The 288358-nt window shown below is 39.3% G+C and overlaps 9 protein-coding genes across 10 annotated transcripts; 4 read left to right on the forward strand and 5 right to left on the reverse strand.

Moving 5' to 3' along the window:
• Window positions 1-12618: 12618 nt before the first annotated feature.
• On the forward strand, window positions 12619-52661 carry stt3b (STT3 oligosaccharyltransferase complex catalytic subunit B). Its single transcript, XM_036587697.1, has 16 exons — window positions 12619-13131; window positions 33439-33547; window positions 36158-36445; window positions 39994-40059; window positions 40696-40795; window positions 44685-44783; window positions 44961-45107; window positions 45622-45670; window positions 47452-47606; window positions 48206-48417; window positions 49111-49298; window positions 49431-49602; window positions 50058-50231; window positions 50381-50494; window positions 50626-50832; window positions 50987-52661. Exons 1-16 carry the CDS (start codon window positions 12869-12871, stop codon window positions 51065-51067), a joined length of 2424 nt encoding a protein of 807 aa, XP_036443590.1. The 5' UTR covers window positions 12619-12868; the 3' UTR covers window positions 51068-52661.
• On the reverse strand, window positions 52209-105310 carry osbpl10b (oxysterol binding protein-like 10b). Its single transcript, XM_036587709.1, has 12 exons — window positions 104929-105310; window positions 99401-99576; window positions 97834-97913; window positions 94486-94716; window positions 85634-85853; window positions 84765-84910; window positions 67574-67720; window positions 64972-65443; window positions 59395-59581; window positions 57903-58085; window positions 56312-56465; window positions 52209-55728 (listed from the first exon to the last, which is right to left on the reverse strand). Exons 1-12 carry the CDS (start codon window positions 105144-105146, stop codon window positions 55681-55683), a joined length of 2262 nt encoding a protein of 753 aa, XP_036443602.1. The 5' UTR covers window positions 105147-105310; the 3' UTR covers window positions 52209-55680.
• Window positions 105311-107002: 1692 nt separating this feature from the next.
• gpd1l (glycerol-3-phosphate dehydrogenase 1 like) lies at window positions 107003-114842 on the forward strand. The gene is made up of 8 exons (XM_036587722.1): window positions 107003-107166; window positions 107541-107718; window positions 107914-108054; window positions 109097-109235; window positions 110481-110593; window positions 111041-111277; window positions 111396-111502; window positions 112368-114842. Exons 1-8 carry the CDS (start codon window positions 107123-107125, stop codon window positions 112462-112464), a joined length of 1056 nt encoding a protein of 351 aa, XP_036443615.1. The 5' UTR covers window positions 107003-107122; the 3' UTR covers window positions 112465-114842.
• Window positions 114843-115136: 294 nt separating this feature from the next.
• On the reverse strand, window positions 115137-117760 carry kiaa1143 (KIAA1143 ortholog). Its single transcript, XM_036587770.1, has 3 exons — window positions 117548-117760; window positions 117295-117439; window positions 115137-116075 (listed from the first exon to the last, which is right to left on the reverse strand). The coding sequence occupies exons 1-3, from the start codon at window positions 117653-117655 to the stop codon at window positions 115870-115872; spliced, it is 459 nt and encodes a 152-aa protein (XP_036443663.1). The 5' UTR covers window positions 117656-117760; the 3' UTR covers window positions 115137-115869.
• A 24-nt stretch (window positions 117761-117784) lies between these two features.
• On the forward strand, window positions 117785-119647 carry tmem42a (transmembrane protein 42a). Its single transcript, XM_036587756.1, has 3 exons — window positions 117785-118100; window positions 118701-118847; window positions 119088-119647. Exons 1-3 carry the CDS (start codon window positions 117921-117923, stop codon window positions 119226-119228), a joined length of 468 nt encoding a protein of 155 aa, XP_036443649.1. The 5' UTR covers window positions 117785-117920; the 3' UTR covers window positions 119229-119647.
• Window positions 119648-119922: 275 nt separating this feature from the next.
• Window positions 119923-133731, reverse strand: zdhhc3a (zinc finger DHHC-type palmitoyltransferase 3a). 2 transcript variants are annotated; one of them, XM_036587734.1, is made up of 7 exons: window positions 133524-133731; window positions 132128-132447; window positions 131639-131763; window positions 129249-129345; window positions 128534-128615; window positions 127399-127529; window positions 119923-121168 (listed from the first exon to the last, which is right to left on the reverse strand). In XM_036587734.1, exons 2-7 carry the CDS (start codon window positions 132425-132427, stop codon window positions 120956-120958), a joined length of 948 nt encoding a protein of 315 aa, XP_036443627.1. In that variant the 5' UTR covers window positions 132428-132447; window positions 133524-133731; the 3' UTR covers window positions 119923-120955. The 2 variants fall into 2 exon arrangements, with proteins under 2 accessions (XP_036443627.1, XP_036443636.1); XM_036587743.1 differs by lacking the exon at window positions 119923-121168 and adding an exon at window positions 124406-125473.
• A 1579-nt stretch (window positions 133732-135310) lies between these two features.
• On the forward strand, window positions 135311-143729 carry ebag9 (estrogen receptor binding site associated antigen 9). Its single transcript, XM_036587781.1, has 7 exons — window positions 135311-135637; window positions 136100-136193; window positions 139323-139401; window positions 139903-140061; window positions 140160-140267; window positions 141618-141709; window positions 142075-143729. Exons 2-7 carry the CDS (start codon window positions 136111-136113, stop codon window positions 142190-142192), a joined length of 639 nt encoding a protein of 212 aa, XP_036443674.1. The 5' UTR covers window positions 135311-135637; window positions 136100-136110; the 3' UTR covers window positions 142193-143729.
• A 4241-nt stretch (window positions 143730-147970) lies between these two features.
• Window positions 147971-157270, reverse strand: sybu (syntabulin (syntaxin-interacting)). Its single transcript, XM_036587792.1, has 8 exons — window positions 156973-157270; window positions 153416-153460; window positions 153025-153205; window positions 152447-152647; window positions 151294-151396; window positions 150743-150892; window positions 149869-150024; window positions 147971-149768 (listed from the first exon to the last, which is right to left on the reverse strand). The coding sequence occupies exons 2-8, from the start codon at window positions 153437-153439 to the stop codon at window positions 148580-148582; spliced, it is 2004 nt and encodes a 667-aa protein (XP_036443685.1). The 5' UTR covers window positions 153440-153460; window positions 156973-157270; the 3' UTR covers window positions 147971-148579.
• Window positions 157271-262000: 104730 nt separating this feature from the next.
• gdf6a (growth differentiation factor 6a) lies at window positions 262001-268520 on the reverse strand. The gene is made up of 2 exons (XM_036587806.1): window positions 267964-268520; window positions 262001-264325 (listed from the first exon to the last, which is right to left on the reverse strand). The coding sequence occupies exons 1-2, from the start codon at window positions 268301-268303 to the stop codon at window positions 263451-263453; spliced, it is 1215 nt and encodes a 404-aa protein (XP_036443699.1). The 5' UTR covers window positions 268304-268520; the 3' UTR covers window positions 262001-263450.
• Between the last annotated feature and the right edge of the window lie 19838 nt (window positions 268521-288358).

Consider the following 288358-nt stretch of genomic DNA (forward strand, 5'->3'; position numbering starts at 1 on the left):
ATTTGTGAATATACAGTGTGAATGCTGTCAGTGTGGCAACACTTTATTCTAAGTTATTCTAATTTATTCTAATTTATTCTAATTTTGATGTATTACTCTGCTGTGTTCTCATAAACTGGTCCATTTTTCTAGCTTTTTGCACTTGCCACTCTAGTACATCAAAAGAAAAACAATATCATCATTATCATCATCATCATCTTTATTACCATTATCATCATCATCATCCTGATCAAGAAGAAATGGCTACATCAAGGGGGCATTTTGTGAAGCAAAATTTCTCAGTTAGCCAGATAACAAGCTGCAAACATACGCTGTCATAGTCATACAGAATAATAGCATAGCATAAACTGCAGCTCATGTCACAAGCTATGTAATAGTACTGTGTCCAGATCATGATCTAGTCATTGCCTTTTGTCTGATAGAATCACATTAATATTCTTGGTGCCAATTCCCAGAATTGCTGCTGCCTTGGATACTGAGTAATGACTCCATAAAGAAAAAAAACATGATTCAACATGATTTCTTGATATTCATGAGGTGCAGAAGTACATCAAACCTGTACGAATTGTGTATGCTGCATGCTGGATGGTAATCAAACCATAAGGGCCAGGTATTATTAAAATGCATAAGACACTTCTAAAAAAAAAAACCAACCAAAAAAGAATGTAATATTAATGTTGAGTATACAGTATTAATAATGGCTTTGTAATATTCTTTTTTCCATCTTTTATTCTCTCCCACCCTGCCTTTGTGTCTCTCTCTTTCTCAGGGGCATGAACAGAGCAAATCTTAGCATGACAGAGGGATCCATCACTTTAGCATGAGAACAAGGATGATGACAGGTCACGTAGAGGGTGTCGCTGGACACAAACCCACTTAGTACTCAACACTAATATCAGTGTCTAGTGTAAGACTGAGATCTACTTCTGTACCAAGACTGAACATGATTTATTTTTAAAATCAGGATGAAGTAGTATTATTAAGTGTCATCAAGTCATTTCCAAATCCTGGCATCCATATGGATAGTGTTTCTCCAGAATGTTCTGTCTTCTGTTTGGGTCCTCAGGCTTTTGAATGGCTGGTTCATGATTCCTCTGATTGTATCCATCCATCTTGTTGCTGGTCGTCTTCTCCTCGTTTACCTTCAACACTTCCATAATGGTCTTCTCCAATTAATTAGTTCTTCTCAGAATATGTCCAAAATAAGAGCTTCAGTTTGATTATCTGGGCTTCGAGTGAGAGGTGAGGCTTGATTTGTTGAAGGATTCATTCGTTCGTTTTCTTTGCCGCCCAAGAAACTCTGGAAAGTCTTTGCCAACACCAAAGTTCAAAGGTATAAATATTTTTTCTGTCTCGCTTGTTTTTTGTCCAGCTTTCACATCCATAAAGAATCACAGAGAAGACCATAGCCTAGACAATTCTGATCTTTGTTTGTAGAGACAAATCATTGCAGTTGAAGATCCTGTCAAGCTCCTTCATCCTTCTTCTGCCAAGTGTCAATCTGTGTTGTATTTCTTGAGTGCTGGACCCTCTGCTGTTAAAAATTGATCCAATTTCCTCCATATCATCAACGTGAATGAATTAACTGAATTAAAAACGGGCTGTTTATGCAGCTTAGTTTCCATATATGGACTGTATAGACTGGAGTGTGAATGTTTTGAAAGCTTTGAAATTTTAACAGTGTGTACAAAAGTGAGTGAAATTCAGTTTTCCTTAAAATGGGCCCTTTAAAAGACAAATTCTGTCTTATGCTTACTGTGTATGAGAAGTATGTGTCCATCAAGGCTTCTTCTAGAACTTCTCATTTCAAACAAAGCTCTCAGTGCAAAAATATAACTGTCCAATACCAAAATTATTATTGTTTAAGAATGTGTAATTGGAGCTAACCCACGCCTTTATACAGGATGGAATTTTGGAAAATAAGTGCAATATAATAAAAACAGACTGGCTAAGGCTGAAGATGCTGTTCTCCTCCCAGCCAAGGAATGCAGTCAGCTTCACAATCTTGGCCTCCTCTGCCAGCACAAACATTGGAGCTGCTTCATAACTACACCTGCTAGAAGAGGACAGAGAAGGCAATGCTATGATCTTAACATTGCACTGATGCAATGACTGCAAAGACTGCAATTTAACTTCACTGGTTTTAAAATGTTATACTAGATTATAATTTAGTTCAATAATATTTAATTATAATATGTGCTCATTTTCTGACCAACATAAATTCAGAGGCTATTTTTAAATGTAAAAATCAAGGTACATTTGAAATTAAAGTCAAGTAAAGCTTGGTGTATTGTTTTTATTATCTGTATTTCTCTACTTTGGAAATATTTCCTTCAGTCACATTTGTGTATTCAGTGTGTTTTTAATAACAATGACTCATATCAAATTATTAAACTGATGAAATTTGAGATTTCATAATGCACTGAATTTACTAAAGAATCATAATTTAATTAAATTATTATGAGGTCAGATATAGTTAGGGTTTACAGAATTCAGTGACCAATTGGTCAAGAATCAGGTAGAAAGAAAGAACGGAAGGCACATATCCTACATTTTTCTGGGATTTTGTTTTCCACTTGAGGTCCGCTTATAATATAATAGCCATAATTAAGTTTTCAAATACCATTTTCTTCTTTCTTTTCTTTTCTTTTCTTCTCTCTTAATCCCTTAGAATTAAACAAGGTGTTTTTTGTTACTGTGACTTTATGATTGATATATGTAAAAAAGCTCTGTTCTGATTGGCTGCCCTGCATTGTGCCTCATTCAAAAAACTCCTTATAACTTTAGTCTGAATGGATGGGGCTAAACTGCTGTAGGTCAAATAGGAAGACGTATTTAAACAATTTGGCTTTTCACAACATTACAAAAACAATAAATTCTAAACGGGCTGTTTTGGCAGCTGGACTGCGTGGACTGGGGATGAATGACATGTTTTGAAACTTTAACAGTGTTTATATACTGTATCAAACTCTTTTATTCCAAAAAACCAAGGAAAATAGTTTTCTGTGAATTCTTTCACTCAGCCATTGTGAGCATTGTGGTTAATATGAAAACATCAACATTTGCGCAAAGACAGTAACTTCTGTGCAAAATTCCAGTGATCTTCATTTGAAATGTTGACTTTATGAATTCTAGGCTGTCCGATGGCTGTGCTGTACAGTCAGCCATAGTTTTCCCTTCTATAACAAACCACATTCAACTGCCCTACTAATTACAGAGGCCTCTGACACTTTAATCAAGTGTCTGAATGCAATGGGTCTGACAGGGAAAAATCTTTCATTTCCCCATAACAAAAATCTAATGCACTATAAAAAAGACAGCCTGTCTGAGTTCTTAAACAAAGTCAATTCTGAAGCCAGTTACGTGGCTTTCTTTGATGTTTAGCTTTAAAAGTCATGTCAAGCGCTCCCAGGCTGGTTTAGATGGCCTCTGTGATGTACTGATGCACTAGATAATAAGGGTCCATGCCAGGGTACAGCTGACTGAAGATATAAGGATTAACTGCGAAGGGAAAAAAAACACTTTCAGACTGAGACTGAAATAGGTGGCTAGTGCCAACATGTTCAAAGCGTGAATAGTTGAAGGTCAAGGGCAGTCATTGGATTAGTAAGGTTTGGTCCAGTCACTATTATACTAGGGTAAGTCGATAATCAGTGTACTCTAAAAGGCTGGACACCAATCAATCCGGCACCCAGACTAATGGTTCAGCCAATTGGTTTGGCACAATCAAGAGTCTTTTAGGGATCAGCCTTAAGACATTAAGCTTTAGATTAGAGTAAGGTGGCAAACTGGGCTCAGGGTACCTGACATAAGGAGCTGTGTTGGCTGAGGGGTTGATGTTGTTATATCAGACTTATGCTGTACTGTGTTCCTGCAGCGCTGAAGACTTTGCGAGTAATTCTCACCCTCCTCTCTCAACTCAAGATCCAACTGATTCAGCTGCTCTGGATCACTGTACCTACACATGTACACCCACACACCAAAAAGATGAAGATATACAGTACATATACAGCAGAGAATTTTACATAGCATAGAAACTGATAGCAGTCCAGAACCAGTTCCAGTTCATTGCTGTTAATCTACATACTATGTCTTACTGTGTTTTGTGGTGGACAAAGTATGAAAACGTCATACTATTATTTTAACCGAGAAGCAAAATTGACCTGTTTCATCTTGTTAGTCCAGAAAAATAGCAGGAAAGAAATGTATGGTAGATCTGTACAAAGGAGCCACACACGAGAAAATCAACAGGATAGTCACAAAACAGCAAATGACCAAAGGTCAGTCCATTTTGTAAATCTGTCTGATAACTTATTTCCAGCACATAGAAACTCTCCTATGTTACTTGATGTAGCTTTTCATACCAAATGCATGTGGTGTTTGTGGCTGCCTGCCTCTACAGAAGTATCTAGTAAAAGGTAGGAGGTTTAGTGGGGCATGATGATTGGTTGGTGGGCATTGCCTCACTAAAAGACTCGCCTACTGCAGGCCTGTTATTATTTGGTGAACTTCAGCCACTGCAGTGCAAAACTAACCAAATCAGATAAAAAGGATACAACGTCACAAAAACCCAAACTCCAGGTTACCTCTCCGTAATTTACTGACAACATTTCGAACAATGACTGTGCTGACTCCCTGTCCTGTATCATTTTCCTGACATCTGGTCACTACAAACGTATTGAGATTATCTCAGTAGTCTGCGTAGCAAAACCACTAGGGCACAGAGAAATTATACAACGTCCTTGATGCACTACGTACTTTGTTAATGATCCCACCTTAACAAAACCATGTTGTCTTATGCAACTGACGGATTTCAGAGAAAAAAACATGATGGATTTAAAGGAGAGCTGGATGACTTCTCTCTCTCTCCCTGTCCTGTAATTACTCTTTGTTAAACATGTGATTATATATGGGAGCAGTCTGACAGTACCCTATGCAAATTGTAAAAGTGTATGTATTCCATCAGGAACTGTAGGCTAACAATCAGGCCAGCCAAGCTCTATGAAGCAAGACAGACAATTGCAGGCTTGACCTGTGATGTGCCAGCAGAGGGCAACCTTTCTGCTCTACATACTGCAGAAATGAACACTGTAAATGGAGGTGGGTATAACAGTCTAAACCCATATTCCAATGAAGATACTGTTACTTCAGTGACAATGTCTCAAGTAAAATTACCACTCAAAAAACAGCTTGAGTAGAAGTGTAGAAGTACAAAGTACAAAACTACTTCCCATCATTTAACATTTTATGTCATATTATGTAATATTCTTTAGTGCAGCCTCTGTGCTTTGACAGAATTCACAATCTTATGTTGTTTTTGTGGTTTTGTTCATTAATGTTCACTAACTACAATACCCAGCATGCATTACACAAATATTTCATACAGTCATTGTGATAAAGAAATCATGACTGCTGGTGTAGCCACTGACGTAGAAGCTCATAAATACAGATGTGATTTTCGGCTTTCTAGAGCAGCAATGCTATCTATCTGGTTTCTTTCTGCCTTAGTCAGCTAGTGGAAAAATGAAAACATCCGACCCTCATGTATCTGCCCAAAAGTGCTTGTAGTTTTTTTACAGTTCCTCCCACTTTCAGGATACATCATGAGAAGGGGATTTTTCTCGCCTTTAAACCAGAAAACGTTCCACTAGAGACTATTATGGCACTGCTATAGAAGCATCTGTCAGCATTTAGACACTATTATCTCTTTTTTAAGCACTCCTTATTTTAAATAAGCGAAAACCAAAAGGAATCAGCAAGTAAGTATTAATGACTAAAATGTGACTGGGTAAAAAAGTAGTTTCCTTTCCTCATGAATCTACTTGAGTAGATGTAAAAGTACTATGACACTCAGTAAAGCACAAATCGATCAAACGTTTACTTAAGTACATAAAGTGCTATCCACTCCTGAATTTCATTTGACCTGTTTGGTTTCATTCAACTCAGAATATTCCAATCTGCTTACCTGAAGCACTTGACTTTGAAACATACTTGACTTTCAGTGTCCTTGTTGAGTTTTGTACTTAAAATGCTGATCCAAAGGGAGTCAGTGTCCTGAATACAGCTGAGATGTTTCAGTTGTTTTCAGCACAGTCACTTATTCGAAACTGGGCCTTTGCTAGTTCTGAGTCCTTGTAACTTTAAACATTTTTCTAAACTTTATGTTTAGAGAGGAAGAAAAGCAAGCTCTTATAGAGAAGTTTATGCACAGGTAGATGACAGACAGGTTAAAAGTAAAAAATTAACGGCTCAGATGGGGCTTTTGTACGTAATGGATTTTTCTGCAGAAACAGATTAGCCATGAAGGCCATGTACAGCAAAACTAAAGTATCTTGATGGTGTCACTTCTGCATGACCTGACCAAAGTCAATCATACACTGCGTCTTCTGCTAACATAGCTCATTCACCTTAGTGCAAGAATACATATTTTATACACCGATCTCCAGTTTATGTATATAAACAAGATAACAGTGTTCCCTAAGGCAGTGATATTTGAATTCTTCCTGATAGAAACCTGCATATAGTCTACACAGTCAAATGCAAATGTTTGGGCAGCCCTGGTCAACTGACATGTTTTCTAAGTGAAACTAAGTTAACACTTCCTCTACAGAGAGCACATTTCTACATATTTTAATGCAAAGTTACTGTTTAACATTTAACATATGTGGCCTGTACAAAGGTTATGGCACATTTTATACTTTATGTTTTATTTTTTCCAATATGTTAACCTCAAAATCAATAGAAATGGTGCACTAAGTTTTGTAGAGGATGTTTAAACTTAGTTTCTATTAGAAAATCTTACAAAACCTATTTTTTAACCAAGATATGTTTAACCCTTTGTGTATGACTGTATATGCATAAACATACATATAGTATACAGGACAGTACAAATAGAAAAACACTGTCAAAGCAATACAGCTACCTGTGTATTACATAATACATGTCTCGAAGTACCATGTATTATACAAACCATACTAAACATCTCAGAGAGAATGAATAATGATCAACATTCCCATGATATGTGTCATCACAGTTTCTCTGTAAGCTGGTCAGTTTAGAAACATAAAAAGAAGCAATCTATATTATATGTGCTTTTTGAACTAGTGATCGTAGCCTGGTTATGAAAAGTTCCACAGAGTCAGTGCATTACTCAGAAATAGGCACTGAGTGTATAAGCCACGGCTGTGATCAAGAGAAAGTCTGTGTGAATACTAAACAAGTTCATCAAAGTGCCTCAGCATTCTCTTTCTTCATTCCAAAGCCCCTACTTTTTCGAAGGTATCATTAGTGTGAATGGCTGATGTACAACCACAGCGGCAGTTAATAAATGGTGTATCTGGAAATGATTGCTTCATTACTTCCAACTCAGGATTTTTTAAACTAAATATTGTTGGCAGTATTACAGGTGAATGAATATGACTTTGCTGTTAGCATGTCTGAATGCAGTTCTCAATTTCTTTGGAGGAAAGCTCTAATCAAGTCCTGAGAATGACTAAACACGTTCTACAGACCCTGAGCGTGATGAATGTTTAACTGTATGCTTATAAGTTAAGTCTGATCATAGTTGCACGGTTGGATTATATTTGCCTCACTTGTAAGCTGCTTTGGAAAAAGGCATCTGTTGAATAGTTAATGTAAATGTTAAAATGAATGATGGTGAATAGCATGCAACACTCTCAGAAGTAGAATCCACTGTTAATTGTTAAACGGATGCCATGAGAAAGTATCCTTCCTCTGTACCTGTGTTCCCCACACATAATGGCTGACCTGTTTTCTAAATGTTTATGGATACAAAGCAAATAAACAAGCAATTTATTCCAACCTGTATTCATCCTTAGAATTAATAGGTTGTTTCTGTTACTGTGTCTTTTAAGCTGATATTTGTAAATGACCTCTGTTCTGATTGGCTGTCCTGTATTGTACCGCATTCAAAAAGCAGTATGGGCTGACATACTCCTTATAATGTGCTATATGAATTTCTGCAATATTAAACAAAGTTGTCTGGATATAAGCTACATGCTCAAATGTATGTTGACACTACTCCAAATTATTGAGTTCAGGTGTTTCAGCCACACCCAACAGGTGGATAACAGGTGGATAAAATCAAGCATCTTACCGTGCAATTTTCATAGACAAACACTGGCAGTAGAATGGGTTACACTGAAGAGCTCAGTGACTTTAAACGTGGCACTGCCATAGGATGCCACCTTTACCACAAGTCATTTTGTCAAATTATTGTCCTGCTAGACCTGCCCCAGTCAACTCTAAGAACTATAATTGTGAACTGGAAGTGTCTAGAAGCAACAACAACTCAACCACAAAGCGGTAGACCACACAAACTCACAGAGCAGGGCCGCTGAAGTGCACAGCGCCTATTATCTGCTGCATCACACACCAAAGAGTTCCAACTGCCTCTGGAAGCAACATCAGTACAATAACTGTGTGTTGGGAGCTCATGAAATGGGTTTTCATGGCTGAGCAGCTGCACAAAAGCCTAAATATGCAATGCCAAGCATCAGCTGGAGTGGTGTAAAGCACAGTGCCACTGGACTCTGGAATAGTAGAAACGCCTCACTATCTCGCAGTCTGATGGGCAAATCTGTGTTTGGCTGACATCAGGGGAAACACTGTATATTGTGAATGCATAATGTTAACAGTAAAGTTTGGTGGAGGAGGGAGATTGCCAGGGCTATTTTCAGGGTTTGAGTAGGCCTCTTAGTTCCAGTGAAAGGTGATGTTAATGCTACAGCACACCAAGACATTTTAGACAATTATAGGTTTCCAACTTTGTGGCAACAGTTTGGAGAAGCCCCTTTCCTGTTTCAGCATGACTGTGCCTCTGTGCACAAAGCAAGCTCCATAAAGACTTGGTTTGACAAGTTTGGTGTGGAGGAATTTCAGAGGCCTGCACAGAGCCCTGACCTCAACCCCACTGAACAGCTTTAAGATGAACTGCAACATCGATTGCAAGCCAGTGTCTGATCTTACAAATGCTCTTTTGACTGAGTGGGCACAGATTCCCACAGACACACTCCAAAATCTTTTGGAAAGCCTTTTCAGAAGAGTGGAGGCTGCTATAGCTGCAAAGGTGAGGGGGGGACAATTCTGTATTAATGCCAATGGTTTTGGAATGGGATGTCCAACAAGCTCACCTAGTGTAATGTATATGTGTCCACATACTTTGGGCCATGTAGTGTGTGTAAATTAATTCAAAGCAAACTGTTTTTTGCAGTTTAGTTGCCATGTATGTATTGTACGTATCAGGGACTGAAGAGTATGTTTTAAAAGCAATGTTTACATACTACATCAAAGTCTTTTATTTAATAAAGTGAGGAAAAGTCAGTTTTCTATTATAGAGGTCCTTTAAAAAAGCACCATCACCAGCTCTCCAGGGAGAAGATGCCATAGTTATAATTAAGTAAATTTCCTAGGGCTGTATTACCACAATTCAAAATCTGATTGTACGCAATTGCAAACATTTTTACTCAAGCCACAGAAGAGAGGAAAGGCAAACCGGTTTGTCAGAAAGACTTCTAAGAGACTGTTCATTTTCTTCACCAGCTTTCCAAAGACCATTCCACTTTTTTATGTATCTTGAATACTGAGTATCTTCTTCTAAGGAAGGGTGCAAATGCTCTTGAACAGAGAGACATGAGAATATGTAAAACTGCTGTTAGGTTACAGTTTTCTAAAGCACATTGCCCTACACTGACATTCACTACGAAAACTAGAATACCAAGGATAAGTAATGCCAGCTGGCTAGAATGAAGTAAATACAGAGTCCGGATGTGGTTGGGGTTGGTGTGTCTGCCTGCTCAAGTGTAGAGCTATTGTCAGAAACTTACATTATTTTTATATGATTCTGCATATATTATAAATAGCATAGAATGTATTACTGTGCTATATTACTGTTTATAGCACTTTTACATTAATTGCATAACACATTGTTCTCATCTCTATGCTGCAAGCTATTTGATAAGTAAGAATATCTCAAGATGAAACTTTGGACCAAAACTATTCATGTATTAAATTAAGTATAAATATTTATCCACCTCCGCTCAATACAAACCAATAAAATAAATAGCCTTTTAACGCTGCACCAACCATCTCCATAACATAGTGGGACTGGTCAGCACAAGGGCATAACATCAATTTGACTTAATTAAATTACATTCAGCTTCCATTTGCTGCTAGCCAGATTATGCTAATGCACAGTATACCTGAAATTTACAGCAGAGAGAAAACTGTCAACAAAGTCCACTGTTTCCAATGTAAAAGAAAAAATGTAATGCGGTGGCTAATTGGTGGTTTTAGTCCTCACATAAAGACAAATCAATAAAGTGAGCAGTTTCATATAACACTGACATGAAATTGAATCATTTAACAAAAACAGTCACTTAAAATACTCAGAAACACAACTGATTGGCAAGAAAAAAAGAGAAAAATCTCTTTGACATTTGCACTTTGTACTTAAAAGGTCTAAAGAAACTGTAAGGAGTTAAAGGGCCCATATCACAGAAAACCAAATTTCCCTCATTTATTTCAAAACATGCCATTCACTACCCACAAAGCCAGTATAAGAAAAGTAAGCTGCAAAAACAGTCCATTTTAAATGAACTGTTTCTGGGATGTAACGGGAAGAAACTCATTTACATGTACCCACCTTTTCAGCCCACAACAGTTTAGTTCTGCCCATTAATACTGAACTTATAGTGTTTCAGCTGTGAGAGCTTTTAGCATAGGACACAATACAGAGCAGCCAATCAGAACAGCTAATTATCGTAAAGGCATAGTGACAAAAACAGCCTGTTTAATTTTAATGAATAAAGAGAGATTGAAAAATGTTCATGGAAAATGAATTATGACCATTTTTGGTATATAAAACCACATAAATGGTATACATGAAACATAAAGTACAATTAAAAATGTAGGATATGGGCCCGGGGCTTCACGGTGGCGCAGCGGGTAGCGCTCTTGCCTCACAGCAAGCTCTCGATTCAATTCCCTGGCCAGGCGACCAGGGTCCCTTTCTGTGTGGAGTTTGCATGTTCTCCCCATGTCTGCGTCGGTTTCCTCCCACAGTCCAAAGACATGCAGTCAGGCCGAGTGGACACACTAAATTGCCCTTCGGTGTGAATGTGTGTGTGAATGTATATGTCTGTGTGTCTGCCCTGCGATGGACTGGTGACCTGTCCAGGGTGTATCCTGCCTTCCACCCAATGACTGCTGGGATAGGCTCCAGCTCCCCCCGCGACCCAGAAGGAAAAGCGGCTTAGAAGGTGTGTGTGTGTGTTATGGGCCCTTTAAAAAGTATGTTTTTTTTTCTGCAAATGTAATGGAGTACAAGTACTCTTTTTTAATATTACTTAAGTAAAGTGCAAATTTTCCAAAATAATATTTAGGTAGTAAAGTACAATTACTCAAGCCTTTTCCACCTTCAACTTGATGACTTCCTCTCGCAGGCTTGTGAGCTCCTGTCATATATGAATATGTGAGTTTTCTGTTGCTACAGTGAACACAAACACCCCTCTAAATCTCGCACAGCTCCACACCCTCTTACTCTAATGTTAGTGCATTCACAGGAAAATGGGGAAGTAAAGACGAAATACGAGGAAGAGCCTCTCTGTCCGTTTACCAATAACTCGTAGCTCGTCTTTGCCTACTAGATTTGCTACCGTGGCAGCAACCCGCAGACTGGTCTCTTCCCTCTCCAGTTAAAATTCATTTATTTAATTGGTTCTCTGCTTCTGTTCGTCTGTCCTCCAGTTGGTCACACTAAACGTCTGTCACAGCGACTCACTCATTTTCCCTCAGCGCTTCTCGTCGAGCCTGTTTGACAACTCTGCAGGGTGTGAAGTCCCCGCCCCATTGGTCAGTCTGCCTGCCCTTCACCTGCGTGCTCGCACAGGATTGGTTGAGGCTGTCAGGCTGGTGAGCTTCATAGTCGTACCTGTCCCGCTGTGACAGGCTGAACCTTCTTCCCGATGCGCTCAGTCGTCCCGCCCTCCCTGCTGGAGGAACGAGTGATGCGAAGATCGATTAAACTCACTGAACCGACTCTTTAGGACTGTGCGTTTCAATGAATCAAACGTTCAGTTCAGCGATTCATGTCGCAGTGGCTGGTCAAGTTAACTCGTAATCTCATCCCAAATACAGTGGCGCTGTAGATTTACAGACATTATGTGAATGAAGGTACATAACTTGTTGAGTTATAGACCTTATACGAATAAATCACTTAGCTTTGTGTACATTTGTTAGGGTCGAGAGCACAGGGGATAGCGCACACACTATGGAATTATATTATACTACAGATTTAACAACTTGTCAAGATGTCTGAATGCCACTGTGTGGTCCTATTTTGAAGAAGAAAAGTTGTGTAGAAGTATTATGCACACAGCACACGTATTTAAAGAGGTTGTTTTTAATATGTTCCTGTCGGGTACGGTATGTTGTACATTTATGAGGTTACTTTATAAAAATATCACTGTATATTTATTAGATATCGACAAGCTGTAAAATATAGTTAAATGTTGTGTTGACGTTACAGAAAAGGCTCGATTCGGTTCAGCGAATCATTTCCACCGACTGACTGAAAAGAACCGGTTAAAAAGAACGACTCGTTCGTGATTCGTTCATCGCTAGCAGGAACTGGTGGAGCTCGTGTGCGCCGCTGAGTGCTACAAGCCGGCTAGCATGCCGCTCAGACCCGGAGCCGACTTCAAATAATCCTCAGCAGAAATACTCGGTGTCCGCGCAGGAGAAGGGACCATCTGCGAAGAGGAAGACGCCGACGCGAGCGGAGGAGAGTGCGAGGCGGAGCGGAGCGTGTGGCCGCGGGAAAGCCTTCCTGACCGACCGACTCCAGAACATGGCGGAGCAGCACACCGCCACCGACTGCAAGCACAAAGCGAGCCCGGGCGCGGGGGGCTCCGTCTCGGGCAACGGGCGACCCAACGCCGCGGCTGGATGCGGCGGTGGGGGCGGAGGCCTGTCCGGCGGACTGACGCAGCCGGCGGGCTGGCAGTCCCTCCTGTCCTTCACCATCCTGTTTCTGGCCTGGCTGGCGGGCTTCAGCTCCAGGCTTTTCGCCGTGATCCGATTCGAGAGCATCATCCACGAGTTTGACCCCTGGTGAGTAAAGGCTGCGTTAGCTGCAGCTAACAGTGCTAATAACGCTGCAGCCGGTCTCTGGAAGGAAGGAAAGACAGAAAAAGGCGGATAGCTGGTTTAAGGGGATGCATAATTGCCAGTTGCGCGCTAACCAGGCTAGCGTTAGCTAGCAAAATGAATAGCACAGCATTTCACAGTGAACTCTTAGAGGTGGTGAGTGCAGGACGGTTAGTCTGCTGCTGTCTTGTTCTTCTTTCTTCGATCAAACGTGGACGCACAGACACAGAGAGGCAGTTTTCAGCATTTGGGGCGATTCTCATAAAAATAAGGCTTATTTCAGCTCGAAATCACGAGGAGGTTAAATGTATTCATAGGGAAACAGAGTGCTATATTTGGGACTTTTAAAGATTTTTTCGCTTTGTGCATTTATTTCCATAAATACAGCATCACCAATTTGTCTTTACCGTAATGCAGCCAGAGCCAGTACTTTTGAGTTCAATTTATATTTGAAAAAATGCTTAATTTACACTCGAGGATAAAATAAATCATCATTCACTGTTTAAAGTGTGCGTCTTCCACCATTATGGTATATGTGGTATTGGCTTTAGTTCAGATACTTTAAAAATAAAGCCATTGTAATTACACACAGTCTTGTCCATTACCGTCATTACCGTAACTCAGAGTCATGTGCCTGTAAACCTAGAGTTAAACTGGCTCTATAGCTGTTTGTAGGCTGGTTGTAGTTTGTAGCAGTTTCTCTCTGGAGCTGCAGCAGTGTTCTGGTTCTACTTCAAATATTTTTATGGAGCTGTTGAGACAAAAATGTGCCTTATTGAGAAGTCAAGCCAATAGCTGGCTCATCTTTTCCTTGTTAAATGAGTAATGACTCTTGCTTCATGCCCAACCAGGAAATGGCTGAGAAGAGTTTTTCAGTCTAATCAGAGTGAAATATCTCAGCATCAGTATCTTCGCTCTGCTTTCCAAAAATACACATTTGATATTCCATAAGCCGCCGTCCAGTTCCTGCTGTGATTGAGCCTTATGAATGACCGATCATCTTAAGTAGGCATAAATGTTAGCTGTTCAGATCTGCAAGGCCCAGCTGTCCGCTATGGGATAATAGCTAAAGCAGCTCTGTAATGTAACGTTATTTAATTTCTTTTAAAAATTCTGAGGCTCAGTATACCTTTCACATGTATTTAAGTGATGATTCACAGGGTGTCTGTTGGTTTCATTCCTGTTTGTTGAGTTATACAGTGCTATGAGAGAGAGGCTTGTTCAGTAGCATACCATGTTTAGCTTTGACCAAATTTTATGAAAGAATTAATGAATAAGGTGAAATAAGGTAAAAAGTCAGTAATTTTTAGCCATGACTTGGGTGTGATATTTGCACATAGAGCTGGGCGATTAATATTGTGATACCCAAAGAAATTTTCCAATGCACAGTATGTCACAATATATATATATATATTTTTTTTTCCAGACATCTGATCTTTTGGAGCAGAGAAAACAGACATATTTGGCATACTGTGCTGCACTAAATCCAGTTAAACAGGACTAGTTAGGTGTATGATGAAACATGCAGTTGGTCAGTGCTCTACAAGTACTGACGATATCTACAATATTTAGAAAAGCATGTTGTATTTTATAATGACATCATTTATGATGATAACAATATATATTGTCATTTTGCCAAGCCCTGTTTGCACACACAGCCACTTCTTGTTTATAGAAGCGATTTGTGGACCAAAGAATGAATGCCTTGTTGATGTTGGTGACAGGAGTGAAGTTTGACACTCACACAGTTTTAAAAATTGAACTCTGCTTCTTGGGGAAAGTTCAGACGCAAGCTCAGGTAATAACACATATACCCAGGCAAAGATCCAAGATATGATAGAAACAAGAGAAATATCATACCCAGTGAAATGTATTTCAGTAAAATCATTGGTGTCATTTTGATAGACCACATGTTTTTTCAGCCACTGTTGGTGTCTGTTAACTGTGGGCCATACGGCCATGCCTGACTAGATGCCCACTTGCAGATCATGTTGCTCTGTGTGTGTTATACTTTACAAGGAATGCAGTGCTGTTATCTTATAAAGCAGAAAGTACTGCCTCAAATTGATCGTTTTTTTCAGTGCAAATTTGTAATAACTTGCAGAGAGAGAATGTAACCAATCATTAACTTAGTACAGTACTAGGAGTACTTATTACAGTTATTAAAAACAGCCCAGGCAGTATAATCATTAATTTAATAAATGTGTGGTTTAATATTAAATGGTGTGAAACATAGGATATTTAATAAAGTGAGGTTTCTCTGTTAGATGGATAACTGACAAAAGTGCAGAAAAGAATGTCCCTGATTTCTTCTCCTATTCAGCATTCATGGACTTCAGGCTTAGGTTATCCAGCTAAAAAGTGAAATTGTTTTGTGAACTGTGTAGTATTGTATGGTGTACAACTTAAGTATTGGGATTCTCTCACCAGTACTGTTTTCTAGGCAAGGACGTTTCTAGATGAACAGGTTTAACTGACTAATTCATGGCTGTGAGTGTCTGACTAGTATGAACATAATGTTCCCTATTGCTGCACTTCAGATTTGCATTGCTGTGCAGGCTCCTCTGTTCATGTTGGGGCCTATAAAAACCTAATCCTGCATAGGACACCCTCTATTTACTCATGAAGAAGAATTATTGCATCGTCCCTGTTTTGCTAAATTCCCAGATTTGGGAGCTTGTAATCCGTTCTACGTGCCTCAGCAGTGACAGCTGTTGGTTGTTTCATCCTCTTTTTTATGAAAGCATTGCATGCATAGAACAACCTGAAGTTTGATTTGGTTAATGAATCTGTCATATATGTGATGGCTAATGATATCATGAAATCACATGGATTTGTTAAAGGCCACCGATAATCCAGTGGCTCAAGGCCTTTTCTTAATATTTTAAGCCCTTATCTCTTGGAGAACATCAGTGATAATTCAGATTTCTCAGCCTTCGTTCACTTTAGAGCATGCATTTTTTTTATGGTATGCACTTGTAAGGGGTGTGTGTGTGTGCATGGCCTCATGAGCTCTTTTATGTTCCCTATCAGTTCTAATTGTTTTAGTGTTTAGTTTTACTTATGTTTACTCACTCTGAATGACTGCGAGGGAGGAAAGATACATTAACAAATTAATAATAGACAATGACTGCTGTCTTTTTACTTCTATCTTTGTCTTGACTGGAGAAATGTGTCTCAATTTCACATCAAAATGGAGGGATTTAGTGGTAGGTATTGTAAGTATAAGGTTAGATTTTTAAGGAGAAATATCTCGTTTGGGGCGATAATGTTTGTAATATTTAGAACTAACACTGGGAATGAAAAATATCACAGGTAGTCCTGAGTAATTTGCTGAATAAAAAAAAATCTTGTTGATCCACTTTCTGAAGGGTTAAGTGAATAAGGGCCGCTTGAAGAACTCACTTATTCAACTGTTTTTCCTGTGTCAGCATAACTGTCATCATAGATTCTCATCACTGCAGTTCTCTGTGGTATGTGAACAGGTGTGTGTGACTGTTTAGGAAGTGAGTTAGTGGAGGGCCACACCGATTAATGAGTGGAAGAAATGATGTACTGTAGATGAACTGATGTCCTGTAAATGTTGGTAAAGCTGTGCTTTCTCTGCTCTGTATAGGTAACTTATGTTTTAAAGCTTTTTTTGGGTTGGCCTGAAAATGATCAAATACTCAGGTATTCAAATAAATGTTATGGTATTCGATTCTCTTTAGTGTTTGGAAGTGTTGATGCAGAGATGCCTGAGAAGTCATGGAAGCGCTTTAAATTATAGATGATAAGGAAAATACTCAGTGCAAAATGTGCGGTAAGAGGCTGGAGATGACGAGTTGTCTCAAACCTGTTTGTTGTGAGGCATTTGACAGTGGATGCCGAAGGAAACACCAGCACTGCTCCCATCGTGGGTGCCCTCAAGCACCTGACTTTGGTGCAGAGGTGAAGTTAAACAAACAGTTTGGCAAAAAATCTAGTTAAAAAGAGTCATCACTTAGCCCAGATGCAGTCAATCAGCCAAGACATGCTTGATATCTAACGTGCTTCTCCAATTTACAGTGGGAGATGCTATAGTAGCATTGCTAACAAACACTGGACTTGGACTGTCACCAAACTCATCTCTGTAAATAATTGCTGAAATCTTAACTTATTTGCTTAAAAATAAGTTGAAACTCTAAATTAATGTTATTAAACAGTTAAGTAAAACGGCATGGATAAAAAAATTTTGCAACAAGCTCAACATTCACTTAATGTCTCATTTCGTAGTTCTGCTCAGTCACTTCCCAAGTATCAAAGCCGTAGCATAGCTATGGCTTTATAACCGTAAGACAGTTAGCTGGAAGTTGTGTTTTGAATAATAATAAAGCTACAAAATGAGGTTTTGCAGAAGCACACGTCAGATATCAAGCATGTCTTTCTTATAAACAATAAACAGCTTCTTATTAGAATTTTCTGTTTCACCTTACATCTGGCACCTATACAGATGCTGGAATGCTGCTTCACCATTTAAGAGGGAACGAAAAATTTGAATAAGAAGCTGGTGAAAAGAATCCAGCAGAAAACTGGACCAAAAGCATGCTACACAGCGGTGTTTCTTAATCCTACTCCTGGTGACCCACAGCAGTGCACAGCTTTAGTTATTCCCTGCTCCAGCACAACTGATCCAACTCACGAAGGGCTCAATAATCAGTTGGTGAGCTGGATCAGATATGTTGAGGCAGGGCATGCTTGGAAATGTGCAATGCTGTGTGCTGCCAGGAGCAGGATTTAGAAGCACTGCTGTGTAGTGTCCTTTCAGTTCAGTTTTCTGAAATTCTGGAATTGAGGTTTGTAATTTACAGTATCTTAATTACACTTAAAATGGACTCTGGCCTCAGGAGCTGATGTAATGTGATTGCATGAATAACTGGCTCTAATCCTTTGTCCTCAAACTTCGTCCACGTGTGTGTGGGTTAGGTGTGGTTTTCTTGTCACAGGATGCAGTGTCATTTTGAGGAGTCTACTGCTGACCACTTTGTTATATTAATAGAGTTAAGTGTAGATGGAAGACTTTTTTGTTTGGGTTTTTGTTTAGTTGTTTGGTATAAGCTTACTTGGAATAGTTTAGTGCTTGGTCTTGGTTTGCTACCTCTAGTTTCTTTGGGGAACGTGTCTGATTACATCATCACGTTCAGAGACAAGTTTTTTGGGTAAGCCTGTTGTTTGTCTCATAGGTGTTCACATTTTTAACTGGCTGTAGGCCTCCTTGATGTGTGGATAAGTGTGGGCTGTGACCCTGGAACATCACGAAAGAAACCATCTGAAATGCCTTTGTGATGCCCTGGTCACATGTTCATTGTGAATTGTTGTAATTGTGAAATGCCAACGATTTTTTTTGTTTTATTTGTTTATGTGAGTATGTGACACTTCAGGATTTGTTTGTGTCTTATTGGAAAGCTTTGGCCACATTTCTAGCCAGAGGATCCACTGATTAGAAAGCATGTATTGAGGGATGGTTTTAGTCCTAAGCAATTTCAGAGCAACACACACTCCCTTTCTGGCTCCCAGGTTTCTTCCAGTACACTGTCCTCCCTTGCTTTTGTGTGCTGTGGTGTTTGCTCTTCTTGCTCTGCTTTTCTACTCATCATTCCTCTCTCTCTCTCTCTCTCTCGCTCTCTCTGCCTTCCTCCCCACCTTTCTCCCAAGTTGTCAAACTCAAAATTTCCCCAGTCTTGTGCCAAACAAATGCCTTAGTGGAAAAATCAGCTTTTATTTTTTATTTAGCTTCTCTTTGAATCTTTAACACTTTGGCTTAATCCATCTGGTGTTGTACCTCCATACTTGCATTAATTTGCATTTCATGTTGTGTCTCCAGAAGACACGCTTTGTTGCATTAGCAGTGCTGCAGATGCTGAAGGGGTACCTGAGTGGCCCTTATCTATGAACTGTCTCTGCAGTTGAGCTGTAACTCGTGTCTCTAAATGACACTTTGCTTTAATGTGTGGAAACTGATTTTCTATTGACAACCATGTTTAAAATCTTGGGTTGCAGACTTGATATGAAACATTAAATTTTAAACAAATAACATTTGCCAAATTGGAATAGAAACATCCATGTCATTGAACATGTATAAAAAGTTTAAGAAAGGGCAGTGCATTGCCAGTACCAGTGACCACCCACTCCAAATCCAACCTAATCATAATCCACAATAACATGTCTTGTGTCACATGAGGTGAGGCCTACAAGGCAGGTCATTCCACAAATATTTTGCTCATTTATAACCCCTCTGTGTGGTTAACATGGCTCAGTCACTTGACTCAGTTGAACAAAAAATCACCAGGCTTTGATGGTAGTAAAAAAAAAAAGAAAAAAAGAACATAATCACATTTATTGGCTGCTATTTTGGAACCTCTTCTCAAGAACTACAACAAGAGGCCAGTGAGGGTTTTCTCTTTCTTTAGGCCTCATCAGTCCTGTATTTCCTCTCTTTGAGATCTGTGTAGAGCATGTGTCACAGCACATTTGAGACTGAGAACATGTATTACTGTGGCAGCTTAAGTGTACTACAGGCATAATTATAGTCTGTTTGTAATGAATCCTGCACCTGGTCAGTGTTGAAGTACTGACCGTATCTAGAATATGCTCAAGCATGATGTGACACAATGTAATTTATCATGATAACTAGGCTTGTGAGTTTGTCTGCAGTATACCATCGTCCAAGTGCTGATAGTATTGTGGGAGGTGGGCGGGCATTGTGGCAGGCAAGTGAGAGACACTTTCCAAAATTAGCTGCTTTTCACAGTGGTTAAAACTCGAGTAGGTGATTTTGTAGGAAGTGTAAGCTAGTTTTTTGAAAAATTACATACAAAAATAAACATAGCTGGCTTACACCTACAGCTTAGTTAACATAGCACTGGATAATGTTGCTACTTAAGTAGCTAGCTACTTTGGCTGCATAATTCAGGGGAAAAAAAACTAATTCACGCAAAACAAATCAGATAATTACCTGTCCATCAGAAAAATAGCAACTTTAACATCACTGTCCAGACATTTAAACTCCCTCAGATTTTGCAACCATTGGAAAGCCACCCTGATGCTCACTCTGGTTTGACCTCCTGCTTTATCTAACCTCTTGCCTTTTCTACTGTTGTCTTTCTTTTCTTTCTTCCTTTAGCAGTGCAAGCTGTTGTAGGTACATATGTAACTTCTTGTGGCATTCTTGTGAACCTGGCTTGCTGCTTTTCAGATGTGGGCAGGTCGTGAGGTAGGCAGACAGGCATATGGACCATCCAATCATTAAATTCAGTCTTGTTGCCTCCACAGATTAGATTTTTTTTTTTTATTGTCAGAGCATTTGATTTCTTGTTTATCAGGATATAAAGAGTATTTCAAGAAATATAACAAAAATGTTTCTAAAATAAATCAACCACTCCACCTTTAATATGGCAAGGAAATGTTCATGTATGTGCATCACAGTTTGCCTTCTGAGTGCATTTTTAGCATGCAAAAGAGAAAAGAGACGTAAATATTGACTGAGAGCTCCCAGCCTCTTAATAGAGCCTCATTATAGAACTTCTCAATAGATATTCATGGAACTTTTCTTTAGTAACCCATTTCAGCGTGACAGGTTTAAAAAACTTTTAAGTCAACATTTTTCTTGAAATTGAGCTTTACAATACATGTATAATCATTACTGATAATTACCAATATTGAATGATATGGAAAAATGTGATTATATTTTTTGCCATACCACCCAGGCCTAATTGACAGTTGATACTAAAGTAAGTCAGTGAAATTTTATCAGTTGTCAGTGAATTTAAACACCCTGTGCACAAATTTGAATACCCGAATTCTGTTCATGGAGCAAAGAAACAGAGATTAAGACATGGAAGGTGTTGAAATAGGTTTGAACTTAACGTAGAGTATTGCTACACTAAGAGAATGTTAACATATCCAGTATCACTTCTGTTTGAGATTGAAAGGCACTAGAGAGGACTATGGACTTGGCACAGAACTGTCTGCGTGCAAATAAGGCTGTAACAGTCAACATAATTTTCTTCCCCTGCTTAAATTTATTAAATTACTGTAAAACACCAGGGGTGAGGGGACGAGTGAAACACTTGTTTTATTATATATTATTGCGTGTTGGAGGTTAAGGTCAGGGCTTGTCTTGCTGGAGAAATGCAATATTTTTTCTTAGGAACTTGGCATACCTTGAGCCAGCAAGGTTTTTTTTTTAATGAAGTGTTAACGTTGTTAATGTTATTCTTTGCAAGAAACTTCTTCTGAACCACCCATCTTCTTCAGTAATCCTGTCAATGACAGAAGTGTCCTTTAACTTTCAAAGATGTTATTAGCATGGATTACATTTGCATTCATCATGCCTGTGTTAAAAGTGTTACTGAACAGCAGGTCTCGAATATCTACAGACATGGATGCTTATTATTTGCTGTCAATTTGGCTGTGTAAAATGTTTAATATATATTTAATATATGGTAAATGTCCTCAGACTAAGCCAGATGATGTAAAAATGTTCCTGACTGAAGTCATTTTTCTTTATTGAAATTGTTTCATATTAACTGTCCAGATATGTGATCTAACAACTTGCATAAGAGGCTATGCCGTGTATTTTTTTTTCCCCGGTATATTGTGCATTTGTAAAGCTGCAGGGATCAGAGATGGAAATGCACCTCAGCGACTGGAGTTTTGTCTTCCCTGAATCATAATGTGAGGGTGCCGTAACTCCCATACTACTTAGGCATAAATTAGAGGGTGTTATTTGAGATGCGTCAAGGAGATGTGTTGTGTTCTTGTGGTGTAAGTAGCACACCTCTTCCCTTTTTGAATTAAGTAAACAATGAATGACTAAATAATGTCTGGTTTTAATTAGAGATGCACTGAATTAAATGCATAACACACATTCTAATAGTATTACAGTGTGGACTACTGTATGCCAAGAAAAAAATGTAAAAACTTCAAAATTTGCAAATAACCGGACTTATTGAGGTATTTCTGAAATCCAACTATTGTAAAACCATTTTTATGAATGATCACATTCTCTTTCCACTTTCACAAAGATAATAGTGACACACTGCTAAAGTTGGGTTGTCTAAGAACTGAATGCATCATGTTTCAGTCTAGAAACATTCTGTGAAGTGTACAGTATTAATCATTTACCAAAATGGATGTTTCCTGTAGTAAACAACATTCACCAGTAACAGAATGGGCCATAGTTTAAGATCATCCATGATTCACTAACTTCTGCACAACATCCTAACCAGCTTTACTGGGATCTGTTTTGCTACACTCAATGTTTTATGAGTCTCAGTATTTCCATAACAGTGAAAGTAAAACTCTCCCTAAAGATCTGTTTCTGGAAAGATCTTGTAATCTGTAGGCAAACAGCTTTACTGAAATTTGATGAATGCTAATGCTTTTTGCTCCAATTCAGTAAGCTTGTTTACTATTTTCGGTACACAATAAGCAACTGATGTCTTTTTTGTGTACTGAAATGAAATATTTGTAATTATGAAGTGTTCACTTTGTCACTGCTCAGTATTCAAAACACATCCTACTTCCTTCTGCCAATTATGAGGCTTCAAAGTTATTCCAAGAGCATTGCTTTGATGTTCTCTTGCCAGGGGACAAGCTCCTTGTCCTCATCTGGAAAATCTTCCAGATTGTTTCTCAAGGTTAATCACTTCTTTTACGTTGGATTAAATCTCTAGGAAATTAACTCCAAGGACATGCATGAGCCATAACAGTCTTGATTACTATACTTTCTTCACTTTGTAATAAAGAGATTAAAGGTGTTCCATTATAAGACAGATCTGTGTTGAATTGATCACTGAATTAGGCATAGTCCACCTTGTTTATGAGCAGCAAATTTTTGCTTACTTGTACATTTTGACAAAATTGCATAATTAAGTAATTTGTCTACATTTGTTGCAGGAATTTTCAGTGTTTCCAATAGAATATTGATGGCTCAGAGTAGAGCTAGGTGATATGGCAAAAATATATCATGATACTTCAAGAGCTGAGATCACAGTACACCAAGATATTTATTTTGTCTGACATCTGACAAGTTGGAACAGACCACTAGTGCTGCCACCAATTGAAATATGGTTTGTATTCAATGCTTCACATACTGTGCTGAACTGACTCCAATTAAACAGGAGTAATGATGTTCTCTTTGTAATAAAACAAGCAGTTGTTTAGTTTTCTTAAAGTGCTCACAAAATCCACTGTGAAGTAATTCATCACGACTATGATAAATGTTGTCGTATTGCCCAGAGCTAGCTGTATATATGTGTGTGTGTATGTGTATATATATATATATATATATATATATATATATATATATATATATATATATATATATATATATATATATATAAAATATTAAATGCCATAAAACATGTTTTATTTACAGAGCTCCCAAAAGAAGCTGTTCTAAGTGCTGTACCACATTTGCACAGACTGTCTGATTAAACACCCCCCTGCCCCCGATTACTATTGACTGAGAGGGTGCTCCTCTTACGACTAACTGCTGTCTACGTCTCACATAAAACCAAACACAGAATAAAAGGTAAATTAGAACCTGAAGCTTCTCCAGCATTCTCTGTTAATGCTGGACCTGCGTGAGAAGTCTTGTGACCATCACGTGAGCTAAAGAGAACTATGCCCACTTCCGTGCTTGTGATGTGAAACAAACACAGCTACTTGTAACCATACTGTACCATACCGTATTATACTGCCCAGTGGATAAACAGTATTAGTGTTATTTTAGTCTGTAGGGTTATTATTATGTGTGGTCTATTATTGATATTAAGCTAATAGGCTGGGCTAAGTTAAATTTTTGTTTTGTACTTAAATCTTTAAGCCAGTATTCATGTCTGTGGTCCGTCAGCGTCCTATTTGTATGGTCCCATTTTTAGATGATGGTGGATCCGTTCTTATCAGCACCACACACCTACCTAGACTGAAGCTTTCATGAAGGTTGTGCTTTTATCTTGTAGTGATAATTGATCAGGCTTGGAATGATTGTACAGTGGTATGTGCTTTTGCTGTTATAGAGTGCTTAAAGCAAATGCTTAAAGAGAAATGCCGTGTCAAAGAAGCACCTTCTCCAGTTTATGCTGACAGTACTGGATCTCGATCTACATGATGTTGCTGATGCTCATGCATCTGTTTATTTTTTTGGGCCTCTGTACAAAAATGTGTGTCTGTGAAATTTCTAATACAAGTAAGTTCTTTCAATAATTACATTAGCTATGAACTGCCACCCCCCCACCACCAATTGCAAATGTTTGTTTCCTTCTTTGCAATTATGAAACACTAGTAGAGATTACATTTTGCAATCTGCTTGTTTGAGAGAAGGTGTAGAAATAAAGTGTGTTTGCTGATAAACAATCATCATTGCATAAATTTAGGTCAGGCTTAGTTACATCATCTCACTGTCTTGCACTTGCACTGACTTTGCTGTTTGTGTCCCAGTTTTGTCTGTTTACTGAATAAGAGCTACATCCAGTGATATGATGTGCAAATCCAGATCCAGAAATCCGCATCCAGTCAACTGACAAATTTCCCAGATAGCAAATTTATTAATTTTTATCTAATATTGTAGAGGACTGAATATTCTTCAGCACACCTGCATTTATGTGGTAAAAGTTCTGTGGAATGCATTGAGGACACCTTTTAAGAAGCTCATATACATTAATAAATTGTGTATAGTAAATGTAGAAATGCAGAATTGTTAGTTACTCTTCAAATTAGTAGTTCCCTTGTTAGTGTTTTGTGCTTTTCGTGTTTAGGTAAGTAGGTTTCACATTGTTTTAAAAAGCAAATTAGTAACAGTATGCAAATGAAACAGTAACATGCAAATGTGAATATGAGGAGGCTTTTTATGGCGACTGCTGCAAATTTTCAGTGGAAGAATGCCTGAACATTATCTGGGCATTAGATAAATGAAGAACACAGAGAGCATCTGTAAGTGAATCGCTAAGAGAGAACATTTTCTCTTGCATGTTAAAGTAATGATTCATCCAAAAATCTCATTTACATGATTTTGCTCTTACCCCAAATATAGTCCATCAGCCTAGACATATTTGAAGTTTGTTTCTTTAGTTTTGCACTGGAACTACGAGGCAAACATAGGTGACAGATAATGGAAGCTACCCCACCATTAGCATGATGCATGTCCAAATCATTATGCTTTTGCCTCAGCGTTGTTAATAGACTTGTTTATGTAGTTGTTGATACTATTGTCTGTACGACCTAAAGTACATCATGTACATAAAAACAGCATGTGCAATCTGAGGCCTTTTTATCCCATGCATTTGTTTATTTTTATAGACAGTATGCCATACAGTGTCAAAAAACACATGAGCAAGAGTAGTTGTAGGTTAGAATGTGTCTGGCCCTCGCCCTGCTCAAATTAGCGTCCTTGAAAAAGTTTGAACATGTTATCATATATCTTATATACAACTGTTCCATCTTTTATCTTTTTATATTTCATTCTATATCCTGTGTATTATAGGTTTCTTTTTTTTACAGCAGTGACCAAAAAGGTTGGGATGCTGTCCAAACGTAAATAAAAACAGAATGCAATGATGTGCAAATCATTTAAACCCTATATTTCATCAAAATGGTACAAAGACAACAAATCAAATGTTGAAACTGAAATTTTATGGTTTTTGAAAAATAGATGCCCATTTTGAATTTGTTGCTGGCAGAACATTTTTAAAAAGTTGGGACGGGGGCAACGAAAGACTGGTAAGTTTGTATAATGCAACTCCCATAACTGACTAGGTTAATTGGCAGGGAAAAAAAAGAGCATCCCAGAGAGGCTGAGTCTTTCAGAAGTAAAGATGCGGGGTTGACCACTCTGTGAAAGACTATACGGGCAAATAGAGCAACAATTCAAGATTAACATTTCTCAAGCGAAGAACTTGGAATTTTCATCATCTACGGTATATAATGTAAAAGATTTAGAGAATCCAGAGAAATCTCTGTATGCAAAGGACAAGTCTGAAAACTGACATTGGATTGCCATAAGAACCAGACATAATTCTGTAGTGGAAATCACTGCATGGGCTCAGGAACACTTGCGAAAACCACTGTCTGTGAACACCATTTGTCGATGCGTCCACAAATGCAAGTTAAAACCGTTCAAAGAATCAAACACTATATTTACTGTTTCTAGAAACACCTCTGCCTTTTCTGGGCCTGATCTCATTTAAGATAATTCTTTTTTTCGAAATCATGGACGCAGCATCCTCTGGGCTAAAGAGGAGAGTGATCATCTTTCTTATTATCAACGCACAGTTCAAAAGCCAGCATCTTTGATGTTATGGGGGCGCATTAGTGCACATGACATGACTTCTGTGAAGGTACCATTAATGCTGTACAAAGTACACAGGTATTTCGACAGCATGGCTCCATTGTAAGAGTTGGGCTGCTAAACTGGCCAGACCTGCCACCCACTGAAAACATTTGGCACATTATGAAATGAAAAATATGACAAAGAAGACCCCTGAACAGTTGAACAGCTGAAATCCTATGTCAAGACTGGGAAGACATTTCACTTTTAAAACTACAGCAGTTGGTCTCTTCAGTTCCCAAACGTTAAGTTTTGTTGAAGGAAGAGATGATGCAGCACAGGGTTAAACATGCCCTTGTTCCAGCTTTTTGGACATGTGTTGTTGGCATCAAATTCAAAATGGGCATATATTATTTAATAAAAACAGAAATTCCTGAGTTTCGACATCAGAAGTTTTGTTTGATATGTTGTCTTTGTACTATTTTCAATGAAAAGGTTTAAATGATTTGCACATCAATGCATTCTGTTTTTGTTTATATTTTACAGTGTCCCAACTTTTTTGGAATCGGTTGTACTTCTGTGGATTGTCTAGTGCTGTCAGTGCCATTCTATTCTATTTGGAAAGGCTTTTGCTTTTTTACCATGCTTAAAAGAGCTGTCATAAGTACTTTGATTATAATTGTACACAGAAAAAAATCTTTATTCTTGGCTTTGGGTTGAGTATTTTCTGACTTTCTGCCATGTGTGGATCAAATCGATTAAGAAATAACATCAGTACTGTGACAAGCTGCTTAGGTTCTGTCCTGAAAAATGATTAGGTATTTTTCTTCTTGTTATACAATTTTCTGTCATTTAAATCAGAGCCCTTGATAGAGTAAGGTAGCCTGATCAAGCACTCTGAATTAAATCTAGCTTTTCTCACTTTTGCTCCAGAGTTTTGTAAGGCTGAATGGGAGGAATGTTGAGTAATTAAGCTGGCTTTGCCAAAGCCACCCATGGCTCTTGGTTTTTAATAAGCCTGCCCGTCTATCTCATTATGCTCCTCATGATATGAGGATAACTGCTCTGGGTATGTGAGGAGACATCATCAAATTTAATAAACGCATGATGGTGGTGTTTTTTCCCCTTTTTTTTTTTTCTCCTGCAATTTCCCTTAACAGCTTAGACCGTTACTTCAGCCTGAAGCGTTGTCCTGCTTCTCCTGCAGTTGTGACTGTTGTAGCTTTCTTTTAGCTGGGTTATTGACCACATACTGCATTTTTTAGTATGGATCCCACATAGTCGTTGCCTCCAGTGAGTCAACCTCAGATCCTGTTCACTGAAGGTTTAGAAAGTAGCATGTTCCTATTTTTCCATGGACACCCACACTTGACGACTTCTCTAAAAGAAGCAGACTTTCACTCCAGAGGTTTTTCTTTAATTTAAGCACCCAAGTCTGCCTCCATCCGCTCTGCACTGGGCATTAATAAATGGTTCTGTAGCTTGGCACTGCTGGGCGGGACCTTTTCAAAGGCCTCCATGTATATCCACGCAGTGTGAAATTGAGTTTCATGAAAACAGGCTCAGAGTTAAGAGATCGAGGAAGCAGTGAACGGAGCGTCTGGCAGAGAGGTTAATCTGCGGAGGTGATATTTCCAGCTTGCCACTCCTATAGAGTGGGATGGGTGGTTACAAGCAAAGTGTCCAATAACTAGCATAAGGCAGCATCCACTGTGTCTGTTTGCTGAACGTTCATGATTTCCAACCCTCCTGTTCCTCCCACTCATGGTGCTCTCAGAAGGTGGTGGGTTGCCAGATCACCACCTGAATGCTGCCATTTTCTCCTGGCTGTGAAAGGGTTGTGCTATCTGATTGGGTGGTCATTAATCTGATGGCTGGCTGTCTGCGAAAACTAGCCAGAAATGGAGAATGTTTCTCATTCAGTTACCATGACAACAACTAAGACATCTTTCTGTCTTGGAAATATTTATCTGAACTCTTATTTTTGAAATAACAAAAAAGTTAAAATTACTATCTTGGGACCTAGAATTCTCTTCTCTTTTACTTTGCATGTCTCATCTGTGTTGTACACTTTTTTGGTATATTTTATCCATTACCATAAGTGTAGATGTTCTACTCTGGGCCCTCTCACAACATGAAGCAGCTCACTAGCCTCTCTATTCATAAATGTTTATGTATCGGCAGATATATATATGTAAAATACCAGGTACCACCATTGGCCCATACTTCCAAAGTCATTGTATTCCTAATTTAACATGCTGCCATTGATTTTGCATGTAATTGAATTTTTAATGGGTAGAATGTACGAGCGAGTGATTGACTTAATTTCTTTTCTCTTTTTCTCTTTCTTGTATAAATAACAGACATAGTTGACACCTTTATCGCAAAACCATACAACCTCTAAGGTCTTGGGCTGCTACAGCAAGTCAAAATGTGGTGAAATCAACAGAGTTTTATATTTAAATTGATTAAAGAGAAGCCCATAATCAGTGTTTAGCTCCAGTATGTCTAAAATTTATAGGGGCAGAAGCACTTGATGAACTCAGCTAAGTTGATATATTTGCACTGCTCTCGCATATGCACACACACACACAGAGGCCTGTGTGGGGAAGGAAATGGGGAAGGTGGAAACAAGCTGGAGTTTACTGAGTACTGTTTTGGTATTTGCTTTCAAAGCATAGGGTGAATATACGAATATGAATAAATACACCAGTAAACATAATGCAGCTACACTCACTGAGCACTTTATTAGGTACACTTAACTTGTATCTAAGGGCGTTTTCACACTTGGGCCGTTTCAGCGTCTGAAGTGGACTCAGACCGCTGAGTCATGGTTTCTTTTGAATATGTGAACACGCCAAACAAACTCAGACCCCTCTAAACGACCCCAAAAACGAACCGAACTGAGACCATCTCTCGTGGTCTCAGTTCGGTTCGTTTGTAGTTTGTTTTGTGGTTCGATTAATTTGTGCATTGTGAAAACAAAACGGCCCCAGTCCGCTTTAGCTCTGCTTTATGGTGAAGACCTCGATGCTCGCCGTACACACGGCCACAGTCTTCAGCGCTTCAGTAGGTAAACAGACCAGGGATCATTATGAGGTTCTACTCAGGATAAAGTCTGTCCGTGATCTGAGACAGACAGCAGCGCTGACTTATACCGTATACGAGAGCTTGCGTGATTATACCGCGTTAAAGGCTCGAGCTGGGCACGCAGCGCAGTTTTCAGCTGCTTTCACTCTGAACGCTGAATGAATGAAAATTCGCCGGGTGGAGCTTCAGTGAGGAGCACAGCCGAAAACTGAGCCCACCACGGCAGACCCGCAGGGCCATTTTTCCAATTTGGACTTCGACCAATCGTTTCAGCGCGGCCAATAGGAGAGCAGCAGGCGGATCTGGTGGTTCTTCTCGTCACCTGATAGCTCGGATTTATCAGAGAACGCTGCCCACTTGGCGAGCGCTGTGCACACTGTCAGTGCTGTGAAAGGTGTCTGAGTTCTAATGGAGTTATGGTCTGAACAAGAAGTGGTCTGAGATCTCAGTGGACCAGACAGAAGACTGAGTCCTCTTTATAGTTCACTTACACTGTGAACACAAAACGAACTGAGGTCATTTGCAGTTGGTTCCCTTCCAGGTTCACCTTAACAGAACTAGGTTCGGTTCTTTTAAAACAAACTATATGTGAAAACACTGTAAAACTCATTGTCCATTTTATCAGCTCCACTTACCATATAGGAGCACTTTGTAGTTCTACAATTACAGACTGTAGTCCATCTGCATACTTTGCTATCCCATCTTTCCCTCGTTCATCAGTGGTCAGGACCCCCACAGGACCACGACAGAGCAGGTAATAATTGGTGGATCATTCTCAACACTGCAGTGACATGGGCATCCTCTGTGGTGGTCCTGTGGGGGTCCTGACCATTGAAGAACAGGGTAACAGGGGGCTAACAAAGTATACAGAGAACCAGCCTGTAACTGTAGAACTACAAAGTGAACCTCTGTCTTTAGTAGAACTGATAAAATGGACAATGAGTGTAGATACAAGGTAGATGTACCTAATAAAGTGCTCAGTGGGTGTAGTTTACTTGCAGAGTGAGAAATATTTGCTACATTAATCTGCTGGTTTTAGAGAAGTGTCAGAGGCATGCTAAGCAGGAGGTAGCCGTGAACTTGTCTGTAACAATCAGATTACACTGCTCATTTCCACAGTGCAGTTGTTGAAGATTCATACTTCTGCAGACTACAAGGTGGCTAGAGATTAGTTGACATGTGGAGGTGGTTGAGGCCAAAGAGAAGCCCTCATAAAGAATCTGTCCACATGATCAGGGTTGACAGCACTGTTTTTTTGAGTTGTTTACTGTGTGGAAGATGTGAAACTCCAATATTCATGCCTGAGAGGTGTGAAGAGACTAATAGTAGGTTCTTCAGTTTGCTGGACTTTGTGTACATAAGCAGTAGCCTTTTTCAGAGTTGGCCTAAAAATCAGTGGTTTCTCAGTCCTGGTGCAAGAGTTCCACTGCCCTTCACATTTTAGATTATTCTCTGTTCCCAACACACCTGAAGCCACAGGGCTAAATCTAGGGAGAGTTTTAGTGGGGTGGGTGTTGGGGAGATTGGGGTGGTAGGGACGTTGTGATGTTCTAGTATATATGAATAACCAAACTAAATATTCTTTTAACTTAACTGGCATGTATGGTTAAGATCAAAATATATAAAGTGGCTAACAATATATGCAACAAACAATCGTTGGGAAATTGAAACATCAGTGCAACTAATTAACAAGGCTTTTTTGAAGTGAACTAGCTGTGTTAGAGCAGGGAAAACATTACAACATGCAGAGCAGTGGTGCTTCAGGACCAGGATTGAGAACCACTGGTTTAAATAATCATCCAAATTAGGCTATAGTTTTGGTTTTAAGTTCTCATAGCAAGACTTTCAAATAAGGCTTTGAAATAGTTTACCTTTTGAAAAACATATCCATCTTCTTTAGCTCTTTATTTGGCATCGGTCATTATGCTTGTATTCCTTTGTGTGGTAGGGAACCACATCAGACATTTGGCTGGTCAGCAGATGTAGGCTTAGGTAGCTACCTTCATTTGTCAAATTTAGAGGCCAAACTTTGTGATATGCTTTTGAAATCCTTCTGAATCTGCGTCACGATTCATTGTTATCCTGTTCAAAGCTTTTGTGATTCAGTTCTTTGAAAGCTTCCTTTTTCGGCTCTGAACAGAAATGGTCCAGGTCGACTAAATAGACACAAATTGCAGAGGGAAGGACAGTTTGGCAAAATGGATTTCTGTTCTGATTGTGTCCCAGTTGCAGAAGATGCAAATTTCCTGTTATTTAGTTAGAGAGGTGCTTCACCTAATTGTATTCAGCTACTGCAGAAATTGTCATGTGAAGAAGTACACTCCATGAAAAATACAGACATACAGATATCAAGTCTTTAAACTGAGTTGATAGATAACTTGTCACTCGGGTGGTACCCTCAAGGGTACATCTCGGTGCCTTTAGTCAGGGAACATAATTGTATCATCTATTGAATTTTGTATTGAGTCCACACATCCTGTCTCGTCTCAGCTTTTTATTTCATTGTTCTGTTTTAAAACATTAGGTTATGAAAAGGTATAAATACTTTTCACTTGGGAAAAACCTATTTAAGGTACACAACTGGACCGTAAGATCAATGTTGTGCCTTTGCGGGTACATTTACATTGTTTGTACCTTGATGAACGTGAAATGTACCTGCACAGTACCTTTTATTTCTAACAGTGTGGTTTTAAAAAAAAAAACGTCCATTAACGTAACCCATTAACAGACCATGAGATGCTATAACAAGTCTCTAAGAACTCCAAAATGTCATCACAGTATCTGCAGGAAGCTCTTGCCATTGTTGATGTTAAAGTGCATGCAACTACTATTGGAAAATGACTGTACAGATTTGACCTACATATGGGAGGTGTGTCAGGAGGAAGCCTTTGCTGTCTGAAAACAACAGTGGGGCAAGTTTGCTAATGAATATCTGGGCAAGGACCAGGACTTGTGGAACAGTGTGCTTTGGACACATGAGTCAAAAATAGAGTTGCTTGGCCACAGTACCAGAAGCCATGTTTGTCCAAAACCAAAGGCTGCATTTGATCAGAAGAACTTCATACCAACTGTAAAGCATGGTGGTGGAAATGTTATGGTTTGGGGCTGCTTTGCTGCCTCATGGCCAGGCCAATTTGCAATCCTAGAATCGGCTGAGTTTTCTTTCATACCAGAGAGTGTTTGAAGAGAACGTGACACTATCTGTCCAAAAAAAAAATTGATACTGATGACGTGGACCTTCCATCAAGATAATGATACAAACATACCCAGACCCAAACATACAAGTAAATCCACGCAGGAATGGCTCAAAATAAAGAAATGGAGAGTTACGGAATGGCCTAGTCAAAGCCCAGATCTGAATCCCACTGGAATGCTGTGGTGGGATTTAAACCAGTTGTACCTGCATGAAACCTCTGAAACATTGCACAGTTGAAAAAACTTTGCATGGAGGAATGGGCAAAAATTTCTTCCAGTAGATGTCAAAAACGGGTAGACAGTTGTAGGAAACGCCTACATGAAGTTGTTTCTGCAAAGGGGGGCAGGACCAGTTACTGAAGCCAGGGGTGTACATACCTTTTCAACAGAGAAAAAAAGTTAATTTTTCTCTCAGTTAATTTTTCTTTTTAAGCAAATGATGGCAAAGTCAAATTTTTGTTTTTTGTTACATAATATTTATCTATTCATACTGTTTAATAGATCAAATACTGAAATGTCCATGTATGCCAAAAAAAGAGAAACATTTCATGAGGTGTACTTAGTTCTTCACGTGACTAGATTCCTTCTCTTTCTGACTGAATTGCAGATCTACATTTCATATAAACGGTTTTATTCTTACTCTTACCAATCATATAATTTTCCTGCCACCAACCTCCTGTTTTTCTCTCAACTTCTAGGTTCAACTACAGATCAACTCATCACCTCAGTACTAATGGTTTTTATGAATTCCTCAACTGGTTTGATGAGAGGGCATGGTATCCACTTGGCAGGATTGTGGGTGGCACGGTAAGGATGCTCTAATTCAAATTCTTGAATACTCATGCTGTGCTGAACATGGGCTATGCTGTTTTTATTCTCTCTCTGTCTGTCTTCCTCTCTATTTATTTTTTTCTCTCATCACTATGTGTGTCTGAGACCCTTCACACATTGCTCACATGACTCCTTGGGTAGATGTTATCAGGAAGACTGATTTCTAAATTTAACACCAGATAGATGGTTTTGCTGTGATGTCAAGACATGAAAAATATCTGATGTCAGTGGAATAGCAAAATAAGTAATAAGTCCATTGTGAAGCATACAACTAAGCCTTAATTGCATTGAGGACTTGGCTTCAGTTTTGGCTTAAGCTTTCAATATATAGGCCTAGATAAAGATATTGAAATAGTTTTATTTTGGGAAACTATAAGCATGCCCTGCAGTTCTTTTTGGTTTAGTCATCAGTCAATAATCTTGTATTCCTTTATTATGCCAAAACACATCAGGCCTCAGGCTGGTTGGTGGATGTGAGCTTAGGTGGCTGCCTTGTGCCTACATGTGAGTTGCATGCATATTGCAATTTCCTGACCAATGACTCCTTACACCACCTTTGATTACTATGAACGTGTAGGACATTTAGTGAAATAAGCTTCTGTTTTTGCCCTTCTGTGACCTAGCAGTCATCAAAGCTCAAGAATAGCTGCCTGCTGAAGCTCACGCTTTGCCCTTCCAGCCAGAAACTCCACGGCCGCGTTAGAGAGGATGAAGGATCAGCTGCAGTTTGTAGACACAACAGAGAAAATGCCGCCTTTAGAACTGTTTCAGAAGGCATATTTAGGGCTCCCTCAGTATGGCTAAGCCTTTGACTTGACACGCTTCCCCCTCTTGGTTGCTGTGTTCACATCCAGAGCATGACGTTAGTGTAGCACGGCTAAGCTAACGAGCTGGCCCTCTCGGCTATGGCAGGCTTTGATAGCGCTCTGCAGTGAGCTTTTTCACTGCTTGACAGCTCTTGTGTGGGAGCTGTAGGGGGCTGGAGCAGACAGAGCCAAGCATCTGCTGCTGTGGACAGTTAGAGCAGACGTTATACGGCCATTCATTTGCAGCAGGGCCTGCAGGCTGCGAGACTAAGGATAAGGGAGGAGAGAAGCAGAACTGAAGGAACAGATAAAGAAGCGCATCGTCCTCGTGCTTTTTCTCTGTTGTTTGTTCTTTGTCTGTGCCACATTTCTGCATTGAAGTCGTTCTTGCAAATGCTTTAGCAATACTATGCTTTTATTTAATGTTGCAAGGGGTCTGGCAGATAGAGTTTAGATTCATTTTCCTGTTTTCAGCCTCATTTACTGTAGTTCTAAAGTGTTACTACCTTGCTGGGCTTTTAGAAAATTTAAAGGCAGAAAATCTAAATGTTGGCTAATCATGGAGAGCAGTTGTAGGAATTGAAAGGAGGGAAAATTACTGATTAGAGAAGAGTTCAGCTATGATATGCCTTTTAGATTGTAGCACCTTGCATTAGGCTTACATTATTTATTTCAACTTCACTAATTCATCGATTCAGGGAAGCGTGGAGATAGTTGAGCTGTCAAGGAAGCAGCAGTGAAGGCCTTATTGGCTTATACTCATTCTGGGCATTTTCAAAGTCTTATGTGCTCTTCTACATGTAACTTGTTTGAAAATGTAAAAGAGCACATAAGTACAGATTTCATGGTATTAAACCACATTATAATTTCTGTAGGTTTGTAATGTATTCTCTGCTGAACATTTGCTAGCTGTTGAAGACATAACATTTTAATCTTCCACAAAACTGCAAACTTGAAGAATTATGACATTTTTAATTTAAGTATTAATCTTAACAAATTCAAGATTTATGGTCCTTGTGCTGTTGATTGCTTGGGCTCCCTCTAGTACCAAAGCATATTGTTGTTTAGAATCATTGTGAGCTTTGTTGTGTGTGTGTGGACTAGTCCAGTGTTTCCCAGCCCTGGTCCTGGAGGCACATTGTCCTACACATTTTTAGTGATTTTTCCTGCTCCCAACACACCTGATCCAATGAATCAGCTCATTAACAACCCCTTACTGATCCAAAGTGGGTGCGTTAGAGCAGGCACACTAAAATGGGAAACTGAATTGTGCAGGGTGTTTTGCCTCCAGGACCAGGTTAGTAAACACTAAACCAGAGGCTGTTTCTGAACAGCAGACTGCTCTGTTTGACTTCAGTATTTTGTCTCTGAACAGTTTTGTGATGTGTGATGTCTGTACTTGTTACATGTTGGGAAAAACTGACCAAAGCCAGAGTCTTGAGTTCAAATTTCCATTCAAATTGACTAACTTTACATTCAGCTATTTATCCAGCTAGCGTCTCCACTAGCTATCTGTTCATAATTTGTTCATTCTGCGTGTTTGCTGCATACTAAATTAGATTATTTTTACTATTTTTAAAAATGTCTTTCTGTGGAAGATTTAAAACCTTTTCTACAACATGTGATTTGTGTATATAAACACTTTCCCGTAAGTTATTTAGATGACAGTCTGCAGTTAAAAATCAGTGTCCTACTTAAAATACTTTTGTTAATTGATTAATGAATGGGTAGCCTCTTTAATTGTTTGTGCTAAATTATTTCCATTGTTATCTTTCTCCAGGTTTACCCTGGGCTGATGGTGACAGCAGGTCTAATCCACTACCTACTGAACCTCCTGAATGTGACTGTGCACATCCGTGACGTGTGCGTGTTCCTTGCTCCGATCTTCAGTGGCTTGACAGCCATCTCTACCTTCCTGCTGACACGGGAGCTGTGGAATCAGGGAGCTGGGCTTCTGGCTGCGTGCTTTATCGCTATAGTGCCTGGCTACATCTCCCGCTCCGTCGCTGGCTCCTTTGACAATGAGGGCATAGCTATCTTTGCCCTGCAGTTCACCTACTACCTCTGGGTAAGCTAAAGTAAAAGCACTGCTGCACTTTGACTTTTTATGCTCTACTCATCTGTGTGCCTTGTTCTCCCTCTCCCTCTCATCCATCCATGTCCGCCACACTTCTCTCACTCTCCTTCGTCTTTTGACCTTGGTCTTTTTGTCTGTTTTTATAAATCCTTATGGAGTAACTAACCTCCTTCATTTATTGGATAATTGCTGTTTCCTGCCAAAAGCATACTTGACCTTTAGGTGTGATTAAGCACTACGTTGAGTACAGAATAGTAACAGAACCCATATCGCCTTCTCTTGGCCACGTTGTCAGAAATGTTGAATAAACTGACATACGTTGGAGGCTTTTCTATTCAGTGTTAGATCTGCAGTTAGAATAGACACTTGATGAGCCTTGATTGCCAGCACATAAATAAATAAATAAAACCACTGCTTTGAAAGAAGCTCTTCTAGAGCAGCTTCATTAATTCTTTTGTAGCATTTTAGTCAAATACAGCATGATTGGGAAAATGAGGTGGGGATTTAAACATATAATCTTGCTATGAATTCAAAAAGGGAATCTTGTGAGTTTGAGAAATGGTTTCCTTAGTGCAACTAGTCTTGGGTTTCGGTTGTCTGAAATAAATCAGTAATCCTTGATGGAAGTTATTAGTGGGTACAAAATGAAAACCATATTGATTTGATCAAATGATTGATTTTGTTTTGGTTAATTTGTTTTTATAACACTGTAAAAAGTGGTTCATGTCTAATATACACCTTAATTCTAAAAAAAAAATTGAGACAGAGTATGAAAAGCATATAATAAAAACAGAACCTGACCTGTATTTGAGCAAAAACAGTACAAAGTATTTAATATTTTACCTTATCAATTTGTTATTTGTAAACGTACACTAATTCTGAAACTTACACCTGCAACACATTCCATATAAGTTGATGGCCAAGTTAATATTAGGAATGTTGTGAAATGTTTAAAAAACATGCATGGATATGAAAAGAGCATCCAGGAAATGTTTTGTCTTTTATGGGCATGCATGTTTCAGGGCTTACTGTTTTGTTAAAAATGCATCTGTGAATAGTCCAACAACACTGACAGATTGCCAGGATTTCAGTTACTTCAGTTAGTTATCTTTCCAAACTGTGAAAAGATAATTTTTATTGTGGTCAGTTCTGCCTCAGCAGCGCCCCTGTGGTTCAACTCTGCTATAGGCGCGGATGACGTGTCTTCATACCAAAGTACCATGACGTCACAGTATGCAAATCAGTCAACCAATGTTACCGCCCCCTGATAACACCCTACTCATGCTGCGCTCATAAATATGAAAACATAGGAGCCTAGAGCGAAGAGATAACCACACTCACGTGCTAAGCTAAATACCCCCTCACAAGGTTGCAATATGCCAAATGTCTGTTACAACTGTAAATAACCCAGTTAGTCTAAGCTTAGTTTGTAATAAAGATTGATAATGTTCAAAATATGATTAGGTAACCTGAAGGACAGATTAAGTGAGGATTCTTGCAAGTCCCCGTAAAGCTGCCGGTGTTGCATCCGATTCGTGTTTCCCATCACAAATCAAACACGGGTGCACATACTCACTAAACAGAAATCAACAGCAAGCACAAACGGCAAATACTGCAACTATGGAAAGCAAAACTGTTCAGGAAAGGTTGATGTTAATTGGCCATTGTTACTGACTGTGTCAACCTTTATTTTGTATAGCCTTTTGTTTGTAGAGCCTCATACTGTTAAGGCTCAAGACGCACTGCCTGATCAAAAACACCTCCCTCGTCGAAGATGGAAATGGTAGTAGAGAAAAATGGTCAACCTTGTAAGACCTCTCAGTTGCAAAAGTGCCGTTTGATTCTTTCACTCTCCATATTTTCTGATAGCTAACGTACGCTAGCTCTAAAAACACAGCAGCCCAGCCCACCTGGTTTCCCTAGCAGCCCCACCTCCACACATGAGCATTACTGCAGTGCCCCTCCCAGCGTGCCCCTCCCATTTTTGAGCATTTTTCAGATTTAGCCCAAAATAGTGGGGTGTAGTTACTCTTTAAAAGATTAAGGGAATCCGCAGAAAATGGGCGAGGCAGAAAACTACAGCTGAATACCTGTGACCTTTGATCTCTGACACTGCGTTCAAAAACTGGCATGCTTCTGTAGTGGATATTACCGCATGGGCTCAGGAATACTTTGAATTGATGTCAGAAAATTACGTTCTTTACTGCATCCATGAATGTTAAGACTGTGCTTTGCACAGTGGAAGCCATATGTCAAGAACATCCAGAAGGAACACCAACTTCTCTGGGCTCAAGCTCATTTTTAAAATGGATTAATGCACAGTGGAAATGTGTGTTGTGGTCTGACAAGTCAACCTCTCAGATTTTTTGAGTTTATGGAATAATAGATGCCTTGTTTTCTCTGCCAAAAAGTTAAGGGTCATCCTTGGGATGTTAGTGCCAAAGGCATGGGTAACTTGTACAAGACATCATTAAAGCTAAAAGATTTTTAGACATTTTGGAGCAACATATGCTGCTTTCTAGATTACAAATTTTTCAGGGATGATCATGCTTCATGACAATGCAATGCCACATTCTTCACGTGTTACAACTGTGTGCCTGTGTAATCAGAATGTTGGTGCTAGAATGGCCTGCCTACAGTCCAGACATGTCTTCCACTGAACATGTGTATAATGGAAGAATGGCAAAAAAAAATTGGATTTCAAAACAAAATTTGGATTTCAAAATTGTTAAAAGGAAAGATGATGCAACAGAGGTAAACATGGTCCTGTCAACTTTTTAGAATGTGTTTTAGGCACCAACTTTTAAATGTGTGTATTTACCAAAAAAAAAGGTTCATAAGAGTTAGAATCATTGAAATTTGAGTAGAGGCCTTCGTTTTATGAAGTGGCTAACACCACTAATTTGAGAGGCTTTCTGCTGACAGACAAAATCAAAACGAGACACTGCTGTACTCAGTCTGACAATAAAATATTTTGACTAAATGGAACAGCCATCTGGTACTGAAACTAATCCCTGGGTAGCATGCGGTGCCTCGCCTCATTGACCCATTGCTCTGTGAATGTGGTCCATCGTTTGAGCTAGGAAACAAAGATGACAATTTAAGAGATGGCTTTAGGAGTTTGAGTCACTCCAGTTAAAGCTCAAATATGCTGTTTCCTTTGTCTCTTAATTGCTGTTCGCTTAGCACTGCATTATTCTTCTACAGATTACTACTGCCCCATTAATCATAATGGGGTTTTTGGGCTATGCAGTAAGCTCATCACTGATGGCTGCATTTAATGTCATCCAGTCAATATTATGTCTGCTACATTAAGGGAAAATTTCTTGATCCTGATCACCCTACAGTACTCAAAGTGCTTTACTGATGCAGAAAAATTCCCATCATATGCGCTGTTAAAGAATCTAATGGGAGGTTCAGTGGTTTAAGTGCCCTGCTCGATCACATGCATTCAGGTGGGCTGTTGCCTTCTTATGCTGTGACTGTATACTATTTTCTGTCAGACACACTTAACAAAGTATCCATCCTGTCTCTTTCAGGTGAAGTCTGTTAAGACGGGCTCAGTCTTCTGGACGATCGGCTGCTGCCTATCCTACTTCTATATGGTGGGTGTTCTTCTTTAATGTTCGCACTATATTATCTTCTTTACTTTAGTGTACCCTGCATTTCTCTGGTTGACAGTGCATTCCGTTATGCTGTGGAGAGAGAGATGGAGAGAGAGATTGAGGAAGGTTGATTCTAAAACCGTGTGTGTGCTTCAGTTTGCAAGCATGTGTTTGGGGATTTTCAGCATTACATGATAGTGAGCTGGGTGTTGTAGCTCATAATTGTCTCATTGCTCAGGTGGTGGATGTGCGTGTGTTCTCCCTCTCTGATCTCATTAAGAAAATACGTAAAGTAAATAAATGAGCAAACGGCGCCATCCATCACGCAGGACTCAGGAGGGCAACACCGACCGGTGGCATTAATGAACAAGAGTCGTGTGAGCCCTAAGAGCCTTTCTTCTGGGGACAGGCAGTGCTCATTAATAATGGTATCCTGCAGTTCTACCCCAGTCCTCCTTTTGTCTCTAACTTTCTAAACATGTTTGTGACAGAATAACAAGCTGAGCCTTCATTTCCCGAATGGGCTTTGACACCTACTCAGCTTGGAGAACTGTCAGCAAGCAGAGAACAACCCAAACGGCCTATAAATGCTTTCCTTTGACTGAATCATTGGCTTTGTGTTTGTGTGTGTTACAGGTGTCTGCATGGGGAGGCTATGTCTTCATCATCAACCTGATCCCTCTGCATGTGTTTGTGCTGCTCCTCATGCAGCGTTACAGCAGGAGGCTGTATATTGGTGAGTCAACGTCAGCTATGAGTGCATGTGTGTTTGTGTTTGTCCTTTATGAGGCACAGACACCACAACCTACTCGCACCTCACACAAACACTGGTTTTGATCTTCAGTCTTGCCTCGCTCTTTTTATTTGATTTCACGCAAACACCCATTTGCACAAGTACACCTGTGAATACAGAGAGCAGGGCTTCTTGTTGCTTGCCATGCATTCTCTGCAGCGTTTTGTGTTTTACGGGGTGCTGCCCAGCAGGGACAGCCACATTTAGTGGAGATGGTGCTCTTTAATGGCAAATTTATTCCACCTACTCTTCTCTGCCTCTCACAACCAATCAGATAAACTCTACCTGATCTGAGGCCTGCTCCAGCTTTCATGTGGAAAACAAAGCTCTCTAATCCACATTCTTACAGAGTCTTTTACCAGCAGAACACATCCTAACTGCCTCAATTAAGTCTTGTGCTAGCATGAATAACAATGCAGCTTTCAGCTTTGACATTAACCTTCCCAACAGTGGAGCTGCGGAAAATTTTTTGAAGAGCAAATGTCATTTTTAGGGCTGTCTTGTTTTATGATGGATTGCATGGGTTTGAGGTAAGTGAATAATTGAAGGTTGTGTGTGTGGGCCCTGCAGCAGTTTTCTGATGGAGGAGCAGGACCCTGGTGCTCCATGCTGCTAATTCTGTTAAGACTTTTATTAGCCCTTTCCTCAGGGCTCCTTGGAGCGCTGGCCCAGCTGCTGCAGCCGGAAATGGGCCCTGTGATGGATGCTGGGCATTAGCTCTATCCAGAACCGCTCCAAAACGCTGTGTCCCACAGCACAGGTGCTACATCTGGCTCTCCATGGAGCATCAGTCACACAGCTCCGCTGTTCAGCTTGCTAATAAATTATACCGATTACATTAAAGAGCATCTCAGCGGCTCTGAGATCTGGGGTGATTTTATAAAGTTTCTTATGTTAACTCTTGCTTTTGGACAGTATCAGAAATAAACCAGAGGAAAACAGGTATCAGTGCCTCCAGTGCCTTTGCTCCTTACAACATAAGTATGGTGGTAAATAAATACCCCCAAAATATTGACTTCCTGAATGTAATAAATCATTGTGAACAAGTGTCACAATCACTCTTATAAAACATGTTGCTCAGTGCCTACAATCTTGACTGCATAAGCATGTTCATTTATAGCAGTGGTTCTCTAACCGGTCCCCAGGGCCCCTCGTGGGTACACATTGTTGCTCCTTAATCTATCCCGTATAGGAATACAGCAGAAATGTCCACAGTCTGGGGACGCTGAGGAATGGTTTGAGAATTGCTGATTTATAGATAAAATGGCATACCTGAAAACTCATCTAAAACTCAGTATACAAGAAGCTGCTGCACATGGCATCCTCTCAATTCAAGAGCATTTACTGCCACCAATTCTGCATTTCTTTTCAAAGAAATTAGACAGGATATCAAGTCTTTACACTGCAATTTAGTTGCTAATTAGTATTCTGTTAACGTAATATAAAATAACTACTTTTGAAGATTTTATGAAGATTTGTGTATGCCCTTGTGTATTTGTAAACTGCCCTTAGATGTCACTGTAATTGCCCATTAGAAATATGTATATATTTTGTGTGTGTGTGTGTATTTTCCAACCCTGCTTTTTGAGGCAGTCACTGATGTGCTTTTCATATTCAGACAGAGAAAGACAACACTAAGGGAATGAGAGGCTTCTCTTTCACCTCTCCTTGCTTGATGCTGGCTCCGGATAGCACTATAGCTATTGTCTCGATGTTGGGAAGTTACAGCTAAGAGCTTTGATGTGGTTGTATATCAGTGGCTATGGGGAGGTAGAGAAAAGCTTGTATAATTCCTGTAAGTGTAGCAGCTGTGGGGATGAAGGTGGTCTCGTTTAGCTTTAATGGATTCAAATCAAACGCTGACAGCTGGGGCAGCCAAAGCTCTGCTCAATCACCCATCCCCTTCCAATCACCCCCGCGTCCCCCCAAACCCAACACAGCTTTATCACTGTCTTGCTCCCTCACACTTGTGTACACACATGCCATGCTTACTTTTGTACCTCATTGCTGATGGATGCCTAAACAGTCACCACCTGTCTCTGGCAGGAATCCAGCTTGAACAGTCAGGCTGACTCGAACTGTCAGTCAAATGCAACATCTGTTTTTCAGTTGCTTTGTGATTGATTTACCATTGTGACATTGAAACCCTGGTTCTGTTTTGCATCATTATGATGATGGTGACCAGTCAGTTTAGCCAAAAAAAATTAGAAAATATGGCTTAGACTTTTAATTTGGCATTGATGGATGGACAGTTTTCCTTCTTCTTTTCATCAGGCCTTTATTCTCTCACAAATTAAATATGGAGCTTAGAATTGTTACACTATGCATTGACCACCTAAAGTAATCTGGAGAACTCTTATGTAAAGTACTTTTTTTTTAAGTTTGCCTCTCTGCAAATTATTCATATTCACTTAATTCTGACACATCTTTTCACTCTTAACGGTATGATTGGGTTGAGAGTTATGGGTGATTGAAGTTTTGGCTGCTTAAGCTGTCACACATGCTGGCATAATGACTGAAGTGTAGTTTGTGACCCTCTCCAAATAGGATCAACGCATCTGAACATTTGCATACATAATTCTGGAGACTGTAAGACAGATTTGCATTTGAGTCTGATATTGTGGTTTTCCTCTCTCTTCCTGAGCCCTGGCTCTGATGGGAGCAGTGCAGCTCAGTTTATAGATGATTCAGAGTTTGCTTAGGCCCTGCCTCCCTGCACAGGGCCTGCTTGGCTCACTCTCATTTGCTCCACTCACTGCTACTTCCTTCTCCTATCCTACACTGAAATGGAGATCAAGCACTAAATTGGAATGGGATGAATAACCTTGCTTCACCAGTCAGTGAGTCACAGAGATGTTCTGCAATTTTGTATGTGTACAAGTTCTAGAGCTTGAAAAATTCACCCGAAACTCCATGAGACCCCACTGCTCATGCTTGGTTCAGACATCATTTCTCAACCACTGTCGAGCTTGGGTCGGGTTAAAATTTCACGTTTGGGTTCTTGGAGCCTGCGTTTTAATTTGTGCAGATTTTGCCCTGCATTTCCCTCTGCTTTAGTTTTTTGGCATTCTGGAATCACTCACTCGTGTTGTTGACAGAATTTAGCACAGAGATCCACAAGTCCCAGACTCACAGGGAGAATATGTGCGAGGTAAATAAAATGTGAATTGATTCAGGAGCGTACAGTTTAGTACAGCCAAATATTTAATTTCTTTGGCCAAACATATAGTTGTATGTTTTATGTTTTATGTACAAAAATAGCAAGAGGGAATTTGTCATTTCACAATGTCTAATGACCCGCAATTGTTGTCTAGGCTTGTTCTGAACAGTGCCTGAATTTAATCAAAAATCGTTCAAATCCTCTCTGGTTAAATATGCCAGTCAGTGGTTGAGTTAATAGCAATAAACTTTCTTTTTCGGTGCATTGGCTTCGAGTACTCAGAACAATAGCTATAAATACACCAGCTGGAAAAAGGTCTGTGAATGAAAGCAGTCGTAACGTTGGCATATCCAGATCACAATAGCATAATATGTAACATTTTTAATTAGATTTAATTTAATAATCCGTTTTTCACGGTACATGGTAATTTAACTGGCGCTATCATTAATTTTATTTTGACCTTGGGTCATGATGAGTAAGTTCGGGTCAGTTTTGGACCAAAGGCTTAGATTTGGACTCAAAACTTAATGTGGTTTGAATTGAGTCAAACTCTGAAAGGAAGTTCTCAGGCTATAGTTGGGTTCAGACCAGAATCTCAGGCCTGATTAAAGCTGTAACATGTTCTGGTACGTTTGTGTATATAACCTTATGCTTTTTTTGTCTCTCTTTCAGCATACAGCACATTTTATATAGTGGGCTTAGTGTTATCCATGCAGATCCCATTTGTGGGCTTCCAGCCTATAAGGACAAGTGAGCACATGGCTGCAGCAGGTAAGACGGGGTTCTCTATAAAGCTTCTGCTAGACTACTAGAAGTTGCCCTTCCACACTGTTGGCCAAGTTTTATAGAGAGGGGAAAAATACATGCAAGATCAGCAGAATGGAACAACCAACAGTTCTTGATTACATGTGAAGTTACTAAACCATGGGTGTGCACTTGTCTCTGCAGGTGTATTTGCGCTGCTGCAGGCCTATGCCTTCTTGCAGTATCTCAAGGACAGGCTGACGAAGCAGGAGTTCCAGACCCTTTTCTTCCTTGGCGTGTCTCTGGCTGCTGGGGTGGTCTTCCTTACAGTCATTTATCTGACCTACACAGGTGAGACTGCAGCAACTGTGGCAACACAGCAGCATAGCCTAGCACAGCACATGCCTTCCCTATACTTTTCTCCCCTGCTTGATAAATCCAGCATAGCTTCACACGTTTTATGCATAGAATGTACTTCATCCTCTCAGATCAAGCCAGTCATTCTTAACCTAGATACAGAGAGACTGTTTGATCCTGTTCTCTCAGCATTGCTCTTCCTGGTGTATTCCTAGTCCTTCTGTTCCCCAACCTGAGCAGCCATTCATTAATCACACCATCCCTGCAACAAGCCTCCGAGATCTCATTAGGGCCGTCCTTTCTTTTCTCCGTGTTGCGTTTACACTGATCGCAGCCTCGCGGTGGAAATTAATTGAAAGAGCGCTGGATATAGGCACGGTATTAGCCTGTTGGAAGGAGTCCAAGCTCTTCAGCCTCTTAGACACTGCCAATGAGTTTGTGGTGCTCTGTTTGTTGTTTGTAAGTGTATTGTAAGTTTATCTTCCTGTTGTGTATTTTGTCATTTTAGGCTACATTGCACCTTGGAGTGGCCGGTTTTATTCACTGTGGGACACCGGGTAAGTTGACACTGCAGAGTTTTTCCTGCACTTGTTCTCAGTTTATGCTTTAGAGGCTACAATTCCATATTGTGATATCTTACAAAAAATTAACACATTGATGAATCTTTTATGTAACATGGATAGTGATGGGCTGTTCGGACCCTTTTTCTTTCTTTCTTTGTTTTTTTTTCCCCCATTTGTTGGATTATGTGATCATCTTGGTTCATCATAACTGATCTGGTTTAGGGATTTTTTGAATACTCATAGTCTTGATGGTCTAAAATTGAATACTAAATTAGCTTTAATAAACAATTTAGCTTCTCTCTAACAGTAAATCTCATATTTGAGTCTTGAGGTGTCCGAACTCTGTATTCCACCAGAGGGCAATGTAGAGTCTTTGTCTTACAGTTTGGTCAGAGTTTCCAAGGTAGGCTGGGTTTGTATAATACTAAAGCTAAATGCAAGAGTGATTAAATGCTGTCTTTACCAGGCAAAATGATTTTTAATACTACAAAGTGTTTTGGAAATGGGGCTCTTTTTATTTCACAGAATGTAACATTGAAAGACTACTGTATCCGTCTAAAAGCTGCTACCTCACACTGGATGAGAAGTACTGTGGAGTGTTGCATTGCAGGCAGTGCAGAGTGCTGCTGTACTACATAAGATGCATTTTGATAAATGAGTTTTTCATTTTACAGTCTACTTGTATAGATTTAATTTATAGAGTTTTACATTTGCTAGCTATTTTTAAGCTATAAGGTAAATTTCAAGCCATGCCACCCACTGCTCACTCACAGCATACCGGGAAACATTTGGGACTAGTTTCATTTGCATACTACAGCCTTCTGCTGTATCAGTAATACGAAGGCCAATATTGTGATTATCAAGCAATATATTTTACAGTCTTAGTACATTGTCAAGTGCTGTGTACCAGCTACTGGTTCTTAGCTCTAAGTTTTGTCAGTGGTTTTAACTAGTTTGACACAAGGTCTCTTGTTGTCTTCATTTCACAGAATAGCATACAAGTTTTGACTCCATATCACAGTATTATTGAAGTACCGTGTTACTATCAGCCAGATCAGACTCTGTATTGATGAATTCTACATGACTACATAGCAGTGCCGTCAGTTCACTACCACATCCTTTAGAGCTTGATCCATGTGAACTACCACTAGTTTTCATGTCATTACTGGTTATTCCAATATGACATGCATGAAATCCATGGCATGCAAAACCCAGAATAATATTTGTCTGGCTGAATTTGTCCTTTTTGCCCTGGAAATGTTCCAGCTGTCATAAATTCATGAACGTGTAGCTTCCCTATGCAGCAGTCTCTGCAGGAGTGAGGAAGGTATGGGCAGCACTGTCGAAACCTCACAGTGCAGAATCAGCCTTCTGCACTGCAGTCAGGGAAGAAAGAGAGAAGGTCATGCCAGGAGATAATGATCAGAATGATGCTTGCCCAAACTGAAAACAGCATTATTAGGTCTGCTGGTTCACATCTGCTAACCGATGGACATGGTATGAACCAGTAAGAGAGAACAGAACTGGTCAAGTTTGGACACAGCAATAACAGTTTTCCCCTCCTCTCTATTAGACACACTGTTTAGCTTGTCCAAAAAACCTATTGTTGCACAAGTTAGCTTGGCTCTTTAAGCCAAGTTTCCACTCCTCTCCCTGAGGATTTTGAGAAATATATATAAAGAGGCCTTCAGGACTAGGGTTAGCTTACTCTACCCTTAAACCGTGTATACTGAAAATTTATGTAAGCCAAATCTCCCTGACTCTGTATGCTTCAGGTATGCCAAGATCCACATTCCCATCATCGCCTCTGTATCAGAACACCAGCCCACCACCTGGGTCTCCTTCTTCTTTGACCTTCACATCCTAGTGTGCACTTTCCCTGCAGGACTCTGGTTCTGCATCAAGAACATCAATGATGAACGGGTTTTTGGTGAGAGCTCTACACATCTTCCTCAACCTCTGTTCTCTTTTGAGCAAGTGGTCCAGCAGTATAACTGGTGCTATATACCCTGCGGTGTCTTTCTGCAGACCAAACTCCATATTGGTGACAGTTTGACAGAAGACACTCAAAAACACAGCATAAAGTTTGTGCAGTCTGCACTGACCATATTGATCCAGTCTGTTTACCTGTTTTTATTCAGACCCTTCACTTACAGGCTATTGCATCAGCAGACAGGGCACAGGAGAGAACACAGTAAAAGCAGTTTCAGCCCTGTCTACTGTTTTGACCCTAAAGCATACTGTGTCCTGATGGCTGTCTGAAAATCTAATGCAAGCTAAAGAGGGCACTCAGCCTCTGCAAAAGTTTTAATTAGGATTCTAGCAGGTCTTTAATCCTGTAATTCTGCTGTAACTTTGTGCTAAATAATGATGCAATATCCAGGTTGTCTGTATTAAGGACTACAGTTGATCATAACATCAAATTCATAACTTATATTGTTTGTCAGTGGGATCAGAGCAGTCATGCTGCACGTCAAGCTAATCTCACCATTTGGAACTCTGACTGTTTTGTTCTCTGCTGCCCTCTAGTGGCACTCTATGCCATCAGCGCGGTGTACTTTGCGGGCGTGATGGTGCGTCTCATGCTGACCTTGACCCCAGTAGTGTGCATGCTCTCAGCCATCGCTTTCTCCAGTGTGTTTGAGCACTACCTGGGAGACGACATGAAGCGAGAGAACCCGCCGGCTGAGGACAGCAGTGATGAGGATGACAAGAGGAACTCAGGAAATCTCTATGACAAGGTAATAAGTCAAGGATCATGGGGTGCCCATTACACAGATCACATCCCACGTTAGACCTCAGCCTATTTTCAAGCAAGAATATAAAATTTCTGGACTGGTAATGATAACCAGTATTTTCTGCCTTGTTGTGGCCAACAATAATAATTAATTAATTAAACTTTTTTACGTTTTAAAAACAGTTCATTCTGTAGTTCATGCTTGAAGTATAGTGCGTTTGAACTTTAAAGATGCTAGCTCGAGTACCCTCTTGCTATACCATGACTGAATATTTGTCACAAAGTGTCATTCTAGTGCCCTCTGCAGAAAAACTTACACACACTGACATTTTCACTCTGTCCATCATAGTGTAATTATGTGCGTGTTAATATATGTATAATCTATTGTGAAAACAAAAATGGGGACAGGTTTTTGGTTGTAATTGAAGAGTATTTAACAAAATGCATTAAAGACCACTTTCAAGAGAAATCACTGCTATATTTTGAACAATACCAGCTTAATTATAGAGAAATGAAAAATGTTTTCCATTATGTGAGCTGTTCTTTTCAAAAACTAGTTATATCCAAAATTGTTATCTGTGGATATAAAGCATTTTGGACTGAAACTCCTCATGCACGCCTATTTGCAGGCATCCTTTTCCATGTGATTTGGTTTTTTGCAGGCATGACGTGCTGTGTTTGTGTGTGCTTACTGCAGGCAGGAAAAGTGCGTAAGCATGTGTCAGAGCAAGACCGACCAGAGGAAGGACTTGGGCCCAATATTAAGAGCATTGTGACCATGTTAATGCTAATGTTACTGATGATGTTTGCTGTGCACTGCACCTGGGTCACCAGCAACGCCTACTCCAGCCCCAGTGTAGTGCTGGCATCGTATAACCACGATGGGTAAGAAGATGCACTGTCTCACCTGCATATACTCCTTAGTCTCACGAACACTCAGGGTACACACAAATATGAGCAGGAGGACTCGTGCACTTGCAAGCTCTGCTGATGACTCTTCTTTCTTTTCTCAATCAGATCAAGGAACATTCTGGATGATTTCCGTGAGGCGTATTACTGGCTGAGGCAGAATACAGATGAGCATGCGCGGGTCATGTCTTGGTGGGACTATGGCTATCAGATAGCAGGCATGGCCAACAGAACTACACTAGTGGACAACAACACCTGGAACAACAGTCATATAGCACTGGTGAGAAGAGCCATCACTTACATCACTGGTCAAACATAGAACCACCATGTGTGTTTTTGTGTAACAATTCATTGAGACCGAATGGTAAAACAGATGGTTTCAGAAATTCATAGTGATATTTCAATATGTTGTACACTTTGATTTCCAAGTTAATAATAATTTCTCATGAAAGAAATGACTCCCCAAATATTCCGTTGAGTTCTGACACCTGCTGGTGCAGCAGGAAAATACAGTTGAATAATTGGGAAGATTTTGCACAACTGTTTGGTAAAGCTAATATTCCATAGATGAAGTTAAATGCCACAGAAAAAGACAGTTTCATGATTCATAAGTCAAGGAAATTACTATTTTATAGCATTACCTCAGCTATAGCAAGTCTCATGATCTCAGGCATGCCTCAGTAGTGCCATCTTGTGGATAGCAGTGCTCATTGTTACTGTCTGTTTACCATGCAGGTGGGCAAGGCAATGTCCTCCAATGAGAGTGCAGCATATGAGATTATGAAATCTCTGGATGTGGATTATGTGCTCATCATTTTTGGGGGAGTGATTGGGTACTCAGGAGATGACATTAACAAGTTCCTATGGATGGTGCGCATTGCAGAGGGAGAGCATCCTAAAGACATCCGGGTAGGCTTGCATGTTTGCATTTCAGCCATCAGTGAGTTAGTTGTGCTGTGTTTAAACATCACCATTATAAGCCTGTTCACATCATTTCAGGTTTATAAACGAATTTATTGTGCTGCCCCCTGACAGAGGTGTTTTTGTGTTTTGTTCAGGAGAGTGACTACTTTACTCCTCAGGGAGAGTTTAGAGTAGACAAGGCTGGCTCTCCTACCCTGCTCAACTGCCTCATGTACAAGATGTCTTACTACCGCTTCGGGGAGATGCAGGTGCCTATCTTCTCCTCTTTATAATGTTTTCTCCTCTCTCTCAATACAGGCGTGTAGTCCGGTTTTGTTTTTTTTTTTATCTTATCCATGTTGATTACTCCTCTCACCAATATGCCGTGTCTCTTCTGCAGCTGGATTTCCGCACCCCACCCGGGTTTGACCGGACACGGAACGCAGAGATTGGCAACAAGGACATTCGCCTGAAGCACCTGGAAGAGGCGTTTACCTCTGAGCACTGGCTGGTGCGCATCTACAGAGTGAAGAAGCAGGAGAACCGGCAGGCTCTGGACCACAAGCTCCGCAATGTCGCAGCCAAACAGAAGTACACCTCAAAAAAGGTGTGCCTTGCTTAAACTACTACTTTATCATATGTCATATGATAGCAATTAAAATATTCACAATTTTTTTTTAGTTTAAATTTAAAACAAATACTTTGTTCTACACTTCGGTGTTTTAATTGTGTGTTGCCTTCTTTCTTTCTCTAATCTGTAGACGGCCAAGAGGAAGCGTGGATACGTTAAAAACAAATTAGTGCTGAAAAAAGGCAAGAAACTGAACAAGAAGTCAGTTTAGTTGTTAAACGGTAAAAAAGTGAAAATGGCAAATGAGGCAAAAAAAGACAATGACAAATGCAACCAGTAATCCACCAATCAAGAAGAAGAGCAAACAAGTCGTCTGGCATCCGACCACCTGAAAGTATTTGATTGGAGGCTTTGATGCTGTGACTGCCATGACGACATGGAGGCTGTGTGATCTGACTGAGGGGGTTGGAGGAGAAGGCCTGGACAGGGATCTCTTGTTGGTTTTAATCTGATGATTCTGGACATTTTTTTTTGTTTTGTTTTGTTTTTTCTTTTGTACTTGAATGTGTTGGTAAGGAAATTGAGCTGTCCTATACATTGAGATGGCAACCCTGTTTTTGTGGTGCAGTCTGACCTAATTTCACCACAACGGTAATATAAGATGAAGTGATTAAGCTGAGTGAACCTTGGAGCAGTAGCACCAAAGAGATCCCGTTGTTTTGTTTTGTTTCGTTTTTTTCAGAGCCTGTGCTAACTTGTTACTTTTTTGATAAAAAATAAAAATAAAAGCTATGGAGTACGAGGGCTATGGAGTGGTCTGCAGTACTGAGGGCCAAAAACCCTCCTGCCTATTTCTCAGAATGCAGTGAGGTCACTGTCACTTTGAATGTGTGAATATCTGAACACAGCAGGCATTGCAAAGGACTGAATTATTAGTAATGTGTTTAATTATTGTGGTGATTTTAAATATAGAATTTTTGTTTCTTTTTTGTATTGGTTATCAGATGTTTATGCAATAATTCTCAAACGGAAATACTTTTTTTGTTTTTTTTTTGTTTTGTTTTTTTCTTTCTCTCCTATCTCTTGTCCAGTGGTCCTGCTGCTTGGTTTCAGCAGTGCCCCAGGTGTAGTGAATGCTGTAGATAGACTGTTGGATAAAGGATGTTCTCCCCCACTTTGTCTGATATGTTGGGCCTTGTAGGAATCTGTTTCTCCCCGTTTTTTTTTTTCCTAATGACTGTCTCACTTTGCCTGACAGGAGCAAGTGTGACTTGTGTTAGTTGTAGGGTTTTATAAAATGCTGCATTACTAGCCTGAATGCACTTTGGCTTAGTTCACCTTCAGGTGGATCCACTACTGAGTAGCATGCGGGTGAAGAGTGCGTATACTTAGTGACAAGTTTTCTGTTCTGCTGTTTAGAGTGACAAATCTGCCTCTCCCTCACCATCGGTTTAATTTCTTCTTTCTTCCACTACTAGTGGACAGTTCACACACTTCAGATCTTGGTTTGGTCTCTTGCTCCATGTTTTTTTTCTTTCTTTGGTTTTTTCTTTCTTCAGTGCACTGCTTTTGCTTCATCTCTGTGTGATTGGGAGGAAGGTTATAGTAATTTCTGAGGACTATGCTGACTCATTCTAACAGCCTAACATCATATCTGTTTCATACGTAACGAACTCTAAAGGTATTTATTTATAAGAACAAAATGGAAGTTTAAAAAAGGGCAGCATGTCATCAAGAAATGAAAAACCTGTCTGTTGTTTAAATTGGAGTTTCTTTCATGAATTGTAAAAAGTTTATAAGGAAAGTAAGAAAGGATGCTACTGTTAGAATGAGCGATGCCTTTGTGATTAAAGGAGTAAACGAAAGGTTCTGCCTTATCTGCGGACCATGTTTGCACTTTGTTTTGTTTTTTAACTTCTCATCTGTTTTTCCCCCAGTCCAGCAATCTGGCCATTTTAAAGACACACAGCAGTTTCATTATAATAAAATGATAAACGTGTTTTAAGTTAAATTCTCGCTCCACCATATCATCTTTCCAGTAGAGAGTTTAGAGCCCACTGCAGAAAGGAAAGACTTCTAACATTGATGGAAAATTATTTCCTGTACCTTACATCTGTCTTGATTGTTCTGCTACAAAATTAAGATGGAAATTTATTTATTTTAATATAAGGAATAAGTGTTTTATTACAAGTAAGCCTGTCCTCTAGGTGGCAGCACAAGTTTAGACCCAGTTTGTTTCTGATGTAATTTCTGCCATAAAACTATTGGAAAGCTCAAGAGCTTAATTTGCTTGCTATATTTACTATGTTTAAGTGAAATTGTAAGTCACAGACATTTGTTTATTTGTGCAGCATTTTATAAACGGTAGGCATAAATCTACACAGTCACTTAGTGACATTGGTCAACTGTTTCTCCCAGCTTTTTAAATTCATAAAATACTACACAGTTGCATTTACTGCTACAAAAGCAATCCACACTGATTTTCCAGTAAAGGATAATCAACCTTGGCTCAATTGTTCAGGCATACATTATATTCTATTTCCAAGTGATTACCCCCAATATATCAGCCGGGTATATTCACTAGTGGCTGGAAAGTATACAATATTTGACGGATTTCTTTATTTAACCAACACATGCTGTAGTGTGGGAGGGTCATCTCCCTCATTGTGTACAGTGAAATTACTGTGTTGCATAGTCTTTTTTACACTGGTGGACAAAGTGTTTGGTCTAAGCTCTGAATACATTACGATGCTGTACATCACTTCATCACCCACACCTGAACCATCTATAGAATGTGCTCCAACGCTACATGCACCTCATCCAAACAACGTGCAAAAGTGCTTCTTCATTCACATAAGGCCTGAAAATGCCTCTTTTCCCTCTCACATCAACTCTAAATATGACTGCTAGGTCATGTCTTCTGGTTAGCTTACAATCTATACAGAGAACACTGGTAAGTGTGGTAAGATACTGACCTAAAGTGAGACACTAATTAAAGGTTTGGTCTCTTACATCCATAGAGCATGTCTGAGATCTAAGCCCTGATATCAGAGGCAGTCAGACCCTGGTGCACTCATGAGATTTTTATACTCCAAGGTGAAAACTAAAACACTCAAATTAGTTAAGTTCATTTCCGTTTATGGACATTTGAGTTAGTTGTGCGTCACAATAGAAGCAGAGTTGAGTGAAAAAATAGCAATATCAGTATAACGATATTTAGACTAAGCTTTGCAATTTTATAAGACTCGTCCAGGTAGCTCTTTTAAATAAAGTAATGTGAAAGATCACAAGTTGGCAGCTTGCCTCCAAAGACCACAATCCATTGCTTTACTTCAGAAGTGTCCCTCCCTCAATGATGAGCATATACTGCACCAAGAAAGAGTTGAGAGGAATGTTCATATCCGTTTACCAAAAAAAACAAAACAAAACACACAGTGAGCATGTAGTAAAATGTGCAGTGGCTAGCTGGAGAACACTTAGGAAAAAACAATTCTCTTGGGAATCAGTCAAGAATTTACTTAAAATGCATGTTAGAGGCCATTCTAACAAGTGGGACAGAAATGCATGCAGCTACACTGACGTCCCTGATCTGTGGGAATGATTTTGCACAGAGCTTTAAAATCTATTAGACGCAACTCACTGGTAACTCTTCACTGAAGCACAGCCTTTCTAAGGCTAAAAGACAACTGACCTAAACCTACATAAAGATCTAAAAAAGCTTATTCCAACAAGTCTCAGTTGTCATAAAGGCTGCTTTTGTCCATTCTGACGTCATTTCATCTCAGCAAGTGATATGACAACTGGTGCTTGTTAACCTATAACCTTTATAAGTTTCTATATAAGTTAATGTCAGTTGCCATGAGAGGCTTATGAACGCTGCCCTTCAGTAAAGTGTTAACAGTTTGTTTCCACTTGAGCTTGAGCTCACTTTCCCATCTCTCCCTGGTGGAGAAGCTATGCTTCAGACAAGTATAGACTCTTCTTTTATAATACTTTTCACTGTTCAGGCAAAGAAACCATTACAAAAGTATAATCGCTCTGTTTTTCTTGGCTCCTTGATATCAGCTGAGGCAAACGTCACATAGGCTGAGTTCATTAAGGAATCGGATGTTACAGTGAATGAAATCTGGGAACCTCTCTGATACTTTCCAAGTTCTCAGGATCGGAATGTGCAGTTACTGTGCGAGCCTTATGAGAGCACTTCCCTTTCTCAATGTCTGACTGTATAAGCATCAATCACTGTTAAGCTAAGAGGTCCATTTACTTTGATAACCACTTGTATCAGACGTTTGTGTCACACTTGGTGATTTGGTGATACACTCCTCTGCTCTCTCTTTCAGTCTTATAAGCAGTTGTGCGTACCAGTAGCATTTTGCCTCATTTGAAGCAGCTGATCAGGACTGGGTTTTTTCCAGAAGCCCCTCTGGGTGTCCACTGTGCTACAAATTTTAGGAAACCAAACCCTGATATACCAGGAAGCATATGTGACTGAGAAAACCTAAATTTAGAAGAAAAGTAAGAATGTGAAGTTGTTTCCCAATGTAACGTCTGGCCTCCACATGTGAATTCTTCCAGAAGTAAGGAAGGAAGAATATCCTTGAGCACCTGTCGGGGCGGCAGGTCTTTTGGTAGCTGCAGAGCTGGGTTACTCCACTCTCGGGTCTTTGGGTAGCTGCTGGGGTGGGTAACTCCACTCTTGGGTTTGATAATTATTTGTTTTTGGCACCTTTAACTCTCTAGGAGATGTCAGAGAAATGGTCAGCCTCTGCTCCGGTGCAGTCCGGCTCCTCTTGTTCCATTGGCTGGCCAGCGCTCTTCCCCCATGGCTCCACCTCTCTGTGGGCTGGCCTCTGTGATGGACAGCTAGCTTATGGCTCGGTTTCCTCAACAAGTTGTCTTCCACAGAGGATTGTGGTACACCCAGCCTTCTCCCTGCAAAAACAAGAGTTTTTGGAATATTAATTATTCATATTTTGCTAGGGGCCTTGTTAAGGACTGGCAACCTATCCAGTGTGTTTCCTACCTTCCAGCCAATGAGCGCTGGGATTGGCTCCAGCAACCCCCCCCACGACCCAGGATGAGAAGTGGCTTAGAAAATGTGTATGTGTGTGTCTTTGCTAGGGGAAAAAGCACATGTATTTTGTGGATTTACCCTGAATATTACGAGCGTAGTTCTTAATGCAAAGTACGCAATTTGCTAACAGTGGAAACTTGGGAATTTGTTTGGATATGAGATGTGTATTGTTAAACTAATGGCTGTACAAAAGTTCCACTGAGAGACATGGAGAAATTTATAGTGCTCCTTGACTTGTCTGCTTCCTCTCCTTGGCTTCTCACTATTATTATCACTCTGTCTAACAAAGTGAGTAGGTGGAAAGAAAAAGAAACCTTGATAGAGCCGCTACTCTTTTGCTATAATCTATTCACCCCTCTGGGTCTCAGCCCACATGCAGCAGGGAAGATGAAGTGAGAGGATTTTGCAAGAGTGTTTTCAAATGGTGCCACGATGTCTCACCTCTTTGATGAAGTACTTGGGTTTCCAGGGAGTATTCGTGGCAGATCTTTGTTTCTCCTCGCTGCGCTGCCTCTCCTCCAGCTGGTGCTTATGCTCTGTGGCCGAATCAATGTCTCCCGCCTTCAGCGCCGCAGTCACGTGCTGCCACAGCCGCCTGCCAGTCCCCACCACACGTAACAGTAAGAATATAGCACGTGTTCACCTGGCATATGTTCTGATAAACTTTTTTAAACTTCAACCACAAAATAAATAAAAAATAACATAAAACAAATGGTTCTGATACTAAAATCTAATTGGCTGAGCCATCTTTGTAGTGCACACTGTAATCCTGTATTATTACACCAAGATATTAAAAACCACTGTGTTAAATAATAAATTATTCAAAATGTATTGAATTTTTATGGCCAATTCCAATTTCTCTACAGCCAAATTGGCTAATGCCCGATTTTTTGGCTGATTTTTATTAGTCTTTTTTAAACCCGAAGCTCACACCTTGATGAACACAAAAAAATCAAATATGAATTGAAATTGAACATTTTACTGAATGAAAATATGAATAAAATATGAAGTTTCCACAACTTCTCCCTTTTTGTTTTTACTCAACCAACACATATTTTGAGTCTGAAGTTCACTTTTTACTTTTGCAATAGAGCTATTAGTATTGTGTAGCATGCCTAAGTCATCACACACTTCCCTCAAAGTGTATCTCAAATAGACTTGCTTATGTAGATTTAGACATTGTGTCATTCTGTTACCTAAAAACCACTGTCATGCACGGCCTCCTGTGGCTTTAGAGCTTTATTACAGGAGTACATCTTCTGAAAGAGAGCCTTGTGCACAGGGCACTAATCAATACAGAAAGCCTGTGCATTTATAGCAGCTCCATTCAGCTCACGGCTCTTTGTTGTGCGCTGTGGCAGGGATTGTTTGTGTGAGTGGAGACTGGAAAGCAGACCTTTCTGAATTGCTCTCTCCCTGCACAAACCAGCTTAGTGCTTAGTGCCTCTGTATCCTCTTTTGATTGCATTAGGCTGCAATGCTAATGCCAGTCTGATAGCTTTACACCACTCTGATGTGCCTCTGCTCCGCTTATTTGCCCGGCTATGGGGCTGACTCTCTCCCTGCAATAAGCAGCATTAGGGTTATTATGTGAGCGCTCTAGAGAGACAGAGTAGTGTAAGAGTACCCTCGTTGCGTAAGAGACTGGGGATAAAGAGGGCAACAGTGTTAATTAAAGTATACAATGCTGCTCCCCTGAAGCACCCAGTGCTATGAGAACTCCCGTCTCTCCCTTTTCCAGTTCCTGCATCCTTTCATTCTTTCAAGACATGCATTCCCCTCAAAATAAGATGAATCCATAGTCTGTCTACACATGACATTTGTCAGCACTTCTTATTGTGCAAGGTAGTGGGCTTTTTTATAGAATGTCTTCTGACTTCTACTTAGAGTCTAGATAAGTTTATGTTTATGTAAACTGCTTTTGCGTCATGGTCTCAAAATAATCATCAGTTTTATTGTACCTCATTCTAACTTGTTAATGCTTTTATATTCTTTATGTTTAGATTTTATTGTATATTCTACATTTTCTCACCTTGACTCATACTGCCCCTGTTTTTCCAGCGGGCGGATCTTCTTCTTAATGACTGGCAGTTTAGACGTGTCAATCACTTTGGTTTCTCCACTGCTGTAGGTGAACTCCAGGGTACCGTTCCACTCCCCCTGGGCCTTACACACAATGGTGCTGGTAGGGTTGTGCTTGACCTCAGCTGTCACCCTGTGACACGCAGTGTGACATTTTAGGCATTTTTTGTCTGTTTTACTATTTACAAAGAAAAGAAAGTCAGTAGGTTTCAAATCAAGGTTTTAAAAATGCATTTCATAACACCACTATATTCTGTTACTGTACTTAAAATACAGAAAATGAAGAATGTTCTTTAAAAAATAATTTTATGAAGAAAATGAGAATTTAATAACTTATTTATAGTATGAAAATGTTTGTTCTTTCATTGGCTGAGGGGGTGGGGTTAGGGTAACTTTCTGCCAGGCCAAATCGAATGTCTGTTGGCCACACAATGGGCAGCCCAGGTTTCAAGGACAATACTAGCATTGAGAAGTCTGGAATTACTTGTCTTATTAATAATTGCTGTTATAATAATCAGTACTATTAATACTACTTTATATAGTATGGGCTGAATAAACTATAGCTTATAAACTAGAGCAGGCATCTCAAGATGTTTTGTTTAATTCAAGTTTCTGGGAACTACAAACAAATAGATAGATGAGTTATCTGCTTGAGATTTGATTGCCACAGTTCAAATACAAGGCATTGTAGACGTTAATTTTATTATAATTTCTTTCTCGTGTACGGCTGTGTTCGTCATTCTGGACACATCTAACATTTCTTAGTTTTTCACAGCTTCCTACAAATTTGATGTAATCTATAAAGTTGTACAGCAGTAGCGTCATAATAAAATCATTTATCTGCAACTTTTTTTTTATTGGAAAGAGTCACTGTAAAACTTTTGAATTGCGATTCCAACTTTTGAAACTTTTATAGTGAAGTTTGGTTCTTTGGTTTTGCTAATATAGCCAACACATAATGGAAGTTTATACTGACCAATTATCTCTGTGCTAACTGCATGCCTAAATCATCACACTGATCTCAAACTGTCTATCAAATAAGCTTGCTTATGTGGTTTGGGACACTGTATGACAGACTGTTATCTAAAAATGGAATTTTGTCTGTACTTTTGTCCATTTTTATAGATATGCACTATGCTAACTAGAGGGCTATAAGCTTCCATTACTTATTAAATATTTTAGCCTCCGGTATAAAACTAAAGAAGCAAACTTCAGACACCAAACAGTTCTTGGTGGACTGACTAGATTTAAGGAAAAATATAAATCTGATTTTTCAACTAACTTTTCCTTTAATACCAACAGCATGTATGATGCTATTGAGGAATCATACTGTATGATGACATTTATCAGCTACTCAACACTCGCTTATGTTAAGCTGTAAATTCAGCAAGTCTGAGGGATCTGAACTGTTCAATGTTTCTAAGCTATGACCACACACTCACCTGTGAACCTTTCCTCCATAGAAGGGTTTGGTGTGGAAGGTGACAGTGGCTGAGTAGCCACTCTTGGCGCAGCAGATGGAGACTTTCCCCCCCAGCTCCACCCAAGGCACGGTGAGGATGGAGCGGGCGTAGGCGCAGGGCAGCGTGAACACATACTGCTCATCATGCTCCAACAGGTGCAGCACCCCTGGCAAACACACCAAATGTATTTCTCTTCAGTTACTCATCAACGGGCTGTTTCACTTCACAAAGCCTGACTGACAAATCCTCCAGATGTTAATCGAAAAATTCCCAAGTGTTTCACCATAACAGTCCCATCAGCTATGTCATGTTTTTTCTAGACATCATGTCAGGTTTTCATAGTTTAGATTATGGCTGCACAAAATGGCTTTGCTAATCATTATCACAATAGTGAACTTTGCAATACTTATAGTTGTATGCAAATGCTTGAGCACCCCCAGTCAAATTACATGTTTTGTAAAAAGCAAGTTAACACTTTACAGGGAATAAACTCAAATATGGTATTTTTTCTGCAAATTTCTATTTATTTGCTGACATATTGGAAAAAATAAACAAATACTATATAAAATGTGACATACAATTTGCACAGGTCATATTTTATGTTTTTTAATTTATTTACTTATTTATATTTCACATACGCTAATTTCAGCAAACAGCAGTAACATTAATTGTGCATTAAATGTGTTCTCTGTGGAGGAAAATAATACACATACTTCAACTAGGGTGCCACAACTTTTGTATATAGCTGTATATCACAGAAGGCTGCAATATGTAACATTATTGTGTCACATTATTTCTTGACCACTGCAATACAAATATATTATAAAGCATATTACTTATTAAAGCAGTCTCAACATGTAGCAGTATAATGGCAAAACTTTTATTTTTTTTATTTTGCAGCCCTAGTTTAGACTGATTTATTCATTTGGGATGCAACAGTTCATGTCGGTTTTGGGGGCAAGTGATGCAGAACCACAAATACACAATATATCCAAAAGTAACCAGACACCCCTTTAAATTAGTGAATTTAGCTGCTTTAAGATGCACTCATTGCTGACACAGACGTTCAACTGCATACATGGTTTATTTCCATGGAAAAGCACTGACAATAGAATGTGATGCTCTGAAGTAGCCATACATGAACCTGAGGTCACCACTGTCATATGTTGGCTAGAAGGGTATGAAGCCCCCACCATTAACCTCTGGAACTGCAAAACTGCCTTCTCTGAAGTGATCAAGCACCATTGAATACGCTACTATTTAAAAGTTTGGAATGAGCGTTCAAATATTTGGAATCACTGTTTTAAATAATATAAAACCAGTGCTGTTGCAGATACATACATAAAACAATTCTTACATGGTGCTAATATTCTACAGGTTCCAAACAATATCTAGGAAGATGCAAAAACTAAGAAATGTTTGATGGATGGAGCTGTAAATGACTCCATAATAACCAAAAGTTGTAACATTGAGAATGAAGTTAAAATAAAAATAACAAACATACTGCCTTATATTTGAAAACGGTGACCAAATCTAGCCAATCAAACAGCAGTTCATAGAAAATGTCATGGCAAGAAACTATATGACTATAAACACATAATTAGTTTATTATTAATAACATTTGCTATTTTTTACCATAACGTGTTGTTCTCAAAATAATTTTGTGTACAAACTACCATTTCAATCAACAATTACATTTCAGTTATAATTGAATATCAATTATTAATATGACAAGTGATTCCAAGCCTTTGAATGGTAGTGTCTTTGGGATGAGTTGGAGTGGCATTCGTGATTCAGAACTAATCATCCAACATCAGTACCTGACCTTACTACTGCTCTTGTGGCTGGATGCAATCAAATCCTCCTAGCAATGTTCCAACATGTAGTGTAAAGCCTTTCCAGAAAAGGCTGTTACTTCAGCAAAGGAGGACAAACTCCTTACGAATACCCTTGATTTCAGAAGAAACACTGGATGCCTATGAACTTCAGACACATAAGGCTGGTTTCCTGGACCGGGTTTAAGCCTAGTGTTGGGCTAATTGCTGTGCCAATGGTGAATCAGCATTGGAAGTTCTCTGTAGTCTAGGCTTAGGTCTAATCTGGGTCTAGGAAACTGGTGCATGGTGTACAAAGTGTCTCCATTACGATGCATTAAAGCTGCAATGGACTGCTGCTCCTGTCTTTGTTATATGTAATAATGAGGTGAATGCAGACGTCATGTGGCCCGTAGGCAGCTGTGCATATCCATGCTGGCCTGGCCCTCTCCCTCGCTTACATAACGGACAGCTGTCTTGTGACAGAATCTGCTTTGGGCATTGGGCCAGGTCTAACAGCAGCACATCTGTTTCCCCAGGACAGGAGCACTGGAGGGGGGCAGTGCATGCCTCCCTGCCCCCACACCTCTGCTCCACAGGGCTCTGGCATCCTGCAGGCACTCTGGCACTGCCATATGTGATTAGCTGCTGAGGTCAGCACTTCTCTACTCCCACCAGCAAAGAGTACAAGAGAAATGACAAAGACGGCTGTACATGTGTGTGGATGAGGAAAATGGCTTTTGTTCACAGTGGTTTGTTGGAAATTGATGAGGATCTGGTGTCTGACTGATGCACAACACTGAGAAATATTTCACAGACCACATGGGGAATTTGTCAAAGCTCAGAGATTTTCTACATTGGTGTCGTTCCCTCTTTGTCTCTCTATATGATCCAAGGGCATATATGACTGTATGATATTGTTATAATATCACAACAAGCTTTTCTGGGCATACTGACAATTTCAATAGCATTTCCATATATATACATACACAATATACATACACATGCACATACATACACCGATCAGGCATAACATTATGACCACCTCCTTGTTTCTATGCTCATTGTCCATTTTATCAGCTCCACTTGCTATATAGGTGCACTTTGTAGTTCTACAATTACAGACTGTAGTCCATCTGTTTCTCTGCATACTTTGTTAGCTTCCATTTACCCTGTTCTTCAGTGGTCAGGACCCCCATGGACCCTCACAGAGCAGGTACTATTTGGGTGGTGGATCATTCTCAGCACTGCAGTAACACTGATGTGGTGGTGGTGTGTCAGTGTGTGTTGTGCTAGTCTGAGTGGATCATTTTTTTTTTTACTGCATTACATATATAGAAATATATGTAACATTTCTCTATAATGCTAATGCCCGCAGATTTAGTAACATTTTAAAAAACATTTTATAAATGTTTTTGTTTGGCATCAGCAACTGTAATGTAGCAATGTACAGTACTGTGCAAAGGAAAACAGAGTTTCCAAAACTGGAGCTCCAAGTGAAAGATAAAAAGTAAAACTCCTAACAATTGTGGTATCCTAACAAGACCTGGAAGACCACCAAAACTGCCCAACAGACAAACAGTACTTAAAGCTGTTATCTTTGAAAGAAAGGAGAAAGTCAAGCTCCAGTCTTGCTTTAGATCTTAAAAAAAAAAAAACACAAGTGTTGTCCATCCTTCCTCAACACTATGAGTCTGAAAGGATGCGTTAAGAAGCCATTACTGAGAAAAGGTAATAGACGATGGATTGTTCTTAGAACAACAGACTGACCATCCCAGATTCTAGACTTTAACATCACTGAATGTTTTGGGGATTACTTGGGAAGCAGAAAATGCAACCAACTTCTAAGACTGAACTTTGGAGGTGTGGAAAATATCCCTGCAGATTTCTATGAAAAACTTAAGAAGTCTCCTGAAAAGAATAGAAGCTATAATAAAGGCAAAGAGTGAACACAGTAAATACTGAAAAAATGTATTACATGTAGTTTGTGAGGCTGTGTAGTTTTTGGTTAAATATGTTTTCTGCTTTTTTTGACACTAAAACATGAACACTTGTACTTAATGGCTGTTTGATTGGAAATTAAATAAATGAAAGGTGGTCTCTGTAGTCTTTTCATGTACAGTACATATCAGTGCATCCCTAATTCTGAATTGTACCAAATTAAGAAGTTTGACATGTCATTAATTGTTGAACTCCTAAAGAACCATAATCAAATTGTTGTGAGGTCAGAGAGGACTGAGAGAGATAATACAAGACACAATTACTCCAGAAAATCTTAAATATTACAAAAACTAACACTGCTGTTGGGCCATTGCAAAGCATGTAAAGCAACTAGTCACTGCTGGCACTGGTCTTATGTGTTCCATTAGATAACAGACAAGAATTAAAAGAAGCTTAAAAAAAAGACAAAGAAAACACAATGCACAATTCTGCTACTCTGCTTTTTTGTATCGTCGGCATACTGGATGGAATCATTATGAAGCATTTACAACTGAAATCCTCATAAAGCCCCATCAACTCTCTCTCCTTCTCATTAGCATAGCGTGCAGTACTCTAGGGGGATTAGCGCGATCTGTCTTGTAAGTAATTAATGCTGTCCTAATTACAGCAAACTTGTAATTGGCTGAGGCTGGCATGCAGACACAGCTTCCTGCATCATCATCCACTTCATTGAGCACCTGTGTGCTTGCTAGTGCTGGAAACATGACAGGAAGAGAGGAGAGGGACTTTCACGCTGCTGCATTGTGCGTGTGTGTTTGTGTGTATGTGTCACAGTGCATGTGAATTGAGGTATGCAGAGAAACTAAGATGGGAGTTAGAGAAAAGAAGAGAAAAAGAGGGAGTAAGCTCCCAATGTGTAAGTGACTGACAGACAGATGTATAGCGAGTGGAGCAGTAGCGGTCACATGCCCCGAGGACAGACCCGTCCATTCAGAGTCAGCTGATCTGAAAACGAAACGTTCTTCAGACATGCCGCTAAAAGGATAAGATAAAGGAGTGCTTGAGAAAGCACACCTCAGGGGTCAAGCTTTAGCTGTTTTTAAGGAGCCACATTTAGAATCACTACTCAATGTACAGATCACAGTGATATTAAGAAAACACAGAGATCTGCTTATCTGGGCTCTGCTTACTGCACCTTACATGCCTAATGCAGTCAGACTAACAAGGGAGGAAAACATGGTCTCAGAGCAGCTCATAACCACAATTGGAATTTTATTAATTGCTTTTTGTGCGTTGCTAAATTTTAGGGCAGTTTTTCCCAAACTGGTCATTAGGGCCCCCTAGATGATCCACATTTTGCTCCAACTTAACCACATATTAAGAAAGAAAGAAATGAAAGAAAGAAAAATGTGGACAGTCTGGGGGGGTGGGGGTGACACTCCATTAAGGTTTTATGAAAAATACTGTAAAAATATAAAATGTAGCCCTGGGCTCTAATTCTATAGTTGCTGAAAATCTATCACAAAACAGAATCTTTGGTTCATCTTGATATTTTCAGTATATGAAATCTTAGGAATACCAGTGTAACAGCTTGAGGATGCCAGTGTATAAATGCTAGTATAAAAACTTGGAAATGTCAGTATATGCTAGTTTAAAATCTTGGGTATATCAGCACATAAGATCTTATGGGTGCCACTATACAAGATTTGAGGAATACCAGCACAAAAACACTTGCATACAAAAACCTTTGAACATCAGTATTTAAAATCTTGAGAATACCAGCATATCAAATCAAACTCACCCTCTCCAACCATTGACACTCCTACAGACATGCCCATGAACTTGCTCTTGGTCCAGACGTGTGTGTTGACGCACATGCGACGCTCCTTGCACTCACAGTAGAATCCTGAGACGGGCGGGTGGTGTGAGACTTGCTCTGCCACGAACCATAGACGGCAGCATTCCCCGGGTTTGGCCGAGGCAGGGGGCACAGAGCAGGGAGAGCTGGTAGTCCTGAGGGGCCGCACTTTCTCCCGCGGGACATCCCAGCTGCAGTGGAAGCTCTCCCCTAGGATGGGGTTGTAGGGCTTCTTGGCCACGGCACCTTTTCGGCCCTCATGGAAGGCTGTCAAGTAATACTCCACAAACCGCACAATGCGCTCCTCTGCCGTAGCTCCAGCCGTGATGGCCAGAAACATATCTGGATGAGCCATGAAGTTAGCGTACATTTCCAGCAGTGAGCGCTTCTCCAGGATAAAAGTGGGTAGCACCACCTGGGAGAGGGAAGAGAGAGAGAGATTTTACGTTAAGTAAGTTATCTCATCCATTGTTAATTACAAGCTACTACCACAAAGGAAGACTACACATACACTGCCAAGATACACTGAAATACAGTTTGATGTTCTGAAGAGGCTATAAATAATGCTGTGCTTTCATTTAATGATAATGGGGTAAGGGAAAAAATGATATTGCAGGTCTCAAAGACATTTTCCTGATAAATAATAAACAAACAGAAAAACTACCCTACAAGGGCAATAATTTCTATTTTTCTCAGTGTAACAAGGAGCAGAAGTAAAAATCAAACATAATTTTGTAGTCATGCTCAGTTCATCTGTGAAATACTGAATACAATGACAGTCTACAGCAGACTATCAAACATTGGGTCATTAAAATTTACCTTCTCAGTGAACTGACAAGGATAAGTTGGCACTAATAAACAGGGTATTCTTATTATCACTCAATGCAAAATGTTCTCCACAACGGGGTACAATTAACTCCCAAGTAGCATTTGCTTGTATCATTGAAAGGGAAGAAATTTAACCCACACTAAGAGGATCTCACAAATGCATGCATATTTGCAGTCAAAAACAGTGTGTGCATAAAGTTAATGGCCCAAAGTCATACCACACATATCCAATTAAAATATGTGGATTTGTTTAATGTCTAGTCCTAAACTGACTAGCTGGCTAACAGATTTCAGACCAACAGGCTCCTCCAAAGATATTCCAAGGGAGATTTTTGTACTGTAACACAAGTTAGCTTGGTGCTAGCATTGCAAATCCCATGGCATTACTGTAATGCTGTAATCAGATAAACTGCACATTCATGATTATATGATTATAAGGGATCCTAGTGCATCTTCTTCCAATAAAGCAACCCTGAAAGGCCCCGCATTGTTTGTCAAGGTTTTATGTCAATTTTGTTGAAAAAACAACCTCATTATTTGTCAAAATAATCAGTATATTACTCAATTTATAATTTAATCGACAATGATAAACATCACACAGCAAGAATCTGATCTGACTACAGGGACAGATGACTGTTTTGAACTGTATCCACCTCTTTCACATACACACAGACACACATGGACCTATCATAGATCCAATCACGTGTGCTCCCCACTTTCCTGCTAATCAATAGTCCCATCCACCACTGAGATGTATTAATAAGTGTGTGCTTCTGTCCATGATGTCTGCTCTGGTCTGTACTGGATCAATGTCCTGTCATTCCCCCCAGGCCTTAACACTTTCTAACACACATCATTATCTTTACTCATCTGAGCCCTTCAGATACCTGCATCGATCCCTACCAAAGCCCTGCAGGAAATATCTAAGCAGGAAAAAACTATCACCTCTTCTCTAGATGTGTCCCGAAATAAAGACTTCATAATCAATAGACTTTCATTAGCTCTGTCAAGGCTGGTAAGACATGTCCTTAATTCATCGTGACGACGTTCTCAATAAATGTCTGAGAAATCACAGGTTGTAAGGCTAATAAAGCCTAATTAAGATGATAAAATCACAATCCTTCACATTATACTTGAATCTGTGCCTGTGACAATCTACATCAAAAGACGGAAAAGGAACTCATCAGATCAGATGTCATGGCTTTTTATCAAATTATATATTTGCGTAATCATCTCTGTAGTTATGCAACTGATATTCTTCATAGTCTTCATAGTGATGATAATGATCTGTGATTATAATTCTGTAAAACCTTAATAATATCTTAATAAGCTTTCTGCAGCTGCCAACCATAACTTCATGAATGACCTGGTCCAGACAATACATTAATATCCATCTCTAAGGAGGACACAGTCTGCAGTGACAACTGCGTGCAGAACTTAGTCAGCCCTTTATGTGCAAAACTTTTTCTTTTCTTTTTTAGATTTTTACTAATTTCAGCATTTTAGAATAAGAGGATAGAAAAAGATCAAACCTATGGGATAACAAACATGGAAAAATGCAGTGGTTAAATGCAGACATATAAATATTTGGTAATTACATTTCGTGCAAACTAAACCCATACAATGACCCCATGTGACCCTGTGTGTCATCACACTTACATTATCTGAATTATATTATGTGCGAGTATGGTGTGTATGTGTGTGTGTGTGCATGTACCCGTGTGAGGTCCATGCCCAGTTTGAGCTGAGAAAGCAGGTGGAGGATGATGCTCCTCTGGTCATCCAGCACCCCCAGGTCCTCCTCCTCATTGTCCTCAGTGTCTGTGCTCTCCTCACTGGGGTCTGCTGCATCTGGACTGGAGCGCTGCCCAAACACACAAACCAGTTACTAACTCCCATAATCACAACACAATGCATTAACACCTGCACCCCACTTTCCAGACATTAGGTGGGTCAATATGGCAGAAATATACTATATATATGCAATACTTGAATGCATTTTTACAATCTATGATGTGTGTCACAACATGTTTTTCTGAGGTTAGTGAACAAGTTGGAATGGACAAAATGCACCAGCAAAATAGTAACATTTTAAAAAGATTATGAAAAACTTCTTAAAAAAAATTGCCAACTAAGATGGAAAAATTAAGAACACAAATTATTAACAAAAAACTGAATAAAATGGCATAAATGGGTTTGTACTAAAAGTATTAAAAGAGCATCCCAGAGAGGCTGAGTCTTTCAAAAGTAAAGATGCGGAGGGGTTCACCACTCTGTGAAAGACTGCATGGGCAAATAGTGCAACAATTCAAGAATAACCTTTCTCAACGTAAAATAGCAAAGAACTTTTGCTTTTCATCATCTACAGTACATAATATCATCACAAAAGATTCAGAGAATCCCGAGAAATCTCTGTATGCAAGGGACAAGCCCGAAAACCAATACTGACTGGCAGTGATACATAATTCTGTAGCGGAAATCAGGAACACTTCCGAAAACTACGGTCTGTGAACACACTTTATCACTGCAGCCACAAATGCATGTTATAACTTTACCAAGCAAAGAAGAAACTATTTATAAACTGGATCCAGAAACGCGGCCACTTTCTCTGGGCCCAAGCTCATGGACTGAGGCGAAGTGCAAAAGTGTCCTGTGATGTGACAAATCAAAATCTGATGTCGTGTCCTCCAAGCTAAAAAGAAGAGGGACCATCCGGCTTGTTATCAGCACACAGTTCAAACGCCAGCATCCATGATGGTATGAGGGTGCATTAGTGCACAGGGTATGGGTGACTTGCACATTTATGAAGGCACCATTAATGCTGAACAACAACAATGCCCAAACTGTTGAGCAGCTGTTAGCCTATCAAGCAAGAATGGGAAAACATTTCACTCTCAAAATTTGGCAATATATAGGACCCGTCAGTTCCTTAATGCTTACACAGTGTTGTTAAAAGAAGAGTTGATGCAATACAGCGGTAAACATGCCTCTGTCCCAACCTTTTTGAAATGTGTTGCTGGCGTCTCATATTTGATATGTTGTCTTTGTACTAATTTCAATTAAATATAGGGTTGAAATGATTTGCACATCACTGAATTCTATTATTTCTATTTTGCACAGCGTCCCAACTTTTTTGGAAACGGGTTGTGTATTAAAGCTATTAAGAGAAGATCAGGCTAGACAAATCAGCACTTATTTATTTATTTCAAATTACTTTATTAGTTGGCGCTCTCATTTAAACAAACGCAGTTCAATCTGTATGTCTTTCAAATAATAAAACAACTATTTTAGAACTATTGCCATAATAATTTGATAGCCTAGTGGTCTATGTTAAACACTGGTTTAACTTCTGCTGTCTAACACAAAGGAAAGCAGACTGAGCAGTGTCAATGTTTAAAATTTAAATATTAGTTAATATAATCACAAATATGCAAATATATGTTAAGCAATATACACTCACTGAGCACTTTATTAGGTACACATAACTACACTTGCTGTTCATTGTTGCTGTCCAGCTATACTTACCATGTAGATGTACGTTGTACAATTACAGTTTCTTTGCATGATTTGTTATTCCACCTTTACCCCATTTATCAATGGTCAGGACCCCCACAGAGCAGGTATTATTTAGGTGGTAGATCATTTTCAGCACTGCAGTGACAATGACATGGTGGTGGCGTGTTAGTGTGTGTTGCAATGATACGAGTGGATCAGACTCAGCAGTATAGTGAAATATGTTATTTCAATGTATTTAATCCAAGTTATTTTGATTTTGGTGTTTCTTTTGATTATCATGACATGCTTCACAGGATGTACTTTTTTAGCTACAAGGCATTTTGGAATCTGTCAAAAACACACATTAATACACACTACTAGTTCTCTGTGGGTGTGTTTGTGGACGGAGAAGGTTGTGGGCAGAAATCTCTATAAAACACAAAAACCTGAAAGTAAAAACTGCTGCTGTTTGCTGTTGTTTTTCATGAAACAAAGCAAAAAGACATGTGTAGGTTTTAACCAAACCAGTCGTAGCTCTATATGCCACTATATCTTTAGAGCTGAACTATACAGCTCTGGATGTGAGTTAATGGCAGCGAATAGCATTTCGTTCAACACTGATGTTACTGACTGAAGCCCAGCCCCACAGTGTCTCCTACTGGCTGATGCGTAAGTACTGTCTGTCGAAAGTTCAACTCTGTCATAACTTTTTCAACAGACAACAGAGTACTATTTATGGACTGTGATGCGTTGGTGTTTGTTGTTCACTACTGCAATGTTTTCATTAACATTAATACCAAGAGATGTGTTTTTAATAGATAATGTCCTGGTGTGCACTAGAGGGGGGTAATGATGATGATATTTTATCATTATCATGATAAATTATGTCATAATACTCTTTTCTGAGCATATATGGTATCGTTAGTACTGAACAGTACAGTACAGTACAGAAAACTGACTACCTACATATTTCACTGCATATCATGATGCATATTCTGTACCATGAAAATGTCTTGAAGTACTGTGATCTAATATTTTTTGCTATACTTTTTGCCATTCTTAGTGAACACCGCCTTTTTCTACAATCAGGATTTTGGAATCATACAGATGACTCTAATGTCTATGAGAGAAAAAACCCACTGCCCTATATATTACACATATTTTTGCATTTACAGCAGCAGAAAGCATCATGATTTTACAGTTATGACGGTCAACTTCATCTTTATTCCTATCAGTCCCCTTTTATCCTGCTTGTTACTCTCTCAGTGAATGCTGCGGGTGAGTAGACTGTTCATTCTTGAGGTGCTCTTAGCTGGACTGGCGCAACTAATGTGTTTGGTCTCTGCTGCAGTCACTCATGCGAAAGCCCTACATTGTTCCTAATGCATAATGTAAAGCAGCCCACATGTGCCTGCCCCAAAGCATTGTGGGAAGCGGATAAAACCTTCACTGGGTTGACCCCCCCAAACACTGATATTGTTGACAGATTAGTGAGGAACATCACATCATTCTCAGTCTCAGTGGACTTGTTTTTTTTTTCTTTTCTTTCACAAGCGTATGAGCGTGAGCAACTCAGGGCGACCAGATGGGAACTGAAAAAGCTGCATTATGTTACAGACAGACTGTTCAGCAGCATAGCAGGATTCTGTGAATGAGCTTTAATCTGAAAGGTAACCAACTATACGTTCCTATCTTTATTAAATCTGCTTAATCTCCTGTCTCTCGCCGATGCTGGTGTAGTTGGGGCTCAGTGAGGGGGATGGGACAGGATGGCTTGACTGTGCTCCAAGCAGCAGCATTTCACCTGAATATTTCATAAAAGAAGAAGAGCACGGCCAACGACCAAGTGCTACTCTTTTCCCCCATGCTCCTCTATCACACTGTCACACTCTCACACAAAAGTGGTTAAACAAAGCTCAATCAGGCCACATTCAAGGCCATACCACAGGTCATTCAAACATCCACAGCATTCCACCACACAGGGGGCAATCAATGTGTATTACAAAAAACAAAAGCGAGAGCTTAACACATGGAGGTCTGATCATTTTAATAGAAACATGTATAAAATCTCTCCTTACCCCAAATGTAGGTGATCTGCCAAAGCATGATTAGTGTTCAAAGTTTGTTTTGATACTTTTTCTGTGGAGCTATGAGGCTAACATTATAGAATTTCATTACTGTTAACTACATCAGCCTCATAACTGAGACACACTTTGGGCTGAGGGGAAAACTGTGTAAATCTGATCTTCTGACCTGTGACAAGCTCATATTCATTCAGATCTAATTTCCTCAAGAAGCAATTTATGTGAAAGAGTGTCTCACTGAATATACAGTAAACTACACAGTAAATACACAGTGACCTTAGAATAATTAATAAGTTTGAAAAAACAAATATAAGCATTACTACAAAAAAATCTTCTTTTTTTCTAATTTTTGTTATTCTACATAGTTTGAACACAGCAATTGCTTTTTACACTGAGTAATGAACCAACAGAAATGTTCCAAAATAATCCAAAATAAAATCTCTTTAAATCAGCTTGCATAAAAAAATACAAATGTTTTGCCTTTTCCTGTAAAGTTACTATCTTGGAGATTTCTAGACAGGGATGAAAAGTTGGCCTTATAGATAATGTATATCAGACTTGGTATGGCACCCATGCTATTCTAATTTGCCAGTTTTAGATGATTACACATCTCCACACAAGGCACCAAAAGAACAAACTGGTCCCATTCTTACTAAAACAGAATGGCAGAATAAGAACTTGGAAACAGAACACTTGGATGCATTTCAGCCTTATCAAAGTTTCCGACCTTAATAAAAAACAATGTGCCACTGTCTCAGCGGAAACTCCTCCCCTCCTTAAAACAACAACTCTAGCAAACACAGCAATCACAGTGCCATTCCAGCCAGAAACTGTTTAAACTTACATTCATGTCCGGGCCAGTTCAGAAATGTGCTCCAGGGAAGTCATCTCATGGTGAAACAGAAGTATCCCAAAACAGCTCTTTTCTCCTTTTTCTTCTTCTTCTCTCTCTCTCTCTCTCCCCCTTTCTCTCGTTCTGTTTCTCTCTCTTTTCTCTCTGTAACTCTGCCACTCTTATCTTTCTGCCCAGCTGTCCCTGAGCCAAGGAAGTGCTGCCCCCTCCCACTCTGCTAACCCATACACTCACACTCGCGCTCTCACACACACATGCTCGCACTCACACTGACGTTACTGCTGCTGCTGCTGCCTAGACTTGCCACAGGCTGCTTTGCTCCAAATCCAGCTGGACCTCCTAGTCTCTGTTTGGCTGCGTTAGCAAAGCCTGAGAGACCTGTACACACTGAGTGAGTGACAGCAAGCAGTGAGAGAGAGAGCAAGAAAGAGATCACTGCTGCCTGATACTTCTCTAGAAGATTAAATGTGATGTTCTCAATCCTGGTCTCAAAGCCACTCCCCCCACACACACACGTATGTATACACAACATTCTATAAAATTCCCATCCGCTTTGGTCTGCACCCTCGCTCCCCCACCGGGTTTATGGTATAGAGTATAGAGTCTAGTTAACGAGAAATGGGTGGGATCATTCACTATAGTTGAAAGACAACCATCATAATCATCTTCTGCCTCACCCCCAAGTCTTTCTGTCTGTCGGTCACACTACAAGGCAAGCGTTCTGGAAGCAGAACTAACTTCGCAACTTTATTTTTTTTTTTTTAAGAGAAAAAATGATCAGTATTTGAAGTGATGGCGTAAAAGAACTGCTTTTGAGTCTTCCAACAGATAATTCTTTAAAGAACAATTTTTGTGAATGTGGGTGTGAAGAACTTTTTTAAAACATGAAGACCCTCCACAGTGATAAAGCGATAAAGTCAAAAATGCCCCTTTAATGTTTTTATCCACATCCCTGGCCATATTAAGTGTAATTCATTCATATCATTTAAAAGACAAAATTCTTGGTTTTCTGTAACCTTTGAAGTGTACTGACTTTTTCCTGCCTCTAAAATGTCTTCTGAGTTTTGATTACATCACCATGTACCAGCAGGCGGAGAAAATAATATTGACTGAAATGCTTAGCTAGCCCAGAGATCCTCCCTGATTTTGTACTTCACTAGGATATACATCACGGTACGAAAGGTAAATGCATTGATATTTCCTACTCAAATGGTTTTCTTACAATTGTACATCCAAGCCAAGAACCAGGAACCTTTAGGAACCTTTAAGAGTTGTTCATTTTCATCATTGTTCATTTGTTCCCAGTGATTATTTTACATTTTACACATCTAGCTCTACCATAATCCACAGGTGTCTCCAAGTCCACCCTAATCATGACTCCACTTCACCCATGTACACCTCAGCACGCACAAACATAACACACATATATCATCCACTTCATCTTCTCCCAATGGAAGCCTTAAGAAATTCATTCATCTACTCATCTGATATATCCAGACTCAAAGCACTTCTCTTACACACACACACACACACACACACACACACACCCCTAACCTCCCATTACATTACATTAATTTACCCATTCATCACTAAAGATAAGGATTTCAATACAGTGTCCAAAAAAAGAGACAGAGAAAATAATTTTATAAAGAAGTAATTTAAAACTGTATCGCTAGTATGTCACTCAGGCTCTTTCACCCTTAACATGTGGCTGATCTGATTATAAGTGTACAGCACTAAGCTCAGATATGTGACACATTCGAGACACATGGAAATGTGTAGCTGGATTTCTGTAGGACAGACAGGACTGAGGAACAGGGAGGAGATGTGATGGTGGTGGAGACTGCCAAAACTTTGTCAAGTGAAATGGAAGGTAGAGATGTAAACATATAGGGTTTTAGAACAAAAAGAGGAGTGGTTTCAGGCACAGTCTCCCCCCCAGATTTCAGTTATTCCATAACTACGTTAACAGCCCACACTCCAACCACAGCAGCACGCTAACACATTTGCCACTGTTAGTGGAACTAGCTCTCACACATAGATGGGTACTCAAATCAGGGCTTGTGTCATATGATAACTTATGATATGCATTTTGCTTCTGTATAGATGTCTGATGCTTTAAATTATGTTTTATATCTTTGTATCATGTTTCTGCACTGTATTCCCTTTTGTAAATAACAGCCCAGTCTCTGGTTCTGGACGTCTTTCAAGAAAATAAGGATTATAAAACAATAACATCAACAGATTAAATTGACCTCTGCCAAGCAAAGCAGGACATTTTTAGAGAGCGTACAGTTTGACTGAGACAAACAGAAGATTCCCTTAAAAAGGGAATTTTTCAAAATGCATGCTTAAATAAATGATTAAGATGTAAACAAAGTCATCTAGAGGACTTCGCTACCTCACAGAAAGCTACTACAGGAAATGGCTGACTGATGCCTGAGACACTCTTTCATGATAATTTTGAGATAAGGCTTTGGCCTAAAATGTATTCTTTAAAATCCATTCTTAGAGGAGAGGTACATGCAGGGTGTTGTAAGACAGGGTTTCTCAAGCACTGGGCTGTGGACCATAAGTGGGCCGCAAAGAACTCTCTAGGGGCCTATACTGAGAAGGAGACAGTGGTCCATAGTGGGCTATTGATGGTACTTTGTCATAAAAATCAATGAAATCAATATTAATAATATTAATACTAGTCATGCAACAGTAGTGCCCAAAGCAGCTTCATCTATTTTAAGCCCCTTGTCTTTAGAAACAAAACATGCTGCCCCAAAGTTTCAATCGTCCACATGCGGTAAAAAATTTTGCTCACTTTGTCACCGTTCTGCCTGGTTTCAGGTATTGAACAGGCTTATGTTCGTCTAATCTGGCAATATTTAATGTTCAGTGAACCCAAAAATTGCTGTTTATTTTCTCAAAAAAGATTTTTTAAAGCAAGGTTCATGTCACCACCACTATAAAGAAATCTGACTCAGTAAGTTTCGCTACAATTACATATTTCATATCAAAACACTGGGAATGACTCTCAACCATCTAATTATGCAGGAATTAAAAAAAAATATATATCTGTGGAATTGTCTTTTAAGCAAGAACATCCAGGAATGTGTTTTGGCTGAACAGAGAACACGTTAATTGCACGAGTATGTGTTCATGTGAGTGTCATGGGTTTAAGTATTGGTTGCTGTGTGTAATCCCTGTGCTATCCTGTATCTCGTGACATGGTCTGATCCATGGCCTGATCTGCTGCTGGCTGTCCAGCACATGACTCTTCTCTCCTTAGAAACTCCTAAACACTGTCTGTGCATGTCTGAGAGAGAGAGAGAGAGAGAGAGAGAGAGAGAGAGAGAAAAAGAGAGAAGAGAGAGAGAAAAAGAGAGAAGAGAGAGAGGAGAGAGAGAGAGAGAGAGGAGAGAGAAGAGAGAGAAAAAAAAGAAGAGAGAGAGAGAAAGAGAGAGAGGAGAAAGGAGAGAGAGAGAAAGAGAGAGAGGAGAAAGGAGAGAGAGAAAAAAAGAGAAAAGAGAGAGAAGAGAGAGAGAGAGAGAGAGAGAGAAGAGGAGAGAGAGAGAGAGACTGCTGGTTGCAGGGAGTTTTTACTTTTTATTGACAGAACTTGCACAGACGATAGCTGTGCAATGTCATGTTGTGGTTGCTGTTGTTTTAAATGTTGTTGTTGATTGCTTAGCTGCAAATCTCATTTGCCCCCAAGAGACAATAAAGTTGAAGCTGAAGTTTAAAGAGAGCCTGAAAATGAAGTTAGCTCACAGGTTAAAGTACAGTGAGAGTGAAAGGGTAACGCAGCACATGAACCCTTCACATTCTCTACTTCTCTAGCATCAGAGGCATCTACTACTTTCCAGGCCAAAGGACTACTTAATGCTTTCCAAGTAGGGGTTGGAAATATGATACGTTACTTTAATCATGATGAGTCATGCCATAATAAACTTCTAAGCATATAGAGGATATCATCAGTACTTCTGACACTGATGAGCTGCCTGACAAAGAATAAAGAGAGATTGAAAAAATGGCCATGTAAAAATGAATATATGACCGTTTTTTGTTGTCGTGTATTGTTGTGGTGTTGTTGTAAGGTGTGTTACGTGATTGTTAAAGAAACTGTTTTTTGTTTTGTTTTGTTTTGTTCTCTCTTGTGGTCGTGGGTGTTTATGTAATGGAGCCGCTGTGATGCATAACAAATTTTGGAGAAATCTGACAATAACCAGCATAATGTATGTATCACTGTGGGATATGAGTATGTAGCTTCAGAGTGTTTAGATGTGAAATTGTGCATTGTAGAGAAACTTAACAACTCAGATTTTTTACAGTGGTGATGATTGGATTTTATTTGCTATCCAAAATGACCAGCAAATCTATACGTCATCTGAGTTTTTAGATCTAACGATAATGATAATGACAGCATAGTGGTAAATATGAAAAAAAGGAATGGAGCATCTCACATCAAACCACTCTGAGTATCTTTTTTTACATCTTAACCACTTAATCATGCAAACAATTTATAAAAGATCAGAGGAACTTCTCTTTAAACTGGGGAATAAAAAAAAAATATTTTGTGGGGTGGCACATACAGTGTAGGCATGGCACATTCTCAAAGTGTCTCTTTCACACACACACACACACACACAAACCCCCTCTCTCTCTTCCTCTCTCTCTCTCTCTGGAGTCTGCAGCTCTGCTGAATGAAGGACAGAAGGAAGCGCATGCCTGACTTCAGCAACAAGTGTATCACTACCTAACATACTTCCTCAGGAATGAGGCTGGAAGAAAAGAGAATAAAGAAAACATGAAAGAATAAAGAAAGAAGAATGATGGAAGACAAGCATTAGCATGAGACTCCAGAAGAAGAGAGAGCAGTGAAGAGCACTGCTGTATAACATCTATATAGTCACACTGTAGGCTGTGAAGCATGCCATTCAGTGCATGAGTGTGTGTGTGTTTTCTCACGCAACGATCAGCGAACAATTCCTTGCACCTGACCTGCTGTCACATCTGAGTCCCTGAGCAGGCAGTAGAAGAGGAGGAGGGGGAGGGAGAGCAGAGGGGGCGGAGCTGCATTTAAAAAAGCTCCACCGCTATGAATAAATAATCAGTGGTACTCTCCAGAGAAGTGCTTAACGAGAGCGCTTATGCAATGTGGACAGTCCATACACCCACAGCACCCACAGCATCAAGGACTCCTCATTCTAATACCCCCCACTCAGTTTGGGCCACTGTTCAGAGCCTCCATGGTTTTGCTGACACTACCTAGCATTAAACTGCTCTTCTAGTATAATTCTTACAACAAGCTGATCCACACATTAGCTTAAGTCCTAGTCCTTCAGTGCTTAAAAGCCCATATCCTCTTTTGTATTGTTTTGTTTTTCTTTAAAGATCATTTATAATATTTGTATGGTTTCATTTACCAAATATAAGACTAATTCATTTTAAATTTCAATTTATAACCTTTCATTAAACTCCATACCATGCCTTTATGACTGATATATATAAATGATCTCTCTTCTGATTGGCTAACCTGTATTATGCAGTCTGGGCTGAAACACTCTTTATTCTTGACTTCCTAATTCCTTAAATAAGGCAGATTTATGACAAGCAAGGAGAAATCTGTTTTTCACGTTATGGGACTGTTAGCAAGTATAATTCATTCAAAATGTGTTGTTTTTATTCATCTCTACTGCCATCTACTGCACATAATCAATTACATACACGCAAAATGAGAACCACTTAAAGAAAATAAATAGGTAGGAAATAGCTCAGTCAAAATTTTTCCTCCAAATCAGCCAAGACATGTTTTATATCTGATGTGTGCTTCTTCAGTTTGTGTGATCTTCAAGGTTAATTTTTGTGCAAATCTGTTCATTTTATACAACCCCATTTCCAAAAAAAGTTGAGACACTATGCAAAATGTAAATAAAAACAGAATGCAAAAACAGAAAACAGCCTGTTTAATTCTAAAGAATAAAGAGAGATTGAAAAAATGGCCATGTAAAAATGAATATATGACCGTTTTTTGTTGTTGTGTATTGTTGTGGTGTTGTTGTAAGGTGTGTTACGTGATTGTTAAAGAAACTGTTTTTTTTGTTTTGTTTTGTTTTGTTCTCTCTTGTGGTCGTGGGTGTTTATGTAATGGAGCTGCTGTGATGCATAACAAATTTTGGAGAAATCTGACAATAACCAGCATAACGTATGTATCACTGTGGGATATGAGTATGTAGCTTCAGAGTGTTTAGATGTGAAATTGTGCATTGTAGAGAAACTTAACAACTCAGATTTTTTACAGTGGTGATGATTGGATTTTATTTGCTATCCAAAATGACCAGCAAATCTATACGTCATCTGAGTTTTTAGATCTAACGATAATGATAATGACAGCATAGTGGTAAATATGAAAAAAAGGAATGAAGCATCTCACATCAAACCACTCTGAGTATCTTTCTTTACATCTTAACCACTTAATCATGCAAAGATTTTGAAAAAGATCAGAGGAACTTCTCTTTAAACTGGGGAATAAAAAAAAATATTTTGTGGGGTGGCACATACAGTGTAGGCATGGCACATTCTCAGAGTGTCTCTTTCACACACACACACACACAAACCCTCTCTCCCTCTCTCTCTCTCCTTCCCTTCTGCTTGTTTTGGATCAGTTAATCTAGTCACTCTGGTGACTGTGGCAATTTTCTTAGGCACCTTTCACAAAATTCTACAGCACATTTAAGATTTATATTCATAAGGAAACTCCCCTTGACATCATACAGTTACAGGCAAAAGTTTAAGCACCCCTGGCCAAATTAAATACTTTGTTGTTCTTTCTGTCTTCTACTTAATGAGGCCTCTTATAATGTAGTTTTATGTACCAAAAAATAGTCGTAATTCTTTTTTCACGTGACCATTTTCTAACTTTTTTTATGCACTGGAATTAAACAGGTTGTTTTCGTTACTTTACGACTCATATATGTAAATGAGCTGTCTTCTGATTGCCTTGCATTGTGCCTCAATCAAAAAGCAGTCTAGACTGAAACACTCCCTGTAACTTCAACATGAATGGGCAGGGCTAAATGCTGTAGGCTGAAAGGGCAGAAATATGTAAATATGATGTTTTCTTAATATCATAAAACCAATTCATTTGAAACAGGATATTTTTGCTGCTTATTTTCTATCTATGGACTGTGTGGACTGACTTAACAGGAAATTTTGAAACTTTGCACATACTACATCAATTTTTTATTAAAACAAAATAAACTCTTGTAACAGACACATATGTGTGCCATTTTGTTATTGTTACTGAGTGATGTTCCTGTTACGTAATGTACATCTAAACTAGGATGTTTCAATTTGCCTTCACGCACTATTCAGAGACCTCCTTGCTCTTCCCATCACATAACGCTGTGTTGGGGAGCTGACATTGACTGTTTGCCTCCACACACACATACACACACGCACACACACACACACACACACACACACACACACACACACTGTGTACCCCAGAGAGACATGCAGATGGGTTTGAGTCCTGCCATGGACACACACCGCTGCTTTTTCTGTTGAGCAAGTGTGGTTTGTGTGGGTTTGACAGGCCGTTTTTTCTCTCTCCACTGTGTTTGTCTCCTCTCTGCTGCTGTTTGCTGTGTGTATTTTCCCTGATGGATGTGGAGAAACAGGCTGTCATATCATGCATGGTGTAAAGGCACAGAGCTGAGGTCCAGGAGCAGAGGAAGGCCCAGGCTATAGAGGTGCACGAAGAGGAAGCGCTCAATACAGGACAAAGACTGTTACTTGCAGGAAGTAACAACGTTATCAGCTCAGATCAGAGATGCTAAGCCATTAATTGATTATAGAAATAACCACCCTGTGTAGTTGAACTCAGTTGGCACAGAGGGCACTGGAGCCTTTAGTTCATGTGAACAGCAAACAGAGCTAAGCTCTGGTACTACAATCTGATGGGAACGTAAATAGTTTCCAGTACAGTCGTCACAAAATCCATTGAAATATTCAGTATAATAAACAAAAAACTTCAAACAGGTTTTCAGTAATGTTGGGCAGGAAGGTGGGGGCTTTCTGTAATTTGTGGAGTATGTTTACAAATCGGAATGGATGGCATTGAACGCTTGGCAGTGAATTGTTACACAGGGGTGAACCATATTTCACAATTTGGCAGATAAACTGGATTGTGTCTACTGCCAGTCTCTTCAAAACAGGAGGCAGCTCCTCTGAGCATACAGTTAAAAAAGAAGGAATGTGAGGTCAGATTCTTGAGGTCAGATTGGTAGCATCTTTGTAACAATTCATTTTGCTTACAGTAGTGTGAATCTAATCTCTGTCAGAAAAGAATATTTTGCTAGAATTTCAAAGCCAAAACTGATTAACAATGCATGCTAAAACAGCAAAGTAATTTACTGATTTAATTAAAAAAATAGAAAGGATATTAATTTTAAATTGCATTTTCATGATATCACAGCTGAGAGCCCCATGTAATTATTCCCCAATTTGAAACAGCAATGGAAAAACTGGGCCTCTGAATTCACAATTTAACCCCTGCTACTGTATTTATTCTATTTCTAAGTAGAATCAATCACATGCAGACTTGCTAAACACTGGGCAGCTTTCAGTGGCATCACTGTACCAAAAAGGGTAAACTGTAATAAAAGAGTGAAGTACATGACTTCACAAGTTAACTCACTTTATATATTCCTTTTTTTTATTTTTGAATCACTGTCGAAAATAACACCTTGCAATTTCACTAAGCCCTCTATGTGACTCTTTATCCCCCTCTGCTGGTCATTACTTGCAACACAGACATATAAACAGCAAAATAATGGACTACAACTTTTACTAGGCATCATTAGCATTAAAATTCATGCAGTGTCCTCCATCGTACAGAGTCTGGCACACCTACGCACACGCGCACACACACACACACATTTCACATCTTGCATTCCCTTTTTGGCAAGGGGCCATCAATGATAAAAGAAAAGGTCTGCCTAACCCAGTTTAGATTTATGGTGCCTCTGACTGCACTGCTGTTTTACACCATGCTTTACTAGTTTCCCATTCAGAAGAGAGAAATCACTGGACCAGCTGCTGCAGAAACACCCACCTAATCGCTTTATTGTTCTGCAAAATCCTTCCTAAAGAGAATCCATTCTCTTTACTGCCTGACCACAAATAGAGCGAGATGCTCTCCCGTAGTGTTAGAACTGCATGATAGTGTATTGTATTGTAATATTGGATTCTGCAATATCAATAACGCCAAAAGAAACAACATGCAAATGAGTCCTCTTAACAAATCCCCAATTACTTTTACTGTACAGAGAGCATCCTGACCAACCTCTGTTCTGTTCTGTCTTCACTTTGATTAATAAACAGTACTGTGCAAAAGCAAGAGACCACTCTCTGTTTACTTAATTTTCAGTAAAAACAGTCATTAATAAAAATAATAATTATTATTATAATTATAAAGCTTATATAGTGCTTTTAAAGAGTGCACAGACACTTGAAATTGTTTAAAAATAAAAATAAAAAAAGAACACCAGAAGACAAACAAGTAAACACAGGAGCGCATAAAAGTGCAGTCAGGAAAAAAGAAAACACAGTATTTTCAGAATACTTGCTTTTAGTTTTTCAAAGAAATCTGGGGAGATATTGTTCAATACATCCAAAGTTCAGTCTTAAAGTTGGTTACATTTTCTGCTTCTCACAATCCAAGTAATCCCAAACAGATTAGATGATGTTAACGTCTGGCCTTTTGCACTATACTTTAAGACGTTTTAATAAAAAAATATTAGACACCAAACTTTAATCGTACCACATGGATTCAATACCGTGTTTGTAAAACACTACAAAGCAAAACATAATTGCATAATATAGCAGTATAATCACAATAAAGTATTTTGTGCTATATTGACTACTGTAGAGTGAGAAATATGGCTTATAAATTATGTCACACTTTCAAGATTCCAATAACAATACTAATCATGACACTGCACATGTAATCCTCTAAAACTTTACCTTGTCCTGAAACAGTATGTAGGAGCAAAAATGCATACATTTAATTTACTGAAGGCATTGTGATTACGCAGTCATGCTACCTGAGGTTTGACTTACATGATACAATACCAAGTGTACTATCACAATGCTCGATACTAAAACAACACTATGGCGAAAATGTAGAGATGTGTTATGTCGGCTGAACTCAAAGAAGAATATTCAGGTCATTCTTAACATCTCTGATTTTTTTATTCAACGTTTTTAACCAATACAAAACTCTTTAAATGTTAAATCAGAACATAACTATAAATAATTTAAACATCGTTTAGTTCTAAAGGATTGATCAACAGCGAGATGAGGAAATTCATGCGTTTAACTGTAAATATTTTTTATTGTATCGTTTTTATTAAATTGTATTAAAACACGAGTTATGATACATCATGCTACAGTAAGATATACCATCATTGTTTACAATGGCAGAAAGCTGCTATAGTTTTTTGGGCTTTAAGTCTGAACCGGCTGGAGGATTTTGAACTGTGTCAGTCCTCAACAGTCCAATGAAAGTGGCGATCAGCTCCAGGCGGCTGGAGCCTGGCTGGGCTTCACGCTGGATGGCCTGGATTGATGGGACTCATTTCAGTGGCTATAAATGCTGAAGCCCATCAGCATATTTCACTGTGTAGGCAGAACGCCAGACACAGCCTCTTGCCCCACCACAAACCCTGCGTTTCTCAGTCGGAGGCTGTAACACCCAGCCTATGATATCTCTGGAGCTCCTTTCACACATCCTGCTCAGATAAAAGCACAGTTCCGACCACAAATACAATACTGTCCTGAAAGAACACAAGCTAAAATGGCACCAAGCCTTTTAATACTGCTGCGCTTGTGTGACACGCCATTAATGTTTTTCTTCATATACATATTAAGAGCTAGATTTCATTCAAAAGATTAACATTAATGAAATGATGCTGATAAGAGCAGAACAGTGTTCAGGTGATGGATAGTGTAGCTTTAATTCTGCTCTCTATTCTGTCTCAGTGTGTTCATTCTTAAAGGGAGCTCTTTTAATGGCACACACAAAGCAACACAACATCAATTACAAGCTTTCAGACATACATGGCAACACACACACATCACGCAGCACCAGTAATTGTGGCATAGCTCCACAGGCAGGGAGGCAGATAAAACAGACATGGAGGAAGAAAGACGAAGCAACAGGCTGACTCATGCCCCTCAGAGAGGGTTGTGGGGTTCCTTAGTCACCTGCCAGAGATGCTAAAACTAGACCACATCCAATTAGAGCTTGTCTCTGTGCCTGTGCCAAGCAAGTTTGGCAGGAGCACACAGAACAGCAATGCCAAAGCTTCAGGCAACTCTTCGGAGAGTGCTATTACAGACAGCTTTCCATTTTTAGGTGCAGTCAGTAGAACCTGACATTTTGGCGACCTATCTTCAGAATCCTGCGTGTGTGTGAATACCGGACAAAAACACGGTTAACCTACTTTATAAGGTTCAGCAAAATCGTCCTGTCAAGGCAAAGCGCTTTTTACAAAACATATGTTTCGTTGCTTAAAAGTGCAAGTGCAAAGGGCATTTCTTTTCTGTTACTGAGGCTATATTAGAGAAGGCCTAATGATTTCTGTGAAACAATAAAAAATACATGCCTGTTATTTGTTTATTTTTATTTAATATAATTATCATGCTTGTTGTATTTAACTTAATACTCCTATTTCATTGTCGAATTTTGGTGGTAAACAAAGGGGTTAAAAATTATCCAATCAGGATTTTTGTATCTGTGACATCTGGGTGGATGCAGCTCTCCCATTCGTCAGGACTAAGTTAGGAGCTGGACTAAGTTAGGAGCTGAACCGAAGGCCTAACTCAGATTAACCACTAACATAATTAGAAACTGACAATGGAATCAACCAATCAAATTTTGATTTGCAATGAGTGGGACCAATTCTGTGAGACAAAAAAGTCACTCAAGCCCTCCTGGAAGCCTTAGGCATGTCACTGTAAGAATGGTAGCCTGACAAACTCATTTTAGTTATGTGTTAGAAATGCAACATTGGTGCTGGCAACTCTACGCCAGGACTCTTTTCTGAAGGGCTCATTGTCAAATTGTTACAAGCTACAATTAATATGTATTTTACAAGCTTAAAATAGAACACAGAATGTGTTTCACAAACTGTAAATGTCTGTGTTTAATCTATCATAACCATTTTTTTTTTTTATATGAATTACTGTATATTTAGTGCTAAAATACTAGTAGAATCCCACAGGCATACAGAAATTAGCATTATTGTAGTTATTTTCTTCCTCATTTTTGACATTTATGCGCTGAACTAAAGGCTTAACTTTAATAGTTATGGTTTGCTATTGTATATAGGACATACATATGACCTTAAACATACAATCACAAATAAAGCAGCAAACACCAAAATAAAAGAAATAAAAACATGCATATGTATTTATACCTCAGAATCTTTGAGCAGTTCTTTGCTCCTGTGTGCTGGGGATGCAGGTGGTTTGTTGCAGGTCGAGGCAGACAGGCCTGTCACTCCTCCATTCTTCACTGGCTCGTCTGAGGTAGGCTTGAGCCCCGACCAGCCAGAAACGTTCTCTACACACACATACACACATGCGCAAAACACCTTTAGACCCATTTACAACCTAACAAAACAGTCACTACAAAAACAAAGAGTCATTTTAATGTGTGTAAAAAAGCTTCATGATGTATCAGTCTGAAAGGTGCTGATTCAATTACTCCAACTTTGGAATGTTATAATCTAGTATGGGCCTAATCAATTATAATAACACTAACCTTTTGTCCCCAGTAAAAATTCCCAGGTTATTTTCAAACATAAAAAAACTTGATGAACTGTTTTAATTGTTTCTCCTTCACTACTGTGAAAATAGTTTCTTGAGTTACACTGGTGTAATTCATGTATTTTTAAAATTAATTCTCAACAATGAAATTTGAGATTTCATAATGTACTGGATGATCATAATCAAACTGAACTGCTTTGACATCAGAAACATACACCTTTAGTCATTTTACACTCATTGTATGAATGTTAAACTTTCTATACTTGGCAGACAGCTTCATTTCAGTGGTGATCATTTGCTTTTAGCATCAGTGCTGCATAGCAAGTGAGTGACACTTCATTATCAAACAATTAAAAACCAACTGCATGCTTGTCACTGTGAAGCACAGGAGTTTCCACCAAGATGTCAGCCTAGACTGACAAAAAAAGACACATACATCGCAACATCTCCAGCTTTTCACCACTACGTCTAACTTACAACAAAGATTACAGCCACAGCAGGCCAAAGATTCACTCACCTGTGTTTAGCCCCTGCGTGTGTGCGGTAATGTTGCGGGCAGCCTGGCTAACATTGTGCTGGAGAATGCTCAGACACTCTCCCAGACAGCTGAGCGTGGCTGCAGACGTGGCCTTGAGCAACAGCAGGTCGGGATCCAGCGAGGAGAGCGGCCCACGGCTGGGTAGAGACTCGATGGAGTTCAACAGGTTCTTCTGCTGGCCTTCTGCCTGTGACATGACCTGTGGAGAGCAACCAAGTGAGGAAAGGACTTTTAGAAACTGTGGAGCCTCTGTTTTAGTTATATTCGAAAAGTCCTTTGAAAAATAATTCCTTGCCCTTTAAACTGAAAGGGCTGGTATGTGAGACCACACTTTTCCTTATGTAACTTGCACACATATTACAAACCTCATTTCCATAAAAGTTGGGACAATGTAACAAATGCTAATATAACAGAAAGCAGTAATTTCTAAAATCTGTTTGACCTGTATTAAAATAAAAAACACAATATTTGACCCCAACTGATCCAGTTTACAAAGTGTGTGGGTTTTTTTTTATCATTCTTCCATTATACAGTTATATATTCTTTAGCTGCACAATTGTATAAGATAATGTGCCACATGTTTCAATGGGAGACAGATTTGGGCTGCAGGCAGGTCTGATTACGCAGCCATGCATGCACATGCAGAACATGGTTTGCCATTGTTGAGTTCCCTAAAAAAAGACGTTGTCTAGAAGGCAGCACATACGGCTCCAAAATGTGTATATATCTTTCAGTATTAGAGGTGTCTTCAGTGATGTCAAAGTTACCCATGTCACTGGCACTATCATACCCCCATAACAAGACAGATGCAGGCTTTAAGCCGAACTACAAACTGGTAACAATCAAGATTGTCCTTTTCTTACTCAGCCGGCCATTCATTCACTGAATCTTTTGATGATATAAACACTGCAGAGGGTGAAATATCTAAAACCCTTGCAATCACTGGTTGAGAAATGTTCTTCTTAAAATGTTGGTTTATTCGCCGTTGCAATTTTTGGCGGTGTGGTGAACCTTGACTCATCATTGGTCAGGAAGGACCACCCCTTTTCTAGATGCTCCTTTTATTCAAAAGCATGATTGCATCACCTGTTTAAGTTTTTTTTTTTACATTTTACAACATTAAATTGCCTGTGTCCCAACTCTTTTGGAATGTGTAAGCATTTCTAATCATTTCAATGTCAAGAGCAATACACCTTGTATACAGACATACAACTCTATTACAACGCAGTGCATAGACTAACTAAATGGCCATTTCTAAGACTGAAACTCATGTTCAGCAAACTACAAGTGCATTATGATATTGTGCTCCTACGCAGCGGCTTTCGAGTGCTTGTATAATTATGTAAATCCTACTTGAGCTCTGAGGACACTTAATATAAAGTACCATAATGGTTTCCCTATATTACAAGAAAAGTGCAGCACATTAATCCAATCTGGAGAGCTTGTATTACAGGCCTTGTCTCTATAGGATGATGTGGAACAGACTGAGACTGATATAATCCCACCGGAGAGAAACTAATCTCCTTTAACTCAATCCCGTATTCCCACAATAACAGGGGTTCAGCCCAACCTGTGGAGCACCCTTCAGTCGCATGAGTCAAGCTCTTAAACACTACTGGGATAAATGGTGGTATGGTGGTATACTGAAAACTGCAGTGTGTTATGGACTGCATGTTTTTAATATGTAGACCCTCTGAAGAGCAGCAGAGGGGAGGGCTCTAGGAGGAGAGCCAAGCAGAGGCGTGGGCAGTGTGAGTTTGGCAGGAGCTGGCTGGTGCAGTTGTCATCTATTTTACAGTCTGTCAGAGGATGCGTAATGATCTCCGAGCATTTGATGTGCCGTGGATACAGAACTGCTCTAATGAAAAAGGGATAGACAGCTGAGGAGGATTGGGAGGAAGTGACTCATTACTTTGGGCCAGCTCAAGGAGGAAAGAGCACGCACACACACTTTTTGCCTCGGTGTTTCACAGTCACTTTCTCTTGTCTTTCTCTCTTCCCTTATTGCAACACAGTTGCAGCACAAGTGCACTTTTAACAAAGCCAGTATTCATTTTAGCAGCTGAGAAATACTAGACATAGTTTCATTTATTGAACCTCAATAAAACATTATGACACACGCATTAAATCTTAATAGCAGCATTTAATAGTCCCAGAGTGCCGTTTTTAAGCTTTTACTATCATAGATTGTGCTAATCAAATATTTGCAGGCTTTTATAAAATTACACATTAGGTATCATAGTAAAACACAGATCACCACTGGTTGAAACATTAAAGGGACACTCCCGTCAAAACAAAAATGTTAACCATCACTAAACCTCAATGGCTGTGTGATGTGTGTATGTAATGCATGCTGGTTACTGTAGTTAAAGAACAATGATGGATGAAAACATGAAAATGATACAAAGTCATAAATTCTGTAAAACCGATGAGGTTAAGGGATGCAATGTTGCACAACTGAAAAGCATGACAAATAACACATTAAATAGTAGTTTTAGGCTGGAATGCTCCTTTAACTTTAATGGAGGGGTCGTGCTCCTTTTTCTGTTCCCCTGTCACAGCTCAGCAAACTTTGAGCAACAAGGAGAGTTTGCTGTGCTTGGTGATGCTTAGATTCTCATAACTCAACCCTCATAAAAAATAGATACATTTTATTATTCTCTCTGCCTCTGTGATCCATTTCTTTTTTAAGAGGCTTCAGCTCTGGTGAATGTCGCTGAATGTAGCTCATGCATGCTGTTGCTATGTCTTTACGAAAACATAGTTTACAACAATGGTTCCTAAAAAGAACCATCCATTCAGAGGTCCTTTAGGGAACCAAAAGTGGCTCATCTTTGTCTTTGCTCCAAAGAACCTTTTGGCATCTTTATTTTTTAAAGAATGTATGGGTAACTTTTCTACTGATGAGGGTGATGTGTTTGAGAATGTGCTTCTGAACTCCGCGCTGTACTGAAGAGCTCTGGTCTTAGAAGAAATGACTCTGAGCTGTCTGGGCTCTTTGTTCTGTCTTTACCTGCTCTTTGGCTCCAATGTCCCCATGAGAGCACAAAGCGTACATGGAGTACACAGAAACAGTCTCTTTCACTGCAGCATACTCTCCTTTTCCCCTTTCCCTCAATGCTCTTTTATTTCCCTCTCTCACTCTTTTGTTCTTGCATTCTTTTTCAACAGTAGAGTCCATGGCATAGTGGCAGTAGCTGTAAGAGGACACCTCTACCCTCAAGATCAGAGTCTCTCACACAGGTAAGAGACTTTCTCACCCAGAAACACGCTTAAGCTCTTTATGGATGTAGCACATCATGAACCACATCTTTGCCAGGTCTATCACTATTTTCATGGCATTAAAGTTTTCATGATTAAGTAAAACACAATTATGCATAAAGAAGTGGCGACTTAGCAATGTTGATAATATACAGCACTGTGCAAAAGTCAGAGACCACCCTTTATTTACTTAATTTAAAAAACGGTCATTAAGTATAAGTTATTTACTTTTCAGGAGATATTTCTGATGAGATTAGATATAATATACCTGTATAAGGGTGGGGAAAGTCAAAGGAAAATCAGTGAAAAAACAGGAGTTTCCAAAATGTTTTTAAAAGGTATAGAGAAACTCTGAACAATTCTGCAAGACCTGGCAGAGCACCAGCACAGTCACCATCACATAAACAGCATTTAAAGCTTTCAACTTTGACAGATTAAAAAAAAATGTGAAAAAATCCACAGGTGTTTCCGTCCATCCTTCCACTGTGAGAAGACTGTGCAGCTGTCAGCTGTTATTGAGAAAAAAGAAACAGACAAAAAAGGAATATTTGCAAAATCAAGAAGCTGAAAATACAACCAACCTCTGAGACTAAACTATAAATATAAATCTAAAAAAAAAAAAGATTTCTTTAAAACCGAATGGAAGCTGTTGTAAAGGGTGAACACACTAAATACTGAAATACTGAATTTAGTTGTTGAGGCCTCTGTGTTTTGTTTTGTGGCAAAAACAATACATGCAATGTAACAAAACGTCTACAGAAATATACACTAGTCACCAGTAATCACCAGTTTTTAGGAACACCTGCTTTGTACCTACACTCCTCTGCAATTTTCTATAAAACATATACTATATAAGCACACTTTGTAAATTAAAAAAATACTGACTGTAGCTGACTCAACAGTGGCTGCACAATTTATTAGCCACCCTCTTAAGTGGTGGACCATTCTGAGCACAGCCATGGCACTGACATGGCTGTGTGTGTTGTGCTGGTATGAGTGCATCCGGCACAGGAATGTTGCTAGGGGCTTTACACACCGTGTGCACTATATCACGCTGTGCAGGAAGTACTGTAACAGAATTATACTGCATATCACAGAATACAAATTGCTGGGTGCAAATAACTGGAAGTCTAGCCTCTAGCGCCCATTCATTTTTGCTGTAGAAATCGAGCAATGAGATGAAAAAAGCTGCAAATGGTGTGAAGTCTAAAGGGAAAAGGAAGACAGATTACAGCTATCTCCAGCAACCAGGAGCCGAACAGTCACTCTCTCCTTTTCATTTGCAGACAAACTTTCACTTTGGCCAGCAGGTTTTACTGACAGCTGACAGATCCTGTTCTCTGAGGTACCTCAGGAAGCCTTCTATCAGTCTCTGTGAATACTGTGAAATAGTGAATAAGGTCTATACGGTGCAGTCAATAACTAACAGAACAGTGAAAATTAAACAATGACTATTAGGTTAAGGCATTTTTAGAGAATGTATACTAGGGGAATCTTAATCACATAAATATCAGTACATATATTTCCACAAACTGGAGTACTGGCTTTCCGGTTGTTTCTTGGCCAATTGTGCGAACTATTTATTCATGCATAAGAGATCTAAGAACAGGTCTGAAGTTGATTCTCAAAGTGGCATTTGCATCTGGAGTCTGTTATTGTCCCTCAAAATGACTTTTAGCACTATCAAAATCAACAGGGGTGGTTCATTCTTAAAAGCAAGAAAGCACTGCAATTTAGAAATAGCAAACAACCTGGGAGACCACAGAAGTCCACAGTAGTGGAAATATGCTTTTAATCATTACAGAATTCAGCAAGAAAACTGCTGAAAAGATCAGGAACCACATCCAGACTCTAGGCATAAATGTGTCAATGGCAAGATCCAAATCACAAAGGCCAAGTTACACTATACTAAATGTACTAAAGTACATTAACAAAAAACCTTATGAATGGATGACACAAACATTAACCTATGATTGAATGATGGAAAGAGGAAAGTGTGGACAAAAAAAAAGTAACTCTTCACAATCTAATGCATATTATTTAATCTCTCAAACATTATGGCATAGGCATGTATGGCTGCATGTGGAACTGCGCCATTACTAGTAATGTGACTGTTGACGGAAGAGGCAGCATAAGCATTTTAACTGCTTAGATGCAATAAAATGCGTTACAACTTACTGGATAGTGCTTTTCATTTCAGCAGTACAGACACCCTAAACATACACCTGAAACAACTTTGGAGTTTTTCAGGAGCAAACAGTTAAGGAATGTTCTTGACTGGCCAAGTCAATCACCCAACCTGAAAAATGAGCATGCATTTCAAGTACTGAATTAAGACTGAAAGAAAAAAAAGCACAGCAGGAACTGAAAACAGCTGTGGAATAGGTCTTGTAAAATAGCACCAGGGAAGACACTTTGCCACGTGTCCGGTGCCGTCTATGGGTCACAGCCATAAATAAACCAAAAAGGATTTGCAACCAAATACTACACATGTCTAAAGAAGATCAAACTTACTTTGTCCAATTTCTTTTGACGAATGGAAATGGCAGGAATATGTACAAAAAGGGCTGTGATGGCTATATGGTTTCTCCAGTATAGGTGCATATTACTCAAATGTTAAAACTAAACTTCTATACTTTAACTGACAGTGATTGTTTTATATCTAATGTGCTGGAGCCAAAACCACAAAATTGTGTCATTATCCAATGACTTACAAATTTTAAAATTTGCACTGGTTACAGCTTATACAGTATTTAAAATAAATTAAAGTGATTTCAAACTCAATTTTTAAATTCAATTCCATGCATTAGATTCCACATTACAGTGCAGTGACACTTGGCAACAGAGACTATAATTAAAATGCCGTAAGCAGTGTTTGTCCAGAGCAAATACCACACAATGAGTGAAAAGTTCTGGATGGCCAATCATCTTTTTTTGGTTGCAATGGCTAATAAACTGTAAAGTGGTTTTCTAAAAAGAGTTTATATTTATGATTTGACAATATCTTGCTCTATGTAATAAAGGCTCCTACTAGCATAATCCAGTCTAATGAATTATTTAACTCAACACACAGAGGAGATGTTAGGAAAGGCTGCTGAATCATTTCCCCTGCGGTGCTTTGACATGCGCAGCAGAAAAGCTCTTTTTGCGGTTCAGCTTGTTTTAAATTATTTTCTCTTTGGCCTCTTTGGCCTGCCAAGGAAAGGGAAAGCGCTGCCTAACTTGTTGACAAGAATACGCCTCAAGAGCCAGAAAGCCATTGAATATATCAGGACATGTTGCATCAGAGACTGACACATACGGCTTTAATTAGGGACTGTTCATCTTACAACAAGTCACTTCTTATTAATCACTGCAATAAAACTGACTACTTAATTCATTTGGCTTTGGGTTCAGAGCAATAGAAAACTGAAAAGTGCCTCCGCTGTGGTTTTTGACCTTCAGATAGCTGTTCAGATAGAACAATAAAGCTGTTTCAAGGTGTAATTTTTTCAAAAGTTTATAATGTGGTCTAGCTAATAAAATAAGATACAGTCTTCAAAGCCCACTAAAATCTCAAACATACCCATTGTCCACTACAGAACTATCAGCTATAGATCATGAAATTCAGTAGTGAAATGATGGATAATTTATACTTTTTACCCCAGCCAAAACACATAAAGAGACGCTAGAGAGAGTCCTTAGCATACACTGCGGACACCGGACACTTCATAGCTCATCTTCATTTTCAAGGTTTTTTTTTTTGTTTTTTGCATTTACATAACATCTTAACACAAAAACAGAGGGTATGCTGCACTATTAACGCATGAGGGCAGAACTCAAAAACACAAAAATTTGCAATAGGCCATTAAGTTTAGTTTGCACAGCTCCACTGCATCATTTTTTTTGACGACTGTAGTAACAATAGCAGAAGCTTCCTTTATATTGACAGTATGTCTTGATAAGCCACATTCATCTCTAGAAAACTAAGTGGTATACTGCTTACTCAATTTCTGCTGGTCCTGTTTTTTTTCCTTTTTTGAAAGCCTGATTTGTGTTTTTTCTGTGGCATCTTCATCGGAATTAAAATAAAATCTTTCAGCCTAACAATTCTCCCTACAGACTGTGACTGGGTTAAACTACTGAACGTTTACATGGAGAGGCCCACCCAGAGGGGTGACGCGCTGTTGTTGGCACTGCATCTAAAATTTAAATTATTATATAACAAATTAAGTGATTTAATTAAGAATCATACAGCAAAACATAACAAAATAAAGAAATAAAAATTAAAATAAACACACAAAAAATATAATAGCAGCCCTAGGTGTAAGACGTGTTATAATTTAGTGTAGCTTCTTTGAGAGCATATGAATATACAGTGACCGGCCACTTCATTAAGTACACTTCCTTGTATCTACACTCGTTGTCCAATTCATCAGCTCCACTTACTATGTACATACACTTTGTAGTTGTACAATTACATCCTGTGGTCTATCTGTTTCTCTGCATACTTTGTTAGCCCCCTTTTACATGTTTTTCAATGGTCAGGACCCCCCACAGGACCGCCACAGAGCAGGTATTATTTGGATGGTGGATCATTCTCATCATCTGTTTGTGTTGCACTGTTTCTTTTATCACCTTTAACACAGTTGTCACTGCTGGACTAAGAATAGTCCACCAAACAAAAATATCCAGCCAACAGCATTGTGTGGGCAGCATCCTGTGACAAAGTGTGCAGAGAACAGATGGACTACAGTCAGTAATTGTAGAACTACAAAGTGCACATATATGGTGAGTGGATCTGATAAAATGGACAATGAGTATAGAAACAAGGTAGATGTACTTACTGAAACGGCCAGTCTGTGTATGCTCACTGAGCCCTGGATTCCCCCCCTTATAAAAAGGAAACACCAACTGTAAAGTATTGCTGCAACAATGTCAAAACAATGTGATGACACAGATTTTTGCCGAATAGCGAATTTTAGATGCTGACGCATCACTCCCAGGCCAGCTGAGCCTGAAGAGCTCCACAGAGGACTTAGCTAATACTGCACTTTGCAAACCAGACAAAAATGAATCTTAAGGAAGAGACAAAAAAACACCCCAACACTAAACAATATGTGACATATAATAACATATATGTCAGAAGTTAACTGCTGAGGTTGAAAAGACTGCTGCTAAAAACAGTCTTACAGTTACATTATCTTACAGTTGCCCCTATACTACAGAGCCTGTTTTAAAGCGATAGTTCAGCGAATAATCTACAAGACCACAAGGCTAATGTAACTAACAAGTAATGCAAGCTTACAGACCAGTAATTAGCACTGTGCAAACTGCATGCCTAAATCACACATTTAACTCAATTCGAACATTATAATGTTATAATGACTAGCTTTCTGACTAGATTTTCTGACACTATAGGATAGTGTTGTCTTTAAAAATGGAAAAAAAACAGACAAAATTGACTTAAGATGCTTTGACCTCCGTCCATTTAACTAGAGCTCAGGTAAACATTTTAAAAATTAGCTTTTTTGCCAAACTATCAGCTGTTGGTTAGTTAGCCACACTCTCTCCACTGAACCTGACCCTACCTCTTTGACCTGGTGCAGGTGTGCAGGATTGTGGCTGCAGGTCCGGTGGCTGGTGATGGGGGATTTGTGGTGGGTGATGGTGATGATGGAGCCGGGGGTCCCATGGCCATGCAGGGAGTTCTGTCTCTGGGTGGTGGTGGAGGAGCAGGGCGGGACAGGGTGCGGGAGTAAAGAGAAGCTGCGGGTCCGGCCAGCTGAGGAAGAGCAGGAGGCCGAGGAGGCGCGGCAGCCCTGAAAGAGACGGCAGCAGTAGCAGCTCGAGTGAGAGGGCCCACAGTTGCCCTCGAGGACACACACGGGCCCTCGACTGTCACCCCACTGCCCCGTCACGCATGAGGGCATCTTCTGCTCGACAGGACCCAACAGAGCAGCCTCACACACAGGGAGGGAGGGAGGGAGGAAGGAATGGAGGGAGGAAAGGGGTGGAGGAAGTAACATGGAGAGCGAGGGAGAGGATGAGCCAGGAATATGAGAAGAGAGAAAGAATGTGCTATAGAATGTATTACGCCTCCAGGGAGCAGTGTGGAAACAAAGGATGCCATCACAGCTCAAACAAAATACCTCCATCATTTTAACTTTCTCTAACACGCACAAAAATACAAGTACAAAATTCGGAGCTCTCCTTCCTGAAAACAACCACAATATCTAACAACAGACATTTTGTGCATTAGCGCTACTCATTTCAATATTTCCACATCTTTTCTATGCAGCCGCACCAAAATCGATATATCAATCTGTTTAGCTGACGAAAACGTATCTAGGCCGAGTCTGAACAAATGTGCATAGAAACCCCTGTGCAATTTGGAGAGTGCTGCGAAAAAGAACTCACTCTAAAAGCCATTTCAAAAATGTTTAGTATGTATAAAGGATAAGCACAATCTTCACACAGAAAAGTAGAAAATGAACAGGAATGAAGATTCACCAAAAAAGCCTGAGTTCATGGAGACTGTAAGCATTTGTCTGAGGCCTGACAGAGCTGCACTGCCTCAGTCTAATAAACAGTCCATTACAGTTGCAGTCCTATATTTGAGGCAAGAAAAAGGTTGCATAAGCCAGAGATTAGATAATCTAACACCTCCCAATGTACCTCGACAAGGCTGTGAACAGACCTTTTAGGTGTTACCAGTTTATTAATAATTGTACCGAACTGCCAGTTTAATAATAACTGTGTCCAGAGTCATTGGCCATTTTATTAGGTACACATACCATATACGTGCTTTAATTACCGACTGTAACCCAAATGTTTCTGTGCACCATTTATTTTTAGCTACCCCCTACATCACCAATCAATAAAGAGCGACCACAACAGGACCAGTGCTGACCAGAACATGTACAGAGTACTACCCAAATAGTATCTGGACAGTGGTCTGTTTCCATTGATGGATGGGGTAGAGGGTGGCTGATAAATTGTGCAGCAAAAGATGAGCTACAGTCAGTATTTGTAAATCTACAACAGGCATCTACAGTACTGAGCAAAAGCTTTATTTAAATTGTTTTATTTTAAGTTATTAATTTTTCAGCATCAGCAAAAAAATCAGAAAACATTTTAACAGAAAATTACATAGAAGCTTCAACAACTAAATATAACATCAAATTAAAAATGTATTTATTGTGTCCATGCTTTGCCTTTATTAGAGCTTCCATTCTTTTCCAGATGCTAGTTTTAAGTTTTTCAAAGAAGTCTGCAGGGACTTTCTTCACACCTGCAAAGTTCAGACTTAGACATTGGTAGTATTTTTTGCTTGTCAGGATCCAAGTAATCCTGAACACATTCAGTGATGTTTGTGACAATGAGTGATTTACACTCAGTCAAATTCATCAGCTCCACTTACCATGTGTGTGCACTTTGTAGTTGTACAGTTATATCCTGTGGTCTATCTGTTTCTCTGCATACTTTGTTAGCCCCCTTTTACCTGTTTTTCAATGGTCAGGACCCCCATAGGACCACCACAGAGCAGGTATTATTTGGGTGGTGGATCATTCTCATCATCTGTTTGTGTTGCGCTGTTTTTTTAACACCTTTTAACACAATTGTCACTGCTGGACTGAGAATAGTCCACCAACCAAAAATATCCAGCCAACAGTGTTGTGTGGGCAGCATCCTGTGACAAAGTGTGCAGAGAACAGATTTATTTCCTTTTATTTCCTTTTCTCAGTAACCGCTTCTTGACAGCTACACTATATATACAGCTATACTGTATATGAAAGGTGTACCTGAAAAAAATGTAGAAACAAGGTAGATCCACCATACTGTCAAATCAGTATAGGTAATGTAAAATGTGGGATGTGCAACAATGTGGGAAAGCAAGAATGTGCATTTGGAAGTTACAAATAAGGCTTCACTTTTTCACCACAAATCCCTTACACATATCAGATACAGCAAAACAAATTCAGAGATTAAATGGCCATGATAAAGGCTTCTGCAGTCTCATGAGTACACTGCTGGCTTCTCTCGATAAAGATGTACTAACAGATACAAAATACTGAATCATTTTTCCTCTACCAGCTTTAGAAACATCAGCATAATGATTCATATGCCCACTAAGTATAAACAATGACTGTAAAAGGCACCTTCAAGCCCTGTATGCTGGTAAACAAATATTTCGATTGACATGTGACAGGCCTGCTTCAGTGAAAGGGAATTTTTAATGTGTAACTTAACAATCCACCACAGTGAAAGTGAATGATTAATGTTTAACTCTGCAGAAGTTAAACATTAAATAATAATTTGGCACTCGTGACATGGAATGCAGACTTCATTCATGCATTCATCCTTTCATTAGTTTAATGCATAAAAATGTGATGGATTAATTCTCCAGAGCCATACTACTATCATACTCCATTCCAAGTACAGGAATAACACATGAAAAAGAGGTAACAAAATATGGAACAAAACTATGCAGTCATACTTGGTGCATTCATAGCTCTAGTTCAGCTCATCAGTATCTTTCATTTATTTACTCAAGCAGAAGGCAGAACTGTGGTACAGCACTAAACCAGCTACATATTCAACAAAAATTCAGTTTGGAAGCAAGCAAAACACAGACTGTGAACAAAACAGAATTTATCATCTGTCTTTCAAAGTGTTGTTCAGGGCAAACTGACAAGATCTCAACTGCTGTGAAGAAGTGCATCTTCAGCAAACTGCCCCACATTCAGCACAGGAAGACGGGTAGAATATCCTTGAAAATACCCTTGAATTACAAGATTGCTGAGGCAGATTGCCAAAGTGACAAAGGGGTCAGAGGAAAAGGAAACAGAGGGAAAAAGAGAGACAGAGACAGACGGAAAGAGGGAGATATGAAGGAGACGAAGCAAAGTGGATTGCACTGTAACAAACTGGGTTACCTTGGCACTGCTATCTGAGTGGCGACGAGCACAGAGCTGGAGCTGGGTCATCCACAGCTGCCGCTCACACGCATCACGGGCTGCACAGACACACAGCACACATATCAGTATCATCCCTATAACTTCTATGTACTTACTGTCTGTCTGTGGCAAGGTCATACTGCAAAAAACCTAACTCATTCCCATAATAATTTACAGTATTGTGCAAACGTTATTGACCACTCTTTATTTATTTCATTTCCAATCAAAACAACCACTAAGAGCAAGTTCTCCTTGTGTATTATTTTGCATGATACAAAATATTTTTAATATTTTAAAAATATATTTTAGACCAAAATCTTAACTCAAAACTACTGCAAAACAAGTTCTCAGGCATCAGGCAACATGTTCATAACCTTTTCTTAGAATAATTTTATTTGATGTAGCTTTCAGACACATTAAACGCTTTAGACACTTGGTTGCTTTCACTAATGCTGTGCACAATTCTCTTGGTAAGTTTCTATAGAATGGTGTATTTCACATTAAACCACTCTGAATTACTTTATTTACTAATTCACAACTTAATTACACTGGGATTTAGAAAAATCAATGGAATTATTCTTTAATGTCGAAATTACAGTAAGGTAACACTGTAGTATTGCAATGTTAATAGTGGTCATGTGCCGTACCTGCAGTGCTCATTGGACTCTGAACACAGAAGAACAGAATGTAACTTCCCTGGTTATTAATATAGAAGTTACAGTAAATGTGAGCATTTCCAGCTTCAAGATGACAGCAAGATATTAAATCTTGCCTGAAACACAAAAACTCAATCTGAGGCATAGCTCTAGCCCAGGGTCAGACCAGAAAAGTGTGAAATGAGAAAAGCGGCACCTGAAGATTGTCGCTGCAGAACAGCCACAGTGGGAGTGGAGCGGTGGGTGACCCCTGCAGCGAGGCGCTCAAATCACACTGCATCACGCTAAAAGTGTAAGAGCCATTTCCCTGCTCTTAACTAGCAAGCCATCTAAGACCGCTTTTTGTTATGCAGGAATGTTTTCTTTTTCATAAGCAGTTCAACTGAACAGTTGAGGTAATGTATGTAACATAAGAACTCAAAGATTACAATAGGCTTAATGTAGTATACTGAGAAAGACGGGAGGAGACAGAATGAAAGACAGACTGAACGAAAGTGGGACCTGTTTTAACTGAGAGAAAGAAAGGGGTCAGGACGACCGCAGCTGGTAGCACAAAAGAAAGGAATGAGAAACACATAGAGAGGCATATGTTCCAATGAAAAGAGAGAGAAAGCTTGCCCCAGGTAACAGTGCTGATAAAAGGAAGCAGTGTTTAGAAGATGGCAGACAGAGAATAAGTCTAAAGACATGAGCAGAGAAGAAAGAGAATGAATGACAGCAGATAAAGAAATCTGATCTGAGGTGGCACAAGGATAGAAGGATCAGAACAGAGGAAAGTGAATATGATGCAGCCCAATAGGAGAGAGTGTGTCAGAAAGAGGGAGAGAAAAGCAGGGCACAGCAGAAGTAGTCAGATGGAGCAGAGATTGAGCAGTCGTTCATTCTTTTACCTCTCAGCTTGAAGAGCTCTCCGTTAGCAGCATAGACCGTGAACATGAAAGGAAACTCATCACTCAGGGCCACTGAAGAGCCAATCAGAGGCAAGGAGCCTCGAGGCTTCTGGTTCTTGCTCTGCTCATTTAAGAAGTACTGCAGCTGACCGAGCTCAGGGTCCAGCACAAAATATCTGCAGAAGGCAAGACAGAAAAAGAAGGACAGAGAGGAGGCATAACGCTGTATTCCACTGTTTAGAACACTTAATGGTAATTAGTAACATTAAGTTAAACCGCACAATATATACTTTTTTCCACACTTTGTGTTAAATAGAAGAGTTTAATGTAGTATACAAACACTGCACATGTGGAGAGTAAACTGCCAGGTTTAAATTCATTTTTTTTGTGATGTCACATAAGCCATTTACACATATCTGCCTATCCGGTTTGATGCAGACAACACAGTACCAACCACGTGTCCACCTGTGGGCTGGGAGACTACCAGGTTGACCCTAGAAACGGCCAATGTGAGACGGTCATTCAAAAGGGTTAATCCCTGCAAAGCTCCAAGGCAGTACAGTATGCCCTCAGGGTGTGCGCTGATCAACTGTCAGAGGTGTTCACCAGCATCTTCAACCTCTCCCTAAGTCAGTCCCTCGTCCCCACTCCCTTCAAGGCATCCAATATCATTCCTGTCTCAAAGAAACCAGCCCTGTTACATCATGAAGTGCTTTTAGTGACTAGTCGAAACCCACATCTCTCTTCAGTTTGTATACAGACCAAACAGGGCCACAGATGACACAATCGCTTTGGTGACAAACACTGCTGTTACCCACCTGGACAAAGGGAATACATATGTGAAAATGCTCTTCATTGACTACAAGTCAGCATTCAATACCATCATCCCCTACAAATTTGTCTCTAGGCTCATTGCTCTTGGACTGGAGACCTCCATCTGCAGCTGGATATTCGACTTCCTGAAGGGAAGGCCCCAGGTGGTGAGAATCAACAGCCATACCTCCTACCTGCTGTTCCTCAACACTGGCACACTGTGTGCTCAGCCCCCTCCTGTACTTCCTGTTCACTTACAACAGTGCTGGAAAGCACAGCTCCAAGATCATCATTAAGTGTGTGGACGACACAGCCATCCTGGGCCTCATCACAGACAACAACAAGACGGCCTACAGAGAGGAGGTGAAGTCACTGACCAGCTGGTGCCAGGACAACAACCTCTCACCGTCAGTAAAACTAAAGAGGTGATCATGGACTGGACTGCATGAGACAGTTGGGGGAAGAACATCTTTCCATCCACACTGGTGGTGCAGATGCCAAAAGGCTCAGCAGCTTCAAGTTTCTCAGTGTACACATCAACAAGGGCCTCTCCTGGACACTACATGCGTACAAGAAAGCTCATCAGCGACTTTATTTCCTGAGGAGACTGAGGAAGTTTGCCAAGAACACCATTCTCCTCGCAAAGTTCTACAGGTGTACCATCAAGAACTTGCTGATAGGCATCACAGTCTGGTACGGGAACTGCTCTACCCACAGCCGCTAATCACTATAGAGAGCGGTGGAGGCAGCAAAGCACATCACTGACAACAAACTCTCAGCCATTCAGGATATCTTCCAACAGCTGTGCTTGCGGAGGGCACACAACATCATCAAGGACTACAGCCACCCAGTACGCAGGCTGTTCTCCTTGTTACCGCCTGGCAGATGATACATAAGCATGGCTGCATATACCACCAGTTCTAACTACCAGTCCACCATGCTCCTCAAATCATATTCTAAATATTCCTGTCTGCACTGTCTACTGATCACTGCACTGTTTACCTAAAAATGCACTAGCAACCATGACTGCTCCTACATTATACCTAATGTTCCACATTATTGTATACACTCGTCACTTTTACTTTTTCCACACTTATCCGCATTTTCATATATGTTAATAGCTTAACATTCTATTTATATATCTTACTCCATTTTTATTTTTTAATATGTTTTGACTAGTGCACTTATTGCTGACTTGTTCTCTTATTCAACACATTTCCTTGACCTTGTGCTAACCTACCCTATCGCTGCTGTAGGAAAAAAACCTTGTATCTTCGAAAAGGTAACTTTACAGGACAAGGGAAAACATTCTTAACCTTTAAAAGAACTGTAGAAATATTTTTTCCAAGTAATTTTGGAGCATTTCCGTTGGTCCATTCATCATGAAATTTTGACACAACATAAGGGTCAACTGCCTTTTTTATATGATGTCAAAAAATGAAAAATGACAAAAATGCAGATACAAGATTTGGTCCCGACAGCAGCGATATGAATAATAAACTGAACTGAACTATTCAGCATATGGGTCCCTTTACAATTAAACATGTGGAAGAGAGCAGATGAAGTACGAGTTACTTACTAGTGTGATGAGAGAGAGAAAAATGAAAGCTTACAAGAACTACAGTCGTATGCAAAACACCCCAATCAATATCTATGTTTTGTTGATATTCTAAGTAAAAAAACAGTTAATACATCCTCCACAGACAATACACTTAAATATGGCATTTTTCTACACATTTTACTGCATGATTTCTATTTATTTGAATATAACATATTACAATAAAAGAAAATATTAAATATAAAATATGCCATAACTTTTGTGCAGGCCCCTTTTTTACGTTTAGTTTTTTTTTTTTTCCTCCAAGATGTTAAATGAACAATAATTGTGTATTAAAATGTACAGACATTTGTTCTCTGTAGAAGATGTGTTAACTGATCTTCACGTCAACTAACCATCGAAAATATCATCAAAATATGTCATTTGACCAGGGACACCCAAGCTTTTGCATACAACTGTAAGCTGGACTGATTACTAAGTCATACAAGTGCTTCCAACCAACTACCATCACAAGTTAAATTTAAATTAAGTTAAATTAATCATTCAGTAAAAAATTATTTTATACAATCTCCCCCTTGCTCTAAATGTAGCGGATTGACCAAATCATGTTTAGTGTCCAAGGGTCGCATTTTTTGTTTTGAACTTAAACCACAAGATTAATTATAGCTAATAAGTAATGAAACTGCAAACTGCACATCTAAATCATCATATAATCATCTCAACTGAGTTGTTAAGTAACCTCAAATACATTTTTATAGATAATAGCATGCCATACAGTGTCAGAAACCACATAAGCAAATCAATTTAAGATTACTTAACGTGTCACAGTTTGAGGCAAGCTTGTGATGATTCAGGTATGCAGCTTACAAGATGCTAACTGGTGAGGTGTAAGCTTCCACTACTCGCTAGCTACATTAGTCTCCAGTGCAAAACTAAATAAGTTTGGAGACCACACATCTTGGTTGACCAGTTACATTTGCGGTAAGTGGAAAACTGTATGAACCTGATTTTTTGCCAAAACGTTCACTTTAGTATTCCTTCCATTATCAGTGAACCATGACGCATCACATCTGACTTCCCTTAGATGACCTAAAAAGAGGCAGTAAGAAGTGGTAGCTCCTAAAAGACCAGCTTATTCTTCTTGAGTATTATAATGCAGCATCCTGGAGTCGAATGCTGAGATGTACTTTACACCATATAAAACCAGTACATAAGGGGAGAAATTTAAAACAACTCAAATCCTCCTTTTCAATAAACCAATAATAAATGAATAAACTGCAATATAATGTCTAAATACAAAAAAACTAAATGCAATAAATTACTTAAAGTAAGACATTTGTTATATCTGAAATAAAGTGGGGGAAACCTGAGTTAAGACGTCAAGTCAGTATATGTCTTGTCACATGCCATGAAAACTCACATCAAAGTCAGGGTCAAAACAAAGCTGCTGTCTGTCACACAACATGGATGATGTTGCTTGTCTGACTTAATTAAAACACAGAATAATTACTAAAGATGGCACAATGCCACTTTTTCTTTTCTGTTACTGATTCTGAAACCTTAAGTGTCGGCCAATACTGACAGCAATCCGATATTTCTTACCTTAAAAACATCTAAGATTTAAAAAGAGATATTTTTAATTGAAGCACTCTTCATCTTCAAACTACTCAAACTGTTTACTACCCCTTTCATTACATCATTACAGGACAGGATCAGATTCAAGCTTTTTCCCTTTGATATCCCATCCAACATTTTCTGGTCCAATACAGTTACCCGGTATTTGATCAGTGCCATGTCTAATAATTACCTTTTAAATTTTTAGGGTTAGTTGTAATTATGTTTTTCATTTGATTTTTGATTTCCCATTCAATAAAAGTTCATTTCATCTCTTCTGGTCACAGTGCCAGTCCACATCCACACACACAGCCACTAGTAAAGTCCAGCTTGTGTATGAGTAAACGTGTGGGGTATTTGGGAGACAGTGCAGTAAGCGTATAACGCGCTGATCTTTGGGCTCATTATATGGCTGGCTGCTTTCCCCATCGATTGCAAGGCAAGGCAGCGTCGAGAAGAGAACATTAAGGGGGTGAGGGATTTCCTATCACAGATGAGTCATAGTCTCTCCCAGATGAAAGGAGCGTAACTAGGACTGCGCTGCATTCACTCATGCAGCATGCAGAGCCATGAAATCCCCACCTTCACACAAAACAACAAACCGCCCCACTATGAATGAGAGGCTGGAGGCTTATGCGTGTTACATATTTGCATGTACGTCTAGTGGGTGTCCACCACTGTCAACATTGATTCACAACACTTTACTAATAAACTAATACTTTGGCCAAATGAAAGCCTGCACTTAAATGTATTCAGCATATTAAGACACTGTGTCCTGATTCCTAAATAAATAAGAAAAAGCACATGTATAGAGAATAGGGGTGGGCAATATAATGATATTTTATTGATATTGTGATAAATAATGTCCCAAGCATACTATGGATATCGTCAGTACCTAAACAACACTGAGAAACTGCATGCTTTACTATGAAGAGAGCACAATGAGTCTTGTTTAAATAGATTTAATGCAATGCAGCATGTAAAACGTGAATAAAAAATATTGTAACGTTGCTCAGTTTTGGAAAAGTATTTTTTCAACGATGCATTTTTGTTTGTTTGTTTTCGAACGTAGGAAATCAAAATATTTTATATTTTTTCCATATCTCCCAGCCCTAATAGTGAGCATATATTATGATATAATAGAGCATAATTGTGGATTACTGTTGAAAGGCTATGCATCAGGCTAACCTACCTAAAGACCGAGCAGTTCACAGTCACGAATGCCTACTGATAAGACTCAGCGGGCAAGTTAGGCACGAACATGTTTGCGTAGGGAGAAGTGGACATTAAACTGTAAAAAAACTGTCTGCTGTTGTATCTACCTTTCAGCGTGGCTATATTGACAGCATTAAGGGCGATAACTGGATAACTGGTCGATTCCTCACTGATGCTTTGAGGAAACGGAACAGGACGGATGAGAGGAGAAATGGCTCAACGTCTACAAGCAACGTCGACATCATCAAAACATCGAAACACTCGGGCTGACCGCTGTAAAAGTTCAGTCAGACAAAGTGAGAACCAGTCACAGAAACGAGTGAACTACCTGTTTTGCCAGCCTTGCAGCAAATTCGTGTATTTGTTGAGAACTCCCTCCAACTGCCGCTTGTGGCTTTGGGACGGGCTCCCGCTTCCACGTCCGGGACTAGGAGAGCTGCTCCTGGCCGCCCTCGGTGAGCTGTTCCCCGGCCTCGCTGTGGGCTTCCCCCGCTCCGCTACACTCCTACTGCTCCCGCAACGCGACACTCCACATGCTCTCTCCATTGCTCCAAGCTCACAGTTACACGACGAGACGACTCAAAACTGACATTGCGATTTCAAAAACAAACCAACAGGAGAGTCCAGGGGAAAAGCAGCTGCTGGACGGCAACGCGCTGCAGAGTAGAGGCTCGTCTGTGATTGTTTCGTGTTGTGTGGGACTCCCTCAGTCTTTCCAGTGGAATGGCTGAGCTGGAGCTGAGAGGACGTTTCAGCCCCGCCCCCTCCTCCACTACACCCACAGCCTCAGCTCTGCTCAGCGCTCAAGAAACCCGAGTCTTCACAAGTTTTAATCTCATGGAATTAAACAATATATCTTCTTGATGTGAACTGAAACACTGGTTATACGTTTGGGCTACTGCTGCTTTCCAAGGATGTAGGATAATGTAAAAGACTTTCTCATAGAACACATGAAATATGCATATGGTGATTTGTGGAAAAGTGGGAGATTTTTAGTCACTTTGCTTGCTGTAGGCCTAATTTCTGAGCATTCCTTGTATTGCATTTTTATTTAAATTTTTTATTTGTTTCTTTACTAAAGGTATGTCTTCTTATGGTAGTCTTCTTTATTGTAGGGATTATGACCCTTACTAAAGAAAATCTACAGTAATACTACAGGCATTACTACAGGATTTTTATAAAAACCTTACTGTAAATTCGGACAATCACGATATTATACTATAGTATAAGACGGCACCTCAGAAATATCATTGGTGATGAACACACAGCTATTCTACTTAGAACTGCACATTTTTGCACAAGCCACACTTGTGCATATTTATTGAGTTGAGTTGTGTTGTATTTATTGTTGTTGCTGTTGTTGTTTACAGTTGTGGATGTCTGTGTTGTTGTCAGTATTTTATTACACTGTGTGGTATATTTGCATGTCATGTGGTCATATTTCTTTCTACCTTGTAATGCGTGGTCAGAAAGAAATAAGACTATGCAAAATTATGTGTGTTCATTGTATACTTGTCTGTGGTTGTGATGACAAAGTTCTTTTTGATCGTGACTATCATAGTAATTATATAACACTGTAGAAAAAGGTATTACTAAAGACTCTTTTTGTAAGGGGAGACATACTTCATCACAAACTTTTAAACAAAATTCTAAGAGTGTAATAACAGTATCAGGGTATGATACTGGCATTACACCAGTACCATACTCTATGTAAACATTTACTTTTAAAATGAGTGTGAAAGGGTTTTAAGAGAACAAGGAGAAAGCGGAAGTTGTTGCAAACTATTTCTTTTCAACTATAATTGAATTCAACTTTAAGTCAAACCACTCTCTCTCCATCCACCCACACACACAACAAGCTAAATATATTACCACTCTATAAAAGCTTACATGAAGGCTCATCACATAAAGACACCCTAGAGAAATAGTGCAGGTACTGCAGGCAAAGTAGCATGACTCATTGGCTATTTGGACTAGGGGTCAATTTAAAAATGTGGGTTTGTATGAATGAGGAAAAATATAAAGAAAAAACAGCTTGTGACTAAACTTTATGTTTAGCATCTTATTTTTTCTTTTTGTTATTTTTCTTGTTGTTATTTGATTTAGTCTTTTAGTCTATAAGCACCTAGGGTATACATCATGGCAAATGTTAAAAATATGAATTTTAATGTTTGCCTTCTTGATATATATATATATATATATATATATATATATATATATATATATATATATATATATATACACACACACACATATGCTATAGCTTGCTTTTATAGCATGATTCACATCAGCGTTCAGTTTAGGGTTGATTTTTAACCCACAATGTTATGACACGTCCCACAAAATCCGGCGAAAAAAAACTACAACTCCCGATATGCTTTGCCTGAATCACGTTGATGACGCAACTTCAAGTGGCCGAGCACGTTCAATCCCACTCTCTCCCCCCGATAAGCAAGTACAAAGCCGGTTTTGCGCTTAGTATCTGCTTCAGTATTTTCTCTTTTTAGTAGGAAATATTTGCTATGGCTGCACCGCTGAAAGTTTGTATCGTAGGGTCAGGAAACTGGTGAGTACAGAGCGTCTGTCTGCAGATGGAGTCCCTCTCTATCACACCGTACCACTGAGACCACACTTGCATAGCTAGCACTGGAGAACATGCGTCTACTCTTGTACTCTTGTCTCGGTTAAAGAAACGCTAACTTGGACTGAGTGTTGCAGATCTTGTTTTTTCATCCTAAGTCATACTGTTTTCTGTTAGGTATAAAGACCACACCTTCTGCAACGCTTCAGACTCTGACCAATCAACTTGCAGAAAGAGAGAGAAAGGCGGTTATATTCAGTGTTGTCTTTGAGAGCTGCATTAATTACCCTGTCTAAATGCAAAAAAGAACAATGCATTCGTATTTGGAGGAGATGGCATTAATCTATTCCTGCATTTAGGGGCTCTGCAATTGCAAGGATCATTGGCAACAATGTACAGAAAATCCAGCGCTTTGCCACCACAGTCAAGATGTGGGTGTATGAGGAAAATGTAAACGGTAGGAAGCTAACTGACATCATCAACACAGACCATGAAAACGTCAAATACCTCCCAGGTTACAAACTTCCAGACAATGTGGTAAGAGTCCAATGTTATTTCCATTCAAAAGTTTCAGTCTTATGATAGTCCTGCTATTTTAGATTGTTCTATAATCACATCAAGTGTAACTGTAAATGTAACTGAGCTCTTGGCTGATCAATATATGCTGTAATGGGATATGGCTTACTGCAGAAGTATTAAGGAGTAACCCTCTTAATGGCACTCTGTCTGCAGGTTGCAGTGCCTCAGCTGCGAGATGCTGCTGAAGGAGCAGACTTACTGGTCTTTGTGGTGCCACATCAGTTTATCCGAAAGCTGTGTGATGAGATGGCGGGCTGTGTTTCTCGGAAGGCCCGTGGAATTACTCTCATTAAGGTGAAGAACATATCCTACTGCAAATGTTATGCCCTATTTGGACATTTTTAGTGGAACATTCATTAAATTGTGGAGAAGACATCATAATTTTGTATTTTAAAGGCTTAGATGTAAGGCTGTTTTCATCCAGTGTTTAACAGGTATAGGGCAGACTAGAAGAGCCTCATTGGCTCTCCAGAAAAAGACTGGCCAGACACACCAGACACCCTTTCCTTTGAAGTGACAAGTGCTCAGGAAGCACCTGATGCCTCATGCACATCATGTCCTGTTGAAACTACAAGGAAATGTCTATCAAATTAGTATGAAAACAAAAGACCATATGGTTTTTCTAAAATGATTATAAAAGAAGCAGTGTGAATGGATTTCACAAGGTTTAAACGTCTGAAAGTTAAAATGTCTGATAATTTTGTCATGAGCATTCTCTTTCATTGTTATTGTCAGTTTGTCTCTCTTTATGCTTTCCTCTGTATGTTCCTGAGCTATCATATTTGACTCAGTCTGAACTGAGGAATGGTGTAGGAAGATTTGGCTGTGTGTCTGTTTGGGGCTTGTTGAGAGTGCACCATATGTGAGCACCACTCATGAGTATCAAGTAGGGACTTCTGGCTGCCTGGCAAGCTGCTTGTTCTCTGTTCTCTGTTTATTATTTTTTTTTAGCCTTGGTTTCTCTCTCCTTGTTACTCTCTGCTTGTCTTTGCTCATTGTTTTTTTCAGTCACCATGTGCTGTTGGTGAAGATATGACATTTTTCTGTTGACCATGACATATCTTTTGTTTTGTTAAGGTTTCTGCTTTCCTAGCTTTTGGTTGGTCATAATCATTTTCTTCCCAGTTCTCATTTGCGTTTTCCGCTGTCATGCTTTATTATTTTCTTGCTCTGATGGTCCTCCTTATTTCACGAGTCATTAGGCTAAGAGCTCCTTCAAGATGTTCTTCTGAACAGCTGTAGTTTCTGACTTAACCCCTCTGCGACGTCCGGAGCTATATTTGGAAAAAATACAAACCTCCTTTTAATAAACCTTTTAATCTTTTATTCTTTTTAGGGCATTGATGAGGGACCTGAGGGACTGAAACTAATCTCTGACATCATCAGGGAAAAGATGGGCATTGATGTCAGTGTTCTAATGGGGGCCAACATTGCTAATGAGGTGGCAGCTGAGAAGTTCTGTGAAACTACTATTGGTAAGAGAAGAACCTCAGTTACCAAGTTTTACTTAGAATGACCTGGTCCAGTGCTCCACCTCAGTGTAATTAACCTTGCTTTTTTGTGGGATAGAGTACTTCTTCAAACATAAAGCAAACCATTTCATTTGAATTACTTGAATGTAATTTATAAACAGTGGGAAGCAAAAGTCTGATACCACTAATGAAAAGGCTTCTATTTTCCATTCTTACTTAACTTAATACAACGTTACAAATTATATTATCAGTATTATCACAATTTGAGTGAAAAGTAGAATCTATGAAACACTTGCATGAATTTCAGAATTTTGTAGTGTTTGCCTCCCTTTTGATTTAATGACAGTGTGTACTCAAGCTGATGTGGACTGTGATCACCAACAGTGACAAAAGTCTCTGATAAGCAGATCAGATCCACCTGAGAGTCGTCTGAACGTGAGTTTTAATAGAAGGAATAAGACTAAAAAAAACTCTTGGTCAGTGTCACATATTTGCTTAAATTTGAATAGTGACCTAGAAACAGTGCAGGATGCTGAACGTTTCTTCTTCAAAATCTTTCTAAAAATGCAGACACTAGGGAGGGATCACATTGCAGTTTTTCTGAAGGCTAAAAAACGTGAGGTGCACTGCACAGCCTTTTTTATTGGGGTTCACACTGCGATTTTTGAAGGGTGCTTCTGGCTGTGAGTCTGCACATTGCTAAGCAACAGTAGTATCATAACGTATCTTTTAAGGATGCACATGCAGAATGCTCTGGTACTTCTCCTTTTAGAAAGTGGTCTGCTATTAACTACCAACTGTGTCGCAGCTAGCGCCATAGCAAACAAGCTAAAAGCGCCTTTTTGTTGATTTAATGCTAACTTTGATTTGTGAAATCAAACAAGTCAGGGTACTTTGTGACTGCAACTGTCATTGAAGGCCTGCATTCCTTTTGATTTGATTGATAAACAAAAAAAATGCTTGTGATGTTGACTGCTTAAAGCTGAACTTTTCCTTTAGCTTGGAGCACCTGGAGTGCGCCTCACAAAAGACAAGGTGCATAAAACACTAGGCACCCAGCCAGCAAAACACATCACTCCCTTTAAAACAATAGGAAAAAGATGCTTCCATTCTGAAAGAAATGAACAGTGTAAACCCCTTTTAAACACCTCAGTATGTAACAGCTTGCAATTACTAGTGAGAAGGAAATATCTCAGTGACCAATACAAGTAAACAGTGTCGGATATTGTTGTTTGTGCTGATCTACAGGGAGCAGGGTCTTGGAGAATGGACTACTTTTCAAAGAACTTCTGCAGACACCCAACTTCCGCATCACTGTTGTGGATGATGCTGACACGGTGGAGCTGTGTGGAGCCCTGAAAGTAAATATTAGTCATGCCTCATTTGCTGCTTTCCCAGGAGAAATCTTTCTAAGCCAGCAGGCCTCTAAAAGCAGAGCATCTGAGCTGGTGCCCATGTGGCTCATACTGCTGTTACACCCATTAAAATGCTAAATCTAGTACAGATAGTTTAGAAAGCAGTCTTAATTATTCCATCTAGTCTGTACTTTCAGTTTCATAGTTATTTTGCTCTTTAAAATACCTAGAATATTGTCTATACTAAATTAGGAATAAACATTGCTATATATTTTAATAAACAGCTTTATTTGGTGCTTGCTGTGATCATATTACATTAAAAAATTAAGTCTGTTACCTTTGTCTCTTGTTCCTGCAGGAACACTGGAGTCTCAAAACTGGTTATATAACTGTGTGATTGTATTTTAGACATTTCCTTTTTACTTTCAAAACCTCCCAACTCTCTATTTCCAGAACATTGTGGCAGTGGGTGCTGGCTTCTGTGATGGCCTGCAGTGTGGAGACAATACCAAGGCAGCTGTAATCAGGCTGGGACTGATGGAGATGATTGCGTTTGCCAAACTCTTCAGTAAAGACGATTCAGTGTCCTCCGCCACCTTCCTGGAAAGCTGTGGAGTAGCCGACCTCATCACCACTTGCTATGGTGGACGCAACCGCCGTGTGGCAGAGGCCTTCGTCAAGACTGGCAAGGTCAGAAGCAATACTTGATCATGTCTTGTCATTGAATCTTATTTAACATTTAACAAGTGTTACATTTTAGATATTTGTGCTGATCTTGAGATTTATTAGATTATGAATTTCCTTTTAGAGCATAGAGGAACTAGAGAAAGAGATGCTGAATGGCCAGAAGCTTCAAGGGCCCCTGACCTCTGCTGAAGTTTACCATATTCTCAAACAGAAGGGCCTTGTTGATAAGTGAGTGCATCTATTTTACACTGTGAGATTCAAATTTTTACCAAGTTGAAAAAAAGCATGGCACATATTTAGGCACATATAAAAAATGATGTAAGATACAGCCCACATACATTGTTTCATTCCAACACTGGTACACAAGAACAATTGAAGCTACACTATGTACATTTTGGGGATGTCCTCTCTGGTGGAAATTGCATGCATGCATGTGCAGACGAATATTTTGTAATGTCGCTTGTTATTTGGACTATTTCCGCGAACAAATGATTGCCAGTGCATTGAAAGAGTATTTAAAGAAAACTCAGTCAAAACTTGGTGAAGAATGTAGCTTCTGAAGTGAATTATCTACTGTTGTCGTCATATCTTCAACAGAGACCCAGACACCCAGCCAGACCTTCTTTTTGAGCCTGTACATGTGACATTAGCGAATCGTCCGAAAACCTTTTGTGAAATCCGACCCGACACTTCTGACTTTTAAATGATTTTTCAGGCTTTATCAGGCAACTCACAGTAGCCCACACAGACCATATTTTTGTGTGTTCTGTCTTTCAGTAATGCTGTTTATATCAATTTTAGCCAAAAATTGCTGTTTTAAACAAACAAAAACAAGAGCCAACTTTAAAATGTAGTGGATAAAAATATACCTGTTTCCATATGTACCTTCCTTGTAGCTACACTCATTAGCTGCTGCACCTGATGTACTTGTGAGTAGCAACAGATGGCTACAGTCAGTAATTTTGTACCTATAGAGTGCACCTAGATGGTTGAGCTACGTGCTAAAATGAGTACTGGTAAAAGGCAACTATTACATTTTGTACTTAAATATTTAAGTGTGATCTTTCTGTGCAAACTTTACCTTGTGTCCTAGGTTCCCCTTGTTCACGGCAGTGTATCAGATCTGCTTTGAGGGAAAACCAGTTCAGGATATGATCTGCTGCCTGCAGAGTCATCCAGAACACCTCTGAGAGCCTCTCAGAGATCTGCAGTCATGGTGGCTTCACCACCTTGACCACCAGCGCCTCTGCCTTCTCTCCTATGAGTAGCCTTGTCTCTCTCTCTTCCTCAGCGTTACGTACTCCATATTGAAACCCTCACTCCGGCCTTCCGATCTCCTTTGGCCCAACACTACTCCTACACTGGGGTGTTGTTCTCAGGGTTAAGTTATGAACAGGTCAGGCAGTGGCGAAATAATATATATAGTTGTTAGTTGTGTTAACATTGACTCACTAAGTTCACTAAGTACATGAATAATTTAGAGATATCTTCTAGATGGAGCATGAAGCCATACATGATATCTACTCTTGCATTGTATTTTTTTTTTTTTTCTTCAATCTTACTCTCTTTTGACTGCCCTCTTGTGGAGGGTTTATAATAACTACTGTATGAAAGATGGGAAGAACTTTAACCTTAAATGCCTCTTTTTTAATCACCACTAACAAAGCTAATGTCATATCATTTTTTCCTTCACAGCCTTGCAAATTAAAGCTGCCTAATGCAGTCTTTGTCCAGCAGGTAGTGATAACGAGCAGTTGTGGGTCAGATCCAGTGACTGTCACATTTTCCTATGTTCTGCTGAAGGCAGGGCAAGTTTGCTGCTGACACGCTCACTGGAGAAGACATTTTACACAGAAATATGCAACTTTTGGGGACCATTTTGTTGCTCAGCACATACTTTTTTCCCCTTTCTGGTCAAAGACTTTATTAGACAAGTTTAATACAGATACCCATATCACTCTACTCTGACATCCCTGTTGAACCAGCAGTATAAGATTTACCTAGACATTTTTAACCTTTTTAACATTTTTAAACTTTTTTGAAGAGCCTCAATTACTTTTACATGTTATTATATTAAAGGGGGCATTTATAATTTCTTTTAATCATACTATTTTTACCACTTTTTTCAGTGTTAAATAGACACTGCCATGTACACTACCTTTCTTCAGTTACTCTAGCAAAGGTTGAGAGAGACACATAAAGTAAAAGGGGTCAAAGTAGCTTACAAAAGAAATTAGTCCAACAAGATAAACATTTTAAGATGCCTTTAAAGCTCTTTTAAACGCTCTCCAAATAGTATTCGAGAATGGTCTGCTTGGAAAAAAATAGCTTTGATTTCTGTCATTAGTTGGTTGTCACTATAGCTCTCTGTATGTGGTATCCTCTGTTGCTCAGAAAGGGGCTAATGTTTGGTCAGTTTTGCGTTCTGCACATTATTTTAGGAAGCAAGGGAATATAGCTGTGGTTAAGTACACAATATCCGTCTTGAATTATGCTTTTTTTTGTGAGAAATGGTCAAAAATGTAATTGATCTAAAAATATTTGAGCTGGTTGTAAGACGTTACAAAATCTAGTGCGCACAAATAGATGAACACAACTAAACACCGTGTCATAGTCCTAGTACTTGATCAGCTACAGACATTGACTGATAAGTTTCTTAGTTTATAACAAGAAAGGGTTATTAATTTTCACCTGATCATGTTACTTTTTAACAACTTACAAATGAAGGGTTTCATTCCAGAACGCATTATGTCACTTTGTTGAATATTTTTTCATGATCTACATTGTTGGAAGTGAGGAAATATTAATGCTATATTATGAAGAACATTTCCTTTATTAGAGAAAAAGTCATGTCAGCTGTTACTCTTTTCAAACCTCTTCTTTACAAATAGATATACAGCATTTTGGGATAAAACTCTTCAAATTATCTGCACTTTGGTTTGATTTCAGTGTTATTTTAGTTTTAATACTTTGTGGCATAAACCTGATTTGAAACACTTTTTTCCCTTCAGGTTTATCCCCCCAAGGTCTGTGTATTATTTTCATACAGCTTTGTCTTCAGTCTACTGTGAAGCAAAATTTGTTTTCTGTCTTTTGAGTGACTATTAGGATAATCAAAGAACAGCACAGATATTTGCTCAGAGATGCTCACAAATATTTCAACACATGTAATAGCATAGTCAGAGCCAGTTAGATGTGTCTGTGTTATGTTTCCTATGCTCTGACTTCTCCTCACCCTACAGTTTTAATAGTAGTGTTTCTAGCTAGTTAATCTAAAGGTGTTAGACTTCAGTCTCTCCCTTTAGTGACTTGGTCCATGTAGCAGAGGTGTTGACTGACATAATGTACAGGTTGCTTTGTGTTGCCTTTTACGTAGCTTTTAAATCAAACCATCTTGTATTGCGTTGTCTATGTGAAAGTCAGGTTTTCTGTCCAGGTAATGTGATGTCATATGTTTATGAAGATGAAAAGTGGAATGAGTGTTGCTTGGGAGAGTAAACATTCACATTTAACATAACATTGTGTAGTTTGACTTTTTAATAAAGTTTACATAGAAAAGCATAATTAACATGCTTTACATGGTTGTAAGACTCATTCATTTGAAATGAAAATGTAGGTAATCTAAAGCAGTGTTTCAACCCTGGTCTATTAGGCACACTGCCCTGCGCATTATTGCTTTCCCTGCTTTGACTCCTCACTTCAGCTCAGTAAGTTGTTAACATGCTGATCAGTTGGATCAGGTGTGTTGGGAGCATGGAAAACACTCAAATGTGCAGGATAGTGTGCTTCCAAGACCAGGGTTGGGAAACACTGACGTAAAGACACATGAATGAGAGATATTGAAATAGTTACCATTTTTATTAAAAGGTAAACCATAATAAGCAATCCACAGATCTTGAGAACAAAAATAAAGCATACATTAAAAAGAAAGACAGCTCCCTTATAGAAGCTATACAAGTTTGTACATCTGCTGTTAGCAGAACAATTTCATTTGTCTACTGCAGCACGCACATCCCGCTTCAGTACACTGACCTCACTGAAAGCCCCTAAATTTATTGTTCTAGCTGATCTTGTTTACAATTCACCTTTTTGCTTTTACCTTTCTAGTTTTAAATAATGATGTGATGCATAAATTCCATCCATGTTAAAAATGTATCAAAACGTTTGGTAAGGAATTGACAAATACACAACATTATGCATGTTGATGAAGAGAAAATGTCTTACAAATGTTACCATTTTGAGGGGGTATATATATTTCCTATCACTATCATTCTAACACATTCATCTGATGCTCCTTACGTGAAAATGATCCTGCAGAAATTCAGAGACTTTCAGAACAAAACAGTATAAAGCACAAGTAATAAAAACCTAATGTACAGTGACTGTTCTATGAACAAATCACATATACTTTAGTTGTTAAGCTGGCTTCCAAAAGCCTCCATTATTAGGTTGTAGTTAAAAGAATTTGGAGTACCTTAAGATCACAACTGTAAATCATACATACAATAATTAATATGTTGGTTTTACCGTTGTGATACTTAGAAGAAACTCAGCCCAAACCAAGTTCAGTATAGCCTGATGCAAGACAGAATGCATCAGTCTTCCTCATCTTCATCATCACCAAACGACAGTAGACTGTTGTTCTTCACTTTCACTCCAGACTTTGTATCTTTCTTCATCTCCTCACTCTCACTCTTCTTTTTCTTCTTGCTAGAGCTAGCTGTAATGCCTTCAAACTTGTCAGAGGAGCGTTTTACAGGTTTCTTGAATATAATTTTCCCATCAGCAGGTGGTTCCTCATCTGGTGGAGATGTAAGAATATTTTAGTAATGTCTGTGCTCAAGTAATAAATGATTGCTGCATTGATTACAGTACATTACTTTAAATAAGTGATCTCCAACCCTGGTCCTGCAGAGCCTAGTTTCAACCACAATTTGCCATACCTGCTCTAGCTTATCAACCTCCTCCCAAGTCCCAAACTAGCTGGATCAGACTTCTTAGACCAGACATGTCAAGCATTTAGCGTTTACCATCATCTAACGCTCTGAATTCAGTTCATGAAGGCCTTGCTAATTAGCTGATGAACTGAATCAGGTTTGTTTAATGAGGCAGTATGCTGAAGTCTGCAGTGTTTTTGGCCCACAAGGACTGGAGCCTGACACATGTATTAGAGTTAAGTAAGAGGCAGGGCAGCACTGTCAATAGAATGAGACATTCTGGTTCTGGGGCAACTGCACATGAGCCTAAGGTCACCATGCCCAGTGCCAAGTGCACCAACCAGTACCTCTGGGAGGAGTTGAAGAGTTGTTTAATTCTGGACCACAATCATCCAGTATCAGTACCTGAGTTCATTAATGCTTCTATGTCTGAATGCAATCATATCCTCACAGCTATGTTACTTGTCGTGAAAGTCTTCCCTGAAGAGTAGAGGCTGTTACTGCAGCAGAGGATACAAACTCCCTTTTAATACCCTTTATTTTAGAAGAAATGTTGGACGAGTAAGGTGCCTACAAACTTTTAGACATGTAGGGGTCTCCAAACCTGGTCCTGGAGACATTCCAGCAGAGTTTAGTTCCAAGCTGCCCCGTCCTTTATTTATCTCTAACACATCCGGACTTGGAAACAGGCTGATTAGCTGGTGTGGTAAACTGTAGTTGGAACTAGGATCTACAGGAAGGTAGCTCTCAGTAAAAGAGTTGGAGACCACTGGTGCACATGCGTGAATCCTTGCCCCCTGCACACAGAAGGTCCTGGAGCAGGTCCAGTGGTATATAAAATATGGAAGTGCTGCTTGTTTCCCAGTCCCTAATAACTGTTCCAGGTGTAGCTAACAAATATAACTTAACTAAAGATAAGCTTTCTCATAATAAACGTTACCTGACAAATTTGTTCTGTTCCAGCTGGGAAAACTAACGTTAGCCTGGGATGTGCAGAAACACTCCAGCGCTACCACTGTGCTCTAGCTCTTTGGATTTCCTCTTATTCTTTAGCACAAATACAGCGTCACCGTGTAACGTTACCTTTCTTGGAGTCTTTAGATTCTTTTTTGATTTGCATGACCTCTTCTGCGCTCAGGTCTCCCTTCTTTAGGACCACAACTTGTGGCATTTCATCCTCCCGGTCACTGTCACCGCTGTCCTCATCACAGGTCGGCATCTGCAGTTTCTGTAACGAAACGGTCATGAATTAAAGGCCAACTCGGCTACAGTGAAACGCACTAAAGCTAAAAACACAAACAGCTTTCTTAACAGCAGCAGCGCCAGTGCTGGTTACCTTTGTCTCAACCGTTGGTCCTTCTTTGTAACCAACGTCGGTCTTGAATTTCTTCAGAAAGGAGGGCTCAGTCGGCTTCACCCACGACACGTTACCTTTTTTATTCATTGTTTAAGCCACAAAATCTGATCTAGACAAAAAAAACTGCTAACGTAGCTCCGAGTTTACATCCAAAATGGGGAAAAATCGGCCGTTCGTCTGACGTCATCAACACTCGCCAATCCCAGGATGCATTTGCCTTGTTTACGTTTTTCCATTCATAGCCATTTTACACAGAGCGGAAAGAGCTAGTTAGATTAACTAACTCTGTGTAAAAAGTAATAGTGGAAAAAAAACATGCTGCGCTGCGGCTCGTCTCGGTGAACTCGGAGTGATGGCGAGTGGGAGTGTGTACGCGTCGCTGGCGGGCTTTCTCGGAGCGGCGGCGTCCTGCTCTGCTAAACTGTCCCTCGGCGCCGGTTATCTGAGAGCGCTGTGTGAGAGCGGACTGAGACGAGCCGTCGAGGAGAAGATCTTCACCACCGAGGAGCTCCACACTGCGGCTTGTGAATGGGTGAAACGAGGAGTTCCTCACTGTTTCGTTGCATTACACTTAGCTATGCTAAAGATGTGGGCTGCACACATTTAAAAAGAGTTCTTCAAGCGTCTTTAGTAAAAGGAATGGTTTTGTATAAATGATTATTTGCATGGTGAAACGGTCCTTCAGATTGACTTAAAATGTGTGTAGAAGGTTCTGTATAGAAGCCTTTTTGAAGGGTTCTTTCATTGTTGTAAGTGTGACATTGTAAGTTAATAGCAGAACCCTTGTTTGTGTTATGTGTAGAACTATATAACTAAGTTACAACGCATTCTGAGTCAATTTAAAGAGCCATTTCACCATGCAAAGAACCATTTAGGCATGGCATGGTTTTATATAAAACTCATGGTTCTAAACAGAAGCATTCCCTTTACTAAAGAACCCTGGAAGAACCATCTTTTTAAAGTATGTAGCAAGTGTGTCACATTCCGTATGATTTTCAATATGATATATTTAAAATCTTCAGTTTCGTAGAAACTCAGAAAGAAGTGTTTTAAAAGTCAGACACACTGTTTGAAGGACTGCAATAGACTTTAAAAGAACTGTAATATTTAACAGTGCTGATGTTATCCACAGCTGCACATTCCTCTGAGACTGCTGTGTGGACTCCTGCTCTTTATCTGCAATGCAGTAATGTGGACTTTCTTTGCCAAAGCTCTCAGACACTCCTCGTCCTCTGCCCGGGCTACCGTGACCACTACTGCTTCTAATTTCATCTCTTCTGTGAGGCCTCAGTCAGCACTACACACTGCAATAAGAAATCATAACGATTTAGTGAAGCCTTCATAAAACAGCTATATGTTGTAGCATTAACACATTTAGGTCACTTGATTTATAGACACACCAGAATATAACATATGAACAACAAATGAATACATATTTATATATGTATATGTAATATCCATCATATATAAATGATGTAATTCCATTTAACAAGCACTTACCCTTCGCTGCTTTCTTTAGGCATTTCTTGGACATGTAATCTTTGGGGAAAGCCATGCCTTGTTGTGGTGGGTTGGCATCTTCCTAACCTTACTGGGACTCTTTATATTGCATGGATCATCTCCACAGGACCAACAGTTGGATGTTAAAAAGGATGAATGATCTATCAGTTGTGTCAGCTATGGAGGACCAAAAATGGATACAAAAGCATGTGACACATAGAAGAGATGTAGGTGTTTACATTAAATTGGAATGTTAAACCTCAGTTTGCTCATCTGCAGATGTTCGAATCTAACATATATAATAAAATCTATCACTGGAAACATGTCCAGGAGCGAGGACATGGGACTTGGAGCGCCCATGGATTAGCATTATAGGTATTTACAGTTATTTTTGTTATTTTGGTGATTTTATATGAACGTATTTAATCATGTTTGTGTCTACACTTATGTAGAAGGCTGGGAATGTGGAAGAGGCATGGACTCTGTGTCTTACTGAAATGGTGTATAAAAAAATGCTGTATAGAACATTCTATACTTACACTGTTATCCTCTACAATAAAGCATACTTTTATACTTTAATGCATGTATTATGTAAGACTTGCTGTGTTGATGGTCTTCTACTGGTAATTCTATTACCTGTTTTAATTTGCACACATATTCTCAAGTGCATTTGCATATTAACAGGCTAGATGACTATAATTGCTATGCACTCTCAAACAGGACTAATTATTATAGCTGACATTTCCAGTCATCAAGGTCGAGCCATAGTAGTCACAGTTGTATTGTGCGCATTGGAAAAGTCTCCCCAAGCCCTCTTCATTCAAATGAAGCTGCACTGCACAAACATATTTGGAGTAAATGTTCCCTTTTTATTAAAGTGTGCTTCCCTTTTATTCACATTAAGTGGTTATTTTATATAAAAACACTACAATAACAATTTAAAAATTCAGGCCTTCATAAGAAAACACAGTTACATCAAGACTTTCATAGATATATTGTATAGACTCTAAAAGAAAGGAATGCCATCCCATGTAAAGTGAGATGGACCCAAAATAGGTCACTTAATGCATTGCCTCAAGTAGGAATGTTCAAGCCTAGTTATATTAATCTATACTGTCATTCAGTGATTTACTTAAACACTTTTAATTAGACATGCAGAGTACAGCTGGAGGCCATTTTCATTTTTCCAAACTTGTCCTCATCCTTTAATTCTTGAAATTTACTTTAGTAAAATTACCAAAGCTGTATGTATTATAATAAAGAAAAGGGACTGTGTTCATGTTTTATTTCTCTCTATATAACAAAGGTCCAACATCTAGGGATCCACGAACTAGCAAAAATACCCACTTATTGATTTAGTTAAACTAGGTCCATACTTGAGAAATATTGGTATTTTTGGTTGAAAAGATACTTTAAGGCACTTAATAAGGAATTGGAACAATTAAATACAGTACATAAAGTTTAGAGTAACCAAGTTCTATGAGCCAAATATTACAAAGAACTTGAGACACCATACTAATTTGTTCTTATTGCATAAAGGTCTTCATGGGTAACCAGTTATACTTGAGAAATTGAGTCCAGTTAGATGATTACCAGTTGAGTTAATTTAACTCAAAAACGTCAGTTATGGGGACACCATGAGCAGCGGACTGGACAACGGTCAGAACCTATCATAATGTCTCCCTAAAAGTGCCCCAGAGCCTCCACAAATGGCCAATATACCGTCAGTCAAGAAAACTGGCAAAGATAAAAGCTCTTCTTCTCTCTCCCTTGAGGTTATAATCAAAATAAAATTCTATATGTCAAGAACAGGCAATCTGTAGGAGTCCATACTATCTCCTACCATTCTGAGAGTTCAGTGCATAGTGGACTTTGGTCAGCATGGTTTTAGTGTTGTAAGGGGATCTCGATGATGTCTTCCTCTATGATTTCACCCTGGGGAGGTGCAGGGATGTTGGTTGAGCCATTCGTCCTGCATGAAAGGTCAGAAAAGGGGCTAAACCAGGCCAAAGAGAGAGGACCACCAAATGCTAACTTCATGGCTTCCCAGCATGGAGTCCTTTCCCATGTTGGATCTTCTCCCTTTAGCCGCTCAATACCCTGAAAGAAAAAGCAACATAACCATGTTGAGATGAGATGATCCAACCAAACAATTACTAGAAAACATAGCACATTACTAAAATGAAATTCCTTTGAATGCACTGGAAAATAAAGAAAACACAGTGTTACTATGGAGAAAGTGGGAAATGGGGAATAAATGAGTAATCTTGCACATGCATCCAGGTGCTGCAGGTATGCAGTTGCCCCTAAAGAGAGTCGTGGGCCTATCTCAACTACATGGCTTGATTGTCACCATACGGACGAATAAAAAGCACATCGTACATGCAGCATGCTTTCTTAATGTTCAGTCTACAACGAAATGAAAAAGTCTAGATTACAATGTCAGCATCAGCATGCATTCGGGCACCAAATCTAACAGCTGGTGGTGGAACTGCCGTTTTAGTCAGGAGTGATTAAGGCTTACCTCCATCTCACACCAATCAGACCGACATCAAGCCTAACTCAAAATGGCTTATATTTTAGTTCTATGTTTCAACATGTTTTACACTATTAAGTATACAATTAAACATAAAATAGATTTAAAATCAAACATCTAAAGTGGAAAAGAATAGAAAGAAATGGTTACCAAGACATAAGGAGATAAAGCATGTTAAGTGAGTCATTAGAATTTTGACTTCTTATAAGTACAGGGCAAACATTAGAATAAAGAAGTATCATCCTTTTTAAGAACTTTCTTAAAATCCTAGTTAAGACAGAAAAAACCTTGGTTTAACTCAAGATGCCCTGCTTGAAATTACATTTAGAAGTGGTCCAAAGTTCAGCAGTAGATTAGTAGTTAAAATTCTATTCTAAATTTACATTTGTCATAAAGCAATAAAATGTTCACCATCGTCATATACTACACATCCACCGTAAAAATTGGGTACGTTTTGGCTCATTCGTAATATAAAAAGCACCAATTTTAAGTGATAAAATCAAGCATATAAACTGTACATCACATTTATGGAACAATGAAACATAACCATGATGTGAACATTGTTAAACTAAATGAACATTATTGAGTTTAGAACCAGCACAGTACTTATTTAAAGTGCATCTACTTTCAGAATTACCCAGAAAGCTTTTCACTTGTTTCTTATCTACTGCATTTTGATTGCTAGCAACAAACTCAAATATGCTTCTCAAATATCCTTCCTCATACATACAGTGAAGGGAAATAAGTATTCAGACACTTTTCTTTTTGTTATTTAATTTACTTCCAGTGCATATATTAACTTTAAATGTAAGTATTATGAATGAGGAATTTTATTTTTATTTTCATTTCTTCCTTTACTCTTAAGTAATGAGTGTCATCATGACTGATCAAATGACCGTCAATGCTGAGTCTCTGTTTCCTTTCATCTTAGTCCACATGACTATTCATCAGTGCAATGCTGACCCTCTTCCAGCTCCGTATTCAAATCAGTTACTGATTGGTGGATTTACTTCAGCGTCTCCTGACTTAGTACAACACAGAGATTAATCATTAACAACTGTATTGTATAAAGCCTGTTTGTCAGAATTGTCATTAAGGCTAGGCTGGGATGAAGTTACGGGAGCCCTACATTAAACCAGCTTGCAGTATCCTGTGGCCTTTTGGCATAACAAGGATTTACAACAATAACAAAAAAGAACATATTCATAAGGATAAACAGATATGTTTTAAAATGAAATGAATAGGTGAAAAAGCATTTAGACGCTATATTAAATATATGTTGCATGCTGCAAATATATATTCAGCGTGGCAAAAATGTTCACATACAAATTGCACCTGGTATCATGACAAAATATATGTTTCAACTGGTTGGGAAGATTTCACACAACAAGTAGCAATCATGGTAAAGGTGAAGGAGCTTCCTGAAGTTCTCAGGGACAACTACTAAATAAAATTCAAATTGATCAAAGTCACAGAACCACTGCAAAGACCTTAAACATCTCTGTCAGTTCAATAATAAAGTGGAAAGTTCATGGAACCACAACTAATAGTCTCTGGACAGGTTCGCCATGCAAGTTTTCACTACGCAAACTCGTAATGATAAAGACGATATGATAAGGAAGGTAAGAGAGAAGCCAGCAGTCACTTACAACACAGAGAACAATAAGCTATAAACTACACAGCAATCATCTCTGTTCCTACACCTCTGCTAAAAATGAAGCACAGAGATTGTGTCGAAAATGTGTACACATGCATTTAGACAAATCACAATTTCTTTGGAACAATGTATTCTGCTCAGTAAAAACAAAAACAGAACACTTTGGCAATAATTCAGCTCATCATGTTAGGAGAAAGAAAATCATACCCACAGTGAAGTATGGAGGTGGGAGCATCATGATATGAGGCTGCTTCTTTGCAAACAGTACTGGGACATTACACATCATTGAAGGAAACATGATTGGTGCGACATACCTGAACATATTAGACTAGAATTTAATATCACTGCCAAAGAAACTGAATCTAAGGGAAAAGATACATGTTACTTTCAGGCAATGACCCTAAACATACAGCCTACATCAAAATGGCTGTCTAAAAAAAGGAAGTGAAACTTCTTGCATGGCCTAGCCAATCTCCTGACTTTAAATCACACTGAAAATTTAAAGTGGAATTTGAAATATGAGTCAATCAGAGGAACCCCCATAACCCTGGAGAATTGAAGATGTTTTGCCAAGTGGAACGGACAAAACTGAACCACAATGCTGCGAAAAGCTAATTACTTTTTACTGCAGATGTCTCGAAGCTGTAACTGTCAGCAGTGTCTTTGTAAGAAAATACTCATGTTATTCATTTGTAGTGTCTGAATACTTTTCCCCTAACAATGTAGTTTAACCTGTTTTTGTTTATGCTTATGAATACAAGTCAAAAGACATTATGTGTGCAAATTTGAAGTGGACATATTGCTGTTGTCGGAACAAAACCTTGTATCTCCAAAATGAGAACTTTACAGGAGAAGGGAAAAACATACTTTGCTTTTGTAAGTCAATGGAACCAGACATCTTTTTAAGTAATTTTGGGTCATTTCTTTTGGTCCATTCATCATAAAAATTACGCACAATGTAAAGGGCAACATGCATTTTCAAACCCAAAACTGTAAAAAAAAGACAAAAAAATGGAGATACAATGTTTTGTTCCGACAGCAGTGATATGTATTGGAAGCATAATAAATAACAAGACCATAAGTGTCTGAATACTTGTTTCCCCTCACTGCAACATTTTTGAATAAACCACATATACCATACATGTTGTAAATGGCTAAAAACAATATATACTTTATTTACATGTTTACATCAACTGAGGACTAATTCAGAGAAAATCATTTCAAATGGATTAAAATGAGCTATTTTCCTTCATCAGCAGTTATCATTGAACATTATTACTGATAAACTGAATATCTGAAATCATCTTCCAGTGACTTACTTTTACTCTCAGAAATCCCATATGTTTGACTCCATATGTTTTTATAAACATTTGCTTGATTCATGACAGTTCACATTTGCAACACATTATCCTCTCCATAAACGGCTCTCTACACTGATTATTCACAAGTAACAATACTGAGCATTACATTACATTGCATGCCGTCCATTTCACTGAACTGTCATTTGTAATCTTATTTCCTCACAGGAAATTTTAAAAAACAGGATGGCTAGGAACTGACTGGCCTTGGGCCAAGGCAAAATAGGAATAGGAAAAAAAAAAGAGAAAGAAATAAACGATTTAAAGTTAAGACTCCATGATCAAGACATAACAAAATTAACATAGCTGGAATTTACAGAACTGTAGTGTGTATTGGCACAGAATCAATCGATTTGCTCATTTTCAACCTCAAAATGTGTACAGACATGTGGACAAAAGTATACACGTACATAAGGTTACTGAATAACAAATTTAAGGGGTCCATCCCGGAGTTTACCTTTAAGGAAAACGAACAGATACAAAGGTAAATAGAGGTTTCATGTATTTGTCTCCTCACAAGAATAAATCAAAGCTGATTTACCCTCATTGGTAAATGTAATGCAAGACGCACTGCTCAAGTCAGGATTACAATCACGCTCAAGGATGCCGGTGGGTGTTTGGGAGTTAAGACGGGTCCAGTGAACTCCAGTCTCTACCTTAAAGCTGGACAAGGGAGGGGACTATTCTTCCTGAACTCAGACCACATACTGGTAGGGGTCAGCTTTCCCATGGTCAGGTGTAGAAAACGGGCTAAACCATGCTATTGAGAAGGGGTGTCCAAATACCGCCTTCATGTTCATCCATTTAGTTTTTTTAGCCCATCTTCTCTCTTCCTTTTTCAACTGCTCTATGCCCTAAAAACAAGAGACAACCAAGACTTCAGAGTGTGTGTGAATAATGTACTCCACCTCTAATAATTAACTTTGATCGAAAGAGCCAATGCCCTCCAATCGAGGCACAAATTCCACGGCAACTTTAAAGAACAAGTGAAGTATCAATGCCAAAAGGAAATCTGAGCTGAGAAATTACCACTGAACATAAGGACCATGTCTAAAGAGTTCAGTGCTGGTAAATCCTACATACTAAGAGCTTAGGCACCACTATTATTAAGATACCTCCCCTTGTTCATGAGTAAAATGAAATTTTCTTATGTTCAAAACTCAACAAGAATTGACAGACAAAAAGAGACCTTTATTAAACTTGAACACTACATTTGTTGATTATTCTTGGGCTTACATAAAGAAATAGATATTTCTTCAAATAATGTACTCACATAAAAAAAATACTGTTTTACCAGTTTTACCAGCAAATAAAGAGTAGAGTCTGGTAAAAACAAAAAATGCTGACTGCACTGAAACTAAGCTCATAGTGCACATGGCTTAAGCCCAGAATGCAGATCCTCAAAGCCTGGTATTTGAATTAGGATGCTGCTACAACACCTACTCTAAAGCATATCATGCTAGTGTCGCTGCATAATTATTAGGGATGCACAATGATATCACAATCATTCGGTGTCAGTAGAAATGTGCTTTAAACTAAACAGATAATTAAATAAATAAAGCAGCATTGGACAGATGTTTAAATTTGGCAGATATTTCAAACAGACAGGTGATGCTGGTGTTAACATGCCTGGATTTTAAAATTTTAATTGCCTTTGTAACCTTATAGAACAGGGGTTCTTAAGCACAGGGAAAATAATTTTAATGAGTGCATACAAGTTTTGCTGAATGGCTCCACCTACAGGCCAGGGAAGACAAGCTAATCTTGAGTTTGAATTTCTATTGGGTTGAACTTGTTACTGAGGGAGGGTGCTGACTGGCCGCTGAATTTGTAGCATTTTTTTCAGCAGCAGGCTAAAGATTTGTGGTTTGTGGTGTAGTACTAAAAAAGGAATGCAGGCCCAGCAAGTGAACAGACTTACTATTTGATTACTCTTGTGTAATTTCTGTAGTGTATTCTAGTGTGGTGGGGATGGGGGCTGGAGGGAGGAGGGTTGGTAAAGAGAGAGTCAGGACATTTTTTGAACTCTAAAAAGGGTTGCACTGGGGAAAAGGTTAAGAACCCTTGTTATAGAGGTAAATGTGATATTTCAATAAAATGCTAATTAAAGTGGATCTTGTGCCAATTTCTACAATTTATAAATGTATTGCATCCCAAATAACTATGCATGAGTCAATGTACTAAGTACCAGTTGCCTCTTACTTTAATGTAGCATTTTCATAGATTTAATGTTAAATAAGCAACTGATTTAAAATGGCCCATTGGCCTGTTAAAGACCAAATAATGATAGGTCGCAATTACAACTGTGGCTTTAAAAGTGCTGGGAAAAGTAACATAACATGATCGGTGCACCTGTGGAACTTTGAGCTAATCGGTACTCATACCACATCTGTACGAAGGCCTCTTGTGGTGGCAGAACTGACATGTATTTTACTAATCCTCTGAGGGGACTGGAGGACACTGTCAAAGAACATCTATCTCAGGGCAAGAATGACCCATTTGTACTTTATCTGCTAGAAGGGACTGGTGTTATATGTAGACTGCCTTAGTCCACAGCTCCTGGTGTGAAGTTGCCCTTAAATGCTGGACTTGCACAAAATGCATGTTGCACAAAACAAGACTTATTCAGTTGTACTCTAAAGACAAAGAAAATCCTAAATCATCACTTTTTTAATGTAAAACATTTTATACATACAATATCAGCTTTCTACAACTTCTATACACACCTTCTGCAGCAGGAATGGGCAGAGGGATAGAGGAAAGGGCTCACGTTTCTTACCGTCTCATCTGTACAGATGGAATGGACTTGGGTGCCAAACATCACAGAGGTGAAGATGAGAAAGAGGAGGCCCTCAAAGCACAGGAGGATGAGGAGGATGACTGTTGCTGGAGGTGAGAAGGTACTGCATTCTGGGTTTGGGAGGGGAAAGGGTAACCACTTAACACTCAGTAAAGGGTAAACAAGAGGATACAACAGCTACTATATGCTGCTAATGTAAGACACTACAGGTCAGTTTCCTGGGTATGAATCAAACTTAACCTTGGATTACACTGCAGTACCTACTGTGATTAATCAGTGAAAACCATATTTAGTTACAGTAAGTCAAAGCCCAGACTACAAAGGATTTTAAGTGGTGAAACAACATTGGCAATTTGGTCCAAAACTGAGTTTGATCCATGCCCAATATCATGTCAAATCCCAAACCAGAGACATTATTATGGGTATGTTGGTAATACAGCGGTCTAACAGATATTAGTAGGGGCAACAGTGATGATAACATAGTTGGAGAAACATACTGTATTGAATTAAAACCGTGAGAATTTGCTGGTGTAGTTGACTTTGGCCCATGAGCCATGTGTAACTGATGAGAATTTTTAGGTATGAAAAATATTGCTATATATCTTATGTAAATATGTATAATGTCATATTTCAATGATAGCTTTACATTGCCCACCATGAGAGAATGACACTTTTGCACGAGTTTCTTGAGGTGCAATACTGAGAATCATTTGAAAATTGGTGTTTCGTTATTTAAGACTGATTTCTTTAAGGAAAAAACCTTTAAACCCTTGTTCATCAAGCTAGCCTTACAGATGGTTAACAGTCATCTGAGTGAAATCGCTAGCCATGGTAACAATGACACTAGATCACACATATGAGGCTCAGCTGTCATGTATAAACACACAAAAGCTTTCTCTGCTGTCTCTGTTTCTAATTAAATACACGCCCCCTCTTCAGCTATATGTCACTAAAAAGGACCTTTACAAATATAAGAACTGAAGCATTTAAGAAATATTCATATATCCATCTAGAATGCTAATCCAGCTGCACAATTCTCTCAGATTTAAAAACATCTGGAAAAACTGGGGCCAGGCCTTCCAATATATCGACAATGACAAATGATTGTACTTACTTGTCCAGTCATCTTCAAAGCAATACAAAAAATGAAAGACCACCATGACCAAGGCATGCAGAGAGATGAGTGCAATGTACATCTGGAATACAGAGAGATATTCAAGGTTAGACAAGGACTGCAGACGTGCTTGTTCAAAACAATCAGCAACTGTGCATGCTTTGCCTCCCATCACCCACAGCATTATATTAGCCAAGCTAACATATTTGTATAATGTAGGTTTCAAACCATCTTCACGGATATAGAAAATTTTTATGTTTCCTAGTAAACAATGCATAAAGCACAGGCTTGTTTGTTACTGGATTCGTCTGAAAATACATCAGACATTCGTTTGAAAGTATTGCCTCTGATATCATCATAATCAGCACCCCCACCTTCTTTTACAATATATAATACACCATAACACAATGATAACCCACTCTACACTTTGCATTTCCAATAGTATCTTTTACGTCTAAACAAATTCTTTGATAGAAATTAGTATTGTATTCTCTGCTATTTACTTTGTATATAGTGCCACTTACAGTTTGGTACTGATGCAGGATTACCAGTTACTGAGTATTATTAACACAAAATGACTGATACAATAGTAAAGAAAACAGCAACATTTTCATATTATCATTAACATTAATATTAATTTAGTAAATATTACTTTATTCATAAGTCAGTTAAATGATCTCTGTTTGTTTTTGTGTGTCAGTGTGTTGGTTCGTACCGTGAAGAGCACAAAGTACTTCTGATTATTTTCACCAACACAGTTGTTGACCCAAGGACAGTGGTGGTCCATCTTCCGGATGCACCGCTTGCAGACACTGATTACATGAGTGTGAAAACACGGTAAAGACAGAGTGAACAAAAACAATCCACAGACTTCTGTTGTTGCTTTTGATAGTGTTAGTGTTAGTATGTATTGCAAAAGAAATTTAACAACAAATGTTAAAACTGAGAAATTTTACTGTTTTTTTTTAAATATATGCCCATTTTGATGCCAATAACACGTTCCAAAAAAAGTTGGGACGGTGGCATGTTTACCACTGTGTTTCATCACATCTTCTTTTTACAACACTGTGTAAGTGTTTGGGAACTGAGGAGACCAACCGCTGTAGTTTTGAAAGTGAAATGTTTTCCTATTCTTGCTTAACATAAGATTGCAGCTGCTCATCAGTTCAAGGTCTCCTTTTTCGTATTTTTCATTTTATAATGTGCCAAATGTTTTCAGTGGGTGACAGGTCTGGACTGCAGGCAGGCCAGTTTAGCACCCGGACTCTTTTAATACAGAGCAATCCTGTTGTAATACATGCAGAATGTGGTTTGGCATTGTCTTGCTGAAATAAACAAGGCCTTCCCTGAAAAAAGTCATTGTCTGGATGGCAGCATATGTTGGCAAAACATGTATATATCGTTCAGCATTAATGGTGCCTTCACAGATGTGCAAGTCACCCATGCCATGTGCACTAATGCACCCCTACACCATCATGAATACTGGCTTTTGAACTGTGTACTGATAGCCAGCTGAGTGGTCTTTAGCTCGGAGGACACAGTGTCCATGATTTCCAAAAACTGAAAAGAATTTCAAATGTTTATTCCTTGGACCACTTGACACTTTTCCACTTCATCTCAGTCCATTTTAAATGAGCTCAGGCCCAGAGGAAGTGGCAACATTTCTGAATGCTGTTTAAATATATTATTTCTTCTTTGCGTTTAAAAGTTTTAACTTGCATTTGTGGATGCAGCGACTAACTGTTTTTACAGACAGTGGTTTTCAGAAGTGTTCCTGAGCCCATGCGGTGATTTCCACTACAGAATCATGTTTGTTTTTAATGCAGTGCTGCCTGAGGGCCCAAAGATCATGGTTAGCAAATACTGTTTTTCAGCCTTGTCCCTTGCATACAGATTTTCCTCTTTTAAATGTTATTATGTACCATAGATGATGAAAAGCAAAAGCTCTTTGCTATTTTATGTTGAGAAATGTTATTCTTGAATTGTTGCACTATTTGATCGGGCAGTCTTTCACAGAGTGGTGAACCCCTCCCCATCTTTACCTCTAAAAGACTCTCTGGGATGCTCTTTTTATACCCAATCACGTTACTGACCTGTTGGCAATTAACCACCAGGTGTTTTTTTTAAGCATTACACAAATTTACCAGCCCTTTGTTGCCCCTGTCCCAACTGTTTTGGAACGTGTTGCTGGCATCAAATTCAATACAGGCATACATTTTTCAAAAAACAATAATATTTCTCAATTTCAACATTTGATATGTTGTCTTTGAAGCATTTTCAATGAAATATAGCTTTTAAATAATTTGCACATCATTGCATGTTGTTTTTATTTACATTTTTCAGAGCGTCCCAACTTTTTTGGAAGTGGGGTTGTAAGTTAAAATCTGAAACTGCCAGCCGCCTTTTAAACTCTATAAACCATTAAACAGGAATAGGCCACTGTGTAAACCTGCTGATCTACTGCCCTGGAAAGTTTAATTCTAATCCACCCAGCTCTAATATTCAGATGCTCCCAAACGCCTTCACTGACTGATTAGAGTTGGGACTAAATTAAACAGGGTTGTGTTTCCCAAAAACGTGGCTGAAAAACTACCATGGGTAAACGATAGTCTCTCTATCATTTTGAACACTCTCTCTCCACCATTACCATGGTGGCTGCTCAACGTCGCTTCTGGACTGGGCAGCAAATCACCAGGTCTGAACTTAGGCACCCCTGTTGCAAAGTTTAATAGCAAATGACAAGCTTTTACATTACATTACCAGATTAAGGACATTAATAGGCTAAGAATGTTTTTTCTTCTCCTATAAAAGGTTCTATTTCGGAGACACAAGGTGTATTTATGAGAGTAAATAAATGTAGCACAGCATTAAAAAATGGCAAAAAACCAAATATGTACAAACTGCTCTTTTTCTTCTAACTGGAAGATGAACGTTCAAGTAGCTAGGAAAAAATGTGTCATGTAAAGTAAAAAGTACCTATGCTGACTCAGCTGGAACAAAAGTTGCCAACAAACCATCACTCACACATGGTTCTGATGGCCAACATAACTATACGCAGTTTCCTGGCAAACCACTGAAGCTCGGCCTAGCGCCCGTCTTTCTTACCTGCAGTGGTGGGCTCTGTCAGGCTTGATGCTGCAGCATTTGGGACATTTGTAGACCACCTGACCTGGTTTCAGCTGCAGGCTCTCTATGTACTCTTTTGTGGCATTTCCTTTTGGTACAGCCCCCTAAAACACGTTTGCATTGAGTTTATTCCTGACAGAGATGCACTACATATATGATGGTACGAAAATTTCATGTCCTATCAAAACCTTGTAACTCTTTTTTTATGCTTTTAATTCTTTTACACCAGTGGTCTTCAAATTCAGACTTTGAATCCAGCTTCTGGTCCTGGATTTTGCACATACTTGTAGTTGGCCAATCAGCTGTATGAATAGTTCCATTTACCATCACAAAATCCAGGACTGGAAAATGTAATCAATGTCCAGATTTTGAAGACCTCTGTTTTACGGCAACAGAAATCATCCAAAATTACTTGGATATAAGAAACTCCTTTGGAGATACAAGGTTTCTGACTTAATAGGAACTTACTGGGTCTGTGCACATGGCTCTGAAATGGGACGCCAAGGCAAGAAACGCCAAGCTGTTGAAGATGGTGCCATTCACCAGGCTGTAGGTGAGGTTCTTGGAAGGAAGCAGCATAACAAACAACACCACGAACTCCGCAAAGAAAACGAGCAGCCATGTGATGACCGCGCAGACGATGCCACAGGCATCACGGACGAACCACATGGTGTTCTGTCGGTCATGACAGGGAGGGACACACTGCATGGGCGGCAGGCTGCCAGCCTGCCTCTCAACGTCCCTGAATCGAGGCACTGGACTTCTCATCCTATCACAAAGGCTCCATGCTGAGGAGAAACAGAGTAAGGAAATCACTCGCCATGCAATTAATGAAGCACTTTTAGTTGGACAGAACTCCCTCCGGGTGTACTGTTTCAGAGACGGATCATTAACAAACAGAGCTCATCTGTGAGATGAGGGACAAAAGTGGCATGCTTTGGACTACCTACTTAAAGTTCATATACAAGACAACAGAATAACAGCAGATGATGTGTCAGAAGGTCATACTTATTGGCAACAGCAAAAGAGTTGCTGCAGTCTGCCCATAGGCTGCTGACCACTGGACCACTGGACCAAGACCAACAATGCCAAGAAGAGGACAGACTTTAGCTCATAATCAGGGAGCTACAAGGGATCTTGTTTACAATTGAATGTTCCATAATTTGCTGAAGGGCTGCATATTTCAATGTTGTTTTAAAAACAAGACTATTTGACAGACCTGATGTGACAAAAACAGTGCAAAATAAATTGTTTTTGTCACATATTGATTTCATTCACCTGCCTGTGTAGGAATGTGAGGAGGAGGAGAACATCTTCCCTTGGAGAGGTGTGGACTATTCAGCCCACTCTATTCAGTTCTATCCCTTAATGTGCCTTTAAGCACACGTAAGCAATGAATATCATCCTGTATGCCCTTGTATTCACACAATGAATAAGATATCATGAGATACAGTGATGCTCTTGCAATTACGCATCACGCAACTTGAAGTGATGAGCAGTAACTTAAACCTCCACATATGTTTTCGCCACAGCGCTGGAGACACGACTGTAGGACTGCGCTCCACGGAGCCAACTGAGCCAACTGCAGCTCGCCTGGCTTTACCCAGTCAAAGAAGCACATAGGTTAGCTATCATAGCGCAGTGTAGGCAAAATGTAGTAGAGACGTGCTAAGACACGGGCGATAAAGCGATAACACATCTAATCGGCAAATTAGGGAACTGAGAGTTTAATATGAACCATAAAAAGAGGGGTTTACCAGTCCGAGTGTGTGTTTTACCAGTAATTACCAACAAACGTGCGACGCGGAAGCTAGGCGAGAGGCTGCTGCGCTAGCGTTACCTGGCCCAGGCGATCAATACTTACTTTAGTGCCGAAAATACTCCTCACATCTGCTCCTCCAGACAGAAGACGAAAACGCGGAGAGTGAAGGAACCGAAACTCGCCGTTCAGTTCATTAAGATGAGGAAAATCCTGTTTAGCTGGAGACCCGGAGGAGGCTGTTGTGAAAGCTGCATTTTTGTGCGTCTACTCCTCCCTCTGCTGAGCGACAGAGGAGAAAGTGGAGGCCACACCTCCACACCATCCACACACACACACACACGCTGCCCACTCCTGCAACATGGAGGGGCAGAAAAGGGGCAAGACTGACTGTGCCAGCTGCTTCACACCGACACATCCAGACTAACGCCGTTTCGTGTCGATACAGCGGTCATATAGATTTGAACAGTCGCTCACCGCACACTGACTCTACTATCATCACAGGTTAAATCACTCAATTGGCGTTAGAGGCAGGATCATTTATACACAGCTGGAGGAGTCAGTAGGCTGTAGGCTAGGTGTTTCTAAATGTTGGAAAAGTGCATATGACTTTTAATACTAGTTGTGATCTATCTATATCTATCTATCTATATATATATATATATATATATATATATATATATACACGTGTGTGTGTGTGTGTGTGTGTGTATTCCTGTGGAAAAAAATGTTGTTTAATTATACAATATAATAATAATAATTGTAATAATAATAATAATAATAATAATAATAATAATAATGAGAAGAAGAAGAAGAAGAAGAAGAAGCAGAAGAATAGTTGTTGCTGTTAAAACTTTAGTGTATGTATGTCCAGTATTGTCCGCAAAGGGTCGGTGTGGATGCAGACTGGATTCCGCTCATTTAATCGGTCAGTCTTAGTCTTCAAACAGCTGACCAGGTCTGCTCCTGCTTTGTTGCAACGAAAACCTGCAGCCACACCGGCCCTTTACAGATAAGACTGGACTGATCATTCCAACATGAAGTTGAGCAAATTCCTTTTAGAAACCCTAATCCTCTTAAGAGCATATTTTATATTTGTCAAAGTGTAGTGCTTAATGAGAGGTTTGTAATTGAGAAATACTGATTTATGCTTTTTCCTGCATTAAATGTGATCATTCATCTCTTTTTGTAGGGAAAAAATGCGGAGCCCTGCTGGTGACATCCTGTATGAACAAAAAAATTGCGTGACCACGACTTAGTAAGGCGTGAGAACAATATCCTAATGTGAAGACAGGACTTAGTAAGGTATGATCTCGTTCCCACACCTTACTAAGTTGTGGCCACCACTTAATTATCTCATTCCCACGCCTTACTAAGTTGTGGCCAGGCATTAGGATCTCACTGCGATGCGTTATTAAGGCGTGGCCATGCATTATTTCTGTTTATATGAGATGTCATCAGCGGGGCTCCGTAGCATTGAAATTTTGTGTGCTTAAAACTTTTTTAAAGAGATAACGGGCTCTGCCATATGGCACATTAAACCTGAATTATTTATCAGTTCTAAGAACAATGTAACATTTTAAATCAGTTAGAATCGGTTTGATTTGACCCAAAAGATGCCACAGTAGGAAGTTTAAACTCTTCCTGAATCATTTAAATAATAACTTAAATAGCGGTTTAAATGAGGACTATTTTTCCCAAAACCGTACCTGGGAAGTTTGAAACTCCCAACTCCGAGTCATCGTGAACACGGAATATTCTGATGTATGACCGGCAGGAAGAGTTTTCTTATTCATCACGGCTGATCCGCCTTAAAGGCGTCGTACGAATCCACTGATCTTGAGTCGTCGTCGCCGGAAGTAAGAGTGTATTATCTAACGCAGTGTTTCGGTGGACATGAGTTGTAGATCAGCGGCCGTGTGGAGCGTGAAGGCGAAGCTGCAGCGGAGAGTCGATGGCTGGTTTAGCGAGCAGTGTGAACCGAGCCAGGCAGCCCGCTGAGCTACGTACCGAGTCTCACAGTCTCTGTCGAAAATGAGCCTTGTTGCTCGTTTAATTTCGTTGCCAAAGGAAAGCTGCAAAAGGAAAGATATTACCTCTGACTATTATCTCTGACTGAGCAGCAGTGGGGACACTGTGGGGCTCGTTTTTAGCACCTGGCTACCTCGCTAGCTCCGTGCTATGACTACACAGCGAGCAGCTCACATTGCTTCAGCCTGGTCAGTAAAGCTAGCTGGTTTTATCTGTTTACCACAAGCATGTAGCTAACACTCTAGTTATAATACTAGAAGCGCTGCATATTTAAAGAAGAACAATTTAGTTTATACAGTCATACTGTAGTTTAGAGGTTCTGTGTCCTAGCTAGCTGTCAGGATAGCTCAGCACCCAGTTGTTCAGCTAGCTTGCTAGTTCTGCTTTAGCATACATCATCATAACCAGTGTGTTTCTGCAAATAAAGTAAAGCCTGGCATTAAGTCTCAGAAGAGTACTGTCCCAACATTGGTACTGAATACGCTGATCTAAAGTCACCTAAATAGCCTGTATAGCTTTATAAATACCTCTTACAAGGTCGCCTTATGTTTACTCTGAGTTGTTCATGTAGATAACATTGTCATTGCTGACCTGTGTGTACATGCATATATGCAACGTAACATTATATATATATTTTTTTCATCTTTCAGACATTTTCAACATGGCCATCGCTCAGTTTCGCCTGTTCAAGATATGCACTTGCATAGCAACCATCCTTTCTTTCTTTAAAAGGTTGATATGCAGGTAAGTTCTGGATGGTTTTTAAGGTGTTTTACAGCATAAAGTGTTTGTAATTATATTCTTTGCTCCTGTTTAGTGAGTGCCTTGATGTGAAAAGTACATCACTATGTTTCAGTCCATATCTCTGTGCTTACAAGCTGTATCAGACAGTCTGTTGGCTTAGACACAGCAGCTGGGTGATTTTTTAAATGTTTCATATTGTTGATATTGTTATGTTTAACAGCATTACATTTTTTTAATATTTATTTAATGTCATTGTAAATAATGCAAGTGGCATTGATTTGGAGACACACAGCTGCACAGCTTTCAGATTGTAACTTAGTCTAACCTAGCCATCAGAATCTAATGTTTAAATGATTTGCCACCTGTCATAGCCACCGATCCACAATTCACTTTAGCAAATGTTAACGGTGTTGGGACAATTGGCCACATTTTACCTGTGCTAGTCACTAACGTTTACCACCATGATTACTGTAGGCACTCCTGACTGAACGCGACTGTGCCTCCATAATCCAATATCTCACAAAGACTCAGTTAAATGTCTGGTAGATAACAATAGCTCAAAGAAATCTAAAAATAAATCTTGCTGCTGTCTTGTTGAATATGTTGCTGTGGCTACACAACTATCAGTCACTGTGCAGTCTGAAATGCCCACACAGTCCTGATCAGGCACAGAATTGTTTTCCTGGAGTTCCTCACTCCATTTGGTTCTTTTTTTTTAAGTTGGACTTTGGTTAGTGATCATAAGGTTACAAATCATTGAGATATTTGTAGTATTTGCCATTGAGTTGACAGCCTCTTTAAACCCAGTGTATCAGAGTACAGAGCCAGTGTGCATCATCAAAGCAATAAGACACGAGAGGCTGTGCTTTACAGTGATTTTAATGATCATGAAGTAATTTAACAAATGTTCCTAAATGATAATACACAATTTTCAAAATTACATTGTTTTTAATAATACTAATATTGCTACCACTAATGATGATGATGATGATGACGATGATAATAACAATAATAATAATAATAATAGAAATAAACAATTATTCCACCAATAATAGCGTGCAGTCGCCTCTTGTTGTATCTTGCAGTCACTTTATGAACTTTTTTGGCTTTTCTTGTAATATGATATAACACTGTTTAATGCAAAACTCTTATTTATGAGTAGTTTTTGCTGACCTAATTACCACTGCAACAACAATGCTAATTTCCATTAGCATTGCTATGCAATTACCTTATTTAGCACAGGTTAACCATGTTGTACATTGTCCCCACATTGGGGCTGAATCTCATATGGCTCCCTCCTCACTATGTAGTGCACTACATAGGAATTAAAATGCAAACAGAACTTAATATACCTAACAAATCATCATTTGGGATTCAGCCATGTGTGGACACGATTTGTCAGAATGCTGTAGAAGTCAGAATTTCATAACTTGCCTAGTGCGCTACATCGGGCTTAGTAATGTTCCGAGTGAAATTCGCCAGAGTTAAGTCATAGATTGAATGAGTGAATAATGTTAAATCTGGCTAAGTGACATTTGTAAACTGAACATGGGCTTCAAGTGACTTGAAAATTCAGAATTACTCAAAAGAACAGGCACTTAAGTGGGCACTAGCTAGGAAAATATTGGTGAACGACAGAAGTGGTAACATTAGCATATCCACTTCATTTACTCCAGTCTGCATGGATCCAGAAAGGCAATACACTGATAATTGTATCATCATATAATTGTTTGGCATCTCTCTGGAGCTGGATAAGATACACTCCCTTTTCATTTGATTCAGTATTATTCACAACAAGCCTGAAAATCAGAAATAAAGTAGCAATGAAACTCTGCCATGAAGTGGGTGATGTGGCAAAAATATCATGATACTTTTCATGACACACGATATGTATCATAATATTTTGATATAGCGCTAATAGTGCTACATTTAAAAATAGCTATCAAAATTCTGGGTACACCAATTTTTATGTACATTTTTAAAGCCTTTACCTTTACCTAAATAGCTTTTTCTTGTCACAAAACTTCCCTAGTGATAACACTAATTTCTGCTGGCATCTTCATGTGATTTATATTGTTTCAAGCTAGCTGTGCTAAAGATAAATTTTCTACACTAGGTTTGATACTACTTATATTGCAGTTTTATTGTTTTATTTTTCAGTAAATTCTTCAGTTCAACACTGAATATTATTAGAGGAGTCTACTGGCCTGTTGTCTATCTGCTTAGTTGATAAGCCTACTTGTGCTAAATTAGTTTAAAAAAAAACAGGTTTTTATGTGGGGTTTGTTGAGTACTGTTTCAGGCTATTTACTTCATATATGCACTGTATATGCCTTGTCCTGTCTACAAGCACAGTAACGCAATACAGAAGTTGTTGTGAAGCGGTCAAATATTTTTACAATAGTTTTGAATGTGGACCGGCCGATCGTGTTTTAGGACCAAACTATCCATTTTATAATGTTAAATTACTCACAGACTCTAAAAAAATCCAAATAATATACTCTTAACATGTTTTTGTTCTGTTGATATTAGACATGTTACATCAGGTTGAGATTGAAGGTATAGAGAACCTACCATGAACTCTCTCATCTTAATAGTTAAATTATGCCAACTTCATCACTTGCATCTCCAAAATGATGAAATAAGTTTGGGATGTGCGACTTCTAAAGTTAGAAATGGTCTGAAACACCAAAATCTAAATAAAATGAAAAATTCAAACAAACATATTTTACAAATTTTGAGACTAATGCGAATTTTGAGACAAATAAATCACAATATGGTGTGGCCTTGACTTGCATTGTAGCCTCACAGGGAAAGTGTCCTGTTGTGGAAACTGAAATTATATATGGAATTAGCTAAAAATGAATAAATCCGGAGTGGGAGACTGAGGACCAGCACAGTTTGATGTGTTCCCTGCTCCTAATACTCCAACTAAAATTGGCAGTTAATTGATGAGTTGAATCAGGCGTGTTGGAGCAGGAGAACTACCACTCCAAACTGTGCAGGACTCTCCAGGACCAGAGTGAATAAATAAATAAGTCATCTTTAATAATAAATAACACATCCTTTAAGCAATTCTTTCTCTTTGTTCTCACCCTTTAATTTCTTTTGCCCTTTTTTTGTTAACAGAACTGGAAGATCACGGAAGCTAAGCGGTGATCAGATCACTCTTCCTACTACTGTTGATTATTCCTCTGTGCCTAAACAGGTTAGTGTATACCCTAATGTCTTATTGTTGTGAAAGAACATTAACTTTTTTAAACAATGAAAACAATCTGCATTTTATTTTTTTTTTCGTATGTTTTCTGAAAATATGTATAGTTTAAGTAGACTTTAGCTTCAGTGCATAACTCTTGTTTAAATGCCATAGATACAGTGAGCATTGGATAGAACAAGAGTTGGAAGTCCTTAGATGTAATTCATGAAACCAAATGCATATTAATATTAAGAAGATTTTGTGTTTTTCATTTAAGCACATTTTTAGCAACATGTAATGGGAAAAGGGCATCAGAGGAGCTAGGACAGACCATTGTAGGATATTTTTCTCCTAAGTAAAAGAATAAAAAGTATCTTAAACCAGAAAAATGCTTTTCTTTCATTTTTGCTTTGGACATGGTGCACTTGTTTAAAAACAAATCGATTATTGCAAGTTATTATAGGTTTACTTTGTTTATGTAATATCTGTGCAATGTTTGTGTTTCTGCTGTAGCCAGAGATTGAAGAATGGAGTTCGTGGGATGAAGAGGCTCCAACAAGTATAAAGATTGAGGGTGGTAATGGAGCTGTTCCTCCACAGCAAAACCAGGAGGAGGAGGAAGAGCCAGACTATTTTAAAGACATGGCTCCTACCATCAGGAAAACACAAAAGGTTGGTTGATATTTGGTTTAAGAATCTGTTTATTTCTACTCCATCCACAAAATGGCTGTGGTAAGCTTATAGGTTTCTACCCCTTTACCCTCTACTAGATTGTCTTGAAGAAGAGGGAGCCTGTGAATTTCTCTGTCCCTGATACTGCTACAGGCTTCTCCAGCAGACTGGCTGCCGCTCAGGACATGTCCTTCATCCAGCCTTCAGTGAGTGCTGTTCTCCTGTTACGTCTGTAGACCACATTCTTCCTTTCACAGTGTCGAAACAGACACACACACTAACACACGTAATGGTAATTTCCATTGATGGGGACATTCTCTGACACACAGTGATAATGCAGCAAACATTTGATCTTAATAGATGTTTTCTGGTCTTGATGCAGATATGTTAGACTAATTACAATTGAAACACAACAAGGATGATAAAGTACAAAAAAAAGAATATTTGCAAGGAGAATTTCCCAATTTTTTGGGAACATGTCCTTACTGTAATTTGCCTAATAGTGTTAAAAGGTCTACTGTACCTGAGGTCCCTACGTGAGGCATAAAGAGGTACACACACCCTATATGTGATATTAGACATACAGTCATATGCAAGTGTTTGAGAACCCTGATGATATTACAAGTGAAAATAAGTTAACACATCCTCTACAGAGAACCTCCGCGCACATTAAAACGCAATTACTGTTTATTTACTGAATTTTACATGTTTGGGGAGGAAAAAAATATTTACGTGTTTATTTACATTTTATATTTCCAGCATGTTAAACCCAGCAGATATAATAGAAATAGAAATGATCCACATAAATTAGCAGGAAAAATGCCATTTTAATTTAGCATAAAAAATGATATTTTTAACTTGTCCTGTAGAGGATGTGTTAACCTACTTACACTTAGAAAATGAACAAAACAGGTAATTTGCCTGATGTTTTTGCACACAACTGCCCCTACAAGAAATGGTTCTCAGTCTGTTCTATTCTATTAAAAACACTTCAACCATGAAGATTAAAAAATCCCCTGTTCTGTTTGGAAAATATTCATTTAAAATATGAATTCTGCCCAATGGCAAATTTAAAAATAATAGCTGGAAGCAGGGGGAAGGAACTAGCCTATTTGTTTTGTGTTTCTTGCATGGTTGATTATCCAAGCTCTGTGAAATGGCCAGTGGAGAGACCATGTTTGCATTTGGATACCCCAAATCACCTCCTATTTAGGAACACTAGTTCCTAAACACTAGTTCTAGTTTGGTGCTTTATTTTGGCTTGTGTCTTTTCTCTGAAATGTTAGTATTTATTCAGTTTGTATTTAGATTTACTCATCTTCAAAAAATATTTTATGTTTTGGCAGTTGAGTTTGACCAAAAGAAATAATGCCAATATTCAGTTTGGGTGTAAACAAAAGTCACTATACGGTGTGTCATATGGTGGTGCAAAAACCACAATACATATTGTATCATTATACTTGCACATTTCAGGTGTGAATTCTTTAGAGCCTATTCATCTGCACATGATTTAAATTGACTTTATTAAGAAATCTGTGTGTGCATGTGGTCTGCAGGCAGAGCTGGGGGACCTGGATAACTGGCAGGAGGACAATAATGCCTGGGAAGATGAGTCTGATGCTGCATGGGAGGCAGAGGAAGTGTTAAGGTATAGTTCTACGGCGGGTAGCCAAATTTTATATAGCTGTTCATTTGAGAAAGGATGTATTTGAGGAAGAAGGAAATCAACAGGCCTAAATACCATTCAGTTTCACACTGTATGTGCAATTAGAAAATTGAACAGAGAAAATATGGGCATCCCTTTGTCCACTAGATGGCAGTATACCGTCAGATTTAAACGACAGTTTTTTTTGTTTTTTTTTTTCGTTTAGTTCTTTTTGATGTGTGGCTGCTCATGGCTGTTTCTATTTTTCATCTTGTCATATTAGAATTCAGTTTTATATGTAGAACACTTGGTCTAAAGACTTGGGTTTTTGGAAAATATGTCACTCTTTGTGTATGTGATGATTACAGACAGCAGAAGATGGCAGAGAGGGAGAAGCGTGCAATGGAACAGCAGAGGAAAAAAATGGAGAAGGAAGCTCAGAGAATGATGAAGAAGGAGCAGAAGATTGCAGTCAAGCTTTCATAACATTTATAAGGAGCGCCGGACACTCAAAAACCCCAACTGATCCTCCGTCAATACCTTTGATCCTTTTTATCCATTGCTTTTTATCCATTGCACATTTCACTTCTGTGACATTTGCCATCAAATTTGGGAGTCTATTGACTGGTCATGAGAATTCTACTGGTTTTCTAACTCTTTCCCTTTTATTGTATTGAATACAATAACACTTTCTTTTTTGTGCATTCAGGAGCATTGGGGAATATAATAGACCTGCAGAAAAACTTGGCAGATTATAGTGTGTCTGTATTTATAAAACTTGAAAGACTGATGGGAATGACATGATCTTCTTGCCTTTGTAATATTTTTTGTCTTTGTTTTTTTCCTCTCACCATTCTTTGTATGATTCTGTGCTTTAAACAGTTAATTACGGAGGAAGCATTTTAAATTGTGGCAGTAATAGTCCAAATAATTGTTGAATTTATGCAACCCCTTTTTCCGCTTGCAGAGCAAATGAATGGTAGTTAGCTTGTCATCACGTCCCCCTATTTTCAGTGGTGAGATAAGCATAACTGTGATTAAGAGTCACTGCAGAATGAGGCCTTATGTAATGGCATGTACTTTCAAAAAAGGGATGGAGTTTGCCTTCCCCAGATCAAGGTCATCTGACAATAAAACAAAATCACATGAAGCCTGAGACTGAAAAGAAGAGCATATATCTCTGTTCATGTAGTAGAAATCGGTTCTTCAGGCTTAGTCTGGCCTGGTGCGTGCCATCTGAAATGAGGCAGTGTGTCTGTTGCGTGATGGAGCGGCCGCTCTTGAAGCGAGTGTTTATTGAGACGTGAGTGTTAAACTGTTGGTCGTCATGGTAACCTTGCAGTTTTAGACTGAAATGGCAACCAAAGCAACTCATGCCATATCCATTTTTAATTGAATAGTGTGTTTCCATTCAGTGTAGTAATAGAAAGCATCAGGTAAATAATCTGTTCATCACCAAGGACATGTAGCACCTCTTAGGTTTTAGGCAGGAATTCTCTTCTTATAAGTCCAGTAACAACTGGAGTCTGTTTTGACAGGATAATGGTTTGTGTTCTCAGACTGACTGACTTGTTGGTTGGTTGTGAATAAGAAGAATGTCATGTGGAAATGTACCTTTATGTCTCTCTCAATTGTTCGGTACTGGTATAAAGCTCAGGGCTGTCCTAAGGTGTTGAGGATGGTGGAGATGGCATCATCTTGTGCTATAATGAGAAGGGAAAGTCAAGCCTTGAGAGACATAGGGCACAGATAAAAATCAACATCCTACCTTTGAGTTTCTTACCTTTAGGTTTTTTTTTCTTCTTCTAGTCAGGGTGCTGTTTCTCCAAAGCTTAATGATCATTAATAATGAGTTTGAGACAGTTCTAAAGTTTTTTCTGAAATCCGTTTGGAAAGGTTTCTGAGATTGGTTTTACCATGTGTGGCAAGACAATGAAGTGCATGATGGTGTCTTTTGTCAAACATTGCTTCTGTTTCTTTGCACACATTCCTCCTTCACCTGTAATAAATGTTTGGAAAGCCATTCTGTGGTTCAGTCTTGGCCTGAAACAGTGATCCTTTCAGACTCTGAGTTGTTCTAATTTCCACTGTTCCCACTTCAGCATGTTTGTCTTGAATCCAGGGCTTGTTAACTAGCTGATGAGTGCAATACGATGCTCTTACTGCTGGTGTAGATCTAAAACACGTGGTCTTAGTGAATCTGTGCAGATGGCATTAGAAGCAGAATTAATTTGCTTTTTAAATTGCTCTGCTGATGAGTTGCCTAGTAATTCCAATATTGGCCCACTCATTAAATCTATATAAATGTATCCTCACAGTCTTCACTAGACTTTAATGTTATGCCTGTTTACCAGATGAGAGATACCCTGCAGAATAACTGAATGTCTGCATTTTCAAAGCTTATTCAAGGTCAGACGTGTTGTTCTGACTGTTGGAATATTCTAGCCCTGTGAATGACGTCGTAATCCCCATCTGTCTCAGCAACGCCCCCGGTCTTCCAGAGCTCGCGCAGCCTGACCCACTTTGATATTAAAGCAGCTTCCTGATTCAAGAGCAGAGGATAACAAGCATGTCTTTGCATAATATGATTTTGGTGCATTTTAGGCATTGTGCCCTTCATTTGAACTAAGAAGAAGAGCTGCAGCTTTGCAGGGAGAGGATTATTGTTAAATCAGCATCATATCATCCTCTCAAGATGGAGGCCACAGTCTATACAGCCAAGTCTGTAGTAACCTAACACCAACATTAGCAGCCGTCAGGGATCCACATCATTGTCTTTCTAGTTTTTGGTTTATAGCTAGATGTGTGAAACCCAGCAAAAGATTTGTCACACAAGCAGCAGCACTCAGTATATTGGATAGAGACACGTAATGATGTGTAGAGATTAAAATTGTGATTTCTGTGTTATACCCAAGCTCTTTGGTTCATACAATCCCAAAAATGATGAGGTAAACACAGTCAACACAATGCTTTATTTATTGGTATCCTTGGACGTATTATCAGTTTCTTTACAGTTAAAACATTTTTGGTATATCCCACATTTTGGAGCATAACATCACTGTTGGGAGAAAACCTTGAATCTCCAGTTTTTCTGACAGTGATGATAAGTAGGCCTGCTGGGACCTTTGGATGAATTGTGGTTTTAACTGGTTTTATGCTTTCAGGTACATTTAAAGGGCTCCTCCAATGATTCTTAACACAGTCTCTCTCTGCTGCAACTGTAGCACACAGGTAAGTGTTATGAACAGTATTTTTTAAACGTTTCCTTGTATCTAGTAAAAGAATGGAAAACCTGATCAATAAAAAGTCAATATGAATTGGAAATTGTAACGCATTTTCCTTTCATACAGTGACATTTTTTAGTGTAATATGGAATCAGGGAGGGTCTCTGAGCCAGCTGAGTGTTCTGCTTAGTGATCGGTGGGAGGGAAGGTGAAATGTTTTTGGTTAATATTTTCTCGGCTTGCTGGTGCACGGTGATGTCAAAACTCAGAAAACATTTTAGAGGTGGGCAGAAGTCATTTCATTTTGATTCAAGATTACAGGGAAACAAAATGTATTTGTATTGTAATTTGCTGTTTTGCAATTGGTTTTGGCATCTGCCATTAGAATAAGTAGCCACAAGCAAAATGAATAATGTCACTGTCCAAAGAAAAACAAGTATCTCCAAATCAGTAACTTTACAGGAGAGAGCAAAACCCTTAACTTTTAATATCAGTTAATATAAAGAGATTTTATTCCAAGTGATTTTAGAGCATTTCAATTGGTCCATTCATCATAAAATGTAGAGGACAGCTGGTGTGTTCAAATGATGCAGAAAAATAAAAATTGACAACAATGGAGATACATGGTTTTATTTGAACAGCGACGATATTCAATCTTTAAAAGGGCTGCATATTTTCTTTTCCAATACCAGGACTTTCTTGATATTTAATGGAAATGGTCATGACATCACTCTGTGGCTCACTCTGTTAGTCTGATTGGACTGATGTCAGATGCAGATCAGCAGTAATTATTGCTCTGGCTTACTTTTTGTACTGTGTCTGGGTTACACAACATTTGAGCCTCGTCTGGCAGACTACACAGTGAATGCATGAAGGAATGATGCAGCATAGAGCTGCGATACCTCAACACAATGGTTGGTTGATGGTATGATTCCATTTAACATTCTTGGAACTACATATTTCAGTGTTCCCTCATTTTAAGTCTCTGATGCTTTCTTACATAAAACTACACATGTGTATGAAAGCTAACGAGTGCTATAAAAAACCACTAATGCAGCTCCACTGTCAGCTCTGCTCATGGGAACTTGCCTTGCACTTTAAAAGCCTTTAAACTTTAAAGGCTTTTGTGTAAGATGCATAATCATGGGGAAAAAGGAAATGAGCAAGAGACTTTAGAAAATACTGCTCCTTTACCTGTGGATCAGACACAGCAGTGCTGCTGGAGTTTTTAAACACCTCAGTGTCACTGCTGGACTGAGAATAGTCCACCAGCCAGAAATATCCAGCCAACAGCATCATGTGGGCAATGTCCTGTGACCAGTGGTGAAGAACTAGAGGATGACAAACACTGTGCAGCAACACATGAGCTATTGTTTCTGAGTTTACATCTATATTTTTTTTAAGTTGACAGTGTTTAAAAACTCCAACAGCACTGCTGTGTCTGATCCACTCACACAGCACAATATCAGCGTTACTGCAGTGCTTAGAATGATCCACCACCCAAACAATACCTGCTCAGTCATGGTCCTGTGGGGCTGACCATTAAAAAGCAGGGTAAAACAGTGGATTACAGACTGTAATTGTAGACCTACAAGGTGCACCAAGGAGGTGGACCTAATGAAGTGGCCAATCGGTGTATACACTGTGCAGTTCAATCTAGATATCAAACCTCATCACTCTGTAGACAAATCACAGACATCCAAAGAGGCTACACTGTGCAGGATGGCTTGCAGTAGAGTAAATACTTGTAATCTGAGATTAATGCTAAACCAGAGATTGTCTCTTCAACTTTGTCTTATGCTCTTTTTCCTTTTTTTCTTTTTGATCAGAAGATATACATTCAGCTGTCTCAGTTCTTAACACCTTAACATACTGACTGTTTTGTAGGTTTTATGCAGCTGTCATTGCATACTGCTGCCATACAGGCATTTTTCTGTTTAATCTGGAGATCAAACTTCCACACTCTGTAAGATTCCCTGTGCTAAACAGCTTTCCAGTACAGTAAGTACTTATAATCTGGGATTAATGCTAAACTGTAGATCGTCTTTTGAACTGTTTTGAGCTCATCTTTTTTTTTTTCTTTTTGGTGGTTTGTCTTGGTCTTGTTGCAGTAGTTAGAAGCTACATTTTGTTATCTGTGTGTTTTCCTTCATTATGCAGTAAGTAAAATAAGCATCAGTGCATTTTTGTTGGGTTTGGCTCTCACGCTAGTCACTTATAAGTGGCACCTCATTTAGCCATGTGCTGTTTACAGATATGTGCAGGTGGCACTTTGATGGGTCTGTGGTGAATCTGGGTTTAGTTTATTTTATCCTCAATCCTCAGCAAAAGTTTAGCCTACTCTATTAAATTTTGTTACTCACATGAATAGTGAGGATAAGTGAACCACTTCCTCTGCCAATTATACATGCTCAGCCATTTTTCACAGATGAAATGGTATAATTTGGATCACTGGCAGTTTGTCCCTACCACTCAAATCTTGCTCTATATTAAAACCATGTCCCATGTTGTTTTCAGGAAACTGCATCAAGTTAGTACAGTTTACCTGCAGTTTGTGTTCTACTCTCTGAAGGGCTGCACAGTTTATACTGTATATGGTGGCTCAATTTCCAGGTTGCCTTGGACAAGCAGAGCCATGGATCAGTCTCATGTGGACAAGGGATACATTTTTAAAATACAAGCCGGTGATTTCAAATCAAAATAACCACCTTGACATGTGAACATTATATACAGCCAATCACTGCTTCTTACTTGCTTACAGAATTCTGTCAAATCATGACAGCAGGGTGTTGTCAGGACAGCTGGGTCTCTGCTTGCAGTCTAGAGAGTGTTCCTGATCAGCTGGTGCTGTTATTGCACATTAGCAGTACTAGATTTAGAAAAATGTCTTTCATAATTCAAATTTTGTCATTTGAACCCATCAGGCCACATTAGTCACTTTTACAGAAATAGCTTTAATAATACATTAAAATACTCTTTTTATAGTGTACCATAGCTGTTGCAAATACTCAGTAACAAAAAAAAGAGGTCCAAACGTGAATAGGGTTACCATGCTTTAATAATAAATATATTAGCACATCTGATACAAACAAATATTGCACATAGCTCAGGCACATTACAAGTGTCAATTGTACTGTAGCATTGACCATCTTTAGGGAGTAGGCAAGTACACAAAGAAACATTTAAAACGTTTTAACTCAGGATAAGATTATCTTCACTGAACACAAATAGTGACTAAGCTTTGGCTGAGGGTTTTCATCCTTTAGGAACAAACAACATAAATGCAAAAAAGAAAAAAACAAAACTCCAATAACTGACAGTCAATTCCATTTCCACTCAATCACTCTGCAAAAAGCAAGAAATGGACTGATAAAGAACAGCACAGTGGAAACATGACCACCTACCCAGATGATCAAGTCATGGCAAGGAGCAGTACAAACTTGTGAGGAAAACAAGACAACAAACAAAAATCCCTTCAAGTTCACCATTCTTGCCTAAAATCATGGCAACTATACACAGTGCAAAGTGGGAGCTGAAAATAATAATAATAAAAAATGTACAAACGTACACAAATGTACAAAAACAAAAAAAACTACTTTAAATTGACATCTAAGTGCTTTTGTTAGCTGTGCAGACAGGTGAAAGACCATTACATGTGTGGCCCATGTGTGACATGGCGGAGAGAGTGCAAACCCATAATGCAACAGCCACGAATCAAAGCTGCAATGTTGTATACTGGTGCCCCACCAACTACACCATGCTGAGAGTATAGCCAGGCCACTGTGGGAAGAACGGGTGCTGCCACAGCAACTAGATCAATCAGGAAGCTGTTGCTCCAGTGACTTTTCCCCACTACAGCCATATTTGCATTGCTGCAAGCATCCTTCACACCAAAGTCTAGCTCCTCCATGAATCCTGGATCCATTTCAGGATCTGAGCCCTGGTTTGAACCACCAGGATCTTGAGAAATCACCAATGTAGTTGGGGCTGGGTCATTGGGTATGTGGTCAGACATCTCCACAAGGTCAGGATCCTGAGCTTGAAGTGGCACCTCATTTTTGATGTGCTCCTCTGCTTGGAGAACGTTCGGTTCCTGTGCTTTGGATAACTTCTGTGGGACGTTGGATGAGGGAGTCATCAGGCCTGAGAACCCAGTGTTCTGGAGCTTAAGCAGCTGCAAAAGGAGAGCCTGGAGATCGGGGGTATGCAAGACTTCATCTGTCTGCACTGCCTTCTCCTCACCAGGATGTTGCTGTTCAGCAGAGACCTCACTGGAGATTTGATCTTTTGTGCTCTTCTCTGTGTCCACTGAGGTACTCTGTAAAGTGGACAGTCCTGGTGGCTGGTTCATGAGCTTGCCGCTGCAGTCCTGGCTGGAATCCACAGCTGTGGACATAAGAACCTTCTCCAGGATGTCCATTTGGTTGGCCATCTCATCATTAACCAGCAGCCCGCTGTCTGCCATCTCCTCCACTGCCTGATCCTGCACCTGCAGTTCCTCCTCCAGCTTCCCTGCAGAAGGTCTTTCTGGAGAGTCACAGATGAAGTCCAGAGTGGGCTCATCATGTAGGTTGGCACCACTTTGAGCAAGCTCCATGCTGTGCAGCAAGGACTCCAGCTTTCTGTTCTGGATGTTAATATCAATAAAATACTTCTGAATGCCCTTATCCTTCTCCATCAGACTGTTCTTCATGGTCTCCACTACTTGCCGGAGCTGTTTGATCTCTTTACGTGCCTCCTTGAGGGCCAGCTGTGCCTCCACACGGTGACACTCCTCCTCAATCCAGTCCTCACGCATCCGGCCCAGCTGGGACTTCAACTCCTGAATCTCAGAATCCCTGGTGGATGGGAAACAATCACTATTATGCTGCTTCATTGCACTATTGAAGTTTTTGAAGGCTGGAGACTGTATGCAAGAGGTGCACGAACAGCACTTACCGGTCATTAACTGTTTGCTCAGAATCCTTAAGCTTGGTCCTCAGGTGCCTGATGGTCACCTCTTTCTGCTGTAGAGGGGTCAGGTATTGCTCTGGGTTGGGGGGCTTGATGCCATGATTGTCCCCGCATGAATGGTAGCGCCCAGAAGTGGTTCTCCTGGAAAGAATTTAACTTCAGTCAAAAGAGTTATTAGAATCTGAAATCCTTATTCCAGTAATGGGAGCAACTGTTTCCATCATTATAGAAATAAAAAGTGAGACAAAATAATTAGATTTTGAATGTACATCTATTCAGCCACTATTTTCCGCACACAAAGGCGGCCAACAATTAGACCCTTTGTGAGTTCGCAGCATGTTTTCATTCATTTGTATGAATACAAAAGGAGAAGGCAGTGGATGAATATGCTTTAAAATGTAGATCAGAGCCTTGGGTAACAGGCAGCCGTGCTTGGATTGGAGCACAATATACTAGCGACCTCCTGATTTTGCTTTGGTTTTGTATTTCTGCCAGAAATAGTGTGGTGTGAATGAGGACGCTGCAGGCACAAGTCAGGCATTACTAAATCAACACATTTCCATGTGTTTCCATCATGCATCCTTGAAATTGCTCTGCTTTTGAGACATTGATGCAGCTTTGGCACAATACAACAATCCTATCCTCCAAAAATATGGCAAAAATGAATCAAAACATGAGAGCCAGCAAAGCTTACCAACATACTGACTGAGTACATGAAATATTAATGCTCCCACACACTGCCACAAGATGGCTTTGAATAAACCCCAGTAGCAAAAGTCAGTAGCCATGTGTGCAAAAGGGTAGAGATTATGATTATAATGCCTGATCCACACACACACACACAAGGCCCTTATTTTACCTGCTGCTGGGGCTAGAGTTGCTGCTGATATTTGATGAAAAGGGGCTTTTAGGGGGCGTCCTGTAAGGGGCATATAGTTCTGCATCGCGATGGGCAGTGGGGCTTCCTGGAGGCTTAAACACAGGCTGGCTCCTGATGTGGGGCACACGACTAGAAAGGAGAGAACATAAGGAAAGTGTCTTTGAATTCCACCAAATTACTAGGTGTAGCCAAGTGTACTTTTAAAAGCATTTACATCTGCAAGACCATCTTCAACCAGTTAGATGCATAGATGATTATATAGTCAAGCTTAATTCTGCTAAATTAATAACTCATTTTAAAAGGGGGTTTATGTTTTCCTGGCTCTCTAAATGTGTATGGTAGTAGCATGTGATTGTGCATGTAAAAACTGGTTGATTTTGGAAACTCTTGGTTTATTGCTCTGAACTTGGACCTAGCAGCCTTACATTTGACCTTTGTGAAGATTTACTTGGAAGAAAATCTCATTAGGTCTCAAAATCTAACATTATTTGTATTATTTTAGTAGCCAAGGCTACTGTACGCTGCTTTACCTGCGTGTGGAGCAGCTCTTCTTGCCTGTGGAGTTGTTGGCTGGAGTATCACGGGTCTTGAAGCTTCCAGTGCTACTGGAGGAGCTAAAGTCAGCCTCACTACCTGCAAGACATGACATGCGGCGTTGTACATGTTTCAGTAAAAGATACAAACACAGACTTACATTTACTGCAGTTTTCTTTTTATTAGACTAGCAACAGTCAGTCAAGAGCCAAGCACATCTAACAGACACTTCACAACCAAAGCACTTCTTCACTAAGCCTAAAACCTGTAGGTAGGCCAGCCTTTGAACTGAGTGCTCTCCAGCCTCCACAGTAGAGGAGGATAGTCCAGCATTTAACTCTTCAGCAGCTGCTGGATCTCTCCCTGTCTTATTTTTATATTTTATCTTCCAAGCCCAAACCTTTCCTTGCTAAAACTCCCCTTTAGATGGTCAACACAGTGGGACACAGCATGCACCACAGAAAAGTAAAATTCAATGATGGTCAAATACTGAAATTTAAACAGCAATATTACCAATAATAAATGTGTTCTGAAAAAGTGATACCAGAGTGAGCTTATTTAAAACCTTAATTTCTCTTAAGCACATGTATGCATACCTGAGAAGCATCTCTTTCCTTTGGACAAAACCATGATAATGTGTACTCTTTGAACTTGTGACAAAAAAAACAAAACAAAACAAACAACTGCTAAACCTAGCAGTTCTCCTGTGTTGTGAAAAAGTTTGACTGTTGGTCAACTCGTTCAACCAATGACATAAGTTAACTACTTCTAATTACTCTGATTGGCCATCTGCAGTCCAACTGGCCCACCAATCAGCAGCCTCTTTGACGGAACACAATCAGGTAGGAAACACCTGTCATTTCATGGCTTGGTGCACTTGTAGATTTTGTCCTGGTGCAAACATAAAAATACTTCACCTTACAGTGGTGACCTTGTAAATAGTATGCAGAGGCATATTAGTTCAAAGCATTACTCAACTCAAAACCACTTTCTGACTTAGACTGTCAACTTGTGGACACATAATGGTCACATAATTCCTGATAAATAAAATTCTTAAACATATTGTGGCAATTTATCTAAGTTATTGCAAAACAAAAGAAGACTTTTAAGGATGCCACAGTCTTATATCTAAAGCTATCGTTTACCCACCTCTGTGCTGTACAGAGGGGCGTTGCTGCTCCCTCTTGTGCTTCTGTGTGGGGGCTCTCCAATCAGCCATCACGTTGACTCGGACTCTCTTGACCGTGGCCTTGCGCTCCCCTGATGGGGGTGACCCCAGAGGGCTGTTATCGGAGCCAGATGGGGTCTTAGCTGGAGAAGCACACTGACTGCTCGGGCATCCAGTGTCATCTGGGAACAGCAGTGAACAACTGCAATTACTGTAGTGAAGGTCAATGCATGATGCCTTTTCAGACACATGCACTACTGTCCTTTTTTTTACTGCAAAAAATAACAAAGGTGGCAGAAATGGTTTTCTGGAGTCATACAATCAAAGAAACACATTTGGTTCCCTATAAAACCTTTCAATCAATATTTTTTTAAATGTTTGTAGAGAACAATAAGCTTCGAGAAGTTTAAAGAATCTTTCATATAATGAAAACATTCCACACCAATGAAAGTATTTTCTTTCCTAGAACTGTTAATTTCATCTAAGAATTCCCTAGAAAGCATTTTTTAACAGTGTTATGTAGATGCACCCCTGCATCTTGAGGATCTAAGCACTGTACCTGATGAGAAGCTGTTGGGACTGATGGTTCTCTTTGAGTTCTCTGTGCTGATGTCACAGTCTTTGCTCTCCTCCTCTGAAAATGGAAGCTCAGAAATGGGCGATCCTTTAGGACGGAAAGGTTGAAGGACGAGGCGGGGAATGCGACTACGAGTGCTTGCCTTCCCTGATGACTTCTTTATCTGTAATGGATGCTAAATCGATTACTGAGAACACTGCAACAGTATTTTTCCCCCTCTCAACTGTCCTGTTGCCATAAAAACTCATCTTGTTTCATTCTACATTGACTGTGCCTATTGCTTGTAATACACATAACAGGTAAGGCACACAACTAGAGAACTAGACAAAAATCGTCTAACAAAAAATGCTAATCATTGTGGACAAAAGCGCACCTCATATTCCTGAAATGGCACCATTCTGCTTCTGTCTTGGTAGATCTGTAAGAGAGAAAAGAAACATTTAGGTGGTGCAGCATCTTGAGATGTGGCCTATCCTCCTCAAACTAGGCAACACTGTATAAAATAGCTATTGTGAGACATGCCTAGATACCACTGTTACTAACTTCACTACATAAATGAGTCCAATGAGTGTGTGCCTAAAGCATGTGTACAGCATTATATATGACTCATAGTTTGACTGTTCCTTGTCATGATTCACAAGCAACCAATGGACTGAAGAGCCTTCACCGGTATGGGCTGTTATCATTAAAACTACTTACTCCTGCTTGATTGTGACCTCAGTCTCATGACCAGCCACTGTGTCATATATAAACCTTCATTGCTTAAGACCACTTGAAAACAGCAGTATGACCTAATTTCTGCTAATCACTGGTGAAATGAAATACTTGTCTAGAGACTCAAAAAATGGTAAAGATGTGCAGTAATGCTGTTCTTCAGCATTGAGTGCTCTCTGCATGTGTACTTGTTGTTTATTTATAAATCAGTGTTTAATAATTTAGCATCCGTAAGAAACCTGACAGTGTCTGATGACATAACTCAGATCCCCAGCTCAAAAGGCTTGTGGTCATCATGATTCTCAGCAGACTCTACAGTGGTTAAAAGGGCTGCTTATGTAAAAGGCAGACGTGCTTACTTCATTGCGAATGACGTAACCAACCCTGCAAGGTCCAGGTTTATCGCATCACTGCGTCTTACGTCTTTTCCTTTTAGAGCCATATGCTCGTTATGAAGTGCATGGAAAGCACAGATTTCCCCACATATCTCTCTCACATACAAACACATATGAGAATATCAGCTTGCTATGGACTTTTAATGAGAAAATGCATGTCCTTGCATTTGATGACGTTTGAATTTTCCACCTTCTCTACCAACTGAAAACCCAAGCTGACTGCATTCTTTAGGACCAAAATGTGTGCAATTTACTATACATGGGGATTCAATAAGCTTTCCCTGTCTCTCTTTAGCACACAAAAACTCTGCTTAGAGAGCTTGCACTGTAATATGTAGTGTGCTGGTCATATACTTAATTTTATCCACTGGCTCTGACTATCACTGTCACGTGGTCCCTGCCTAGGGTGCCGGCTGTCACCTCTACTATTTGCCATTGCAATGGAATCTCTACCAATAGCTCTTATGTCCTTTCTCTTTTTTTTATACGTGAACGTGTTGAACAAAGGTTCATCTTTTATGCAGATGTCTTATTGTTATGCATCTCTGACCCTATATGTAATGGGTCATTTTCTGGCTTTGTGCTTAATTTGTAAAAGAATGAATGCTTTCCCATACATATCTTAGCACTGGAGATCACCAAAAAGATTTTCCATTTTGTGTTGGCTCTTGTGGTTCTAAAAAATTAAAAGTCAATATATCTTGCTCTCTACCCAGAATATTTTCTGCAAACTGTACCTTACTGTACTTTGCAAACTGTACTTTGCATTTTTAACTTTAGAAATGCGAAGTTGAGGCAAAAAAGAGAAAGTGTTCTTAGGGACCCTCATTGGCACCCTTATTTTTAAGGTGCACACATTTATTTGGATTATATTCAGTACACTTTCATTTTCTTATTTGCATTGTTTATGTTAAAGAAACAGTTACAAGTCTTTTCATTTGTTGATGTCTTCCGATCCAACCAAATTCTTTTTCTTCATAATATAAATCCTCTCATCCAGAGAGCTTCAAGATTGTTAGTTGCTCCAGTTTGTGTTGTCCACAGAGCTCAGTGCCCTAGCAACAGACTTAGCAATGAAGAAGAAATGAAATATTGTGAAGAATATGAAAATCCTATAGAGGATCAACAGTTCTTCTAGACCTTTAGGTGTTTACTGGTCATAAAACCTGTATTCCATCCATGTCTTAGTCAAACAGATGAATAAGAATTGTGCCTTCCTTCAGCTTGACAGAGAAGCAGTGACTGGTGTGCTTACCTTAATATTTAATGTCACTGTTTGATAGCTGGAGTCTGTTGTTGACTATTTTTCAATGCCAATGTTGACTATAGTTCAAATGTGTATTCACTCTATGGCTGGAATATGGCTGGAGCTCAACAGCAGTAAGGTCATATTTTCTCTGACTCATGGCTCCTTATGTAATGCATTTGAGCGAGTGAACCACTTTCACTTCAAAGACGGGTTTTCAATGAAGTAGTAATCCATTCTAAATTATGGTTATTGATTTAACCCTAAGAATACCAGAACACAGAAATCACCTGTTGTTGAAATCACAAACATTTCTTTTTACCTCATCACAATGCCTCTGGATAGAGACAGTCATGCAATAAATAAATAAATAAACAAATAAACAAAAGCACATTTCACAGCCTTAATAATGATGATGGTGCTACAAACTGGTACCTTGTTATTGTATTTACTGGAGATTTTTGGAATTGGTAAATGTTTCAAGGACGGTTTTAATATGTTAAATGTGAAAAAATGTTAAATTTTTTCACATTTTAAAAATAAAAATTTGATGTACTATGTAAACATTGTTAAAGATGGGAAAAAGCTGCTAAAACTGTCTGTTTGGATTGTTTTTGTAATGCCACCAAAACCAAATGCACTCCATTTACAATGAACAGCTACTACCTGCTTAGTGAATGAGGCACAATGCAAGGCAATCAGAACAGAGCCTGTTTACATACTTACTCTTAAAGTAACAGTAAGCACAGCAACAAAAACACCCTGTTTCATTCTAATGAAGAGAGATTGGAAAATGGTCATTTAAAACAATAATCATGACTATTTTTGGGACATAAAACGACACAAACAAAAGTGGACCCCAAGGAAAATAATACAGTACATGAAAAAGTAGGATTATAGGCCATTTTGGCAACATAATGGATTATAAAGACTTATTCTTGGGTTTGTTGACTGAGAACGAGTCCCTTCAGCATTTTTAGTCTTTTTTGTCTTCATTTGTGTAAATGACAGGTAAGTCAACAACAGCCAACAGACCAACACAAAGAGAGGCACATGTCCAAATATATAACACACTATTATTATGGTTTTCTTAAAGGGGCTGATACCGTTGTTGACATTCTTGTAGAGATGCTGAGGACATTCAAGCTTGTAATACAGCAGTGTTGACCAATAAGCTTAATTAACCACCATCAGGAGCTGCACTCTCACAGGGTACAGAGCAGAGAGTACAGTACGTGCTGTCCACTGAGCTGGTGCTGAATCTGAATAACTGCGTATCAACCTGCCCCACCTAACATGCTAACAGGCTACTGTTAACCAGCAGCCAACCTACTTTGATCCATACATGCCTACTTTACAGTGAATATCTCAGGACATGCGCACACCACGATGACTGATGAATATGTTTATCATGCATCATATCTAAGTGTTCATGCTGATGGTCAGTCTGCAGCCTCGGAGTTCAAAAACACCGGAGCTTTAAGTGTCAGTCAGACACGCTCTGAGCTCTCATTCTCTCTCCTCGGAGCCAAAACCAGCAGTAAGTGTTGTGACGCAGTAAGTAAAAGCACCTGCCTGAGCTGGGAGAGGTGGATGGGTCTCTGTGGTGAAGATGCGCAGCGCTCCTCAGTCAGATGTCAAATCAGGGGTCTCCAGCTCTTGTTTGTCTGGCCGTTTGTCGTCCTGTCCCTCACGTGCGCTCTCTGGGGCGGTCACTCGTGCTCCTCTTGGTCAGATGGCAGGACGAGACCACACTGGCTCTCACAACAGCGCTGCTCTGGGGCTGATATGACTGATCTACCAAGTATGTTATGTAACGCAACAAGGATTAACTCTTACTGCGCCAGCGGGCTGAGCAGACTCGGTAGTGATGGAGATGGAGAAGCTCAGCTCGGCTGTGTTTACACCTCTTCAAGGTGCTGAAGTTCAGTGGATCAGACCGCAGAGCTTCAGAAGGAGCTTTGGCTACCTTTACTAGAAGGAACCCTTGTTTTAGCATATTATTTGATTATTTTTGTTAGGTGGTCGTGAAGTGCGTAGCAAGCCAATTTTCGTGTTCACGAGTATAAACAGCGATAAACAGTTTCTAACCATTTAAAGATGAAACATATCCAGCTAGAGTGCTTGATCAAATAAAAGGCTATAAAATACCACTAGATGACTGTCTGAGCCTAACTGTGTTGTCTTTGTTGTGAAAGCCCATCTGACAGAGAACCCTCCCCTGGAAAATAAAGACAAATACTGCCCTCTGGTGGTAGAACAACCTAAATGAACAGACTGATTGGGCTTTGGGGAAAACAGAACAGATAGACAGCCACCACAGGCTATCAAGAGACCCGTGACGATCTATGTTATTTTCAAAACTAAAACTTTACCGTAAATGGTTTAAATATAATATATATTTTAGATGGTCAATATTTCTTCCCTTTTACTTCAAAACCTTGCTCGAAAAACGAGCAAAACCAGCATATGTTGTGTTTTGGATGCTGGTCAACAGCGATGGAAGTCAATATGCTGGCCGTTATGATGTTTTGAGTGCTTTTGAATGAGGTATAATTCAGGACAGCCAATCAGAGCAGAGCTCGTTTATGTTTCGTCTTAAAGGCACAGTAACAAAAACAACCTGTTCAGTTCAGAGGGACAAAGAGAGGCTGGAAAATGGTAAACGTGAACTGTGACCATGTTTTGTACAAAAAAACCACACAAATGTTTTAAGTAACCTCTAAAATAAAAAAATAAAATACAAGAAAAGTGTAGGATATATAAGAAACTGGAGGAAAATTACACAGAAGCCTCAACAACTAAATACAATATATATACATATACAGTGTATCCACCCATTACTTTAATTACAGTTTTTTTAGAGAAATCTGAAAAGATATTTTTCCACACCTCCAAAGTTCAGTCTTTGCATTTTTGCTTCTTATAATCTAAATAACCACTCAAATAAAACACACACTGAAGTGGTCAGTCCATTTTTCTGAGAACAATCTGTTCTACAGTCTGTTTCCTTTTCTCAGTAATGGCTTCTTGACAGCTACTTTTCTTTTCAGACTCATAGTGTTGAGTTGTCCTCTCACAGTGGAAGGATGGACAGAAACACATGGATTTTTTTCAAGTCTGAAGCAAGAGTGGAACTTGATTTTCTCCTCTCTCTCAAAGATCAGCTGTGTCTCGGATGCTGACAGTTTTGGTGGTCTACCGGGTCTTGGAGTTTTTAGGAGTCCCAGTTTCTCTGTATCTTTTCATAATTTTTTTTAACTCTAATTTTGGAAATGCCTGTTTTTGCACTTATTTTTCTTTGACTCTCCTCTTTCTTATGCAGGTTGATTATCTAATATATCCTCAGAAACATCTCCTGAAAATAAATAACTTGTACTTAAAGGCCATTTTGGCTGAAAAATTAAATAAATGAAAAGTGTCTGACTTTTTCACAGTAGAATGTATTTATGTATATATGTGTGAATGTAAAACTTTGCATCGTCTTTTTTTTTATATCAGCAGCCATTTACACATTTACAAAATTTCTTGATGAACAGACAAATAGAAATGGTCCAAAATGACTTAATGTGAACAGACGCTCGCGAGGATTGGAAAAAGAGGCTTTTTTAAAGCGTTATCCAAACTCGGTGTCAGTAAACAGGCATGGATCAGATCCAAAACAATCCAAAAATACAAAAAGACAAACATAACAAAGCAGGCAAACAAGATCAAAAAGGGCAAAGGCAAAAGTTGGAGTCGCAACTCCAGAAAACAGTCCGATACACAACAGGCAATACAAGAAAACCGCTTAAAAGAGAAAAGCAATACCTAAAGCCTGGGCTTTATATTAAGTACTCTAGGTCACATGAAAAACAAGACAGGTGCCGCATATTAGTATTCTGGTGAAGGAGACCGACGATTAGTTGTGGATGTTGAGCGGTCAGTCACGTGATCTCCAAGGGAGTTCTGGGAGTTGGAGTTCACTAACTGGTCAGATTATGAGGGATGTGTGACACTTAATAAAATCTTTTTTTCCATGAACTTATATGAAAAATTAAGAATATTACTTTATTGGAGACAGTGACAATAGATATACACATATGAAGCATTTTGTTCCAAAACACATTATAAGTCTGTAATGTGTTTTAGAACAAAATCCTTCATATGTGTATTTCTATTGTCATTGTCGCAACAAAATCTCTAAGAAAGTAAAATCTTTTCATTTCACTTTCATTTTTCACTTTGCATGTGAGCCTAGGGTCATCATGCCCAGTGCTGGTATTAGCCTGTGGAGCTGTGGAACTTTGTTCTCTGGGATGATGAAGCTCCATCAAATCACCTTTGGGATGAGTTTCATTTGGAGTGGTGTTTGTAATCCAGAACTAATCCTCCAATACCTGACTCACTAATGCTATCACATTGAGCTACATCTAGCGCAGAGTCTTCCCAGAATAGCAGAGGCTGTTACGGCAGCAAAAGAGGACAAACTCCTCATTAATACTCTTGATTTTAGAAGAAACTCTGTAAGAGCAGGTTTCTAGAAACTTTTAGTCATGTTAGTCTTCTTATCCTCTGACTCTCTGTAATATCCACAGTTTTAGTCCTTAGAGATGACACTTTGTGAAATAGTCTGGGAGCAAGTTGTATCAATTGTGTCACATCATTTCTACAAATGTTTAAGCCCCTCTAAAAGTACACATACAGATGAGTGATAACCTGAATCATTCGTAATTAGAACATAATGAGTGCAGATGCTTTTAGACATGGCAAGATGAAATGATCTTATTTTTGAAAGAGGGTTCACTTTGGGGAATGGATGGCAGGAGCTTCAGTCACAAAGCCTGCTCAACTAGCTAGTGGCATCTGCATTTAGATCTATAGGAAGGACATCAGTAAACAGGTCTGAAAAATGTGGTTGAAAGTACACATTCAACAATCATGAGGCTCAAATGTTAGTGTGATATTTGAAGAAAGACAGAAGAGCAACAGTTCCTCTGAGCAAGTCAGTGCTGGTCATGATCAGACTGTCTGTAATAACACTTGGAGCAAACTGCATAGAGAGGGATATTGTAGTAGGGTTACAGTGCATAAACCCCTCATTACAAAGACCATTGCTGTGGGGAACATTTTGCTGGAATGGTATTAGAGGGAAGGTTCAAACTTAATCTGACTGATCACCTTTATCCTATGATGAAACATTTCTATCCAGGATGATAGTGCCCACATCCACAGAGCACTGAATAGTTTGATGATTATGAAAATGATGTAAATCATATGCCATAGCCTTCACAGTCACCAGATCTCAAACCGCTCCCCACTACCAACATCAAAACACCAACTGAGGGAATACCATTTGGAAGAATGATGTTTCTCTCAGTGCAGTTCCAGTGACGTGTAGAGTCTATGTCAAGGCACACTGAAGCTGTTCTGACCTTACTAAGACACTTCATTTTGATATTTTCTTTAATTTGTCATTTACATTTAATTTGTCATGGCATGCATATATAGAACACAAAAAAACAAGTACCTCCAAATGGTAACTTTACAGGAGAAGGAAAAAACTTTTTTTTTTACTTTTAATGTATGTTAAAGAGTGAAAGAGGCGCATTTCTATTGGTCCATTGGTCATGAAATTTACACACAATGTCAAGAGCAGCTGTGCTCAAATGATGTTTATTTATTTATTTATTTATTTAGTACAGGGACAATATGAAAATATATGTAAACATATATGTATTCACTGTATTCGGTAATAAAATGTGTTGCATGTAGCATTTTTCCATAACAATTACATTAAGCCCTGCGTTTGCCACATCTCTGCACACAAGGGCTTTTATTTAGCAAAGTATCTACACGAAATAAGACCGAAAATAGAGCTAAATAAATATTTAACCATGCTGAAAAATAGGCTGCCTGAAAAAACAAGAAAAAGTACTTCTCATGTTGTATGAAGTGCTCCATCAATTCACTTTGAATTACAACAGCTAACTTTTAACAGGATGTGCAGTTGGATTTTGAGCCTATAGTTTATAGTCACTCTCTCTCTCTCTCTCTCTCTCTCTCTCTCTCTCTCTCTCTCTCTCTTCCTCTCTCTCACACACACACTGTGTTTGTGTGTCGTAGATGAGGAAAGTTTGGCATGAAAATTCTTCAGGTTTGAGAAGTTTTAAATATATATTTACACCCTGTTGTTACTCCTGGGAACTGTTTTCCACCAGCTAATGAGGCTCTGGAGCACAGTTCACTCTGTTATTTCTGGCATGCACCAGCCTCACACACACACACACACACACATATTCTCTCTCTCTCTCTCTCTCTCTCTCTCTCTCTCTCTCTCAGTAGCTCAGTGCTAATAACAAATAAGAGGAAATACATCATGCCTTTTAATTTAAGAGCCAGGGCGGAGGTCTGCCAAAGTTAACACGAGGCAATCTTAGGTAATGATCAGCAAATGTGTATTAAGTTTCATTGAGCATGACTTCACATTCCTCATCTTTAGCCCAATATGGCGGTATCTTAACTCTGCTGCTGCTATGGAAGGGGATGCTGTGGAAGGCCAGATTTATGTTTATGGGAACCACTTGTGCTGAAACAAATGAAGTTGGAGGGTTTGTATAACTCAGGCTAGGACTTCCACACCTAAAGGCTAGCCTCGGCAGTCTCTCACCTTCTGACCCACACCGTCCTCTAATCACTAATAGCTCTCAGTTCCTCCGTAAAGGAGTCAGACTTTCCACAGCTTTATGGATGCTGAGTGTGCTACAGTCAGTATAATCTGCTCAGGTGGCATGCGTGCCATCATAACTCAATAAGAGTCATCATGTATTCAATCTGAGCAGTTTTTTTTAAATGTAGTAGCTGTAGTGTTGAGCGATACTGATGAATTTGAATGCCATATTTTCATGGTATCACAATATCAGATGATATAGTTAGTTACTAAGTTAACATTAATAAAGTTAATGAACCCTATATTCTACTAATCTGTACTGAAGGAATGTCCCACAAACTTGACATAACTTGCTTTGAATGGACTGTTTCATTATGTTCAAGTAAAAATTAGTGTATTTCTACCATCATGGCAACAGCGAAACAGGTGAAATAGAATGTTATCATATAATGTTGTATAATCCATGTTGTCTGTCAGCAGTGGGGAAACCTCAGAGCCTTCTAAGCCTTCAAAGAAAGTCTTATGATTTGAATTCTGTAATTTGTAGCTCATATTTATTTAATAGAATCATCATGCTGATTGTATTTCTCCTTTGCAAGTCATGTAGTAATCATATTCGAATGTTAAGGAATAACATCCAAATAAAATGGTTAAATTCTTTAAATGCCCAACAGAAAATGATACAAACAAGATTTTTTTCTTTGTTTAGGTGTTTAGGTGGATACAGCCAAGTGAGCTCTCCCACTGGTTAGGCCTTCAGAAGCTGAACTGAAGTCCTAACATGTCAGATTAACCACTAAGATAATTAGGAAGTGACAGTGTAATTAACCAATCACATTTTCATTTCCCAATGAGTGGGGCCAATTTTGTGAGAAAAAAATGACTCTAGGCTGCTGGAAGTCCTGGATGCGTCTTTGATTGTGAGTAGGGGTGGTAGCCTGGTCAATGATAGATATTGGAAATGGAAAATAGAGGCAGCAGCTCTATGCCAGGGCTCATTCCTGAAGGAGTCACTGTAAAACGGCTATGAGGTAAAATATATGGTAATATGTCAAGCTTCAAATAAGGCATGGAATGAACTGTACAAGCTTCAAATGTCCACGTTTCATCTAGAACAGCCAAAAATTGTTCACGTGAATCGCCATTATCTTAGTGCTATCAACCTATTAGTATCCCATAGGGGCACTTGCAGAAATTAGCATCATCGTAGAGGTGTTTCTTTCCAAGTTTTTGCTTGAGCTTTGACACTTATGTCCTGAACTGAAGGCCTAGCTATGATAGTCATGGCTTACCACTGTCAATCAACATAGGTAAAACTGAATATTGTTGTATACCACCAATACCAGTTAATCGTTATAGAAGATAAATAACACCAAACACTACACACAGGAGCAGTGTTGATCTGATGGTGAGGCCTATGCGACACAAGACAGAAACACAAGCCAGACATTGTTTATGCTGTTGCTGATGCTCAGGCACTTTCTGTCTTGTTCTTCGGCCTGCCTTAATTTGCAGTTCCTCCCTTTGAAGTGTGGCACACATTTATATTTCCTGAGCTGCAGACACTCGCAGCGTTTTGCCCACCGATGTTGCAATCGGATAGCACATGTTTCCATGTGGGCCTTTCTCAGGCCCGCCACTGATGATAGAAAACACAAGCGGAGAGGATTTTTGTGCTGCGTACGGGGGCCGCAGAGAGGCCCCCCGAGCCGGCCCAGACACCGCCGCGGGGGCTTCTGGCACACCCTGGCAGCAGAATGGTTTCAGTTAAGAATTTCAGTAATCACTTTTAGGAGTGTAATATATAGCTGACCTTTGGCAGCGACACACGACCCCCTGCTCCCCCGGCGATTTGATCAAAGGAAGCGGCGGTGGCTGTGCAAACAGCGCTATCAGTGAACTCCAATGGATTTACTGCCTGCTTCTTCTCTCTTGTCTCGGCGGAGTCGTGTGCTGATACTGGCAGAAGGAGAGGTTTCGTCTTACAGGATCTCGCCCTCCTCACCTGAATTTACAGCCCTGATCACAGCCAGCCCCCTCTTCAGCAGCCTGTGCAGTCCACCGCTCATCAGCAGCGGCAGAAAATAGCCCAGCAGTGTATTCACAGCAACACACACTAGCCAATAAATGATCCACAAAACTTTTCGCACCCACCACTGGCCTCAGGAGAAATGTATGAACATCACTCTTGAAAATAAGATTTCCTAAATGGTTCTCACCATGCATGGTTCTAGGAAAAGTATTCAGTTGGTATTGAACCCTTACGTTATATGGAGGTTCTTTGAACTTTAAAAACACTTTTCACATTTACTAAAATGGCTCCATTGAAAGGTTCTTTCGGGAACCAGAAGTGGTTCTACTATGACATCAATTTAAAGAACACTTTTTGGTTCCAGGTGGCAATTTTAAGAGTGATTGAGAAAGAAAGGGAGAGAATGAGGGTTTGGGGGAGATGCTGCAGAGTAGAGTGGGAAAAAACAGAATTAGTTAATCATGTTTAAAAGGTGAAGCAGCAGGAGGGAGAGAGAGAGCATGACCTGTGTATCACAGCAACTGCTGCGGCCAAAAGCTGGTATGGAACCAGGTGTTATGCAAGCCAGCCAAGCCAAAATGAACCACACACTACACATAAGTAAGCAGATTATTATTATTATTATTATTATTATTATTATTATTATTATGACCACTAATGTCAATAAGCCTCTCATGTACTCACATACACTTCTACTGTCTGAGCAAACACCATGATGGTCTCTTTTCAGGAGATACACAAAGTGTTCAGACTTTTAATGTAAGTTAATGTAACAAGATATCTTTCCTTTGAATTTGGCACCACTGTATTGGTCCATTCATCATGAAATTTTACTCACAGTAAAGGGCAGCTTGCATTTTCAAATCATGTAAAAATAGAAAAACAAAGAAAAAATGAGATTTTGACAAGGTTTTGATCTGACAGTGAAGAAAAATGAACTGTGTTATGAGAAGACATGAGTAAAAAAAACACCAACTGCACACTGTAAATTTCATGTTGTATCAATTGACTGTTGGATTTACTGCAGACAGTATGTGAGGTAGATCAGATCTCGACAAATACAAAAGATGACACATAGAGTATCATCTTACCCTGACTTATTATGACCATAAATCATAAGTGGTCTGCTGTCACATCACAATGTCTCATTTTAAAACTCCGTCCAAGCCGTCAGCCTGAATAGTTCTATGTGGATAGATTTTTCAGTACTACAATAACACAATACCAGAAAAAAGCAGTGGAATAAAATATGCGTCATGTAAATCACTCACTGTAGTATCTTATGTGCTGTTCATGTACACTAGCATTCAAAAGTTTGGAATTTCTTTCTTATTAATATTTTTATTTATATTCACAATGCCGATTTACATACTCTGAATTACATAACAAAAGGCTTTAGAAGAATAAATAATACAGTAGTTATCTATTTACAGGAATGTTTGTCAAGTTATCCACCTCCACATGTGTCAATTTAGAAATATAACATATTATGGATATTCATTTTATCATAACTACAACCAATCATTTTAGAATCATCTATAGCTCTGTTCATCATTCTGCAGACATATAAAATAGCTCAATTCATTAATTATTTAAGTATTTTCTCAATCAAGTAATCAAATAATTAATAATGTATTATTCTACAGCTTTACTAATGATCTGTAATTATATAAACTAAGATCCAAGGATGGTATTTCAATGACCATAATAGTAATGAAATAAATCAGATCAGAATGTCATAATCCATGACATTCCATGTGAGTCCATGTGAACCACCCTTTTGTTTCACAGCTCATAACCTCAAGCTAAAATGCACAATGTTTTATGGACTCCCAAACCACCATGGCATTCAAATGAATTATAGATGGGCAGTTAAAAACATCAGTAGGGAACAAGAAAATAACTGCAAGTCAAACAAGTCTTGACCTTTTCTCTGGCTGTGGGAAAATGTTTTCTCCCGTTCTGTTCAAAATATGTGGTCATTTTCAACATTTCATTGCACCATCTGCTCTGTTGAAACTACCCTACAGTGCGATGTGTGTTGTCAATTTACACATTCATCAGCTTTAGCGAGGATCAACCACCTGGTGGCATGATAACACCAAAATGGCTCACCAAATCCTTCCTCACAGTTCCACTGAACGACAACAATCAGACAGGGTCTAGTGCTGCTGGTGACTGGACTGGTCATATGGGGAGTCTGGATAAGTGAGCTATGTCTGAACTCTAGCATTTAAGGGAAAACCTCTTCATGATATAAGTGATATAAGTGAAATAAATGATGAAAACAAAAAATAAAAACACCCGTTCCACGTGCTTGCATGACTGGGAGTGTTTATTTGACTCATTTGATTACAATGTGTGCTGTGTCATTAAAAGTCCACAGGATGTCCTGTGTTTTTATGAGCTTCTTAGTCAAACTAGGGGGGAGACCCAAGAACTGCTTCCTGATTCTACTGCAAGAGAGTAAAACCACCTCGAGTTATGACCATCCTGGAAAACAGCAGGAAAAAAGAAACACAAATAGTACCCAGGAAAAGAGGCATTTTTCTCTTCTTCCCATCAGAAAGGGCTGCCTTGAACACAATCAGCTCCTTATGGGAAGACTGTGCATTGGCAGGTTGACCAAAAAGTAATAATGAAGGATTAGGGTTCTGTAGTCGACTTGAGGTCAGTGTACTTATCAGCTGTCTTTTATTGAACTAGCATAGCTACCCTGATGAGGGTATGCACTCTTACTTGAGGGGGGGGTTAAGGGGCTGGATTGTGTCCTGATTTACCCCTCGTATCACTGCCCAGCTGATAAGATTGCAGTGTTTAGTAGGTAAACTGGAGTAAAGGTACCTTACAATAAAATGCCTATGGAGGTTTACTGCTTAGTGTGAAGTCATTAGTGCTGTGTGATGAGCCTGATATCAGAACACGTGTGTTGTCATTACCGTAACGCAGCAGGAACATGGCTCGTTTGTTACGTATATGTCTGGCGTACGGTAAGAGTGATTCACCTTGCTCTTCCGTGAACTCTCTGGGCCTAATTAATACACTTCACTTCACAGCTGTGAGAGAGCCTTTTTGTCAGCCAAGGAAAATAATAAAGCAACAAAGTGGATGATATATTGCATGAAAGGCACACAAGAGCAATTCTTGAGTTTGCTTAAGTCCAACTCAAATCAATTCTGTTGACCTGGCCACAAGCTGCTTTATTAGCCCTTTGCTTCCTCTGCTCCCAACCTGACATCTGGCTGCCACAAGGTGGGCTCGGATCCTCAGCGCATTACCGAGTTAAAAACACCTCGCGACTTTTCTGAAGGGAGCTTTCTCCTGCAGGCCAGGTAGTGGAGGTTGTTCTGAAACTGGCCCGGCCCTCCGGCCTCCACCGCTGATGCTGGTGGTTAGCAGAGGGATCAGCTGAGACTCATGTGGCCGGCCTGGCTGTGCTCCCCGCGACCCTGCTGGGCTGAGCCGGCTGTTAGCCCCCACCCAGACCACATTCCTGCTTTATTCCCAAAGCTCCAGCCTCACTAATCAGGGCAACACACAGTACAGTTACCCCCCTAAGACACATACATACACACACGGATACACTCACACACAAGCACTCCTTACCTCTACTGCTCCTCTTTGACCCCTTGAACTCCAGGGACCTGTCGGCGAGTCCGGACTTCAGCTTCTCACTCTCTTAACTGCACTTTCAAACATTTCTACACGGTTCCAACACGGTTCTTGGCTTGGAAGTACGGTTGTAGAAAAACCCTTTAATTGGTATAGAATCATCACAATGTGGAAGAGGGTTTTTAAGCTGTAAAAAAGTCTACAAACATAAGGAACCTAAAAATCTCTTCTTTTGTGTCATTGCTCCAAAAAACCTTTCTGGCACCTTCATTTTTAACAGTATTAACTCTCTATTATTGTTGTCATACCCTGAAATAGTTAAAGGGGTTAAACATACTGTATCAAGACTGTATTAGTGGAGGTTATTTAAAGTGGAGTTCTTCATAGTGGTTCTTCTTTTGCTCCTTTGTTCCATAAGTCACCGTAAGTTTTTAACAAAAAAAGGTTCTATATGGTACCATTAAGGTAATATGACTTGTAACAATAGTAGAAATGCTTTTTAGTGCTACACAGAAGCAATTTTAAAATGATTCTTTTCTTCCATCATAGAGATGGAAAATTTAACCATGCACAGAAGTATTTGTGCATTCAGATGGTTCTTTGAGCTGTCATGATTATATACACAAAGACTGCCTACACTTTTAAAAAGAAGATGGTTCTTCAGTAAATGGAATGTTTCCTTATAGAACCATTTCATGCTTAAATGGCTCTTTGCATGGTGAAATAAAGAACCTTTTTGAAAATGAAACACATTCTCTATGAACATGAAGAACCATTTCACCGTGCAAATAGTCATTTAAGCATGAAATGGTTCTATATAGAACTCATGGTTCTTAATACAACCATTTACTTTAGTAAAGAACCCCTGAAGAACCATATTTTTTAAGAGTATACACTAAAAATCCCTTGAGGAACTCCCCCTTTTAGGGGTGGTTCTATGACTTGTAACAATGGTACAAGTCATTGGCACTAAATATAACCATTGTATAAAGGTACTCTAAAGAACCATACACAACAGGTTTTCCATCAAAGGGAAGAACAGTTTAACCATGCAAAGGACCATTCATACATTCAAATGGTTCTTTGAGTGTTCGTGGTTTTACATATAACCACTGACTTTAACAAAGAACCCTTGAAGAACCTCTTTTTTCATTGTGTCTCCAAAAATGTTTTACGGCTTGTGACAATAATGGAGCCCTTTTTGGTGCTATATAAAACCATTTTTAAACATACAGCAGGTTTCCCATTATTTTACACATGCAGGCAAGTACATGCTTACACCTGACACTCAAGTGCACACACACACACACACACACACATGCACGCACGCGCACACACACACTCAGCACACACCCTTCTCCTCCAGACCGCCATCAGAGTGATCCAAACACAGCTGTCAAAACTCCTGCACTTCCAGTGCAGCAGAGGTGAGACAGGCGGGGTGAGAAGAACGGAGGAGAGTGAGCCCAGCGGCACACGCACACACAGGCCTGAGCGCTGTATCATGGACGATATGTGAAATGACTCCTTGGGACCTCAGTGGGATCCACCTTGCAGGGGCCTCTCTCCCTGCTGTCCAGTCACGCTCAGCAGCAGAATGCACACACACACACTCAGCTCCGGGCTCCAGCTCCACCCTGCTCCTCACACATATGCTGCTGGGCCATGTATGCTCCACTGTATGCACATACATATTCCAAATCTAGTCAAGTTCAGCAGGCTCATGCTGAGAGCACTGGCTGCAGAGCAAACAGATCATAACCATTAAAGGCACTGAGTGATATTTTTAATAAGTATTCTATATTCTCTGTATGGTATATGTAGATAGGTAAAAATAGCTTTTTTAACCAGTGTGAAAATTCCTATGCACTCGATCAGTGGCTTGATTTTTTTACTAAATTTAGTGGATGGGTAGCTACGCTCACAACACAGCCTGAGAAGATAATGTTTTCAATTATCTAGTGCCTAAATATATTACAAACAGTGCACCTTTCCCAAAAAAATTGAGGGTATTGAGGGTAATCTGAACCAATAAAACTCATTGTTTGTCTGTGGCACTAGTACCCAAATTTGTATGTTTGATTGGATAAAATGAAGCAGGTTAAACTTCTTACTAACTTAATGCTAACAAATTATCACTGTCAAAAAAAAAAACAAAACAACAACAACAAAAAACACGTATCTCTATTTTTGTTGATTTTTATTTTTTGACATTATTTGAACACAGTGGCTGTCCTTTACATTATGTGAAAATTTCATGATGAACAGACCAACGGATATGCTCCAAAATCACTTTGAATAAAAACTCACATTAAAAAACTTACATTAACTTACATTATAAATTAAGAATGTTTTTGCCTTCTCCTGTAAAGTTACTGCTTTGGAGATGTACATTTTTCTTTGGACAGCGACGATATGAACGTGCATGGATTCTGGGACTGTAGAATGTGTCCAGGAATGAAATTCATGTTATCCTGGGAAGATATCCAAAATCTAGAACATGGATGGTAACCATAAAATGGCATAAAGGCCACTACACGCTGTTCGCACAGTATCTCACAGCAGATAGTATAGAATCAATCGCAGTGAAAGCACTGATGAACTTTGAACTAAAGCTCATTTTACACCACACTTATATAAATTAAATATAAATTGGTAGCAGTTAACTAGCCTCAGTTAACATTCTACAGCTAATACTCCCTACTAGAAAAGACAGTGTAGACTTGCATGGCTGGTCACCAGCAAAATGAGCATATGTTGTGTTGTTGTTTTGGATGCTGGTATGACCATGCTGGGTGACCAACTAAACCAGCACCAGACCAGCACTAGACCAGTGTTAAACCAGCTTAGACCTGCATGAATTCCTGTGGTCTGTGCTAGTTTTTTTTCAGCAGGGTCATAAAGAATGATTTTCTTTCCTTCTTGCTCTAAGACATTTAACATTCTGCTTACTGCACCTTTATTCCATGGATATGGCCTGTACCTGTAATTGCTGAGTCCAGTTGTGCAGAATTACACAGACATCTTTTCAGAATTTGGCAGCCAGTTCTTTTAGAAAAACTTTTTTCACAGTTACATGAAGGTCAGCAATCTCACCAATGTCATTTAAAAAATAAGAAGTCCTGCAAGCTGGCCCACATATCACAGCCAGTGTTTTGGTTGCACATAATAAAGCTGTTAATGAGCTTAAGTGGCTGTTTTGTATTAGGTTTGGCATGATTCATAGTGTTGTGCAATATACTGATAACATTCGAACCTTGCTACCACTTCCAGTAAGTCACAGGGACACTGGACACTTCCTGCAAGCGCATGCACTGACTCACTTTTATATTCCATGCTGTAAATCCCTAACTTCTTTAGGTCTACAGCAAAAATTTAATCTGGACTCAAGCCCATTAGCAAGATTCCTAAACCGAAGAGGCCTTCGAGCTTTATTTCTTTCTCTTTTGTTGTGTAACAACTCACCTCAAACATGCCCCCTAATCCTGCTCCATCCTGTTCTCTTAAACGAGGCGCGAGGAATGCGCTGGACACTTCAGATCTGCCACTGTGCAGGCGAGTGATGCTGAGCCAGGGATTAGAGCACTACTGTACTGCTCTTTATCTGAGCCACGAGGAGATGAGCTCCAGCTCTGCAACCTCTGGTGTTTTACCATGTAAAAGACAGAACAATCCTGAACTCCATTCATGAAAAGCCACCAAAAAAATGAGCTATGTTGAATGCAGTACTCAAAATCTATTAAAGTGAAAGAAAAAAAGGTGAGATTTTTGGGGAAGTTGGCTGACAGTTTGATGCTCTTTCATGACTGCACTGGATGGCACCTACTTAAGGAAAATATGTTTTTCTTGTGTTAACCATAGTGCAAGGAAATGGTGTGGTTTCACAATTTCAAGATTGTTATGGAGATCTTCAGCTCTCCCACCACATTAAGTGGCTGTGGTGCACACACAAGCCCTCTGAGACCATAGAAACATACACAGTGGTTTAATGTTGGGCACATGCCAAGACAAATGGCTGCTTCAGGTGAAAACAAACCTCGGCCAGAACTGCTTTTTGTATTCCATTGGAGGGGATTTCTTGCTAGAAATGTCTTACTCTAATGCAGGACTCCAGCTCCTCTGTGCTTGAACATGCTCTGGTCTTGAGAATTCATCAAAATGAGGAATTAATGTTGAAATGCCACTCTGCAAATGAAACAGTTTAACAGGTGGTTCAGGATTTAAAAGGAACAACCTCTTCAAAGCCATTACGGCCCTTCTCCTCGCTCTATTTGTGACATTAAGTGATGGAAACTGAGGAAAACTGACTGAGGATTTGTCAACCGTAAAACACAACTTAAGAAGGGGAAAAACAAGTGGAAATTTTCACATTTCCCCCTGTCCACCCCCCAAGTTTGAAGCCATCCCTACTGGCGTTCACCTACAATTGACCATAACTAGCGTAATACCACAATAAAAGTATTGGCTATACACTGTGCACCCATAAATCCTAAGGAGGGAACTTTACCTCTGCTATTTCATAGGGTCATTTCCCCATGTGCAGTTTCATATTCAAATGTTCACATTTACGAGCAGCCAAGGCTTGTTATAGTCCACAATGGTGAAGGTATGTTACATAAATCCCCGTATCATTACCCCAAAAGAAAAAAGCTTAAGGTCTAACAATAATTAACAGCAAAAATCTAGTAAATATGTTACTAACAATTCAACGTGTAATTTTAATTATAAATTTGGACTGAGCATTGACCCCTAGATAAGCCAGCTATTAAAGATTGATACTTTCTATCTCCCATTATTATGCACTAACAGCCATCCAAGGAGATGACACTGCCTAATTGTGTAATCCAGAACTTTCAGCCTGTTTGTAATGCTATCATGTTCTCAACTGGTCTTAAACTAGTCACCTGTGGAACACCTGAGGGGGCGTAGGTGAAAGGGGTTAAATGGATTCAATTAAGAGAACAATTGGTTTGGTCATACAATTAAGAGCTCAGGCTTACTGAATGCAGAAAGACCCTGAAGGACTACAGCTAAGGATCTCAAGCATTCAGCCAATCTGGTCTACCCGCCCCCCTGTGGACCAAAGGAACACCAACTGGGAGCTGTGGGAGCTGGCCTGGCCCACTCCTCTCCCCCATGACCGACGACCTGTCTGACCTGTCAGCTTCCCTCGCTTTGAGGGAGAGGTGGATGGTCACACTGTGATTTCATGCTGAAGAAATTGGCTCATTCGTAACTTAAGCTTCCTCCAGCGAGGGCAATAATCAGGTAATCTATCAACACCAGCTCATACGATGACCTTAGCAAGACATTATGTGAAATACAACTCAATGAATGCGTGACATTGCCAAATGCCATTCACTTTATCATGAGGGTACCATTTTAACTGAATGCCACATATCTTCTGGCTACACTATTTAGTCTCAAAACATTGCCACCTCCACTTTCTCAACACTCCCTTCAAAGCTGAACTGTACGGAGCAGTGGAGTGGTGAATGGAGGGGTTGAAAAGGGCATGAACCGTATCAGAGAAACAAGGTTAGAAAGCTAATCGGTACTTTACTCAGCTTGCACAAAATCCCTCGCTGAATGGACCTCTAATCCTTTAAGATCTATGTAACTGTATGTATACAGTCTGTTGCTAGATTAACGGATGAATTCATCGTTACAGCTGCTTATGAAGTAAAATCTCTGTCACATGGAAAAAATTAAGATTCATGGCCTAGCACAGTAACACGCCAACACAGGTCAGTCCCTTATCACTAATAATGATAGGTGAATAGGTGTGTTTTCCTATGCCATGCTTCGTTCACAGAAGTTTGTCCTAGGATGTGCATGACGTTTTCAAGTTTCACAGGTGGAAATGATTAAGGTTTGACTCTTGGTGAATTTTAACACAGCCAAGAGCGAGAAAGACCTGATATAAAGTAATATCAACACATACAAAGACACACTTTCATTGCTCTCGTAAGAGTTATGCAGGACTAAATAGCCCATTAATCCAGCTATGTGTGCCCAAGTTATTTCACAGTGAATAAACATGGACAAAAGCTCATGTTTTATGACCTTTCATGTGTTAAATAACTGTAAATAGTGTGAAGCTTTTGGTCTTTTGCTGGTGGGTTTTGTATAATTGTGCTTGCTTACTTTTTGTAATATGTCCTTATATTGAATACAGTTTCAGGCTTTGTACTTGTTGTAAATGGTTCATCTGAGCAAATTGTTGATGTCTAAAGAAAACATGTATCTCCAAAATAGTATCTTTACGGGAGAAGGAAAAAACGCTCTTAACTTTTAATGTAAGTTAATGTAAAGAGGTTTTTTCCAAGTGATTTTGGAGCATTTCTATTGGGTGATTCATCACAAAAGGTTCACACAATGTAAAAGAGAGCCACCATGTTCAAATGATGTCAAAAACAAAAATCGACGAATAGAAGATACATTTTTTTGTTATTGTTGTTTTTAGACAACAACATAGTGCACTTAAAACAAAAAGATTACAACCATTTCTTACATTCTTACACACGACAGCCTTGCCATCCCTCAGGAGAAAGGCTCTTTGGTCCACTGTCTCTATTTTTCATGTGTTCTAGCCTTCCTCTTGCTAATTAATCCTTCTCTCTGTTTCCTCTTTCTCATCCACACCCACATATAGAAAAATAAGATGTATCCACTGGGATCCTCTCCCCAAATGTCAATCATCACCAAGTTTGACTTTTGCACCTGGAGTGCAGGAACATTCGTGCCTCTCCAAATAACCTGAATACCAAAGTTTAGCTGCACCTAATTGTTTCCAGTCGAAATTAAAACAACCAAAGCTGTTCCTTGCTATGTAAAGAGAATTGGCCCTCATCTTTCAGACAGGTTTGTGGAAACGTTCTCCACCTGATTGGAGGAGCACCTTTCATGCGTATCAAAGTGTTCATAAAAAGCAGGCGTGGTGTGTTGTGGCCGTGCGTGCGGTGCCGTGTTGCACCCCGGCTGGATGAGGTTTCCTCACTAGCCTCTGCAGCCTGATTGACTGTGATGGGCTTTTTTTTTACTCACCGCACGTGTTGTTCCTGTCCCACACCCGCGCTGCATCGTCAGGCTTTTCAACACCTCAGCCTTTTTCTGGCTCTGACTCAGAGCTCTTCCTCCAGGGTGCATTAGACAATCTGATGAAAAAAAGAGAGAGAGAGATTGGCCTGTTTCTCTGGGACAGCATGTTGAGCACTTTATTGTCACATAACACTGTTTTTCTCTTGGAACCTGGAAAAAGGCATGACTTGAATTGAGTCATGGGTAATTATGTGTCTATTATGCAAGGCAGAAGTGTGCTTCAGTTTGTGGGTGAGCTGTGCTACTATTACAAATAAAGCAACTGTTTTATTCATAAACAGAATTGTAGTACAGCAGCACGATTGAGTTGCTCATTATTACATACACAGATCCAAAGAGACCTTGTTAGTGCGGCATATTACATTGCACTGAGTGCAGAAAGAGAAAGGACAAGAGTGCATCATTCTACAGAAACTTACCAGATTGGAATTGTTCACAGTGGTAGTGATAGGAACCAGGCAGCTAAAGTGTTTAATGCCTATAAAAGCCACCTCATAGAAGGCTATTACAACAAATGCTTACAAATGCATTTTGAGATAATGTTTTGGGCTAATATATATATATTATATAATATATATATATATATGTATATATATATATATATATATATAATATATATATAATAAATATATATATATTAAATACCCTTATGACGGAGCGGTACATGCAGGATGTTGTTAGGAAAAATAGTCCTCAAAGATTTTTTTGGATTTGCCACTGTTTTACTATTATCAGCATTAGACATAAAAACTCAGAAGACACGTGTAGGTTCTCCGGTCATTTTTGGACTGTGAATAAATTGACTATGCTTGCAATGTACACATTCTGACCCCTGGTTCCGATCATCATTATAAAGAAATCAGAATCAGTAGGTTTCTCTACAATGAACCATTTTACATCTTTTAAAATTTTCATTTTCATTTTTTGTCACCAGCTACTAATTTCTGATGCTAAATACCAACACAGGTGCAGCTGCAAGACCAGGCCTATAGGGGTCAGTGTTTGCTCTCAACAGTTTACTTACAGGTGAGAGCCTCTGGGTCACTGCAATGGCCACATACTTTCCACTCCACGCTACAGCGTTCCACACTCACTCCTGGTCAATTACCCTTCCCCTCTCCTGTCCTAACACTGCCATAATAGCCACTACATAGGAGGGCACTAAAGTATTTAGAAACGCTGAACTTCAACCAGGCCAAGAGGCATTTGAAGGACACTAATGTAAGGGGCTGAGCCCTAATATAAACAACATTTATCACATGAAAGTTCAGGCGGGCCCATTAGGCCGACTTGAAGAAAGGGCACTCCTGCCTGGACGCCCTAATGGCCCAGCTGCTTCATCTGGCTGCTCTCTGCGCCTCAGCCCATCTACGCTCCACAGCCCAATTTGGACTTCTCAGGCACCTTATCTTATAAATCTCCATCCACATTCTCTCGTTCTTCCTTTCTTAGTTTTTTTGGCGTGCTCTTTTTTAGTCACACACAGAGATCTCTCAAATTCCGGATCATAATCTAATTGACACTGTGAAAATGTTTCTAGTGTAAAATGTGTAAATATTTCTACAGTAATGGACAGGAATGCATGGGTGGCAGCACTTTACCACACAGACCTTTAACAGAACTATGTTCCTGTTATATTCTATTATTAGCTATGGCTGTATACTATATTCAATTATTAGCTATACATATATATATATATATATATATATATATATATATATATATATATATATATATATATATATATATATATAAATTAACTGCATTAAAATGGCCTGTTATAAAAAGTGTTTATGGCTATTCACATTTAAGCTGCTAGTCCATTAATGTTTAATCAGGCAGCTGGGGAATTTATTTCTGCATAATTCAAATGGTAAAATGTAAACAAATTTATTCAGAGTAATTTTATGTGAAATGGCTCACAGTGGAGAAACTTACCAGTTTTAATTTCCTCCAGTGGTGGTGAGAGGAACCAGGAGTCTCAATGTCTACAACATGATTATAGCCATTTTATTTGCTATCCAAATTGACCAGTGAACCTCTGAGTTTAATATGTAATTTTGATAAATCTGAACAGGAAACTGGCCTCTTTTGCCACACACTGTTAGAAATAAAGGTTCTGTGCAGGAACATTTTTCGTTCACCAAGGTACAAACAATGTAAATGTTCCCACAAAGGTACAACAGTGGTTTTAAGGTCCAAATGTGTACCTTATAAGTTATATAAGTTATGTAAGTCCCAGGTATAAAGTACATATTTGTACCTTTTCATAACCTAATGTTTTAAAACAGAACAGTAAAATAAAAAGCCTGGATACAAGACGGGTTATGCGGAGGCAATACAACTTAGAAAATATAATTTCAATGGATTATGGTACAATTATGTTCCCTGACTAAAGGTACTGAGATGTGCCCTTGAATGAACCACCCCAGTGACAATTTAGTATTTTTATTTCTGAGAGTGTATAGCACCTTTCATGTACCTCTCTACACTCTTAAAAAAGGTGGTTCTTCAAGGGTTCTTTAGTAAAGAAACCCTTTGCATGATTAAAGGGTTTTTGTTTTGGATCATGAAACTGTTCTTTGTATAGTAGAGTGCTGAAGATGGTTCTATATAGAACCTTTTTAAAAAGGGGTCTATATAGTACTAAAAGTGTTCTGCTTTTTGTTGCTATGTAGAATGCTTTTTTTAAAAAGGTTCTATATAAAACCATCTGCAGCACATTCTTCATCAATCTGAAGAACCATTTCAACATGCAAAGAACCCTTTAATCATGCATGGAGTTCTTCGAGTGTTCATGGTTCTGCATAGAACCATTTTCTTTACTAAAGGACCCATGAAGAACCATCTATTTTAAGAGCGTACCATCTTTGTATTTAATGTATTTAAAAACATACGGTTTGGGCTGATTTCAAAACTCTGTAGGACAGTGGCTCAGGCCTCAGGCAGCATGTTTGTAACAATTTCATGAATAGCTTTCTGTGATGTAGGTTTTAGGGGCATTAAACCACCATTGTGGATGATTGTGACTGGGTAAGTTTCTCCAGAATGGAACGTTTCACATCAAATCTTAGTGATTACATTATACAGAAATTGAGAAAAATCTGTGGTATTCCCAGTTAAATACAGAGAGCTCCATCTAGTAAGACTTGTTTCTGTCTTTTTCAGAACATAATTTACAACCCTCAGGAGGACATCACTGACTACATGGTCAGCTCAAATAAAAACATTTATCATGGAAACATTCTTGGCAATGAATGTGGTCTAAAAAAACAATGTATCTTGTAAAACTGAATTAGATTTTTTTCTTAATAAAACCAGATTAATGTAGAAGAGTATTGCCTTTCTTTTTTTGTCTTAATAACACTTTGGAGTGATTTGTTGATGTTTTTTGCCTCATCATTTTAAGTTCATAGGACACCAAACACTTTCCTTTAGACAAGTGAATAAAGAGGATTAAAAGTCTAAACACACAAACATGCACAAACACGGCCAGAGAGGAGTGTTATTAAGACCACCGAGCAGCCAGTGTTAATCACACGTAACAGAGGGAAACGTGAGCTAATGAGGCTTTTGTCTGATTTTTAATTGGCTTTTTTCTCTCAGTGCAGGAAATCTTTTCCACATCAGCAGCGAGAGAGACAGAGAGAGAGAGACAGAGACAGAGACAGAGACAGAGAGAGAGAGAGAGAGAGAGAGAGAGAGAGAGAGAGAGAGACAGAGAGACAGAGCGAGAGAATTTTCTGTCTGATGGAGGCAAGATCACATTTCTCAGTGGATACATTCACAGTGGACACAGAGACAGAAACAGAAAGAGGTGTTGAGAGACTAAACATTTGAGACTTTTGCTCTATAACCTGCCTATTTTTATGACCATTAAACAGTCTAATGATTATCTAATCATCTAATGGTAATGAAAGTCCAGTGTAAAAGCTGTATATATTTATATAAAAGCTGTGTCTTAGTTTCTTTCATTTTTATTTTTGTACAAATTTGAAAAAGCCAGCTGTTAGATTTCATGATGAATGAAGCAAAGGAAATACTATCTCTTCCATTTGAAGTTAAGAATTCTTTTTTCCTTCTACTGTAACAATCAAAGGGAAATAGGTGAAAAAAATAGCAATTTCTGAAACTTAAGTTCTAAAAATGATTAAAAGATGTAGAGAAAATGGGACTCATAACAACCGTGCAAGACCCGGTAGACCACCAAAACTCACACCATCCCATAAACAGCACTTAAAGCTGTCATCTTTGAGAGAGAGGAGATAATCAAGTTCCACTCTCGTTTTAGATCTGAAAAAGTCCACAGGTGTTTCTGTCCATCCTTTCATTGTGAAAACTCAGCACTATGGGTCTGAAAGGATGTGCAGCTGTGAAGAAGCTGATACTCAGTAAAGAAAATAGATATGTACATGCTATACCATCACTGTCCAAAAACATGTAACGCATGGATCTCCTTTTTTGGCGATTTTTATTTTTTCCACCTCATTTGAGCACAGCAGCTATTCTTTACATTGTGTGAAAAATTTGTGACAAATCAACCAATAGAAATGCTCCAAAATCTGATGTTATGTGGTGTTTTGACTGGGAAAAACACATTTTCTTTCTTTCTTTCTTTCTTTCTCTCTTTCTTCTTTCTTTCTTTTTTTCTTTCTTTCTCACCTACTCAGCTCTTGTTTTCTTCACTACCTGCTTGTTGGCTCAGTACCCTGAAGGGGAGGAAACTGCTTGTGTGCGTTTGTAAGTGAGTGACACACTCTTACATGGGATTTGCGGAGGCCGCTGAGCCGTTTCGGTTAAAGCCTGCAGTACCACCCAGTCACCCCTTCACTGGGCAGCCACATCGAAGATTAAAGGTGAACATGAGGGCAAATCAGTTATCCAGTCAGAAACACTGATCGTCAGCTCTCCACCGTTTCTGTTCTTCTGTTCTCTCCCGAAGAACACATATACACACCACACTCACACGCCAATCCGCCTCCTTCTTCCTCTGCACAGGGTCACGGCCCCACCACAAGCAAAGGAATGAGAGAGGATGCATGACTTCAAAAGCCATTGCTGATCACTCTAGAACACTCAAAATTCAGATTGTGCACGCAAAGGTACTCTCCCTCTCTCTCTCTCTCTCTCTCTCTCTCTCTCTCTCTCTCTCTCTCTCTCTCTCTCACGCACACACACACACACACACACACACACACACACACACACAGACACACACACACATGCACAATCACACACTCATAAATGCAGGACTGAAAATTGTAGAATGATTTTTGCAGCTATACGACTAAAAGATGTTTAAAAGATCTATAGCAATCTGTTCATATCTGCAAATGAACATTTCTTAACCCCTTAAATGGCCAGGGCCCACTGTCAGGTCCAATGTTTTATTACACACTTCTATAACCTAAGAATACCTCAACTAATTTGCATTGAAGTCCCTGTAGTTACTAAATAGTAAGACTTAGTATGTAATAAGCCTGGGATTTTAAGGGGTTTACCTAATTATAAGCAAAAGATAATCTTCAATCTAAACAGGTGAACTAAAGTCAGTGGTGGATATAAATGGTTTTGCTTCATGATGCATAATTCACCAATTTTAACAACTTTCTTTTTTTATGATATTCATTGTTTTACACATGGGCTTTACACATACAATGTCAATGCTATATAATCAAATGCCATTTTTATTAGAGGAATAAAATGTGTTTTCCATTATACATCAGCTGTTACTCCTTTTGAAAACTTGTTATATGCAAAGTTGTTACAAAGGGATTTACAGAATTTTGGAACGACACTTTTCATATAAATACATGAAATCTTTCAAGAAACAAGCAGAAAAAAAGGAATCTTCCATAATAAAATCTACACCTATAACTGTGGCCATAGAGGACTTTAAGACCACACTAATACCAATAACTCATTTTGTCTAATCACAGTGCAGACTGGTTTCAGATGCATTCAACATTTGGCCTGCTTCCAGAAGAGAAATAGAAGAATGACAGCACTTTGTTTTAAATAAGTCATTAAATATGTTCAGCTTGGCCTTCTGTGCCTTTGAAGTTTGTCGAGAGATGACTGGGTGCGCTGAACATTTCTAACATTTTCAATTTTGGTTTGCAGGGCGCCCCCATTCACTGTCCATATAAAATATGGTCTTTTAAACTGGGCAATAAAACTACTTTATGGCAGCATTGTCCCAACCCCCACTGCGAGAATGCTGCATTTGCTTTCCAAATGAAGCTTGCTGGACTTTTTGACCCAGGCTTGCTGACTCAGAATAATATACCAGGTTAAGCCTACTGCTGTATTCTGAGTCAGTTCGACTTGCTTTAGTGTAAATCGCTGCTCCACACCCACTTGTTCTTCAGGCTGGTTGCACTGAAACATTTGCTGTCTTGTGTTGATGAACTGTGCAATGTAAAAGATGTTTTTATATCTGAGTTCTGGGTGGCTTTGTTACTGAATACATCACTGTTTTAATGTTTCTTACCCTCTTTTTAGCATTTCTGGAACACAAGGACCTATGTGTACTTGGAGGTCTTCTGAGATATGTTGGGACTTTTATGACACGCTTTTTACATTGAATATGAATATGTGAATGTGACGGTGTGTGAGGGACAGTAACATTATCGTTCTGAACAACAAACAGCCTTAAACAAATTCTTTGGTCCCAGTGTTTACAATTCACCTCCCAATAGCAACTTTATGGAACAGTATTTTCAAGATATACACATTGGTGCACAGGGGACTGGCAAATGTACGGGCTTATTTTTGTGACTGTAGTGATACGATAAGTAAAAAGGTGTACTTTGTACCTCATTACAGTAATATGATTATGTTTTCCTACGACAAAGCGTGCAGTGCATTACAATTTTAATTCTTGTAGTAACATATGATGCATTTAAATTTCCTCTATATAGATTATACATGCCCTTGTAAGTAATTTGTGTGGGCATGTGCTACCTGTGGCAGCTGACTGTGTGACTTTACGGCAGATCAGGGTGAGCATGGGGCAAACAATCTGTCGATCTAATCACACTGACATTAAAATTTAAACAGTCCAGACTTGATTTGTAAAGCTCTGTAAGCTTTATATTTTATTCTTAAAGATTTTATTTCAAGGTGATTTTTGACCTGTTTCTACTGGCTATTTTATCAGTTTATAGACATTAATAATCTTAATGAGATTACTTTTAGTAATTTGTAATGGATTAGTTTTTTTGAGTAACTAATCAAAACCTGCTTGTAACACCATCCTAACTAAAACACAGCCAAAACAGTATAAATTGGCAAGAGATTAAATATTTACCAGAATGTGAATCAAAATCAGGTATTATTGGCCAAGTATGCTCACAGTACACATACAATGGAAAATTCATGCAGTGACACAAACACCCTTACTAATTTATGCACAGCCAATTTTAAGTTGTACACAATAGTGCACAGGTAGCTTTATAAGCTCATTTTTATGACTATGGAGAAACAACAAGTAAAAAGGGCCTCTTTGACCATCTTTATTTTTATGGTACAGATTTGTGTTTCAAACAGTTGTTCAGGTCGATAAAATAAAGAATCACCATCACACAACTTGTCCAAAGTTACATACATCTTCTTATTATTCTCAACTAAACACAACATGAAGACATCAAACAAAAAATAAGCTTTTCATCTCCAATTACTTGGTTAGGTTGGACTGCTAGCGTTAACAGAAAGGCCAGTATTGTGGCAGGAAGAGGGTGAGCCACACTGGGAGCACGCTGGCTAGATTAGCAGCCAAACCCTGCAGTTAGCGCACAGTGGCTGTGTTATACTGACCTAATCAAGCATTAGGTCATTCTGATCAGCGCCCCCGAGAGGGAGGGAGAGAGAGAGCGAGACAGACAGAGAGAGAGAGAGAGAGAGAGAGAGAGAGAGAGAGAGAGAGAGAGAGACTAATCCGTTATCTCTCAGTACTCAGAGTTGTACTACATGACACACACTAAACTCCAGCTACAAGGTGCCAAATAGGACTATTTGGAACAACGCCATAGAAGAACCACCTTTGATTCCCCCTAAACCATTTTTGTAAATGAAAAGTGTAAATATGAAGTAGTTTAAAGAATCTCTACTCAAGTTAAAGGCTGTTCCTAGAACCGTACAAACCAAAAACCATTCAGGAACCTTTATTCATCTTACTTTCCACAGATCATTCTGACAGAATTCAGCAATTGTTAGTAAACATAAATGAACTGCTCACCTCGAGCTCAGGCTTCCTCCTTCCTAATCCAGGCCTTCGAGATACACCCCTCCCAGCCACCACCACACCCCCCCAAGACCTCCCGAACTCCCCCCGTCATGGCTATGTGTGTAGATAGGGCTCTCAGATAAGCTGGACTGGAATTCCTGTCTGGGGGTTCTTGTGAGTGACCTGGGTGGCAAAGAAACTCAATGAAAATCACTCAGCACTAAACTCAATAAGGTACCCTTTGCTGTCTCTTTCTCCCCACTGCTTTCTATTTCCTTTCTTTCCTTTCCTCATTTCTTTCATTAATTCCACAAGGTTCAAACGAAGCAAAAGAAACTGAACTTTTTACCCCATATATCATAGTAGCAGAAACATGCTTGTGAGCGCATTGCCTGAAGAGCCTAAAGTGCTCATTAATACATGAACAAGATTAGCTTTAAAATAACACGAAAAATGTGATTTCTTAGAAACATTACTAAGGATTATACACAGGTCACTTTCTCAGTCATGTTTACTCACAATACAGAATGGTATTGTTAGCAATAACACCACTGCTTAATACACTCTGAAATCTCTCTCCTTCTTAGACTTGTGTTGCAAGACCTGTGGATTTCAGAATTTGGAATAAAAAATTGTGTTAAAAACCCTGTCTTTGCCAAATGAGGGCTGAGAGAGAGAGAGAGAGAGAGAGAGAAAGAGAGAGAGAGAGAGAGAGAATTTGCTGTGGTCCTCACAACCACATGGCCATTGTGCCCCAAGAGAAGTTCATTAGGAAGTGAAACCTTGAGCGGTTGACGGCTTGCTTTGTTTAGGAGCGAGCAGCTCGACACAAATGCCATTCGAAGGTACTTCACTTTCTTTTGTAAACAAAATGCAAGAGGGAAAATGTCATACATTTAGCGAGGAAAAGAAACTGATACAACCTCTGGGTATTCCAGATACAGTCTCTGTGCCAGATCTGCAGAGTTCATGCACTGCCATTTTCAAAACAGTACGAAAATGTATTTATTTTACTATGCGCTGCATTGCTGAGCAATTATAAATCTTTAACATTAAAATCGCCAGGCATATCAATTATGCCGTTTTGAACTTCAGGACAAGATGTGTTTTTCATTTAAACAGATTTAAATGTAGTCTATACAATCACACAGAGACTTCTAGAGTGTGTGGTTATAAAGTATACTATGTGCTCATATTGTCTGTCTTTCATTGCGTAGTGTAGTGCCAATGAATCATGTGAATATTAAGAACATATTCAGCCCTTCGACATAGGCGGTTAGGATCAGGCAATCTACAGCAAAATAAAGAAATAAAAGTGTACTTACAGGGTTGGATTACAGACTGGGCCAGTGGGGCCAGTGTCCAGAGGCATCTGGCTGCCACCTCAAACCACGCAACCCAAAATGGTTCAAGGACCCGGGTGATCCACTGAAGAAATTAGAAATTAGATGAATGAATGGTTTTGTCTCATGAGACAATGAGCCACCCCTGTATACTTACATTATTATGTTCACATAAATGGATAAATAATACTGGCATAACAAAACCTTGTAAAACAGTAACTTATTAGCACAATGACCAATGTACATCACTGTAGTGAGATCTTAATTAAATGTAATTTTGAACTATTTTTGTGGTCCACTTGAAATTGTCGAAATATCTGGTTTTCTCCAGACACGTGGATGTCAACGTGCATATTACCAAAACAGTGCACTGGGCCGTAGGGCTCTAATTCTGCCATTCATCTATGCTGCAAGGGGGTAGACCATAGATCGGACCTTCTGTGAACTTCCAGAAAGGACACTTGAGTTGCAGGCTTCTGTTCAGGGAGTTACTCTTATTCATAGTGAAACACTCACAATGACATAAACATGAAATAAGTTGCAAAAATTAAAACATTTTTAGATCAACAAACAAAGATAACTGATGTGAAAATGTGCAGAATTCAGTTAGTATCAACTATTGAAGTGATACATGACTGACTGCTGTGCTTTTATGCACTCGCAGCCATGCGGCCTCATGGATTCTGTGTGATGACCCTGAACATTTCAGTAAACATCACAGAATGTAGGTCCAAGGTATGTGAGACTGGGCCAGAGTCTGGGGATATAGACTGGGGACGTGTTAAAACCTAAAAATAGGGATTTTTTTCCATATAACAGCAACAATATGTACGTATAGCAACACATTCCTATACAAATACCCATACACTCAAGTACAACAGGCTTCAGACTTGATTAAAGGCTCGCTGTTGGCTTTATTGAAAAGGTGAGATTTATGGCCCTAACTGAAGGCCTAGTTCCAATAATCACAGTTAAATAGCTGGATAAGGTTAAAGTTGGATAAGGTGTGGATAAGGTGTGTTAGAGAATGGAAAACACCAAAATATGTAATGCAGGGCACTCCAGGAGGTATTTCAAAAAGTGGGATTACTTGGTTATCCCGATAATTTAGGCCAAATATAAAAAAGAAACCTGTCCAACAGAAGAAGAGCTAAGGAACATTCCTGTTGGACCATCCTCATCTTTTGGCTTATCCAGCTTACTGAGAAATCTTGTTTTGTGAAATACCACCCCCTCCAGGACCAGGATTGGGAATCAGTGCAGTATATTATGGTGAAATGAGTAACTGCCCTGTAATGCAAAAATCCTGGGTTCAAGAATGTGTACACATTCACATTCTAACACAACAGCCTTGATTAAAGGATCACTGTTGGCAGATCACATACTCTCTCCCACTCATACAGCACCTAGCCCTTCTCCATTACAGAGTGACATGAGTCAGTGTTCGGCCCTGTGGCACTAACTCTGCAAAGCTCTGCTGTATGTTGTGAAGCAGATGACAGTTTTAATGAAGTGGTACAGGCCGCAGCTGTGTCCGCCAGCCCATAATCAAGTGGCCTGTGGGCCATTTAGCCTCATTTTTCCCCTCTGGGTGCGTGTTTCAGGCCATGCTGACAGGACTGAGCTAGCTGACACTCCAGGCCTCTGCCCTGCCTCAAACACAGGGGGAGAAAGTGTGAACCCAGCGCAGGGCGCCCTGCGACCACCAGTCAAATAAAAACCTCCATGATTATGGTCATGGTAACAAGTGTGTAGATAATTAAGTCAGTCTACCCCACACAGGGGGACTGTAAAGAGGCACAACTGGAGAGCTAGAGAAAACTGTTTAATTATACACTGTTATATGATGGATATGACCTCCGTGAAAATCCATTGCTATAGGATTTTAGAGCTTGCAATTGGAAGCAACAGGTTTTTTTGGGTCATATACAGGACCACATTTTTTAATTATACTGTATGACATTCTGGTTGTGGATATGAACTCCATGAAAATCCATTACTACAGGAGTGTAGAGGTCAGAAACGTTGGAAACAAAAGGCTTGCACTCTTTAAAATTGTCTCTGTGGAATCTAGGTAGATACAGCCAAGCAAGCTCCCCCATTGGTAAGGCTTTCAGGCGCTGGAGAGAAGGCCTAACCTGACAGATAAACCACTGACAAAACTAGGAACTGACAGAGGAATCATTCAATCACCTTTTGATTTACAATGGGTGGGACCAATGTCATGAGAAAAATATCACTCTAAGCAGTCTTGAAGTCCTAGATACAGTCAGAACATCACAAACATGCCAGTCAGTCATGCCAGCCATAAACACAGTAATGTTTAATGCAGAAACCCAGAAACCACTGATGGATCAGATGTTGCCCAGGCAGACATGCCCCACTCAGAATCATATGAACAGTGACAAGAATTTGATGTAGATGAATGATTAAACATAAACTAGAATCAGGAAAATAGGAAAGTTGATAAATCATACAAGAAAAATAAAAGTAGCCACTAAATGATAAATGAAGAAGTAATATGATGTTATTTTTTATTAACTGTTTGGAGGCTTTAGTAAATAATTAACAGATTTTTTTTTGATTCTGTGTATATTTTTTTTTGATTCAGTTATACCTTTGATTCAGTAACAATTTCAGCTGAGAAATAAGTGTAATAAAGTAATATAATGTAAGTCTAATGTAAGTGTAATAAAGATTCTTGAAAGGATCTAGTGAATCTCAACAATTGTTATTTGTCACTTATGTAAAGTGACACACTCCTACATGCCCTCCTCCTTCTCTGATCCTCCTTCTCCTTCTCTGGCCGAGATGAGGTAAGAAGGTTGCCAGGTCATGCTTGTAGTTTCCTGATGTCCTTGGTTTGTGGGAATTATGCAAGTACTGTACAGTAAGCTGAAACACTTCCTGCAGAGTGACAGTCAGATGTTTAACCCCAGAGCACGTCTGTGGGGTCTATGGGCTTCTGCCTAGAGACAAAAGAAAGCAGGTATCCTCTCCCCTGTGGTAATTGCCAAGATTTAGTGGATCCTAGGGGACATCTACAATGGACTATTAGGTTAAAGTGATTGTGTTTTTTGGCCTGTGACGTTTTCATACAAGTATGCTCATTTAGCAATCCTAAAAAATCCTGTCTGGCAATACTGTCTACATACATACATTTGTACATACATACAAATACATTTTTGGTCTGTGAAAAAGTGGGTACAGTTTCCAAATGTGCTAAGTCTTGCAATATCTTATTATATATATATTACAATATCCTTTACAATGGCCATGATCACAGGCAATAAAAACTTATCAGACTCATTATGCCACAAAATATGTGTGTCCATTTCTCAAAATCCTTGAAAATGTTATGCAGTATGTGCTATTTATAAGGATATTTTGAGCCCATATTACATTGTCTGTAAAGTAGAACATGCACACAGCCTCTTTCTTTGTCAACAGGTTAAGTAAACTTTTAAGTCCCTGTCTCTTTATCAAACTTTTGAGAAAAGAACAGGTTAAACTAAAGACCAGAGTTACAGTCTATAGTGGCTGCATGTGCTACTGGCGTGCGACCATGAAAAATGAAACTGTTATTCTGAAAAGGTTATTCTGATGTCATAAAGTTCAATTACCTCAACATTTGAAAGCAGGAAAGCCACGCGTTGGAAAATGTGTTGCCAATATGACTAAACTGGCAAGAATTTAGACACTTTCTCTCAAACTCACCCAATTCTTGCAGGTGTCTCAAAGGAGGCCTTCCAAGCTTTGATTTTAACTGTGAGACACTTGTAAAAAGTTACACACTTGTTGCATGACCCTATGGCACATAAGTTTAAAGGGGTACATGAAAAATGTTATAACATTAGTTGTCGAACACACATAAACACACAAAGGTGATAGCACCCTTAAAGCTTCTCTTGGTTATGTGTGTATGTGTGTGTGTGTGTGTGTGTGTGTGTGTACCGTTATCAGCACGCCTTCGTCAAAAAATTCACTTCCAGGTTTTAAAACATAATTTTTATGCATCAAATCATCCATTGATACAGTGATGCAATATATTGCTAGAAAGCCTGTAATCTCAGAATTTGATTTCCACAAACCATTTTATGATCCATTAATCACAGCAGAAACAATTGTCTCATTTGCAACATAAGCACTGAATGAGCAACAGCTAGCAAATCTGTAGGGTTAACTACTTGCTATAAACTGAACATATACAGTCATTTAAAGAAGTAAGTGCACCTCATGAAATGCTGCTTTTTTGACACATGTAGACATATCAGTATTTGATCTTCAGTTAAACAGTATGTGCAGATGAATGTTATATAATAGAACAAAAAAACAACAGAAATGTAACTTTGCAATCATTAGTGTACACCTCTGGTTTCAGTAACTGGTACTGCCCCCTTTGGCAGAAACAACTTTATATAGGCATTTCCTATAACTGTCTACCTGTTTTTGACATCTATGGGGTGAAATTTAGCCATTCCTCCATGCAGAATTCTTTCAACTGTGCAATGTTTGTGAGGTTTCTTGCATGCACAGCATGTACAAATTCCACAGCATTTCAATGGGATTCAGATCTGGGCTTTGACTATTCCATTCCGCAACCCTCAATTTCTCCCTTTTCAGCCATTCCTCAGTGGATTTGCTTGTATGTTTGGGATCATTATCCTGTTGGAAGGTCCACTTCTTCAGCTTAAATTTTTTACAGATGATCTCACATTCACCATAAGCACTCTCTTGTATGAAAGAAAATTCATGGCTGATTCTAAGAATGGGAGTTGGCCAGGCCCTGAGGCAGCAAAGCAGCCCCAAACCCAAACATTTCCACCACCATGCTTTACAGTTGGTATGAAGTTCTTCTGATCAAATGCATCCTTTGGTTTTGGACAAACATGGCTTCTGGCACTGTGGCCAAGCAACTCTATTTTTGACTCATCTGTCCAAAGCACACTGTTCCACAAGTCCTGGTTCTTATCTAGATATTCGTTGGCAAACTTGCCTCAATATTCCTTTTAGACAGCGAAGTCTTCCTCCTGACACACATCCCATGTAGGTCCAATTTGTGCAGACTTTTTTTTCCACGTTTAGTTCAAAACTGTTTAGTTCAATTATATAAAGGATGACAAAAATGTTATTTCTAAACATCACTTCTTAAATTATATCACCTTTATCTATCAACACTGTTTAAATGAACACTTGATATTTGTGTCTCCAAATATGTTGAAAAAGTCCAACATTTTTGTGCGGTTTACTTACTTCTTTACATCACTGTAAATACCATATTGCTTAGAATTTCCTTTCAAATGTCTGAAGACCTGGTGTAGTTCAATTTCCAGGGAATTGTTAGAGAGATTAGGGTGTACACATTTTGAAAAATAGTGATATGTTCAAAAACAAAAACAATTTGTTTTGGTTGATTCCAGTAGGTATTATTTTCAATCCTTTTGCATTAAAGTAGTTAACACACCACTCCCACACAAGATTACAAAGTTTGATTCTCAGTTCAGTCAGCTTGGCACTGCTATATAAATAAAGCACTCAGACAAGACTCCTCATGCTACATTTGCCTCTGATTCTGAATTTCTTTAGGTGTCATATGCATAAGAGTGCCTGCTAAATATATAAACATTAGGAAATAAGAAAGATTAACCAGTGGCTACTTGCTGGCTGCAGATTCATGTTAATCAGAATGGTTGGTTTGACAGCTTTTGCAGAGTAAACATTAGCGCTGGTGATAACATATTGGTTATCTTACATCCTGCAAAACATTTTGTTATTATTTATATATATATATATATATATATATATATATATATATATATATATATATATATATATATATATTATTTTGTTTGAAGTTGCCAATAGCACTGTTACATCTTATGTTACAATCTTATGCTATTAGATTACAAGATTTTGATGACATGCGCTTCTAAATTCTAGAGGTATTTGTGTTGCACCTTTATTAGATCTTAAATAGATGGTTTAATTTTATTACAATGGCATTGGGTACATTTAGGGAGTGTTTGGATGCCACAGTGAGCAAATCCTGCAAAATACATTTCTGGTTTTGCCACTAGTGTGTGTCTGTGTGTGTGGTGGGTGCCATGTTTGGCACAAGGGCCAGTGTGTGATTATGAAGTCATCAGTTTAAGTAAACTCCAGATGGCCTAGTGCAGAGTAAAACAGTGCCATCTGCTTACATTCAAACGCTCCACTTCTCTCCTTCTTTCACTTTGGCAGGGCTGGAGGTAAAGTGCTCATAGCCCTAATGCCATTAGGGAAAGGTTTCAGAAGTCACAGCCAAGCGACTTTCTCATTTCACTTTAACACAGAGAGAGGGTGTCTGCAGGTTCACTCAGTCAAAAGGGTACCTGCACTTCCTTAGCTCTGACTGTGCTGTTTGGTTTTTTCTGTTTTCAGCCACCTGATAATGGAAATTTGTCTCTTTCGCTATAAATCAAGATGACATTAAACTGAATGAGAATTGTGCGATTATTCAAGCCATGTTTGTGAAAGCAGTTTCTTTGTGTTTTTACAACATCAACTTCAGTTCAGTTTTTTGTCATGATACAGGGTGACCATATTTCACTGGGGGGCAAGAGGACAGCATGGGACAGACTTTAGAAAGCCAATGTGAGCATGAAAGGTAAGCCAAATCCTGACATTTTAGGGAATTTAGAAATCATGTTTTTTAGGTCCCAAATAGGACACATAAAAAAAATATGGTCACCTTACATTATAACAACAGTGTAAGGAAAAGCTACTGTCAGGCTGGCTTTCCAAGATGAAACTTTTGTGGAACTTTAGTGATCCCGCAACTTGAAACTTTTTTTTAGCCAATGTGAATCAGAAATCAACACATTTTCCCTAAATATTGTAATGTATTTTCAAGTGAAACACAATGTGAAAGAGAGTTTCTGAGCTAGTTGAGCATTTCTGTCCATGATTGGTGGTGATGGTGAGAATGTGAGGTAAATTGTTTAATGTTAATTTCTGCACCTGCTGTTGCACATTGACATAATCAAAACTCAGAAGATGTTTTAGAGGAGGGCAAAGTCACGATACCTCAGTCAAATATCACAGGAAAACAAGAATGTTGTCTTTTAAATGTAATGGTATCAAAAAATCATGCTTAATAACAGCAGTAACATGAACTAACTTTGTAAAAAAGGTTCATTCTGATTTCAGATTGAAATAAAATATAAATAACATGATCATATAATTTCAACTGGCACATCATTAGACACATCACAGACTACTAAAAATAAAGCAGAGAATAGTGTAGTGGAGTAAAAGTGCTTATTTGCAGGTAACCAATACAGCTGTTTGATTTGTTTTGAGCTGTATATGCTGGACTATTAGTCTAGTATGGTGATCCATTAAGCTAGCTTGATACAATATGTGAAAATCTCTAGCTACTAATCTTGTTAACAAGTGGAATAACTGATACAACATGTAACATGCTACATTTGTATGAATGTCTCACCAAATAAAACCAGCTTCACACTGTTAGCTCTATGTGAGGCATGTGTATTTGCATACTGCAGGCATTTCGGAATCATTTTTGATTAATCGGTGGGGAAATGATGCTTGTATGGTCAAAGGTAAGAGCCATTTGTATTGGCTCGCTGAGCTTGCCTTGAAGCGTAATGGCTTTAATAGAAGGAGAGCAAGGAGGCACGTTAAAACAATTCAATGGTGGCAAGGAGCAACACTTGAAAAATAGCATGTGTCCCCTCTTGCTAATGTAAGACTCAAGCCCATTTGTAGAGCTCCTTCATCTCACTTAAAACATGTAAATGAAAAATCAGTTCAGCTGCATGCCCCCCAGAAGAAAAACAGCCGCCGTCCTCCTCAGCGGTGCTGTAATTACCGCCGCAGCTGGCAGTTCCCATTACGCCATCCAGCCCAGCCAGGAGAATGGCACAGGCCTCTCCGCCACCCGCCAGTGCACTCACAACACCTGTATATTGTAAAGGGAAAGTGTTTCAGCGAGCACTCTCTCCTCTCCCTCTCTCTCCTCTCCCTCTCGCTCTCTTTCTCTCTCTCTCTCTCTCTTCTCTTTTTTAGACACGTCATCTCCTTCACCCCATGAACGTTTTCCTTTCCTCTTGCATTCATTCTCTGATTTTTGGCCCTAGCCGTGCACATGGAGGGATGCCCACATGTTGTTTCATGTTCAATAAAATTCACACCATCCATTTAAACAGCAAGGTACCAATCTGTGAGCGGCTGGTCAACTGCGTGCTGTTCTAAAAGCTGTTCTGGAAGACCAGTGATGGTGACCGCTCCAAAAACTGCTGCCTCCAAAAACTGCTGCCTCTCTGTTCTTGCCTTTCTGGCCAAGATAAGCCATGTGACCTCACACTGACCACACTGTAAACACCGCATTAACAACAGATAAAGTAAAAGGCCAAAACAGGATTAATTTATGAGGATGTAAAACATGTCATAATTCCTTTTTTTCTCAGCCCTCAGTTTAATCACTTGTAATGTGCCCATTTTAAAGGTTCTACAAGGAACATGTGGACTCTGCTTTTACACCTACTTAGTCCAGACACCTCATTAGGGCTGGGCTAAGGCAGCTAAGAACGTTCATACAATTCCAAATTGCTGGGACGGTATGTGAAATAAAAAAAGCAGAGAATTGTAAATCCACTTTGACCTGCATTTAAATGAAAATAGTCCAAAAAAACGAATGAGGTTGACAAGCTAAAACATTAAGTATCCCATATACTTTATGTTTTAACTTGTTAACCTCATTTATTTTTTATTTTTTTTGTGAATATCTGCTGGTTCTGAAATTGATGCTTTTATAAAAAAATTGCTACAGGGCAATTTGAAGCTAGGAGTTTTGTGAATTGTTCAAAAAAACGTCTTAAACAGGCGAAGCAAACACGCTTTGGTATAAAAGGAGCATCTAGGAAGAAGCCTAGTCTTTTTTATAAGTATGTATCAAGACTCTCAAATGCATCAGTCAATAATGCAACAGTTTAAGAACATCATTCCTCAACAAGCAAATGAAAGAATTTTAGGCATTGTATCTTATATGGTGCATAATATAGTCTACACACTTAACAAAGATGGTTCTTCAAGGGTTCTTTACTAAAGAAAATGGTTCTGTATAGAATCATGAACACTCAAAAAACCCTTTGCCGGATTAAGGGTTTTTTGCATTGTGAATGGCTCTTAAAATTGAGGGAGAATGTGTTGTTTGTGGTTCTATATAGCACCTTTTTGAAAAGAGTTCTATATAGCATCAAAAAGAGTTCAGCTATTGTTACAAGCTTGACATCGTAACAATAGAAGAACCCTTTTTGGTACTTTATCTGCAGCACTTTCTCCATCAATATGAAGAACTATTTTACCATGCAAAGAACATTTTAACCATGCAAAGAACATTTTATCCATGCAAAGAACATTTTATCCATGCAAAGGGTTCTTTGAGTGGTCATGGTTCTAAACAGAACCATTTTCTTTAGTAAAGAACCCTTGAAGAGCCATCTTTCTCAAGTGTCTAGAGAAAAAGGCCAAGGCCAAACACCACAACTGAACACACCTGACCTTTTATCCCTCAGATGGCACTGCATTAAAATCTGCCATGCTTCCATGATCACGATTTAGGTTTGTTAATACTTTGACAAACCGTTCTCAATAAACACCATCCACTGGTGCTTTCACAAATGCAAGTATGTAGTAAATGTAGTATGCACAGCCAAAGCCATCTTGTCAACAACTCCCAGAAATGCTGCTAACTTTTCTTGCAATGAGCTGAAATGGGCTGATGCACAGTGAAAACATAAACTGTCAACATGTAACAGATGTACTAGCAGCAGTTGCACAAGCAGTCATTCATGTAATCTATAATTTTAAATGTGTTATATGAAATGATCTATTTGTAATCTGTTTCTCTTTCTTGCAGGTGCTCTTCTTAAAAGCACTTTTATGGGAAAAAAAAACAGAAATCCATAATGGAAAGCATGGCACAGCAAGGTCACTGTTGTTTTTATTCCGAGTGACTCTGTCAACCTTAAAAATGAGCATGCTTTGTGTTGCCCTGTCTCTCTTTGTGGTGTATGTTTATGTAAGAATTTCTGTCAAAACATGGAAAAAAGATAGATGTGGCTAATTAAAAGAACATTTCTTTGGTAGTCAGTGTAATAGATCCCTTTTTGTGAGGTCCGGGGCCACAACTTTTCTTTAACATCTCCACTGCACTTCTGGGATTGAATTTGACTCTTGCAAAAGCAGTTGATTTTTTAACATTTCACAAATCTAAGCACATGGTATGCGGTAACACAAATACGTACGCTCATGCCTTACAGCTAAAACCTGGTCAAAGATTCACAACATGGTTTTCATCCATGTTTGTCTCAGAAAGTAAATACGAAAGATACAGATGCACCCATGGTGACCACAGCAGGCTGTTGTGCAAATACTTTATGCACAATTTAAGCCTGGATTGGAAAGTGTGAGGCAAAGGAGGCCCCTTGAGTCATGGCTGGTAGGAGTACTGGACTGAAACACCACGCCACACACCTGCTGCACCTTCACACTGCATGTGTGTGTGTGCAGAGTGTGATTCCCTCGTCTGCGTCAAAGCAGCACACTGCAGCTGACTGCAATTAAACAGTAAACTGGAAATAATGACCATCGATTTAGTTGTACATAAATTGTTCTGAACACAGTTCCAGGGAGGAGTTCATTACCTCAGTAACAAGTGAGTGGATATTAATCTATCTGCTCACGGCTCTGCCATTAACCTCTTACTTTCTCCATTTCCCCTGGTAACTCTCACTCTCTCTGCACAACACTAACCTCATCTGGAAAAACAGGCCAGCTCTCACAAATCGCAAGCTTCACAATTAATCAGGCGCTCCACTGTGAAATGCACTGGGCTTGCTCAAGGCAGGCAGTAAAGAAGACGTTTGAAAGGCACAATTTCATAAGTTGTGTTTTCTCTTTTTTTCTTAATTCGTCTCTGTTAAACATCATAAATTGGATCAGTGTGAGATAGTGGCCTGGAAAGCCACAAGGGCAGCTTTATTCCCACTCATTTTTTTTCATTCATTTTTTTTCATTACCCCTCCTTCCTCCACTATGACTCTGGTTCTGTGGACAGTCTTCAGCTGAAAGAGCAGACATGTGATGGCCTGACCCAGGGTCAGAGTCTGGGGTAAGCAGGAGGCAGAGGCCTGGTATGTTGCGACACCCTCCCCTGCTCTCAGGCCGGCTGGAAGGACCAGACGACTGCTCTTGTCCTCCCTCATGCGTACAAAGGTGAATAAAAACAAACTGGTCTAGAAGGCATGAGGAAAGGAAGGATTTGAGAGAAGGGGAGCTTGAGGGGAGATGGTATTTTTGGGGACTTCACACTACATCTGTTGTCTATTACGATCCTCCAAGATTAGAGACTATTGTGACTTGTTACCAAAATAATTCTAAAAATAGAGAGTTAATCATTTAAAGACCAGGGTCTGTCTTCAGAAGAAATATAGTCGTACGACCAGGGCTGTAATTGGATCAAAATTTTATTGAGGTCCATTGTGCTGAAAGCAACTTACTTCATGAATTCACTGTTGAATAAAAATGTTTTTGCACTGTAGCGCTCACTGCTATTAAAAGAGACGTTCACACAAGTCATGGTGCTTTATTTTTCAGCTCTCTAACCAGCTCACATCTCTCTTCTCTCTTTGCTCACACACACGTATACACACCACCAGGGTGGTTCCTGGCCCTGCCTTAAAAAGGCAAAAAAAACCCAAAAAACTAGAGAACCATAACCCAAAACTAACATGACAAAATATTTTTTAAACTCACTACAGTACCTTTTCCTCTTATTTGCTTATTCTATTTAGTATACACTGCTATTATGGTCTAATTGACTGATTTTACTCCAGTTATCCTGTTTCATTTTTAAAATGAACTATTTAATTATACATTTGCCCAATTATTTTTAAGCTGTATAGGCCAAATCAGATAATATTTTAACACTGATTTAATTTAATTTACCTCTCATTCTCTTTCTCTCTCTCTCTCTCTCTCTCTCTCTCTCTCTCTCTCTCTCTCTCTTTCTCTTTGTGCAAAAGCACACATTATAAACATTATAAAAGGCTGTCTCTATACCAAACCCCAGCTAAAGGGAAGGTATGCTATTCATAACCAGACATAATACAACCTAATGTGCCTGTTGATTTCTTAATTATGTTATATGATAATGCTATGCTAGTTAACAGTGAACTTTCTCAAGCTCATTTTAGTATGTTAAGCTATGTAGTAGCTAACATAATACAACAACTTTAAACTGCCATTAATTTCTTACTAATATAGCCAACAACAGAACTTGTAGCCTAAACTGAGCAATTACTGCAACTAGATTAGAACATGCAGATTAGGTAGATTTTGAGTGGTCCAAATGAAAAATGAATTATGAGATTTGCATTTTACAAATGTACTTTGTAAATTACAGGCATAAACTCTCACATTTGTATCATAGCTATGTTGTATGTTAGCCTACAGTACATGTGTTGCATACTTGTGCATTTCAAGTAGTAAAAGTCACTCTGGGCAGTGTAACGTCTCGTACCAAGCTTAAACATTGCCAGCAGATAACTCTAAGGCCAAACCACAGCTGTTCTGAGGTCAGCCGAGGACCATTTACTGCTGATAGGGCAGTCATTTTAAATCTCATAAAATCCCTCTGAAACTTCTGAAGTCTGGACCTCAGTGTCCTAATGCTAGTTAGGGCCATGGATACAACTGTTGTTTCTCTCAGTTTACCTGTTTAACTAAGTAGTCTTGGTATTGCAAGTCTAGAAAAAGATGGAAAGTTCTGCTAAGGCTGGACACAGGTGCATTAACCTTTACTGATGTCTTAACGTAGAAAATTAGAGTTTCTTTCACTGGAAGGGAAAAGGACAAGCATAATAAGAGATGAAGAACAGTTGTTATGCATGTTAACATTTGCATGTAGTGGAGAAATATGCATTGCATTCAGTGGAGAGATCTGAGGGGTGGATAAGTGGCAACAGGGATGCGGGAAGATGTTGCCAGTTTGGGGGTACTGAAATATTAAGTGGCATATATGTGACATATGCTATGACCTCATTCAAATTGATTTTTTTCTTCTCTTGAAATTGTTGGACACTTTATATCAAATAGAACATGTTGTAATGTGCTATAATGTGGCGAGAGACAACAATACAGACATATAACTGACAGTTCAAACCACTGATGCACGCTCTGACCTCTCTGCTCTCTGGACAATCTTGCAAACTGCAAATGAGCTGAGCAGTTACTAAACAGACTGTGGCACAGTAACTGATTGTGTCACAGCCATAGTAGCATGCAAAGATTCAGTAAACAAACCTACAACAACAGAGAGATGGTTAAAAAAATGCATGTGTTCAAAACATGCGGCATTATTACATTAGATTATTCAAAAAAAAACGTTAGTTCACTATTCTTGCTCATGGTTTAGAGACAAGCCCCCAAAGTGGCCAACAGTGGGAGGTGGAAGCAACTTGGCTCACTTTAATGAAAACACAAAAAACTTAAACAGGGCATGGCTACTAGAGATTTTGAAAATATATAAATAAAACATTAAAATATAATCTCAAAGATAAGCACTCATGGGTCTTTATTACTCTTTAAAATGTTTTTATTTTAAATTTCTTTTTTAAATTATTTTTCAATTGCATTTAAACAACCATGAAACCTGAGGATGCTGCAGGCCCACTTTGTGCATCCATGAGTGGAGGTGTTTTCCAGCCCACAGAAGAGTAGGCTTTCCTCCAGAATCTCAACCAAGTTGCATTGAAATTCTTCATTATAATGCAGTGCCAAAAAGCACAGGCAGACAGAAGGAATATGACCTCAGATCAGCACTCATATTCTAAAAGACTCTGTAAACCCAGACCCAGGAATATATCAAAATTCTGCTGATGCTGATAGTTTTGGCAGATAACTGGAGTGCACTGATGATGACTGTACAGTGTGTTTTAACCCAGGGAAAGCAAACCTCAGCCAAGTAATTTAAATTTGAAACAGAGGGCACCTGATACTTTTAAAATGACACTTACTTTACATTGCAATATCCCATTTAGACAGCTCTGATACTGGAGGTGGAACTCTGTGGTTTTCACTCTCTGACAGCCAAGTTACACTAAGCAGGCCAAAATTTTGTCAGCAGCAAACTTCAAGTAAGCCAGCCAAGCTGTTACAAAGTCTATGAACAAACAGTCAATGGTCTTTGGTACTGCTGAGCCAGGCTGAAATTAAATCATATATAATTGCTTTGATCGTATGACAAATTTACATAAATTACATAAACTACATGAATTCAGCCATGAAATTAGATTCATGTTGAGGAAAAAGGAGAATGATTTCATTTAAGATAATATGTTTTAGACAAAATAATTACCCACAAACTGCACTAAGTAGGCTTCTAAAGTGATTAAGGATGTTTTCTGTCATTAAGACTTTAAAATGCCCATATTTTAGCTTGAAAACAATGTAGAACTGAAGTCTGTCTGTAGATACTTCCTTAATCCTTATATGAGATTTCTAAGAAAAAAGGGAATATACTGTTAAATTGGTAAACATTGCCAAAGCTCTGCTGGAGAGGAAGGCAACCAGGCACATTGTGTACCAGCACTGAATGCAGACCTGGACGGGAGTCAAGAGTGGCCAGAGCGGATAAGTTCACTTTTCTCACACAGTGTTGTTTTAGGCAGGGAGAGATTTCACACAATGAAACCCCTCTCCAAACAATCAGTACGCCAGACAATATCCCATAGACCACACTCTTCAGAAAAGAAAATAAATGAAAGGTCTTGTCTGGGTTAGACCTTCAAAGAAAATACAGACAGAATTGGGCCGAACAGCCTCACACTATGGGGTTTGTAAACTGGATGAAGTTTTTTGGAGCACTGTCATCCAGTGAGTTTGATCTGTTCCCCAAACTGAAGGAGAGGTTTATTTACTTCATTTAACTTTATAGAGGAAGAAATAAAAAGTAAGCAAAATTGTGACAAGCACAGAAGCTTTGCTGCCTACTGGAAACAAAAATATTTTTGGAAATGAATCTCACTTGTGCAACCAACGTTAGGTTATTGATCGCTCTGGTACCAGTTTGCTAGAACCAGCAAGCCTGAAATGTGACCTGGAGAGCCACGGAGATTCTGAGAGCAGAAAAGAGTTATGGAGTGCTGAAGAGGTCGCAGGCAGGAGACTCCGGCAGAATTCAGCGGTCCCTCTCATGTGGTCTTTTCTAGAATGTTCTCCTTTAAATGTCATGTTTTGGGGAAAGTTACAAGGACTGTGTGGAATTTCCAGCAGCTGCTTCAGCCCAGTGACTCAGGTTGTGGTGGCAACTGATACTACATGAAGCTGCATCTTATAAAAAGCACTCCTAACCACTAAACTGTAGCAAGGCTGAGGCTGGCATTTCATAATCAATCAGTTAATAAGGTGACCTTTGAAGCAGCACATCCAGTTCAGTTCACCAGATTGAAGAGGTTTAGGGCCATAGGCGAATGTGAAACGTAGTATAGTGATGCATATTGTTGCATAGCAGTGATTTTTTTCAGTCTCACAAAATGTATGTGAACTGATCAAAGAGAGAATTGACTGGAAAGTATCAACACGCACATATGGTCAGAATCCATCCACTCAGAATAATTGTGGTTTGGGACACTTATTCCAATGCCCAGTAACAAATGCTACCAGAGAGTGCGCAGTTAAATCTCCAGAGTGTGTCAAGCTAATGTTAAACTTCAGCACAAATGGATGAGGAGAAACTCAACTATGCGGTGGACTAAAGAAGGGAGCTGTAAGACCATTTCTGCAAATGTTATAATAAAAAAGATAGCATACTGTTGAAAAGAATATGAATGCTATGTTTATCTACATTGTCTAGTTGAGTTAGCCATGTATAAAGGGGTGTTCCTCCTTTTTTTTTCTAAATTTCGATCATTGAGATGTAAACAAATTCATTCACAGTTGTTTGATGTGAAATAGAGAAAATTATTTCAAGGTGTACAACACCTTGCATGTACCTCTCTAAGCCAAACCAAGGAACGTATTCACACCCATTTCATATAATAGCTGTTTGTGATGTGAGTTTAACAGATGTTAAATGCTTAGGACGTCTGGTATTTCACATCATATCACTCCGAATGACTGTTTAAAGCTTGAGCTTTAAGTATGAAGAAATTTTGAAAAATTGGTTGAAAAATTCACTTGCAGTCTTACTCACCCATTAAAATATGTTGGTCGTTCAAATTTCCGCTCTCCTTTAATCTGCTACATGACACTGAAATTGCCTTTCCATTTTTATGTAACTGTAAAATATGTATCTGAAATATTTGTATATATTTTATGTATATGTAAGCTATGTGACTTTTCATCAAAAGTAATTAACATAGCCACCCATTGTTGCAGATGAAGTTTTGAGTTATTGCAGGTCCACAATTTGTTCACAGTCTGACTTTTCCAGTCTCAGTGTAGACATCCTGATGGCTACACCTTACTACATTTGAAAGTTCACTTGCTGTTTTTTAGATCACTCTTTACTAAGCTGATGCAAGTTTGATGGACATGAATTGAGGTACAAGATGGACGAGAGGCTCACAGAAGATTGGAGAGTGGCATGCAGCGGCAGTGCTGCATGATGTAAAGGGGGCAGTGTTGCTGAAACGGCTCGCCTGCAGGGCAGGCAGGGGAAGGTCTCTGACCGCGGTGGACGGAGCTAGCAGGAGGCCCAATCTGTCTCGCAGGCTTCAGCACTGGTATGCATCTCATTAGGCTAACAGCTTGCCATCTGCAGGCGGAGAGGAAGTTTACTGTTGTGCGATGATGAATAATCTTTCACGCCATATGTCCTGAGGGCTCACAGCTACACTTACTGTAACAGATCAAGGTGCACAGTGACAGCGGTGGGGGAACAGGGATTAGATGAGATTATAAAAGCAGGAACGTTGCATACTGAAAGGAAATAGCACATGAACTTGAGCTACACATCATATATTGTTAAAGTACAACATTTTTATCTCAAGTTTTTCAGCAGCAACCAATACAATTGCACAGGACACTTCCTTTCCCACTATGGCCTGTCATAAAGGCTAATCATGAAATCTCATGAAGGTCAAATGCTGCAGTACAATCTCAGAGCTTTAGATCATTTTGAGAAATGACATTGCACAGTATAACTGGCAGGATTAGTATAATTTGTGTAAGGTATTTCTTTGATGGTTTCTGCTGCTAAACAACAAAATAACACAATCTAAAAACTACCCAGCTGGAGAAGAACACTGCAGTCCACTAGTACATGGGTTTGCAGAGTTGATAATGTGTTACTTTTTTTTCAGTAAAAACCCAGGGGTGTAAAAATACAGAGAAAATATAGTTAAGGGAAAGTGTGAGTATTGTGTCAAAAGGTAAATTAAAAAAGTACTTAACTGAGCTCATCTGCCCCCAGTCATCTTAGTGTCGAGATAATCCTAATTGGTAGAGCGAGTGTTCAGTGTGGTGCTCACCATTTAGAAATCATCCTTGTGCTAAGATGCTTTACTAAAGGGCAAGAGAAAAAGAGAATAATCTTGTCTTTGAGATTTGTAATTAGGTACTTTGAAGGGCTTTGAAAATGTAAAGGGTAAAATATTGTCTTTTGGAAATGTACAAAAAAGTTGGGACAGGCATATGTCTCTCTAAATCCCAATACACTCCTCTGTGTCAATAGTACCTTCACACAAATGCAACTCACCTATGCCATAGGCACCCATACCCTGACAGAGGTTTGCTTTTGCACTTTTCAGTGATAAACATCTGGATGGTCCTTTTCATCTTTGGCACGGAGAACTCAACATCCGTTTGTCTCAAAAAAAAGCTGAAACATGGACTCATCTGACCATAGAACATATTTCCATTCTCCTTTGGACTATCTGAGATGAGCTTGGGCCCAGAGAATTCAGCAGCATTTCTGCATAGAAATGATGTTCGGCTTTCTTCTTGCGTAATAAAGTTTCAAGTTGCATTTTGTGATGCAGTGGCAGACTGTGTCAAGTGAACAACAGTTTTTAAAAGTACTCCTGAGCCCATGCGGCTATATTCAACACAGTAGCATGACGGTTTCTCATGCAGTTCCATCTCAGGGCTTGAAGGTCACATATATTCAACTGTGGTTTCTGGCCTTGCCCTACACAGACTGAGATTTCTTTGACAATATTATGTATGATAGATTATGAAAGACCTAAATTCTTTGCAATCTTGTGTTGAGAAATGTTCTTTTTGAACTGTTTGACAATCCTCTCATGAAGTTTGGTACAAAGTGGTGGGCCAGGACCTGTCTTTGCTTGCAAAGACTGAGCCTTTGGTGGATGCTCCTTTCATACCCAGTCATGATAACATGTCACCTGTTACCAATTCACCTGCTTATTGTGGAATGTTTCAAAACAGTGTAATTTAAATATTCTTTTCACTCTTATTTTGCCCTTGTCGCAGCTTTCTTGAGTGTGTTCCAGGCATCAAATTCACAATTTGTTCATATTTGTCAGTGAAATAAAGGTTCAAGAGCAATAACAAATCACAGATTCTTGTTTTTATTGCGTTTTGCAAAATGTCCCAACTTTTCCGGAAATGGGGATTATAATTGAGTAAGATCACAAGTATTCAATTTCAGTTACACTCAAGAAAAGTGATAATCTAATCTAAAAATAGCTAGCATAGTAATGTATACAAAAATATACTTTGGTACTTACTTCTATATTTCTTTCCCTGCAGTGCATACCTGGAGGACAGCAAAGCTTTAGCATGTGATTTCTATTCAGATAGAAAATCCTCATCTTGTCAAATGATGGCCTTTTTAATCTATTTTTTTTTAAATCTCATTTAGGCTAGCTAGCAAATGAGACAACAACTATTCCACATACTGGGTCTTCATGGCTGCAAGAAGTGAAATGAATGATAAAGAAAACAAAACAGAGAAGATGGGAGATATTTTGATTGCAGGGGTTTCAACTGTGCTGATTTTTTGCTTTTAGCTAGTATATCACATAATGCAAATGTGCCAGATGGAACACAAGCATCAAATTATACAGAGACTGCAATCCAAGTGAGCAGCACTGAGCCAGTAACATGAGATCTCAATTAAATGAAAAAAAAACAAAAACTAAAATATACCTACAATGCCAAGAACCTTCAAAATTACACATTTTACATGCTACATGTTGTCAGGATAGTTCCACACCTCTAAAAGAGATTAATAAAAACATTCTTTAATTGTAGAAGGAGTGAAGTGGATGGGAGCTATTGTCTTTAAGGTGTGGTGTATCTTGCTCAGCTGTGCAAAGAATTTTTTTTTTCTTTTTTACTAAAACACTCTTTATGGCCTCAGGGAAAAAGGAAAGTATGGATAAAACATGCAGGTGGAGGGAGCGATAAACACAAAAACAGGTGTGAATGTGCATGTCTGAATATTAGCTGTATATTGATGGATGTTAACTGGAGGGAGGTGTTCAGTTATGGCATGTCTTTTGCTCAGACGTCATTTCTACAACTGAATTTTGGCAGATGTATATCACTGTGATTCATGCCTGTCTGATACATTGTGTGAACAATAGAGATTATGCATTGCTGCACAGACAGTTTATTTATGTAATTTATACACTGTGTACTCTGATAGAATTCAGCTGCTCTCTGGGGTAACAAATGCTCAAACCTTAGATTTACAGCATTAATCCAGTCCATTAGTGTAGAACCTCATACACATACTGATACACACACACACACACAGACACACACAAATCAAGCACTAAGAGTAAAATAAATACGCTGACATGGATAGGAACATCCCCTTGTTTCTGTTTAAATGAGCCATATCTAACCAAAATTTCCTGTTTTTGTTAAATAAAAGTGGTTGCTGTAGTATGTGAACACTGTTAAACACTTTAAACCATACTGTTCACTCCTCCAGTCCATACAGTCCTTATATGTAAACTAAGTTGCAAAAACAGCCCATTTTGAATTTTTTAGGGATACACTGAATTGTGGATGGAGGCTCACATCTGATATTTTTTCATTTACAAATCTTCCCATATTGATTGTTAAAATAAACATTTATAAAATGTAATTATTAGGACACCTACCTGGATTAGCATTAGAAACCTGTAACACCTAAATGTACCTAAATACATGGGCTGTGTATGTTTTTGCAAACATCTGATATAAGGTTTATCTTTGAAATGTGTATCTTAAGCTCCTTGCAGATTTTCTGATGGGCTAAAACTGGAAGTGTGAACAGGCTTAGTATCTTATTGTCTTTGATAAACAGGTGGCTCATGCTTGTAGCCCTAACCCTAGGCCTGTGTGGGTTACAGTGCCTCTATCCCAGCCTCAGTCTGTCTTTGTCTGCTTGCGTTCTACTCAACCACTAAAAACCACAGGAAAGAACCTGGGAAAGGAAATGAGCCTAGAGAGCGCTGAAGTTTAATAAAAAATGAATGAATGGGGTGTCCCAAAGAGAGAGAGAAAGAGAGAGAGAGAGAGAAAGAGAGAGAGACAGCACAGAGAGAGAGAGAGAGAGAGAGAGAGAGAGAGAGAGAGAGAGAGAGAGTGAATGAGAGAAAGAGAAAAACAGGGTAAATGAGAGAGGAAGACAGACAGAGAGAGAGACAGGGAGAGAGACAGCACAGAGAGAAAGACATAGAGTGAAAGAGAGAGAGAGAGAGAGATATGAATGACTCGTAACCAAAAAGAAAAATAAGTGAGAATATTTTAAAAAATTGGACCCATTACCGCACAGCTCTTTTCTGCAGTAGTGAATCAGGCAAAATGAAACCAGCTGTTTTGGTTCTTATAAGGGAGCAGACATCAGACACAACAGACCAATGATTATTCCAAATACTAATCTCCCTCTAGTGATCACTGATCACCCAGCTTCAAAACACACATGCAAACACACATCTGGAGATAGGCACGCAGACTGTTCTCTCTCTTTATTTCCCCTCTTTTTTGACACAATGACTCTCGCGCTCTGGATGGGGAGACAAACATTCCACACATGCCGTATATCCAGGCTACAGGCGAATCATTAAACCGGGGAAGAGAAGCGGCAGGATGCCTCCTTTCTTCACTGTGTCTTCCCTCGTTACTATTAGACCTTTAATTGATCCAAAACATGAAACTGGTATTAACCTTCAGCATGGGAGGGGGGGAATCTGTGGAGCATTACAAAAGGGGGGAGTTAAAAACACTGTGTTCACCTCTGAGGATGTGTAATAAGGCCATGAATTAAAGAGATTAGGATCCAGCAGCGTCTGCCAGTTACAGGTTCACAGTCTTCCAGACAGCCTCTTAACACGTTAAATGAGCAGGACAACAAATGAATGTACGCTTAGCAGCTATTCCCCTACACTTTCTGAAAAAGGTACTGTACATTTTTTTTAATTAAGGTGCACACAGTGTAAACATATACAGTCTTAAGGTCCAACTGAGTTTTAAAGATACACTACATTCTTCACTTTCCTAGGGGAAAAAGTAGAAAAATAAAATAAAAATAAAGAAGTCAATGCAACTTAAAAAAATATTGCCATAGAAAAAGTTTATTATATGTCCAATAAGTAAAGGTACTAAAGACCCTAGCACCAGGAGGGATACCGACCCAGTGACTTTTTTTTCTGAGAGTTTAGTTAGTCTCTGTAATTTCATTGTTGTCATATCCACACTTTGTAATCCCTTTTTTTGTCCTTATCTTATTTTTTTTTTTTATACAATTTGAAAACACCTTACATTGTATAAATATTTCATGATGAATAGGCCAATAAAAATGGTCCAAATTAATTTGGAATAAACTGTCATTATAAGCTACCTGGATAAAAATTAGTTGTGTGCATAATTTCTCCTCTAAGACTTACTCATGTGTCCTCTTGCCCTGATTACAGTGTCAGTCCTGTCTGGTGCTGATTACACCAGTCTCTTGAGATCCTGTCTAATCCCACTCTTTCACTAACTTTGTGCTTCATATCTGAGGAGAACACAGCGCTGACGGTCCCACGTTCCAGGGTTACAGCTGTAGGGTGCCTGTGCGTGACTGGTTCAACAGACATGATGGAGCACTGAAACACTTTGACTGACTGGAAAAATCACCAAACCTCAATACCAGTTCTCATAGGTTGACACAAACTCTAGCTTAAATGTGCACGAGTCCATGGAAGAGTGGGCTAAAATGGACAGGAGAATCTCAAGAGACTGCTGAAATCCTTACCTGACAGGATCTACACTGTTATTGAGGCAAGAGGACATGTAAGTATTAGAAAAGAAATGATATTTGTGAGAGCTTATGTTATGGTTAAGAACATTTTTTCCCAAATTTGCTTGTTGGAGATGTGTGGTTTTGTTATGACATCAATAATATGACAATATGCCTGCAGCCGCACCTTTTCAGATATAATGAAAAGAAAAAAATGGTTGGAGAAGGAGGAGAAGAGAGCATGCAATGGCGATCTGTCAGAGTAGATATCAACTCAGCAGTGTTTTTGCCCTGAGGGTCCAGGCCCTCTTGCCTCTTTAAGCGCGAACATCTAAGTGCTTGAAGTGTAATGACAAGCAATCTATTTGGAAGCGGGTGATCAGGAGAACAAAGGGAGGATTCAGGGCCCTGGTGGCATGCTGGGAGAGAAATGAGTGGTTATTAGCTCCCCGTGGAACCTGACAGACTATTTAAGGTTCGTTTCCTTTGATTGTGACAGTGTAATTGTTCGGGCAGATACAATCACCTCCCAGAGTTACCTGAGGCAGGTGAAGCAGGACTTTCATTAAAAGCGTGGGAGACACTCGCAGAGAGCTGCTCTTTCTCTGGGTCTTGCTCCTAATGGGATGTGGTTGAGCAGGCCTTTCTCACAGTGTGAACCTGCTCTTTTAATGATTAATGGAAGGCTACACAAGTGCGACTCTTGTGGAAAGTTTTGTTTACACATGCCTTGCTGCACTCGTTTAGTCTATCAAGGTAAAAATGATACAAAAACTCAGTGTATTGACAGCGACCAACAGTGAGGTGACCATGCATAGTGAACAAAGACCAAATGATAAAACAGAGCACTTATGTAGCTTTCGGGTGGGCTCTTTTAGCACATGCAGTGATGCACTAAATTCAAGGGTACGCTTGGATTAACTGGAGCATTAACACTTTATCAAGTGAGCAATGGGCAGGAAATTTAAAGCTAGTCAAAGCCTCTGGTAATGCACTAAAACTAATTAATGGCATCAGGGGCTGCCAACTTTTCAAGCAAGCCATTTCAATATGTAAAAGTGTTTTAAGACATAAACTAGCAAAATAATGCAGTAGCTTCATACAAAATAATGAACTGCAACCTGGAAAACTTCACACTGTTCATGTGTTTTTAAGAGGCAGCTGGTAAAAGAAATAAATAAAAGGAGAGGATGAAAACACCTTTCACTTGACCAGATCGCTTTCGGCTCTGCTACATCAACTCCCAGCGCCCATAACCCCCTCACCCACCCGCCCAAGCCTGGCCTTGTATGAGCCCCAGCAGAAAGGCAACAAGAGCTGTGTGTTTGTTTTTGATTCTGGGGGCTGGGAAGACACAGTCTGTTGGGCGCTCTATTGGCCATGTCGTTTGGGTCCATTGAGCGTGGCTGGCTCTCCGACGGCTCTGTGATTAGATAATAAACTACACAGAAATACGGCAGAGATGCACAGCATGTCTCCACCAACTGCGGTGCTCCAACTTTGTAGCTCCTCTCTGTGACTTGCCGAAATGGCACACTGTCAAGACCCCGAGGAGCACCAGGCCTGACACAAACCAGAGGCAGAAACGTAAGCCATTATAATAGGAGATTGTGGCTGGGATATTTTGTGTAATGTCTTCATAGAGGTATGAATTGGCATAGAATATCAAATATCAAGCCATTTCACCTGGATCTAATCAGAAATTAAATTCAAATACTGGCCTCAGCCCCTGCAGATTATGATACAGTAATATTGCCCGGTCTATTGGGCCCTCTTATCCAGCACTGAATGTTTATGCCTTCAGGAATTTTTATGGCTTATACAGAGGAAATGGCATATTGCAAAAGCCCACATTGCAACTAAAAATAAAACATTAGTTGTTTGCTTTAAGGGCATTTATCAATAACTATTATAATAAAATGACATGGATTCCAGTTGAATTACTGGTGGCGGCATGCTAGCAGGCAGAAATGCAAACAGAGGCATGGCTGAAAGTTTGCTTTAAGAGATTTCTTTATGGCTTGTTTACTCCAGTGATCCATTTGTGGTGTGAAGTATTTTTCATTAAAGAAAAATAAATTACAGTCATAATCGAACACATCACTCATGTTTTCCCGTTGGCCTGTAATATAACCCCTCTCTACTTTTTTTCCAAGTCAGTTTTATGTTTCTTGTCAATTTAAATGATGTATGCTTCTTGTAAAATGACGAATGTACAGTAGATGATTTGTTCATATGAAAAAGGCTTTTTTGCTTGCGAGTCTGAGTGAAGTCTCAATGGCAATTCTCTGTATAAAACCAGTCAAGCCAGCAAATGGAGGAAAGCAGTAAAGGCAATTGATGAGGAGAGGAGATAGAAGAGGACGGAAGGACAAAGACAGTGAGGGCTGGGTGTCCACTCACATTCCAGTGCTGACGAGGAGGTGAGTGGCCTGTGCTCCTGCAGTGGTGAATTCCACAGTCCACAGGCCAGAAAGGCTCTCTCTGACTCCTCCCTCTACACTGCGGCACAGCCTGTGTTGGAGAGCTGGTGGTATAACAGGACCCTCAGGGGCAGGGCCATTTAGCTGCAGGCTGATGGGCCTTGTTGCTGTGGGAAGATCATGTCCCCACTTTATGAGGTCCGGGACCCCTCACCAGCCTTCGTTCTCTCACGTTCTCCATATCAGATTTTACCCCATTTCGCCATGAATCTGAGGAATAAGAAGTTTTGAGGATAATTACAGCCTCTCTAAGCCAATTTCTGAAACAAAAATGACGTCTTAAACACAAGCAATGTATCTAACCTTTCTAATAATGAGGCTGTTGTAAGGATATTGTATGATTATTCAGCCTCTTTCTAGACAGCTGCATTTATTTAATGTGAACTTATCAAGTGAAATGATCTTAAGGCACTGTAAGTTAAGTTTACATTACCTTTAAAAAGGGCATAGTAAACAAAACTGCATTTTCCTAGCCAATTTAAATATATGTTACATGTAGTTGTATCTATCATCTGAGAAACTGTGCAATGTAAAGTCAATGCTGTTTTGGCATATTTCCCTTTTGCACAGAGTATGTGACTCTACGGCCGGTTAGGATTTGCTGCTTGATGCTGCTTCACACTGACCTCCATCCTGCTCCACTCAAATAACCATGTCCACTCAGCCAGACTTCAGACATCAGACTTCACAGCTGCTGTTTCATATGCAGACATCTCTAATAAACAGGAGAATAAAACTGTGATATTACATATTGCTAACATCTAATTTTTATGTTAGTGAATGCTATAGTAACATTGAAATTCCCATCAGGAATTAGCATTGTTATTATTTTAGCCGTGGCAAATGAGTTAAAACTATTTACAAAGTGAATTACAAAGTGGTGATAATACACATGGTTGTGCAATCATGAATTTATGGCCTTATCTGACTCTCAGCATTAACAATCTCATAAAGCTGAAAACAAATGGTCTCTCTATACTGTATATGGTCTTACTATACTGTGCTCTGCAGCTGTTGTTGAACTCTCCACCACTGCACAATGACCAGACCTCTACTCCAACCTCTGTTGGGACAGGGATTTACAGCAGTGGTGATTAGCATACAAAATCAACACCCAGACAATGACTTTTTCTTCACAGTGGAATAAAACACAGCATGCAAAACTAATTGATTTGTTTACTACTTTTTACAATTGCTGTTCAAAGTCATAGGAAAATACAATAAAATGTAAAAAAGAGCAAAAATATGTTTCCTGTAAATATTACTACAAGTGATCTGCCAGTGCAGTTAATAAGATAATGATAAAGATAATTTCACTTGATAAAATTATTCAAAGTAATATGGTCTAAAAATAGGTTGAATAATTCTATAATACCTTTACAACTGGACTATAATGAGAAATATTAGACATAATGCATGCATTTAGGATGTTTTCATTTACCTATACAATACCAATACCACACCGTTTGGACACATCTACTCATAGAATTTTACTATTTTACTATTTTAGAATAACAGTGAAAACATCAAAACTATGAAATTGTACATACGGAACCGTACAGGGACAAAAACGTGTTAAACAAATCAAAATATCTTCTATTTTAGACTCTTCTAGAAATTGTTTGATTAATACTCTTGTCATTCTCTCAGCTGGCTAAATGAGGAGTCACCTGATATTACTGGAGAAGATAAACACAGGCTGAGACCTTGTTCCTGCTGAAAACCACTTGTTGGGAAAAAGTTACATTCCAAACTTTTGTATATTTATTTGTAACAAGAAGAAAAGAACAACAGTTTTCTGCTTGAAAAGAACAACAGTTGAAGTAAAACATGTTTGTCAAATAAAAAAATAAACAAATAAATAAACAAATAAATATATAGGTACATACATGGAAACATACATATATATATACATACATACAAGTCAAGTTTATTTCTAAAGCACATTTAAAAACAGCCAAAGCTGACCAAAATGCTGTCTAATCTAATCAAGTCAAAAGAATAAAAAAAAACAAACTAACAGTGCAACAGTGCAATTAAAACACAAAACAATAAAATATACAAAGAAAACATGAAATAACACATTAAACTAAAATTAACATTAAAAGTTTAGATGAATAACTGGGCACATAAAACTACACAAATTAAACACAGTCATAAGCCAAGGAAAAGAGAGAAGTCTTAATACAAGATTTAATCTTGTCAATAGTTGATGCAGATCTCACATTAAGAGGTAAACTACTCCAAAAACTATACAAGAATGTAAAGAAAATTCATTAAAGTGATGGTACATTTTGGAGGTACATTTTAGTACGAAATCATTTTTTGGTAGAAATTTAAAATTTTTGTTTTGAAAATAATTTTGTACATATGCATCAACGTCACTTTTTATATTTGTCTTAAACAAGCGTCATTTGCCTATATCTCCACACATCTGGATGTCCTTAAGTTTGTGAAAAGTGCACATTCAGTTAGGTATGTCCAAACTTTTGACTGGCCAGTGAATGTCACTTTTTGCAGTGTGTGTTGTGTCCTGAGGGGGCTTGGGTCATGAGAAACGAAGGTCTCACAAATATTTGAGCAAGTGAGGCCGAGAGACACAGACAGGCCACTGCTCGATTACCCCCGCCCTTCTTTCACTGTCACAGTTAAAAGTCTTTTTTTCTTCTCCACTGCTCCAGCATACCTCTCTCTCTCTCTCTCTCTCTCTCTCTCTCTCTCTCTCTCTCAAAAGCTGCCTCTTCTCTCTCTTTCTCCCCGTTTATAAGTGACTGAGCCACAGAATTTAAAATAATAAGATCAGGTTTCCAGGCAGGTAAGTGCATCCAGACTTGTTATCTGTGTTATCACAGGAGCTCAAGCCCCTCACAATCTCCCCCCTCTCTCTCTTCATCTCTCTCTCCCTCTCTCTCTCTTTCTCTCTCTCTCGCTGTACTGTACAATGACACTCTATCCTTTGCATTATATGCTTTGTGAGCGGCAGTGTCTGCTGCATCTTGTCATCATTTTGCTGGGCTGGATCTTTTGAAGTGTTCTCCGGTTCTGAGCGCTGTGCGCAAGAGCCATGTCTCCATTGCACAACACAGTATTATATACCCAGATGGGGTTAATTGTTGAATAAAAGAATGGTTCCTTTCAGTTAACCATTGTACAGCCTCTCTCCCCCCACCCCATCTTACATCCCAACTGGATCCCATTAATGGGAAGGGCCACAAAGTTCCCACAAAGCCCCTGAAAGAACAACATATTATAATCAACATTTATGCTGTAAACTATCACTTAGTAAAAATAAAGAACCATAAAATGCCCCAACTGCACCACAAGGCCCACTAAACCCCCATTCACATTTAGACCATTCAGACCAACTCCACCAATCACAACACAGTATCATAAACACACTCGACACCAGCATTTTACAGTCTAATAGCAGTATGCAGAGACTCAGCAGCTCAGTTCTTGGACATACAGAACAGAAACACATACCACTAACAAAGCATAACAGTGAACAACAAAACAAAAGGCACAGGAGAAAGAACTATACAGACAAAGAAACTGTTACACTTGCACATGCAGTTCTGTTTAACTTTATGAGGCTGTACTTATTTTTCCATGTTTTATAATATGTGTATAATATGGTGTATAATATGTTATAATTTATACTCATTAACTTTTTTCACCATTTGAAGAGAGATATTATTGTAGAAAGTATACCTGTATTTATAGGACAAGTGCAAGTTATTCATTTTGCAGTTTTAGGAAAAAACTTGATTTTATATATATATACATACATATATATATATATATATATATATATATATATATATATATATATATATATATATATATATATATATATATATATAATGCCTCTACATACATAAATGCCTCTTGCCTAATGACCTAAAATTACCTATATATATATGTAAAGCTTTGTTGTTCTTCACATGTGCTTTATATTGGCCTTTCACATGCAGCATTCTGTTTTGGAACAATTTCTGCATTTAATTTGTCTATTTTTTATTTGAATAGAAGTCTGTGTGTAAGGAGGAAAGACAAGCCCAGTGATACATATCAAACTTCTCAAGCAAAAGAAAGCCAGCAAGGGCACTTGTAACTTTTCTGAGCGTGGAAAACAACCCTCCCTCCTACCTCTTCACCACCCACCCCACCACCACCCTCTTTACTGACCAGGCTTTTTTTAATTGTTGCTCTCAAACCACATTGTCTTGCTAAGCTTCAACCACTCCCCTCCCCTGTCTCCACCCACACCCCCTACCTCCCCGGGTTAGAGGAGTTTAGACTGCCTGAGGAGATGGAGAGGGGAGTCCACAGTGTTACAGTCTGAGCTGCTCCTTTACAGGCATTCCCTCCCTCGCTGCAAACGGCATGTTTGGCTCACAGTGAAAAGAGCATAATGGCAGAACATATGGTTTTGAAAGAATAAGAAAAATGAGGTCTGACTAGCTAAGGGTTTATTTTATGCATCGTCAGACATTATATGCATATGAACGTACATGAGATACTTCAGGAGGTCTGGACTGAGTCAGGGCAAAGAAATTTGCTGTTGTAAAATTTTGTAATTCTGCAGATGTGCACTGGTGACTAACAAAAATACAGAGAGACAGGAGAGAGAGAGAGAGAGAGAGAGAGAGAGAGAGAGAAAGAGAGAGGGAGAGAAAGAGATAGGGAGTGAGAGAGCGTAAAAACATGCAGGAAGAAAGTATTAAAGCTGACAGCATATGATGAGGCTCAGAACAAGAGCATTTCCTGATCCCCATTAGCAGCTCACTACCTGTGTTCCTTCTTTGAAGAAAGAAAAGTCAACAATTTATCCCTTAAGATTAGTCAAGCGCTGAACGGCTTAGTCTGTCTTTACAAAAATGAGATCAGAAAAGATACGCCTTCAGGGGAGAGAGAGGGGAAACTGTAAAACTTTCACATAGTATTTACTCATAGCATAATACAATGTTGCAGTATTAGGAAAAGGAAACTCTAGACTGAACAATTAATGACTTCCAAAAACTACATTTGCATCTAAATATACATGTTATGAAGTAACATTATTTCATACAGCACTTAATAAAAGCCTAATACATTTTTGGCAAAGTGTTATGTTAGAACTGAAACTGTACTAGGCAAGACAATGAATGTCTTTTCCACTTGAATGGACAGAAATTAATCTCTCAAAGTAGAGCTAGCAACATTTCGAGAGCAGATAAGGCTTTGTTGATACAATTAAATGAACATGCGCACAAACACAGTCTCACTCGGCCCCTGGATGACACCTGGCCGAGAAGGTCACCATGTTCCTGACAGCCAAACTATTCCACCCAAAAGACCAGACAAACCCAAACCCATCCTTCCTCCCCCTTCAGAAGCCAGCGTCTCATCTCTCTTGGTTCAGCTCTTCAAACAGGGCCTGCATTGATTAACTGGCCGGCCTTTCTTTGCCACCCACCTATTAATGCTAGAACCTTCATTACCACTGAGCTAATGAATGGTGTGGAGTTAAGAGAAGGTGTTAACACAGCACCTGCCTGCACTCACATAGCCACTTATTAACCAACAATGACCTTCCACATCATAAACCTATGTGCTATCTAATAAACAGAGGTCCACGCTCCTCCTCCCCCCTCTTCCTTTAACTCAGCGTTTCACCCCTTTATTGTGCTTTAAAGGACAAAAATTGGCTGTAAACTGAGAACACCTGGAATGCAGTAGAAACAGTAACAGGACAGAAAGAGGTGGTGAATGGGTGTATGACAATGTCTGAATGTGCACACATACAGACATGCTAATCAGCACAAATGTAATAAGATGATAGTAAGTTTCCCAATTCTTCAATCAGTCAACATGCACAGCATCTCACTTCACCACAGAGCAGAAAATCTACTGACTTGAAACTAAAGCAAGTGCCCATTTTTTTCTCTTACAAAAGTGTTATGAATCAACAGGTTTTCTGTTCTTTTACTTAGTACAGAGAAATGAGATGTTATTGCTTGTGGTAATTGATTGTAAGTTACAGATACAGCAGACAGAGATTAGGTTGAAAATGCTGGAGTATTGCTTTAAGCCCTCATGGTTTCCTCTAGAGGAGGCCTTATTTCAAATCGCATCTCGCTTTCAAGGGGTTGTTAGCAGCAGACAGAGTTTTGGGCCACGTCTCAGTCTGTGCTCTGCTGCTCTCTGTAGTGCAGCCCGGGTTCAGAGTCTCATTACGATCTCCCCTTGGTGGGGAGGAATGGCAGCAAGAGAGATCGTAATGGGCCCTAATGTGAGGACGTATTTATTTCATTCATTAGGAGGAGTAATTGGGCCGTCTTTCAGTGTGGCCCAGGTTAAACGGCCCAGTGATGGATGGAGCTTTTGACAAAGGTTAGCGGGCTTCCGCTTTCACTGCCATTCTTTTCTTTGAGAGATGGCTTCTGTCACGCTGTTCGCGGAGACAGATCAACTGCGAGCGCTGCCTTCCGGCCAACAATCGTCAAACTTAATTCGGGGAAAAGTCAGTGGACAGGGATAGAAAAATATCCTCCTCAAAACAAATGTGCTATTAGCAACCACCAAAACCCTCATTCCTCATGAATTCTGGAGACATTTTCTTTGGAATCAAAAGAGATCTGTAACGTTAAATGGTTTCCTTCATTAAGCCGTGGCCTGCTGGGAGAGATACAAATGCCTGCTGGAACCATAGATAAACATTCAGTATGCCATAATGATGGATAAACATTTGCATGTCAAAGACTCTGCTTCTAAATCTTAACTTTGACGGGCTGAGTGGCACTCTAGAAGGAAAACCGCACATTTTCAAATTATGCAACATAATCTCCACCCTGGGAACTGTACCACCGAAATCATAATTAAAGTCGATAGCCCATGTCATGAAAACACATTACATAAACTAGACACATCTAGACACAGTAGGAGTAAAAGTGGCGTACGTATTGTAATTATAAGTTTTTAGATGGTCCGATTTCGTGACTTAGTCCATATGGGCAAATTCCTTATTAAGAAACACTGTTTATTTTGTTTATGTTGGCTTCATGGTGTTTTATTTCTGAAAGAAAAAAGGTACAGATCACATGCATTTTTCTCTAACTACCATTCATTTCCTTTAAAGACTTTGTACTGGCCTCTCAAAGAATGGAGCCAGTTTGTATCGTTATCCAAGGACACAACAAGAGAATTTTCAGAATTCTAATTAAATTTGGGACTACACTAAGCATGTATGTATGCAATTTCATTATATCACTTTCAAAGAGTGTGAACTCTCAAACCACACGCTGTCCCTCATATCTCTGGGACTTGGCTTGGTCCCATCCTTGGCAGGTGGATCCTAGCATCACACGAGCAGGAAAGGGACTGGCACTTAAATGAAGGCAGGGGTGAAGCATAATTTCACAGCCCCCTTGCCACTTTACCCTTCCAGCAAAACAAATGCTATTTTATGTGCTTCCATAAATCCTATCAAACAAGCACTTTCCTTTTATTATTCCATATGATCTGCCAGTGGTCCCTTTTGCCACAGAGCAGGTTCAATGCCAGGGCAGCTGCAAAAGCAGGGGCTGCGGGGTTTGGACTGCTTCAGCATGCATCACAATTAGAGAGTAGTTATAGGTGAGTAATGGCCACTGATGGATACACAGGAGAGTGGTTAACGTTCTTTAGTGTATGAAGTCCTCACGCATCAAATCTGGAAGCAACTGGTGCATCCTGAATTCACCAAATATTCACAGACGATATATTAATGAATACTAGTGCCAAAGTCATAGCTCTTCAAAACAGCCAAACAGGTTCATTGCGTCCTGGCGAGGACATGGCGGCATCAGTAGAGGAGCAAACCGCGGCTGAGAAGTACACTTTTAAATGTATGTATTGGGTTTCAACTGAGTCGATAGCTAATGATACAAATGTTAAAAAAATGCCAGTGCGGTCTGAATTATAACTTACACTAACGTGCAGGCACTGGCAGTGAAGCATCTCCAGCTCTAATAAATGAAAAAACAAAAAAAATAAAATTGAAATTTTGGCTCCATCTTTAAAGAACTTTAAAAGAACGTGACAGGAGTGGCGTTACATGATGCAACGGTAAGGGTGGGAACAGCGGTTCTGTGATGCAAACAGGAATCCGTCTTCGAAGGATGTAGCCTCTGAATTGGGACACAGCTTGTATCTAGTTCTTAAAAAGAAACAGTAAGCAAATATTTTCAGTGGCATGTGGGATTTTGTAGGTGATGTTTGTAGGTTTTGTGAATGTTTTGTGCAGTTTTGTTAAGCACCGTATTTTTTTTACAGTCAGCTACCTTCATCCAGGTTTGAGTCCTGACATATAACCTCAAACAGAGTCCTACTGCAGGATAAGGCCATGCTAGAGGTTTAAGAGAATATTTCCTTTGTGGAAATAAGAGTGATTTTCCTGTCTTGTACTCTGGCTGCCGAGTCTAAATAAACTGCATGAGGGCCACAAACTTTGAGTTGTCTTCTTCAGTGTACCCCCCACATGTTCTTAATTTTCAGTGCATGTTAATGTAACATTTTTTTTTAAAATCCTAGATCATCTCTATTAGTCCATTTATTATAAAATTTAGAAAGAAATGTAAATGCAGCTAGAGCACTTTCAAATTCTGTAAGAAACAAATGAAGATACAAGGATTTGCCCCAGCAGCAACAACATGGAATACATGTATGACCCCATGTCCTGCTATAAGCAGCAGCTCAGTACTTTGCGCGTTTTCTTCCCTGCTGGCATGCTCTGCTATATTAGTCAGGACAGGCAATAGTGTTGATTACTCATTGGCCATTAGATTGCTTTCACTGCTGCGACTAAGCCTTCAGCATCATGAGATTGCTTGGCTGAACAGCGGATTAGAGGCCGAACTTCACCCAAATCCCCTCTTCCTCTGCCCCCCTGCCCTACTCCCCTCTCCCCCTCCGACTCTCAGGTCAGCACAGCAAACACACATACACACACACACAGCAGAGAGGCAGGTTGACTAGCTGTGTAGTCATTATTACCTCATTTCCTGTGACCAAGCGTTTACCCCCATATTTTTTCTCTTTCTTCATGCGAGCAGGGACGTGTTTTATGATGGTTATACTTAGTTAATGGCCCCTATGACTTAATTGTTTTTAGGGTCAATTTAGAGTGACAAATTCAAGTGAAGCTGATTGTTTTGTTGGCTCCTTGGATCGTGCCTGGCAAGTAAATTTGTAGAAGGTGGTGCTCTTTGCTCATAGGTTTCAATGTAGGCATGAACACACATGTACATGTTAAATCACAAGGGAAAAAAACAAAACATCCAGAAAAGTACCATCTAGTAAAGTGGTTGGGCCAAGTGGGGAAAAAAATAACATTTTCCACGTCATGCTCTCAAAAGCACTTGCCCTGAAAAATAGCTGGCCTTGAAAAACAGTTCTGAACATCTCAGTAGATTTAACAGGTGTGAAAACACAGTGGTCGCTAGTCATGTGATGATCTGAGCTCTGGGGAATTCACAGAAACATTAGAGCCCTTCAGAACAGCTAACAGAGAGAGAGAGAGAGAGAGAGAGAGAGAGAGAGAGAGAGAGAGAGAGAGAGAGAAGCATAGCATTGCAGCTTAAAGCTCATTAACTTCTCTGGCTGGCACCTCACTGAGTTTAAAAGGCCTGGCTGCCTGGCGAAGACGCATCCACTGGCTGATAATCAGGTCAACAGCGGAATTAAGCAATCTTTTAGATTTGGTCACTGATGCTTGCGGGTTGTAAAAATACTTGCTTTTGAGTGTCATTGCAGCTTAATGTGATAAAGTAGCCATCTGTCATTTTGAACAATGAGAGATCTTTCCTGAGAGGAGGGACGAGATTCGTTCAACAAAGAAGAAGTTGTGGCTAGACATGTCTTCATCCACAAAAGAGAGCATTAGCTTTTATTCACACATATGTGAGTCTTTGCTCTGATACTGTAAACTGTGCAGTAACACCGGTATTGTACATTTATTGTGAGGTGCTGTGCATAAAATCCTGATCAAATTCTTTGGTATCCACAAAAGGACTGCGACACCATTTATGTTCATGTGTTCATGTGACCAAACGTCTATGATGGAAAAAAGGATGAAATTCTACTTATATTCTACTTAATAAATCAATGTCTTCCGTGTTTTGACACAAAAACAAGACCTCTGCAGAACAGTAGAATTGTTATGTCTTAAAAAATGATTAAAAAGAAGAATTACTGTTTCATTTGCATTTTACCATCATTACTGCCATCTATCTGTAGTAGTCACATGAATTGTGCGTCATCAAATGACCCAATTTCTGACAGTGTTGTAGAGACACTTGTCACAAAGGCACTAATGCTGCATTCAAGCATTGGAAGCCAGCAAATACCAATTTACCAACTTGTAAATTGCACTTGAACAGCTGATGAAGTCTGATAAAGACTCACATATTTGACCAAAGAGGTAAACAGAGGTCATACCAATAACAAGTCACATCTGATTATGCAGATTTTATGATGTATATTTGGCAACAATAATTGGGATAACATTCATGCTGTTCTCTGGCACAGCTGAGCTTGTGGGTTTAATATATGTCTTGTGATATTCTGAAGCAAATGCCACAGGAAGCCCCGTAATATGGTAGTTGTCCGAGGATGAAGCAGAGTAAAATTACAGTAACATAAGGCATTGAGTGGCTTACTGCTTTTATAATAAGCTTGGCACATTCATACATTATACACCTGATATGTACGGTCATATATGTGAACATATTATAATTTCTAACTTGTCTCAGCCTTGTTTTAAAACCAAAACTGTCTGTTTTGTTCTGATCACTTTGGAGTTAACAGATGATAACACACATACATGTGTCAAAATAGCATCAGGAATTCATCTGTTGCAGATAGTGAAGAAGGTGTTTACAGAGGAGATGATAGCTTATTGTGTATTTATTCTTTTTAGACCTCCTTGGTGCAGTTTAATTGGAAGCAGCCAATCCTCCTCAGTGGGTCATAGTCTGCTTATTTGGTGCACACCAGATTCAAATAGCGGGAAACTCACTAGTTCTAATCAACCAGACAAACAGAACAATCACACCAGAGTTTGTTTTCATCTACCCAAATTTGCCAAGTGTATACACATCCTGCCTTTTCTGTAGGTGAGAAATGGTACATATACAGAAAAATCACATGAATTTCACATGGGAATGAAACACAAGTGTTTTTACACACTTCACATGTTAAAAAAAATGTGATCGCATGTGAAAAAATGAGTGATCCCATGTGAAATCATGTCTAGATGTAATGTATGATCGTGTGTGAAAACTGTTAATGTGAAAAAACGTGATTACTTGTAAACACATACTTTTTGCACACTTCACATGTAAAATACATGTGATGTTTCTGTAAGGGTAAATATGGCAGTGAATATGAAAAAATACACCTAATGCACTTCTATGTGGGCTGCATGCTTTTTATTAGGAATGCATAATGACATCATGGTCATATCTGCACTGGGCAGATGTTAAAAGTTTAGTTATATTTCAGAACAATATTTGATAGTGTATTTGACACAGATTAGTTGACATTGGGCTACTGTGCTAAAACATCTGTACTTTATTCATTTTACTGCATTTTTAGCCCTCTATAAATACATATTACAATTGTTTATAATGCTAATATATATAGAATTAGTCCCAATCTCTACATTTTGTCAATGCTATGTATCAGCACTGGCAGGTATGTACATGAAAAATATTGGATTTCGGCATTGGCACAGATGCCTATATCAGTGCATCCCTACTTTTTGTCATAGCAAAGATAATAGCTGAACACAGCATAGGAGCACATCACAGTGAGCCATTTAAGACTACCAATTTCAACTCAAGCCTAAAGAGTTCTTTTGTCTATGCACAGCATTATGGCAGACAAATAAAGTGTAAACCTGCCTTTACGCAGACTACACAAACCAAAAGCACAGCCGGGAGCAGCTCGGCGAGAAACACAAATCTTGCGCTGCACTTTACTGTGTCAACAAAATTCCAATGACACTATGATGAATGTTTGATGAATGACTGAAATAAAGTACTCTCCCACTGCTTGGAGCAACCCTTTTGCGTAAAGCGTTGATAAAGAGTTTACTGTAAGCCCAACACGTGTATACACAACGAGCACGGAACTCCCTCTGTTTGGACCAGTGTTCAGAGAATGAAAACAAACCGGACCAGCAGAAATGATTTGCTGCATAATTGGATTTGTCAAGTGTAGCGCATTATGAAAAGAGGGAGGATTCAAGGGCCATGTGTCATAATGCACACAGCCAACCCTCGGTCAGCAAACATCTGCATGACCACACTCTGGTCTGAGCACACACACACACACACACACACACACACACATACACATTCTGGTTTATTAGGGAGCGTGCTGCACAGGGCCACGGAAGGCTCTCCTAACACAGAGGAACATCAATCTCTCACAGTTAACTCAGTGCCAAAAGGTCTGCCATAAACTGATCAAACAGAGTGGCGTGTGTGTGTGCACGTGCGTTTGGCCGTGAAGGAATTTTTACTGAGCTTTGTTTCTAAGGTGTACATGCCCCCCACTTCCAGTCCTCCCCCCTATACACATACACATATGCACACACACAAGATTTCTTTGGCTTATAAAAGTGTCACCTCACACCTGCACACACTGAGCACTTGCTCCAGTGCTCTCCTGACACACTTCCTCACCTCATCACTTTCTTCTAGCTGCGCATTCTAGAAGTGTCAGGAGTAACCCTGAAGTCTCAGGTTATTACAATTGTTTTGATATACTATTTAAATGTAATTACATAATTAATTACACAACTAGATACATAATAATTACTTTTCCATTCCACTTTAATGTTTTTCTGTGTGTTTTGCTATAAAGAAATGTCACAAATGAGCCAAAAAAGTAAAGCATAAATTCCATTCTGCAAAACAAAACTCTACACACAACAACTTTTCATCAAATTAAACTCATTGGACTAATGTGAGTCAGTAATATTTATAGACATATATATTTTATGTTATATATATGTTTTTCTTACAAAATAAACTGATTTTGTTTCACTGGTAAAAAAAAAAAGTGTCACCAGCAATTTATGAGGGTTAAATCAGCCATTGTCCCAAACCAAATCTTTATTTACAGTAAATGCAAAAACTGACTTGAGAAACTTTGCACAAGTCCTGCAATGTATCATTTTTTACTGGCACATATTACTTTATTAGCACATCTTAATACATATGAAATCTCTCTTAAATATCTTTTTAATTTGGTGCTATACTTCAGATGGTCCACAGATTCAGTGGGTGTTGATGAATTAAGGTCCAACAAGCATAATAGTTTTTGGTCAAAGTAGTGTAGGCCAATCTTTAATCATACCTCCACTGTGTTTTAATACATTGTAAGACATATTATAGCAATATATAGCAATATAATTGCAATATGGCATTTTTTTCTATTAGAGTGTATAGGCAGCAAAGTAATCATATTCTTTATGTAGCCCTGGTGTGTGTGTGTGTCTGTGTGTGTGTGTGCGTGTGTGTGTGTGTGTGTGTGTGTGTGTGTGTGTGTGTGTGTGTGTGTGTGTGTGTCTGTAGTGACATTAATGTCCTGACTCTGTGCCACACACCAAAGATCCAGTTTCATGGGCTGAATACCGGTGGCCATTTACTAACATTGATACTGATATACATCATATCCATGACAAGGGGCTCCTCAGAGAGAGTTTCTCATACACACACACACACACACACACACACACACACAACCACCACTCGCTGTCTGAGGCCTGGGGTCTGCTGCCCCTCTTTGTAGTTGTGCGCTCATTGGCAGGGCAAACATTATAGAAATATATGTGTGTGTGTGTGTGGGTACACACTGCTATGTTACACCTCAAAAGCCACAAATAAAGAAGGTAAATGGTCCTGAGTGCCGTTTCTGTTACACCAGACTGGAGGCTGGAGAAAACAGTTAAAGTGGAAGCTACTACTAATAAATGCAACTACTACTGCAATACTACATGACTACTAATACTATTACTACTGCTACTACTACTACTACTACTACTAATAATAATAATACTAATAAAAATATTAGTGTTAAAGCATGGATGAATGGTAACCTCTAAAAAAAATCTCATTGTCACAGAAGAAAGAAGGTCAAGAGCATTTATGATTAAACAGACGTTGCTTTTAACTGTCAGAAACTATAATTATGAAATGTTGACACTAGATGTTAAAACTTAGATTTCTTTTCATTGAGTTGCATAAAACATAACTGAAAATACAGAATATTACGAAGAATAAATAACAGACATTTTGTACGAATGCAGAAATGGTTACTTTAGGGTTTGTTATTGAGCTTTGATGATTCATTGAGGTAAGTGAAAATGTGTGGTTTGATGGCACATTTTTTTCAGTTTTAGTAACTTTAGTTAGAGATTTTTAAGGTAAAACATTTTGTGGTGTATAAAAAAGGATGAGCAGGAGCTCACCTTGATGGAGGGAGTGTGTTGTGTGCGGGCTGTGCTGCGTGTGTAGGGTTGCAGTCATCTCTTTCTCAGCCACCACTCCTCATCCACCAGTCTACTCATAAACACTGCCAATAATTACACACTCTCTCCTCAGCCTTCTGCACTGAAACACCTCCAACAAGAACGAGATGAATGAGGAATGCAAAGAGGTGAAATGGGTGAAAAGAGAGGGAGCACAAAATAACAGACATAACAGAAAATAAAGAGGAAAGTAAGAAAGAAAGAAAGAAAGAAAGAAAGAAAGAAAGAAAGAAAGAAAGAAAAAAAGAAAGACCAAAGGCATTAATAAAAAGAAAGACAGCGAGTGAGGGTTTACAAAATATAGAAAACAGAGAGAGATACAAAAGAAAGAAAGAAAGACAGAAAGAAAGTAAATAAGAAAGAAAGTCGTTATAAAAAGAAAGAGGGAATGCCGAAGAGGGAATATTCTCTCATTCTTGGCATTCCAGTAAAAGGCAGGCACAAGTCTCACCACCAGGTCATTTGACATGATTGACACTATTTGCTACCATTAGGCACTACTATGCGGTTGCCCTCTGACCTTTAGTGAATGTGTTGTTTGAAAGGACATTCAGCTATATGGTTTAATCTGCATGGGAAAAAAGCCCTTGAATCCAGACCTGGTCTCTCAGATCAATCAGGAATTACAGATGAGATAATGGAGCTCAGTTCTCCAAGGTCAATAATTCATCTCCCCACAAACTGTTGTTGTTGCTGTTGTGTTGTGTTCTCTAAAGTACTATATTTCTTTTGACCCAGTAGTGATCCCTTGCATCAGTAGCCTGACTTTAGAGCTGATAAAGCTGTGGAACTGTAGAAAAGACCATAAGACGGGCAATAGTATAGTCTGTGGCAATTTAAAAAACAAACTTAGGAAGGTTAGAGGGACACGGATAGCATTAAATAAACACTTTTGACAGTCACAACATATAAATATGATAAAATGGCTCTTTTCTGTGCAATTCTACAGTAAGAATGTCAGCACAGCTGTTTAAAGAAAATAAAAGATTATAATTTTTCAACCAAAAGACCAAGCACACTCACATTAAGGAAACTGTCTGCAAGTGAAGTAAGGCTAAGATCATAAAGGCATGAAGAGTGAGGAACCTGGAGAATAAGACAATTAAGATCTTGGAGAAGAAAGCATTCAAATCAAGAGAAAAAGAGCACATTTGTTATGCTGATACCATTAGTTTGGAAGAATATAAAGAATTTACTACTAACTACTCCAAGCACGTAATAGCAGAACAAAATATTTAGCCTTAAATTGATAAGTGCACAGTCTCTGTCCCAGATGTTTTGACTTCCACAGTGACGTCCAGATCAGATGCAGTTTTATTGCTGATTTAAGCCAAGTGGAATTTGAGTGTTTCCAACCACTTGTAACAGTACAAGCAGCAAATTCTGATTGGCATTAATTGGAAGTTCCTTCTCATGTATAGCACCACTTTGTTACCTTCGTCTATCACATAGCATCCTGTAACTACACTAGCAAAAATATTAGATTCAGTGTGCCAACTTCTATCTCCAGTTCACCAAAGACAGTGTCTAGCTAGAATGTTTCTCCAAAGTGTCTTAAATCACTTTTAATAACAGAGGCGTTTTGTCTTTTAGGAACGCTGCAGTGTCACCTTACCCGTTACCATGAACAAAAAAAGACATATCCTAATTTAACATGACCTAATTAAAAAAAAAATGTATACTACTGTGAAAACGTGTTTGCCCCCACCTGATTTCTTCTATTTTTGCTAATTTGTCACATCTAAATGTTTCAAATCATCTGCTTTTAATATAAGGTAAAGACATACGATAATTTGCTAAAATTTGATAATTTGCAATGAGTTTTTGAATCATTGTGGAGGAATTCTGCCCCACTCTTCTTTGCAGAATTGTTTTAATTTGGTTGCATTGGAGGGTTTTGAACTACCCGTTTAAGGTCTTGCCACAGCAGTTCTTTAGATATTCGTCGGTTCTTTGGCGACCTTCTGGATGAGTAGTTGATGCAGTCTAGGTGAAATTTTGGTAAGACGGCCACTCCTGGGAAGGTTCGCCAGTGTTCCAATTTTTTTTCCATTTGTGGATAATGGCTCTCACTGTGATTCACTGGAGTCCCAGAACCTTAGTAATGGCTTTGTAACCCTTTCCAGACTGTGAGATTTCTATTTCTTTAGAATGTGGCATCATATGCTGCTTTTTGAGACCTTCTACCTGCTTCACATTGCCAGACAAGTTCTATTTAATTGTCTGCCAAATGTAAAAATTTTTATAACCCCTAAAAGCTGTCTACATGGTCTCTTTCCATGCTGCTCGTCACAGCACCCTGGGGAGAGATTAACAACTCTTCATCAGATTCTGTGCGAAAACAGGAAAAGGGAAGTAGAGATGGAAATTTATAAGGCGTTAGATTACGAGAAAGAGGGGTTTCAGGCATGGTTCTCCCTTCAGATTTCAGTTATTCAATAACTCCATATAGTATATCAATTTTCTGTTTTTCTATGTGCTGAAGTAGGTTCTTAGTAATGGTTAGCTGCAGCATAAAGTGAGGCATTACTTAGTAACCAGTGCTCAGCCAAATGACACAATCAGATTGTGTCCTCGGAATAAACTGTCATATAAAGCCAGAAAAACATGCAAATCATGTACAAGTGTCAATTTCAATGGACTAATCCGTATCCTACATGTACCAAGACCACTTAATAAAATCAACCAATACAACAATTTTGCCATGTTTATCATCAAGATTGTAGAGACTAATGATTTCTAAAAGGTCAATTAATCCAAAAAGGACTCCGCCCAAAAGAGATGTTCTACCTAATCATAATTCTAACCCTAGGATGTGCCAGAAGAACACAACCTACATGTGGTGTGTCATTTTCTTCACTGTCTATGGATGCTGCTGTCAAATGAAGTTTACAACTTCGACTTCTGAGACTGCTTATTGTGCTGTGAATGTGGTTTTAGTGGAGATGTTGGACGGGGGGCAGGGGTGCAAGAGCTGGAACACCTGAGTAAAATTAAGTTTGGAGCAGGCTGAACTGTGACCCCCCCACACTGAGCAGCAGGTGTGAAATAAAGGTTAACAACAGCGCAAAACATCCCCCTCCCCAGCACCCCCTCTTTCGGCTGGGGAGGGAGGCAGTGGTAGGGAAGAGGGCAGGAAGGAAGGCTGGCGAGAGGAGGCCTAGAGAAAGTGCGGTGATGGCTTCATGGCACGCACCACAGGACCTGAGCCAGAATGTGATTGGAAGTGACTTCTTACAATAAGCAAGCGCTTGTACTCAGGCATGGCCATACATCTTTAAAATAAATACCTTTAATAGAAAGCCTTCCTCTCCCACATGCAATCAATTTGCTCTTGTCCGTCAGGGCGGCCTCGGCCCCCTTTTACCCTCTAACCCCTCCAAAACCCCAAGTGTACAATGTCCTGGACAGGCCTGAACTAAATGATTTACAATATGTTTTTATGTGCAAGTTGTTTGTTGAAAGTGCTCAATCTGCATGGCCACTCTCATAATCATTATATTACATCTATATGAAGGACATGTGCCTCACAGTTTGAATACAAAGACCAAACAGATAGGATGTGGTTGTGTGAGAAACTTTTGGGTTTCCCACAAAGGTCAGACCACACCGAGCAAATATTCTGCAAGACCAGCATCATCAGGTTTGCATTGTCTTTACAATGTCCAAAAAAAGGAGCCAACAAGCTAAATAGCAGACTGAACAAGGACAGAACTTACTAGATTCAAACAGTTATGTTTGTTGTCTAGGCGTTTGTTTGATTGTTGTGATTTTGCTTTACAAGTGGAATGAGTGAATGCTGTGCAGTGCAGCACAAGGCATGCCGAACTGATAGCAATTATTTGTGTCATGCACAACATGTTCCTTCTTTAAGGTAGCAGGGCATTTTTTAGGACTGCTTAAGTGAGGTAATTTAGAGCAGGTCTTTGGTCTACTGCGCTTGTACAGTAGCCTGATAATTGTTTAAACCTGTTTTCCCTCAAAGTGGGGAGTGGAGAGAGGGTATTAAAAGCCCTTTTCCATACTGCAGGGAACATTCCCTCAGTCTGGGGAAAGTGTTAATAAGTGCTCTTACTATGACGGTACTGCATGTCTCTAGTGATGCAAGGCAACCATAGGGCAATAATCGGGCTTTATGCAAACTCTTTCTACTGGAAATCTTCAGTGTATTGAAAGTACTGGAAAATAGGTGTTTATACATACTGCCACACCTAGACAAAATACAGAAACTGTAGTTTTGGTGACAAAATTCATAATTCAATACAATACAGGGTCTTAATACAGCAAAAACATGGAATGCCTATAGATTTGCTTATGTTAACATGGTAATGCTAATATGTTAATGTTCATAAGTTAATGTTCCATTTTCGATTTATTACAATATTCAACATGATAAAAGTATAATATTTGTGACTTTAGAAAGTGGAGTTTTGCCTGATCCATTCACACTGGTTTCTTAGCAGCATATAAACTCTAAACAAAAACTGTGCTTTATAGTGACCTTATCTAACATGCTAGTCACTAGCTAATGTGTTAGCCCCAAGCTAATGCACTGGCAACGATATGGCAACACAGTACAATACAAAGTGTGCAAACTGAATTATGTGCAAAGTGCAATTTCTGCATTTTAACATTTGCCCAATATATTTGTGCTGCATCATTTACGCACTTACAACATCCTTGATTGGACAACAACAGAACTTTGAAGTTGTTTTTCTCAGCTTCACTGTTGGTATAGTTGCTGCTTGTTGCCTTTGTATGGCTGTGTAGTTTATGCAAGAGATATTGAATTATGTTGTAGGTGAACAGTAGACCAAGCAGATCCAGGTCTTCTGGTGATGAACTGTATGCACTAGCAGTTCAGGGTCATGGAGGAGTTGAGGGTTCTGTGTGAGGGAGCAGAAAGTGGAGCAGAGGCCAGTTATGCTGCCCCAACACCTCCCATCGCCTGTTCCAACTGCCAGATGCCTCTTTGGTTGAGCCTTGCATATGGAAGCACTCCACAAAGCAAACACAAGAAGCCCCAGCACCAGCGGGAATCGTCCACTGAGCAATAACATGAAGAGCTCGCCCTAAACCGGCCCTGTTCCTGCACCAAAACACACACACATGTACAGACACATGTACAGATAAATGCTGTACATCCTTTGCTGCCTTCTCTACATACATTCCAACACACCTGCTACTGAAACACACACATAAATAACCACTTAATGTTTCTTGACTTGAACATATGATTGTAGAAAAATCAATTCATTTTCATTATGTCAGCAGTGCCTAAACCTTTTATTTTAAGGGGCAAAATGTAATGTTTGTGGTGGGCTGAGGACCAGAAAGACAAGATAGCAAGTATATGTGAAGAAACAGTATTCTTTAATTCTCCAGTTGCTTTACATACAAGGTTAGGCAACTTTCCAGTGGACCTAATCAAATGTTCCTGTGGGCTCACTTTGGCTGTGATGGGCCCCTCTTTGGACAGCCCTGCGTTACAGTGGCATGCAAAAGTCTGGGCACCCCTGGTCAAAATTTCTGTTACTGTGAACTGTAAACTGAGAAGAAGATGAACTGATCTCCAAAAGCCATAAAATTAAAGATGAAACATTCCTTCCAACATTTTAGGCAAAATTAGTGTATTATTTTTGTTTTTTACAAAGAGTAAAAAAAGGAAAGGAGCGCCATGCAAAATTTTGGGCACTCTAAGAGATTTAAGCTCTTGGATAACCTTGACCAAGTTCTCAGACCTTAATTAGCTTGTTTAGGCTGTGGCTTGTTCACAATAACCATTAGGAAAGGCCAGATGATGCAAATTTCAAAGCTTTATGAACACTCTGACTCCTCAAACCTTGTCCCAACAATCTGCAGCCAGGGGCTCTTCTAAGAAGCTGTCTAACTCTTTAAAAATTAAAATAATAGATGCCAAAGCAGGTGAAGGCTATAGGAAGATTTCAAAGCGTCCAAAGCTTCAGTTTGTAATACAGTTAAGAATTGGCAGTTAACAGGAACGGTGGAGGTCAATTTGAAGACTGGAAGACGAAGAAAACTTTCTGAGATAACTGCTTGGACAATTGGTAGAAATCAAAACTGTATGACTGTAAAAGACCTTTGTTTAAAGAAAAAAAGGGTGTAGAATTTCATGAAAAAGACACCTCTACAACTGTTAATCATGGGGGTAGATCAATCATGCTTTGGGCTTTTGTTACAGTGGCATGGGGACGTTTCACTAGTGGAGGGAAGAATGGATTCAATGAAATACCTGCAAATTCTGGAAGCAAACATCACAGCATCTATAAAAAGCTGAGGAGGAAAAAAGGATGGCTTTTACAACAGGATAATGATCCTAAATACACCTCAAAATCCACAATGGACTACCTCAAGAGGTACAAGCTGAAGGTTTTGTCATGGCCCTCACAGTCCCCCTGACCTAAATATCATAAAAAATCTGTAGATACACCTCAAAGCAGTGCATGCAAGACAGCCCAACAATCCCACAGAATTACAAGTCTTTCACAAGAACTTAAAGACTTACTTCTGGCTACAAAGAGCATTTACAAGCTGTAATAATTACCAAAGGAGGTGTTACTAAGTATTGAGCATACAGGGTGCCCAAATGTTTGCCTCGGACCACTTTCCTTTTTTGTTATTTTAAAACTGTAAAAGATTGCAAAGATTGTGACTGTAAAAGAAGCTGCCTTGCTTAAAATCTTTTACTCACTTAGCTTTTCACAGTAACAGAAATTTTACCTGGGGCGCTCAAACTTTTGCATGCCACTGTATGTAGTGGTTACTTAAGGTTTTGTGGATTTGGAGACCTCTCTGGTGGAAATGTATAACTGCACACAAGAACATTGATGATTCAACTCAATACAATACAGTGTTGGCTCAATACAGAAAAAATAAAGAATGCCTATAGATGTGCTTATGTTAATATAATAATGATAAATAACAATATTACTGTTAATGTTGTAACACTCCATTTTCAGTTTTTAGAGCATTCAACACTATACAAATACAATATTTGAGACTTTGGACAGTGGAATAAACACTAAATAAAAGCTGTGCTTTATAGTGTCCCAATCTAACATGCTAGTCACTAACTAATAGGTTAGCCCCAGGCTAATGCACTGGCCATGATTTGGTGATACAGTACAATAGATTGTTTTGTTACAGCCATAGAAATCAGCTGTCTGAAGATCAGCTTTGTTTTGGATGAAGTTCTTACAAATGAGTGTTACAAGCAGATGAGTCTGATGATTGAAAAAGTATTCAAAGAGAACTCAGTCAAAGTTGGTGAACGATGTATTTTCTGAGGATATTTGTGATTTATCTTCTATTGTCATCATACTATCTTCATCAGTATAATGTTGATTCTGAGACCTAAACATCAAGCCAGACCTTCTTTTTGAGGCTGCGTGTGTGACGTTCAATAAAGTAAAAGGATTATAAAAAGTAATAAAGTAAAATAAAATAAACAGTAGTAGAATTAAGATCAAATAAAAAATAATATGAATTTTAATCAGTCAAATAAAAATTAGAAAATAATAAAATGACTGGAAAAGAAAATACAGTTGTAGGCTGTCTGAAGGTGGCTAGAGATTAAAAGTTTAAAATTATTGAGTGACACCAGTGAGCCAAGTTTTTAGACTCATGTAGTGAATCCCACCTCGTTGGTGCACTGTAGCTGTAAAAACTTTAGGTACATGACAAGTGATCCAGTCACTAAATAAATTCTGATAATTACCATTACTGTTATTTTTAGAGATCATAGATGGGATATAAGCTGGTATATGGCTAGAGAGAGATTTGTGTATTTCCCCTTTTGCTGCTAGTGAGGACCAACCAACCAACCTGAACATATATGATTCACCCCCGCACATCTCAGACTCTTCAAAGAACCATCCAGTGAAAGTTCTTTAGGGATACCAAGGGGGTTCCTATGTGGCATTGCTCCAAAGAACCTTTGTTGGCACCTTTAATTTTAAGAATATATGCACATACTAAGATGAAAACTTTATTTCCAGATACAATATGATAAAGCAAACCAATCTCTCAGCCAGGTGCTCTTTGATCAGGAGATTTCCCCTCCTGGCCCACACAGGTCCCCACTTCCAAGATTTTTCATTTGAGCATGGGCCAGAGGACTCCCCGTCTGGTGTATCAGGCTTATATCTGTGCTAACATGTCCCTACATTATGCTGGTTATTTATCGTCCCTCAGCACTGCCACTGAGCACCATAATGAGAAGAGGAGCTCATGAAGATGGACGAGTGATTAAGAGCAGATCCTCACCCGCCCTGGGTCAGACAGGACAGAACCCAGATGACCTCACGGAGCCGCTGGCTGCATTATGCACACAATGTCTCAGAGGTAGTTCATTATGGATGGGAGAGACCTCTACAGTCAGACAAAGAATGTCAAACCCAAGAAGCAACAGCTCAGACGCTCGATTCCACTGCATTTTCCTTAATTATTGCACTAAATGGATGTCTTGAGGCAGTCAGGGCTTGGCACTGGTGTTGGAAAGTGAAACTTGAACAACATGGACATTTACAGTGGTGGCCACAAAATCACAACATGGATTTAGAATTGGGTCCCTGTTGTGTTGTAACATTAGCAATGGCCACTGTGATGTAATCCAGGCCACCCTGACTTGATTGGAGTATAAGGCTGAGGGTGGGGGTTCCCAAGGACTGACTTTGTGCTCTAGTGCCCCACAAACTCCACCTAAAGCCCCCACCTCTGAGGAGAAGACTGAATCTGGATTCAGTCACATGCAGTGTGTGAGGGAGTTATGGTGGCGGTCAGGCTCGGGTGGCCCAGGAGCATCTGTCTGCGGTGGAGCACACCCAAGCAGTGCTGTAATGTGAGCGGTCTAATGACTTGTATGGTTACAAGAGGGATGTACACCTTCATATTTAAACTTCAGGGCAAGTAGTTAAATTAGAAAAGTGCGTTTCCTGGATTAAATGCAGGGTGATAGTGGAATTAACCTGTATTGCTATGGTGCTAAATGTTTGCATGATGTTCCAGGTGGTTGCTAGGGGATTTATAGGTGTTTGCTATGGTATTTCCGGTAGCTGCAGGGCTGTTGCTAGTTGGCTTCTATAGTGTTCCGGGTGGTTGCTAACTTGTTGCTAAGCAATTGCTATGACACTGCAGGTACTTGCTCAAGTGTTGCTAGTTGGGTGACATACTGTGCCAGGCGGTTGTTAGGGTGTTGCTAAGAGGTTGATATATATTTTTCTAGCTGCTTTCTGGGGTTTGCTAGGTGTTTTATACAGTAGTCCTGGTGGTTGCTAGGGTGTTGCTGTGTGGTTCTTAAGATATTCTCGGTGCTTACTAGAGTGTTGCTAGGTGGTTGTTAGGAAACAAAGATTATAAATTGTGTAACCACAGTTGTGTATGGAGCTGTTTTTTTTTTAATACTAAAACTGCATTTCTATGCAGCTGTGTCATGCAGCCTATGTTCAGAGTGATTTGATAGGATGCATCAGATGTATCCTTCCTGGCCTTCAGTTACCCACAGTCCTCTGCGCATGAACGACGCAAAGGAGAAGAAAAAAACAGCACCACGAAAATAGTGGAAAACAAAGCCAAACAAAGCAGAGCTTGTTTTAAAATGTAAGTTGTTCACATACTTGAATTTGTCTATGTAGCTTATAAAATCACTGATTAATTAAATCATTAGTTCATATATCATATTTATTTAATTTGTATATATGTAGTTTATCGTACTACATAAGAACATCTCCTCCATTTCTGTGAAGAAACAAACACAATGCAACAGGCTCCATATTCTCTCACCAGTTCCCTCATGAGTCCCCACGCAGCTTTGTTAGGACTGTTCCACTTGTGTGACCAACAGGCTACTAAGGAGGAGTCTTCATAGAACAGTCCTACGGAGGACCTGCACTACCTCGGCTAAAATAATTGAAATGTTGGTTTAGTTTTATTGAAACATCATGCTTTTTTAAAGAAATAAGCTAAGAACGTAAAGCTCGCACTCTTAACAAACAAATGTGCCACAAAGCGTTCTTGGTTAATCCACAGACCCACTTTTGGTCCTGATGTAAATCTTTTATCTTGCCACAGACAGAGAATCAGGAGACCAGGGTTTGCAGAAATGATCATTTATTCAAAGAGCGCTCTGTCCATCTCTGCCACCATCACCCAGTCTAAAGACTAGTTTTTGGACCCAGAACTTTATACTCTAAATCTCTCCACCCCCAAGAGCCCTAAGGAACCATGCTTAAAATTGATTCATGATGACAATTGACATTTAATGAAGCATTGAATCATTTCCTAAAGAATCATAATCGAACTGAATCATTGATTTTTCACCCCTGCTGAAAAGAAAAGGCTTTGAGTAGAAGCCAGCTTTCATCAGACAGTCTCTCATATTGGGAATAAGAAAGGGGGACTCCTCTAAATCTTTTCTCCTCCTGTGTTGCCTCATATGAGCTAGAAGTGGGACTGAGTCCATGATTTTACTGCCATTTCTCTCTCTTGCTTTTCGTTTTTTTATTTTTTTCCCTCTAGGCTGCATGTCAGGGGTCATGCTTTTGGGGCTAGGCTTGGATTAAGAGCCTGGGAATGTTAAAAATCATTCTCACCCCCCAACTGCCACACACACACATACACACTCTACAACTTGTTGGATTAGAGTCAAGCCTGAAGTGCATTGGACAAACAATGCTTAGCAGGACTGATCTCCAGGTTAACTGAGCAGGTGTTCGATAAACGCTTTTCTTTCACTCTCCCCCATAGCTCCCATTCAGCTGCATATTTCAACTTACTTCATACTTCAGGGCCAAATGATGAAACAACCATGCAAGTCTGCACATCCTAAAAAAAACAGCAAAAATATATAGAACATAACCTCAAGAGAGGAAGGCTGAATTTGAAGCTGTTGGAAAAAGAACCAGACTCAGAGAATCACTGGACTCACTGGATTCATTGAGTGTATCCTATTTCTTTGCATATGAGACTTTAAGAAGGTCTTAGGCTGGTGTTATATGGAGAAACGTTCATACAGCTAAGTTGCAAGTTAAGTGAAACATTAGCAAGATAAAAATAATCAAAGTTGCATAAAGCATATCCAACTATTCTATCACACGATTAGTTGTTAGCATTTTTAATAAATGTGTAATACATGTTTATATATATATATATATATATATATATATATATATATATATATGTCAATATGTCATTCTTTGTGTATAAAATCACACTGTGATGTGTTATAGCCTACACTCTTAGCAAAAATAGCTCTATATTGTACTGAAAAAGGGTTCAAGACTCATAACAATACTTGTTTAGTGCTACATAACTAGCAAAAAGATGACATACAAATGGTTATTATCATAGAAAAGAACCATTCATTCATTCAAACGGTTTTGTGAGTGATCTTGGTTCTATGTCGAATTGTTGTCTTTAATAAAGAACCCTTGAAAAACAATTTTTATGTAGTATATAGTATATATCTGCAAATACTATATAGTACATATCTGCATCCTTTTTCATTTTTCTAATTATAATTTCATTATAATTTTTTTTTATCTCAAGAGGAGAAAATTAATAACCTAGTTATGTATATCACAATGTGGCAGGCTAACAAAGCAGAACAAACTCTGGCACAAACAGCACTTAAAAATAGTAGTGTTAGCTGGCTAGCTGGCCAGGTTGTTAAGCTAAGTGCAAATAAGAAACATTACTCCAAAAAATTATAATTTGTTTGACCATTATGTTAATTGAAATCAGTCAGTTAACAGGTTATCATCTGTCGTGATCACATGGTTCGTTAAAATTATAGAATTTGTTCCGGAAATGTGAGACAGTTGTTACCGTTGCAGCTGAGTTTCAATGACATTTCCAAAGGGTTGCAGGACGTTTTAAATTATTTAACACAAATAAAATTAAATTTTAGCTTTCAAGCAACTGAAGTTGTGTGAAGGTTTTACCGTGTAAAGTCAGCCCCAGGTGTCCAAAACGAAGTGCTGTGATTGTTACAACAGCTATTTCCATGTACAGTAATCCACTGCATTTGACCTCCGTCTGACCCCATAAAACATTCATTAACCATCAAAAACAACTCTAACACCACCTAAAAATGAACACGCTATAAAAGTATCAGATGTGTATGGTACTAATTAGTGTGGAAGAATCACTAAATCACTCTACAGCCACTTTGTTGAGGTTTAACCAAATTCATTTTGTTTTTTGGCAACCACCAACCAGAAGCCAGTGCTTTAACATGTTCTATATGAATCACAGCAGATGAATGGAGTGTGAATGTGTGTGTGATTATGCCTGCAAGGCTTGAACTCTCATTACATAAAGAGAATGGCGTGTAAAAGCCCCGCTCCACCAGCGTGTCATTTTGTTTTTCATCACACTGTACCCTCAAATTCACACCAGCCCACAATCAGGTGGGAACAGAGATGAAAGGAATGAGACAGCAACAGCTCTAAGAGAAAAGAGAAAGAAAAAAAGGAGCCTTGCAAAATTGGCTACAGATAATTAAAGGGGAGAGTCCTCTCATGCCAGGACATTACTGAATTACTGTGATATCCAAGAAATGTTGCAGAGGTCTATAATCTGGGCCTGCTAAAACGTGGCGTGGAAGTGAAGAAAAGGAAGAAAACTGAGGGATTAAACTTTGGGAACGCACAATCATGTTCTTGTTGAATACAGTCAACAAGATAGTAGGTAGTAAACACTACCTATTCGTAAATAAAATATAGACAATAAATAAATAGTCTTCATAGTGAAGACAAGTTTCTACAGAGCCTTTTGTTTCTCTAGCAACTACATCCACTTCTATTTCTTATTTTGTTACAGTCCATGGGATTACAATGTGACTTGCATCACATCAGAGAAAACGCTACTTAGCATACCACTAAATGAGGTTTATGTGAGATTATAACAGAAGTTATGACGGACATGCCGATGAGTATCAGGATCAGTCTTATAAAACAACTTGGAAATAAAACATCACTGGCTTTTAAAGCCGTGATTCATATTGCCGCAGGTAATATAAAAGCCAATAACAAGCTGTAAATCCAGAACATCCTAAATTACACTCGCCTGTATTAATTACTGAGCCAGAAACCACCAATTACTCTGCAAGTCATGCACTGGGAAATTACATTCATGCTGAAAGACAGGATGAGTGAGCAACAAGTTGAAGAGAGGAGCAGACAGTCCCTGCACGGGACTGGGGTTTGGGGATGAAAGGGAGGGGGTGGGAAAAAAAAAGGCCGCCTTCATGTTTAAACCTTTGTTTGTACGATCCATGTGATCTGTGGATCAATTAGCGCATTCCCCAGTAGCCACATCCGCCATCCATGACACAGATTTATGTCTGCGAGGCCGCTCTGCTTTAAACTCGCTCAGGTTAGAGCCCACCTCTATGGCCCCCCGTCTTCCCCGACCACTCACTTTCTCAATGATCTTTGAAAACATATACAAATGTGACACTGAACCCCAGATATACTCCAGGGCTGCATTCAGGAGAGGGAAATCAGCACCAGTCACAGGATGTGACCAAAACCTCTCTCACTCATTCTCTCTCTCTCTCTCTGTCTCTCTCTGTCTCTCTCTCTCTCTCCCTCTCCCTCTTTTCTAGCAGATCAATCAAATTTGTAGGTGTATGTGTGTGGCTTGTGATGAGGGAGGTAAGGTGGGCTGACAGGGCCGAGGCCCCCTGCAAGCCCACCACACATACACATACAAACACACACAGACCTCTGTCTATAGCACTACTACACACTTTCTTGTGCAGGGGAGGATGCAGGCTGTAAGCGAATCTGGCAGGCAGGTAAAAGAATGAGTCTGCAGCAGGAGTCCAGCGCCACGGTGCTCCGTTTACACTTTCAACTCCTCCAGGCTTATCTCCCAGATTTAGCCTGGATAAGAGAATTATGAAACCGGTCCTGGCATCTAGCACTTCCTGGGGGGTCAATGGCGTGATGAGAGACAGCTATGAGGAGGCGGCTACTCAAGCCGGCAGCTCCGCTCCCCTCTCCCCTGCAGCCTTATCCAACTGTAATCTTCATCTCTGAGAGTGGGCGGTAGGCCGGCTGGTTTGGAGCGGGCAGCGGAGGAGCTGATAGCTTTGCTTCCGTGAGCTCCTTCCTGAACGTTTTTGTGACCCTTGCTCAAGGACAAAGAAGGGAACTTTCCTTGATCTGACTGAACTAGATGAAATGGGACCTCTCTTAAGCCCAGAATGCTCTGTTCTTTGGGGTAGACGATAAGAGTGATGCACTGAATTGTCTTGATTCAAATGTAAACATTCACATGAATAAAATATAACATCATTATTGTTAAGTAAGTTAACTGAAAGACAAAATTTAATTGTTGTGATATATTCAAATGGAAATTATGTACATATTTGAATTTACATTTAGCTTGACATTCCTATCTGGAGTGACTTACAATTTGAATCTCTAAATAGGTCTTGCGGACACACAATATGTTTCCTTTGAATAACTTTACAATAACCAGTAAATGGCCAATGATATTTCACCAGTATCCTCCTAATTCAATGTAAACTGGGCCATCCTGATCGTGGGTAGCACTTACAAAAGCAGTACCCTCTCCAGTCACAACACTGATGCAGTTTGACCCTCCCACACAGCTTAAACGAAACTGTGTTCCCCTAAAGTCTCTTTCTGTCTGTTTCGAAAATGCACAGAGAGAAAACTGATGACAAGCAAAAACTGGTTAATCGTTCATTCGTCCGTCTGTTTGTTCATCCATTGGTTTGTTTGTCAGTGTAGATAGATAGATAGATAGATAGATAGATAGATAGATAGATAGATATGCAGATGCATAAATGAAAGAAGTAAAGATACATAATAAAATATACTAAAACAGCCATAAAAAATAATGTGCAGTACGAAAATAAGTAAAATCTCATAAATATTATGCAGATGACAATGCAGTGGTTCATGTCACGTCCAGTGAATGAACTGAGTGACACAGTAAACAATAACTTATGTTAATAGTAGTTATATATTTGTTCATTTGTTCAATTGTTCAACCAGCCACGTAGGCATTCCCTGCAGGGAGCGTGCTCCAGCTGTAAAGTGAAACGCCATAAGAAACTCACCTTTTTTGAGGTATTTCCATATAAATGCTGTATAATGTTTTTTAGTTAGTGGACACAGTAGTGTAATCTACAACACATGTAAATGTAGAGCCCATTTCACTCATTTCCTCTCTCTTGCGCAACTCTGCTTGAATGGTGTAACAGGCTGGGAGAGTTGGACTGAGGGCTATCAATCACATGTGCTCCTCAGAATATTAGGACAATGCCTAGACAGTTCAGCCTTTTTAAGCAGTGTTTTATCATATTGTTTTGATTTTTTTCTCATTCAGACTTTGCTCTTAGTTCAATATAACATGCAATTTTAGTATCAAAGAAATATTCTTAACATTTTACTCTGTGTTCTCTGGGACTGGCACCCATACAGAGGTGAAAGTAGCATCGGGAGTCTTGCCTAAGGACTGTGTAGCGTGGTGTATTGGCTCAGGTAGGGACCTGAACCGGTCTGCTCTGTGAACGGCAGCAATTTTTTCCACTACACTTCACCAGCCGCTGTCAGCCACATTCAGCGCATAATTTTTTCAGCGTAAAACTACAACTATGTGCTTACACACAGAACCCGGCACTGCACCATCCGTGAGTCACCCTTACTCTCTGTTGTTGCCATTCAGTGATGCGCCCTGTGTTCAGGGCATAATTACACTGTAAAAAAAGTGTAATAAGACTACATCCTCATCTATGAAACATCTCCCGCTCCTCCTCCCCGATTACAGTCGAGGGCTTTACTTCGCATGAAAAATGTGTCATGAACACCCAAGTCAAAAATTCCCCCTCTACTCTAGCATAGCATCACCCCCACAACCCCCACCCACCTCATTTTCAACCCCCACCCGCCTCTACACCCGCCAGGACCACGTTAATTTAATCCAACAACACTTCCTATAGCAGCCTGTTAATGTCAGAGTGGATTTCCTCAGTGTTCTCACTGACCCAGAAAAGAGCACCACCCCAGCACTTCGCCAGGAACCTTCCCTGGTTTAGTGTTTCCCAACAAACGGCAAATATGCTTCAAAACCAATAAACATAAGCCTGATATGTATTGGGCTGCTACACAAGTATTTCTTGTGTTCCCGGCCACCCCCTTCTGCGAGAGCACCCACAACAACCCACAGGTATTTGCAATGCTAATGAGGAAGTCAGATCAAAGACCTGCTATGTTTCAATACAAGGCTGAAACTTATGGAGCATGGCTGGGAGGAAACTGAGAATACAGCCTGATTAGAGGACGCTGGAGTATCTAACCTTTGACAAAGACTTAGGCTACTTTAAACAAATCACTGGACAAGCGCATGTTAGTCTGTGTGTGTGTAAGAGACTGAGAGAGAGAGAGAAAGAGAGAATAAAATCATCTCACCTGCGAAAGCGGTTTAAAGTCTTCAGTTTCTTCTCCTTCCTTTAACAACTACTCAAGCTACTCTGACCTACTGGTTAACACACCAAAAACAGAAGTTAAATAACGTTAAATGAAATTAAACAGCAGAGCATCCAGTGAATGGAGTTTTCATTTCATTCTTAATGTTTTCAGAACAATACCTCCAATCTTTACAAAGGTGCAGATAAAAAGGTCTCCAGTATGAAGAGTACATACAAATCTTAGTGATCCTAAAAAGGTAAAGTTAGATAAAGTCTAAATCACAGTCAATAGCGATCCATCTAACTAGACGGTATGGAAATTAAAAAGTGACATTTGCAAGGAGAGTGAATGTATGATTTTATTCATTGAAGGACAACACTTAGTGTATATACCCCATTGGTTCTTGTTAAATAATTCAAGCTTGCTAAGCTTGGTAGCAAACAGTGATACTGTCTGTTAGAATCTGTTTCTGTGCCTTCATATTAATTTAATTCCATTCATTCCATTATTTTTCATACAAAATGCAATGAGTTAAGAACAACAAACAAAGACTTCATTAGCTAGCCAGAACTAGATAACCCGAGATAAGCTGAGAGATGTGCCAACTGTTTTCCCGCAAATTATCAATTAGTATTGAAAGAGTTTTAGCGAAAGATCAGTTTGTGTCTAATAAATTCAGCTCAACGAGTCATTACTTTAAGACTTTTATTTACATGTACTAATTAGCCAGAATGAAAATTGTTTTATCTCATGGCTGGTCCTTCAGCAGCCTGAAGTGCTTGTAAATGTAGCTGCCAATGACACTGACATTGCTATTGGCAGATAGAGATTGTCAGTGACTTTTCTGCCAAGTTATAAGCAGGCTGCTTTAACAAATTAGTAGCCTAAGACAGGGTTACTTAACCGGTGGGCTGCAGGCCACAAGTGGGCACCCTCAGGTGGTCTTTGGACTTATACTGAGGAGGAGCTAGTGGTCTGTAGTGGGCCAATGACAGCAGTTTGTCATGAAAAATCTTTGTAAAAACAATTGATTTAATAATAAAGGAGCAAAATAAAACGTTAACAAAAAATAGTAAACAATTTTAATGCAAGCCAGGCAACAATAGTGCACAAAGCAGCTTCATTTATTTTTTGCCCCTTGTTTCAATAGTCCTCTCGCAAGTAGAAAATTTACCACCATTCTGCCTGATGTCAGTTATTAATAAGCTTATGTTAGCCTAATGTGATATTTTATGTTCAATGACACATATTGCAAATTGTGGCACCCAAAACATTTCTATGTTGAAAAATTCACCCACTTTTTTTTTCCTGAAGGCCTTCGTGCTAGTGCTAAATAGGTGGACTTTGAGGTGGAAAAGTTTGAAAACCCCTAGACTAAGATACATGCCAGTTAGATATCAATGATGCCATTCTGATAACTTCGACATTTCATGAGAAGAGAACTTGAATGTGCCTATAGGACTCCTTTTAGGGGTAATATGGTAGGCTTAGGATGACTTCAGTTTTCTGTGCAACTTGTAAACAGTTTATAGTTGTATCATCCATTATTCTCACCTGTATCAAATATAAATATGTGTAGCTAAATTTTCTACATGTGTCATTTACAACTGTCCCTGAATCCATCAATTCTTTTTAGTCTACAGCATTTTACTGATTAGATAAACAGCATATAACATTCAGCTTATTCACTAAATGAAATTATTAGGTGATATATCAGTTCTGTTTTTGTACTAGTTTTAGACTGGTATTTCTTCAAGTGCCTCACTGTCAAATACTATAGACCTGGCAACTAGTTGAGCATGAACTTCTAGTGTGTGAGAACATTGCTCTTGTTCCACTCAGTGAGTTTATGGCCGCACATCCCAGTTTCCTCTCCCTGACTTCACACATTGTTCTCGGCCAATTTTTTTTGCTGCTGCAGCCAAAACAGTTGCTTATCAATACTCTTTCAGCTCCCTCATCCATCAGACAGTAAAAGTTCTTGCCTTCGCCCAGCGACAGTTGTTTCCTTGAGGCCAGTCTGTTGCTATGGCCCAATCGGAGTTCCCTCTTTTCCTGCTCCCTGGTCTGAGGCCAATGAAAACATTCTTGTTATGTGAAACCCATCACACATTAAAGGTGTAGACTCTGAATTGGATTCTTGAGGAATAGCATTATTGAAGGCCCTCCCAGGTAATAAATACCTTTTCTTGAGGAGGGGAGAGGTGTAAACCTACAAATAAGTTAATTCTGCACGGCAAGATGCAGAATGTCCTCTGGGGGTCAGTGGGGATGAAGGCAGAGAACTTTTCTAGATGTATGAATAACAAACATACATATGCAGACATTCCTGGAAGCAGAAGCTGGACTACATCATAGACTGCTGGTTAGTAGAAGAAAGTATTTGTATTGTTCCATCTTATCAGACTAGTTTTGTCATGTGATGACACACCAGCAGCTCTACAACTGTCAGAATAAAACTGGTGCCACTATTTTAAACTGACTTTGGGGAATATTTTGGGGAATTTCTTTCTAAACCTAATACTCTTACTGTTTGGCACTCATGAGAGATAGGAAGAGGTACACTTAAATAAAGGGATCTAAGTGATTCTTACCTTGAACCTACAGTTCTAGGAAAAAACCCTCAAATATAGAGCTTCATTATTTAGAAACTTTAGTATAGAACATTACAATAAACGATGGTTCCTTAACTCTCAGCACCCTTGGCTAAATTTGCATTTTTTATGTTTTGGTCAATTACAGTTACAAGATATGTTATCCCTTCAGATATTAATGCTGACAGAGTTTTGATATCTTTAAGAATTTGACATTTTTAAATAATTGTTTTTTTTTCTTGCAATTGCGGACTATTACTATAACAAATACCTGAGTGGCATAAGGCAGCCACATTTTCATTGATTTTCTCTCCTCTTGAATCTATGCGAAGTACTAAAACTCTGATATCCAGCAAGGCAGGCTTTAGAATGTTTTCCTCCAAACCAAATAAGCACTTTTGAAATGGTTTTATCATTCAGATTGACTTGATAGTAAGTATTAGCTGTTTATAATGAGCTACGTATAATGAAAAAATCAATTGAAATTAAGAGATGAAGATGAATATTGTTGTCTTTTGGATCGAAACAGTCCAGTCTTGCTTAATGGAACAAAACCCACAGTTATCTAAAACTTTTTGTCATACTCACACATCCCATCTACAAAAAACATCATTTAACCCCTTAAAATCCCAGGTTTATTACATGCTAAGACATATTATTCAGTAACTACAAGGACTTCAATGAAAACTGACTGGGCTATTCTTAGGTTATAGCAGTGTGTAATAAAACTTAGGCCATGTAAGGGGTTAAAAAGATGTCCACTGGAAGATTCCTTAGAGAACCAAAAGTGGTTCTTCTGTGGTACTGTTTCAAAGAGACCTTTCAGGCACCTTTATTTTTGAGAGTGTAGGTTGTTCTGCCTCTGAAAGTGCTGTAACATGTATAGCTTTAGCAAATGTAGAGGGGCTCTGTGGTGTCTCACACAGACTTTCTTTTCACTGAATTTGTCGTGTCGTCTGAAGAAGTGGAACTCGCAGCAATCAGTGTATGTTTCTTTACATTTCAGACTTTGACTGTTTAGTGCCTCATGTAACTCAATATGCATACGGACACAGACTCACACGCACACACACACACACACTCAGAGAGCCTCATAGTCCTCCATGTTCACTATGTGTGCTATCTTGACCTATGATTTAATCTTATTGTGTTGTGAAGTAGCAGGAGCCAGATGTTTTTCATGTTTTCTGAGCAAATTCCAGTGGGCCCTCTTCATGTAATCCTCATGTTTTGTTTTGAGCGAAGGTAAAATAGATCTTTTTAGTATCATGTTATAATACCTAAATCTCGCTGAGGGAAAACAGCTTAACCAAGAAAGAAGGAAAAAAGAAAAGGAGGAGACGTAAATCTTTGTGGAGTTGCAGGGAAGGAAAGTCTTATGCTGAGGAACAAGAAGCACATGTAGTGCGCAAGCTACCAGGAAATTGGTATAGTCTTGTATGATTTTATAGGGACCTTGGGCATGCCCTTCAGATTAATTAGGATGTGGAGCGCGGAGGTATTTTTTACAGGAAACTAAGTATGGAACCCCTGCCGTCAGCCTCAGGGCTCAAATCATGAGTCAAGAACGTGAAGGACTGTAACCAGGGTTTTTTTGTGGAGGGGGAGGCATAATGCAGGTCATATGCACGCATACACACACTCACACACGCAAAAATATGCACTGGTTATGTAAGGCATCTACTTTTAATGATGTGGTCAATGCTGACACAGGTACTTTTTAAAGCATTCCTATCATTATTATTATTAAAGCCTGAAAGTCCAGAATTAGAAAACAAATGCAGTGGTGTACCTAAATTGGGAGCTGTTTTATACAGCATGGTGAGGTTGCCAGGGTGATTTTAGAGAACAAATGGCTCACAAACAGTAAGTACAGACTCTAGGTCTGATGTACTAAGACTTTAGTGACAAGTTCAAATGCAAATTGGACATATTCTGCATGCATATTGTGTAGAGCCTAAACATGCACTTCATGAGCCATGAGGAAACATGTAAATGGTATTTCTCTTTCTCATGCATATGCATCTGAGAGCCAAAACCTGGGAGAATCATGTGAAACAAATGGGTGGAGACATTGGAAGTGAGGTTGATAATATTTTATAATTTAAATTACAGATGATCTTCTCAGCATTCTTGATCCAGGGGTCTGTCTCACAAAGCAGTAACTTTAAGCTTAGATCTAACCTGAATAATGGCAATGGATCACTTTTTTACTGCCATGGCAATTTATGTTGCACACCTACCCTGTTCTAGGGTAATAAGCATTAGCACAGACACAGAGGCGACAGTGTTCTTTTTTACCAGGTAGCATGACTTCCTTTTTCCTTCTTTGACGACTCCTTCTCATCTTTCATGTGATTGGCTGTTCATCATAAATGTAATGCCTTCCTATGCATGTACAAGGATTAATCAGAGCCTGAATATCTATACTGGATATTGCTGGATTAACAAAGTTAACTGCTGTTGCATGATTAGTTAAACGCATCTGTGTCTGTTAGGGTTTGTGAAGCTGAAACTCATTCAGAAAGCCTGTCTAGACAGACCCCAGACCCACTACTTCTTGTTCAACCAAAAGCGAAACAAACACTGCAGAAAAAAAGCAAAACAAAACAAAACATACTTTTATCTTTATGCTTTTTCTCCTTATCTTCTCTTTTTCTTTTCTGTTTTTCGGCCATAGATGTGAACTGAATATACTAGACAACATAACGGTACAGTATTAACCTAGAAGTTGTTGGGGGCCCTAAGCAGCTGCTTGTGTCACTTATTAGGTAGAACCAGGTTTTCTAACAGTTTCTACCCGTGTCCTACCCATCAAGTGGTCTTACTGTGCATGCACATATAATTAGTATAGTATAGTAGCTTCATTGTTAAACTTTTTACTGTTCATACTGTTACAGACTCAGCTTGATGTTATTTTTACCCTCTGATTTTTAGGCTATCAAAATATCCTGCCTATAGTTTTATGTATGGAGCTACCTGTAGAACATTTCAATATGGTAGGATAATCTGTCAAAACAAAAGCATTGTCATCTGCCTTTTAAAAGGAGGCATAGATTCTCGTCGGGTCTTTAACAACTTATTGTTTAGAATTCACCTAACAATGGCAGTACACAAAGTGTCTAGACACGTTCTGAAAGATGGCATTTTGTAGTCACAACAAGGCATATTTTGCACAGATATGAGCAGATATAAAAAAAACTGATACAAAAAAGCATTGCCAGTGTAAAAGGCAGCTCGTACAAAACGTTTTTCTTCAAAATGCAAAATATGGCTTGTACTTTAAAATTCTAAATGCTCCAAATGACTTCCATCTGATTACTGAGATTTAGGTTTGGCTTAGGCTTAGGTGTAGGCATAGCAGTATTAACACCAGGAACACATATGGGTCAATGGAAACCCCTTTGAAGGTTGTAATAGGTCTACAAGTGTGTTGGAGTCGGGCTGTGTGGTGGTGAGGATAAATGATGTGTGTGGCACTTGAGTCTTGGCCTTCACCCTTTTTTACTCTAAAAGTATACAGTGGTTTGTAAAGACTGCAGGAGAAGAACACCATTGCGGTCTGAGCTCAGTGTCAATACAAGCTGAGGATAAATGTATGTTTGCTCAGTCCAGTGCAGCGGTTCAGAGGTGAATGGGCCAGGCCTTTTAATGTGCTACTGTTTATTTACTTTGTTGTACTTGGCAGAGAAGCACTCACCCTGTTCACACACATCTCAGGGCCGTGTTTGAGCTCATAGAGCTCCTTGTTAAACGCCCCTGCTGGGGTGGGAAACCTCATCTCCAGCAACATGACATCATAACATCACATTGTGCCATGCTATTACACACTGTATACTACATACAATATTTCTGCAAAAAGACTTTGCCACTGACTTTATATATTAGCTTATTCAGCTTTTCTAGGACCATTATTGCACCCATTAAGAAGACACAGCAAATATGTCCATGTAATGTACACATAATTCAGTCTGCAAACACGTCGTTGCTGTTGTGATGAAGAGTGGACTCATGTCACCGGCTGCAATGCATAAACACTTGAGCCATTTTATGTGTCCAGGGAGCAGTAAGAGGATAGTGTTGGTCCTGTGACTGCATGCTCATAAAATCGACATGTCTCTAAATCCACACTTTTATTGACACGGCTCTGTGCTTTGGAAAGCCTTTGTTTGTCCATTTTACGATCGTTATGTTTCAGAGCTTTAAACGTGAGCTCTCAATTCTTTTCTGCCTTTTTTGTCAGTGAAAAAATTTAGAAATGTTTTTGAGTAAACAAAAATAATAATGTTGCATAGGTTGGCACTATAAACCCTCAAATCCATGCTTCACAGTAAAAATGTTTGTTTGTTCCACCTAAAAACCTCATGTACACGCAAGTGGTTTTAGTCAGCTCAAACAAACAAGCAAAATAAATTAGATTAAATAGCAAAAAAATGTAGGTAATAAAGATGATATTTGACATCAGTTTAAACCTCAAAAACATTCTATTCCAACTTTTACAGTCTTTTTTAAAGTTTTACTTAGTAGTTAGGGACTCTCATAACTGAATATCATGGATAACTGACTGTCCTAATAAGGTTTCCCATAAAAGTACCTTCAGCAATCATGCATTCCCACAAATCAGTCTCCTGTTAAATCATCCGAATTGTGGTGGCTTGGATGTGGCTGGCCTTTTGGCACATCAGAAACAGCAGTGGCCTGATGATGGAGCCAGTGAGCAGGCATCTTCAGCCAAAGATACAGGCTCATATCTAGGGCAAAATAACTGAGGATGCCTTTTAATAAATGGGGGTGCACACATCTATGCTTATATATATATATATATATATATATATGGTGGAAAGCCTACATGCTAGGCAAGTTTGCATTTTTGGTGAAACTTTATTTAAAGTGGACCTTTGCAGATGATTAGTAAACTCTTAACAGACTATCAGTAACACATCAACAACATATCAGTTAAGTATCAGTAGTGCAGCATGTGAATACATTGAAGTAAATATCTTTTAGATGTAGTGTTGACACACAACGTACAAGTATTTGTATTGTTAATATGTTACTTTCATTATGCAAACCCTAACCTTACCCAACCTTACCCAAAACCTAACCCTAACACTGGCCCTAATCTTAACTTTAACCTTAACCTCAACCCAAAACCTAATCCTAACCCTCATATATTTTTGACATGGTATTGAGAGTCTGTTGAATGTTGGTTTCATCTAAAAGGACTGCTTAAAATAAAGTGTCACCACATTATTTTCCCAACACTGGAGAACATCTACTATGCTAATGGTAGACAATGCACAATGCACTCTGCAGTGATGATATGAACACTCTGATCATTAGGCATAGTCAGATGGATGCATGTTTCAAAAGCCATTGTAGACTTCATTCAATGATACCAGAGCTATCTTGTATAACTAGAAAAGTTAGACAAGCTTAAGTGAGTTTATACCAAACATTTAAACATACTCTTACTTGTAGACTTCAAATGATCCATGAATATATGAATATTATTCCTAGATCTATTATTCTGCATCAATAAATATCATTATACAATTTTTGCAGGGTACATGACTTTGCCTTTGCTGGAATTCCTCCGTATCATTTTTTCCCTTTTTCTCACCACTTTCTCCCTCACTCCGCCCCTCCCCTCTTCCCCCACCCCCCGCCCTCAACTGCCACCCCGTTAATGAGATATGCCTGTCAGCGGGCATCCTGCTGTTTAGCCCCGGCACATTGCCTTGGAGCAAGATGAGGAGGAGTAGCCATCCTCGATGAGCCTGGCTGGAACTCTGGAATGCCCCCTCCTCATACCAAACCCACCAGGAACCCCACAGCCTGTGCCATAATCCCAGGGCGGGCCACTGCTTCGGCCTGTGGGAACTCTCTTTCTGGAGGCCACTACAGAGTCTCCAAAGCAGTGCAGCCTCTACCAACATCCAACCCTCCTTCACTCACCTCACCCTGGAGCTGCCTCTGTTTCTCTATATTCCACAAAAAAATCCCACCTGCTAAGTCAGCTCGATCCCACACATCGAGGGGGAAAGCCCCACAGACCCCAGAAGCAATCAGATCAGCCCACGGAAACTCTGGAGTTCTTCACAAGCCCCTAACAACATTAGCAAGCCCCAGCAGTTTGCTCTGATCTCAATCTCCTTCTCATCTGGTTGCCTCCTTGTTTGATTTCCACAGGTTCTCACATCAAGCATGCTCAGATTTCTTCATACCCTCCATATTTCATGTTTCACAGAGTAGAGGGCAGCTTTATAGAACAGACCAGTGCTGGCACAAGCCGGGTCGGAGGAGTAAGTAGTTCAGTGACACTACCACAGCCCTTTCTGCAGAGTCCTCTTTAACAAGACTCATAGACGTTCAAATGGCCCCATGTTATGAAACTTTAACCATTAATGCGGACTTGTTTGGGGCTTTTATTAAGAATAATGAAAAGATGTTTCACTACTGTTCTGGTATTTTTATGATTTTATTTTTATGGACGCTCATTTTTTTCACCCTTTCTTTCTTTCTTTGCCTCAGTTTACATTCATTTTACTGCTTTAGTGTAAGAGTTCAGCTGGAAATGCTCTGTCTCTCCAAGAGCCTTTTACTGGCCTCTAACGCTGTGTAAGGACACAAAATACTCCACAGACACTGACAGAGAGAGAGGGAGGGGGAGAGAAAGAGAGAGAGAGAGAGAGAGAGAGAGAGACAGATACATAGCATGTGACTTGATCTGGTACATCCTACATGTTCTAAGTGTCTATGTCTGTTCAGTTGTTTGTATGAAAAAAAATAGGTATCATGATACAATTATTTGATTATATCTTTGTATATTAATTAATATATTTGTATTAATATTTATGCACAATTTTTGACTAACACTATATTTTCTAAGGTTCTTACATTATTCTAATGTTATTATACTGTAGTAATCCCGTAATAACACCTTTTCATCACTGTTTTCATTTTCTTACTTGACACAAGAAACATGAGCTTCTATGCCTGTACCCTGTGACATAACTTCTTGCAAGCCTTAAAGTACTAAAGGATCCTAAGTGGCTTGGACATATTTTTAATTGGTATAGAACCTGTACATTATGTGGAGCTTCTTTACAATTGAAAAAGGTTCTTCACACTCATACAATTCATTTACAAAAAGAATGATCTATCGAAATTATCTATTTGGCTCTTCTTTGGCATCACTCCAAAGAACTCTTTTTAGCACCTCTGTCTTTCAAATGTGTACCTACAATTAAGAGGTAGTCTGGGGCATCGGCTGGTTAAAATATAAATTAATTTCTTTTGGTATTTTGTGTTTGCAATCCTAGAACACTGCATACAAATTCCAGTTCTTAATCTGGACTTACATTTCAAGCCTCTTCTTAGGTAGACAAAGAGCTAATTTGCAAAGGCATCTGGATCCTCTGGCAGGCAGGCATGGTGTACATTGCCATTCCTCCTTCTGTTACCACGTCTTCCCTCGTCCCAGCCTGTCCTATTCTGTTTATCATGGAATCTTGAAAACAGAATCAAACATGAAAGGAAGAGTGCTCACGAGGGCCCTTTAGGATTGGGTGGAAATGTGACAGCTCTGGAAACGTTTAGCCTGTCATAGCGGCCTGCGCTCTTCAAAGAGGAGCTGAAGGAATGAATTAATGTTGCTTCTGTACTAAACATCCTTCCTTTTCCTCACGCCTCCACCCTCTAAGCCCTTCTCTGGTCAAGTAGTAGATTATGATCATTAAAATATGTGTGTACGTGAGTGTATTCTTTGTGTATGTTCTCTCAGGGGAAGCGGCAAAAAACAGCAGCAATCGCATTTGCGGTGATGGTATTTTCTCTGTTTTATTCCTTGCCTCTATGGTTGCAGTGCATGGTATGAAGAAATAAACATTCTGCAATGTACTTTTATCAAAAGGGCAAAAGTCAGTACTGCTTTTGACCAGTGCAAATATATTAGATTTAGATATAAAGTCCCTTTATCATTGAAAAAAAGAACTCTTTCCTTTTTAAATAAAAGAGTTTGATGGCCGATGTTAACATTGGCAAAGTTTCAAATGTACCATTCACTCCCTCATCCATGCAGTTTCAATATCAAAACTAAGCCCATTTTTATTTTATCATGGTTGTGATGTCAATAACATGAACTCATTCACATATGGCCATCAAGTTTAAATGTATAAAACTTGTACTGTTCTTGGCTGTGAATAAACACATGTGTATCATTGCAGCCTTCCAAAGGATCCAGACATCTGAAAAGAGTGGGTGCTGTTTATTTTTCCAATGTTTCTGAAGATTTCAGTTCAAACTTAACAGTCTTTTTGAGTCTGCACTGCTCTTTGAGTGAAGAGCCATACAGGGCAGCCAATCAGAACATTTGCATATAAGAGTCACAGTAACAAAAACAGTTTAATTTATGTTCAAAATGTTTATGTTTTACTGTTTAAAAATGAATAAAGACAGTGGTACATAAAACTGCATGAAAGTCATTAGTTGTGGGCATCAAGGGAGAACTAATACAAGAAAAATGTAAAATGTGGTTCTTCGGCTTCTGTGTGGTCTCTCTCTCTCTCTCTCTCTCTCTCTCTCTCTCTCTCTCTCTCTCTCTCTCTCTTTCTCTCTCTCTCTGACTCTCAGAAGCCTTTGCAAGAAGCATCCCTCTCGCCAGTGATAAGGGGGAGATGCTCTGTGGGATCAAAGGGTATGTGTAGGCTATGTTCCTCCTTTCTTTAATAAACCTTAGGGTCAAGAGGGGTATGTTACAGCTGAAGTCAAAGCTTTGGAATAGATCCCACCCCCCCCAACATACACACCTATACATCTGTGAATGCTTTCGCACACCCTGACAAGAACAGCCACTCACAAACCTGCACACAAAGAGAAGAATGTTGTTTGCTCACTGCGCTCATCCATGTAAAAGCACCATCTGAGCAGCAGAGCAGACAGTCATGTCCAACCAGCACAACTAAATACACACACCCACACACACCCACACACACACACACACACTTCCTCTACTTTCACTGTCACTCATAGGTTCAGTTCTTTGACCTCTATATATTCTTCCACTTGAGCCATTTAAAATGGATTTTCACTGTTTTATTTTATTTTATTTGTCCCTTAGCAAAATATGAGTTAGTGGTCTGTGTGCGTGTCTGGTCTGTACAGTACGTTACATGTCACACATGTGTGCACTCACCAAGACCTTGTGTGTGTAACATACTTGGCAAAATAAAGTGATCCTGCTTCTGATTCTTAATTGATGATGTGACTGTCTCCCCTTTGCCTCTGGTTCAAAATCTCGATGTCATCCTAGAGCCTACTTTCTCATTTGATGCTCATGTCAGCTGTATTGTTAAAACCTCCTTTTTTCCATCTGTGTAATATTGCCTTTCCCAGTCTACTGCTCAATCTCCTGTCCATGCTTTCATCTTTAGTTGCTTGGACTACTGCAGCTATCTTCTTGCTGGCATTAGCTCTTCCTCTCTTTACAAGCTTCAGATGGTCCAGAGTTCTGCCACATGCCTTCTCACTTATACCTGTTATCACATTCCAACTATTCTCTAAAATCTTCTAAAATGGCTTCTTGTCAGGTATTCCTTTTTATTTGTCTGATCATCTTCTTACCTACACAAATCCACTCATACATTTAGGTTGTCCTTTGCTACTAACCATTCATACATCCAATCACAATAGTTTTGGCAAGTCAAACAGTCTAAACCTCTTTCTATATTTCTTCTATGTCTCTTTTCTTTGCCTGCAATCTACCCTAGACATTTTCTAACTTTTCTCCTATGTCTTTACTCTGTCCTCTCTTTATTGTTATCTACCTATCATTTCTGGTGTTCTGTGTTTTATAATTGTAAGTAACTTAGGGTCCATGATAACCCCCCTTCCCCAGCAGCACATCTATACAGACACACATACACACACACACACACACACACAGACATACACACACACACACACACATGCACAGAAACACACACACACACACACACACATGCACACACACACACCTTGCTTGCCACCTTTGTATCAGTTGAAGGGCATATGGTTACTGCCATTTGATTCCACAGCTGAAAGTGCCTTTCACTTAACAGCAGTTCAGAAGGAGGTCAGACTTCTGCAAACAGAAATATTGAGAAGCTCAGTGGCTTCAGTGATGTGAGAGACAGGCAAAACAGACAAAAGTGAAGATCAGATACAGTTACATTTGCCGAAACAGATACAAAAATGTGACACAGTTAGACGTGCACTTCAAAATCAAAGAGAAAAAAAACAATAAAACTTTCTCAACACCACAAAAAGATTCACAGCGAGAGCCAGCAGTGCACTATTGAGCACAATGAGTCACAGTAACATTAGAAAAAATTAGGGCTTAATCTCAAATTACTTAGATTATGCAGAACTCAGTTAAGACATTTAAAGAAAGCATCAGACAGCCTTGTTTTTATCTGCAGTGCTGTGTTTTGGGTCACAAAGCCTCGGCTGCACAGAGCTATCTAGTCTCTCCAGGCCCCATTGTGTCACGCTGGTAAATGATTAATGCCAACTGTTCCTCCTGTGACCTTGCTGGTTAAATGACTTGTACCTGACAACTCTCAATCATTAGCTTTTAGAGACGACCGTTATCTGTTATCGACCACAAGACTGTCCTCTTCAGTACCACACATACAAGAAACAGTTCACAGTCTGGAAACTAACTTCTAAATAACTGCTCCACTTGCTCCACTGAGTAAGGAAAAGCTAAAAAAAATAAAATAAACGACAATAAGAAAACTAGATCCACCAAATTCATAATTGTCTGAACTAAGGTTCCCCATGGGAGCTAGTCCCACAATTCAGTTCAAGCCTTCAGTTCTTCCACAAGTTCCTGCCTAAAGTTTCATATGAGTATAAAACTTCCTCTATCTGTGCGAGGAAACCACATAACAAATTCAATTAAAAAAGCAATTCAGCAGAAACCACAGAGAAATGAAAGCGTTTGAAGCCTGAAAGAATTCACTGTTGGAAAATACATCCGTCTTAAATCTTTGCTTTAGTTGCTTGGCTTTAAAGTAATAGTTTAAAAATAGTAAATGAGATAAGTACAGTCAATAGATTTTTTCCGAGCCCAAAGACAATGCAGAAATATATATATATATATATATATATATATATATATATATATATATATATATATATATATATATATATATAAAAGATGTATTCTATTCACATTTAGCAATAAATTGGCAACATATATGAAATGAATTTCTTAAAAACTAAATAAATAAATAATAATAAATAATTTATTTAACCAATCTGTTTATATTTAAATGAGCTCTATTCTGATTGAGTGTCCCATATTGTGACTCAGTCAAAAAGTGGTCCAGATTGAAATGTTCTTCATAACTTCAGTGTGAATGTGCAGAGCTAAACTGCTGCAGGCTGAATGAAAATGCGTTGGTTTTGGTAACATTGCAAAACCTGGAATTCAAAATGGGCTGTCTTTGCATCTTAATTTCCATATATGGACTGCGTGCAAAGGCGAGTGAATGGTAGATTTTCAAACTTGTGTTCAAATACTTAATTAAACTCTTTTTGAAAAGAGAGAAGATTCAGCTTTCAGTAACAGCAGCTCTTTAAGAAAACTTAAACATAAAACATATTAAAGCTGTAGTAAAGATGAAGCGTAGTGTACTCCACAGTACCATTCACATGAATGCAATCAAGATGACTGGCTCCCAGACAGAAGCCTACAAAAACACATCCGGTAAAACTCATCTGTTTGTTGTTTGTGTGTGTGTGTGTGTTTCACTGGGAGGGGGAGGGCTGTGTGTATGTGTGTGGAAATGCACTCTTGAATGGAATCATTGAGTTACACCATAAATCTGTCCCTCATCAGGGAGACAAAATGAAAAGCCCCCCAGCCCCCGTCATAAAACATCTGTAACAGCTCCATCCGCCACTAAGGCGTAATGGGGTAATTACGGTGAGGAGGGCTGGGTCTGCGCCAAAGCCCACATGCCCCTCTTTTGTACATCTCCCGGTATGTGTACCGCTGCTACCCACCACCACATGACTGGAGAGCAGTAAAGCTGCAAACTCAGGCAGAAGCCACACAGCCCCACATCTGAAACCCTGATGCAACTGTTCCTGAAACCAGTGCGACCTGAACGCAAACATGACCCCTATGCCCCCCCACGCTGCACCTAACCCCACGATGGCCCGGCTCATCCGATCTGAAAGTACATAATTGATGTGTGCTCTTTTTTTGGTGGGCTTTAGCCTGAGCCATGCATCCTCCACACCTCCTAATCAAGCCTAATTGAGGTTAACTGTATTGCGCTCAGCTGAAATGCTAGATAGGTAAGCTGCATTACTTCATGTCTAATGGATGGTGCAAGCCGATGGGGCTGTGACCTTTTGAGACACCCCAGGCACCATTTTTAAGTGAAAGCTGTGCCTTAACAGAACTCTGTAGGTGTCTGTCAAGGCAAGCCACCAATCAACACCTGCGATCAGGCCTTCAGCCCGCCCCACTCTTGCCCTCTGCGAGGGTCTGTTCTCACTAGCTCCCAGCTCGAGCCCAGTGTTTGTTTTTCTCAGTGGATCGTTTTACCACACAACTCCAAATGCACCATTGTTCCGTCTGGCACAAGCTTGTTTTTGAAATCAAGCGGGCTTGGAGGTGCCCATCTCACCCTCTAAAAGCGCTTCTCCTTCACAGCACAGTTGCATTGGAAGCACACGTTCAGTTGTAGGACCAGATGGAGAGTGGCAGAAAGGTCACGTCCCTGCCTTGTCACTAAACAGCACTATTGTCCATACCACTGTGCAAATTTACCCAGCTCTTAACACACACCCTAACTTACCCCTCAGACAAGACACACATACACATAACAACAGTAATTAACATCAGTGCATTGTCTTTGAGTATAGGACTAAACACTGATGACAGTGAATAAATTTGACAATTCCTCAAGAAGATAAACAAAGTATCTTGTCTTGGGCAGATGTGGGGTGTAGCATTCACAGCTCAAAAAGTAATCTATCACAAGGTACTAATTACTCCCTTCACACTGTAATGGGATTACTTTACCTAATATTTCCTGAAAAAGGTAATCTCAGTACTCATTTCTTTACTTCTATTTTGCTCTCTTAAACTCACATAAATCTGTACTAACTGGAAAGTACAAGGGAAAACCCTAACAGTCATTTTCAGTCATTTACTTACAGAGAAATAGCCAATCACAGTAAAGATCTTTTGAAAGACCTGTCATTATCCCTTCCTTTGAACAACCCAGAAACTAGCCAGTAGAAATGGTCCAAAAACAGCTGCCTGGAAATAAAAACTTTATAAATAAACTGTAAAGCTTGTAAGGCTGTTTCAGAATGAATATCGAGTCTGGCTTGTTCAGGGAAAGTTGGAGGTCTCTCTACTTCAGCACAGAGATCTTCATACATCAGTTTAATTTTAGCATGATTAGATGCTTTAATAGCTCGCAGAGTTTACTCCACTTCTTGTGCTGTGTCAGTCAGTGTAATGTGAGCATAAAAGTTTTAACGGTAATCACTTTTAACGGTAATCACTACTGTTACACTGCTTTGTTACAGGTAAAAACAATCGAATTACTGTAACCTTTTACTGTGTACAGTGTTACCCTCAACACTGCAGCTCACGGAGTCATCCAGTGTTTATCACCGCAATCAATGTTGCTTGTTGTTTGCAGATGCAAAACTACTCACAACAAAGACAATTTGCTACGATATTGACATTAGATAATTATACAAAAAATACACTCAGTCTGTCCTAACAGTGACATTTCACATGTATACAAATTAAATAACATTTGAAATCAAAACCATAAAAAATTCTGTATTTTGACAAAAAACTTTTGACAAAAAAATGTTCTGTGCTACAGTTTCTCACTAGATTAAACAGGGTTTTTCTGAACATTCTATTAACCTTGTAACAATTCCTACAAAAGAACACATTTGTGCAAACAGGTCAATTAGATCTGAAGTGTCATGGTGGCAATAATGAGATAAAAGAACTGACTCTGTTTTCAGACAGGCCTCCAGAGTGTGTGCAGTAATATGATTAACAGGTAAGCTAAAGCCTGGCAGATTTCTCCTCTGGTACCTCGTCTCGTTTAGGTGGGCTGGGGCAAGGGCCAGGAGTTTTCTGACTGCTTGTGTGGAGACAAGAGAAGGCCAGCAGATGCCACATTAGAGGAACGTCCACAACCTTTTGTTGTCCCTGCGCAGCTCCATTCTGTGTTCTTCTCTTACAAGCAGCTGCCAAGTACAATATGACTGTTTACAAAGTCCAAAGAACCTGAAATTCATCAGACAGGAGGATGAGTAAGATATCTTCTGGCTGTTTCTCTTCATGAAAACATGACAAGATGAAAACAGTTTGACCTCTGGCTTTAAGGCTCGAGTGAGTGTGTGTAAAGTCTGGGTCCGCCTCTTGCTTTGTGGGCTCTTCAGCGGCTCAATACACAGTTACACCGGAAGGTCAGTCCAGGCATCTGCCACCCCTCCTCACACTCTCGCCCTCCCATCTGTGTGTACTGCCATCCTTCTGTCTCCACACACACACACACACACACACACACACACACACACACACACACACACAGAAGAATGCAACATATGCATCACTCCTTTTTATCCTTGTCCAAAATATACCCTTAATTAAAGAAGTAATATATATATGTTTTGGTAATCATCAAATGGAAACCCTATTTTTTTATTTCTGCTTGCTATTTGTAACTAGGAACACTTGCTAACTTTGTAAAATTAAGAACTTCCTTGAACAGGAAGTCATTTGTGAAAACATGGTGTCCTCGTATGAGGACAGCAGGTTCATTTTCTTGTAACATTTCAAAACAGGATACACAGTGTCACTGATGTGAAGCACTGCTCTGCTATTTGATCACTATTGCTACTTTTAGCCTGCTAAACATGAGCGAGTGCGTGGGTGACAAGTTTCTTCCATATGCTTTACATCTAAAAAGTACTTGAATTAAAAAAGCAAGTAGCTAGCAAAAAAAAACTTCCACAGGAACCTGTGCAGTTAAATCAAATAAACAAAACAAACAAAAAATACTGATTAATTTCTGTAATCAATATCATATCTATTTTGAATGCATTTAAATGCATCTGTCTGTTAAGATAAATATAGCCTATTCATATTCAGCTACATCCCTACAGAATACAGAAGTCAATATTGCCTACAAAACACAAAAATACATTCAAAATAACTGAAAAGTTGGTTACTATTCTACAGATCTCTAATTATGCCTGCTTTCCTCTTGTGTGAAATATTGAAGTGCAGTTGCATTGGAACACAAACACTGGGACACATCACACTTCATACAGCATATACACCAGTGTAAAATCATTTTGAGCAAAATAATATACAAAAGAAATATCACAAACAGAGTGACGTGATTCAAATTGTATGTTAAACTAGACTACTTGCTAGGCTTTTATTATTATTATTATGAATATATATTTATGGGAAAGTTGTCCCACTGTCCTTATACAAGTACTTCAATGCTGGCTTGTAAATATCACTCAAAAGTGTTATATTAGTGCATCAGACCAAACTATAAACCTTGATAATTGTAATTAAACTCAAGTTCGAAATCAAAACATGGAAATATGTTTTTACAATGTCTACTTTTGTATTTGCTTCTCCTAGAGCGATGAGATTACAGATATGGGTGCCAGCTTTTTTAAACACCATAGCACATGTTCTACAAACACCACTAAACTGCAGCACAATCTGTCTTTATTTGAAAAAATCCGTTTTAAATTGATGCAATAACATATAGGACACAGAAAAATGGAAATGTGATGCCCTCAGATGAGGCATTGACTGCACCATCTGAGGCTTTTCTTGACACAGAATGAAACTAGTTCTAGGCTAAATGACTCTGTTAATGACAGTTTGCAGCTAAAGATCCAAAATAATTCAGGATTTAATCAGTGTCCTAAAAGCTAGATTCTAAGGTGACTGTATCTTGATGAAGACCTCACTATAGCAGAGTAGCAGACAAATGTATGTTTATGGGTGCGCAATAAAATTTTAGTAAGAACTTCCCGACTCCATACTGTGAGCCTGACTGTGAGTGTTAGCAGTATTAGATAGGACTGAAGCATCAGCTCCTCAGAGTTCAAATAGCAATCCAGGCTGACAGCTCAGTACACAGATGGGACGTGTCAAAGACATTTAGGAAAACCGTTCTCCGAAACTGCACTGAAAATGATCTGTCCCCCTGCCAGGCATCTGGTTGTAACTTTTCAAGACACAACATTTAAATAAACAGCGATGTCTCAAGATGCATTCCCAGCCAGAGGAAGATTGCTCTCCAATGGCCGGGGAAGAGCCATCGACTCATAAATGCACAGAACCCTGGAATGCATTGAGGAACTGAGAATGGTAAACTCTGCAGCCCATTTTCCTAAACACACTGCGGCTCTCCTGCATTCCTGTCTCAATCCGCTCTTCAGAGAAACCAGACGCTGGTCACTATATCTTAATCAAATCAATGAAACAGAAAGAGTAATGCGGGGTCTTTTTTGCACTGTGAAAACAATCTAAAATCAGAAGTTTTATTGGAGGATACAGACATCCTAGAATGAGTTTTCTAAGTTTGACATGGATTAGTGAGTTAAGATTGGATAAAATGCCATGAATCCAGGATGTGTCTGCAGAACAAAGCTCAAAGAACAATGAAAAGAAATTGACATTTTTTTCAGCAATATTTCCATAACTCATTCAGCTCATGATTGGCATAAAAGGGCACCACATTCCACTGTACATTGTTACTTTAGTTGGTTATGTTTGGTTGAATGCAAGCCTAAGCTATAGGTCTATATAGGATTTTGTCGCTGTCCAAAAAAAAACCAAAAATAAAGTATCTCCATTTTGCCTTTTACATTGTGTGAAATTTCCATGATGGATGAACCAGTAGAAATGCTTCAAAACTGCTAATTAGCTACCTGTTCAGCCTGTGTCTGAAATGAATGCATTTTGAATTGGTGATGAGTCATGGCATCTTGGGCCGATCCCACCTGACACTGCTGATGCCATCACCACCCTCAACCTGAGAGATATTACTGTTGCAACTGTCATTTGCTGGGACACTAAAAGCCATGTTAGCATCTTTTTCCTTCTCTGAGCAAACATGTGTGGAGTGACATGATACTGTACCGAAATCTGGACAGCATATACTGTTTCAAAGCAGTTTCCTAATTGCTTCCAGGCCAAGGCCAATCGCCTATATGGAAGCAATCCCTGCTTTTAAACCTTTTCATCTGAAGATTGGGAAACATTAAAGTGTTAAACAAACTTGACCTGCGGATGGTTAATTCATTGGGAACGTGCCTGTTGATCATACATGCCGTCTCATAGTGTGGACAGTCCATGAATTTCTCTTGCATCCATATGTGTTTAAAAGCTGGGGGGTCAATGCACAAGGTGCACCTAGACTCAAGAGTGCTTAAAATAGATAGTCTACTGAGTTGGTCATTGGAGCACTGACAGATTAGAGAATGAAAAATCGTAATGTGTAGTTTACATAAGATATTTATTAAAAAAATATGCCATCATTTAGGCCTACAGTAAGCTATAAGCTGTAGGATATCACACTAATTAATCAGCACATAAATTAAAGTGATCAGAAGATCAATTTGATATAATCAAGAGAAAATAATATAATCACAAGTTTGATCAATTAATGTAGCCTGGATGCAATATATGTTGCTAAATCTGGGTTGGAAAAATGTAACTACACCCTTAAAAAGGGTTCTCCGAGGGTTCTTTAGCAAAGGCAATGATTATATGTTGAACTGTGACAACTCAAAGAGCCATTTGAGTGCAGAAATGGATCTTTGCATGGTTAAATAATTCTTCTCTATGATGAAAAACTGTGCAAAAGTCAGAGACCACATTTGATTTGTTTAATTTCCCATAAAAACTGTTGTTTAGTACAAATTATTTAACAGATATTTCATAAGAAATTAGATGTAAGATAATCTACTTGCATAAGAAAAGAGAACGTCAAAGGAAAACAACAGAAAAAGGTTTCCAAACCTAAATTAATTAAAAGATATAGAGAGAATGTGACTCTCCATATCTTTGAATAAATCTACCAACACTGTCCCCAATATTTAAACAGTATTTAAAGCTTTCATCTTTGAGAGAGAGAAGAAAACCAAGCTCTACTCTTGCTTTAGATCTGAAATCCATCTAGATGGTTACTAGGGTGTTGCTAGGTGGTTGCTAGGAAGACAAAGATTATAAATTGCGTAATCATAGTTGTCCATGGAGCTGTTTTGTTCTTATAGTAAAACTAAAGCTTCAGATAATACACATCACAAGCACTGAATACAACCCTCTTTGTCTTCTCTCTCTCATTCTGTCATCCTCCTGCTTTCACTTCCTTTGATACAACCTCACCTTCATATGTATGTAGGTTTGTCTCTTTCTATCCCAATTAGGGTTATAAAATGCATGGTACATCAAACAATGATGATTCAGCTGCATAAATTTTGGAATGTACATGCATCAATGTTTGAAGTCATGAGATGTGTGCATGAAATGTTGGTTTGGTTTTATTGAAACATGATGCTTTTTAAAATAAATGTGCTAAGAACATAAAGCTTGCACTCTTAAAAATATATGTGCCACAAAGGGTTCTTGGTTCATCCACACACCCACTTTTGGTCCCTTGAGGAACCATGTTTGAAATTGATTTATAATGACAGTTGAAATTTAATGAAGCATTGAATCATTTCCTAAAGAATCACAATCGAATCCAGAGTCCAGATCTCAACATAACTGCAGAAAATGCAACAAACTTCTAAGACTGAACTTTAAAGGTGCTGAAAAATCTCTCTGCACATTTCTCTGAAAAAACTGAAAGCGAGTCTCCTGAAAAGAATGTCCAGCTGGTCTTAAAAACGTATACTTCATGGACTTCAGACTGATAATAAACAAATGAAAGGTGGTCTTTAACTTTTGCACTGTAGTTCTATATAGCACCAAAAAGGGTTCCACTGGTGTTACAGTCATAGATCATTTTCTGGTAATATATAGAACTTTTTTTTTCTTTTTTTTTTTGAGAGTGAGCATTAATTAGCTGTAGCAGAATTTTCGAATACAGATATTTTGAAAACAAATATAGATATTTTGAGTTCGTTACAGGGTCTAATGAGTTACTGGTGACACACAAATAATGCATTTTTCATTTTATTAGTACAGCAATAGTGTGGATTATTATCCATTGATATATTGTACATAGAATTGAAAACAAAAAACTTTACACTCTAACTGAATGCACCTCAAAACTTAGATTCTATGCAATAATGAGGTAGACATTGATATTGGTATTTCCAACCTCAGCAAGTATTGAATACATTTTTAAATTAATTTGCTTTTATCAATGTAAGAAATACACGATTATCATGAAACTCTGTACATCACAAATAATAAAATAATTATAGAATAGAAATTATAACGATTTGAGTGCATTTTTTAAAAAAAATGTACATTTACAAAGAAATGTGGCTGGGCATTTCTCCATTCCTCGCACTTTTAGAGCTTTAACTATACAAAAATATTTACAGCTCAAATAATAAACAACAGTGCATTCGAAGCTAATGTGCATTTAAATATAATCTCGCTTACGAGTCTTCCTCCTCGCCGCCGTGGCCAGGTGGGGAAAGGCTCCTGACCACACGGCTTGGCCAGTCAGTCTCTGTGAAGTGCATTTAGTGAAGATGCGGGCGCGCGCGCACGTGTTTATTCCTCCTTTCAGCTCAGTGAAGGCGTTCCGCTCGTCCACGCCTCCCCAGAGTCCAGCTTGCATTTTTGTGGACACTTAGTTCAGTAGGCACTGAGACCCTTACAGTCAAATGTCCAGGCACTTCGAAAAAAAATGCGTTTTACCCGAGTGAGTTTGTCCACAGTCGGTTGTTTGCAGGCCACAGAGTCCTGCATTCAATGAATGACCAGCGTCTGAGTATCTGCCTAGTCGCTCTCGACAGGGGTTCTCCACAGTGGGCACAGAGAGGGGCTTTAGTAGAGGTGCTGAGACTGCTGCATTTTTGGGTTTGGTGGCGATTTATCTTCCCCGTTGTGCGCGCTGGCCGTGATAAAGCACTTTAACTGACCACTGGCCACACTGCGCTCTCCACCACCGCAGGCAACAGGTGAGGGAGAGCCGTCATCCCTTCAGGTGCCCTTCATCCCATCACTTCATCAGCCCATCCGTCCATCACCCCATCCTCGCGATTTCTCTCCAGAAAGTCCTGCCTTTTGCACCCTTACTAGCCTGAGAGACGTTTTATTCCGGGACAGCCTCACTTTAGGATGTTCCTACTTGAGCTTGTTTAGGTATAAACTGAGCTACAGTAAGGATGAACAGTATTAACCCAGTGAAACCCCATTACTTACAAAGGGTATGAAGCATGTTTGGCGCTGTCTGCTGGTAATTTAGGCCTGACTACACAACATAAGCTTGAACTGACTACAAACGCTGCTAAACGACCTCCCTTTTGCATTTTAGGGCTTCAAACTTTCAGCAGCTTCAACCGACCTGGGTGCGGACACGGATTTCGTGTGTGTGTGTCAGTTTCGGGTGTGTTTCCCTCCAAGGCGTGCCCGTCTCAGCCCTAAAAGTACAAAAAAGCCCCCTCGCGTGGAGGGGACGTTTGTGGGGGGTCGTTTTAAGGGGCGCTACCTGCAGCCGCACTGCTCCACCACCATGTCCTCGTACTGTTTGTAGACCACGTTGTTGCCCGAGTCGATGTAGAGGATGCTGATGGGGCTGAGCTTGGTGGGCACGCAGCAACTTGGTGGCGTGCTGCCCGGATCCATGGAGTTCATGAGGGTCTGGATGATGGCGTGGTTGGTGGGCTCCAGGTGCGACCTGAGCGGGAAGTCGCACACGCCCTCACAGTGGTAGGCCTCGTAGTCGAGCGGCGCGATGATCCAGTCGTCCCAGCCGAGCTCTTTGAAGTTCACGTGCAGCGCCTTCTTGCTGCACCGCGACTTGGCCTTCTTGCCGTGCCGCTTGCCGTGGCGGCTGGAGGTCAGCGCCGTTCTGCGCCTGCGCCGCGCCTTGAGCGCTGGCGGGGGGTCGCCCCGAGCCTTGGTCTTCTCCCTCAGCTCGTTGAAGAGGCTTTCTCGCTTGCGGGAGCGCGTGTACACCACCAGGATGGCGCGGTGGCGCCGCGGCCGCGCGCGCCTCCCGAAGCCCAGCTGCCGGAGGTCGAGCTCTACGTCCGACTGGCCGGGGGTCACGGAGAGCTCCACGCACAGCTGGCCGCCGTGGCTCGCGGGAGAACCGCTTTTAAACGCGCCCCACGCGTCCACCACCTCCCAGGATGCCTTGGGGGAGGCGGGCAGGTGCAGGGGGCTGGAGTGCAGCGGGCTGGCCGAGCCGCACGAGGACAGGTGGAGGGTGTAGAGGCCCGGAGCAGGGGGGGCAGAGTCTGCGGGGGGCTGGCGGAACAGCCGCAGCTCTGCGCCCAGCAGATCCTCTTTGGACGACAGAGTGGAGACATCGAACAGATACTTCTGCCTTCGCAACGGAGAGAGAACAAGGTCGTCTGAGAGAGGGAGAGAGAGAAAGAGAGAGAGAGGGAGAGACAGAGAGACAGGCAGGTTAGATAGGTTACTGGTTTTCGTTAAGTGGCAAATTAAAGTTTTAAATGAGAAAAACGTGAAGTGATTCGGCATAAAAACGGGAAAATAGATTAAACGTTGAATTGTTTATTAAAAATGTATTGGATTTCGTATATGAAAACGTTGGTTTTAATAATAATAATAATAATAATAATAATAATAATTATTATTATTATTATTATTATTATGTGTAATTATCGTTAATAATAAGTATTGTTGCTTTGTTTTTGTTGTGCTTTTTTATTAAACGTATTATTATTATTGTTACACTTATTATTGTTGTTTTTATCTGTTGTTGTTGTTAGACATTTTACTACTGTGTCTATTATTATTATTATTATTATTTTATTATTATTATTGTTGTTGCGTTTTTTTTTTACTCTAATCACTGTTAGTGTTTCGTGGTGCGTTTATCTTACTGGGGTCAGAGAGCACATGATAAAACAAACAAGCACTAACATCACACTTTTAACGCGCTGTTTTCCAGTTTACATATGAAGAGCTTCACTCGTGAATACAATAATACAGTACACAAGCATTTATATATTTATATATTTGTAACAAGTGGACTTTAATGCGCTTTGGATCAAAACCCTTCATATAAAAACGAGCGTGATTCAGGATTGTTGAAACTCTGGGAGATCTTTTTTAGCTCTCTCCTGAGAGCAGTAAAGGCAGAGCAGACTGACAGACCGCTCTACCTGCGCTTCAGCCACTCAGGAATAAAAACCTCTAATCGGACACACATTACATTTATAAAGCCCCACATGAACGGATAAAACACGAAGGTGACATGAGCCCTGCTTCAGTTTGATGGCGCAGACAGAATGGGGTCTGATAGAGAGAGAGAGAGAGAGAGAGAGAGAGAGAGCTGCAGACAATAAGAGAAATGGCCTGCTGTCCACACACTGCTGCACAATGCACAATTAATGCATTCTTTCGCCGCCAGGAATTCAGAGGCCTCGTCTACATCAGCACGGACACCAGCCCGCAGTCTCACCGCCCTGCGTCTCACACTCAATTCACAACCGACCAAACACTCACCAAACCCGCCTGATCTCACAGTTTCACACTTATAACACTGAGCATGAGAGAAAACTTCAAAAAACAGGGCTGATCGAGTCCTTCGGCTCAGTTTCAGAGTCCAGCCTGGCGTTTTCTCCTTCTCCGAAATATCAGATTAATCTGTAAAACAGTTTTATCGAGTTCAATCCAAACTCAGCACAGCAAGTAAAAAGTCCCGTTTTTTGTTCATTTTTTTGTTTTTGTTTTTCGTTCATTGAGCAGAAAACCCCGCACAGAGAAAGAACACGGCCTGTACACACATCAGCTCTTCTCTACTGAACGAGCCCGAACGAAAACAGTGTGTGTATCTGAACTCATATGAGCCGCGTTAACATTTTAAGACTTAAAATAAATCGAATAGAAGGTCAACAAATAACGAACAGCTCGAACCCGAGTTAACTCTCACTGTACGGTTAGATTTCACTCTCTCTGCCAAACAGCACTCTTTCAACTCTTTCGCCTGATAATACTCACTGTAAAAACTTATACAGCCCTTAGTACCTTTACACCGGCCTGGGAGGAGAGTGAGACATATTTAAAATATATAATACAAATAAATAAAATATATAATTAAAAAAAACAGATGATTGCTGAGTTTTAGCCTCACACATCTTTTATCTTTTCAGTTTTAACATCGAACAATTTATCTACTGTCTCGAGCGCATTTTCTCCAAATAGAAATATATTTTGGATACACACAGAGAGAGAGAGAGAGAGAGGGAGAGAGAGAGAGAGAGAGTGAGAGAGAGCGAGAGAGAGAGAGACTTTTGGTGGGGTGGCTACTGAGGCCAGCATTCACCATCTGCGTTTTTAATGAGTTCCTTCAAGTGCCAAAAGTAATTTTCATACATTCCGTTTGTTCTTGTCTGATCCCGCGACCATAACGATGTTCACTTTTTCTTTTTTTTTCTTTTTTTTGCGGGGGAAATGTCTTTATCTGCTCGGAGGAAATTCCTTCCAGCTCTACGTAAAGATTAGGCCCTTATCGTAATTTAAGGTGGAAATGATGTTTGATAACATCCAGAATTGGATGAGGCGAAGAGTTAAGAGCCAAAAACATCCAACAAGTTTAATACGGTTTGGCCACGCGATCTGTTATCGGTTATTATCGGTTATTCTGGTCGCAGAGGATCGTTTTAGTTTTATTTCCGATCGCTGTGGTTGTTTTTAATCTACTCGACTGCTTGTTCACAGAGCGGCGGAGCTCTAACAGTCTGAATAACCGCTCTGTCGCTTTTATATCTGTGTGTAAAACGAACACAAATTATTATTAAACGGGTCGCAAAGTTTGAAGATGAGAAAATAGAAACTGAATTAAAAATAAGAGAGGGAGAGGTTTTTTCCGGTCTCAGGAGCGCTGAGGCGGCCGCAGAGAGGGTCCTGGGTGAGGACAGGCCGAGCCTCTGTGCTGATGGGCCGCGGGCCGAACCCGTTCATTACGGGAGAACAGACAGTGTTTGATATGTTATGACAGCAGCACTCAATGAGATCAGCGAGTTCAAACAGTCCGGAGAGCGCAGGCTCGGGGACAGGGTCACCGCCACTGACACATCCCATCAGACTCAGCTCTCACACAGCCAGCCTGCCCTGCGCTCCCTCCCTCTCCCTCCTCATCAGCTCACCTCGCAGCTTCTCCTCATCAGCTCAGCGCGTTTACAAAGACAGGGCGGACGTGTGTCCCTCTTTATTTTACCTTTCCTGCCCAAAACCTGCTCCTGTGCTCAGAGATTCCTCAAAAGCAGATGAAGAGAATTGAGGCGCTAATCTGGATTATAAACAGCAGAGATTTTAGACTGATTTAATACATTTCAACACAGATGTAAAACTCTGTAACAGCTGAAAAATTCGTTGAACGGCTCCACAAATACTACTACTCACAAATACTACTACTCTACAAACTACTCATTCCATTCTCCTCACAAATCTGGACACTGAAGAGTAATTCCGTTTTTAGCGTTTTCATCTTTCATCTTTTGCTGTTCGTGATTTATTGCCTTCATTCACAAAACGCCCCAATTAGTGTTTTATTAGTGTGGCAGTTTGGGGTCAGTGTAAAACCAACAGAGACTTAGGCTGCTCAAAATCTGAGGCGGACTTACAATGAGGCCCAGACTGAAGAGAGTTCTCTACGGCTACGGCGTTCAATATTCCTACAAATAATGACAATTTATTGTAACATGTCGGTCCTATTTTTGCTGTTGTTGTCGTTGTTGTTGCTGTTTTCCAACCAGTTCGGGCGGAAAAAAAGTTAAAATTGAAACCCCCTAAACAGACCACCAATGTATGAAGACATTCTGTTTTGTGGTGCTCCATTTACACTGAAATAAAAGGTAAATAAAGGAAAAGCGATAGACAGTAAAGTGTTGATAAAGTCTACAGCAAAAAGTCCTCTGCGATACACATAACACAAACAAAACTAGACCAAACTAATCAGCTTCAACTCGCAGTGAAGGCAGTAGAAGAATAAAACACAGTAAAAGCAAACAGCGGGACGAACCTCTGCCCCTGTCTACAAAGCTGGTGATGGTGTTGGCGGACTTTGAGGAGGGGAAAAAGCTGGCGTTGAGCCCCAGTTTCTCCGCGGCGGAGTAAGTCCTGTATATGGAGAGCATGTAGTCGTGCGGCTCCACGGCGCTCTTCAGCTCGGCCCTGAGAGCCGCCGAGGACCCAGGGGGCTCTTTGAGAGTTTTGGCGGTCCTGTGCGCGTCCTGTGCGCTCCTGCTGGCCCTGCTCCTGCGCGGCGCGGGCGAAGAGAGGATGGCGGCCGGCTGGCAGCACGGTAAACTCCAGAGGAAGAGGAAGAGCGCGCAGAGAGCCGCTGCTCGCACGGCGTCCATGGCGATGTGGTGCCAGCGCTGCACCCGAGAGCTCTCCACGGTGACTCCGAGGCGCAGCACACGCACACGCACACACACACCTACTCACACACATACACAATACACACACACTCACTCACACACACTCACACACACTACACACACATTCACAGCACATACGGGCCGCGTGCGAGAACTGCTGCGTATCAGCAGCGCTGTGCGCTCGCGTTCGGCTCTATACGAGAGACAGAGAGAGAGAGAGAGAGAGAGAGAGGGAGCGAGAGAGAGAGAGCAGGGGCCCCGAGACACGCCCCCCTCTGTGCTGTAAAGGAGAGAGCTGTTGGGTTTGAGACTGGAACACCCCCCCCCCCGGGCACACACACACATACTATTGCTCCCCACTTGTGTCCTTTGGGAGGGACACACAGAGACAGAGACCCCGGACGTGTGAGGGAGGAGAGGCTCGAGCGCGTTATTTCGCCAAAAACACATCTAGAGGAACGTGCTGACAGGGGGTTAACAGGCCCACCAGAATACTCACTGATCTGCTGCACCGGCTGCAGCTCACACTTCCTCACACACAGCCATGAGTAACTTACTGCACATGTGTCCACCTCCAAACTTACTCTGTGTGGCTTTATGATGTATATTACACTACAGAGTGAACCACACCGCGCACACTGTAGGAAAAAAGTTGAAGTGTATATACAGCACAGAGTGAAAGTTACTGAGCACGTGTCATTTTACAATAAACGTTACTGCTCATATCTTCCCTCCCAAAGTTACTGCGCATATTAAATTATAGAGCAAACATTACTGTACGTATGTCAGTTTACTATGAAAGCCATGTGTGGGTAATTTTACAAAATCGGCTACAGTGCAGGCAACATTGTAGAGCGCATATTACTTTATGAGGTAAATAATATAGTGCAGATAATATTTTATAATAGACGTTACTGTGAATATTTCACTTTTACAATAGGTTTATATACATATGAAATTCAATAATAATGAATGTGTTACTGTGCCTGTGATATAGAGCACGTTATAGATCAAACTACAGTGCGTTTGTCATTTTATAATAATAGTTACTGGGAATGTGAAGGATTTCGTTCTAAAAATGCCTCATAGACCACTTTTTAAGAATTTTCCTTTTTCACAAGAAATACAAGCAATCTCAGTAATATGATTAATATCACCTTTATTACAGAAATAAAATGAGTCATCCATTAAAATCAGCAGTTATTCTTTTCCATATTTATTACAGATGGTTGTACATCATTTTGGCATGAAACTCTTTATATGTAAGTGTATAATATAGAATACATACATGAAATACAAAGATTTCATATATTTAAAAGAAACATGAGAGGAAGATACAGAAAACATACAGATATTTAACTATACATGTATCTGTAGTTATGTTTGTATTTAAGAGTTTTGTTCTGGTCTGAATCCAGCTGTACGTCACTGAGAGTGTACATTTGTATAAATTATTATAAATATTATTATAATAGACTTTATTTCCCGTGTAATATGCAATGTGTGTGGCAGTACTGGGCAGTTCAACAGAGGCCTAGCCTCCCTGCGAAAGCGTCGGTAGTGTTCTGTTTCTGGGGTTGCACTGCCCCCAACCGGATATTCTTTGGTAATACAATTATTTTTTCTTGAATATATGAAATACACAAGACAATGTGTCTGAAGAAAATATTGTAACCAGGCACGGATTCTGAGTTAGCAGGTTACATTTATTTCATAATGAAGAGTGTTTATTGCTGACTGAAGTTTCTGTCCAACAATGTAATAACATATCATAGAATAAAAGTCAAAGAGAGTGTTTAACCTATAACATGCCAATGTACACAATGCACAGTACATATTGAAACAAAATTCACAGACACACAACATGTGACATGTAAGGAAATACAAAAGAGCAACTTTTCTTTGGGCGACTGAGAATGTCAATGTAGGAAGTGTTAAAAAAAAACAGTCTGTCCACAACTAGAGGGATATTACAGTAAGGTTGCAGTGCATAAACCCATAAAAAAGTGATCAGATTAGTCATCACCATATTCTCCACAAGTGGGCAAGTACATGTGTGGTGTACACATGAGAAGTGTACAGACCTGAGTGCTTGTGTGAGGAGACACAGTGGCTCTGGGTGAAAATAATGTAAATCATATGCTAGGCCTTCACTGTTACAGGTGTCACCTATGGGAGGACTGATGTGTTAGACAGCACTGTCCACACTCTCCACTTTAATGGAGTTCCATCCCTCCATATACATACAAAAAAAGTATATACACATATATTTGTGTGTGTGTACTGATTAGTTATGATGTCGTTGTTTCTTCTCTCATTGTGCATTTTATCAGCTCTCTTTACTATATATGTGAACTTTGTAGTTCTACAATTATCAATTACAGACTGTAGTCCATCTGTGTCTCTGCATACGTTGTTAGCCCCCTTTCACTCTGTTCTTCATCTGTCAGGACCCCCACAGGACCACTACAGAGCAGGTATTTTTGGGTGGTGGAACATTCTCAACACATCAGTGACACTGATGTGGTGGTGGTGTGTTAGTGTGTGTTATGCTGGTATGAGGAGATCAGACACAGCAGTGCTGCTCTGTTTCTGTCCACCCTCTCAACGAGTTTGAAAGGATGAGTAGCTGTCAAAAAGCTGTTACTGAGAAAAAAAAAAAGATTAAAAAAAAAAAGCTGCTCGTGTTCTCAGAAAAATGGACTGACCACCCCTCAACATCTTTGAGTGTGTTTGGGATTATTCGAATAATGAGCAGCAAAAAATGCAACCGACTCCTAAGACTGAACTCTGGAGGTGTGGAAAAACATCCCTGCAGATTTCTTTAAAGAAATTTACACCTGTAAAGAATAGAAGCTGTAAAAAAGTAGGAACATAAAATACTGAAAATTTAGTTTTAAGATATCGTTTTAAAGCCTCTGTTTAATTTTCTGCTAACTGTTTTTTGCTTTTTTTCCCTGACACTGAAAATTAAATATTTGTCTCTGGACCTTCCAATACGGTACCTACCAATGAAAAGCTAAAAAATCCATCAGCTGCACTAAGGAATAGGGGGAATACAGCAAAAAGGATATAATTTGCATGTGTGGATGAGTGGTGAACATTTTGTTGGACATCACATGCATGGTGGAAGCTTTTACTTCATTAGAGATACTTCTTTGTCTTATTTGTCCTCTTCCCTTCTCTGGTCATTCCTGTATCAATGTTTTTGTTTTCCTGAGTCAATTTGCAACTATTTATGCCTCAAGCAATAAGGACGACTGTGTGGATAATGATGGTGCAATAAATGCTTTTACTGTTGTAAACAAAGTCCTTTATGTTCTACAATAGCAGGAGTGAAACTGGAGTTCATTTCTACTTACACTATATAGCCAAAAGTATTCACTCACCCATCCAAATCATTGAATTCAGGTGTTCCAATCACTTTCATGGCCACAGGTGTATAAAACCAAGCACCTAGGCATGCAGACTGCTTCTACAAACATTTGTGAAAGAATGGGTCACTCTCAGGAGCTCAGTGAATTCCAGCATGGTGCAGTGATAGGATGCCACCTGTGCAACAAGTCCAGTCGTGAAGTTTCCTTGCTACTAAATATTCCACAGTCAACTGTCAGTGATATTATAACAAAGTGGAAGCGTTTGGGAACGACAGCAACTCAGCCACGATGTGGTCGGCCACGTAAAATGACAGAGCAGGGTCAGCGGATGCTGAGGCGTATGGTGCGCAGAGGTCACCAAGTTTCTGCAGTCAATCACTACAGACCTCCAAACTTCATGTGGCCTTCAAATTAGCTCAGGAACAGTGCGTAGAGAGCTTCATGGAATGGGTTTCCATGGCCGAGCAGCTGCATCCAAGCCTTACATCACCAAGCGCAATGCAAAGCATCAAATGCAGTGGTGTAAAGCACCGCCACTGGATTCTAGAGCAGTGGAGACGTGTTCTCTGGAGTGACGAATCACGCTTCTCCGTCTGGCAATCCGATGGACGAGTCTGGGTTTGGCGTTCGCCAGGAGAACGGTACTTGTCTGACTGCATTGTGCCAAGTGTAAAGATGGTGTGGGGTTGTCTTTCAGGAGTTGGGCTCGGCCCCTTAATTCCAGTGAAAGGAACTCTTAATGCTTCAGCAGACCAAGAGACTTTGGACAATTTCATGCTCCCAACTTTGTGGGAACAGTTTGGGGATGGCCCCTTCCTGTTCCAACATGACTGCACACCAGTGCACAAAGCAAGGTCCATAAAGACATGGATGAGCGAGTTTGGTGTGGAAGAACTTGACTGGCCTGCACAGAGTCCTGACCTCAACCCGACAGAACACCTTTGGGATGAATTAGAGTGGAGACTGCGAGCCAGGCCTTCTCGTCCAACATCAGTGTCTCACCTCACAAATGCGCTTTTGGAAGAATGGTCAAAAATTAAAAATGCAAATGTGCAAAATGTAAATAAAAACAGAATACAATGATGTAAAAAATCATTTAAACTCTATATTTAACTGCAAATAGTACAAAGACAACATAGTAAATGTTGAAACAGAGAAACATTATTTAGGAAAAATATTATGCCCATTTTGAATTTGACGCCAGCAACACATTTCCAAAAAAGTTGGGACAGGGGCAACAAAAAAAGTAAAGTTGCGCAATGCTTAAAAAACACCTGGTGGAACATCTCACTAATTAGGTTAATGGGCAACAGGTCAGTAACATGATCATGTATAAATAGAGCATCCCAGAGAGGCTGAGTCTTTCAGAAAGAAAGATAGGGAGGGGATCACCATTCTGTGAAAGGCTGTCAAGAATAACATCTCTCAATGTAAGACAGCAAAGAACGTGGGTATTTAATCATCTACCAGGGGTGGCGCCACATGCATAAAAACATAAATACATACAAAAAAAAAATGGCCACTGACTAAAACTGCCTTTCATGTCATGCTAAGAACATGTCTTTATAAACCTATTCAGAGGTGGGTAGTAACTAGTTACTTTGACTCAAGTACATGTACTTAAATAAAATATTCATAGATTTTTACTCTCCTAATTATTTTCAAATCAAGGAATCTTTTTTTATTGTTAGATTTTAGTCATTCATATTTAAATACTAATTCCATTTTATTTGTTTAATTTCAGTTTGTTTTGATAGATGCAATATTTGTACTGCTTTGTGATTGGTTACATCTCAGACTTTGGAGCTTTGCATTTTAGACCAAAAAGAGAAGAACAGAGCTGCACAATCATCAGTTCCTATGCTGATAAGTGCTGGATGTAGTAAGAAGTTCCACTGCAGTAGTACTTACGTAGATTTTCATTCTGCTTCTTTTGTATTTCTACTTAAGTTGTTTTTACATGTGTAATTATTTTGTGCAAGTATCAATACTTTTACAACTTCAGTAGGTGCAGCCTCAGACAGCAGTATTTGTTAGCTAACATCTCTGAAGAACATCAGGCTGTTTTTATACCTAGTTCATTTTCTCTCTTTCATTTGGTTTGGATGGTGGACTGCAAGATCTAAAGTGGACTAAATTACACACGTGGGTGTTTTTTGGTCAGAAGTTTTGTAGGGATGCAAGCACTCTGTTACTCTCACATTTACTCTGTCAGCAGCGTCCTGTAGGCACTGATGAAAGACTAGAAAATAACTATCAAACTGGGCAGCAACAGATGAGCTTACATCTCTAACTTTACCTCTAAAAGGACTTACAAGGTAGGTATGTAATTGGACAGTGGCATGGGCAGTGTTTTAAAACTCCAGCAGCCCTGCTGTGTCTGATCCATTTGTACCAACACAACCCTCAATAACAACTACCATGAAGTCAACATCACTGCAGTGCTGAGAAGGAAACCACCTGCCAAATAATACATACTCAGGGGTGCTGATCATTAATGAAGTAAAAAAATGCAGAGAACAGGTGGACTACAATCTCTAACATGTTGTCTGTAGACACGTGATTCTGATCACATCTAAAATCCAGATGCAGGGCAGGAGGTGAAAAACATAATGGACAAGATGGAGGCCAGCCCATACTGTATTACAAGACAAAAGGTATTAACAGAAAATTACAACAGATGTCAAACCTAATCCTTTCGTTATGAAGTGGCACAACTTTTAAACTAAACTGAAAGCCTTGCCTGCTATCAAGCAGTAGATAAGTAAACATTCTTCAAACATCCTTCTGCTCAAGAAAGCAAATAAAAGCATACAAAAGTATTGAGGCATACAACCTTTTTGTCAGTGGTTGGGTCCATGACCTTAGTGCCGAGGTACGTTGTTTGGATCTCTTTTAGTGTCCTGTGGATTAACCTGGCAACATTCAATGCCGCAGTGCTTCTCAACATTAACGTAACAGTTGCTTACTTAACTAACACCTGTAAACACACGGATCATCGTGGAATAAGACAGAGAAGTCACTGCAGCTCACTGCACTTGCATGGCGGGTTAAGTTATTTATGCTTGCATGTCATTTGTGTAACTGTTAATTTAAGTGTTAGTGGTGCTGCTTGTACACTCTAAGAAACGTAACGTTATATTTACTTAATCTAGTTATGTCAACTGCTCCCACAAAACTTGGTTGCTTGAATGGGAAAAACAATGTACAATTAATTGCAACAATATTGTGTTAATTAAATGCAATATCATGGAGTTATGTTGAATTAATATAATATTATTGTTTTGGATTTACTGAAAACAGGTTGACTTAACTTGACAAGATTAAGTTTAATTTACTGAACACAAATGAGCTTTATTAATGTTTTAGGTTTATGTTGAATGTGCTGTCTGTCTTACGTTTTTTTCAATTTTTTTTCAATTTACAGTTACACATGCTCAAGGCTGAACAGCAATTATTACTAAAAAAAAGTCTTTAGATTGCTGATTGTTTTGTCCAGCAGCAGTCCAAAATCCAAAGACAAGCAACTCTGCCCAAGTAGGACTCAATAGAAGTTTTCAAGGACTTCCACCTTAAATCAAAAGCTTGTTCCTATCCAAGATCACTTTCTGAATAAATTCAAACGTGTATCACAGCTGAAAACTTGAAACATTGTAATAATGGCAATCAAGCCAAATTCGTTCTTTAGATTCCTCTCCTTGTCCAGCACTGTTCCAAAATTCAAAGATATTCAGTTTATTTCTTTGCCCAAGAGTCAACAGAAGTCATGCAGTTTGTTGTTGAGGACCTGTACTTTACTGGAGAGCTTGTTCCCATCCAATTCCATCAACACTTTCTAAGGAAATTCGAATGTGTATTGCAGGTCCTTGGGATAGCTCAAGTTTAAACTGTAGATCAAGCCAAGCAGGACTGCACCCCCATTTGCCAAATCTCCCACATCTTGCAGCGCTGCATATTTTAATGACAATGCCAACATCCTGTTGTGGATCTGTACAGTCTGCTCCCTCGTGTCAGACAACGTAGATGCCCAAAACCATTTTCTCCATTCCTCTCACTGCACCAAGATCAATACCCTAAATGACAGAAGGAAATAGTATTAATTATGCTTACATATCACCTCATAATAAATGCCCCTTGTTTTGTCCAACTGTACAAACCCCAAACATTTTAAGTGTTCAATCAAAGAACACAGAATAGCAAATCCGCAGCCTGAAGAACTGTAATTGTATCTTTCTTATTGTAGTAAACCCCATCAAAAGACCAAAACCAACAATTAATGTATCCTACTAAGTAATACTGTGCGTGTATCAAAAGTCTTGAGCTAATGTATTCATTTGTGCCATAGAGCTCCATTGATCAGATCGGCAATATGTCATCCACAGTAGGCTCTCATCACCACACCCCTTTTTGGAGGAAAACAATCCCAAGTCCCTCATAGACGACAACAGCAACACCAAGAAAGGCTTTCAATTTGCCAGCTTCTTATTCCCCGGAAAATGTAATGCTGCATTGCCAGCACTGGCCAGTCAGTTTAGCATAACGTGCACATACCAGTTCTTACTCAGTTATAAGTTAAACAAAAAGAAAGTTGCTGGGCCTGTACATTAGCAAGAAATTTTCAGTATAAGCAATTGAGAGACAGTTTTGTGAAATTAAAACATAAAAAGCATGTTAAAGAAAGGTTACATAAATTTTCTGTATCATCTTAGCTATAGATGATAATGGTACCCCATATATAACATAATATAATCCCACAAAAAAAAAAAATCTATGGACAGAACTGATGTGCGAGCAAGGAGGCCTACAAACCTGACTCGCCACTCCTGTCAGGAGGAATGGGTTAAAATTCCAGCAACTTATTGTGAGAAGCTTGTGGAAACCTACCTGCAATGTTTGACCCAAGTTAAACGATTTAACATTTACAATGTGTATGTAAACTTCTGAGCCACTGGAAATGTGGTGAAAGAAATAAAAGCTAAAATAATTAATAGTCTAGTAATATTCTGACATTTTATATTCTTAAAATATAGCAGTTATTTTAACTGACCTGCGAGACGGAAAGTGTACTAGGATTAAATGTCAGAAATTGTGAAATTAATTAAAATAAAAAATATATATATTTAGAGTTTTAATGAATGTGGATAAGGTGCATGTAAACTTATGATTTCAACTATGTTCATATGTTTGTTTTAACAATACTATATTTGATTACAGACAGGCAACAAATCATATTTTAACTGAATTGAAAGTGAAACACATGATAAGACAGAAAGAGGCAGAGAAGTAAGAGACACTCATACAAAACACATACCTTGTCCATGGCTGCCATGATCAGGCTGATGGTGTCCTGCTGTCCCTCACTTCCTTTTGAATACCCTCAGTAGCTGGCTGGAGTAATGATTCAGATTGGACATAAAGGTCGACAACAGGGACCAATGGTGATGCGGGTGAATTCTGCATTTACCTGCAACATACTAAAACACATATTAACTAGATGTAAATATCACATTAAAGTATAAATTAATGATCGCACATTAATTTCAAATTATCACATAGTGGGAAGAAAAAAAAATCAGCCTGCTTTTGGCTGAATATCTTTAGGTTGTGGGTCAATGTATGTGTAACCATTTTGTCTGTACATATGCATGTGTACTGTGTGTTGTAATACAGACAGAACAACCACATGCGTGGAATATTACCACTTTTCCCTCTAAATGTCCATTTCAAATTTGCTGATTGTCCATTCACAAGATTTAGACATACACTTACACACTCCAGTCTACATTTTTCAAATCTAAGGTGTTATTCTTTGATATATGTACAACTTAAAATAGAAAAGAAGAACAATACATTACCTGGCTCTCAGAAAACAGACCTGGCCATCTGTTTTTGAACTCTTGCTATGAAGGGCATATCTTCAATGACTTCCTGTCTTCTCTTGGCAAAGTTTCTTTCCATTTTATTTTGGATTAGCTGTTGGTTGTTCTCCACCTCCAGTGTAAGTGCTTGCCTTTCCTTCCCAATGCCTTCTTTAGTTTCACCTGCAAAGTAATGAGGATAGTAGTTGACTTTTGCTTTCTGTGGCTTCTTTACCTGGTTAGGTTTGTACTCCAAACTTATTTTCCATCCACAGAATTCAATGTTTTGAATGAGCATGGGCATTCATAGTATGTGGATAAAAATAAGTGTCTCTAACCATAATGGCCATGCTTCAGCTTATAGTGTTTTAGTAATTGGTACGTCATAGATACACCTTCAGAACACTGTTTGCACCTCCACATACATAAAAAAGAGAGATGGAAGTGTCACTGATCAGCAATCATTTAAACTCTCAAAATGTATTAATTTTAAATAACAGGTATCATTACACATTTTTGCTTGTCAGGGGTAATTGCTCCATAGTCCGTTACAAATCTATAGCACCTATAACTGATAATAACTGATTTAAGAAGTAAAGAATATTTACAACTATATTTGAGCCACTGGCTTTGCATTCGTCAGCTAAGACACTTGCTGACAAACCTGAAATCCAGACAACTTATAGTTAGCCTTGATCACAAAACTATTTTTCATGGAAAGTGAGACAAGCCTATGAAACGTTTACAGTATTATTTAAATTACTATTCCAAAACGACTTTACAAACTATTTATTATTTTATACAATTTTTACCCCTCTTTGTTAAGCATTTTAAAACATGCAATTTTAATGCGAGTGTCTCGCGTAAAAAAGAGCACATTCTAGCCAGAGATAAATCTCGCCACCCTTTTCCACCTTAAATGGTACGGCAGTTACATTTTTGCACTCCGTGCCACCTTAAATGGCGCTACAGTTAAGTTCAGGCGCCTGTTAGGCCGTTATACTCACACCTTCTGCAGTGAAGACCCAGCCTCACATTTACCGGTCACTTTCTGTTTAAAGTAGATAGTCAGAATGAATTCTAAAAGTAACTGAAATGGACACAAGACTAAATATATTACAGGCAGACCTGAGTTTATGGCTGGAATATTCACAGTTCGTATGTGTGGCGTGCGCCTGTCCCCGAGCCCCGGGGAAAAGGAAGGCAAGCCCAGAGGGGAGAGGAACACAGCGAGTGAGTGGGGGACAGCGTGCGAGTGCCGAGCCACGCCTCCTGGGCACCGCCTCCGGTCCCTCAGTGAGGCCACGTTAACTAGCCTCACGTTCAATCCAGGCGGACGAGCTGCGAGCGGGGGACGGTAATGAGGCGGCGGAGCAACGAGCTCTCGTTCCCGCTCGGCTCAGGTGCTCACGCTGTCAAAGAACACAACTCCTGTACCAGAGGAAAAGCAGAAATGCTCTTAGAAAAAATATTACTCACTAGAAATTAGAGTCATTCAATCAGTATTTGTACTAAATTGTACATTACTGAAGTGTCAGAAGTACTGTAAGTTATTATACAGTAGAAGCTGTTACTATTATTAATTATTATTAAAGTAGAGACGATCATGAGAGACGGTGAAAAAAGAATTCATAAACATTAGTCTGACTGACCTCTAGTCAGTGACACTGTTTTCTTGTGCTACATTAAATGCTTTTATTGCCCTTATCATATATAAAATAATATTCTCATAAAGTGGATGCTCAAAATAGACTTTATACAACAGATGCTGATGCTGATGCTTCCAAAATCTGGACATTGACCTAACATTAATTGCTTTAGATATGCGAATTTAAGCATGTAAACCCACTGGGCAGCACCAAATCATACCTCAGTTTAGTTAGGATAACTAACTTACTCTTAACTCAACTCTAGCGCCAGGCACTGACGTCTCTCCCTCAGATTTCTGTTTTAACCTCTGAACTCGGGTGAAGCAACGAACCTGGTCTGTGTAACGTGAAGTCGCTAGCCTGCTAGCCAGCAAGGTAACAGCCCCAAACATCACAAAACCTGATTAGTTTATACTTTTAAGTCACTTCAACACCATTAATCGACTTCACTTGCTCAAATTGTAGTCATTATACTTGAAATTCGTCACGGTTTTGCACAAGTTAGCCGGAACCGAACCTGTCTTTCCACCACAGCTGTTAGCTAGCTAGCTAGCCGGCTAACTAATATCAACTAAACTTAAGCAAACTTAAATAGCAACTCACAGTTTATTACATTTACATTTCGACACTGTCTTTCCGATTTTAAAATGATAATGTACAAATTAATTTTATTGTCATGATTTCTTACATTATTTTGTGAGAGCAAACCATAGAAATACATAGGTAACCTATGTATATCTATGGAGCAAATGATAAAAACAGTCACAAGCTAGCTTAGCATAGCAGACACAGCTAACTAGTTAGCTAACTGTTAGCAATTGATGTTTATTAGCGTTTTAACATATAAATAGTCCAACATTAACAAATTAGCTATAAGACTGTGTGCCAGTAAATGTCTGATTGAAAACTGTTGGTAGCGTCAAATAAACCACAGATGTTCTGAGGTCAGTTGAGAATCAGTAACCGCTCATAGTTTCGTCACTTTTTTCCACACTGAACCGCAAAAACCCTTCAGAAACTTCCGAGGACCGCAGAGTCCCAACGCTAGTCATGAACATCACGGCGTTGATTACTGAGGCAATTACGAATAGCGACGGTTGCTAAGCGGTCATTGGAGGTTTGAGGAAAATAAGGCGGAGCTTGGCAGATTTTGATTGGCCATAATAGAGTGACAGCGCTCGCAGAAAACAAATCAAATTTCGATTGAAAACTTACGCATAATAAATATTCTGTCACAATGTGGGTAGGTCTGTGACACCGTAGCTGCGCCCCTGATTAGACTACGATATTGTCATAACGGCGCTGTTTCTACATTTAATCTCATGAAAACAGAAAAGAGAACAAAAAATCCTTCCGAAACTACGGTGCTCTGAGTCCTCATAGCTAGTTACGGCCATGACCACCATCACTGTAATATTTTATCTGACGGGTTTTCATCAACAATAACACACGAAGGTCAGATCGTGTCTGTAGCGTCTGGGGCTTTTAAACGCTGTTAGAAAAAAAACTCAGAAGTCAAAGCACCATTTTCAGTGTAGAAAAATTAAAAGGTAACGTCATTATGCTACTTATAGTTTATGCTACACTGCATAACACATTAGAAACAGACGATTAAAACAGAAGTTAAGACAGCTCTGGGGTTGTCTTGAAGTTAAGAAAATATTTAGGATATTTTGGCAACTTAGGATGTTTTCTTATCTGGAGATAAGATGACATTATAGACTTAAGAACTGTTGTTCTGTAATGGCTTCTGTCCTAACTTCAGTCTTAACTGAAGTTGCAATGACAACAAAGCGGATCTCAGACTTAACAATTTTCTGTAATATGGCTCCAGGACAATCTATCACAGGACGAGTTAGATAAACACCAAAACCATTTAACAGATCTACATTACCAGCACCTCTCCCCTAACCCTCATCCTGCCTCAAACCACCTCAAACCTAGTAGTAGAGCTGTTCTACATAGTAACAGACAAATACTCCTTTTGCCAATTATTTCAGTTTAGTAAGCTGAGATGATAAATTTGATATACACATCTAAAATAAGGTCATCCTTAACTTGGCCATATTTGGCCTACAATCCATCTGTTCAGATGAAAAGCATTGTATAAAAATGGATTTTGAAATGGGACTTCAAAGCTGACAGAGAGAATAATCTGATTTCCTCTGTGTGAGATGGTACCCTGACAGCAAAAGTACGATCACCTTCATCATGGATGTGGGGTTGGTTATCAGTGTGAGGCAAGAGGAAAGAAAAATCAAAAAAGAGATCTCCTTCCCTTCTCTGTAGTTTCTCCTATTCAACAATGAGATTGGATGGAAAGACAAAGGAGACTTTACCCTGAGTCTCCTGCTGCTCAATTATTTCTCCTGAGATAGTCTCGCATTGTGCTCAGATTTGCCAAAATACTATTACACTTGTTTACTAAAGACAGGAATCTCAATATGAACTCAAACATTTCTCATCCAGGACTAAAAGCCTTTTCAGTTCTTTTGTTGTGAATTACTATTTTATATGGGTCATTTTATTCACCTTAATAGCTGTACATCTAAAGAATATAGGAGTTCACGTTTTATTTGTATAAACCAGCGATTTTGCAATATGCTTGATCAAATAAATCATCATTACTCACTGGAAGCCCATATAACAAAATTTGGGAAATTAAGCTTGGAACAATTGAAATTAAGAGAAAAAGCAACTAGATGGAAGGATATAAACAAAGTAATCATGAATGAGATATTAATAAACCCGAAGATACAGATAGAGAACGGGATCTTCTGGAGAAACACTGTTCATATAGTCACCAGGAGTCAAATTCAACTTGACAACAAGTTTCCCTTTTAGTCAGTCAAATAACCACATCATACCAATTCCAACATGGCCCAACTTAAATTTATTTTGTTAGATTGCATTCATCTTCCGTAATGCATTTTTAACATAGTCTGGGTCATCACAGCATTGTCTGTTACTGATATACAGAGGAAAATAAATAAAATTAACGCATACCCAAGCACATTAGACAACCAAAGGGTGTGCATTACACAATTCAACAATATCAAAAAGTAGTACTCAGCTTGACTTTTCAATACCAAAAAAAGATTTAAGCAATTAATTTACATTTTGAACACAGATTTCTACATATACTAAAACTATAATCAGAGGCAGTGCTTTTCTATTAAAATTCACTAGTTTTAAGTTCATACACTTGTTAATCCCTCTCAAGAATATTAGGAAAATGTGCTGCATAAGCAATGCGGACAAATTTAAGAACACTACTTTGCTTAAAATATTCTCAAGTGGTAATACTGTCCTTTCTACTGGGGTTTCCAGCAAGCTTACAATGTGGAAACATGTGCCACCTGTTACAGTGTCCTCTACAAGATTTATGCCTGCACATGAAAAAAGTCAATCTGACCACATTTGATCTGTTTCCCATCATGAAATGTCACAGTATAATTGTTCCTTCTTTTGGCTTTGACATACTGCTTTGACGTGTATCCAGTTCTCCCCATCTGAACTCTGTTAAATCCCTTGAATACATTGCTGTGTAAGGTATGACCCACAAATTTTTCTAATGCAGACATATCCTTACATTCCAGGCAAATACTGAAAGGCACACCCAACACTGTCACTCGGGAGACATCACTGTTTCCTGAGCAAAACTGTTCAAACTTGTCTTTTAGCAAAGAAGTCAGCAGGAGCACTGCCCATCTTTGTGGTTTGTGCAATATTTGGAAGACACTGAATGAGGTTTACCGCATTTACCATTTGCAGTGGTATATTCTGAGTTCCATGAATGAGACGAAGCAAATGTCCATTTTTGTCCTCAAAATGAAAACAAGAATGCGTCCACAAAGGTCCAAGTGCTCTGACACTGTCTGCTAAAAGTAAGTGCATGTTGGCTGTCAGGTATCGTTCACCATAAAGTTCAGCTATCTGAGAACAAAAATTCCACAGTTTTTAGCATGATCAATTTGTGCACAGGTTATTGACTTCACTAGAAGAATGAATATTGCCTCACTCAACAGTAGAAAGTGGTTGTAGTACAGGTCTGCAAGTACACCCTGGAACACCACTAGACCAGAGAACAACAACATATATTGGTACTTAGCAGCTTTATAGTACATTCTGTGAGCAGACACAGATCGAGGGTACCGGGTCAAAAACGGCAGCTGAATTTCACTTATGCATCTGTCTACTTCCCTAACCGATCTGACCATGCTAAAAGGACAGAGTGAGAATTCTGTGGAAAACCACAAAAAAATCAAAAGACGCATGACACCAAGAAGCACCAAATGCATGTAATCAATTCCTGCACCCAGTATCAAATCATAGCTTGCTAGTGTACTAAGCCAAGTAGGACCCTTAACCCCATTCACAGGGTTTTTTGCAACAAATGCTAACTTGGCATCATCAACGTATCCATTGTGAGTACAAGGAGGACCTTTTGGATCTGTTTCTTGAAAGGGAAAAGCATGTACATGTCCCTGTTCTCCAGTTTTTACTGTCTGGCCTGGCTGTTTACATTTCAAACATCCAAAGTGCCTGCTGAACTGAACAGAATTCAACACTAATGCTTTCACTGGCAAATCACAAGTCCCTGCAATAGTTAATACTTTACATATGAAAGGTTCAGGGGCCACAGCAAACTGAACAAGGACCCCATCTCTTTCAATGTTGTTAAGAGAGTCACACAATGGTTTAAGGAAAGTGAGCACGGATGGTTTTGACTTACCAAACTAAAGACAAAATCAAGCTGGACTAAAGCAAAAATCATATTTTCACATTTTGTACGTTCCACAAAGCTTAGCTCATTTATAACACAGTAAAAAGGCCAAACAGAAAATTTAGATGACTTGAAAATAGGTATTCCATCTGTATTCCACATCAAAGAGATATTTTTTAAATCGCTTAGTGGTCCACTGAAATTTGTGAAATTCTGATACAGTTTGCCATCATATATATCTTCAATATTGTTTTGGCCCTTTTTCTGTTATACAAACCTAAACCTGAAAACCTTCCTTTGCAAATAAGGCTTTAATCTGTGTCTATGAACTTCAGTGAAGTATGAGGTGGACCTCTATGGCTACATTAGCTTCACAAGCTTGGCACTGCATGTCATCACTTTCTACAGTAAAAAAGAGAAAATAAAATAAAAAGGAGCATAAAGCAACAGAAAAGACAAAAAAAATAATGTGAAGAATAAAAGAATAACAATAAGAATAAGAAGAAGAGAAATAAAAACACATGTAAAAGGTTTGTGGTTAGGGATAGTTAGGAACCAGGGAAGGTGCATAGGTTTTAGGGACCAGGGGGTCCATTAGGGGGGCAACTCATTGCACCTCGCAACTAGGCTACAGGGTGTCCGCCTCCGGTAAGCTAAGGTGTCCGCTTTCGGTGTGCCCTGGGTGACTGCTGTCAGGCTTAGCATCCTGTCTGAGTACAGCACTCACAAGCCCGAACGAGTACGGCCCTCAGAAGCGAGAGAGCTCTGCCCTTTACAAGGGTCTGAGTGTAAGCTGCAAATGTGGTTTAAGGCACTACTCCGTGTGTGAGCAACATAGACAACCCTTTAGGCACTAGGACAGCGCACAGGTTTAGGAACCTGGGAGAGGAAAGGCCTTAAGTTTTGTGTGTGTGTGAATTTATGTTGTCTATGGTAAGAATAAGTGGAAGTATATTTGTATTGACTATAATAAAAACAAGAAGATCTATTACTATCGCGATAATAATTACAATGTTCAGGTTAAATTATAATAAGTTCTATAGTAACATCTATACCAGGACATTCACCATATGAATGTTTTATTAAGCAGTGCCTGAGAATATATTGATGTAGTATGTAATATAGATAATTCCAGATTTAGATATGAGTTAGGTTGTCATAGAGTTCAATCACGGAGGTGGACAAGTGATGAGCTAGCAGCCCATAGTGGGAAGGTTTAATCTTGATGTTTAGATGACAGCATTATATAAACAACATCATCATACCCCGCTAAACAAAAAAATTACAAAAGCCAAAAGACATGCTGCCTGGTTTGCAGAATATTGTAATAAGACAAGGCTGAGATATCAATTAGATTATTCCTGGTGCAAAGTAGTTTAACATTGGGCCTGAAATAATTTGGATAACATAAAGTGGCTGGGATTTAGATAAAACAATAAAAAATGCTACTACTCAAAGCCATAGCCTTGTCACAAAATTCACAAATCTTACAGTAGGGTTCATATGATGACAATAATTAATGTACCATTTATATCTCTTTGATTGACCTAGTAATTCTGAAGGAAAAACATTGGGGCATACAGTAAGCCAGTGTTAATTGACACAGATAATTTGTATGATGTAGAAATTATTTTTCCATATCATAGATTGTGACAGAAGAAAGGTTTGGACAAGGAAACTTTTGGGAGCTCTACTGAACGCATTACTGGCAGCCCAAGTTCCCCTTAGAGGCAACACTGGACACTGGACAAAGGGTTAGGACTAAGAATACCTGAACAAAGAACGCACATTAGAATTACTAAATAGAAAGTGGGAAAGGGGTTTAGCCACACCCTTATTAGTATACAGAGTACATTCACTGGGGTCTGAATAGTACAGAAAATTACCCAGCAGAGTGAGTAGAGGAAATCGGGGAAAAAATAACACCAGAAAAATGTACAGACTTAAATCATAATATTAGAATTAATCAGACAAAATACACAAAATCCTAAAGAGGGAGTATTTTAAAACCATTCTCCTGAATTGTGAAGTAGTTATTAGGGTAAATGCCATTCTCATTAACTAAAGCACTGAGAAAAAACAAAAAAAACAACAACAACAAAAAAAAATCAGCAGAAAGCATTATATTATTGTCCTCGGTGGCCAATCAGCCCTATACAATTTGCCCCTGACATCTTGGGCATCTTGCAGTGGGGAAGTAAAGCATCTTATGCTATTACCTATCACCTAAGGAGAGAAAGGAACTTTGGCTAATCAGGAAGTCATTAATTTGGTTAAATTTGATTTACATGTAAAATGCATTTACATTTTATATTACACATAAGAATATGACAACAAAAAATAACAGTTTGCAAGGAGAATTATGTTTATAAATAGGAACATTAGCTAATTAACAGAAACCAACAAAGCCACTAAGAATGGTAGGAGGTTTTTGTGGCCACAATCCAGTCTGTAGGACTGAAACTTAAAACTGAACTTATCTAGATTTACCTTAGTAGCTAAGGATAATACAAGCAATAATATGTGTTACTAGATTTGTATTAGTAAATTTAACAAATGAGTAAACCAAAGCACAAGTTAAGTCATTGCAATTATGTTTTATAGTGTGTGGTACAGGAGTGAATATGGGTGTTTCTATCTTTGTGTGATTGGGTGAAAGGTGACCATTTGTAAAACCTTTAAGGCCTTTGGCCTGACTGAGAGCAATTCTTGCTGACATTATTGAGAGGGACACTGTCTTTGTTGACTTATTCTCAGTAATGACACTATGTCCAGTTTTGCTTTTGAGTCTGCATTATAATGGTTTCAAATTGTAATGACGTTTGTTCCATATAATTTGCTTTTACCAAGGCTGTGTTAGATGGGGAAGACACCTGTGGGTACTCTCACCCCCACCTTACTCTCTCCTTTTCTCCTTTTTTCTTCTTTCTTCTCTCACTATTTTGTTTTAGCCTGCTGATTTTCTTGAAGCTGTCTTATTATAAGCCTTTGCATGTGAGGTATATGTGTGTTTGTGTAAAACGTAATAATCTGTTACATTGCTTTTTTCTTTTCATGTTCCTATAGTCCTGAAAAACATTTTTTCTCCATATAATTTTTTAAAAATATATTTTACTTTAAAATTCAACATGTGGTCTTCTCTTTTTAATTTTTGGTGTATATTGCATCACAAAAATTATGAATGGGAGTTTTTCATATATTTCTAATTTTTTCTCTCACTGAATAATTATCGACCAGTTATTGACCAGTTGCACTGACATCCCACTTAATGAAGACATTTGAAAGGCTGATGCTAGCTCATCTGAGACTTCTGGTCAGAACAGCTTTCGACCTTCTGAAGTTTGCATACCAGGATGGCATTGGAGTGGATGATGCAATTATCTACCTGCTGGACAGAACGTACTCTCACCTAGATACATCAGGCAGCACTGTGAGGATCATGTTCTTCGATTTCTCCAGTGCATTCAACACTATACAGCCTGTGCTGTTAGGGGAGAAGCTATAGCTGATGCAGGTGGATGACTGGAAGACCCCAGTATGTGCGACTGCAGGGCTGTGTCTCAGACATGGCTGTGTGCAGTGTTGGGGCACCCCAGGGGACTGTGTTAGCTCCATTCCTGTTCAACCTGTACACCTCTGACTTCAGGTACAACACAAAGTCATGTCATCTGCAGAAATTCTTGGATGACATGGTCATTGTGAGGTGCGTAATGAATGGACAGGAGGAGGAATACAGGAAGCAGGTGAAGGCCTTTGTTGACTGGTGTAAGCTGAACCACCTGCAGCTAAACATCAGTAAGACTAAGGAGATGGTGCTGGACTTTAGGAAGTCCAAACCTGCCTTGGCACCAGTCACCACTGAAGGAGTTGATGTAGAGGTGGTTGGGACTTACAAATATCTGGGTGTGCACTTGGACAACAAGCTGGACTAGAGTTGTAACACTCTCGCAGTGTACAAGAAAGGCCAAAGCCGTCTCTACTTCCTGAGGAGGCTGACGTCTTTTGGTGTGTGCACTAAGCTCCTATGGACATTCTACCAGTCTGTTGTAGCGAGTGCTTTATTCTATGCTGTTGTGTGCTGGGGCAGCAGCATTAACAAAAGTGCTCTGAACAAAATAAACAAACTTATTAGGAAGGCTGGCTCTGTTGTAGGAGTCAAGCTGGACTCTTTGGAGGTTGTGGCAGAACAGAGGATGCTCAACAAGCTGTTAGCCATATTGGATAACACCTCACACCTCTGCATGCTACACTGGATAAACAGAGAAGCACATTCAGTGGCCGACTGTTACAGCTGCGCTGTGTTAAAGAGCGCCGTGTGAGATCTTTCTTACCCACTGCTATAAGGCTCTACAATGAGTCTCCTTACTGCAGAGATGGTACTGATCTTCTGCTAGACCTTGGAGGTTGTTTTGTGTTTTTTCAGG

This window comes from Colossoma macropomum, unplaced genomic scaffold (assembly GCF_904425465.1).
Source record: "Colossoma macropomum unplaced genomic scaffold, Colossoma_macropomum, whole genome shotgun sequence".
Taxonomy (NCBI): Eukaryota; Metazoa; Chordata; class Actinopteri; order Characiformes; family Serrasalmidae; genus Colossoma; species Colossoma macropomum.

Bases quoted from the DNA above. Each gene is read 5' to 3' on its own strand.
- zdhhc3a (XM_036587734.1), bottom strand. From the start codon at position 132,427: ATGAGAAGTCCAGTGCCTCGATTCAGGGACGTTGAGAGGCAGGCTGGC. The intron at 129,346-131,638 runs GTAAGAAAGACG...TCATGTAATCAG, and splicing joins GACAGAGCCCACCACTGCAG to TGTCTGCAAGCGGTGCATCC. The intron at 121,169-127,398 runs GTAAGAAACGTG...TTTTTCTTTCAG, and splicing joins CCATCTGTACAGATGAGACG to GGTATTGAGCGGCTAAAGGG.
- stt3b (XM_036587697.1), top strand. From the start codon at position 12,869: ATGGCGGAGCAGCACACCGCCACCGACTGCAAGCACAAAGCGAGCCCG. The intron at 40,796-44,684 runs GTGAGTCAACGT...TCTCTCTTTCAG, and splicing joins CAGCAGGAGGCTGTATATTG to CATACAGCACATTTTATATA. The intron at 48,418-49,110 runs GTAATAAGTCAA...TGCTTACTGCAG, and splicing joins CAGGAAATCTCTATGACAAG to GCAGGAAAAGTGCGTAAGCA.
- osbpl10b (XM_036587709.1), bottom strand. From the start codon at position 105,146: ATGGAGAGAGCATGTGGAGTGTCGCGTTGCGGGAGCAGTAGGAGTGTA. The intron at 59,582-64,971 runs GTGAGTTTGATT...TGTGTTTGCCAG, and splicing joins AGTGTCAATGGTTGGAGAGG to GGGTGCTGCACCTGTTGGAG. The intron at 55,729-56,311 runs GTGAGACATCGT...TTGTTTTTGCAG, and splicing joins CCAAGTACTTCATCAAAGAG to GGAGAAGGCTGGGTGTACCA.
- tmem42a (XM_036587756.1), top strand. From the start codon at position 117,921: ATGGCGAGTGGGAGTGTGTACGCGTCGCTGGCGGGCTTTCTCGGAGCG. The intron at 118,101-118,700 runs GTGAAACGAGGA...TGTTATCCACAG, and splicing joins ACACTGCGGCTTGTGAATGG to CTGCACATTCCTCTGAGACT. The intron at 118,848-119,087 runs GTGAGGCCTCAG...TGCTTTCTTTAG, and splicing joins CTTCTAATTTCATCTCTTCT to GCATTTCTTGGACATGTAAT.
- gdf6a (XM_036587806.1), bottom strand. From the start codon at position 268,303: ATGGACGCCGTGCGAGCAGCGGCTCTCTGCGCGCTCTTCCTCTTCCTC. The intron at 264,326-267,963 runs GTTCGTCCCGCT...TCCCTCTCTCAG, and splicing joins CTTTGTAGACAGGGGCAGAG to ACGACCTTGTTCTCTCTCCG.
- sybu (XM_036587792.1), bottom strand. From the start codon at position 153,439: ATGGTGCCATTTCAGGAATATGAG. The intron at 151,397-152,446 runs GTGGGTAAACGA...CATGTCTTGCAG, and splicing joins CCCCTCTGTACAGCACAGAG to GTAGTGAGGCTGACTTTAGC. The intron at 149,769-149,868 runs GTAAGTGCTGTT...CCCATCCACCAG, and splicing joins GAGCAAACAGTTAATGACCG to GGATTCTGAGATTCAGGAGT.
- gpd1l (XM_036587722.1), top strand. From the start codon at position 107,123: ATGGCTGCACCGCTGAAAGTTTGTATCGTAGGGTCAGGAAACTG. The intron at 107,719-107,913 runs GTAAGAGTCCAA...CTCTGTCTGCAG, and splicing joins ACAAACTTCCAGACAATGTG to GTTGCAGTGCCTCAGCTGCG. The intron at 111,278-111,395 runs GTCAGAAGCAAT...ATTTCCTTTTAG, and splicing joins CCTTCGTCAAGACTGGCAAG to AGCATAGAGGAACTAGAGAA.
- ebag9 (XM_036587781.1), top strand. From the start codon at position 136,111: ATGGCCATCGCTCAGTTTCGCCTGTTCAAGATATGCACTTGCATAGCA. The intron at 140,062-140,159 runs GTTGGTTGATAT...ACCCTCTACTAG, and splicing joins CCATCAGGAAAACACAAAAG to ATTGTCTTGAAGAAGAGGGA. The intron at 141,710-142,074 runs GTATAGTTCTAC...TGATGATTACAG, and splicing joins GAGGCAGAGGAAGTGTTAAG to ACAGCAGAAGATGGCAGAGA.
- kiaa1143 (XM_036587770.1), bottom strand. From the start codon at position 117,655: ATGAATAAAAAAGGTAACGTGTCGTGGGTGAAGCCGACTGAGCCCTCC. The intron at 117,440-117,547 runs GTAACCAGCACT...GTTTCGTTACAG, and splicing joins GACCAACGGTTGAGACAAAG to AAACTGCAGATGCCGACCTG. The intron at 116,076-117,294 runs GTAACGTTACAC...CATCTCCACCAG, and splicing joins ATCTAAAGACTCCAAGAAAG to ATGAGGAACCACCTGCTGAT.